The sequence below is a fragment of the Melospiza georgiana genome, chromosome 1 (assembly GCF_028018845.1).
Source record: "Melospiza georgiana isolate bMelGeo1 chromosome 1, bMelGeo1.pri, whole genome shotgun sequence".
NCBI lineage: Eukaryota > Metazoa > Chordata > Aves > Passeriformes > Passerellidae > Melospiza > Melospiza georgiana.
In genome coordinates, this window is record NC_080430.1 from 60633048 (window position 1) to 60887780 (window position 254733).

General features: G+C 38.7%; 4 protein-coding genes across 9 annotated transcripts; 3 read left to right on the top strand and 1 right to left on the bottom strand.

The window, feature by feature from the left end:
- Positions 1-1067: 1067 nt before the first annotated feature.
- On the bottom strand, positions 1068-25203 carry BRD9 (bromodomain containing 9). 3 transcript variants are annotated; one of them, XM_058040524.1, is made up of 18 exons: positions 25072-25203; positions 23926-24146; positions 22194-22326; positions 20472-20532; positions 19407-19551; positions 17484-17594; positions 16588-16763; positions 14514-14603; positions 13529-13661; positions 11249-11324; positions 9841-9936; positions 8950-9082; positions 8054-8165; positions 6425-6463; positions 5994-6065; positions 4620-4722; positions 2673-2840; positions 1068-1961 (listed from the first exon to the last, which is right to left on the bottom strand). In XM_058040524.1, the coding sequence occupies exons 1-18, from the start codon at positions 25142-25144 to the stop codon at positions 1861-1863; spliced, it is 2043 nt and encodes a 680-aa protein (XP_057896507.1). In that variant the 5' UTR covers positions 25145-25203; the 3' UTR covers positions 1068-1860. The 3 variants fall into 3 exon arrangements, with proteins under 3 accessions (XP_057896507.1, XP_057896500.1, XP_057896495.1); XM_058040517.1 differs by lacking the exon at positions 14514-14603 and having other exon boundaries at positions 16588-16703; XM_058040512.1 differs by lacking the exon at positions 14514-14603 and having other exon boundaries at positions 25072-25199.
- A 52-nt stretch (positions 25204-25255) lies between these two features.
- TRIP13 (thyroid hormone receptor interactor 13) lies at positions 25256-38986 on the top strand. 4 transcript variants are annotated; one of them, XM_058040535.1, is made up of 14 exons: positions 25256-25358; positions 25622-25724; positions 27296-27461; positions 27753-27882; positions 29894-29949; positions 32205-32295; positions 33543-33615; positions 34542-34605; positions 34857-34943; positions 35721-35827; positions 36477-36630; positions 36812-36924; positions 38061-38130; positions 38705-38986. In XM_058040535.1, the coding sequence occupies exons 2-14, from the start codon at positions 25633-25635 to the stop codon at positions 38798-38800; spliced, it is 1299 nt and encodes a 432-aa protein (XP_057896518.1). In that variant the 5' UTR covers positions 25256-25358; positions 25622-25632; the 3' UTR covers positions 38801-38986. The 4 variants fall into 4 exon arrangements, with proteins under 4 accessions (XP_057896518.1, XP_057896540.1, XP_057896532.1 ...); XM_058040549.1 differs by lacking the exon at positions 25256-25358 and adding an exon at positions 25391-25471; XM_058040541.1 differs by lacking the exon at positions 25256-25358 and having other exon boundaries at positions 25479-25724.
- A 26450-nt stretch (positions 38987-65436) lies between these two features.
- On the top strand, positions 65437-184555 carry LOC131094437 (collagen alpha-1(XV) chain-like). The gene is made up of 43 exons (XM_058042035.1): positions 65437-65447; positions 65565-65647; positions 103180-103727; positions 107306-107380; positions 107801-107893; positions 110241-110367; positions 111632-111750; positions 114426-114554; positions 115136-115161; positions 117514-117577; positions 122046-122123; positions 123757-123819; positions 125608-125733; positions 129379-129441; positions 131503-131538; positions 132611-132757; positions 137692-137760; positions 140093-140137; positions 142495-142530; positions 145106-145168; positions 146065-146100; positions 146192-146275; positions 151332-151397; positions 153198-153233; positions 155755-155817; positions 157760-157837; positions 157960-157995; positions 161972-162025; positions 162135-162194; positions 164020-164088; positions 164448-164489; positions 166835-166880; positions 167782-167871; positions 170733-170782; positions 172538-172648; positions 173990-174134; positions 177596-177660; positions 178588-178716; positions 178884-178943; positions 180115-180174; positions 181071-181256; positions 182238-182353; positions 182684-184555. Exons 1-43 carry the CDS (start codon positions 65437-65439, stop codon positions 182898-182900), a joined length of 3900 nt encoding a protein of 1299 aa, XP_057898018.1. The 3' UTR covers positions 182901-184555.
- Positions 184556-199885: 15330 nt separating this feature from the next.
- On the top strand, positions 199886-234144 carry TGFBR1 (transforming growth factor beta receptor 1). Its single transcript, XM_058042048.1, has 9 exons — positions 199886-199972; positions 206956-207207; positions 207593-207835; positions 213794-214024; positions 220683-220850; positions 221360-221516; positions 227512-227636; positions 228277-228407; positions 229759-234144. Exons 2-9 carry the CDS (start codon positions 207003-207005, stop codon positions 229882-229884), a joined length of 1386 nt encoding a protein of 461 aa, XP_057898031.1. The 5' UTR covers positions 199886-199972; positions 206956-207002; the 3' UTR covers positions 229885-234144.
- Positions 234145-254733: the final 20589 nt, after the last annotated feature.

Here is a 254733-nt window from a genome sequence, read left to right on the forward strand (position 1 = left end):
ACACTGCTTAAGGCCGAGATAGGCTGAATAAATAAGCAAACCTCCCTCAGGCACAAAGTGCTCTCTGGTACAGTAATGATGCAAACAAAACCCAGCCTTTCATACAACCAGCTCATGGAGCCCATAAAGACTGATCTACAGAATTTCACAGAGTTTGAATGCATTCTGCCTGAATCCAAGGTGAAGGTATCAAATTAGATACTGCACATTATTTCAGTTTTCAGTAGTAAACACTGCAGTTCAAACAAAAACCAGAACAAACCAGCACATTCTTCTAGAGGGGTATTTTTTAACATACTCCTGTTGGAATTTTATTCAAGAGCTAAGGCAGGCAATTCAACAGCAAGTGTTTCAATACAGATTTCCTCACCAACTCTAACGATAATTTAGAGTCCATTACAGGAATCAATTTATATTTACTGTATGAGAAATCAGAGATTTACTAGAGATCAAATGCATGTTAGATTTAAAGATACTTTTCAATTGAAATAGTTTTGGGAAGCTGCAAACCCACACAAGGCTGTATGCCCATGCAAATCCTCGCCAACAACACTGCCACAGGGCGGCAGATCATCCATGTCACTTCCAAGAACCCACAGTCATGATGTGTCAGAATGCAGGAGCGGCAAAGGAGCCCAAGCACAGTGCCACACACATTCCTAACAACTCCCAGACAGAAAAACCTCACACTGTTCTTTCTTCAGCACTCCCCCTTGGAATGAAACAATCTTCCAATTAGAATTTATCAAGACTTTACTACCAGTTATCTGACTTCCTTAATGGTTCCTAAAAACTGAGGAGGTTACCAAAACTGGGTTTTTTTGTTTATAGCTCCATGTGGCATGATGAAATTAATCTTTTGAAGCAGCCCATGAATTCAACCCAAAACTCATTAGTATTCCAGACTAAGTATAAGGAAGCAAACTTCTCCCTGGCAAGGACAACAGATGTGCTGTACATCAAAACTGCTTTTCTATTTTTATTAATATTTACAAAATAATGTAAATTCATAACATTTGTCTGCTTGCAAATAGCAATAGTACAAAACCCCTCAATTTCAGCACTGATGTATTATAAAAGTTTTATTTTGGAATTACTGAAAAGCACACCTTATCCAGTATTTTTTTCACCCTATGAGATATACACATCATATTAAAATTACAAGTATTATCTTTTCTTTGTGCTTCAAGATACAAGGGATCACAAAAACATACATATTTTTCAAATCCAGGGTAGAAGTTTTGTAAATGAGCATTCTACTGGAACTATCAAATACTGTTACTCTGAAAATAAATGCTCTCTGCAGTGATTAAAAAAAGATTTTAAAATATGGGGAAATGTTTCAAACAATTTCTACAGATTATGAGCATTTGGAGATGGAAAACACAATAATGATCCTAATTAATGCAGTTCTTTTTTTTCTTCCTTGGAGATGTTCAGGTCTTAGCCTGAACAGTAGATAACAGAACAATTATCTACAGAACTCGGTGATAATTGTACTGCAAACATTTAATGACTGTTGTCATGATTCTGGGAAAATTATCACTTTTCAGTGTCTATAAAATATAAATTTTTCTAACACATTATTTGCTGCTTTTCAGTCAAGATTCACACATCAGTAAATAACACTCTCCTTTAACAAACAAAATGAAAGCAGTTCTTGGTATATTGCTAACAACATGATGCACTAATTAGTTTGGGGTTGGGGTTTTTATATGTTTGCTTGTTTAATCCTGTATACATGATAATATACAGCAATCCTCATTGAAAAGAGGACAAAAATGCAGTTTCTGTCATGGACAAAAACTTTATAAAAACATAATACAATTAAAATACAAAATAAATATAGTACATGTCAGATTAGTTACTAGTAGCATTTGAGGCTTCTGGAGACTGAAGAAATTCATACGGATCGTGAACCATGTCTTGCTGTTCTCCAACACTCAGATGAGAGGGGCTTCCTGTTGAATGTGGGAAAAAAATCAAAACTTTAAAAGTACAGAAAAAATTAAGAGATATTTAAACATATAAACAGGATGGTTATTTCACGTTTTCCTTTAAGACTTTTAAAGTAAGATATCTAAATAATATTTAAACAGGAGATTATGAAAAAGAAATCACAAGGTTCTTAGTAATTTAGATAATTTTTGGAATAGTAATCATTATGCTATTACTCTGAGTTGATTACTCTGAGTTAATTATACAAAATGCAACTGAGTATCATGCATACAACATCTTCTACCTTCTCAGAAATGGCACTAAATTGTTGAGCAGTATGTTAGCTATTATCCCATCTTATCACTGAGTTTTACAGTTGACAATGAAATGCTGTTGTAGAATCCTATTTGTTACTTGCTGAACACAACTATGCTGAAGTAAAACAATCATTATATACACCTTAGTGTAACTGACTGCATCAAATAAACGCACTTACAGCAATTATTTAATCACATCTAATAAAAAAAATAGGAAATTACAATTAGGGGTCTTAGTTCTGGAGGTTCAAAGTATGTCTTGTTAGTTATCTCTGCCAGGCATATTTAAAAATTAAAACATGATCAGTCAGCACACTGTTTTATCAGAGTAGTTTCCCACAAAGATTACTGTCTGAGTTTAAACCAATTCCAAATAGAGCACAAGTACTGGAACTTCTGTGACACAGCTAACTTTACCAAGATGATGTTGGTCTCTTTCAGAGGTATTGGAAAGGGAGCTCAAATTGGACGATGGCCGGGATCCCACTCTGTCAGCCTGAGCTTCATGAAGGTCCTGAAGCAGTTTTGTTGTTTCATCTAGATGTAGATGGTTATCATCATGATCAAGCTCCTTCTTCACTTTTCCTAAGAGCCACCAACCAAAACCCATAATTAGCACATGTAAATTGACCCATGAATTACCAAGTCACTATAAAAACGTTCTAAACTTAACACAAGCATTGTCTATACCCAAATGACCTCAATCTTGCATTTTTCCTCGCACTTCTAAAAAGCAACAGCTGCAGACCTGTGCAGGATTGGAAGATGAAGGAAAGTGTCACAAGGAAATGGCTGAAACTGAACTGACTACCAGTACCTAAACAACTGTAAGATCTTAATTTGTCTCCCTTAGCTGTAAAATACCAGATATGGACAGACTGGCCTGGGTTGGAAGGGACCTTAAAGGCCATCTCATTCCAACCCCCCTGCCATGGGCAGAGATACCTTTCACCAGCCCAGGTTGCTCAAAGCCCCATCCAACCTGACCTTGAGCACTTCCAGGAACAGGGAACCCACAACTGACACAACTGTGTAAGTGCCTCACCACCCTCACAGTAAATAACACACTTAGTTTGTAGCAAAACAGATTCAGCAAGCAGATAATTTAAATATCTAACTCAAAATACAGTTAAAACAGAACATGAAAACTATGGAGGCAAAGATATCTGCACCACAGAAGATTCTAAGAACAGTATCTTCTCCAGTGACATTGATTTTTAGTAAGTCAAATGAAATTGTGAAATTGGAAAAAACTCATGTATGTGCCAATATATGCTATTCTTTCATATGAAGACCTAAAAAAAAATTCCCTCAACTTTAAACAGGAAGATAAACTCCTTCCTTTCTCTTTCTTAAATGCTAATTTTGCAGGAATTATGATAAGAAGTAATTTCATAAACTCACTCTGGAAGCCAACTAATCTAGCATTATGATTATTTACAGAAAGGCCAAAGAAGAAAATATAAGCAGCTTTCAGTGGTGCATGAAATTTATAATAAGACTGATATGTCTAAACATTATCTATAAAATGGATATTTATTCATTTTTTACTGAACTGCAATAAAATTAGAGTGAGACAGCATAATCAGAACTTACAATTGCTTTTCAAACTGCACCTATGTGAGAAATCTGTAGAAATCTTTTTTCCCTTTAAGCCTTCAATTCGTTTTGTTGTGTTTTATAAAACATAGCTTGGCCTCTTTCACATTCAGAACTAAAAGTACCGTAAAACATAAGCAAGTTATTTGCTTGGATGACATTTTTGAGGACATTTGACTAACTCAGCTGCCTGCAGAAATGGTAACAATACTTGTCTTGGTACTTACAGGATAACTATCAAAGGCATGTATTTGAAACAGTATCCAAATTCTTTCACACAACTGAAGATAAAGTCTATCCAGTGCCAGAAGTTTCTTCCCACTTTTGTTTTGGGATGTTCAGTGTAGCAATATGATTGGGTTTCACATACTTAACTAATTCTCAAATTTTAAACTTACCTAAACTTACTTACCTATTTCTCAAATTTTAAAAGACATTATATGAAGCAACATAATTTCTGAGTGAAAGCTTCACACTGATTCTTAAAATTTATATTACAAGAAATACAAGCAAAGCTATCAAAATAGCGAGGTACAAATACTGTTTTCTTCAGTTGTACAGGAAAAGTTAGCTTGTATAACACATGGATTATCTCAAAGGAAAAACAGAACAAGGTTTCATTTATTAGCCCTGGACTTTTACCACAGTTAAATGTATATTTATAACTACTTCTCAAACCCTTTTTTAAATCTTAGCAAATCCTGTCATTTTCTCTAAATGGTACAACTAAACCATAACTGATGTCTTGTATATTTAGATATTTACCTAACGAACTTAAAATAGAAATATCAAGAGATACATCTGAATACGGCTTCATGGAGAGAAAGTCCAAGTCAGAAGTGTTACTGTCTCCAGCAGATTCTCCAACCTATTAAAATTCAAGAAACAGAAAGATTAGCAAGAGTGACAAGCTGTGATGTTAACTTCATAAAGTTTAATGCACAAATCCATTCTCTCTGAAGTGTTATTTCAACATCTGAAACTGGAGTATCCATAGCCATCGTGGCTAACCTGAAATTCAGAGACAGCTCAAAAAGATTCCTGGACATGAATGGCCAGGGATGTGCACAGTAGTCCAAGTCTTTTATCTCATGACCCAGGACTGCTGAAATTCAATTACACACTCAACTCATCCATGTCTCATGGTAGAACCCTAGCAGGTGGAAGTATTACTAGTATCCCTCATCTTCCCCATATGTGAACATTGGATTTATTGAAACTTTTTGTACAGTGGGCCTCCTTCTTGACAGTATCAGCTGGAACTGGTCGCTCTAGTATTTTTCCTATACATATGGATAATGAAATACAGCCTAAACTTTGCAATTCTCCTTCTTTCCACACCCATTTCAATATTGCTAATGTAATGGACAAAGGAAGAAATCAGAGTTACTAAGCTTCACAACCTATTATAAGGGAAATCTCTGAGGATGCCTGATCCAGCAGGAGAATTGACACACTCAGGTAAACATATTATCAGATATTATCTTTTAGAAATATGAAAATGAAACCTAGCACATACATCAAATAACTTAACCAGTCACCTTCTAGAGAAATTCACACCTTTCCACAAAACATAAGGAATATTTATAAAACTATGATTTTTTTTTTTAGTTACTATAATGTTATCCATATAATTTTTATGTGAATTGCATGGAATGTAGTGCATATCTCCTGTTATCACAAATAATTTGCAAGATAAAACCAGTACCACTTAAAGAAAGATTTTATTAGTAGCTGCAAAAGCATAAGATATGGTTATTTACCCATACTTTTTAATAGACATTTTCCATGGATATGCTAAAACCGATTAATATTAATGGGATTTTTTCCAATTTTACAGCAGGCTGAACCTCAAATATTGATCAGCAGATCAAGTATCTTTTTCAGATTTCTATGTGATCTTTCTGCCTCTGAGACTTAGTTATGCATGCTGAAATAAGCTGAAGAACATTAAAGCCACAAATGAAAACAGACTGAATATCAGATAATTCTTTTCAGTACTGCAACCTTATTCCACATAATGTAATTTTAATATTCAACCTCAGATTGTGCACTGAAATGAAATAATGTCTCAATACTACTTTTTTGTTTCTGTTTTTTCCCCTGTTGTTTCCCTCCCCTACCCCCAAGCCATTTTACCATAATCTGTTTGGAAGAATCCAGACAGGTACTGCGCAACTTGTGTTCTTCTTTTATAAGAACTGGCAGAACCTAAATAACAAAGAAATACTTTAGATTTCATAGCTTATTTTTACTAAGGATGTTCCCTGAGAATGTTTGTGTAATTTACTGTTTTCCACAATGAGGTCGTGGGCCATCATATACAGTCATGCCAACAATTTGTAACTAACCAGGACAGCCTCTCCAGGAATAAGCTAAAGCCTCTCCTTTCTCATATCCTCCACTTATCATTCTTTTCTGTATCACCATACAGAACAGAGGCACATTAAATAAAATAAAGAATTGGAATGTTGCAAGCTCAGAGAGCTGAGTAACTTTCTCTACTTTAAACGCCAAAACGCTTTTCCCTGTTAAAACCCCCAAACAAACAAAGTATTACCATAACTTACTTTAACTTCATCCAGTGGTTTTACTGGAATGTTTCGCCTCTGGAATGAAAGAATACCAATAACTGCTTATATTGAACACATGAGAAAGACATCTTTCTTGTACCATCTCAAGTATATTCAAATCACACACAACAGGAGGCTAGAGATAGCTAACTTTTTCACATATCTGTAACATAATTAGAATGCAACAGTTTCTGTTCTTAAATATTTTAATATTATTCATTTTAACTGATCTTTGAGTCCCCTTATACTATTTCTTCTGCTCATAAACTTTATATTCAAATGCAGTATCTTTGTCATTACTTCAGTAACTTCTGATCACAAATCATTCAAAGCTGTACTTCCAGAGATACTAATTCTTACTCAAATGCAGCAGTACAAAATGCTCAAGCATAGAACACCATGTATATGATCACTGAAACACATGTAATTGTGTAAAATCAGTGTATATCCATATATGTCTCAACTAAACAGCATTTCCAAGTGTAAATAGCCATTGACCATTGGAAGGTCCTCAGAAATTCTCACCTGGAACAACATTCATAAAAAACACGGTAAAAAAAATATTTTATTTTAATGCTAAGTTGACTATGTTGCATACACACATTTCTATATGTAAAAAAGTATTCAGAATATTGGGTTTTAACTTTTCGAACTAATCCTTTCCATTTCTTCCTGTTATATGTCATTTTCCATAGGGAAAAAACACCCAGAAAATTCTAAACAATCATCAGTGGTTTTCATTCCATTGTCTCCTTATTTCCAAACACCACCCACCCTACTCCACTTCTAAGTCGGCAAAAATGTAGCATAATTTCATTTCCACCACATCAAGAAGCCTAAGCACTTTCCATCTTCTCACCCTGCCTCCCTTTCTTTATTCTTCAGGCTTTCAGTGTCAGCATTTTAAATAGCAGACAATTATTTCAAACTACAACTGCCTTTCAAAGTGAAGATAACATGAAATTTATCGTCAGAAAATTTGCAGTTTTTTAGCTTATTTTGACTTGGGAATGCAAACAGTCTCACTAGAACCATACACATTTCTGAGAAAACTCTCTTCTCCAATCTTAGTATGCATCTCTCCAGGAAAGTGCTTTTGGAAATAAGTTAAAAGCTTTCCCTGTAGACACACTACATGAATGTAAAATTTAGCTCTGGAGGGTACAGTGGTAATTATTCTGTTTTTTAACTTTACTTCCATGTTCCAAATAACTAATCCTTCCATGAGAAATATATTTTGCTTTTCAATTAAGAAAAAACCCAAAACTTTAACAAAAGGATTGCAATGTAACTCAGAAGTCTGTATGTAAGTCATGACATCAAGTGACAAGGCTGCCCAAACTCCATCCAGTTGGTTGGACCCTGCTATGCTGCATCTCCCGTCTCCTCCTTTCTACAGTCACATAGTGAACCACATTGGAGAACTGACCTAGCCAGAGGAAAGGATTCCTCCTTCAGTCTCTAATTAATTCAGTTATCTAATTTGGTTTATAGTTGCTTGAACAGCTAGGCTTGCACTGCTTAAATTGGCAGTGGAAAACAAAGCTTCTCACACAGTATTAAAAAGCCAATAGGTTCATTCTTATTATGATGAATTTGTGACACTTCAGTACACCCAGGACACACCTGCTTTAGCTGATAAATAGTTTTGGAATGGTCACCACTAGTGATCTGGTCCAGAAGATCATCAACTATTTTCTTGCTATAACTTCCAGCATCCTTCACAAATTCTTGTAAGCTAGCAGGAATGGAGATAAGCATTAGAGAAAACACTTACTTTCATAAAAACTACTTCAACTTAAAATGTTTTCCCAAATACACTGAGTTACACCTACATTTTCTTTTTCCTTTAACTCTTTTATGCTTCTTCAGGAAAGCAATTAAGGTGGCCAGGACATATAGCTGTTTCTTTTACTTTAATAGCAAAGTAGGTTTACAACTTGTTTTTAACAAGTACCAGCAAATTTTGTCTTGAACTATCATAGATGGTAGGGTAGTGGGTTAAAAAACAAAAGATAAAAAGCTTGAGATTATTTCTTTCCCTCCAAGACCAACAATTTAATGTTAAATGGCATTTTTCTTTTCAAGTAGCATTAAATCTTTTGAAACTCATTGAAAAACATAATTGTTTTAAAGCCACTGAAATGTATTACTTGCCTTTTAAAATTACTTACTGCTTACTAACACTAAATCTGTGGCAACCTATAATATACTGTGGTTGAAGACCCTAATAACAAGATCCATAACAACTTTGCAATAAAATAGAATAGCTTAAAAGGCCAAATGGGAAAACCCCCCAAAACTTTCCCCACCTCCAAAAATCCAAAAGTAAACAACCAACCAAAAAAAAACCCCAAGCCCAGAAGGATGAAAGCCTAGCTTCAAATTTTATAGTGATTTATTTTAACAATACGTTCTAGAAAAAAATTCAGGATTTGGAGGCTGTTAGTTGAGATCTAGTTTAAATTTCTTTGCAAAAAATTGCTATGAGAAGGTTGCCTTCCTAATAAAGAAGACCTTACCTTAAGGCACACTGGATCCCAGTTTCATCACCATATGCGGAGTATAGAAGCTCTATCTCATCTGGTTTCAGATCATGAAATACAGAGTTGTTTTGCAAAGAAGGTGCTGTATTGGCACTGGTAAGAAAGGTTACTATACAGGTAAAAGACATAACAAATTATTAGCACAAGTGTCAAAGATGACTTGGGGGAAAAAAACAAAGATTGTATTTTCTGAAACAGATACAGAAAGTGCCATGTACTTTTTATTCCAACTGAAAGCAAGAGCAGTGTCTCAAGGACACTTCCAGACTCTAGAATCAGCACTATTTTAACCATATAAACAAACATACTTATACTACTGAAAAATCAAGAATTAAGTTATCCACCCCATTCTGAGAAGAAAAAGGTTCACGGCCACATTCCTTCTGAATTTCTACATTTTGTGTGCATCTACATGTTGGTTGCCAGTCAGTTTCTGGACAGCAGATTAGAAACTATTAAAAACTGTCAATAACATCAGGAAAAAAAAAATCCACAGCCTGCAAAATCTTTGTCAAATGTTGCAAAAATGCAAATGACTGGAAGTTGTTTTTCAACCGTAAGTGCAATTACTACAGAAAAATTATTTCCCCCAGAGGAAACGGACTACCATTATTGGAAATCTTCTAGTGTGGCTATAACACTACAGTAAAATATTAATACATAAACTGCTAATTAAATTATGTTTAATAAGCAAAATATTCAATTTAATAAAAGCCACATTCTGCTGTTAATGGAATTATTATATATTATTTTATAACTAATCAAACTTTCATAATATAAACAGGTATATACCAAAATTATTTTATATCAAGTAATTGCTTGAATATTTAATAAACACAAAGTTAAAACATGGTCTTTGGTAATTACCTTTATTTCTTCGTTCATCTTTGAAGCCCAGTGTAGTGAAGCCAGGTAATAATTTGCTTGACAGTGAACTCAGATCCACTGGGTGAGTTTCTTCCTCTAATAATTTGATTTAAAAGAAGGCTTAGAAAAGCATTTTGTGCTTACAATTTATGACAAGTAATTAGAATTTGCTATTTTAGAGCTGTACTTAACATAAAGACTTAATGTTTTTTAAACTGTACATTAAGGGTAGGTACTGTAATTCAGGTTCTCCATTTAAATTTTCAACCTATAAATATGCTTCCATGTCATATTCACAAGATCTATGGCTTAAGTTATTTCTTAATAACTTATTTCACTTTTAAAGTATACAGTAGCATCTGTGATTATTTTAGTAGCCAATTCACAAACCTTCCATATCCAGATATTACTGAAGTGATAAAAGCAGTCTCTTGCAGTCTCTTATGTTGACTAAGTGATTGTTTGTTTATAGAAATTCATTACCATCACACTTTAAATTGTCAGTGGCATAATTTCAGAGGCATTAAATCACTTTTCTTTTTTTTAGAAATAGGTAATAAGCATGAGAGCAGCCAAAATGCTCAGAAAAATTCCAGAAAAATTTACTACCCGATGAAAAAGAATTTAGCAGGCTTGCATCTCTCAATGTGATTAGTCAAAAGCATTTATATATTCATCAGTGAAACAAGAGGAAAGCTGTAAAAAAATTCTAATCTTAAAAGGTGCAGAGAAGGAAGTGCTAAATCAACATGATGATTCAAAAAACTATGGCATTTTATTCATTACAAATTTTCAATACTTCTGCATCTTAAGCTGGAAATTAAAGCAAAGGGAAAGCATAAAACAATATAAATACCATAATAGTAACAGAAAAAGAACAAAAAAGAAAATATCAAGGAACTAAAGAAAAAAAATTGAGCAAAATCTCATAAACTTAAAACTGAAATTTAGCTAATGATTGAAATAAGGTAATAAAGAGGGAAAAGATTATTCTATATTTGCATCTGTGCATTGCACATTTACATAGAATTGCACCATCTTCATTCACTTTTTGTCATTAGGTATTTACACTACAGTGTTCTTACAGTAAAAGCTTGTCTTCCGAGCTCTTTGTAAAGTTGTACGAATGTGTAAGTGCTTATAAGGAGGTATTATTTTATCTTCTCACTATTGGCATCAGTAAAAGAAAGCATCTGAAGTGTGAAAATAGGGAAACAGAAACACCTTTGGGGTGTTTGGGGAAATGGCTTGGGAAATAATGAAAAGAATGAAATTTTTTGAAAAATAAAAACAATTTAAAAACTCATCTATATTAGGATCTGCAGGATCTGTATCTACAGTTAAGACTTCAAAATCTCTTAGAACATTTAAGACTAGAAATGTTTGCTTCAAAGACTGTGGCTTTTACCTTCTGCTTCTGGATCAGATGAATTTACTACACTAAACAATAAAGTTCCATCTCCATTTTTTTTCAGATAACCAATCTGTGGACAGAACCAGAGATACAGGAGGAATCATTCAAAACTGTTCACACTCAGAGAAGGAGCTGCCCATTTACAGAGAGAACTATAAAAAGCATTTATAGCTGTATTGCATTGCACTTTGGTATTCCCTTTTTCATACAGAGAACCTTGGGCCACAACTATTTTACACCACTCAGCCAGTGCTTCAGAACAGATTTAGGAGAAGCTAATACATCATATATACAATGTCCTATTCATCTTTCTAAGTCAGATCTAAAGTCTACACACAAGACAAACCCAATTCCATTGTCATTAGCACGGAGCCAGCCTTTTTGACTGCAAAGTCCAGAACACACATTCTTTTTAGAAGCAGATCTGTAACTCCTATCCACAAAGTCACTGCTTATTTTCAAATATAGACTGAACTGCTTGTTTTCATGTCTCACCCACAACTTTCTCTAATTAGAAGTACTTTTATTAACACACTACCAAATTCTTCAAGAGGAAGAAGTGCTGTGACAGACCTACTGAAGCAGACAAGCACAATGCTGAAGACAGATGTGAAAGACAACAGAGCACAGCAGGGTCTATAAAGTTAGAGCCAGATCTGATGCAACAAGCAAAGCTAATGTCAGAAACTAACTACACATGAATTGAGAAAAAAAACATTGTAACCTCTCAATATAAAGGGAAAATTAAATCTGTTCTCTCGCTACAAAAATATTAGTAAATATTTCTGAGGAAATGAACAATAAATCTCTCCTATTTTGGTTTCTATCCCCCTCCATCTGAAAAAGTTTAAAACTCTCTCCGTACAGGAGGCCAAAGCTAATACTGGCATACAATAAAAACAGAGGTGAGAGATGCTGGAAAGAGAATGAACAACATCTTCAAGTGATGGCAAAAGTTAACAAGAGCTGAATTCCAAGAACATGCCAGGGTTACTGAGATTCAGTGGGACATGCAGTGGGGCTAAGACTTAACAGCCTTAGCAACTAAGAGCTGCACACCTTCAGAAACTTCCTTGAACAGGGCAAAACTGACTGCATCACTCAATGGTATTGCTTTGAAGGGATTTTAAAAGCCACTCTACTTTGGAGGTTTCAAATAGACTTCAATTCTAACAAGTCTTCTCATCATCCAAAGAAACAGAAATACATTTGAAACTAAGCCTCCACCCACTACTCCTTGCAGTTTTATTTCATAATCCAGTTGAGCCTAAACTGACTGCATAATCAGGGCCACTGCCCAAGAAATGGACATTTAAGTTTGAAGACACAACATCACTTCTGCTTCAAAGTAAAGTTTCTTCTGCAATAGTTTTTTAAAGAGGTGGAAAATGCAGATGTGGACACATCCTGATTCATTTCTCGACTGCAGTGACCACTAGAGTGACAGATGAGAAATGGGAGAAAAGGTGGGAATAAGTCTCCATAAAATTCAAGGGAAAGAGAGAAAAGGTATCTCAGCACAGATCTGTAGCGAATGCCTGGAGCATTCACTCCAATCCTAGCACAAGGAAATGACAGAATCCACCACTATCATCACAGAGCTAAAAAACCCAGAGCTAAAAAAATTGATCCTTCCGAGAAAACGGCACCAACAGCACCACCAAGCTTGTCCTTGGAAGAGCACAAAACCCAAATACATGGAATAACATCAGCATCACATTCAGGACTGTAAAACTTGCTATCTAAACCTACCCAATGAAAGATCTTTGTATTTGGTACTCATGCTACAGCTGACAGCTACTGTTTGTAAATACAAAACTACAAGACTTTACAAACTCTCCTCATTAAAAACAGTAATTTAACACTAAAAGTATGTTAATTACTGGAGGGGGAAGGGAGGGGAGAGAAGAGGAATCCTAATAGTTCTTCAACCTATGCCGTAGTTTGCTTTTTCTGAGGTTGCAACAATAAGAGAAGTGTGATGTTATTTTAATCACTGACAGTGCTAAGGGCTGCAATTCAAGATGGAACATTTCACTGCTTCCTGTAAGTGAACTTCCAAAGAGAGAACCTGAGATTGACTTAGGACCCCCTACAGTGGCTTTCAGTGGCAACTAAAGATAGACAACAGCAGTATCAGTACACCACACAGAACACACATCCCAGATGCTCCAGTCCCAGGCAGCCTAACAGTAAAGCCTGTTTCCTAATGTGAAACAAAACATTCAAGAGTCAGGCACAAACTGGAACTGCAAACTGCCATGTGCAGTAGACCTTGCTGTTGGGTAGATATCGATTGATCCTATCCCGAGCTTCATCTGCTGCATGTTCCACTAGTGCCAGGACATGTTCTTCAGCAGTGCTGTCTGTCAGGCTGCATGCATTCCCCTCAGGTTCAAAAATGCAGCTAAAAAAGAGAAGAAGAGGAGCTGCAGCAATTAAAAGCTAAAACAAAACAAAGGGCTGAATTCTGGCTTTGCTTAATAGAGCAATCAGTCCCACTCTTCTCCCAGCGTCAGTCTACCTCAGCACTTAAGTGGAATTATAATCATTATAATCATACAATCATTACAATCATATTATGAAGTTTTGCAGCAGAAGCTGTGAACTACCAAACTAATGACTTCAAAAATGTAATTGTTTCTGTATCCTGATGAAAATGAAGTATAAAATGAAGCACAAAACAGAGATTGGGAGTAAAACTGGCAATTATACAAGGTGAATGCTGTATGTATCCTTAGTCTCCCACATGCACATATACACTATTTTCAAAAATTACAAACAGGAAGATGCAGAAAATAAATTATGTAATGAGAGATAGAAACTGCTGCTTATCAGAGAAAAAACCCAACAGGCTGCATTTATGATGATTACGTCATATAGCTGCCTTCAGAAGTAGGACCAAACTCCCAGTCTAAAAGGGAATCCTTTAATTCCTATGTTTTCAGTATCGGCAGTTAGAGCATTCCTAATCTGTATCAATCACAAAACTGCTTGTAACTGAAATTACAGAATTTATCTTTCAGTAGATCCCTTTTCATTAGAGCTCCAAACCAATAAAGTCGTAGCAAATAAGCATACCCAAGGATGGAACAGGACATAGCTATCACATAAAATCAGGAAAAGGCAGTATCATAAAAAGAAGTGTGAAGATATCATAGAATATGGCAGTCTTCATTATATTTTATATATAAAATAAATGTTGTAAATCAAAGTATTTCAGGGCATTATATGGACATTAGACACTAGGGCCAAACACCTTAGGTACTGGGTAGAGCATCTCCTCACACCAAATCCATTTCTCTCTCCTGGGTTATCTTCTTCCATTTGCTTAGCTAAGAATTTCTCTCTGTATAGAGATTCAGATCCGATACACAAGTAAGTTTTGCTATTAAAGACAATAAAAAGATCACAGGATCACACTATTATGAGACAAATGTCTTATACTATTTTGTTTCATTGAAACTTTAAGAAAGGGTGTACACAGCAGGAAACTCCTCAACAACTCACACTTTCTATCACACACTACAGAATACTTAAAGGACAAGAATTTTGAGAGAATGTTCAGAAGATTGTAACATCCTAAAAAAAATTTTCAAAAACTATTTAAACATTAGGATGTTCAAGTGATCAAGTCACTTTTTCCTCTATATAGAGGTCTAAGCTGCTTTAACACTTTGTAAACATCGACTTCAACTCCTCTGTAACCATAAATATGAAAGCAAAAATATCTGCTATTAGGTTTGATTTTCCCCTCTCAAGGTCTTATTCTTCATCAAAAAACACAGTATAAATCCCACAGATGCAAAAATACAAGTATTTAAAAGTTCACGTTACTTAGAAAAAAACTAATTTCAACTACTAAAGTTACACAGATACTGAGAGGAACAGAAAAGTAGATTTATACTTCATGTGATTGCTGATAAACTGGTACCAGGATGTATGTTAATGTAGGTGGCAGTCTCAATTTCTTGTTCTGTGACAAAGGACAAAGTTACTTTTGTGGTAGAGTTTATGCAAGAATTAGTGCTGGACATCACACAAACCAAATTATTTTGTCTTCTAAAAAAACAGGAACAACCAAAAACCAAAGCACCTACCCCTCAAGACTTTGAAAGGTGCTTTCAGTTGAATTCTATCCACAATCCATTAAACAAAGGAGAAATTATACCTTCTCAATTCTCTATGATACAGGAAGAGATTAGTTTCTGTATGTTATAATCAGAATAGCTTCCACCACAGATAATTACTGTTGAAAATTATTTTTGAAGATCCATGTTGCAGTCTTCTATTTCCAAAAAACCCCTAAATCAGAATACCACTTCTTCCATTAGCAATAAGGAGTACAAAAATGCTGGAAGTGTAAAAAATGAAAAGTGGCTGATGAGAACTGTAAAGCTCACTTTAAAAAAAAATGAAACAAGGTATATTTCACTTTTGTTACTTTGAGGATTTAAAAAGAAACCTGCAGAACATATCTACAGGATCAGATTATTTACAACATGACTAGTGGTGCTGTGTTGCAATATTTTTTCCCATAAAATTCCAACTGATATAATGCTTTACAATTTAAATTCAGTCTATCTTTGGATGCCTATGCAAGAACACCGAATAAGATAAGTTGCTTGTATATCATGGTTTCTGCTAAAATCTCATAAAATAAATTTATGAAATTGGGATTAAAAAAATTAGATTATTAGCATTAGATTTTAGTTATAAAAATATGAATTTGTAACATGGAGGTACCTATTAGCTGGAGGATTACTATTGCACTAGCAATGTATTTTACCACTAAGTTAAGTAAGATTTCACTGGGGATATGTTATCATCTGCTCCAGAAATAATCTCCTGTACTTTCATAACCTGCCAGACAAGGTTAAAGTTAAATAAAATCACTCACTGATCTGGGGCCACTTTGCCCTCCTGGGAAGAACCTCTTACATTTTGATGAGACTACTTTAGGAAAGGGAAAAAAAGGAACAAAATGCAAAAGGTATTTGTAGCTATACCCAAAATAACATTTTAAACCATCATGAGAAGAGACCATTCATTACTTAATACAGATATAAAGAAGAATGAAAACATCTCTATAGATATTAATTTTAACTGTTTGAAAGAATATGCAGTCATCTTTTGAATTGTCTGCTTCAAGTTAGGAATCACTGGGTTATTAAACAGGTTCTATAAATAAACAAATAAAATACAATAAAATTGCCCACTTATCCTATGGACCTCAAGGAAAAATGCTGAGTTTCTTCCCCTCAGTTCTTTCCTGCTGTGTAATGCTACAAAAGCTGCAACAAACCACTAAGCATGCCCATTAAAACCTTTACCTAATAACTTCTTTATTTTGCTTTTTGGATTTCTTGGTAGTCTCTGCTTGTACAGGAACAACTTCAGGAACAGGTTCTTCAACTGCTATGTCCTCATCGCCCAAAAGAGCTGCCTGCTGAGAAAAATCCATGTCCTGCATAAACGACATGCTGCGCTTCAAAGCTAACAGCCGTTCCTAGAATCAGAAAGGACAGAGCGGCAGGGACTTAACCTTTCCCTCATAGCCAAGATGCTATGATAATGGGATGGGATGGGATGGGAATGGCCATGGCCTTATTTTGTTCTTAATCTCGTTTCCAATGGCGATGCAACATGATTTGGTCATGGTAGCATGGCATCAGAATTTCTGCAGCCCAACTATCAAGAGAGAAACAAACAAACAAACAAACAAACTGCATATGCAAAAACAACTATTTTACACAAAACTTACCATCACTGTAACACATGCACACACACACATTTGTGCACACACAGAGCAGCTCACAAAAAATCCTTCATTTGACAAGCCAACAACTGTATCTAAGTAAAAAGTATTAGCTGAAAACTCCCCAACACCTTCAAAAAAGTAACGCCTTTTTGTTTACACAAAGATAAAACTTAAATGAGATCTTGCTTCCAAAAGTTTCAGCCCAAAGTAGGATTTTTCGATAGAGTTGCACATATGTGGATTCTAACTGCTTCCACTGAAATAAGCTCTTACAGACTTAAGATAAGTAAAAGTTACTGGGTTATAACAAAAATGCCATCAAGCCCTTAAATACAGCAGCACTAACTGGCACTGCTATAATTCATCACAGATGGATGAAACATTTACCATTGTTACTTTGTCCCTTTTAAGTATGGTAACATAAAAAACCCCAAAGTTTCTGCTTTTTGTTTTTAATTGGTCTCTTACTTTGCTCATCATCTTAAAGCCTGTGTGCAGTATCTTCTTGGCTAGCTTGTAGTAAACAGTATCTGGTCTGTTGTAAGTCATTGCATTATCACACATCAGTTTAAAATCAGCCTGTAAAATACAAGACAAAAGAACTGTAAACATTTCAGGTCCTTGGTTAAATGACTGGAAGATATCACTCCATCTTGGCAGCTCTTTGAAGAACACAGCAATATTCTAGGAGCAGGCTCATAAACACAAACCAAAAGCAGAACTGCAAAGGTTTGAGCCTCTTCTACCTCTCCAAGATGCTCAGTTTCCTTTGCAACAGGCTTTTGGTTTTAAAAACCACTCTCTTTCGTGATGCCAAACATAACATCTTCTCTTTAACCAAGTGGACCAAATGGACTAAATGGACCAAACACTAGACCGAGCTACCAAGGTGACTTTTTACAGCACTACAAGCCCTCTGCCTTCAATTACCAAAACCTTGAAAAAGACAGAAATTGAGAGGGTGACATGGACGAGCAAACTATGGCCCAAGAAGCAGACAAAGAAGTGCATGTAAGCTACACTGCCAGTGATGGCCTTTCAAGTGCTGCAGAAACAGCCAGTCTTTTGCTTGCCCAACTTTGAAGCAGACCCTTTTATTACTGAAGCAAAACGAATGAGTGTTCTGCAGAAATTGCCCCTCTTTTAAATGCAGGACAGAGTGCTTTCAGACTCTACTCTTAGATTATTTATTGTCTTGTGACTAGCCTCAGCTAGTTATTTCAGACAGGTAACCTTTTGAGCAGACTTTGTTTCAGAGGTTAAAAACCTACAAACTTAATTTCTGTTTTAAGGTTATGGCTCTGTAGTTCTGTGTAATTAGGTACCCTCATGTATCCAGAAAGGGAGTCCAATTCCTTTTTTGCTCTAACATGGGCAGATTTTTAAGAAAACTTTTATCACTCCCCTGACTACCAGCAGAAGCTAAGTCCTTGAAGAAAAAAAAAAAAAGTCAGTCTAAAAAATACTGCCATTTTCTTTTTTTTTTAGGTTTCTATCCCACCAGTTTCAATACTACAACCTTGCCTGTTACTTAACAGTTACAGAGCTTTCTATAAATCTCTATAGCATATTAAACAAAACAGGGTAATAATCTTTGTCAAAGCATCTGTAAGAAATGTAAACCATTCTTTGCTCACCTTGCCGGACCTTTCAAAAAAAAAGATTAACCCTGAGAAACAAGCCAATGCTCTCTTGCTGAGGCTACCATCATATCAACATCAGTCTAGGAAAACGCAATTCCAAAAGCTGCTAATAATTCATGACCTTCACAAATAAGTTAAAGAAAACTCCTCTCCTTCAGGAGGTACCAATTCTATGAAAAAATTTCTTACTGCACTGTCTGTGAAACCATGATGCATCTAATAAATTATTTCAGAAAAAAAAATACGATTAATAACTAAGTTATGCTGCAAATAAACTTGCCAAGTAAGTTTCTGCCAGAAGACAATTTCAAATGAAGTTATATAAAAACCAGAATCATTAAAGATAAAAAATATGTAATTGCTCTTTAGTCATATACAAGATGCTCCAGTATATCCACAGGTTTCTTGCAGACAGGTCCAAATTACATTTAAATCAATCTAACAAGGTCTAGATTAAAAAAAGGAAAAAAAAAAGCTCAGTGGTTTAAGTCTTGGTGATAATCTTACTCCTATCAAAGTTTAGCAAAAAACTAAATTCCACAGAACTTTAGAAGATCTTCTTGGTTTCCATAGTAATTTATAGAAGATTGTAGTAGAATATGACAGATTATTTGTAACACACTGAATATACAAAAGTGCTCAGTTCTGAAAAAAATGAGCATTGATTAATGTAACAAAGGCTTCTGCAGTTAAAAAGAATGTTCAGTTTCTTACTAGCTGTGAAATATCTAAATCTTTATTCATTCACCTTGAATTCAGTGACTGATTTGTATTCATTTGCTGCAATTTTTTCCTTCATTGTACCAAAATCCATAGGGTGTTTTATTATCATGGAATACCCAGGAGCAATGGCATCCGTGACTGGAAAAGCAAAAAACCCATGAGGATCTTTCCTAAAAATAAAAACAATAAATTTAAATTTACAGCAGGCAACAAAACAATCCTTGCTTTTGCATCACATTAATAACACAACAGTACTACTAAAAAACCAAAAACAAGTAAAAACATTCTCATAAAATAGATCCATGCTTGAAAAATTTCCTGATAAAGGAGAGCATTGTAATTTCACATATGTAGACTCATTTTAAAAAGTAATTCTTGAAAATTTTCATTAAAAATGTCTTTCAATTCAATTCAATGATCAAATGGTCAATTCAAGCTAGTTCACGTATTTCTTAATTAATTCTTGTATTTTTTCCATGTCTCTACATTCCAACTTGGTCTTTTGGCTTCTTGTGGAAAAAGCTCAATTCTTCTTGTTCATAAGGTCCTCTAAAAATAAATAAGTTTGATTTTTTTAACTGGTTCCAAATTCAGCTTATTGCTACAAAATAAAAAAGGAATTTTTTTTTAATCATGAGGTGCAGGTTTAAGAGAAAACAATAAAATAAAAAGCCTCTCCCAATTTAGAAGATTATCATGTAACCAGGTCTAAATTTGCTTTGTATCTGACAGTGGACACTGAATAAAATAAAATTTAACTAAAACAGTCCAATCTTTTAAAGTAATGTAGAATTATAACTGGCTTTTAATCTCTAAACCAAGTAATTAATATTTAATAAATTTATAATGGCAATGTATAATTTGCCCAAAACACTTATTTCCCTGCACAATGTTAGAATTGCAAACTTGGTAATAATTGTCCTCAACTTATCTTTAAAAACAACCAGGTCTGACATGGTTGCAAAGGTTAACAGTTAGTCACCAGGCACTACTTTCAAACAGAAAACCAGGATATGAAGTTGCCAGGTAACACATACAAATATGCACCAGAGACAGCCTACACAGTTGAAGATATGAAAACATTTACTACCTTTGAAGCTGGCGAAGGAAGTGTTCCAGTAATTGCTGGATTGGTGTGCTCTCATTTTCAGCTGCATTTTGAGATGAAAACCCAGATAAGTGCAATGAAACCACATATGCAGATATTTTTTTATTTAAAAATATAAGTACCAGAGAGAAAATCTCACTACAAGTACAGCTTGTACTGATCTGAAGCTAAATGTATGAACATGGATTTCAAAGCAGAAGCACATCAGATATCTAAGCACACAGTACCTTTTTCTTCTTCCTTCATTTTCTGAGGTTTTTTTCTTATCATAGTAAAACCTAGTACCCATTAAGTCAGATGTAGTGCTAAATTTAGCAGCTCTAAGAATATGTATTAATAAGATTAAATAATTACATTGTATATTTCTGCAGAAAAAGTGAAACTTCGTTGCTCAAATACTGCAGTTGGGAAATCCATATTCTTACAACATGTTCGCTGTGCAATTTTCATGGTTTCACCATGAACTCCATGCAATTCTATAAGCCTTTCAATCACAGAGTGACAAACAGACACAGATTTACTGGCAAGAGAGAGAACAACTGCAATTTCACTTCCTGTACAGATCACACAAGAAACACTACATGTTAATGACCTGTTACTTTAGAGACTGGCTTTAAGTGACGTTTGAAACATTAATGAAGCATCAAGAATTGAAAATTCAACTCTCCCTGATAGAGGAAAGACATTTCTTAAACAGAATGGGTCAGGTAATTTATATGCTTTCCAATACCATTTTACAACCAGATTAAAAGAGAATAAAATGGGAATAGTTTTTATCTTGTCAGTTTTTAAGGCTCCTGACTACCCAGAAACATAAAACTCTGATCTGAAAATTTCAGTTACCTTGACAGCTGACGACCACAATTCCTCAATTTAATGTGTGGTCACAATTATAAAATTCCTTGGGATTACTTAACTAGTCAAAGGGCAGTATTCCAAAGACATGACTCACAATATTGCTAATGACACAATTTTTTGCTACTAGTTTCCATTTTCAGGCTTATGTGTAACTGAGATCACGATGTAATTGAAAATTCTCTAAAGAAAAGGTTTCCACTGAGCAATGCTGAGTTTTAATTATCAGGCAATGGCTACCGAAGAAAAAGCAAGGCAAAATCTCAAAAGATCAAACATGCAGAAGTTGCCACCCACAACTGACAAATATTCTGGCTGGTGATAAGAATTAGAGAAGATTTGTAAATTAAAAATAGGACTGGTATGTGGTGTCTACAGTCTTTAGAGATACACTATCACAACTTCCTTTCCATGAGAATAGAGATGCTCCACATAGGTAAGAAAGCTAAAAAAGATAAAAACAACACCTAAGAAGTCTCCATGAGAGTTTATTCCCTTGAAATAAATGAAACTTAGTTTCAGGCATTCTGATCACTATGGTGTAAATGCTAAGGAGAAGGAATCAGGGGAGCACTATGTGTAATAACACTTTCATAATGAGGTTTACCCTGCCAAGGAACAGAGGCCAGAAACAGATGTCCTCGGCAACATCAGTGACCTGAAAACAAACTTACTAAAACATGGAAGCACCAAGAGGAATATTGACTTTTCAGAGAGCAGAAAGTTCTGGATGTTGGAACAAGTTCCTATATTTCAGTAAATCTTCACGAAAATTTTATCTTTGACAAAAGCTTTGTTTTGTGTGCTTTTAAAAAGAACCAAAATAATTTAATCTTTCACACTGTTCACCTGGCTGAGTTCTGCATGCTCTAACAGGACGATCTGGAGGAGGTTCAACCTCCACCTTTTTCCCAGGATCAAAGTCATCAGTTTCTCCTTCAGTGTCACACTGTTCCTTCTCCCTTTTCCTCTTTTTCTCTTCCTAGGACAACAGAGAGAAGACATATTTTAGAGGGACGTGCAATCCCACACATCAAAAGGCAAGAAACAGCAATGTTTTTAATTTGGAATACTCATTCAATATCCAAGTCATAACACAGTTTAAACAATACTGCATATATTTTCACTATCACCTTTTCAATTTTCTTCTCCAATTAAAACTGTTCATCTTTTGCTACTTTGTACTTGATAAAGTATTGTTCTATCATTCTTGCATGTTTATTGAAAATAAAAATTCTGAAGCTATTCATATGTAAAACTGCATGATAAAAAGCTACACCAGAGAGCAAAGTTAATTGACTATTGAGTAAAGATCAATCTGTGGCTCCGCTCTCATCAATGTATTTTTGTTGTTTGTCACATTAAACAGAAATGAATAAAATATATGACAACTCAGCCAACAAAAGAACCATAAAAATCAGTGGAGGCAATTAATGATCTCTTCCTGAGTTTCAAAGCAAAGGAACATCTAAGTCATTCCTGAAATTCCACAACCATTATCCACATTTGCACAGAAAAGCACACTTTCATTAACCTTCCTCACACTATGGTTTGATTATTTAAAGATCCATTAGCTTATTCTGAATGTATTAATCATGAAGTTCTGTGAAAAAAATCCAAACAACCCCCATCCCACAAAGTAAAGGCAATTGATACTGCAAAATCTTGTATGAAGGACAGCTGGTTTTGCTACATTTCAAGTCCCAGCCTGAAACATCTGTACTAAGAAAATTGTGCACTGTCTGTGCTGTATTTAAGAGCTTCTGAATGATCCTATGAGATCTGTCACTTCCAAAAGATTTTTTTGTTAGGCTTGTATTACTTGGAACTGATAGATGTTAGCCACAAACACACACAAATTAGCACCAAAAAAACTGCCATACAAGAACATTACGTAAAACTACATGACAGGAAAGAATTAAAAAAGCAGAAAGGTCAGAGAACCATTATTACACAATAGAAATACTCTTAAAATTGAATTGTACAAGTAACTGTGCTGTCAATGCCTCACTATTGATTTTAAACAAACTCCCCAATGCTCAACACAGACAACTAAGTTGACCACCCTACTAACTACTAACAAAGTCACAAAGCCAGCACACAGATTATTCCAAGAGCTAATGATGCAATATACCACAGTACTCAAGAGTTCAGAAGCTGTTTTGAGTAAACATATCAATGTCCAGTAACTTGGCACATCTCCAAAATGTAAACACAGCCTGGAATTGAAAAGCTGAAAATATCCATCCCTAAAACAGTAGCAAAACATGTTTGTGAACAGGCTAAAATACAAAAGATCCAACTGAAAACCAGAAACATTTATTCAAAGCAAGTAAGTAAGGAAAATAAAAAGTTATAAGAAGGAAGCTTTTACTTTGTTCATAGAATCATCACAAAAGGTATCCTGTATATAGCAGAAGTACACCAACTCACACACAAGGGTTTTCTATGTTTCTGAAGTGCTATCTCCAGACAATAAGCTTCTTGTAACAGTGATTCAAACAAAGTTCTGCACCAGATTTTAGACCTGATAAACAAGCATGAATGCTGGTGTGCCTGAATTCTAAAAATCACAGCTTACTTTTCTCTTTCTTCTTTCCTCATCATCTAGATGCTTTTCTTTTTCCTTCTCTGACTTTTTCTTCTTTTTTTTCTTCTTTTCTTTATGTCGTTCTCGCTCATGATCTGATCTATCATCGTAGTAACTAGAGTCATGCCCTGACCCAGAGAGTTCAGTGACTTCACTGCCTCCAACTTTAAGAACCAGCTTTAAGGGTTTTTCCAAAGGCTTGTCCACATAATCTAAATTAAAAAAAAAAAAAATCAATAAATGCACAGGGAGCAATTACAGAATCAGTCACACAGCAATTACAGAATCAGTCTCAATTAGGTCAGAAAAGACCACTGAGATCAAGTCCAATCTATAACCAAACACTACAAGTCAACTAGACCATGGCACTGACTGTCACATTCAGTCTTTTCCTAAGCACCTCTAGGGACAGAAAACTCCAGCACCTCTCTGGCACCCCATTCTAATACATAATCACCCTTTTTGTAAAGAAATTCTTTCCCAATGTCCATCCTGAAGTTGCCCTAGCGCATCTTGAGGCCATGTCCTCTCGTCCTGTGGCTGGTGGCCTGGGAGAACAGACCGACCCCCACCTGGCTACACCCTCTTTTCAGGCAGCTGCAGAGTGACAAGGTCGCCCCGAGCCTCCTTTTCTCCAGGATAAACACCCCCAGCTCCAAAACTTCTTCTAGAACTACTGATTATAAGAATTCCCTGCAAAACAAAAATATACACAATACATTTGGAAAGAAAAACAAAAGCCAAGGCTAATAAGTCCAAGCTAACAAACAGTTGTTCTGCACATCATGAGTTGTAATGTTCCACAAACCTTTAAGACATTAGAAAGCGGCTCTTCGGCCTCCCATAAAACCGTCGCAAAGTCCTTGCAGAGCAAGGTGAAATTAAGCATCACTCAAGCACCGTGGCGACCGGATCCCCTCAGGAGCGGCCGTGGGAAGCACGGAGACGCTCCGGCTCACACTGCACCGCCCGCCCCGCGTTCCTCGGGCCGCCCCCGCCACCGGCAGCTCCGGCACTTGAAGCGAGGGCTCTGCCCAGGCCCCCCAGCCCGCGCAGGGACGCCGGGCCCCGCCGACAGCCGCGCCGGGGGAAGGGACGGGCGCGTCCCGGGTACAAAGAGGCTCCCCCGGCCCTTACCGCTGTAGGCGGTGGCGGAGGTCGAGCGCCATTCTGCCTTCTCGGCTTTGTGCTTCTTGTGTTTCTTCCCCATGGCGGAGCCGCAGCCGGCCCCGCCGGAAGCACTAGGGCGGGCGGCCCCCCCGCTCGCCACGGAGGAAGATCCGGGTGAGTGGCCGGCCCTGCCTCGCCCAGCGCGCCCTTTACAAACAGCGGCTGCTGCAGTCGGTGCCTGGTGCCTCCGGCTCGCCCGCGCTCGCGATCCCTGTCGCCCTGGCGCGTCGCTGCCAAGGCCGTGCCTGCCTGAGGTGATTCCCTGTCCCCAGCGCTGAGGCGGGAGCAGCCGCCCGCCCGTCCGTACGCGCGACCGCCCTCGCGGCGTGTCCCGAGTCTGTCGTCGCCATCTCCTGAGGGAGGGAAGGTGCCGATCCTGATCTTCGTCCCGATCACGTACCTGGTCTTAGCGGGGGGCCGTGTGCACCTGGACAGGGCACCGGGAAAGGGCCGTCCGTGCCGTGGGCGCGTAGCAGTCGCTGGAAGTCGCTTCTCTTTGGTATCGCTTTTTCCCTAGGAGCGAGAAAGATGGAAGACGCTGCTGGAGATTTGAAGCAAGCTCTCCCAAACGTGTGTGACAGCGTTCAGATCCATGTGGAAGTTCACCAGAAGTCGAGCAGGTATCCGATCAAAGCGTTGCTTGCTGCCACTTGTGCCTGTTTCCTCTCGGCCTCGTTCTACGGATCTCCAAGAGCCCGCAGGACCCAGCTCTGCCTTCTCTGTGCTCTCCCGGGAGTTTCCTCACCTGTGTCTTTTCCTAAGATTGAACAAATACAGTTTGCTCAGTTTCACCTTGTGGGTCATGTCATCCAGTCTCATGATGAAGTTGTTGGCCACGTTATGGGTTTGCCCCAGTTTATCCTTGTCTCTTTTGTGTCTGTGCTCTCAACTGCTCACAGTACTCCAGATGTGGTCTTACAAAGCCAGTGGATGAAAACGCTTACTCTCTCTTACATCTGCAGTCTTGGTAGCACAGCCTCAAATAAGGTTGTCCTCATTTGTAGCAGGGGCACACTCGACTTATTGCCAGCTTATCCACCCAGGACCCACGGGCCCTTTTCTGCAAAACAGCATGTCATTCAGTTGGCCCCTGATCTGTTCTGTTATCTGGGCAGTGGGTGGAGAGCTAAGATTTCATGTTTACCTTTTGCTGAACGTCAAAAGTTTCCAGTCAGACCGTATTGCCAACCTGCAGAGGTCCCTCTGAATAGCAGCCTCCCTGCTCCAGAATATTGAAAGTTCTCCTTGCTTTGGTGATATCCATAAACTTGATGCAGTCACTTTCAATCCCATTGTCAAGGATGCAAAAACAGTGCTGGTCCCAATGCTAAGAGCACCACACTGCCTCTCCCCACCCAAGTTACTGACAGGCTGCTTAATCTTTGTACTAATCACAGCCCTCTGAGTTGGACAGTCCAACCCTCCTTGTCTATTTATCCAGTTCTTTTCTTAAGGTTTTGGATGTCTGAAGGATATGGGAGAGCATGTCCGAGACATTAGAAAAATCAAAGAGTAAAATACACACTGTGCTATTTTTGCCAGGCTTAACAGAGGACTGAGAATTTGCATTTGAATGAGTGAAATTGCAAAATTAAGTTAAATCTTCGAATGGTATTCCTGTTCCTGTAGTTTTTGTCTCTTCTGGAATTCTCCCTAAATTGTGTCCCCATCCTGATGTTTCAGCTGTCCTGAAAGTATAATGGAGCTTCCAAGCTAAGCTTACCAAATTCAGTCTGTAGCTTAGCTCCGAGTCTTTCTGGGTTTCCTGCTGGAACACAGATTGCATAACTGCTTTCCATTCTTGAAGTCTTCTAGCTGTCTCATTCAGTATCCCCTGATATGACCTCAAACAGAGCAAATGGTATTATTTGGATTATGTCTTTTAATGCACAAATTAAAACCAACTGTCCAACTTGTTGCTTTTGCAGACAGACTGAATCTGACAGGTTCTTTTCTCCTGTAGAATGCTGGAGGACGATTGAGTGGGTTTGGGATTTTTTTGTGTTAGTTGTTTTTTTTAGGATTGGGGGTTTTGTTGCTTGCTTGGTTGTTTGGTTGGGTTTTTTGGTGTGTGCAAGATAGAAGCTATTTTCCATGAAAGCCTCATGTATGAAATAATGCTTTCCAACACTAATTCAAATTGCCTTATAAATGTCAATGCCATAAAGTAATGATGTTTCTTTCTTATTAGTGTGGCCAAGAAAGAAGATATTAGGATGAGTGTCTTAAAGCTGTTGAACAGACACAACATCGTATTTGGTGATTACAAGTGGACAGAATTTGACGACCCTTTCCTTAACAACAATGTGCAGTCTGTGGCAATTGTGGACACAGACCTGAAACTGAAGGACAGACAGGTATTTCTGGTCAAGAACATGCACCTCTGTTTATGTGCCCCTGAACTAGTTGTAGTGGTACCCTAAGGGCAGAAGCAAGACAAGGTCTGTAGAATGATGTAGTATCTCTTCTTAGGCTGACTAGTATAACTAGGAAAAGGTGTCTATTTTTTTTTTACTGTTTATTAAGGTCTGAAACAGAGGTAGTAGGCTTCAGAGATAAATGCCAGCTGAAGACTGTAACTTTCTTTTGTTCAACTAGCTTTGAATGAGAAATATGACAGGTAACAAATCTTTTTATGTTCATTCTAGCCTATTGACCTGAGCACAAGCAGTCTTTCTCTTCATGTTTTTCATCTGAATGAAGAAGGACCAACCTCGGAAAACCTGGAAGAAGAGAATGATGATATCACTGCAGCTCACCACTGGGTGCTACCAGCAGGTACCTGTGTGGCATTTCTGGGAGCTCTAGAGCAATAAAGAAAATATTGCAAAGGCTAAAAGTGTTTATAGTTACCTATAAAGGTACTATTTGTATTTATTGTTTGTCTATATAAAAAATATGTGTGGACTTTTTTCTTTATGGAACAAATATATTTGGACTTTTTCCTTTTGGTTTTGACTGACGTGCTGCAGATGATTCCAAAACACATCCTTTATTTCTGTAATACTTGTGGATGTGTGAAAATAACTGGTCTTGTTGTCTAAAACATGTAGTCATAATCAGAAGCATGCAAGTTTTTAACACTGGTGATTGCATTCCAAGTTTTTTTTAACTTGAAGATCCACAAGAAGCTTATCACTTTCAATGTTCATTTTCCAGAGCTCACTACTGGCTTCCAGCCCCTATGACAGTACTGCTTTTATACATGAAACAGACAAACAAAGTAAAGAGATTTGGTCTTTATCTTCTGGAGAGGAAAAATCAGGCTTTCCTCTGTGATAGAGCCAGACCTGCCTGTTACTGTCCTGTGCTTGGGGAAGTTTGATTCTCTGCCTGAAAGGAAAAGCAAAAGTGTGAGCTTTAGCTCAGAGAGACAGTAATTTTGAAACATTTCCTATTCTTTCCATGTTCTGAAATGCCTAATTATTCATTACATTAGTTTTCAGGAAGAATTAAAACTGATACATTGACATTATTGTCGTGGCGCACTAAAATCAGGGTGACCCGGCTCAGCGACACCAGAGGTGCACCAGACCCCCCCTTACAAGCTCTACAGAATCCCAGCTACCAATAGAGGTTCAGCACAGGAACAAAAAGACAGCAGCACGGGTCCAGGGGTAGAGCTGGGGTGGCTTTATTTGGTGGTGATTTCCCTTGAGTTCAGGACTCCAAACAGACAAGACCTTGACTCACGGTTAACAGGAATTTTTTTAACATTTGTCAGGAAGAGGCGTTTAGGGTAGCAAACCAACAGGGATATGGTTGGGGAGGGGTCTGAGGTGGGGTAATTCGTACTTAGACCAATGAAAGAACACTAGGGAAGGGAATAACTTGGGTTCTAAACAAAGGGGTTCTAAAGGATACAAAAGTGACAAGGAATTTACTAGAAGAGAGGGTGGGTTTGGGGGAGGATTGACACCTAGGGGGAGGAGGAGTAAGGAAGGTCCTGGGGAAAAGAGTAGGGATAGTAGGGATTGACAGCTGGGAAGGGGAGGCGTTTGAAACTTGGCAGGGAGTGGCTGGGTAACAAACAGAAGGACTGACACTTGACCAAACTGAATAACAATGAGGGAGCAAGTCTAAATTTAGAAACATGAGATGCAAAATGGGAAACCTGTGCCACTCCAAAGGCAAGGTCAGGACAACACAAAGGGATTGTAAAATCACAAATTAGATAGTGACCATGCCAATAAAAACTAAAGAAAACACACTGCAGCAATAATTGCTACAATTTCGTGGTTTATAGTTGTTCAGTCTTTTATGCTTTTCTTTGCTGAAAGTTAGAAGCCAACGGCTACGAATGATTGATACTGAAATGACAGCTTTAGGCTTTTATGCATTGTTCAGCTACATGGTTTTTTTTACATCTTGATGTTAAATAAAAAAGGCAAACTTGAATGATAAAATTTGCCCTAGAACCCTCCTCCTACCACTAGTTTTCATTGCTTCCTTGGTGAAATGTAAGTTCATCCTCTACTGAGAATGGAAGGAACGATATTTTTCATTTCATGTTAATAAATTAATATTAATTTCTTGTCACAGATATTGGAGGAAATAGAAGCTGGGTAACTGCTGAATTTGTGTGTAGAAAGTGGTCTTTGCATTTTGAGAAAAAAAAGTTGAAAAACTTTTTTTTCCCCCACAGATGCTTTACTTGCTTTCATATACGTGTTCTTAATTCTTCATTTTAGTTGAGCATAATTTGAAAACTGTTTTGTGCTGCAATGATGAGTTACAGTTTTCCAGATTGATTTATACTAAACAGGTATATAATATATTGCTTTTGCAGCTGAATTCCATGGTCTTTGGGAAAGTCTTATCTATGACACTGAAGTAAAATCAAATGTAAGTTGGAAATGAATAACAATTAAAATCACTTGAGGAGAAGTAAGAGCTGAAATTAAACCTGTTTGAAGTTTGCTGCATCCTGTGGAGATATGGGTGCAGGCTGGGCAGAAGGGAATGGGAGTGTAACTTTTGACGCTGGCTATTTACAGACTACAAACGAGACGGGGCTGCTGGGAAAGTGCTTCGAGCTGTTTATTTTTCAGCATCAGTCTCATTACATGATTATGATAATGGGAAGATTCCAGCAGCTCACAATCTCGGCAGCGGGCCAAAAAACTTAATGTTACAACTTATTTTATAAGCTTCTTAACCAATCACACAAAGCAAAAGCATATTGACAGTAGTTCTATCCAATCACGATAAGCACACGTACCTTTGGTTAAAACAATGCTTGCTTATTTTGAATACAATACCTATTTGTAAGCCTTAAAACACAGCACACAGAGCTCCATTCTTAAGCTTTAACCTTCCTAATATCTTGCTAGATAAACTTTCTGCAACTTAGATAGCTATTCAGACAAGCATTAATACGCAGGCTATTGTTCAATTTGCCCTTGCTTTTTCTGCAGTTTAAATAATTTTTCTGCTGACCTATCTCATAACTGTTGCTTTAGCTCTACTCACAATTCTGCTGTATCTGAAGCCTGCCTTTTCCAGCTTTCACAAAACCCTCTAATTTTATAGATTCCCATAAACTTTGTTTCTGGCAGCAGCTAAACAGTTAATGGACTTGGCAGTAATGTCAGCAAGCAGGGCTACTGTTCATGCAAATACTTATTCAGTGATTTTACTAAAGCTGAGTGCCCTGCCATTTGAGTGCTGTCAAGACATTGGAAAGAAACTAAACACTTCCGTGGGTTCGTTTTCTAGCTTGAAGATCCTGTGCATTCATCAGAGATTGTGATGATAACTGCCAGAGATTGTAGAACAGTAATACCGTAATCTGAAATTTAGTAATTGTGGTGCAAATAGACCCCACAAATAGTTCAATTCAGCTTCTAACTGAAGTTCTTGGACACAAATAATTAATTCATTAGCTTATTTGTAATACCATAGATACAGTATTCTCACTTAAGTCTTTATAACCAAATAGAGAAAAGTAAAACATTCCAGTGATGGTACTTCTTAATTTATAAGGTAAAAATCACTTAATACATCCACATTTGTGTAATTTATGGAACAGTTTTCAAAGTCATTTGTGAAATGACAAGACTATTTCATTAGACTTGCTGGTGTTCTAAATAACAGCAAGCTGATCACTGTTGAGTGTAAGTGTATATGAGTAGAAAGAAATGGTAGCTTTTAATGACTCAAACTTGAACTACTACTGTAAAATTGTAAATCTTCCTTCTTTAAACCATGGGAATGCCTGAGCATGTTTGGGTTCTATGGGCTCTGAAATAGTTGCTGTGAATTTTCAAAATGGCACAGTGAGAATTTTGACAAATATGTGGATTAAGTTTGGTTGTTTTTGCTGTTGTGTGATTGCTCCATTTCAAGCATGAGATATTGCAGGAGCACCACTGTATTGTCCCATCAACATGCAGGGATCTAAAGCTCATTACACGTAAGAGCAACAGAAGATAATGTGGTATCAGGTGTTATAGGTAAAAGTCATCATAGATTCACACCTGAAGTTCATATTCATTTTATTGAAAGAGTTCTCTACTTCCTAATTCTAGATAATTCTAAATTGAAACTGCAATATTTATAGAAGCAATCATTCCAGGAAATACATGCAACTTCTGTTATTTGGAGGAATTAATCTATGAATTCCTTGTAGAAGCTGATACAAATGCTTCAGTAAAAAGGAAATAAATGTGACAGGAAATGCTTTGTTTGGCGGGCTGACTACAACAAACTGTACAAATGTATAGCTGTACAACATCTAAACAGGACCCAGAATTTGAGTCTTTGATTCTCTGTGCTTAGGCAGCTTGTGTTTTACAGACACACAGTACGTGGGACAATGAAAAATAAAATCAATTTTCCTTCCTTGAAGTGTTTAATTTATCCATTTAAAAGTTCTGGAACTCCATTTGTGCCAAGTACATGCTATTCTTATTCTTGAGGGCAGAACAGAAAAGAATTCCCATCCTTTGCAGAAATATATTTGACTAAAAGAGATGAGCTCTTTTTTTTTGTTGTTGTTATGAGTACACAATAGACATCATTAGAGATTGATTCTATTTGTGGTTATATTTGCTGTTATGACTCTAATTTGTGTCTTTCTATCTGTCCTCTTCATTTAGTTACTCGATTATGTGACGACAACATTATTATTTTCTGACAAAAATGTTGACAGCAACCTGATATCATGGAACAGAGTTGTTTTGCTGCATGGTAAAAATTATCTGTTTTAAGCCAAGTAGATTGATTCACTGGCCAGCTGTTTATACTTTCCTTCTGGAAAGACTTGTACTGCAATCCTATGTAGTAAAACGAGATGATATGAAAGCAGCACCTCAATAGTACAAATTTAGATGAAATGTAATGTTAGAGTCAAATCAATGTTCACATATACATGTTTTGCATGAATTTAAATTCTAAAGCTTACAGTGCAGTGACAACTGTGGATTTCTTAATTTTAAGTGATACTGTTGCATTTTTACAGAATGAACAAAAATAATGCAGATACTGAAGATACTAGGAGGCATATATTAGTTAAACTTCTATTGCAGTACTAAATTTTTTTTAGTTATAGCTTTCTAAAAACTTTGGGAAAACTGGGAAGGCAATCTGTTGTGTTGTTGACACTGTTCTGTTGCCAAAACTTGCTAGTTCAGTTACTTTTAGTTATTTTAGTGAAGCTGAAATCTTCAGTCAGTTCTAACTTACTGTAGAGGTTATACCACAAACGAGATTAGCATCAACTGAATCCATTTTCTTGCAAAATGCATGTTGCACTGATTTTGTCATCAAGACTGGTATTCAAAAATCAAAGGTCATAGTGGAAATATTTGTTTGTTGTATTTAAGTTACAACTGTCAATTTACTTCTACAATTTAGAAGCCTCTTTTTTAGATGTTTTTGTTTGAAAGACTTTATTTCAGACTCATACTCTGGTAACTGTGCTTGTACTTGCCTCTTTGGAGGAAATCTTTGTGACTCTTCCATGGGATATTAAGTCAGATCCAAAAGGTTTGTCTCAGAGTATAGTTCTCAAGATGATCTGGATTCCCCAAGGAAGAAATTTCTGGGAGAGTGGACAGCTGATCAAACTGATGGTGATATGTTTCTGTTTTCTATGTTAGAAGAGTGCATTTCAGGAAGATACAAGTTTGAGCATAGCGCTGATTATAGAGAATGCTGATGAGGTTTAGCCCTGCAGGGGTGATACTCTTTGCTTCTCTGGCTGTTGAATGTTTTAACTTTATGGTGTCTGCATACATATAAAATCCAGCATTAGCTCTAGGATTGTAGTCAAGGAAGCAATTTTCTCAAAATAGTCTGGTGTACACAATCATTATCTGCTGTGATTTTACTCTACAATTAATGCTGTAATGAAATAAAATAGTTAAAAATCTGTTAGATGTCATTAACAATCTAATGCAGACTCTGTGTAACGTATGGATCTGATTTCAAATCAGGCCCTCCTGGAACTGGGAAAACTTCTCTCTGTAAAGCATTGGCTCAGAAGCTGACAATTCGACTGTCATACAGGTGATTTTTTTTTGGAAATTTTTCACTTTAGCTTACTATACTTAGTTGTTCTTTTTCATTAGCCCAAGTATATCTCGTATTTATTTTCAAGTAACTTAGTGCTGTTATGTCTTCTTTTTTGTAGTGCACCAGGCTAGCAATAAAATTGATCTGCTAGACTGATTAGGATATTTTATGCCTTGTAAACTGTGTAAATAATTGTCCCAGGTGTGTAAAAGACATTCCAGTGGCAGTACAGTAATTTTTGCCCACTTTGTATATCAATGAGTATTAAAGGACAGAGGATCAAGGAGTATTTTGGTTTTTGTTATCTTCATGTTTGATAGAGCCTGGTTTTAATAGGTAGTGGGTTTTTAAACTAATTTCTTTTGTGCTTGGATTGTCTGAATGCTGCAATCTGCAGGGGTCAGTTTGGATATCAGATTATAAGAAATAGCCTGAAAGTTCATAGCAACCTAACAAATCTATATTAAAAAAACCCCAAAGATATAAAATAAAAGGTGTAGCATAAATAATGTGTATTGGCATGATCCTACTCTAGTCTAAACTGAACATATGAAAATCATAAGCTCTATAATGTGTGGTTGAGATACTTTGTCACTTCTTGCTATACTGAAGAAAATCTTACACAAAGAGAAGAATGAGGCAATTATCATGGTAAGAGTTACTTACCCTGTTCTAATGAGGAAATTCTAATAGCAATTTAGTATAAGAATTCCAGTTACATTTTCAGCAATGTGGGAAGTTCCAGCAACAAAAATAATATCAGTAAAATATGTATTATATTTTGAAAGGTAAGTAATTTAGAGCACTAATTCACAGAATTCCAGGGTCAGAATGTCAGGAATGACACTTACAGAAGTTATTGATATCTCTGATTTTTATTTAGAATGGAGTTGATACTTCTTTTTCTCTTCATACTTTAGGTATAGGTATGGACAGTTAATTGAGATAAACAGCCATAGCCTTTTCTCTAAATGGTTTTCTGAGGTATGTATTGATGTACCTAATAAAATAAGCTACATATTTTAGAAATTACACTGTAATATTCTGTTTAGCTTGTTTCCTAAATATGTGCACCAGAGATTGTTCAGAATAATTAATATGTTTGAAAATGCTTAAAGAGAAGTTTTATTAGAAAGTTGTTTTAAAACTCAGGCATTTACACCTTTAAGTATGATAAGCCTTGGAAAGTTGTGTGGTAAGGAAATAGTTAACATATGCATATGGTGTCTTTCTAGAGCGGCAAACTTGTAACCAAGATGTTCCAGAAGATCCAAGAGTTAGTTGATGACAGAGATGCTCTTGTATTTGTACTGATTGATGAGGTATGATTCCAATAGCATTGTTGTGCATAAAATATAGCAGAAAGGAAATTGATGGGAAGGAGCTGCAATAGTGCTCATTTGTAAAGAACAATAAAAGCACATTTATGCTATTTTGTAAGCTACATGATTGTGCAGCTGAGTGAACTTTAGTCTTGACTGCTGCAGATTTGGGAGGAACATAGTATCACTTAGCAGGCAAATTCCAGCTGAAAATGAATTGAAGCCTTTCTTGGTGGAATTTCCCTTGCTGCTGTATGTTTACATTATATTGTTTTAAACTTCAAAGTAGCCCAGATTTGTATTATTTACATTTTTTGTAAAGCTCTAAAAAACGTGAATATGGTTCATTTCATTGTTGTTAGATTTTTTTCAAACTTGCATAGAAAAGCAACTTAGTAAGTATGTACCTTATTAGCTTTGTCATATTGGAGTTCCTATGGGGAATCTCACTCTAAATTCAACCTATTCATTATTCTGGTGGTGTCCCATTCCTCCACCTCCAGAATTTAAAATGCAAACCAGCCTCCATTCTGCTATCCAAAAAGGAATTTCCCTCACTACACTTTGCTTCCTTGACATGCCTTTCTTTTTCCCGGGAAATTGCTACCTAACAAAAGATTTTGAAGAAGTTGTAGATAGTAGGCACAGGAATCTGAAGGTGTGTTGCATGGGTTACCTGTTTGCTGCCAAGACTCCAAAAGTGCAATCCTTTTGGTTTTTTTGGTGTTTGGTGATTTTGTTGTTGTTGTTTTGGTTGATTGGTTTGGGTTTTTGTAGGTGGAAAGCCTCACGGCAGCTCGCAGTGCCTTCAAGGCAGGCACAGAGCCTTCGGATGCTATTCGTGTGGTCAATGCTGTACTGACGCAAATAGACCAGATTAAAAGGTATTGTTTGCATATTATTGCAGTAGCAAAAGTTAATTGACAGTTTCAGTATTCCTATTCCTGCTAAATTTCAATTCCTACTTGGAATACTAAACCAGATTAATTAGTGAATAGTTATTCTTTGTTCACGATGCTAATCTTGAAAAGAAATAGGAGTAATCCAGCAGAATATTTTACATGTACCTGGGTGGACAATCAAATCTATGGACAGTATGCTTCCCCTAATGACAGAGGGAGAAAAAGGACAGAGCATCATGATGTTTGCTTGGAGAGCAGACATCAAAATTGAAATGTAAAACATGTTGATTAAAGGTCATTTACAATTCTTTTAATGATCTTTTTGTGTGTGTCAGAAGCTATGCCAGTAGTTTCTAGGAAGTTACCATATATCACTTCTGAAATAGAATTAGAGGAACTGTGGACACTTGAGAAACAGCTGAAGGAAAGAGACTATGCATTGAAATAGTCTGGTGATACCTGGCCAAGAGCTTCAGATCATTTAATGTAATTCCTGATTGACAAGAATGATGTGATGTGAAGTTTATTGCATAAAATTATTTGAAGCATAAGAAGGAAGGTGTCAACTTGCCAGTCATAAAAGGACATAAATCTTTTACATGTGACCTAAAAATCTATTTTTGTCTTGAAGGTATCCCAATGTAGTTATCCTGACTACTTCAAATATTACAGAGAAAATTGACATGGCCTTTGTAGACAGGGCTGACATAAAACAATACATTGGACCTCCATCTACTGCAGCAATATTTAGAATATATCTTTCTTGCCTGGAAGAGCTGATGAAGGTAATACTTGAGAGCAAAACTGTAAAATACCATATTTTAATAAATTCTGCATTTTAATCATACTTCCTAAGTAACAAAAATACGTAAATTTAATTCATTTTCTGTATTTCCACTCTTACTGTAAAATTTAATTTTGAATGCATTTATTTTTCATACAACGGTTTGTAACTTTTGTTTGTAGTGTCAAATAATATATCCTCGACAGCAGCTTCTGACACTGAGAGAGCTTGAGATGATTGGCTTCATAGAAAATAATGTGTCAAGGTTAAGCCTTGTACTGAAAGATATCTCAAGGTAAGATTCTGAAATTCTACTTTTTTCATACATACATACTGAGTTATGGAATAATGTGTAAAAGTAACCAAATTTCCCAACAACTGGAGATCTGAAACAGCTCAATCTTTTTTTGTGTTTGGGAAAGTGCAAAAACCTTCAGGGGACAAAAAGTGGAAGCAATCACAATTTCCTAACATGTCTTGGTCTCAGATCTGGCTTGGTCTAGTACTGCTTGTGGTTTTTGCTCTGCCATTTGAGGTCCTCCTGACAAGTTGCTGGCTGGATTAGCGTTAGTTTTCAGTGGATATTGGGAATTGTAATGCACTTTGGCAGAAATAGCATGTGCCTTAGATCCTGCTAAGAAAGTGTTTTGAAATGTCTTGCCATCTGCTAGATCAGTATTTAGTGTGGAGATATAAGTGGACAAAAACAAGGGGGAGAGGAATAAAGTGTAAATAGATAGTGTTATGGTTTGCTGAGTATGGTGGTAGAGCAAATGGTCTTTCACTGCATCATAACAGTTCTTGAAACAATAATATCAATATCAAGCAATGTTTTTTTTTCCAAAGTGCTGGTCCCTATGGAACGAAATAATATTCATAAAGTCTGCAAAGTGTGTTTTGTTTCTGTTCCTGAAGTATGCAGTCTTAACCAGTGAGGAGTGAAGTAAAAGCAAGTAAGTTTTTTCAGGCACAGAGGTTTGCATTTTATGTACACAGAGCAGTGCTTGGAGAAGATGCTAACATATACGAAGTGGGTGAGGTGAAGAAAACTGTGTAAATGATAGGTAGAAGGAGACAGGCAGTACCCATAAGGTCCAGCACTCAAACTAGGTTTTTTCCCAGTCCTTCCAAAAGTGGTTGTGTCCATACCACACTGTGGTAGACATCCCCCCAAATTAATGAGATTGGCGCAACAATGTGAGAGGCCTGATGCAAGCATTGCCAGGCAGCTGTGCCTGTGCTGCTGCAGTGTAGCCTCCCACAAGCAGAATTTGTCTGTTCACTTCATGCTAAAAGAGCTGCAAGTGAGCTACTGAATTGTCATCTGAAGTTCTTTTGGAACAACTTTATAGAGAAACACAGAAAAAGGAAAGGCATCCTTTTAAGAGTGGATATTTAGCATTTAAGCAGCACTTGTCTGTTTTACCATAGAAAAAGTGAAGGTCTTGGTGGCCGGGTCCTGAGAAAGCTTCCTTTCCTAGCACATGCACTTTATATTCAAGTAAGTTTATTATTTTCAAGTGATTTTATTGTGTTCATTATATTTTGGGTTGAGTCTGAGACAGGCAGGAAGACATCTGAACACACACTGCCTGAAGTGAAAGATTGGTCCAAACCTCCCTTTTAATCTAAACTGCACTTGTTTCTGAAGCTTTGTAGACCAAAACAATTATGTGTTGTCCATAGTTTAGAATGGGATTGAAGAAGACAGGTGGGATTGATCTGCCCAAGAGCATTCTACTTTTAATTAAATAAATGAACATTAATACTGGTGCTCTTATAATTTCTTGCTGAAAAAAAATTCCCAAAACCTCTACCACTTTATAAATAATAATTTGTTAAAAACCTTTTTCTAAGCAAATGTACAGTATTGTGACTGAAAACTTCACCCAGGTTGACTTTGACTTTGCTGTGATAGCCGAATTTAAATAAACTTGCGGTTTGGTTTATAGAATCTTGCAATTTTTGTAACATGAAATTAAAATATTTCTCTTTTAAGTACTGTGATTTGTATGTAAAATACTATGTCTGCCTATTGCCTTGGTGTGTCTAACAAAATGTTCTCTTATTTTTAGTCCCCCAGTGTCACAATGACAACTTTTCTTCAGGCCCTTTCACTTGCAGTAGACAAACAATTTGAAGAAAAAAAGAATCTTGCAGACTGCGTGTGATACGCTGCTGTTTTGTAGTTGACTGTATTGTTATATTTTTTATACAAGTTGCGCTACTTTTATGCATTTGTAAAATGAAATGCATTTTTATGCATTTGTAAAATAAAATGCACCTTAAAAAACCTGGAATGCCTTATCTGGTTTTTCAAAATATTGATTAATAAACAACTAAGGAAGTTCACAGCATATTTTTTGAAACCTTTATGTCAAATGTCAATAAAAGGATTGTAAAAGGTTTTTGTTTTAAGTCAGTTTCCATCTTTTGCCATTACTAAAAGTGGGCAGGCTTCTGTTGCCTGTTTTTAATCACTAACTTTCTATCCAAGCATCTGAAACTGGGAAGAATTCAAAGTACTCAGTGACAGACCAGATCTTTCATATTGACATCTCTTTATCTTGAAATTTAATATAATTTATTATGGGTTTTAATTACATCGGATTCAAAAATTTAAAATCAGGTGATCGTGTAATTGTATTTTGTAAAATTTGGGGGTTTTTTATGTTTTTGAAAGGATGTGAACCCCAGTGGACCATGTTTTCTCCATGAAGTACAGCTACAATATTTTGTCTTTAAATGCAAATACATTTTGGTTTTGTTTTATACAAAAGAGAGACGGGGACTTTTTTAGAGGGTGTGTAGTGATAGGACAAGAGGAGCAATTTTAAAGAGGGTTGGTTTGGATTAGTTATTTGAAAGGAATTTTTTGTGGGTTTGGTGAGGCATTAGCACTGTTGCCCAGAGAAGCTGTGGATGCTTGATCTCTGGAATTGTTTAAGACCAGGGTGGATGGGGCTTTAAAGAAGCTGTACTAATGGGAACAGCCCTGCCCATGGAGTGGTGAAAGCTGGAACAAGATGATCTTTAAGGTCCCAACCCAAACCATTCTATATTTCTGAATGTTAAGGGGCTTCCAGAATAGTTTTTTAAGAGAAAATGGAGGGATTCAAGTTGGTGGTATCCAGTTCAGAGATGCCACCTAGCTGTTGGTGTTGAAATACTTTAGTATTTCATTGCTTCCTTATATGTATCTTTTAAATCAATGTTATATTATACATTCATAAAAAGAAGTATTTTTATCCTGAGTTACAGTTATTAATGAACACCTTGGGTTAAAAAATTGAATGGAACTTGTGAAGTTCTATTTTTTTTTATTTTGGCATCTATTTGTATGCAAAATAGCCCCTCTCTTAAGCCTAAGTGTCTGTTCATTAAACTACTTTTGGAAATAACTTGTTCAATATTATTTGTATCCACCCCACAAAAATAGAAGGGAAGTGGGCAGCAGAAGAGAGATCTGCTTGGATTATTTTACAAATTTCCAGGACTGCTATAAGAAAAGACACATTGGACATGAGGAATCCTCTGAGTAACCTCCTCCCTTCAGTCAGTACTCCATCCCACACTCCAGTGCAGTAACCTCAGCTGTTCTTTTCACAGTCTCAGTGCCCACACATTAATCCTGTTTTCTTTCAGTGCTCATTACGTAGAGGGAACAGTCCTCTTTTCCAGGTATAAATATTTTTTTCAAATATAACCATAAATTAAAACTGCCATCTTTTATTACAAACAATAATGTTCAACTTTGTCATTAGCAAATTTCTGTAAATTCTGTTCAAATCCACTAGATGGCAAAAATGAATCCTTGAGATTTAGCAAGTCATGTGAGAATGGGAATGCTGGCTGAAAGTTTCAAAAGCCCTAATGAGCAAGACTTTGCTGCAGTGAAAATGCCTCTTCAAGATGTAATGTCAGCTGTAATGTAACGTAGCACCATAGAATTGCTCTGCTTGGCCTTACAGAAAAATTCTGGATTTTAAAATGTTTTGCCTAATGAAAGGAAACTTGCAGAATTTGATCCAAAGATGAGAAGCAGTGAGTTCTCTGTGCTGCAGCAGAAGTTATTTTGCAGTGTACTTTTACCCTCTCATCCACTGGCTGGTGGGTTTAGAAAAATGTCTGGGATCTAGATCACTATGAGCATACATGATGAAATATTGAGCCTGTTGAATGCAAAGACTTTCAGCATAAGCACATTAAAGTGTGGGATTTTAGAGAAGTTAAGTAATCCTGAAATAGAAAAGTAAAATATTTTTTCTTTTTCTTGGAAAAAGCAAATATAGACTGAGAAAATAAGCTGAGCGCAGCTTATTTTTATGAGCTGTTTCCATGACTAATGTTTTTCCAAACAGTGAAAATTGTTCATTTCTGATCCAGATCCTATGACATGATTTTTAAAATTGGGGTAGGGGAGGTTGAAGACAGAAGGATTTTATTACTCAATTTATTAACTGGATATTATGCAAAGATTTTTCTACAATTTCTTTTAAAGGTTAAATAACTCTCTGAAACTTTGAACCTGCAGAAATATTAATTTCCAATGATCCTACTTTCATGGGTCTCTATTGGTGCAGCATTGCACCTTTTAATTCTCAGTTCAGAAAAGGATGAGAGCCCAGGGTAGGAGAGGTCAGGCCTCTCTGAGGGCATTGAGAACTATAGGATGATTTTAAAGCAAATTTTTGGAAATCAACAGAGGTTTGGTATTGCACTCAGCAATATGCAGCAAGCTAGACTGGGGAGATGCTGTTTTCCAAGAAATTTTTTTTTCTCAGATTTATTTTGTTACGGCACAGAAATAAGCTGTAGTCATTAGAACCATAGAAATATTTGTACAGTAGTTTGCTCTGGAGTTCCATCTCTGAGGAAGAAGTGAAAAGTTGTCATGGAAATATCTTGAATGATTTTTGCTGCTAGAGAGACAATGATCATCAAATTTATCCATCTGAGGTAATCATTGACCACTAAATAGGGCATTTGCCTTACTCCAATTGATAATCTTTGAGAAATAACAATAGGCAGGTGCTCAGCCACCTAAGCAATCCAGATATGAAGTAAAAAATCACTCTGCTGCCAGGGAAGGCCCTCATCCTAAAGACATGCAGCTGTGCTTCCATTCCTAAGGGGCTGGAGAATGACACCCCTGGATGTCACCGTGGCTTAGGATCATCACAGCAAATGCTGCTTGAGGGACTGTGGGCTGGCATTTTCTCATTCTAACACAGCTCAGCATTATCTTACATATGCAAATTATTGGACCCCTGCAAATATGTGGTCTTGGTCTTAAAGCAGGATTAGGTCTCCACAGCCTAGGGAGGACCAAGAGCAGTGCAAAGCAAACCACCAGCTGAGGACACTCTGTTACAAGGACTGTCTGGTTTTGACCATCTGCTGCCAACAAAACTTCAGAACCCCGTTTTTTCAAACATATTGACATCACATAGAGCTATATTTCCTTGTAAAATATTGCTATATTTCCATGTAAAATTGAACTTACAGATAGATGCAAATAAACAAAATACAGTAGCTCTGACCTTTTTGTGTCTTTCAGACTATTAAAGGATTACTGACTACAATAACTATTAATCCATTTTCCTGCATACTTCAAAGATTAGGATATTCTTATAAAATAGGGCATTTGTGATAAGAAGTGCCAATCAGTGTTGCCACTGCTCATGTTGAGGGAGTTGGAATGGATGAGCTTTGCAGGTCCTTCCAACCCAAACTGTTCTGTGATTCTCCAGTCTGATTGAAAGACTGAATATCATTGGGAGGCTCTGGTCATCACTGTGAGAGCTTTGTGGTAGGGCTTGGTCCAGGAAAAGGATTTATGAGCCAGAGGTTGTTTGAAGCTTCCTTGCACTTGTCCACTGCAGCTCCTCAGTCACAGTAACTAGGAAACGAGAATCCCAGAAAGGAAAGAATATCCATTCAGAACTCATTTATGCTGCACAGCGCTTGGCCTCTCTCAGCAGGGCTTCCAAATGTGGAGGCCTCTTGGAGGTGCTCAGGGGTTACTCAGTTTTGCTGGAAGAGCACCTGAGTAGGTTTTAAATTGCAGCCTCTTGTGCTTGCAGTTTCTAGAGCTGTTCAGTAAGAGATTTTGCTTCATAAACTTTTGAGTTTTTTGCTGGTTTGTTTTTTGGTATTTGCTTGTTTGTTGTAGTTTTGGGGGTTTTTCCCCCAGAGTAAAGACTAACCCCTGGAAGAACAGCCTTTCTTTAGAGGACTGGGAAGTCATCAAATTACTTTGTTAAACATTTTGATTAAACTCATTCTAAGACATACTCACTGCCCAAACACAATTTCTGAGATCTGTCATAAATAGAAGTGCACCAAAAAGGGAATAATTCCCAGCTGATATTTCCCGCTAGAAAAAAGTGTCTAAGGGACCAAGTTTGTCTAAGAAAGTAGGCCCCAGATTTCATGACCGTGAGATTGTCCTGACAGCTCTTCTAGCTGAGTGAAATATTGAACAGACTTTGAAACTAACTCAAATATTGAGCTGTTTAGTAAGATTTGTTATTGCTTAACTTTCTTGCAACTGTTTCCAGTGCTAGTAATTATTTTCATAAATATATTTTATTGGTATAAAGCTGGGGGGTTGACTGAGTTTTTGGAGGGTAGTTTAAAAAAATCTTGACAGAGTTTAGACTCTGTCTAGTCTGTAATAACCTGCAATAGTAAAGATTCTAGTGTGTACTGGTTTATCCTTCAGCAGAAGGATTCAGATAGAATGCGAATTCTATTCAGATAGAGCCTGTGGACTCATCTTCCTCAGACTGCAAAGAGCTGTCTATAGGGTGCTGTTAGAGGCAACCAAATCTGGTGAAATATTATCTATGGGTTAGAGACTTCTGGCAAATAGCTTTAAAGTAATAAAGGGTTGGTGATGGGAACACCCTAAAAACCTTGATGAGTTCTAGTCCTGAAAAGCACCTGTTTGGAGTACTTCAGTAAGGCCTAAGTCCCTCAGAGATGCAGGAGACTATTTCTCTGCTTAACATTTGATGCCCAGGTTAGGGTTTTTAAAGGACATTGGTCCAAAGACTGTGACTGTCGAAAAGAGTTTATTGCAGCAAATTTTTTATAAGCAGCTGTTTCATCTATTTAACACATCCTCTGTAAAGCATCTCATCTGAGCTGCTCTGCATGCTTCTCTTGCATTTCGTACCGGGAATGCTTGAGCTTCTGCTGGAATCTAACTAAATGTGCATGCATGACAGCAGAAGAATTGTCATGCATGCGCAAAGAAGCTATTGGTGTCTTTCCAGCTAGTAACTTACTTGCATTGCTTTTGTTGTTTTCTGTCTCTTCAATCATTCAGTGTATCTCTTCACAATGCCATACAACAGATAAGTTGTATGGTTTTATTTCAGAGTTTAAAGATCTGTGGCACCACCACTTGGGTGCCAAATTAAAAATTAATTTTTGTCAATACCAAAGACTGCAGTATTGAAAACTCATTTACAAATAAAATATGATAAAGGAAACTTTGATAACAATTCCTCTCCTCAAAGGCATAAACATGGCTGAACAGAAATCTTAAAAAAAATTCTTGAGCATTCTAGGAAGGTTCTTGTTGAGTCCAAGAAATTGAGGAAAGCACAATCAGTTCAATGGATAAGAAAAATGATGTGGCAGTACATCAGAAGTTGTACAACATCATTGGAAAGTGCAGAAGAGAATTTCTGCACAAGTGAATAATTCTTCAAAGCAATAAATCCTGAGATCATTTTTGTGAATAATTACCTAGATTGCTGATAAAAACCAGTAATTTTCCCATGAAGGTGATAATTAGGCAAAAAATGCATTTGCACAAGAAGATATGTATATATGAGATTTTCTTATTGTAGTAATCATACCATACAAATTAAGCAAAAGACTCTACAAGGTTTTTCAATGAGAATTCGCAGCTTAACTGTTTTAGTAAAAACTCACCAACTTCAACTTTGGATAATTATAATTATTATCCTTTCATAATAAAAGAATTTGGAAACTTGACAGAAAAAGCAATTTGACAGCAAGGCTGGAGCTTTAGGGGGAATTATAATATTACTTTGGGAATTTTGTGTGGGAGGTTTAACATTTGTTCTGCTTTCCTCTTTTCTCTCAGGAGTATAAAACAAATATTGGGAATGGTGCCATGGGAACTAGAACAGCATTTGCTTTTCTGAAAGCCCTCCTTTTTGCATTAACCTGCTGCCAATTATTACTCTAATTTTCAATTAATTGTAGATTGAATATTAAATACAATGCAGACTAACACTTCTAAAATGTAACAGTAAGTTATGTCAAGTTTTCATATTGCTAAATCACTGAACTTTTGAGGAGTGTAATCTAGCTCTCAGTGGAACAGAACATTCATGTTGACTAATGGCTCCTTTGACAAGGAAACCAAGAGTCAGATTCAGTTATCCTAAAGTTTTTATGCTCCAAATCTGAATTTCATTATCCACATCAGGGCTTAATCCTTTCTTAAGACATTAACTTTAAACAGGTTTCTCATTAAAATGTAAAAAAAAAAAAAAAAAAAAAAAAGAAATAAAATAATTAAAAACAGAGTTGGTGAATTTTTCTCAAAGCATTAACCTTTTGCTAAGGCTTTGATCAAAGAAATGAAAAGACAAGGGCAACAATCTTTGGCTTGGGAGAAAAAAAAACACACAAAAAACCAAAACAAAACCAGAAAAATAAACCAAACAGAAAACCACTACAAACACAGATACCAATTTTCTTTTTTCTTTTTTTTTTTTGGGGGGGGGGGGAGCATGTTAGAAGGTAGACAACTTTTGGCTCTCCTTTTGGGGGAAATCTTGCTGTCCCAAGCTGCCAGGAGTAAACCTCCTGCAGCTGCATGTCCACACATCCAGCCAGTAGCAGGATTGAACCCCCATCCTGGACTGTGGGTGAAGCCTCACATCTGGGGGCTCTGTGCTGTTAAGGTGACCCCAGAGCACTCAGAGTCCTGACTCCTACTTGGTGGCAACAGCCCCTTGCAGCTAAATGGAGAAATCCTCCTAAGATGTCATTCATAGTGTGGTGTCTGCATTCTGAAAAACTTAGATGTCCAATGAACATAGGTTTGCTTGCAAACCTGCCCTACAACTGTTCCAATTGTTCAAATACTTGGACCCTTGTCTAATGTACGATCTTCTCCACATCCTTGGCTAGATTTGAAACCTTCTGGAGGCAATTAGTCAGATACATAAATGGGAGGTGATCCAGGTTTCATCTCTGAATGTTCATCCTGTCAAATAAATACAACTTTTTTTCTTCCCTTTGTTAGCTTTATTCTTCTTCTATGACTTCAGTCACTGTTCTTTAGTTTGCATTCAGTACTTATAACAGCATGGTATGGTATGCATAGATTCTCTGTTACTGTTCCCTTTTTTAAAAATCCACATTTATTAACTGGGAAGCTGGAGTGGTCAGCAAGCATTTACTGAAGTGATTAACTGAGTTGCATTTTATAGTATTTGAAATACTTTTCATTGACTTACTGAAACAAAGCTGTATGTTTACTGTGAATATTTGCACATGGCTTGTTACATGATTGTTTTTCAAGCTTTATTCAACAGAACACTAAGTATTTTTATAAAAAGAAAATCAGATAATGTGACTGATATGTTTGAGCTGGATCATTCCTAGTTTTATAATTGCCTATGCCTGGCCTTGCTACTGACTGTTAAATAGTTTTGAACAATTTATTTAATCTTTATCTAAAGAGTGCTGCAGCAGTATTCATGTGAGTGCCCCTTCTCACATCTGCTGATGCCTGCTACAATCCAGCCTATCACAATCCCAGCCTGATTTCCGTGTTTATCTCATTCCAAACATGCAATGTATACTTCCCAGAAAAGATCCGTTTCTTTATGGTTGTGGATGGGCTTTACAAGGACATTCTCTTGAACCAAATGTCATCTTCTGAAGGACATGTAAAAGGCAGACTTGGTATTGGTCTCCTGCTGAGAGGTTCTCTCTGCTCATGGACCTCAGGACTGCATGTCAGCAGTGTGGTGAATGGCCCTTACCTTCTTCTGCACCTCCAAAAGGCCCTGTGGAATCACAGACCCTTCCAAGAATTCATACTGTAAAAGACTTCTGGATGTCAACTGGTCCAGTCCCTTGCCCAAGGCAGGACCAGTTTAGGTCAAATTGCTTATGGAGCATCTCCAAAGAAAGAAGACTTGAAGCAATCAGCCCCACTTCCTACTGCATTTGCTCACTCCCACATCTACAGAAGAGCAATCCTGAACCAGGTTCTTGCAATTAGTTCTCAAATACACAGATCCTTACAAAGGTGAGACTGCTGAGATTTCACACAGTGGACACACAGGAATGGAATTTGAGCCCTCATCACCTGCAGATGGGCACAAGCCCATGAAGGAGATAAGGAGATGTACTCGGAACTCACCTCCCTGAAGGAAAACCAAGGAGCTTTATTTCACTCTTCCTTGCCACGTTGTGTCTGTACTACCTGAGCTGCCAACTGCTAGGCACACTGTGACTTCTGTGTCCTTTTCTGACTGCATTTCTACATGAAAAGTCCTTGTCTCAAAGCAATCATATATATGTTTTGAATATGCACTCTTGTGCTTTTATAGAACTTCTTTTTCTTAGTCCAGAAAAGAGTTTTTCTCCAGGGTAAGCCTGGACAGAAGCAGAAGGAAGATGTAATTTCTTCCAATGCTCTTTAAAATACCCTCTCTGTCCCTATGCAAAGAAACCCCGTAGTTGACCAGTACTTATTTCAAGATGAAATCCAACTCTTAAAATTTAGTTTGGTTTTTGTTCTTTTCTTGTATTAAATCTTTGTTTGACTGGAGTATGACAGCCGAAAGGTACAGGGATATTGTTAACAATTTAATCAACATATTTATTGATAATAATGAGTTTATTCAACAACATCAATCTCTTTGAAAGGATTTTGTTTCAATTCTTACAAAAAATTGCAAGAAGATTTGTTTTCATATATAAAGAATACAAAGATTGCTACTGAACTAAGAAAAAATATTCGCTTTTTTCCTATTAAGGTTTGTTCTGGAAATTCAGAAAGTCTAGATCCTGAAAGTATATCAAGGCACTGTGAAGTGACAGAATAAGTGGATGTTATAGGATCCTACAGCTATAGGATATTTCTTCTGTAGATGCCCAGGAAGAGCTAGTCTATAAGAATCACCTTTGTTTTATCTCAAGCACCAGTGATATTACCACTGTATCTCTTGACTGAATGACTCTTACTCACGGATTTTTCTGATCACAAACACCTGTAAGAACAAGAATACATGGAGGTGAAAGCCTATTTGTGATTTTTAAATATGATCAACTTTTTAAATTCTTAGTTACAAAATAAAATATATGACTATTTAATAAATTATGCATTGAGTTATACATAGGTATAGTGACTGTGTGTATTTTATACATGGCTAACACATTGTATTGAGCAAACAAAACTGCTCTACTCTGTGCACTGCTGACATATTTGGTACAGCTGCACATGTGGTGTTTATTCAGACGAGCCAGTAAATTCCTATATCCTTAATATTCATATAAAGAAAATGTGAGGAATTAGCTGTAGTGAAAGAAACCTTCTGTTTACCTGCAGGAAAGCAACTCTCACACACTGCTTTGCTCCTGTGCCTCAAAGTGATCTTGGGGAGAACAGATTGTAATAGGAGTGCGTGCATCCACTGTGACCTGTTTGATTTTTCAGAGATCCTTCCTTTTTCTGTCATAGACTGCACACTGCCACAGAGACCGGGGAAGGTGGGACCAGTCACACTTTTCAAAAATATTTTTCCATCTATTTACAGATTTACTGGACATGAAGAAATGATCCATAGTTCTTTACTCATTTTACTGTGCTTATTCAATTTGTAAATATGCAGTGCAAGATGAAGTACTAGCTTGAAAGAATCTGCTTAAATTGGAATAACTTTTCTGTTGTTTTCTTCATTTTGTCTCATATGTGGGCAGAGTTTTGGGCATGATAAGCTTCTTGTGGTGTTCAAAACTGGTCAAAATAAAGAAAGTAAATGGTCTTTCCATCCTTCCGCTGCTGCCCCTGGCTGTACATCCATGCAAATTCTTCTTCCTGACCCTGGTTCTCAGCTTTCATGCTGTAAGCCAAATGTTCTTACTTGCACAGCAGAAATGAACAGAATAAATCTTTGCCAGTTTAGTAAGCTCACAGAAGGGTGATATGCATGAGAATGGATGAAAGACCATGTGAAATCAGTAGAGATGTGTACTGATGGAAACTTCATTTCTAGGCTTTGGGTTTCACCTAGGCTTTTACTTCAGAGCAATTGAAACCAAACAGTGCTGACTGTCATAGTCTTGCCTATCTGCTGCCCCTGGCTGTGAATTACTGTCCTTACCTTCCACCTGACTGGTCTTGCTCTTAGTCTTCAGTTGCTTAAGTCTTTGAGAAGCTACACATGTTGAAATTTTCCTGTTCACCTATTCCTAAATCTTAATGGGGCAACTAATACATGCAGCAGTAGTGGAAAGGAAATTTTGTGTGCCAGCTTGTCTTTTCCCAGGATATAGCCCTGAATGTGCTCATTAAACTCTATGAAAAGTTTTGCTATTACTTTCCTCAATCAAAAATAAAAGGTTCACTAAAAGCACACAACCACTTTTTTTTCAGTGGAAAGCAAATTAATCCCCTGCAAGTAATTCCTCTGCCAGCACAGAGCTTATTTAAAAGGCTTCATAAAGTTAATTTAACTTCTCTCCTTATTTTAATGAAATAAAAGTTTACCAGGGTTCTGAATACCTCCTTATGAGGCATGAACCAGATACATCTGTGCACTATTTCATACACATCTGTGCACTATTTCTGTGTAACAAGTCAAAAAATGGGGTGTCACTGGAGCCATGGTCTCCTCCACAGCCGCAAGAAAGAAGTCACTAGGGTTACCCATACCTCTCACTGATGCGAGTCAGGCGTGGCCCTAGTCCTGACCCTAGTATTATCCTTTTGCTTTCACAGTGCTCTCACACTGAGAGTGCTCTCACATCATCTTTCACATTGCCCAGTAAAAGGCAACTGTATGTGAGGATCTTACTTTATCTAGAAAATTTTTGCTTACTAGTTTTAGTCAACATAAAATGGTGTTGGTTATTTGAATCAAAACTTTCAGTGTGAGATGGGAGTCACAGCCAAAGGGTATCAGACTGCGGAATATGCAATGCAAAGTTTATTTTTGGTACAGTTAGAACTGCCACAAAATGCTGCATTGTAAATATATTTTGGGGAATTCTCTTCTGCTGACAGGAAATTAGACTGAATAGTACTCCTACTTTGGTTAATACTTCAGGCATCAGATAAAAGTGTTATAAAAAACCCTAAACTGATCCAGAGTTATTATTTTGGAACTCCCCCAGGTAAGAAAGAATATAGATTTTCATACCAGCAATTAATTACTGGGACATTTTCTATGTTATTATTAACATGACTATTGTTTACAAACTGTAAACAATTTGTTTACAGGTTCAGTTTTTGGAATGTGCCATGGGATTTTGTGTAGAGCAGATTTTCTACGTTTTTGTGTCACCCTTTTCAGATCAGAAATGGTAAATTTTCAAGATTAAACAAGAATGGGTTTCTAGTTGTTGCAGCACAACAGTTTCATGAGAGGTAAGTAATTGTTCAGAAATCTGAATTCTTCTTAAAAACAGCAACAACTACAAAACAAAACTAAAAAACAACCTGACACTGCCCCCCCAAAAAACCCAAACCAAACTAAAAAGAAAAGAAAAAACCCACAAACCAAACCAACCAACTGAACAAAACCACACACAAAACCACACCCACACACAAACGAACAAACAAACAAAAAATAAAATAAAAGGAAGTACTGAAGTACTGACATTGATTTCTATACAATGGAGAGCATCATCCATCCCTCTCAGGATGTCCTGTTAGTGTTGTGGGCCAAAGCATGTAGGAACACATAAATATTGGAATGACAAATGAGTCTTACTCTTGACAAGCATTCTCATTAATTCCACACAATAAGTTTGTTAAAATTATTTTTCCTAAAATGCTAAACATCTTTATGCAGGCACTCCTAGACCTGTTTAAGTCTGGTTTATATTCAACAATGTAATGAACTTGCAAGTGAGACAGCCGCAACCACACTTTAAAAATATTTTAGTTTGAGTGACTGCAGGCACTGCTTATGCTACATTCAAACTATGTGTCAGTGCAGGAATCCTGGAGCACACATTGTCTACAAAGGAAGCTGCATTTCTGGCACAGCCATGTAATGCCACCACCAGCCTCCATCTCATACTTTTAGCCTTTGACTCCTGTCAACCATTCCTTATGAAATGTGCTTTTAAGCTGGAGTGGAGGAAGTTACTGCCCAACACCTGTGTGGGACTAATTATTGGGATTGGTAAAGGGAAGAACGAAAGGTGGAGGTAGGAGGGGCACTCACAACAGTTTGGCGAGGAACAGTCATGGGAAAATAGCTGGGTAAGGCAGAAAAAAGGGACCAGTCGTGTGTAAACAGATGTCTGGTCTGTCTGTTTTCCTGGCCATGTCTTTCTCCTGGTTAATGCAGTCAATCTGTGTGGATGAGAGTGTCTGGAGGTTTAGGTGGCAGGAAATGGACTTGAGACTGTTAAGTCTGAGCTGGATGCTGGAGAGACCAGAGGGTGTGTGAGTTGGCTCCCAGCAGAAGGTGGGGCTGGGGATTGGTTGTTGGCAGGGCAACAGAACTGGACCAGCTGTCGGAGAGAATTGTTTGCATGTGTGTGTCCCTAAGTGAGAGACAGCTGAAAGACCAGAGGATGAAGGGGACAGCTGCTGGACAGTCTGCATGTTAGGGTGGGCTTCCAGCCTAATCAGTCACAGGAAGGAACAGGATGGTGCTCTCTGGGAGTGCTTTGTGCTCTGTCCGTGTTGGTCTGTGTGGCTGGCCAGGTGTACTCCAATATTGTGTATGTTCTGGGGAATACTTGCTCAGCCTCACCACAAGCAGGACCTGGGGAAATGGCTCTTCTGCCTCTCTTGGGCCTGATCTGGTAACCCCTGACAGACATTTATTATATTAAACTCCCAGAATGGTCACAATGTGAAGTGATTTTTTCTCAGTCCCTTTTAAAGGAGGAGATAGGAGATAAGAGCCTGGGATTCAGGACTCCAGCTAGTATTTTCAAGAAAAAAAACCAAAAGGTAATATAAAGATTGCTTAATGTAAAATGTTTTCCTTTTAGAGTTTCATAAAATCGGGGCTTGATTAAACTATTTTTAGCATAAGGAGAATTAGTGATTCCTAACTGTTTTTCTCCAACTGAATTTCCCCAAAGCAGGTATTTCCCTAAAATAGCCTAACATACACATTTTATAAATTTTTTGACACATTTTCAGCTACTGATAATGGAGATAGAATTATGATAAAAAGCACAGTTTTTTTGGAGTCAAGGTAGTAACAGGAATAGGAGCACAAATAGCTACATCTGTACTGCAGCCCAGAGACTGAAACCCCCTGATCTTTGATAGAGCTCCTGGAACAGTGAGAGTGAAGGTCCCTAATGAGGCTCTTAGTATAATTAATACTATTGGTTCACTCAAAGCTTTGATGATCTGTAACATTTCTGCATCAAAGCAAAGGGAAAGTTTTCAACTAAGAGAACAACCTGAATGCTAAAGAACTTGGCAGTACTGCCTACTCTTCCACACTCATATTATCAGAAGCAGCATACACATGTTGTGAGCAAAAATCATTTATCTGGGAACCTAATGCTTTAGACTACTGAAAAAAATTCTGAGAAAGCACATTTATATACATTTGTTACTAATTGTAAACCTTGCCCACGTCACTTGGTTTATTTCTACTGCTTCATCTCTCTAATTTTCTTATGTAATTATTTGATTTATTTTGACTCATTTTGACCTAATAAATAACTCATTACCACTATCATCTCCACTGTCAGAAATGATAAAACAAAAGCAGAGGTCATTGTACTTGGTACTTAAGTCACTTCAATATTGCATTTACTTTTACATAATGTTACTATTTTCTTATAGTTCTTTCATGTGTTTAGCTTGATTTGTCACCGTTTTGGGTTTTCACTGTCACATGAAAGGAATGAGCAATTTAAGGGCAGACTAACAAAGGGACAATAAATCGCTGAGAAAATGTTACTGGGGAGAGGAAGTTCATCTAACACAGTTGCCAAGAATGAGGCAAATGAACATCTGCATTGGATTATACTGCTTCAGGAAAGCTAAAATGAGTCTGTGCTAAAAGAACCTTCTGTTAATCTTACTTGTTTTTTCCATTTCTCCTTTGTTTATGCTTTCTTGGAGCCAGGGAAACACAAGCTTCTTCATCAGTGCAAACAAGTGCTTGTAAAATAACTTTTTAATATATGGCAACATCATGACTGGTTACAAAAATGAAACAGTGCAAAACTTCGGGTGTTTTTTGATAAGTCACCTCTGTAAACACAAACTTTGCTTGAAAGGTCCCTTGGCTCTGCAGGAGCAGCTGTCCTAGCCAGGAATCAACTGACTCAGTGCCCTCTCTCCTGCTGTTTGTAGCACTTCTAAAGGTAAGAAAGAAAATTCCTCAGCAACAGAGCAGAAGCTCTGTGACCAAAACAAAGCCTTGATCAGTGTAAGGACTTCATAAACCTGCATAGACTCTCTGTCACTTTCATACTGGTCACACCATACCAAATGCGCTCAGTTTGAAATTTAAAAATTAGTTTTTCCTGCTCTTTGAATGTTCACCTGTATGCCAAAAAATCCAACCAAGATTTTTTCTTTACTGGTTTATTACCAGCTATCAAAATGGTCTCAAAATAAATTCTATACTACTTTTGGAAGTTCCCACTTCTAGTCTGGGCATCTCCCACACTGCTATTGTTGCCTTTGCAGGTGTAGCAAGTTGATACATACTGCTCCATTTTTTTGGGCAATACTCAAGAAAACAAAGAAGCTGGGCATGGAGAACAGAAGTATGAAAGTCTGAAAAACTAGCAGTTTGTGGTTGTTAAGTAAGTCTTCTGCTTTTTTGTCTTGTTTTGTTGTCTCCCAAGAAGCAGAATTATAAATAACTGCCATGCTTCATTTTTGGAAAATCCAAAATCTAAGAGCCACTCCTCCCTGTTTCACTTACAGCTATTATTCAGAAAATTATCTTCAGCTCTTTTTTTTTCAAAATAAATTTTCCTTGTTTTGTTTGATTGATTGTTACATATACCACTTAAAAATAAATTGTTGTTTATTTTTTAAAACTTTGAGATTACATTCAGTCTTGGAAGAGAAAAATATCTTCTCTCTTTCTGTATTGCTGCACAGTGCAATATCTCATGCACGATCCTGACTGACATAAAAGTAATGTGAGCAAAAAAATACTTTTACCTCTTTGACTTCCTCTTTGCAAAGCATACAATCAGGGGACTTTTCCTTTTCTTTTGTTGGTGTTTTTGGGTAACCAGCACACCAAAGAAGTGGGTTTTTCATAGTCATTGAGGAAGATTGTGGGGCTTTGTGGCTGCTCCAGCTGGGCAAGGCAGTTAGAAGAAAACCCTGAAACCCAAGTAGAAGCTCTATTACATATCCTTCAGGGATGGTAAAAACAGATGAACAGGTTAGCTCATCCTTATAGGGGTATGTTGGATGGGAATAATGTTTGATGTCTTGAGGAGTGACTGACACTGCTAATACATTAACATCCAATTTCTACCAGAGTAGGAGGTATCACAGTGTGGCAGAAGGACCACATTGCCAAGTGTATCTCAGGTGTATCTTGGGCCTTCTTTCAGGTGTTCTGCTCATTTAGTCCTATCACATAAACACAAGCAGAAACTTGAAGCATGTTAATTTAAAACTGATAAAAAGGAAACACTGAAAGGGAATGACACCATTTGGGAGCTGACTAGACTTCTAGAAGGGCTTGAGAGATGTGCTATGTGTGTGCTGTGGAGAAGTGCATGTCGGTGCACTTGGCATTCAGAGTACTGGCTCATGTCCTTAAATTATTTGTATTTGTTCAGCTTTGTTTAATTAAATACAACTATTTCCTACCCAGATTGTCCTCCCTAGGTTCTGTTATTCAGAAAGCTAAAATAATTCTACAAGGTCTGATATAAAAAGTTGTTGAAAGGAATGAAGTGGGATAGAAACTGGGCTTACAGCTTGTAAGAATATGGAGAGACAGGCAGGGACTGGGACCTGAAAGAAAAATATGCTTATAATTAGGTGTTACAGTGATGGAGTGGGAAAGGTGGGTGAGTCTCAGGGCTGTGGGAAATTAATACATGCTTGTCTGCACTGTTCACCTGTTTTCTGGAGCAATGAAGTGCAAACACAGGCGATTCAGAATAGACTTACTGTTCACATAGTTGGTGTTCAGGTATTACAAGACTCTCTGTTAGCTAGGGGTAAAATACAGGGTGAGTTAGCACATCCTGATTTGTGTGTTAAGCAAGGAAGAAAATAATGATAAAGTATTTTGTAGATAAAAGCCATCATAAGTAGAACCAAAAAGCCAGAGAATATTGGCACAGCATTAATTAATTTACTATTGCTAAGCAAATTTTTAGAGTTTATTATTTAGGAAGCGAACAATGTATCTGGCAAAAAGAATTTGTATTATCAAAATGCAAGCTAAGCTTTTACAGTTGTTCGTTTTTAACCCATGAACAAAGTGAAGCTCATGGCATCTCAGCCGCTAAGGGAGAAAAAAGAATATGAACTTCTAAGCTGATTCACTAACAACAACCACAGCAATTAGCAGAAGTAGGAGTCTTGATGCACAGGCAAAACAAATTAGATCTCCTTGGCTAATGTCAGCCAAAATTAATGGAGTAGAGCTTGTCAAAGATAGAGCATTCCTATCCTCATAGCTCTTCTCATGGCTTTTGGGGGAATGAGAGCCTCCATCCCACTAGGCTAGTGCTCCTACTGCTATGAATCCAGAAGAACTGCACTCGGTGTCTCTTCTGAACATAGGCATGCCCATCAGGGCACCAACACTGCTCAGAGATCTGCTGCAGCACAGCAGACCAGGCAGAAGGTGTGCTGGGAAGTGGCATGTGCAGGATGTGAGTTCATATCAGTTAGAGGATATATGATGCAAATCTCCAGGAAATCAGGAAACATGCTCTGCATCTGTGTGAAGACAGTAAGGTAAATAAATGTATTCTTATTTATTCAAATATGTATTACAGACTACATCATTTACTTGGCTAAAGCACGGAACTGCTTTGTCACTGGTAATTTCTTCTTCTTAATCTGTGATTAAACCTTTAGACAATGAAATTTCATTTCAAGAGGTAGTGGGTGAAAATAACTTTTTTATTTTAAGTTTGGTGGTGATAGCTTTGAGTCTGTTTTGACAAAGACCTTTAGGAGTCTTTATCCTATGAAGTCTCTTCATTACATGAAGTACTGCACATGAATGCAGCCAGGTTTCTCTGCTCCCTGGTCCCTTCCCACAACCCTTCCCAATCCTGTTGTTATCAGTGCATTACTGACACACCTCCAGTCAAAAACCTTGTCTGTGTGAATATTTCTGTCAGTGTTGAACAATCCTTGCTGCTGTGTCAGAAGTCATCTGTTTGTTTAACTGCTGGAAGAGGGTCTCTTTTTACTTTTGAGTAGTTTTGTGTAAAGCATCATTGGGTGTGTTTGTGTGTCAAACAAATCTTCCTAAAACAGAAACAATGAAAAAAGTCAGACTTACAACATGGTGTTACTCAAAACTTGTTTTGACGACATCATATTTTAAAGATATAGCAATAACTGCATTTTAAATTTTGGCTAAAGAGTCAAGTACATGTCTGGGTAATGTGTTTATTTCTGTCTCAAAATGTGGGTGGTAGTTATCCTGTAAAAGTCACACACGGCATAAACACACTTTGTGTCATGCTGGCATTGTGTGTTTCCTTTTTGCAGTATTTAAATGCCCAGCTTTTCTCTCCCCTGCTCCCTTAATGAGCAATCTCACTACCTGTGGGCAAATTTCAGTTTTATCCTCTACTGCCTTCTCTTGAACAGGCATTCCAGAGGTCTCACACAGAAAGTGATCAGGAGAAGACAAATCACAACTGGTAACGGCAGGATTGGCAATATGGAAGGCAGAATTTACTGTATTTTGAGAAGAGAGGGAGAACAGTTCACAAAATTGAGTGAAAATAATCTGCCACTTGGAATGCATTTTCCAAAAATACATGGATGAAGCAGAAACAGACATGCTTGGATAAAAGAATGAATTTATCTGTAAAATTTGATGCCAGACTAAAGTGGTCATATAATGTCCTTAAAGTTCTTTGACAGATTAATATCTCAAATAACACTATTCTTGCAGAAAAACAATTCCATTCTCTAAATTGAAAAGTGAAATCTAAGAAAAAAAATGTAATTTTTATTTAAATTGTGCTTTGCTTTGAACATTTTTAATGGCCCTTTAGTCTTAAGAATGGATAGTAAGGATTTTCTAAACATTTAAAAAAATCATTTACCAACAGAAGCATTTAAAGATTATTTGAAAATGTTTTGATATTCTCTACTTTTGAGTATAATCAGTTCTCCTAATCCTTATGAATGTCTTCCAATTTTAAGATAGTTGGGTACCTTAATTTTCTCTTAGTAATATAATGGCAGCTGAGCTATTGGATAAAGGAGATTTGAAGAGAGAAGACTAATATCTTTCAAAGATCTTTGACACGGCCATGCTGTGTTGGCAAATAAAGCTACCTCCCTGAAACATGGAGCTTTGACACTTTGAAAGTGAAATTTTGGGTTCATCAGGAATATTTTTTGTAGACACAAATATGAATAGATCATCCTGCCAGCAAATATAGCCATCATACTGAGAGCACCATACACAGTGGCCTTGACTGGCTTTTTTCCACTGACAGCTGGTGAGAGCTGCACTGGTTAAACTTAATGAAATGGGAAACTTCTGTTCTGACACTTCTATTATTTGAAAATTTTATCTCAATATGTGTTGGGATTTTTTCTGAATAGAACTTAGTTTTAATTTATAGCTTAGTTACACTTAATGTCTTATTTTTATCTTTTATGTCCTGGATTTTGCTTACAATTTCTAAAAATTCCTAAATTCAAAGCAAATGTATATTAGGTTAGAAGAAGAAGAAACAATCAGCACAAATATAGTACTCCGTCCAGTAAACGTCTCCAGATGCTGAGAACTTGCTCTAAGACCTTGTCCCCATGGCCAACACCAGAGTGAAACCACCAAGGCTAGCACCCAGAGGGACAGTGAAAGGATGAGCATAACATCAGAAAAGGGGGGTTAGAAGCTAAGAAAATTGTGTGTGTTCAATTTTTAATGGTGTTGCTGCAATTAGTGCATCTTTTCCTGTATATTAGAACTCTAGCTACTTTATTTTTCTTTCTTTTTCTGCAATAATTAGATGAAGACCAATGGTGATCCTTCAATTTGACTGCTAAAGATCCCATTATATTAACAATCCCAAAAGCACAGATGGTTGAGGGGGGAAGGGATCTGGGAAGGAATCAGCTCCTTCAGTCCCTTCACCCTCCTTGTAGCTCTTCATTAGACTTTCTCCATTATGGTCACATCACTTTTGCACTGGGGAGCCCAGAACTGGACATGGCATTCCTTGTGTGACCTCACCAGAGCTGGGCGGAGGGGCCACTTCCGTCAACCGGCTGGCAGCAGCAATGGCCTGTAGGCCATCCCACAATGTCTCCATGATTGCAACAAGACTGTAGCCTTGCAGATGCACAGAGACCTCTAATTCATCATGTTTATTCTCTGTGTTATGTACGTGCACTTCAGAGAGCATCCTAGAACCCAAAGGCCTGGGTTTTTCCAGTGATGTTGCTTTGGTCACAAGCAAATTCTGGAGGTGTCCCTATTTAAGTCTTGTTTTCTGCTTTTGTGACAACACCACCCCATGCCTTTTGCTAATCTGCCCTACCCACCTGTGTCGCAGACATTTCTCCACAGAAGTCCTTTCTTTCAGATTTCTGCATCTTCGGGAGGCCAGAGGCCCCAGAAGGGAAGGTAAACAATTGTTATCAGCTGCTGTGGAATGCAACAGGAACACCTTGATTGGCTCATTTCCTATGTTTATAATTAAGGGCCAATCACCAGTGCAAGCTAGGGGACTGAGTCCTTGAACACAACTTTGCTGTAGATTTCTTTCTATCTATTCTTAGCTTAGCTAGCAGCTCTGCAAAGCTCTCTCTATATTCTATTTAGTATAGTCATAATGTATTATATATAATATCTTAATAAATCAAGCCTTCTGATCAAGATACAAGATTCACCGTCTCTCTCTCACCAGCTGCGACCCACTCAGGCGCGGTAGTACACCTGGGTCTCACAGGACTGCTGGTAGATGTCCCTCCATTGTCATTCCTAGTTCGAATCCTTGAGAGTGCACTCGATCCCACTGTCCGTGTCACTGATCCAGATGTTGCACAGCTCCAGTCCCAGCACTGACCCCTGAGGGATGCTACTTGTCACTGGTCTCCACCTGGGCATTGAACCACTGACCATCTATTTGGGTGTGACCATCCAGCCAATTCCCCATCTGCTGATTCATCAAGTCCATGTCTCTCCAGTTTAGAGATACGGACATCATGCAGAACAGGGTCAGATGCTTTGCCCAAGTACAAGTAGATAATATCAGAGTTGCTCTTGACTTATCCTGTCCATATTATTGTGATGATTTGCAAAGCAGAATTTTGAGAAAATAATCTAATGTGATTAAAGATTTGACATTTGCATCACCTTGTGGTTGGCCTAAAAATGTAGGATTTTACTTTTCTGAAAACCCTATTTCATATAAGCCAGTGGGAAAAGAGGTTTGTCCCAGTATAGAAGAACAGGATTTGTACAGGTTTATCTCAAAACAGTCTCAAAAGTCATCACTAAGGTCACTCATAGGGTCAAGCTCTATAAGTATTTTTACAAGGCAAAATATTTGAGTCAAGTTAGCTTGCACAGAAGGGGAGAGGGATTCTGGTGAAGGTTTTGCTTTCTGCCCCCTATGACAGGCCATGTGAGCATGTGTGTGGAGGAGAAAATGTTGCTTCAGCTCAGCTGCACATGGACACAGACAGCAAAAGTGCTGCATATAATTCTTCCTGGGTTTATTCATATAAAAGGAATGTGTGACATTTAGACTGAATGGAGTCTTTCAGTGCAATGCATGTACTTAATATGGTTAAGACTCATTTTTTAAAAATATGCTTTAAAACTATGTACCCTTCTGTTCATGATAAATTAATTTAGTATACTAATAGGATCAGTGTTGCCATGTACATGAGTTTAAATTACAAGCAGAACATCTATTTATGCTTGGTTTTAGAGTTGTGCCACATACTCTGTTGAATAATTTCAATTGCTTAAACAGTTTATAAACACTGACTTAGTGTCTCATGTTAATACTAGAAACTTCACCAGAAACAGTTCTGCCATTTCTGGAAATTACAATTTTTTATGAGTCTGTCAAATAATTGGTTAATAGTTCAATGGTTTTTCATTTTAGAACACAAACTCAAAAATGGATAGGAGCATACTGACACTTGCAAGTGCCACCAGAAGTACTGAAATATCATTTTTCACAGCATAAACTGCTTGAAACAGAGTATTACACAAGTCTGTAGGTTTCATGGATGCTTACTTATAACAGAAGTATCAGAGTTTTCCTTCTTCTTGTCATGCTGCCTGGCAAAAAACTGAGTCAGTTTGTTGAGGAGAAATATATATGCCTAAACATTTCTTTTTGGTGTATTTGCTACCTAGTGTCAGGTAACATACCAACTCTTCCCTTTCCTTCTGCTGCCCAACTGGTTTACAGTCATCTTAGCTTTGTCCTTACCTCTCCTCAACTTGTTATCCCAGGCTTTTCACTCCATCTTACTCTCCTTTTTTTTCTGCATTATACACCCACTTTCCCACTCACCTGTGTGCCCAGCAGATCTTGTCTCTTCCTTTTCAAAACTCATCTCCCAATGTAAGTATTGATGGGAGATTCCTTCCTTTCTAGGATTTCCATTGCAAGCTTTAGGTCCCTGATTCTTCTTTGCCCTCTTTGCCAATCAGGCCCAGCTATGCGAAAGATTTAACATTTTTTTCCAATGCTTTTTATAGTACTGTGAGGGAAGGATAGAGTAGACAGAAAATCAAATTAATTGAAATTAAATACTAAAGAGCCAGTAAATGCCATAATTCTTGGGCTATGTGGCCTTAATTTGTACCCATCTGTAGGGTTTACTACAACCCTGTCTCCAGGTACATAAATATACATTCTTATTCTTTCATAAGTATGTACTAAAATATGCATTTATAGATTTATTTTTCCTAAGGTGCTTTGTTTAAAGGAGAAAAATGCAGAAAAACAGATACTGAATCATCTGTTAAGCTTCTGAAAGTGTACTGCCAAACCACTGTGAAATTAGCTGTTTAGCAGCTGATCATGTTCAAAGCCAAAATGTCATTCAGAGTTTCTGGATAAATTGATATACCCTGCAGTAATCCTAAATGAGTACTCAGAATGGCTGGCTTTTCAGGAAGCCAAGGCACAAGAAATGAGTCTGTGAGTGAACAACTTGTTAAAAGAGAGACAAAATTTCAGGAATATAGAGACAGCCCATGTAGCAGAGATTTGTCACCACTGAAATTGTTCATATACTGTACTGCCTGCCTTAACATAGAACCACATAGTGGTTTGGGTTGGAAGGGACCTTAAAGACCATCTCATTCCAAACCCCCGCCATGGGCAGGGACAACTCTTAGAGCTTCATCCAACCTGGCCTTGAACCCTTCCAGAGATGGGGCATCCACAGCTTCTCTGGGCAACCTGTTGCAGTGCCTCACTGCCCTGACAGTAAAGACTTTCTTTCTAATATCTAAATGTTCTCTCTGTCAGTGGGAAGTCATTCCTCCTTGTCGTGTCATTAAATGTACTTGTAGCCTCTCTCCATCTTTCTTGTGGGATTAAGTGAGGGCAGGCAGTTACATGAGTGCTGTGCAGTGAACTTTACTGATGAGAGTTTTTTAAAAAAAGGATGGGATAGATTGTAAAGAATTCCAAAAGGATCTTCTAAGAGGGAATAACTGTAGAATTAAATGATAAATTACATTAATTTATACCATTTGTTATAAATTTATTCAGAAGGAGGAAAATCCCAATTGCACATAAAAATACCTTTAAAGTGCAAATTATTGAGCTTATGAGAGTTCCATGAAGATGTCATCTTGGCTGCAGTCAAGAAAGTACATCAGTTGTCTTCCTCACCAGATAAAGGAGAGAGTACATTGCTATGTCACTCAAGAAATCTGGGGATCACCTGCATTGTGTGCAGTTATGATTCTCTTGACTTCACCAGAGATCAAAATTATGTCCTAGAACTCAGAAACTGTGAGAAAGACTAAAAAGATAATCAGAGGTGTGGAATGGTTGCAGTACAAGAAACAACGAAGTAAGTTCACCCTTGGTGCAGAAAGAAAACAAATAGGAAGGGTATATAAAAGAGGCTTCTTAAGTTGCAAAGGGCATGGAGAAAAAAGGGTGGTCACTGATTTGGTGAGCCCTATTCAGTACAAGAACTCAGAGACATCAAGGAACATCGGCAGGACCTAAGCTGAAAACAAAGGAAGCAGAGACTTTATGAAATACACAACTGAGCCGCGCACCTCCTTTCCAGAGGCTATGGTAAATGCCAACTATTTGTCCATGCTCAGGAGAAGTCTAAGCAAAAGATAAATCTTTTAGTCTTTTTTAGTATGGTTCTTAACTCACTCAGGCCTTGGTCCAGACTGCTTCTTGACACTAACTTTGCACAAGAACACGCCTATGAGTCTTATATCCTACAATTATAGAGGATAGAAAAGTGCAGCTAAGAAATTTGTGTTGCGGTCAGCAGGAAAGAAAGAAACACCCTCTGCTAAGAAATATAACAACAGCCAGCCAGCCTAACTCTGAACGGCTAAGAACTGCAATAGCAGAATTGTGGCCTGCCATTTGGAATCTTAAGGAGTGTAATCAGTTGACAGAGCTAGGGGAAATAAACAAAACTTCTGCCTGGAAAACGGAGATTTTTAGCAAGAAGGAAAACACCAGTTTAGCTGAAGACAGCTGGACACAGTACTGAAGGAAAGCACAGATGTCCTAATTCAAAGGAGTCCTGCTGTGTTTGAAAAAGATGAGACAAACAGCAAGGTTAAAACTGAGTGGATGTGTACAAATGCCATTGCCCTTGTGGGGAGAAAGATATATATGGGTAGATGGATATAGCAGAAATAGAAAGCCTGTACTTCAGTAATTCTTGGGCCTTCAAATAAGCACTAGATATGCAGGAAATCCCAGTGACTTACAGCAGTGGGGGTAATAAACTGTTTGTACTTAGGGATTCCTCCACAGCCATCCATTCAAAACTAATGGACTGCAGAGGTCAAGAACATACTCTGTCTTGTTTTCCTTTATCCAGTATTGGATAATGATGTTGAGCATTGGCCAGATATCCATGTTAAAATGTCTAGCAGAAACTAAAGGCACTATCAGCAGCATTTCAGGTAGATGGTTTGCATGAATAGCCTATTACTTCCTTCATTTCTATGGGTTTTCTAAAATTGGAGGAAAAATCCATCCAATAAGTCTTTGCTGTGTATACTGTAAAAATTGATTACAAGTTTTATAAATCTGGAGACTGCTTCTATATTTGTCTCTTAAATATGTTAGTCTACTGTAAGATACCAAGACAGACATATGTTTGCCATATATACTGGATTAAAAACTCTATAGCAACAGGAAGGATTACACAGGTAAGCTCCATTTTTTGTGGATAGAGAGACAGAAAGTTCCTTTTTTCCTATCAAAGGAAGTTACTGAGTTAAAAAATAGTTCAACAGGACTAAAAATAGCTCTTGGTAGCTACTGCTAAATATTAAACTGGAAAAAAAATGAAAAAAATGGAAAAGTAAGCCAGGCTTACATACATACATACTTACTTGCATATATAAAGAGATTTTCCATGAATGCTTAAAACCTCAGTATTTTCTCTTAGGATAACATATATATAGTGTGAAAGATAAAGGCATAAATTATGATTTGACCAAATGTTACAAACACTGTTCCTGTAAGCAGTCTGGCTGGTGGTAACAAGGGAAAAATTTCATGGAGAAAGAAAGCAAAATGATGACAGCCTCAAGAAGAAAAGGTGAATGATGAAACGTTTTTTCAGCCCTGATACAGTACTATGGGCCTGAAAACAGGGTTTTTTTTGGTCCTCCGAAGAAGATAAAACTGTGTGTGTTTATATTAAGACACTTGATTAAAGATAGTTTGATCTCTTCATTCCTTGTTATTATGGAGAAGGTAGATAGCAAATAATACTGGTCTGCAGCTTAGTTTAAATTATACCTGGAGAGACCCGACCTGTTGTGGTTTCTAACCAAAAAGAAGAGTCTGGAGTAGAATAAATATTCTAGATTTTTAATCTCTAACCTCTGTATTTCCTATTTAACAAAATGTAAATAAACAAACTAGCAATCAAAAAACTCCAACAACAGCATTAACAAAAGCCACTACAATAACCCAGTAACAAACCTCCCCCAAAACTGCCAACTAAATACCACCACCTCCTAACTCAAACATTTTATTCAGAGTAAAATGAAATTTTTCTTAATTTTGTTTATCGATTGGGATTGTTCTTTCATTACTGCAAAAACTTTGCTCCTCTCTGTCTTCCACTTCCCATCCTAGGTAAATCCATTTTTAGTTTTGATTCTCCTAAGGTAATCTTCAGCACTTTTCAGCCTAGATCTACCAAAAGCCCAACTGGTCTCTTTCCATATACAGAACTTTCCAAGCTCTTTCCTGCCCCAGTCAAAAAGTGACAATTGCAGCCTTTGTTAAACATCTGATGACTTAAAAATTGTCAGATTATTTTCAAGCATATCCTTGCAGAATTTCTTCCTTGGGCAAGTGCTAACTTTGTAGAACTACAAGTGGAAAAAAATGCTTTTCATTGAATTAGGAGGGAGGACTGAAGTAACACTTTTAATGGAAACTATTAGAAATGCTCAGCTACAGGATCTCTACAAGAGACACGTATGTGCAGCTGCTGAGGTAGGGACACAATCTCAAACTACATGCAGGGTGTAAATCTCTGTAAATATGAGGATTAAACTTACAGAGCTTGTCAGAGTGTACTTCAAAATGTCTCTGTAGGTGACAAAATCTGTAAGACAGTGCAGGTGTGAATCCCAGGTGCTGCTTGCCATTTAACTGCTGCTCTGTCCTGCTCATACCTTCAAACTTTCTTCTGATAAATTTGGCTAAAATGGCAGGAGAAATGTCCATTCCATGTAGGAATTTGTATCACTGCCTGTGTAACGCTGGATGGAAGGATGTTGGAGGTCGTATTTTATTCAGTAAGTGGAGGTTGTGAGCAGGCGGGAAGGGAAGCTGGAGATGCTGTGCTGCTGCCTGTCAGGGTACACAGCAGTTAAAGACAGGGCCGGGTAATGACAGGGCTGGGATGATGTACAGCAGTAAGGGGTGTCCATCCATAAATACAGTAGGAAGTTTTCCGCAGTGGTCTGACAGGAAAGTCTACACGGAGTCAGATTTCAGAGCTGGAGCAGTGAATTGCAGTGAGTCACACAGAGAGCCTGAGTGCTGCCTTTGTTCCACTTGTGTCTGAACGTTGAAGGCGAAACAGCAGGCTCCAGTTTTTATTAACTTCTTATTTTCATAAGCATAAAACTCATGTGCACTGCACTTTTTTCTCACTTAAGTTCTTTCCACTGACTTTCAGAAAATGCTCTCATGGTAAGAACTCTTGCTTCTAAATTTTACTTTTTCTTTTTTTCCCCCCATGTGTTTCTGTGTTACACTCTTTGGTCTCATTCTTCCCCCACCCCCCTTTTTTTGGCACACCTGCTCCAGGCATGCCTGGTGGACCTGGGACTTGTCGCTACTGCTCTTTGGCTTGTCAATCCATGCCGGTGCAGCAGCTCAGATCATAGAAGGTAAGGCTTCTCCAAATCATGTTTATTATTTGAGAGTAAGTGTGGATTTTAAGATTTGCCTTCCTAATATGGAAAGAGACTCTACCATTTCAGATCTTCATTTTATCTGCTGCTTACTGCTTTATCATTTCATATAGGAAAGCTGCTGTGAGTTAGGAGCTTAAATTCCCATTCATTCTGGATGAGGGTAAATAAATACATTGGTTCTCCAGCTCTAAGGCAGCCTATCATGACAGCTTTCACAACATATCTTCAGAGTGTAATCATTAACAGAAAGTACTGTAAGGAATTCAGAATACTGCATGTTTTTACAATTAGGATAGACAGATGTGTCACTGTGGGCACATCAGGAATGTGCCAGGCCTGGTGTGAGTGCAGACGTAGATGTGATGCTCCTTCCAGTGCATAGAAATTTCTCCTGGTAAAAGTCTGAACAAACTGAGATTTTCTAATCTCTTGAGTTAAATGTTTCATTTTACCAGTCCAGTCTTCATGGACTTTCAGTGAAAAGTCTTTTTGTAATTTCAGATCATACGTTCTTGTAACACAGCCAAATTCCTCAGCACCTCTGGAAGGCACAGCCTTACATTTAACTAGTGAGAGAGAACACTGGTTTAAAAGTTTACATGTAATTTTGAGAAAAAACTTTCACATATTACTTTGCCATTAGGAATGGTGATATTTACACCAAAAAGCTTTTTGAACTCTCTTGCAAAACTAGTTGGCATTTGTTATGTAAATGACCTCTAGATAACTGTGTGATAGGAGCACTAGAAAGTATTGATGGGAAGTAGATACCACACATGAAGACTTTAATGTTACTCAATGGTTTTTCCCTTTCAATTGAAACTGTCATAGATCACTGACACTTTGGCATCTAAAAGCCAAAGCCCCAGGTAATTATTTCAGTAGGAGGAAAAAGTCACAGATTAGTTATCACTAAAAAATGCTATAGGTACAGATGAGAAATATGTAATGATGTACATGTAATTAATCAAGGAAAGAAACAGAAACCAGCTCTTAGAATTAAGAACTGTATATTTAAATGGTGACTGATATATTGTTTATCCACTGAAGGCAGATCTGTTGCATCAGGTAAAAATGTTTTTCTTGAGCTAATGAATTACAGTGCATGAAAGAGGTCTGGACAGGAGAGAACAAAATTTTGGCACACATAAGTAAATAATCAGAGGATCATTAGAGCAGCAAGTAAAGAGACAAAACCTGCAAATATTTATTTGACGCACAACTTCTTTTTGGTGGATCTATGCTTTCCATTGCCTGAAGATCTGTTGGTTTTTTTTTTTTTTTTAATCTTCTGCCTGTGAAAATCAGATCAGATGTCAGAAGTAGGAAAGATAATCACTATTGTTTCTGGACAGTTTCTTCCAGTGCAGAATTTTACTGCTGCTGGAAGGACTCCTAACCTTACCATGAATGAAGATCAAGTGAGGCTATGGAAGTGTCCTAAGATCACTGGAGACTTAGAAACTGCTCTGGGAATATGTTTCATCATGATTGTCTTGGCCTTATATTCCCTACTCATTTGTCTGTTAATACAGAAGTTTCTGTTCCCAAATGTTTACTAAATATTTTCATATCTGATTTTTAAGTGCTTGATATAATGGAGGTCTCATGCTTTTCATTACACAGCACCTTTTCCTAATGCTTGATTTAAATTATTTCATTGTCTGAAATCAGGTGTTGAATGCTAGAGAAAGGAATAATATTCCTTTCCTTCTGGTGCTTCAAATACATGACTAATAGAAACCCTACCTGTAACTGAAGAGAAGAATTTCATACTTTAAATCTTTCAGTCTAGCTTCTGGAGAAATAACCTCATTTTCCTTTATCACAGTTCCTTTCAGCAGTAAAGTGCACAGAAATAAACTGTGTATTTAAGATGAAAATGCTTGGAGACACAGAGTGATGAATTGGCTCTGTGGTATTCAGCCTTTTGCTGCTAAAAGTATGCTTTATCCAGTGTCCTTTTGATCACTGTCTCCTTCTAGGTTACTGCTTTCCAGGATTCTCCAGCCCTGTGAATAATGCTGTACTGCTTTTCTGAGCCTCACTCTACTCCATCTACCCATAGCACAGATGGGTATCTCTAAATTCATTTGAATGAAAGAGAAACTGTGAATGAGTAAGTGCAGTTTAGAGCAACAGCACAGGTGCCTTCTGTTGTACCATTGTGCTGGCTACATGCAAAAAGGAAAAAATACCTTCAGATGTTCTTCAGTTGGTTAAATAATGGCAAGACAATTATTCAGGGATTGAACTATTCACTAAGGGATGGGGAAGGGGTAACTTACTTTTTACAAACCTGAAAACAATGCAGTGACCCTCAGATTTTAGAAATATTTGCCATCTTTGCCTTCACCATCTTTGTCCTCTTGTCTTCCCCAGGGGAGCACTGCATTGTGGACTAGGGTTGAGGGTGCTGAATAAAGCAAAAGCCTCAGCAGATGTCCAGCAGAGGGCTTGAGCTCTTTTATGACTTTGTGAGTGATACTAGAAAGACTAGAAAATTTTAATTTTTAAAAAATATTTCCTATCAGGAACAATGTTTTGACCAAGTCTTGTTTCTCTTGAGGAAATTGTGTATTATGATTGTTTCCTACATAGAAAAAGATGTGGCGGGGAGAATGATGGGAAGTTGTCATTCAAATGATAGTCTCTGAAATTGTTTGAGAACTTCTGGGCTCTATTTTAACTTTTTAGTAAATTTATGAGATGTTGGGTCTTTTAGTAGAAGTGTTGCTTTCATTTCCAAGTCCTGGAATTTCTGACTACTGCTTTCATGGTAAAATAAAATAGCAAATAAAAAAAAAAAAAAGAAAGTATCTAAAAACTTATATTTGAAGAAATGAACTACTAGTTGTAAACCAAATATTTAAAATTTTGAAATATTTAGTTCAAAACTTTAAAATTCAGTTGCACGGTCTGCAAATCGATGGGATTTGATTATTATTTCAACAGAACTTCAAAGAAATATTGTCACCTTGCTTCAGGGTGAAACTGAAGAGGAGTTCTGACATCACAGCAGTTTCTCTGAATTAGAATGATGAATTTTACTATCTCTGCTGAAAGTTTTCAGTCCATTTCATTGCAGCTAGCATTGCACATGTGCAAATAGGTAAAGAATAAAATGCTTTCTTCCTCTTCACCCATATGTTGCGTTATTTGAACCATGGCGACCTTTTGCAGTTTTTCTCTTGTGTTCACAAAAATTTTGCAAATACAGTGCCCTATTCTTCTTGGGTCTGTGCAGGAGGACTGGAGATATGTTCCTATCTTAATTAATTACTTCATCACTTCTCTTTTGTTCAATTGACAATTAAGCATGTATCTATCTGTTCATAAAAGTGTGGTCTGTCTTATTCATCTGGCACTGCCTTGCAGTGCATCTGCTTGGCCCTTAATGATGCCTGATAATGTATCTTGATTTACACTAATTACCCTGGTTGCTTTTAACATGTTTTGCTTCTTCAACAACAAAATAAGTTAGTGAACTGAAGGTACTCAGAGCAAAGCCTTAAACTTGCTAGCACCCAAACTGTGGACAGACATAAAGTCAGAAAATCTCAATGCTAGCCTTGCTGAAGTTTGAGTGATAGACTTGCTCTAGCTTCTTGCGGAAGTGACATTTATTTGTCTAGGCTATCTAGATATTTATCAGTGTTTTTCAGTTCTTTACAGTCAAATCAGTGCCTGCATTTAAAAAAAAATGTTTTTAAAATGTTTAAATGTGTGTGGCTCTGCAGTTTATGTTATGTTAATGAGCTCTAAAAGAAGCTTTACAAATTTCTCATTGACATCTGTGTTTTATTATTAGCCAAGCTGAACAGCTCTTTCTTGGCCTAAGTAACATGCTTAGCTATAGTTTACATAAAGTAAATATTTGTCTCTTTCATTGGCCCTCTGTACACAGAAAGGCTGTCATTAGGCTGTTGACATAAACTTTGCACTCCTGACCTGCTGAGTTTAATGGAGGAATTGTGAATTATTGACTTTCATTGGCTGATGATCAGCTGGTGTGATTCTTACAAGCAGAGTACCGGAACTTCTCTTCACAGCAAACTGACATTATGAGTGTAAACAAACTTCTCTATGCATCCAAAATCTTGTTTCTACCAAGTAATTACTGTACGTGCTCTGAGTGTCAAATGTGGGCAATCACATGTGTCATGGGGATGGCTCAGTCCATTCTTTCCAAAGACAGGACACAATTACCTTGATAATAAAGCCCAGTCCTCCTTAAAGAGAACTCAGATGGCACTGCAATCCTCTTGTACCAGAATGAGCATTTGGACATCATCAAACTGCAATTAAGTCTAAATTGAATGAGCCACTGTGAGGCACGTCTTCAAGCTGTTACCAGCTGTTGTGCATGTTTTCAATGTGGAACTGAGCCTGATTTCATAGTTGATAAAAAGTCTTTCCATGCAAAACACAGTAATTTACAATAGAAAATCACTTTGTTTCAGATGGGGCCATCTCTTTCAGTAGCTGAAGAGACTAATAACACCAGTAGAACAAACCTGATTTAGAAAATTTGTTCCATTCTGTCACTTTTCTAAATGGATTCTTTTTCTATGCAACGCTCTCTACATGTTATTTCTCTTGGACTATAAACTACATGCTTCCTAAGCAACTCTACCAGGCAACAGAAGACATTTTTTAGCTTTTTTTTTGAGGCCTCAGAAGAGGAAACCAGCTGGGGTAGATATAGTGTTACAATGACAGTCTTCATTTCCTCTCTGAAGGCGTCCTTGGGCACACTAGAAGTCTGGAGTAAGCAGTTGTTTCCATGATCTTGAATTGAACTCAAAATCACATTTGTGTTTGCATTTGCCACTTGCATTTAGATTTGAAGGATCATTTCAATAAATGAGCATCAGGAGGAAAGATTTGACTGTATTATTTATGTTTGGTATATTCAAAGGGTTCCAAAGAACATATTTCTTACTCCAAAGAACATGTTAATTATGAGATCAAATGCTTGTTTTGGAGGATGTCTGCCCCTTTGGTTGTGATTTCTTCCCCTTGCCTTTGCTGTGTTAGCTATGGATCAGGTTTTTCTTGTAGTGGTGTCTCACATTTAACCAAATTCATGCAGTACCTTTGCCAATTTATGCAAGAGTGCCTTATCTAGAAAGACAGTAAATTTTACAGTTCAGTGAATTCTGATTGCTTTATTTCGGCTGTCATTAATGGTAACTATTTAAGAGAGTATGTCTATTTATCATCATTAATTTTAAGTCCTCAAACAATCTTTTGCCATTTGGCCAACCCACACGATTACAGCAGGTTCATAAAACAACAAAATCAAACAGCAGTTTAGACTGTGGTTAATTCTCTTCATGAAACCTTCCCATCTCTAGCAGCTCCTGCTCCCAAACCTAAAAATTCATAAATGTTGCAGAGGGTCAAATACAGATAGAATTCTCCCAAAGAATGAGTAAAATTAGCAAACCTCAGTTTTAATGTATTTGCATATGAGCAGCATGAAATGACAGATGTATTATTCAGGATACTGGTCAGAAAACCTTGGAAAAAGCAACTGAAGAATGTATCCTGAAAAAGAATTGGAGTGTTTTAAATAATTTGTAGCTGCCTTACAGCCCAGTATGAGGAGAACTGGAGTCTGTACCAATTTTTCCTGAAGGGTTCTGAGAAGAACCAAGATTTTCTGCAGCCACTCAAATGTGTTTCATTCCAAACATTCAATTGCTGGAAGCCTAAATCTGGTAATAGTGATTCAGCAATGAGATTTGAATATGAACTGCTCCATCACTCATGTCTTCTTTAGTACAGAAGACAAAATATTAACAAGTAAGTGCTTTAGCCAGTTCATTCTATATTTGAGAACCTCTTGGATCTTATAACATTGGGTCTACCTCCTCTGCTGCTTCTGAATCCACTTCTTGCTGTGAAGAGTTACTGCAGTAACTTAGAACTGCTCAGGTAGCATTAACTTCCAGTCCTATTTGTGACATATCTTCCTCTGAACTGTGAAATGAGAGTTCCAGACATAGTCATGATGCCTGGCTCTGCTTCTTTGGAAAGCTGAATATAGCTTTTGGCTTTCTCTGTACTTTTTTGGTGGTTGGTGACCAAGATGGCATTATAACATCTATCATTACTGATTGCATTTTATAATCACTGCCATTCTTACAAGTGACAAACATAACCTAACTCAAGGAGAACAGAACCCAACTAGAAATAATTTTAAATTCTGTGCTGCCTGCTAAAGAGTAAGTTGACAACTCTTGAGAGAAAAGAATAGTGCTCCAAGACATGCTTCAAAATTTCCTATAAGCAGGGGATATTTTGAATAGCCTGTAACTGGAGTTTGCTGAAAAACAGTTTCAGAACATAAACCTGTGTGACATCCAAGCTCTGATTCATCTCTGGTGATATTTAATGTAAGTACACTCAAACAGCAAAATGAAACATATGAAGTTGCAAACATCAGGATCAGGTAGAATGGGAAAATTATAGAGACACTGTCTGAGAGCATGGGAATGATCTCAGGAAAGTCAAAACCCAGTTGGGATTAAATTTAGCAAGGGAAGAGAAAAGCAACAAGAAAGGCTTTTACAGGTATACCAGCAGAAAAAAAAAAGTTTACAGCACTTCATGAGACACATCCATGAGGGCTTGTCAAACTGGCTGATACCACTGAGATAGAACTTTGAAATACAATCTTTGAAAGATTGTGTTGATCAGAAGATCCTGTGAATGGAAAGAAATCCAGTGTCACTCCTGTTTTCAAGAGCAAAGAGCAGGACCTGGGGATCTGCAGGCTGAGCAGCTGACCTCGGTTCCTGGGAAGGTGTGGGAGCACATAATTGTGGAGGACATTTTAGTAAGAACAAGGTGATTAGGAATAGTCAGCACAAAAGTGGGAAGGGGAAAGTCTTGCCCAAAAATCTCATAGCCTTAAGTAATTAAATGACCAGCTCAGTGTGTGAGGAAAAGACAGCTGATATTCGTGGTCTTGAGTAAGACTTTCAGCACTGTCTCCTGTAACTTCCATGGAAATAAACTCTTGAAATAAGGACGAGATGAGCGAGCAGTTGACAACAGCCTGACCTACATGTGCTTGAAGGGGTGTAACCAGTGGTATGAAGTGCAGTTACTGGGTGCCAGTGTCCTCTCCATCAGTGTACTACTCTGTGGTGCATTCTGAGCCCAACACTCCTTAACTGAACCCTGAGCATCTCAGGTAGAAGCCGGTCCTGAAATCAAGAGCGATCCCTTCAAAAATGTTACAACTTGAGTACCCTGGCTCTTGGAGCCCAGGCTGGCTCTTGGAACTCCGGCTCAATGCCTGGAGTGGGGAACTGCCTTGGTGTGGGGATTTACCAGAGGCAGAACCTTTAGAAACACTTGCTCTAAGATGCCAGACACAAGCCAAAGGACCAGGCAGAGGAGAAAGGAGAAGGCTCTCCATCTTGAGGTTCCACAAGAAAGGACTCATTCCATGTAAAGCGATCAGAAACAAAGAGCCTTGGGCACGCCTGTGCAAGGGGCTGAGTTCAGATGCAAGTCAGGAGGTGGATACAAACAGCTAACCAATAGGGAATCCTCAGGGGCAGAATGAGGGGATTATATTGAGTGTCTGGGGCCAGTTGGGGTAGGAGGGTGGAGAGGATGGGTCACATGGGCCAATGGGGCTTTCAGGAGTAGGGGAATTCCAAAGGGATGTTGCAGACAGGGATTGGCCCGACGTTTAAGTGGCAGGGAAGGTTAGGGAACAAAAGGGGCTGGGTTGCTTTGACAGGCAGGGAAAGAGATGGAACAAGGGGCGCAGAATGGCATAAGGGACAGCTTTGAGGGAGGGTAAAACCAGGGGTAAACCAACACAGGGAGAACATGGGGGTACAGCAGAATGAACCACTTAACAAGGAATCAATAAAATAAATTCGAACCACAATGCTTGAGCTGTGAGCCATCCCATGGGAAAAAACAGGCAACTAGAAAGAGTGGATCTGTTTGGGGCTGGAAAAGAACTGTATAGCTTTTCTAAATTTATTATTTTCTCCTCTTTGACCTTACCAAAGAAATGGAACCAGATGGCAGTATGTATCAAGATCAGATCTTGTATCTATGTATCTTTTTTCCCCCACCATTATGCATATACACTGTATCATTGTATGTTTGATGTCTTAATTTGATACTAACAGCTGTCAAGCACATGCTGCAGGTACAACATTTCTAGAAATATATGAATTTAGAGTTGTTGCTGCTTATCCCTGTGTTTCTTTCTGTCCCACAGAAGATGTCTGTCTCAGCACTGTTATGTTGCATGAGAAAGTAAATCTTCAGGTGTAAAAAAGTTGTGAATAATGAAAACAAATGTGCTGGTAGCTTGAGTAATTATTAGGCATTAGTGTGTACATAGTGGTCTACAAAGCAAACTATGGGGAAAATTATGCAAAAGCTAAGGCTTTTCTAGGAATCCTCTCATTTTTGGAATTCTTAACACCAAAATATCCATTGATCAGGAATCCTTCTTGCCAGTGCTTTGGCTACCTCACAGATGGAGGTGTGAGGGAGCAGTGTCTCCCCACAGTAAGGATTTTTACTTCTGCCATTCTGCTTTGGTTAGCTATGGACCAACTTAATACACTGCGTCACTTGTGTGAATGTGATGCTTTTTTATTCTCAGAGGGCCAAAGTTTTAGCTTTTCTTAGTCTTCAACTTTCCAAAGGCTGTTCCAGTTCCATCTGTTTCAACACTCTGCCAAACCAGCACAGCTCTTGACTTGGTAAGGCGGAACCACTCATCTGTAATGAATGCTCCACAGTAGTGCTGCCACTTTGTGGCGCTTGTGGGTGTGAGTATACATTACTTGAACCCTCTCATGCTTTCCACAGCAAAAAACAAGAAAACATTTCATCCTGTTCAGGCTGGCCATAAATGTGGTTTAACCCACATGGTTTGATTTTTTTTTTAGTTTCTGTCTTTAGTTTCTTTCACATGCAATTACAGGAAAGGTATAAAACACATACTAGTTTTGAAAGTTGTCTCAGCTGAACAGATCTGGCTCTTGATCAAAATAACCTATTAGTTATTGTAATGAAAGAGTATTAATGTAAAAATACTTACCTAAAAGAGTTTTACTTTTCAGTGTTCTATAATATAATATTAGTGTATATAGCTCTGTTTGTTTTTACTAAACAATACTTGACTGAACTCAAAGTACTGCTTAAGGTGTCCTTATATTATAATCAAGGCTTTGATTCTACATCTATTTTTGTTTGGTTTTTTTTGTATGTTGGGTTTTCAGGAGGTTTGGGGGTGTATGCTTTTGTTTTCTGATGCACTTAAAGTGAAACTTAAATCTATCACAAGATGCAGATCTGAGAAATTAGTACCACATGGCAATATCCTGGTCCAGAGATATGATGAGTTGGGGAGTGGGGGTGGTGTTTAGTGCAAGTGTAAACATTCATAAAATTTCAAGAGTGCTTTCTCAGTGGAAAAATAAACAAACCACTGGTGACCTGAGTATTGTAGCTCCTTTTTCATACTTCTCTTGCAGAATTCCAAAAGACAGGATGGAATTGTGCCAACTCTGTTACTGCTTTGCACACATGAGCTTTGATTTGCTCAAAAAAGAAGTTTTCATTAAAAAAGGAAGTGAGGTTAAAACTGCTGCTCCAACTAGGAGTTAACACAGACTCCCAAGTATTTATAGTATGAGTGTTAAATGAATACTTGCTCACAAGCCCTCTGACACACTGAAGCTACTCATATTTTAAGTGTCCTATTTCAAGACATATTGTTTCCAGACACATTGCAGAATTTCTATTAAGAGCAGTCAAAAGAAGCTGCTGTCTCATTTAGCTCCTATACAGTCCACCAAACAATAGTAAATACATGAGCTGGTACAAGTGCCTGAAACAACTACGGGGAAAGCAAGACTATCTACATGAATACCTTGTCTTGTCCTCTGTTCTGTGTGTAATTACAGTACCATAGACATACACTGAAGTATTTTGGAAATATTAACTATCCCTGTTATCTGTGTGTGATATGTTTATCTGATATGAGCAAAAGGTTTTCCTGTGTCTGAATACTTAGCTCTGCTGTGTTTTCTTCATGGATGAATTTCTAAGCCTACATCAGTGTAACACAAGCAATGCAGACTGAAATCATGAAGGAAAATTCATGTGGAACAGTCTGTTAGAATGACACCATCATCAAAATGGTTGAGAGGTGGTGTTAATTTCCTCACTGAGGAGGAAACACTGTGTGCCTCCAACTTCTTTCAGCCTTTCCATTTTTGATTCACAGTATATAGAAGGAGCAAACTTTGCATTTTGAAATCAGAAGAGGCAGGGAGACACTCAGCACTTGTCTCCTCATCCTCTTGCATCTGCACAAGGATCAGAGAGGAACTTGGTCGTAACACCTTTATCTGTCCTGAAGTGGAAGTGGATCAGTTTAACAGGCTTCAGATGGTTCTCTACCTCTGTAATGGACATGAAACAAAGAGTTCTCAATGGCCAGTTTACTTAAAATACATCTCATAAGGTGTAGGGAAAGCCTAAAGATTGAGGGTCATATTCACATTATCTGTGGGTGTCCCAAACTGAGCCTGTCTTGCTGCAGTTTAGAAACTTCAGGCATTAGTCATCTGAAGATGAAGCTTTTTTGTTAAGCATCTAGAATAGCTTGCAGTGTACAGAACTTATCTCTGACAGGCTCTCTCTCTCACTTCATTGGTATATCAGCATTTTGTCAGCTGCTCCTATTCAATATTCTAGTATTGTTGACTTGTAGATCCTAGGTGTCTTTCTTAACAACTTCAGCTACCTTGTACCTCAAAAAGTTTCCACTCTTGGGCAAGGTGATGACATGGTCCTCATCATCTCTGTTTGAACGGTGGTAGAAACAACAGAGGCAGACTCTTTTTAGAGAGTAAAACAGAGCAAAAGAATAAGTAGCAGCCAAAAGATGCAACAAAGGAAATTTTGATTGAGCAAGTAGGGGAAAAAAAATCTTCACCATCACAGCAGTTAAGTCCTTGAAGAAGTTGGTGAGAGGGTTTGTGGAATCTCCATTCTTACAATCGTTCTAAACTTGACTAGATAGAGCTCTTGACAACATTATTCTTCAGGATAGCCCTGCATTAAGCAGCACATTGGATTAGATGACTTTTGCAAGGCTCTTGCAAACTAGTTTTACCTGTGATTTTTAAAAAGGGAACTTAAAATTGGGTTTTGCATAATTAATTTGTTTCTGAGCCTCATTCTCAGTGATGTGATCACAGAAAACGGCAGTCAAAGATGAAGAAAGCTAATATAGTTAATTCTGAAAGACCTGGATTGTTCTTGGCTGTCTTAATCCCTTGCTGTTTGTGAGCCTTGTTAGAATAATCAGAGTCCTGATACGCTGTTATACCCTACAACCATATGGAATCAAATTACCCTTTTCCACTTTATATGCTTGTCTAAAGATAGGTCAAAGGATATACCCTTTTCTTTATCCATTTTTTGCTTTTTCCTTTTTCCCCTTTCCCCTTTCCCCTTTCCTTTTTCCCTTTCTCCATTTTTATTTCTCCATTTGCCTCTTTCTCCTCCCTTTTAATTTCCACTTCTGTTTCTTGTTTTATTTTGTTTTGAAATTCTGTAGAATGCCTTTGGGAAAATAATCTTGGAGTAGAACACAGGAATATGTTACTGTAACCTTATGATTTCTCATCTTTCCTCATGGTTCTGCAGATCATGAAGCTCTTTAAACAATGCTCTTTTCCTCCCTTTCCAAGAGAGCAGACATGAAAAATTTTTGAAATTTATGTGCCTTCTTGCTCTCTGACCTTTCAGGGACTCATGGTCAGGCAGGCTAAACTGACCACAAACTCTGTGGTCCATCCTTCTCTGCAGCTGTTTGCACTCAATATCAGAAGGATCCCGTCACAGTGACTTGAGTCACAAACTTCAGCTGTTTGGACAGAGGCAGACTGTACCTCTGCATTAACTCAAGCAAACCTGTTACTGTCATGACTGTGATGGCATTTGCTCCTGAGTTATGGTCCTTCTACTAATGCACTAGATAAACTCTCAGTATAAAAAGTCTCCCATTTCAAGAAATACTTCTCAAACCAAAACAGACCTGAGCATGGGCACGTATCTCAGGACAGAAAATGAAAAGCTGTTGTATTAACTATATGACTAGCAAGACCAATATAGTACATAGGACCAATTGAATTTTTTTGATGTCCTATTTACATATATTTTGAGTTTTGCAAATGGAGGAGAATTTCCCCTCTGTCTAACTCAAGGACCTAATTTGTTACTTGGAATTAGTAATTTTAAACTATCCTATTCTATCTGATAGGCTTGCCTCAAATTTAAAAAAAATGTCAGACCCAGAAGACTGTACTAAATGGGCCAGAGTCCTAAAATATCAGTGACTATGTGAGCTAAGCTGAGACTTATTGTTCTTATTCTGTGTTATTCCTGCTATATGCATGTCACAGAAAGTAGCATTCTATTTTTGGGTAATCACTGAACATTATGAAGGGTTTCTACCTGCAATATAAATGGAAATTTTAAACTTAAAACCGACAATGAGTCCTTGCTTAAACTGGTGCTTTATTTAGCTCTTAAAAGCTAATCTCAGCCCTGTAGGGTCAAGGCTTAAATAAACAAAAAAGAGTATGCTGTAAGATCAAGAAAGCAAAAACATATTTCTTCCCTTAGAGGCCAAAATTCATAAAATGCAGTAAAATCTCGCTCAGTTGTACTGTCATTGTCTCTACTGCTTTCTCCTCATTTTAACTCAGAAACAAATACACCTGTTCTTCTTTAACTGGAAATCATTCTGCTGGAAGAGACTTGGGTCTGGATTAGTTGTGATATAAATCACTAATAAATTCTTATGTATATTTCTCATTATATAAAGTTTTACAGCCATGTCACCTTACAAAGAATTAGTTGGCTGAATTTTATCCTCGAAGACTACTAATTACTGCAATTAAAAAACTCTTTGTGTTTTCTTATTAATCTGATTACACATTGCATGTTTCTCTAGATACAAGAAAGTTTTGACGCTCTGTTACATGAATATATTTTTCATTCATAGTTTTTCTTCATTTTGAAGCTGTATCATGAATATATGTATGCTCTGAATATATACTTGGCAAGATGTTACTGTAGTTTTCATTTTCTTGATAGCAGGTGTAGACTGTCAGAGAACACCAAAGGCGGGCCGCTCTGCAGTGGTCAGGGAGCTGGAAGCCAAACCTCTGAAAAAATGACCTCACCAGCAAGGACACGGTTCCACAGAAAGAAAGCTAAATTATCAGAGTAGTTTGTTGGTGGCACCCAAGTTCAGCCAAGAGTCTGTATCATTGCACAAGTCCACAGTGATGAGGAGGCCAGAAAGTCAAGCCAGGAATACAAGTTTTTGGGTAAAGCCCTGGGTCTGAGTCAGCAGGACTCATGGCTGGCTGGACATGGAGTAGCCAGCTGCAACATAACACAGGCATGGGCCAAAGGCAAGATCCTCAGTTTGAAGGCAACTGCCAAAAGAAGGAGTGAGGGAAAGCCCTGCTGTGGCTTCTTCAAACTGTTTTTACAGGAAATGTTAAATGCATGAAACCTACACTGTCACAGAGCAATGAAGTTTCTGTACCTGCTCTGGAGGTGAAACTTTGTTACTGACTTGTCTTCAGATTTTAACATTATAGTGGAGAGCGCTGTCTTGGTTTCCTGTCTGGACACAGAATAAAAAAGGTCCTCCTAGCTTTTACTACAGCTGAAGTGATTACTTACTGGATGATGTCTAAAATTGTCTCAGAGAGAACAGTACTTTCACTGCAGGATCTTTTGATCCAGACTTTCATTTCAGGATGTTGCCTTATTATTAATCTGTGCCTATCGTGTGCCTTTGTAGCAGAGAAGCAATGGTGCCAGCAGCAATTCTTGTCAGATGGAAATGGCAGAAGGGTCAAATATAAGCCCTAACAGATGGTCCCATAAGATATTCCTGAAGCATTTTGAACTTTGTACTGCTTGAACTTTGTCTCACCTAGTTATGGAGGAAGGTTTGAAGGGTTTGTGGTGCAGGGCAAAGCCTCACAGTAGCACAGGCAGTTTATGATTTGGAGATGGAAAAGCTTAGAGAAGTCACTATACAAAATGCACTCTTTTACACAGTCAGAAGTTATTCTGTCATTGGTGATGATGATGATGATGATATGAAATCTTTCTGGGTCCTGGGATTCCCTGTTCCATCATCCTTTTACAGGACTATTTATGCTTGCACACTGAGAAAAAAATATGCCTATTTGCCAAAGCAGAGAACTAGATCTTTTCTGAATTTGCAAAGCTATTTCAATGATTAAAATTAATAATTAATATGGTAACTAATATGATAACTTCCAACAAGAAAACCTACAGAGACCTGTGTGCAGCTCATAATGACTTTGGGGTACCATAGCTTACCCTTAGATGCATGATATTTTGTCCAGAGAAAACTATGTTGCCTTCCTATTAACAATAATTTGGTTTTAGTTTTGCTGCCTTGCATCTGTTATTTTAATGTGGTCAATAGTAGAAATTTGAAATGCAATGGCATATGTTCCTTGAGAACCTCCTTTCTAGGCAGACAAGAAAAATAAAGGTGGTTTGAAATTCTCTTTACTCTGTCTGACAAAAACCCAGTGGCCTTGTGGCAACTGCAAAACCTGATGTATTTCAGAGATCAGTTTTGTCTGTGTTCATGCTGTCTTTTTTTCATGCCAAGGGTACTGACCAAATCCATTGTAACTGTCATTTATTAAACTGTACATTAGGAAAAGCATATGGGAATAGCCACATTGTTCAGAGAGAAATTGCTGTTTGTAACTGCTTCCAGCTTGCTCTTTCTCTATATTAAAGCATTTCATGCTACAGCCAACTGTTCAAACATATAGTTCTGTGTATGTAGAACACTGACACTTTGAAGTCTGGATCATTTCAAGACATACTGTCCTCTGCTTTCTGAACTCAGTATTACCACTGGCTTCTTTTTCCCCTGATTGATTTGAATTTCCACCAAGTGAAGGCAGTTTTGCAGTAGTTGAATTAGCACTTCTCCAGAAAAGTTGATTGCAATGTGTTGTATGGAGAAAGTAGTTTTATTTTCTTAAGAATTTCTGTAATGCCTCTGACCCCTGGCCATAAACCAGCACATTTGTGAGGGGGGGTGTTCCATGTACCCAGAGCGAAGGTACACAAGTCTGACACAGAGGGCAGCCGTTGATCTACAGAGATTAATGAAGGAAAACTGCCTTTGGATATCTGTCAACTTCTAGAAATTTTTCGTTGCAGCAGATGGTCTTGGGTTACTACTAAAGGAAATGAACATTAATTTGGATAAACTAGATGCTAAAATTCATGCAACAGTATGAATTTTTAAGGTCTTTTTTTTTTAAAAACAAGGACTTTATTTAAAACATGGAAAGAATACAGCTCTTGTTCCTCCAGGAACAAGCTGACCAGTAAAAAGATGTAAGGATTCTGCAAGATTTAAAGGATTAATTTTCCCAGTGGACAGTATATTCCATAATTACTCATTTTCTTGTGCTCTGCCTTGGACACCGGCCACCACTGAGGACTGAAGCAAACAGATGTCTTGTGAGGTAGCAAGAGGGTGCCTTCTTTGTTGCTCACAGAGTATGGCTCACATTGTGCAGAAAAACAGCTCGCACCTGCTGAGGCTGTGCTAAGGATTTTATTTACGTCTTTTACTTCCACTGTAGTCCAAATTTGGTCCAACTGCTGCTGGATATATTCGACATTTGAAACTGTGCCAAAGCCAAGGGAAACCTGCTATGATTAAACATAATAAGGGGTTTTAACTTGTAGCTTTGCCTTCCTTAAAAAGGTTTATGCTTTCCCCACTTATGGGTGTCACTACAGAAAGGTTGCAGAAGTGAGAAGAAGCTGCAGGATCTTCTTTCTATAGATTTAGCTCTAGATAAAGTCTACATTTGCTTTTCTTAGGCATTTCTGATACTCTTAAAAATGACAATAGCAATAATAATTTGTGTTTCTTTTTAATGTAAAGTGAAGCATTGACCTTTTCTCAACAATTTTCCCACACTTATTCTGTAAGATATGAAATTTTACTAACCCTTGGAAATGTGTTCCATCATCTCCCAGTTCATTTGTGGTTCCAGAGAGTCCAACTCCTACCTCTGTGACAGCCACAAAATGGAAATTTCTGTATTATGGAACTGTCCTGAAGCCTTGAACTTGAGATATCCACGTGAATTGAAAAAATCAGTTACAATTTTGTGCCTGATTTTACATAGCAGGCCAGACCCATCTAATGAAGCATGACTGTGTTTTGGCAGAAGTTCATTGGCACTTGCATGTTTTCTATAATTTTTAATCAGTAGGCTTTTTAAAAAACTTGCTTCATTATGAAAATCCTCCTCAGAACAATTAGGAAAAAGAAATTAGAGCTATGGACCTGAATAATAGGAGTAGTCTATGTGGTATTTACTGTGGGAGATGAAAATTCAGGCCAGCTGAATGCTGAAATGAATACAAAAGCAATGGAAAACTGGAGCCAGAGGGGTTGAAATCTTTGCTGTTTTCTGCAAGCTTGGATCCTAAACCAGCACACCAGTGTGATAAAGCCAAAGTAGCATCATGGAGACCCAGCACTGCCTTGAAAACAGAAACTGCCAGAGAAAAGAGTAAGGGCAGATGGGATTTACTAAATGCTGCCAATTTTCTTTCCAGCTTTGCCAGTTAGTGACTGTGATATGATCAAATTGTTGCAATCTATGAGTAACGAGTGGTTCAGTCATTCTGTGTTTGAGCTGAAAAAGTTCAGTAGACACTGGAATGGTGTTGACAAAATTTGTGTTAAGACTCTTTGGAAGATGGCTTCATTGCAAAACAATTAGTGCTGTCCAACATAATTATGAGTGTTTTATACAAATTGCTATTAATTCCATGGGTGAATATGGATTCCCTGCTATATCAAACACATACAAATTTTTGAACAGAGACTTTTTTTTAATGGCTGGGAACCTTATGAATACTGTTAAGATCAAAAGGATTTTCATAAAAGATATAAATCAGAGAAAACATTTTCAACTATCTATGTGGAGAGATTGTGAATTTGTTGCTAAATTCTGTTTTCAGAAATTCTGATAAAAGTTTGAACCTTGAGGAAGAAAGGAGAAAAAATTGTCTTAAATGAAAAATTTTATAAATATTAGAGAGGAATTTTATTTGGCCAGTCTTGAATTTTTCTATTTCTATAATCTGCCATGTAAAATGACCTCATGAAATTTGCCAAGTAAGTGATTCTTTGTGTTTTATTAATAATAAGCCTAATGATAACCAAAAGTCTGTAAGATGTCATTGTCTGTCTCCCTTAGCTGACTTATATGGGAATTGTGAAATAACTGGAAAAATTAAGAGCTGATTTGTCTTTCTACATTATGTTGTACAAACAATTTTAATTGCATACAAATGAGATAAATCTGTAATGTACTGCAAATTACATATCTTTTTTTCTTTAATAATGTAATGGCCATAGAGCTCAATTCAGAAAGCCTGGACAGGATGTTTGGATGTTGGTATTGCTGTCTTTGTTAAAAGAAGTTATAAATAAAGCAGATAATCAAAGGCAAAACATTCCTATGGTGACTAAAAAGTAGACAAAAAATACATGGACCAAAGGCATACCACTGTCAGTGTTTCAACCATTTCAGCACAGTCTACAATCAATCAGAATACTCAAAAGTAAAAAAATTGAGTATGAGAAAGACACAGAACTTCTTGAATGTGTCCTGAAGAGGGCCATGAAGGTGACCAGAGGGATGGAGCATTTCTCCTATGAGGACTGATGGACAATTGGGGCTGTTCAGCCTGGGGAATAGGGAAGCTTTTATGGCATCTTCCACTACCTTGAGGAGGCTTAAAAGAGAGCTGAAGCTTGACTTTTTACGAATGCACTTCATTTTGGGACATGGTGAATGCCTTTAAGCTAAAAGAGGGTAGGTTTAGATTATATATCAGCAAGAAATTCTGCTCTCTGGGGGTGGTAAAGCACTGGCACAGGTTGCCCAGAGAAGCCTTGGATGCCCATCCCTGGAAGTGTTCAAGGCCAGGTTGGATGGGGCTTTGAGCAGCCTGGTCTAGCGGAAGGTGCCCTTGTCCACAGCAGGAGGTTTGGAACTAGATGATCTTTAAGGTTCCTTCCAGACAAAACCATTCCATGATTCTATGATATTCTGCCTCTGAACTGTATAAAAATAAATTAAAAAAAAAAATCCTATCACAGTCAGACACTGAGGCATCTCAGAGCCCCTGTCTCTCCCTGGCTAAATGCCAAGTTCCACAGTAAATCCTAGTAGCTCAGGGATGGGTGCTGACATGCAGTTTGGTTTATCTCAAGAAAGTAAATTCTTGCCAAGTAGTTTTGCTATACATTTGCTAGTCTCACTGCTGGCTTTTCAAAAATGACAACATATGCAAAAGTAGTGAGAGTATTGTAACATCAAGACTTGTTTGGAAAAATACTTTGCAATGTTTTCAGTAAGATTCTGAAGGATTTCTGGGAGTTACTAGTTTAAGGGCATGTATTTATTTCTGTAAGGTTTGCCTCATTTGTATAATTTTCTTCCTCCACATTCTCCATGTGCTTTCTTTAATGCTGTTTCAAGGATTAAAACATTTTTAATCTTCTTAAAAAGTATTTGCTTGGTCATCTGCTCATCTTTATTTTATCTGTTACAGGTGACAGAGGGGTATCTATTCTGAGGCTTTTGAGATCATACTTCTTCAAGTCTATCTCTCGTATACCAGCAAAAATCTCATATCATGTAGTAAATCTAATATTGACAAGTTGCTTGATAAACTGTTAACAAGAAAACAGAAAAATTTTACTCCACAGTCCTTCTAAAACAATAATATTTGTGAAAGGAAAGCTAACATAAATGCTATTAAAGTCTGTCATGATTTGCTTCTGCAAAATGTTCTGGACTATATCACTTAGAGTGCTGTTAGTATATACAGCCATATCGAGCATGTTAATTATAAAAAAACCCTCCCTGCTGCATGGAAAATATTTTCCATTATATGATCCATTCCACAGTGTGCAGGATGAGTGATGAAATAAAAGTCTGATTTCCTACTGGTTGCAGTCAGATTAAAGAATTACACGAGGATTAATCAGTTCTGTAAAAAGCAGAGTAACAACCAGATTCACTATTAGCCAGTATCACAGAGCTGGACAACCTGTCTGTGTCTAAGACAGGTAACTATTTCAGTAACTCTTCACACAAAGGTGCTTTTTCTTTCCATTTGAAATAAAGAATCCTTTAGCCTTTAGCTTTACTTTTGAGGGAGTTCCTGCTGCCTATCAGTAGGATGTCTGTTATCTTTTCACAGTAATGCTATTGGATAGGATTATTTTGCTGCAGCTATGAGAAGCTTCATGAGATGTGAACGTAACATAAATTTAACCAGAAAATACAAAACTGTGTTGTCAGGAACAGTGAGGATATCACCAGACAATAGGAGGAGAAGATTTTCATCTTTTTAAAAGCACAAAGATGCTCAGCCTTTTAAATGCTCCATGAGTTTTGATCGTCCAAGACTTGTTTTGGAAATTTCACATTACTTTTCTAATAATGAGATGATCATGAATAAGAAGACAGGCACAGCCACTGCTCAGGAGAGTATTTGAGTATGTCTCAATTTTCAGAAACCTAAGTACTCACATCTGTGGGGTGATGTCCCAAAAGATACGTCCCTAAGTACCATTCTGAACCAGTGTATAAAACACCATCCTGCAGCCTACTGATGCCTTGAGATGAGGCTTGAAAATATCGAGTTTCTTCTGAAACTGATAGAAGTCGAACTTGGCAAGCTGCTCCTCTATATGTTCCAGGATTGTGTTCATATTAATTATTAGGAGGGACAATACCTGGCAAGCAGAGACATAGGAATGTTTAGGTGTTAGTAGCCTTGGCATTTACCATGCCTGGATTTTCACAGCACTCCAGGAGACTGCAACATCTTCCAGGTTTCCTTTACTGCAATCCCTATTCACCTCATTTCCTAGCATTTGTTGCTTGCAGTTCCTTCTCATCTCCACATGCATTTCTATAACAGTTTTGTAAAGGTTTCTTCAAAAGAAATTCTGTCTACAACTCTTCTGCTCCACCAAGATTTTTCTAAAGTTTTGTTACTTCTTTAGCAAATTGGTAGAGCAGGCTCAAGTCTGTGCATTAAAGTTTGTGAAATATGGTCTCAGCATTCTCATAGTGGAGAAAATCCCAGCAATATTCACAGTAACCTATCAGTGAGAAATGGCAGCTACAAAAGATTCTTTTCTACCTGTAAAGCAAAATAATGGAAATGTAAGTTGGAAGGAAAGGAACTCTGAAGATCATCTATTGCAACTTTCCATTAAAATTATGATTATTATTACTAGATCAAATCAGCTTTGGCTTAGCTGGTTAGCCTTGAACTTCCTAGATGTGATGGGCCTACTTGGAGACCAGTATTTTAACCCTTCTAATGGGTTAATATGCATGGCACTCCCTATAGCCTGGCAATTGAAAGGAAAACATTATGTTTCTTGGGTAGGTGATCCTGCAAAGCAGCACTGGCAATGTCATCCTCTGCTGTGTACACTGTTGCTCCATTCCACCTTGACGTAACACTGGATTCCAGTCTGTGTTAGAAGGGTTTGTACTCTAAGGCCAAGGAAGAAGTATCTGGTTTTATTATCTTAAGAAGTTCCAGTGTCAGCATTTAAGAAATGGGAATGAAAAATGAACTTACATTTTAGATACATAAATGGTGTAATTATTTCAAGAGAAGTTACTTTTATTCTGTAATCAAATATTTTCTACATTATCTACTTATTTCACTGGCATTAGAAAACAATTTGTTGTGAAATGTGTGCATGGAGAGTATATTAAATAAGCACAAAATTCTGACTGCTTCTAAATATGATTTGCAAAATCTGTGCTTAAAAATCTGAGCTATTAAATGTGATTGTAAAATAAATAGTTTTGCTCCTCACAGCCTTTATCACCCTTAGCATGCTAGGGACAAATGAAGTGTCTCTTCACAAAAAAATATTTAAAACATGGCAGTGGCTCCTTTTTTTAACAGATCTGCACCTAAAAACACATCTTTCACAAACTGTGAAGCCAGACTGCTGTAAATCTAACAGTTACTCCATTGATCAATGTAAGGAATGGAAGAAATTCCTCTGGAATGTAGGAAACTCTAGAAAGAGAAATGTAGCTACTGGAGCACTTTGTAGAAAGAAAACAGTAAAGCAGTGTGTGCTTTGAAAAAAAATCTCATTTTCTTGCAATCATAATTTGAATCTGATGTTGATTGAGGTATTTAACATTTAGATGATATGTTTACCAGATGATACTTTGATGGGCTTCATTTTTTGAGCTAAAACACATTTTGTCATAAGTGAATCTGATTCACAAGTTAAAGAATAAATTTCCATCCATTTTTACCATCAAACTGAAAACTGAGAAATTAATTTTAAACTGTTTGTCAGGAGCATGGCTACCATAAATATGTATGATGAAATTATAAAGACATGAATAAAAAAGTGAAGCAGGATTATGTTTTGGTGTCCAGTTAACTTGCTTCCTCTTTCAGCTTGGGATCCTCTTGGAAACTAAATAGAAAAATGTGACAAATATTCAGTAGTCATTTCAATTTACCTTTCCCTAGCTCTAAATTGTTAAAAGTTGAAACTAAATGTGTTCTGTAAAGCATTATTTCTTTTCTGTAGTGGAGAATGTTTAGTTCACTGAAGAGAATTAACTCTGGGAAGCATAATAATGGAGTAATAGATGCACTATAAAAATCTCCTGTGGATTTGGTTATATTTCAGAGTTTCCAAAAAAAAAGAAATTGAAAGAAAAGGCTGAAAATCTGTTAGCCAAGTAGAATAATTTCAGTAGTGAAGACCCAATCCTCTGAACGAGCTGAAGGAGTTATAATTTCACCTGCAAGTAGGTTGCAGAATTGGGCAACCCAGGAATATCCAAATTCAAACATTAATTTGAAACACATTTGAACATTAAGCTCATTAACCAAGCTCAAGACTCAATCCCATCATATTGGCTCTATGGTACCAGCAAGGAGACAAACAATTACTGGCAAACTGTAAAGGAATTTTACAGACTCTACAAAGCTAAACTGGAAATTTCTGCCTTAACATTAGGCGATGAGGATATTTTTATACAATAGCAGAAACCTTGGAATCTAAATTTACTGTATTGTTAAACCATGCCAGAATTATAATCCAAAGACATTTGGCATGGCTTCATGTATTATTTTACAACGAGATAATTTATATCAATGCATCCATTAAAATAATTATTTCTGAATAATAAGAATTGTGTTGCACTGGTTTCATCAATTAACAAAGGCTAATTAAAAAAGTTGTAAAGCAAACACAAAATGGGTGCATGAAAATAATCACAGTCCACAAAGTATTTCCAATCCCTCTTGAGGGATTTTCTTTGGCCTCAACAAAGTCTCCTTTTTATTCAAAAATGGCACAGTCAGGTAATTTTATTGGTGATTACAGTAAGCAAATGCTTCAGTCCTGTTAGCTCTTAATGACCCAACGGTAAAGTAAATTTTCAAAGGAAGCATGGTTTTTTCCAGTTGTCTGTGGAGGGTATGTGCTTTGTTTTTCACTTTTCAGCATATTATCTCTCTGCCTTGTGTCCACTATTTGTGGTTGGGTTGGGTTTTTTTCAGGAGAGAAAACCACAACCATTTCTACTTGAAGAACTCCGCATCTTCGTGTTTGTTGCATTTGGGTACAGGAAGCATGCCATGGAATTAGGCTTTTTTTTTATTCTCTTCCACTACTGGACTAAGTACAAATACAAGGACCATTTCAGACTTGTCTCTGTGAAAAATGAATGAGCAATAAATACCTGATTTTTAGTATGGAATATCTATAGCTGCCACTTAGGCAAAACTGGATCAAGCAGCATAACGCCCTGCTGTTAGCAAACACTTCACCACTGCTTCAAAACTAGACTGAGCGGCTCTTGTTAAAAAAAAAAAAAAATCAGCTACCACATACTGTTTTAATGTTTAAGGGAATTCCAGAGCAGTTGCATAATTTGAATTAATTTGACACACTTCCATGTTTTGTTTCATGTAGCCTCAGAAAGAAATTTTTTATCATTATATAGTGACAACTAGATAAGTTAATTTTTTATAAAAGTGTATTTTTATGTAGAAACCTGTCTATACACACATGTACCTCAGCAGCTTTGATCAACAGGAGAGTTCAGGCTTGTAGGCTTTTGGTGCATCACCTGCTATCATGGTTAACTGCCTGGGCAGTCTGGCTGCTGGCACAGCAAGATCTATTCAGTCTTTGGTTTTTAGACAATTTCTCCTTAGTGGCACATTATGTTAAATAACATAATAATTATGTTAATGAAGTGGTGCTTCCAAGTGGGAAGTCAATCAGTGGGTCTTTTCACTATGAAAAACATTGAAAGTAAAGGACAAAAAAAATTGGGGAAAATAAATGTAGTCCATTTATAGGTTGAAGGGGACCTCTGGAAGTCATGTGGTCTAGTCTCCCTGCTCACCTGTTGCCCAGCATCATGTCCAGAACATTTTTTAATATCTTCAAGGAAGGAGATTCCACAAACTCCCTGCATGACCTATGTCAGTGCTTAGTCATCCTCAGGGTGAGAAGGGGCTCCCTCATGTCAGAGGGTTTTCTGCGTTTCAGTTTGTGCCCATCACCTCTTTTCCAATCCATGAGCACCCCTGAAAAGAGTTTGGCTCCATCCTCTTTCCATCCTTGCTTCATGTTTTTATATAAATTAGTAAGATTATAATAATAAGTCAGATCTGTGTGTCAGTTCATTGGCACTTTTTTAAGAAAGTTGCCTCTAATAGCTACAAATATAAGAGACTTCAAAGGATCCAAACTCTCTTTCCTCCAGCCACATTTCCTCTGGAAAACATATGTGTGAGTGCGTGTAAAAATATGAATATATATAAAGAAACTCTGTCAGGTTCTTTACAGATCATTCCTCCTTTGATTACAAGGAGTTCTTTGCTACATCCTGAAGTCTTTGACACTGTGATCATACCAGTGGATGAGGGTACCACTTTCTCCAAAGGTGTTTATGAAGAAAAGGAAAAGTCATAAAAGGAAGGACAATGGTGAAAACATCCATTCTTTTATATCTACATGTTGTCTATTATGTTGTCATTCAGATACAGCACAACTTCATAAGTAGATTGTTTGTTACTAGCAGATCTGCCACTAACTGTGTTTCTAAGTAGATATTACTTTTTGTAATTAATAGCAGTTACTATTAACCAGCAAAAATTGCCAAGTAAGATGCATGTAATAAAGATACTGGCAGTATTTCTGGTATTTCTTTTGAACACTGTTTTTCCTGCTGATCAGAATGTGTATCTTTCTGTTTGTTCCCTTTCAGTCTGGCACAGAACCTCTGCTGCGACACAGTTCTAGATATCTACTAAGGGGTTTTTAAAATCTGTCTCTATTTTCTGGCCTACCAGAATTCACTGGGTTACTTCAGATCACTGCAGATGTTCAGATTCCAGATATGAGAGTGTAGGCAAATACATTAATATCTGTGTGACTTTGGCTATGTGGTCATGTAACAGAACCACAAAATTTCAGCTGCAGAAAGAGACATCCTGTCAGATCCAAGATAAACCTCTTGCCCCATTGAGTCTGAAGTCCTGTATTTGCATTCTATAAGCCAAAATAATTTTGTGATTCTTTTCCTTACTTCAGAATAACAGAAAAGCCCCGACACATGATCTCACAGGCTGTATCACTCAGTTCCAAAGCAAGCAATGCAGCTGCAAGACAGACCACTGGGAACTGACCTGGCTCACAAGGAAGCTAATCCATATGGAAAATTTCTTGAGGATGGATCTTTCAATCTCTGCATTGCAAATTTCAATGTTCTGTTTATACCCCCTGCATTCAGCTGCTGTGATCATGCCAAATTGTAATTTATGTTTCTATGGAACATACTTAGCATTTTAACAAGAAGGTGATGATTAAATAAGAAAGTGATAACTGATGCCTACAAGTTTGGATTTGCCATCAGCCATGTGTTTCCATATTTGTAGTCTCAATTTGGGTATTGAGTGGCTGCTGTATTATGTAAAAATTATAATTGCTGTACTAAAAGCAGCAGAATGACCATGATTCATCCCATGTGAAAATTACTTACACTTCTTTTTTTGACTGTATGTAAAGAGCTCCTGAGAATCAAAAAAGCTATTTAACAGCAATGTATTTTCCTCAATTTTCATAACTGTTTCAGGTGTAACCTACTACAGCATGATTCTGCTGGTCTTTGAATACTTTTTATTCCTGCTGAATTTTGTGCACAGAGTAGCATGTACAGAGAGGGTCAAAGCTCACAGAATGTAAACTGAAGCCCTAATGTTCAGCCTCCAGGCAATGAACCAGAACATACTGAGGTTTTTGTCGGCAGCATTTGTGACCTGTGGACAGGTTATCTCTATGATTCCAGGGCAGTCGTGTTAATTGCCACATACCTAGAATAGTGTACGTTGGTATTACTATTCAATGACTAGACTAGTTTGCAAAAAAACAAAAAAATTAAACCATATAAGATTAATATTCTTTTCAAAGACTGAAAAAGGGGAGGATAGTTACATCCTGTTCACCTTAAATTTTCTTGATAGGTCTGCAAATGTAAGTAGGGAATGGGAAACAGGAAGGGAAGGTTTGGAGGGTTACTGTGACTTTTTTGTTGACAAGAATGTTGACAGACTCAGAAGAGGCTGAAGACTTTGGTGCCTGTTGGCTCGTACAAGCTCATTGCTGCTCACAGGTCTGACGGTATGTGCTGCATGTGCCAGAGAACAAGAATAAGCTGTGGTACGCTCTCAGGGAAAAGGGTGACAGCACTGCCTCTAAGATTTGTCATAAAGCTTGCAGTTGGAAAAATGCCTCCTGAAACAGCAGCTCAGCACATTGGGATGGCATGTCTTTGTCCAATGGTCTTGCCAAGAAGCTGCTAAATAAAGATGAGTTGGTATTTGACTATATAGGGAATTCTAGAGGAGGAAGGTGATTCCAGGTGATGGTGGAAGAAAAAGGAGGTGAGAGCAGACAGCTGAAAGGTCTGGAGAACTTACTGCTCAGAACATGGAAAACACAGCCTTTAGGCTGCATGAAGCTGTAATTTCCAGTACCTGGAGACTTCTGTTGGAGTCTGACCCATCAAAAGGCATGCTTTAATTCAGACCTAATTAAAATTTTACACAATATAGTTGTCCTATTACTAATACACAGCTGTGCTTATCATGAGTGAAATTGGTGAAACCAGTCTTAAAATACAAAGGAAGGCTCAGACAGTGAAAGTATAGAGCAAAGCATATAATCAAAGGCAAAAAATGCCAACAGCATTGTGCTTTGTTGTTTATGGTGTTTCTTTTTTTGACTTTCTGAATCTTCGGTTCAAACGAGCATTAAGAAAAAACACAGTAAATTCTGAGAACATCACTCTTTCTTATTCTTATCACAACACTAATGGCCTTGAGAAAGTAACCTTTGAAATTTAAGCCAAAAGAATAACATTTTGTGTCAACCAACTTTTTAAAAGCAGAAGGCCAATATGCCAACACATTTTAAATGGATTTATAAATATTGGATGCAGATGTAAATCAGTTATATTTTCCAAGTTAGGAACAGCATGCAGTTGAGACTTCTCTGGGAAAGACTTTCAACTGTATATCCAGTATCAAGAACTAAGAATTACTGGTGTATGCTACTTTAATCTCTTTCTATATTTTCAGCTCTTTTCTCAAATAACATTTGAGTGAACTAAAAATATAGTATTTACCAAGACTAAGACTTCATCTATTCTCTAAATACTCTGGAGGAAATGAAATTATTTTTGGCCAGGCATATGTAAAACATAATATATTCTCTGTGTGATTTAAAAAAAATATTCATTTTCCCCCTTTGTTTATACAGCTTTAAATCCTGAATAAAATATAACAGATGTTTCAGTTATTCTAGACAGAAGTTATTGATTAATTCACATTGTATATAAGCAGTGGAGAACTGCTCATGAAGTCAATAAGCTGTGCACAGAATTAGTTCAGTAATTAGTAACATCAGAATTAGTTCAGTAATTCTGCATGATAGTAGACCTGTTAAAATTAATGTTACCAAGCTGGAAAATGCATTATCTTCTACTTCCCTTTGAGTCAGTGTTCTTATGGTTAATTGTGATCTGGCAATCTGGTCTCTGATTTAGTCATCAGGCAGTGATCAATGATGTCACAGCTAGATAACTCAAGATTTGATGCACATATGTGTACATAAAAGGTCTTAGTAGCATGCTTGATCCTGATTTAAACAGTGAACTGCATTGCTAAAAGGTCTGATCAATAGGGCTGTTCCAATGTTGCCGCACGGTTCCTGCCATATTTCCGTGGAAATACACAAGAGAAATGCAGCTTTGAATCAGGGTGAAGTTTGTTTCATCTCTCTCAAGTTTCTCAAGCTGCTGGTTGATACAGCATTTTGGGTCTTGTAATGATAGGTAGACAAGGATGGAGTGAAAAGGGGAAATACATGCCTGAAAATCCAGCTACACCATAAGGAAAGACTCCTGGTCATCATCTACATAGAATAACATATTTCATAGCATGGTCACTTTCTTCATGATGTCTTTTTGGAAAAAAGTCAGCAGTTTATGGGTGTTCCATGGTAGTATGTCAGTGAAAATATAAAAAAATTATAAATCTTGTTTGTAGAACTGATTGACACTTTTTGAAGTATTTGAAAATACAGCAGTGAGTAGGTCTATATCTGAGGATTTTATCTGAACTTCCAGAGTTTCTGGTTGTGAAAAAGTCCCAAAACTGGATAATGTAATGTATGAGACTGTGCACATTTGAAGCTGTGTAAAAGTAAAGTTACTGCACTGCATTCTTCATGTGTATGAAGGGGGTAAAATACCTATATCCAGCATCTCATTTTTTACTTCAATTGTGTTCTAAAGGAAACTTATATGTTCTTGTTAATAAAGACAGCAATTCCTCTAAAAGATACTTGACAAAATATTTGTTTATGAAGTCAGGTAGGTGAAACCAGATTTACTTGGTTTACTGTTGCATGGGACCATGTGTGAGGTCCCTAGTGGGAAATCTGTGGTTTGTACGGAGTAAAGCAGTTACTCCACTGAGCTGAAAGAAAGAACCCATTATATTTGTGTTTAAGAGGATATCTGTCGGCAGATATTACAGTGATGCTTTGAGTTTAACTTGGTTTCACTAGGAAATAATGCACATAATATTGCAGCACGTGTCTGTGCAAAGATTTCTGAGTCTGCTTTGAGCTTGAACTTCTATGCACCAAATTTGACAAAGACATGAATGCCTGATGGCCATTAAATCCTTACAAACCTCAGATCAGGAACAGAGTAAAGTTGGGAAACATACTTGTGCCTCCACTTAGAGAGGGATTGTTTGAAAAAGCAACATATTTGCATAAGAGGCCTTAAATGCTGGAAAAGCTTTCGTGAGTGCTTACCCTTTCCTAGCAACAGAATCCAATCATAACACAAAATTCCAGGAATTTATATCAAGTAATAATTGTAAAAGCAGAAAGTCTTTCACTTAGGACTTTAGCCAGGATTTCAGCCTAGAGCTTTTTGACTAGAGATGACATTTTTATGCTATCTTGTTTAAAATCAATCAACTTTTTTTAAAAATTCAGTGTATTCACTGGGGAAAAGCAAAAAACTAGGAGCATAATAAAAGCATGTGTGATTTATACTAAGCTATAAAAGTACTGTAACACAGCTCCTGGGAAATGAAATTCTTGGGAAACAGGAAGATGGAAAAAGAAGGACTATGTTGGCTAGATTTTATTTCTGCGTTCTTACTGGTACATTCATGCTATAAAAGCATTTAGTTTTCAGAAATGTTAGTGTTCAACACAAGACACTTCTAGTATTTACTGTTCCCATATCATCTACCTCACAATCTTGTTTAACTTCTCTGAATCCTGGCTTTTTATAAATCAAATCTATTAGCTACTAAATCCAATAGTGTAAAGAATACATGAGAATACATTTAGAAGGATAAAAATAAATTCTAAATTTCAGGTGCATAAATTTAAGAACATTTATGAAAGGGATGCTCCTAGAAGAAAATAGAAGTCCTCCTAAGGAATTGAAAATGAAACATTAGTAACAGAATATCAACTTCTGTTGCTTAGCTTAAAAGAATGGATAGCTTAGTCATCTGAGAGAGACACACTGTCCACCAGGTCTCAAAGTGCTGTGGAAGAGTCAAGGATGCATAAAAAATCCTCTATCTTACCGGGTTTATAGCCCTTAATTTTTAAAAATAAAAACCAACAATAGCAAAACCCCAAAACAACAAAGTCTAAAACGTAACCTCAATTATTGCAGCAATATTTATCTTTTTCTGTTCTCACCTAGTCTGAACTGGAATGAAGTGATTTTCTACTCTCAGTTTAGATGTGTGAGCAAGGTCTTATAATGCTGAGCCTAAAGCTCTGATGCTGTGTTATAAATGTATCAGCCCCTATCACACAGAGACCGTAGAAGCTACAAAAATATCTATCAGCACTTTGTTTCTTTCATGTTCCATTCAAAAACTACTAAAGGCACCCTTTCCAGCCATATTGGAGATAATGCTTGTCCTTGGGCGCTCTTGGGTAGGGTCTGCTTGCAAGATCAAGCTGCACACAGCATACAAAGTCGGCCTGAAGGCTCCCTGAACATAAAGACTTTTACTGCTGTGATAAAACAGATGACAGTGGTGTGGGCAGGGAGCATGGCATCTGTCTCCTTACACAGGCACTGACTATGTACATGATTGCCAGGAGCAGGATTCCCTGATGAGAGAGAGCTTTCTGGTTCGTTCGCTGCCAGAGGAGAAGCAGGAGGACATGATACTCATGGGAAACACAGGGAGAAGGCAGTGTTCAGGTCATTCAGGTGTGAGGAGCAAAGGAGAATTTCTGGCTGAAGGTTTCTAATTTTCATTGAGCAAATTGTAACTCACAAATCCCACCTGTCCATATCCTTCTTATGCCCCTGTTCTATGACAGACCCTTGCAGTGGAGACAGGGTCTGGCAGAGACAGCAGGGGCAACTGCAGGAGCTGCTGATTAAGTGTTCTCTATCCTTGCTTCCCATTCAACCTCTTTATATGGGATGAGAATTTATATTCAGGTCAGTGTGCCAGACTATGCCAGTGTCTGTTTTTCCACATTTGGGCAGAGACTCTCTGCTGGCATGTACAACTGTTAAATCTAAGAGCATCAGCTCTCTCAGCCAGAATTTTTTTTTTTTTTTTTTTTTTTTTTTTGCAATGAGAGTGTTGATCATTTTCTCCCTTAAAATTCAAGACAAAAAAGAGAGAGGGAAAGAGAAAACAAGAACAGCAATATATCCCCCCCAACCCCCCTAAGAAAATACACAGAAAACAATGTACTTTGTCTGATTTTCAAGGTCATTGTGAAAGAAGAAGGGTAGGGTGATAATTCACATCTGCTTTGTTAGACACGTAATGGAAATTAAAACATCCTAGCTTAGATGCTGTAAAAGAGCTTGCACAGCAGACACTGGTGATTCATAAGCAATGTTCTCCTCAGCCAAAGTTCCCATCTGATTTATGAAGTGCTGTGTTGCTTCCTAGTGGTGAAATGCAAAAGCTTCTGCTCTCCTGCAGTCATTAAGGGCTACTTGTCTCTCCAGCTGGCAATCAGACTGCTCACTCACAGCTACACACGTGCATCACCACAGACTTTATTTCATAAAGTCAGTGTCCAACCTGGTCACAGGTGCCTGCTATTGAACAGCTGCAATATTTGATGCAGACTCTGTAATTCTTACGCAGGTTAGTTTTGTTGAGTTATCTTTAGGAGTCTGGATGTCATAACAAGTCTGGAAATCTTTTTCCATGAAGGGCTTCTAGCTATTTGCCTTTGCTTTTTCCAGTAATGCATATGGAAAATATGGAATATATGGAATATGTGCAACTGTAAAGAATAATGTCTTGAAATTGATGGGCCTGGCACATCCCCAAGGGATTAGCATGAAAAAAGGATCCCTTTCACAGGTAATTAAATGGCTCTAAAGGCCTCATAAGTAGACTGTGAACCTTGCATGGTAGGAGTAGAGCAAATCCACACACATCAGGGGGCTGCAAACTCAGAAAGAGGAAAAGGACTCTGAGTTTCCAGATAGTGCTTTCAGTCTCTTGACCTGGTTAACAGCTCAGTTAGCTTTGCCTCACTACTGGAGTTGAATGGCTAAATATTTCCCACTTTTTCCTGTTGTCCATTTGTAAGGAAAGAAGGACAATGAATATTTAGTGTATATGCTGTATTTTTTATTATCTACTGCTGTGGCTCAAGGAAACAAGTGTGTTTAAAAAATAGATTTTTGTCATTAGAAGAGAACAGTTCATTGAGTACACATTAAAAAGCCTTGGGTTTATGTACAAAAGAAAGGTTCCCAAAAATATGTAGTAGGTCTCCTAGTAGAACAACTGACAAAACAATAAGAAAATAGTGCAGTATTAGATCAGGGGGAAAAAAAAGAAAACCAGAAAAACTGATTGTATGGAAGACACCATGTTGGTGGCGGTGGTGGTGGTTAGTTTGAAAGCATTGAAATGAAATATAGTTTCTCAAACAAGATAAAACGGGGACTGGGGGGAGCCCCCAAACAGTATTTTTTGCAAAATAGATGTTTATTTAATTGTCTATATTTAAGCTCTTTAGCCCAGTAGAGGGCAGAATGACAATGACGTTAAAGCAGGAGCAGGAGGAAAATGCTCGAAAGCGGTTCTCTCAAGGGAGTGCCCGCCCTGCCCTGGCGTGCCAGTGAATATCCCAACCCCTGCTGGCTGCAGCCCGACTTCCAGGTGTGCATCACCACCAGAAAGCGCTTCTGAGGTCCCCTGAAGCATCTGGAAGGAAACGCTGCAGCCTTTAATACCAACATATTCTATCCATGTTTTCCAGCAGTGTATTAATGGCAGCTAAAAATGTGTTCAAGCACAGTTAACGCTGTTTTTTCTGGTAGCAGCAATGATGCTGGCCTCTTCCATTTCATGCAGCACATCTGGGACTGTGTTACAATATTCCACTTCTTTTTATCTCTGCAATACTTGATTAAATTTTATTCATTTGGTAGATGTGGAAATCCTTCTCTGTTTTATGGTATTGCTACGAATATTTCTTGCTAGTTCAAAATAAAAGTACTTTGGCAGCAGGGAAGAAGGAATTCTCTTACTGCACATAGTAACTGCATTCTGTATAAAATAATGTTCTGTTAAAGTTACAGCATCTCTTTGAATGCAGAGTAGGGAGAGCAGAGGCACTGCACCACTGAGACAGAGATGGTTTCTTTATGCTGCTGGAAAGGGAGCTTACAGCCTGGAGTTGTGATTATTTGGATGGGAAGAGGACAGGGAAGCAAGGTCACCTTGGCTCAAGTTTACAGACAAAAGAAGTGCCTGATCTTGGCTGCTCTGAGCCTGGTTTGGTTATGAAAGCCTCAGTAGAATACTGCTTTTATCTCATGTCATTAAAAGAACATGGAGAGGAGCTCCCAGCAAGGCTCATGTAGCAGTGGACAGCAGTGGAATGAGCTGTTCTTACACAGGATGAGAGTCCACGACCATGGAGTGAATGGAGTTTTACAGGCATGGGCCAGGGGCAGCTCAAATAAAAATGTCTGAAGAGGAACAGGGGGAAACACAAGGTGAAGTTAAGCTAGAAACAAAGGGAAAATAATAATTTTTTTTCATTCGAAAGCCAGCACCCATCCCACTCCCATCTGTGTGGAGCCTCCCAAGCCCTCCCTTGAGCGAGTTAAAACCAGCTGTCATAGTCTTAGCACAGGGTGGTTAACTTCTTACATTTAGCAAATAGCAGTATGCTAGAGCATGTTATTCTGACCCTTATGTACCCATCATGGTTCATTAACCTGGTGCAGAATTGGGCTAAATGTGCCAGCTGATATACCTGAATAATTTTTAACAGGCATTTCTAGCTAAAAACATAACAGAAAACCTAAATGGGACAATCCTTAAAATATCAGCTGAATTAATATTATTGCTAAAGTGTAAGTGGTTGGGGCCAAATACGACAAACATCTGTAATTTCAGTCTTTGTATTCATGTAGTTGAGATAGTTCAGCTCGAGCATCTTCTCACAGTGAGGAAGACAACAGCAGTGTATTTGTCTTGCAGCAGTGTGATTTGGGTTGATCTGACCATACCACTGCCAATCATGTTCTTTTGTTCAAAGGACTTGTCAATACTCCTTTTTTTCAGACTTGGAACATGGGAATTGCATATTTTAAAATTAGGCTGAGATGGGTAATTCTGTCTGTGTCAGAGGTGAGGGCCTTGCCTTTGAACTCTGCTTCCATTTTCTAGTGGTGAAACCATGGATAAAAGTGGACTGACAGTGTCCTTATCTGTAACCCTGTAGCCTTTGACTCTGTTGCAGTAGTTTCCCAAAGTCTGTGCGGCAGTGTGCTTTATACCACCTTTGAAGTTAAGTTGTGTTGAAGTGTGCTGTACCAGCTAGAAACAGGGACTGTGTATTCAAAGTTTTATATGAGCTCTTGAAGACAAGATATACAAATACCCTACTCCCCGTGAATATCCTCATGTTTTAAATTACTATTTGTAAGAAAATTCTTGATTCTAGTAGCTGGATTCCTAGAGTAGCTTTTAGTGTAGCATCCTGATAGCATCTTCTCTGGAGAAGAGAAAGATTTCAGGAAAATTTATAGCAAGTTCCGGTACCAAAAGGGGCCTACAAGAGAGCTGGAGAGGGACTTTTCCCAAGGGCATGTAGTGGTCAGACACATGAACTGAAGGATAGGTTTAGGTTAGATGTTAGGAAGATATTCCCTGATTAGAAGGGTGGTGAGGCAGTGGCACAGGTTGCCCAGAGAAGCCTTGGGTGCCTCATCCCTGGAAGTGTTCAAGGTCAGGTTGGATGGGGCTCTGAACATCCTGGTCCAGGTGCCCGTGCCCATGGCAGAGGGGCTGGAAATACTTGACTTTGAAGGTCCTTTCCAACCCAAAGAATTCTATGATTCCATTATGCAGCTTGATCATCCAAGGGTTTTGCATCAGGTCTAGCACTGGGGCTACCCTGATCCATGATGGAAAATATGAGGAGGAGGCAACCAGGATGACATAACACATGTGCACAGTCCAGAAGCAGCACTGTGGGTGCCAGAAACTGCATCTGAAAGGAGGCTCCTAACCAAAAAGTCACAGTGTTACAATTAAATTATATGAGTGTGGACCTTTCTCTGCCTCCATTCCCTTTTATAATATATAAATATTGTGTTTGTGCCCCAACATCTAAAACAAATGTAATAGGGTCCAAGCAAGTGGGGTTTTTTTCTTTCCTCTACTTAATCCCTTGTAAGCAGTGAAAAAGCATTTTAGATCCCACAGATTTGAAATTCCACCCTGCCAAAGTAATTACATGCAAAAATTGGAATAAAAGAAAACAAACCCCAACAACCTAACCCCTACTATTGTAGTCTGCAGTCTTGAAACACTCCATATACTGACTTACCAGATGACTTTTACTACACATTGGTGCTTCTCAAACGGTCCCTGAAGCTACTCAGTGGGAATGGCTAGCTATCAGCAAATTCCATAACAATTCCAACTATGACATACACTAACAAATAGTAACAAATTAAAAGTACAGCTCATAGCTCTAAATTATAAAACTACCAGCCCAATTTATGGGGTAATGCTTATTGAGCTAAAATATAGCTAATGTTAAAGCTGCTTCTGTACTATAACTTCCAGTCCCCCAGGTCTAGGAAGCATGGATATAAATTAGATGAATTCTGGACGCTCCCCAATATCCAATGACTTAGTAGTGTTTGAAACAAAACTATTCTGATGCAACATAGTCCTCTGCTGGCCTACAGGTAATTAAAATAGCATGGCATTTACCTATTTATGTAAGGGAATAAGTGAGTAGTTTTATTCTAACATTAATAAATGGAGCATTAGGGACACATTATTTTGTCATATATAATTGAAAACCTGTGGCTGTAGGTCTGAATTCTGCTTTTAACTGTGTCTCTAGGTCCTCATAAATCCATTAAGAGCTGGGTATGAGCCGTAAGTATGGAACTTGGCTGGACACTTTTGTTCCGTTTTGATTTTCTGCAGCGGACAGGTACAAGCTTCTACCCCAACCTCAACTGAAGTGCAGACTCTTCCTGGGCCTTCTGACTTATTTTACTCAAATGAAAATCCTGACTCTTTGCTGTCTTTGCTGCCACCTTTTGCAGACACGTTTTGTTTGTCTTAGAGGCTAAAAGAGCTTGTGTTTGGGGCTCTGTCTGTTACTGTTGGGTGAGTGACTGGGAAACTGCAACGAGACTGCAGCTCTGCACATTGTGTGGGGAGAAAGAATGGTTCCTTTCCAATCACTAGAACTTCCCTTGCGAATGGGAAATGTGAAAACTACAGTTGCATTTATTGATTTCTCTCCTAGGATGCATCCTGCTGTCCAAGCCTGATTGCTGAACATCTTAGCTATTGCCCATCTCCTTTCTTAGTCACTTTACCATGACTCTTTGGATGTAGCTTTGGAATCAGTGTACAGCTCCTATATTATCCCTCAAGATCACTATTTTCCTTACCTTCTTACCCTTGTGTAACGGCTTACGTATTTTGTTTGTAGTGCAGGTTTCTTTATGTGCTTGTATGTGTGAATAGGAAACATGACCCAATATTAGACTGACAATCAAAATATTGTTAGCTGTGTTTGGCCAGCAAATAAGTATATCCACTTAAGCTGTTGGGAAGGGGGGGGGAAAAAATCTATCTGGCAAAGCATTTAAAAGTGCCAAAGGGATTTGGTTTCTGGATGAGGAGCTAGTTTTTCTAAACAAAACATCTATAATTTCAAAAATATTTCAGGGCAATTGTTTCTGTATGAAGCACATCAGCCTTTTTATTTCAGTTAATGAGCTCCCTTTGGAAGTGTTCAAAAGGTGTGTGGATGTGGCAGTTGTGGACTTGGTTTAGTGGTGAACATGGTGGGGCTGGGTTAACATTTGGATTCAATGATCTGGGAGGTCTTTTCCAACGTTTTCATTCTATGATTATAAAGTACAGAGAATAAGATAGATTAGGATTTATTTCAACTGTGCTGTAGCATTTTTGGCACAGGAAGAACACTTGACAATTTCTTTGCAAAGCCAGTAGTACAATGGAAGACACTGCCATGCATATTCCAGGCTGGTACTGCATATGAGCAATGAATAACAGAAATACATTGCAGCTGAATAAACTATGTAGCTTTTCATTAGAACCAGCTTGCCAGTTTACAGAGCAGAGTAACATTCTTTTGTTTTGCCTGATTTTAATCAGGTATTTTAAGCAGTTTTTCAGTTCATTTTGCTTGTGGTGTTCAGATGGACTGTCACACCTTTTCCATTAATGATCCATTTGGATTCATTCAGCCTATACAGCTGTTATAGTCACAGGTAACTGAGTAAATTTAAAAATTGAAAGAGGATTTCTGTACAGATTGAGATCTGAATTGGTCATTATGATTAAAAATCTTTTCTTTTCTTGCTTGCTTTTACGTCTTAGAAGAAGAAAATTGGTTGTTGTGTTTCTGATATGTTGCTAGAGTGTGCCTCCCCAAATTTCTAGTTAAAATTGGGCACAAATATTTAGCTATTGTCATTGCTTCTTCATTACCTGGTGGGAGTTGTCTCTCTGGGCATGTTTGGCAGAGATACATAATTCTGCCTTTTTGCCAAAGTGTAAATACTCTCCTTACAAAACTGAGTTTTCGTTGCTGAATAGTATTTGTTATATATGCAGTGCAATTTAGGAGGTAAATGTGGAAATAGGGCATAAATAAAATCTAACCTCTGTTGTAGACATAGGTAACTGCAAGGGATAAAGCAAATCCACTGCAAATTTTATCCTGTTTTGTGAAACTGTGTCATGCTGTTTGTAGAGAAATATTGCTGTTTTTTTGAGAAAAAAAGGATCTCAATATATTTAAGAAATCAAGTGTTGCTCGTTTCCTACTGCATTCACTATGCAAGCACATTCAGCATTTTTTGCAGTTTATGGACAGCTGAAGTAAATATATGTTGCCGGAAATACTTGTTGCCATTCAATTTCACCAAATGTTTACATGTGCCTTCCTTTAGCATATGAGTAATCTCTATTAGTCAAAGGACAAATAATGACGTGTGTACATACACTAGATGTATGTAAGTTTAAGCACTACCTAGACTGTGGCCTGAAGTACCAGAAGTATGTTCCTGGTAGAACAGCACTGCATTTCAGTTTTTCAGGCCTTTCTTAAATCATGTGAATCAAATGGGCTGTGCACCTCAAGGACAAATAACACTTTTTTTTCTCGTGTACAGAACGAGGCTCGAAAGGACACCTTGACCTCACAGAGTTAATAGGAGTCCCTCTTCCTCCTTCTGTCTACTTTGTGACGGGCTATGGAGGGTTCCCAGCTTACAGCTTTGGTCCTGATTCCAACATCGGCCGACTGACCAGTGCTATCATACCATCGCCTTTCTACAGCGACTTTGCTATCGCGGCTACCGTGAAACCAAACAGTGATCGTGGAGGAGTGCTCTTTGCAATAACAGATGCCTTCCAGAAGACAATCTACCTAGGACTGAGGATTTCCCCAGTTGATGACAGCACCCAGAGAATAATCATATACTATACAGAGCCTGGATCCCATATCTCCCGAGAGGCTGCTTCCTTTAAAGTGCCAGTGATGACCAACAGGTGGAATAAATTTACAGTGACTGTTGAGGGAAATTATATTGCTTTGTTCATGGACTGTGAAGAGTATCAGAGGCTTCAGTTTCAAAGGCCTGCTCGAACCTTGGTATTTGAATCTGGCTCTGGCATATTTGTTGGTAATGCAGGAGCCACAGGACTGGAAAAGTTCACAGTAAGTGCTGTCTCATGAATCCACATGCCTCAGTGTTTAATGCATGTACTCCCTACCCAAGAAGTCCTGCTTGATGTGGTTATATCCCAAGTGAGGGTCAAATCATACAGCTTGTATTTTCCATAGCTAGCTAGGGTTTGGACAGTGAAGTTATATAACCTCTGATTTAATATACAAATGTTCTGAGAGCCTCAGAATTTTATTAATAGTCCAGATATTAAGCCAAATCTTCAGTTTGAATATAGGCTATATTATGTGACATACTTACTTTCAAAGTAAATGTGTCACATAATTTTTATAGCCTATCTAAGAAGGGCAGATTTCAGAGAATTAATTTTGTTAATTTTTGGGAATACTTTACTATTAAGCCAATTATTTAAATTGTTATTAGTTAGGTATTTATATTCAACATCAGAAGGAGAATGATGTCATCAAAGGGAAAGATAGTTGGAAGATAAGGGTGTACTTTTAAAATTTATTTGTTGTTTGAAGCATATCGGGCGCTTTAGGAAATAGAATGCGCCAAAACCTTTACTACAAGGCTCCCAAGCCTTCTTAGATTGAGTGCAAGCATCCTTTCTGTTGCATCCTGACTGCAATTTTCAGCCACTGAGAGCAGACACTATGTCTGAGATCAATTCTGTCAAATGGAAAGGAAAATGTGACACTTTGTCTGTCCTATTTTTGTATTTCCTATACTTCAGAACTTGTACTGTGTTTTGTGAAATTAATATCTCCTCTAAATTTGTCAAGCAGCAGCACAAAACAGAGTGGATCCTTTTCTTTAGGGAATAAAGGTGTTCTTTCCAAAATTGGCAGGTTGTGAACTCCACCTGGTAAGCAGCAAGTTTAATGTACTTTTATCATTTGTCTGACTAGTCTAAGCATCTAGAATCACAGAACTATATGGATTATCAGAAAATAAAGGGTGGAAAGTGATATGTAGGAAAACTGCATGTTGGTGCTACCTTTCTCAGGCAAATAGGAGGACTGGAGTATTGTGAATGCCTGACCACTAAGTAGGATTCAGAAACATTCAAGAAAAGGAATCCACTTTGGTATCTGTCTTGGTTTGAAAAAGACAGGTGTCTGCTAAGGAAGGCAGGAGCTTCCCCTGAAATGAAAAATGTAAAGTCCCTCCAGTTGTTATAATTTTGAAATTAAGGGGCTCTCAGGCAAAGATATGGGAGCAGGAATAACAGCTCCTTATTAGGGAAGAAAATAAAAAATAAAATAAACAAGCTGGTAATACAAAACAACATAAACAGAGTCAGAATACGACCTGACATCCTGTGGGTCAGGGTGTTGGTAGCAGCCCTATTGAAATGGTGGCTGCAGTCCTCCTGGAGTGACAAATGTGGTTCTGTTGGAGCAGGGATCCTGTAGAAGGGTGTAGTCTTCCTCTGAAGATTCAGTGGTGATATAAATGGGCCTGGTCTTCCTCTAGGAACCCCGTGGAGAAGAAAGCTGCTCCTCTGGGAATGCAGGGGAGCTGACTCTGGTGTTTCAAATCTCAGATTATATCCTGGTAGGAGTGCCTGGCTCGTCCCCCTGGGTGGAGCATCTCACAATAGGATGAAGTCATTTTATCAGTCATGCAATGAGATTCAGTGGCCCATTAACAGAACGTATCTCCCCAGAGGCAGGATTGTTTTGTGGAAGAGATAAAGAAAAACTGCCCAATTAACAGAAAATAACCGCCCCACCTCTAACAGATGGCAATAGAATACACACCCCCCACCCACATCTTGCAACCCAGGACGTTATCCCACCTGGAAAACACATGTGGTGATCCCTTGCTGAGATGATCACCAATAAATCTGTAAATATGATGACAGAAATGCATGGTCGATAACACTGTAATGCATTTCCATGGAAACAGGCTGTTCTGTATGCTATATTGAGTACATAAATTTCAGCCAATACTCTGAGTGCTTCATTAGCACTAATTATGACTTGTAGTCTAGGTTCCCGTGCCTTTATTTCTTCTTGCATCATATGTCACAATTGCTTTTGAGTAGAAAAACTGAATGCTTGAACCTCACTCAAACTCTGTTTCTATGCCAAGAACTGTTTACATTAATTGCCCGAAACAGAAACAAATCATAGCAGATTGTGCAAATGAATAGATGTCAGATGTTGGTTTCCTCTGGCTAATGGGAATTCATGTGTCTAAGGCTGTGCTTGTCAGACACAAAAGGACATAACTATCATCAGTTTTATTGAAACCAAAGGAAAATCTAGCCCTGATGCTTGTAAAGAAAAGTAGAAATCAGACAACAGCCAAGTATAGCTGAATCAGTGATGATGCCAGATGCTGCAAACCAGTTTTCACAGGGAAGGCGGCAGCAGCTATAAGACCCAGAGAGGGAGTAAATATCACATACCTACTACCCCTCTCATGCAGACTGGTCCATGATTTTCCTAGTTGGAGGAATCGGCTAGCAGTAACACTTGGGAAACATTAGAGCTTTCCATTTTACTTTATCATCCAGGGCCACAGATTAGAGCAAGAGGAGAAAAATGTGTTCTCCAAATGTGATTCACTTGTACTGTGAAAAAAAAGAGATCACTTCCAAGAGACTGCTTAATTGGTTGTGCCTCCTTTCATGTATGATTTTTCAGTGAATTGTTCAGTCAGTCTGACATCGTTCAATATCTGAGTTGCCCATTAAGTTTTGAGAGAAATGGGATGTTGAGATTACAGAGAAGGATGCTGCAGAAGTCCAGCAAACTCAGGAGGCACCAAGCACATGAGTTTCATAATCTTCAAAGGCAGATAAATTAGAGGATTTTTAAAGATAGAATCAAAAATTTTATTCTTTTCTAAAATATTCTAGGTTGTGTGTTATATAGAAACACGTTCTCAACTTGAATATCTGTCTTTGTGCCCTGTTGTGCATCATGTGAAATCTTGTAGTAAGGAAACATCCCCCACATTTCTTAAAGCACTGTGAGTCTTTGCGGAAACAATAGTTAAATTATTTAAATGAAATTGTTACTGCTCCTTCAGCATGTCAGACTGAGAAGTGCAGTTGGTGACTCTGAAAAAAGAAACATTTATTATCAGAAAATCCATCTCCTTTATTTCCATTCTGGAAAGGTTTTACTTGGTTTCTTCCTAACTCACTTCGTCACTTATTGGTATTCCTTTCCCATCCTTTGTCTCAATTTTTAGGGGTTTCACATGCCACTTCTGGAGCTCCAGTGCACTTCTTACCTAAAAAAGCAGAGTTTTTTACAGCATGTGTGACATAATCCAGGACTAGATTCTTCAGCTGGGGCACTAACAATGCAGTGTGGTGATCACAGTGTCACTGGGACGTGACAGTCATTATATTCTGGCAGCTTCTGTTTGCTCAATATTTTGCAAAAAAAAAAATTTGTGAACATATTTATATCTTAAATTTGGATTACTGTAATGAAATTTTATACTTTAGACCATTTTCCAAGTAAATCAGAGCACAATTTGGGGAATTTTGTTGCTTTATTGAATTCCCACCCCTCCACCCTCACTCCCCTTCACAAATGCTACTTAAAATATTACTTCCTTGAAATGTTTTTGGTGTTCCATGTAGGGCTCAATTCAACATCTGACAATCAAATCTGATCCAAGGACTACTGAAGATCATTGTGAAGATGATGACCCTTATGTAAGTATTCTTATAAGCACTACCTCAGCACCTCAGAGATTTCAAAGTAAATTTCTATTTGACATCTTTCATAACACTAAATATGGAAATTTTTTTCCCTAGGAAACATTGTATTGTACTTAAAACGATATGTGGGGTGGATTTTGTCTCCTGTACAACCCCCAAACCTATTTTTTCAAATATATAATTTTGTTTTGTCAAAAAGAGCTTTCAGGAAATGAACTGTGGCTTTTATTTTTCTGAAGGGTCATTTTCATGGAATGCTATAAGTACTGAAATAAGTTAACATCATGATGACACTGAGGCTTCACCAGCCAAAAAAAGGAGCATTTTTCTGCATTTAAATAGCCAATTCCTTGGAGATCATGCTTTTTCCCCTGACTTTTATGAATTTTTCCCCAATAATTTGCTTTTGCACAGGCTTCAGGGGACAGCAGTGGCAATGGCAGCATTCAAGAACATGACAGTTCTGAGGCACAAGAAGCTCTGGCACCTTCTCATCTTCCCATAAGGGTAAATTTATTTGACTTATCTACTTTAAAACTCTGGTTTAATATTACTCTTTTAAAGGGTGGGGTCTGGATTTGATGAATGGCTTTCATAATTGGCAATTTCCAAGGCTCCTACAGAACAATGTGCACCCATCCATGAGAATGATGGCACAGTGCCAGATAAAAGATCTGGTATATTTGATAATAATCAGCAACCAGATCTTGGGAAGAGTGTAATACAAGATTGGGAAAATACATATGACACTTCCTGGGAACACTCTCACTCTGCACCAATTTTTATCTCAGGAAATGCTTGTGCCAAGACTATATGTGGTTAGTAGAACTCAGCTGAGCTATTCATCTTTGAATTTCTTGCTCTGTTGTTTGGGACTTTTTTAACACATGAGAATTTTACTACCCTCTGATTCCTGATGCATAATTCCTTAGCTAATTTAATGACATGATTTGTGAAGGATGTGCACCTTTTTCTTGCCCTTCTGAACATGCTGACTGCCACTCTCATTTGGTAGTTAATTGACTGGATAACAGAGTAAACAGCCGTTTTTTACCATTTTTAGAGATTTCCAACACATTGTGTCCGCCCCACTTTTTGTACCTTAAACATTAAGGTACGAAGGCTTAAGGCCTTTTTTTTATTAAGGCTTAAATATTCTAGTCCGTTCCTCACAATGAAGCTTTCCATGCTTCTTGTGTCAAACATTCTTTTTTTTTTTTTGTTAATATAAGTTCTCATTGGTTCCTTTAGAGAAAATCAGTTGTTTTCTGAGAAATGTCTTCACAGAAACTATGCTCACATTTGTCTGATATTGTACACGCTTCAGCTATTTCACTATTGAATCTTACAGAACCCATGGGCAAACACTTTTTGGTCGTGATGTCCTGTCATTCGCTTACTGTGTTTCCAACCATTTTCAAACAAAGACTTCCATTTTAGTCATATTCACTGCTGAATTTCCTAAGAATATCTTCCAGGGTCATGAATGGAAGAAAACTTTATTTTCTATTATAGACTTCAAATTCTCTGATCACTCTTTTTCTAACTTTATTAAGTATTGACCCAGCCTCCTGCTCCTGATGTGTTTAAATAAAATTTTATTACTCTTTTGCCTTTTACATATAGCTCACCAAACTCATTTTGGCCTGCCTTGCGCTTTGCACAGAGTCACAGACTAGTTGAGTTTAAAAGGGACTTTTGAAAATTGCCCTGTCCAATTCCTTTTTCAAAGCAGAGCCAAATACAGCAGCTTGCTCAGTAAGCAGGTTGTTCAGTGCCAGTTGGTTTTTGAATTTCTTCAAGAATGGAGACTCCACATCCTCCCTGTTTCAATGGATGTTTTTTTCTGACACATAGCCTCAATTTCTTGTATTTCAATGTGTGTCCATTGTCTCTTTTCCCTTCACTGGCTACAGAAAAGGATCTGGTTCTGTCTTCTTTACTCCCTCTTGTGAAGATCTTCTACATATTGATAAGATAGTTCTGAGCCTTCTTGAGGCAGTCCTTCCTCTCTCATCTTTCTCCAAGTGATCAAAAGACAGGCAGCTGGCCCCAGATGGTACTGCTATGTGGGTAATTCCTCACTGGATACAGGATTTGCAGTTTACTTTTCCTGAATTTTTGCAGCCAGGTAGGGTTTTTCCAAATAGCAGCAAAATCACCCCAGCACTTGATGACTCCTCTGCATTTTACATCACACCACAAAATTTAATCCAGGAAATCTTACTGTGCCTTGACTTTTTCTCATTTGGATAAAACTATATCTCATTCAGAAAATATGTCTAGCTTCTTTATCCAGAAAAATATAAATTCTTTTAGCTATTGTTTTTAGCTTCTGTTTAAGAATCTTCATAATTACCACACTATTCAAAGTTACACACAGCAGTAGTAGAATTTTTGGCTTTTATTCCTCCTTATGAAAGATGTGATTCAATCCCAGCTGGCCACTAAGCACCATACAGCCATTTCCTCATTGCTCCACCAATGGGAGGAGAAAGAATTGGAAGAGAAGTCAGAAAACTCATGGGTTGAAATAAAGACACTTTAGTAGGCAAAGCAATACCAAGCCAAGCTGGAATGAATCAAGCCAAAGGTCCTACCTCAAAATACAGTCTCAGACAAATGTATATTGCTTGTGATTTCCTCCCTCTCTGTGGATTCTCGAGTGTATATCCCTTGCTTTGGAGGAATGGAGTCCAAAGGTACTGCACTATTTTTTGTCAGAATTATGGTTTGCTTCACAGATATGGTAGTTATGATTACTGTGCTTTAAGGAAGGTAATCTAGTGATTCTCCCTTTAAAACATGTGATAAGCCTTTACTCTAAACCATTCTTTGGGATTTTTTTTTTTAGCCTGAAGATTCGTTGGCAGAGCCAGTGGAAGCCCCCCCGACCATACTGGCTTATTTGGAAGAGAATGATTTCTCTGGAAATCACAGATCAGAAGAAACCTCAGAAGCAGCTAAATTTAAAGAACAAGGCACTGCTTCAAGTTTTGGGGCTTTTTTTTTTTTTGGGGGGGGGGGGGGTAGGGTCATTTACATTCTCTGGTTTTGAGTCTGTCACTTCCCCGTGTATGGAAAGCCACTGTCATATTTTGAGTGCTGCCAGGAAAGAAAAATCCTATGGTTTTGGACATCCTGTGTGCTAGAAAAGAACTGGCTCATCAAACATTTGGTCTTTCAAAGTGCAGTCTGATAAATTGCAATTTATTAAAAGCAGCAAAGGTAAGTGGTAGCAACTACAATCACTGTTCAAAACATCTCTAACTTCTCCCTCCATATAGGGGTTTATCCCAGACTCATTGTTAAACATGCAGAGAATGGATTTACCCTTCTATAGTGTAGAAGTTTCAGTTACAGAATTGTAGTTAATATTTTAACATCTTAAAAAAACATTAGTTGGATAAAACTAAGAAACTGACCTGAGGAGCTGCTGGGACAATCTATTAAAAAAAAAAAAAAAGAAATGCAAGTGTTAGGCAAAGGGAATGAAAGGAGAAAAATATCTTCATTCTGCTCAGGCTGGTAAGAAGCATGGCACCCCTTGAGTCCTACCTCTGCAAACTGTCCTGCTGGCTCTAAAACCACATGGCACCTTTAAAAGGGATCTAAGATGGACATTTATTTGACGACTTGGTACAATAAAGCACAGCCTTTCAGTAAAACTGAATCCTCCCAAGGAATAAACAACTATTTACTACTTCTATTTCCTCCAAAGGATGTGAATGTGCCTAATGCACCAGTGGGGTGTTTTGGGTGCAAGAGTAGGCAGCAAAGCAATGACAGCAAGGCATAATGCAGCAAGGAATCCTGTTCTCCACAGCTAGGACAACTTCAGGACACTCCTAGAAAACAAAAAAAAAAAAAGCTTAATATATTAATAAGGCCAAAGACAGTGTTGCTATTTTAACTCCACACATAGTTCAGATAGTACCTGTTGTAATTAACTCTCTTTTTTTTGTGTTACATGGATGAAAAATAGGCAACCATTAGAGTAGAGCTTGAGGAAAACATGATGATGCAATACAGTTCTGGACATTAAAATAGACATATTTTGTAATTTTACTCTCACCTTTTTCTTTTTTTTCTTTTAAAATTTTCAGAGTTGTAAAATGGCTAATATTAATCTTTTGAATGTATTTTAGTAATAATTTGAATAATTTCTTTTTTCATAAAACTAGTAGCATCTGTCTGAGCAGGTTTTGTTTTGCTCTGTCATTAATAAGTGATTGTTTTATTTAAATTTAGCTGTCATGGAAACTGGACAAGACAACAATGAGTCTACCACTGTCACACAGAAAATGTTAAGAGAAGAAGATGGCTCTGGTGCTGGTATTTTGCCAGGAGTAAGCAGAGAGGAGGTCTGTATAACAGGTGGATCACATGCCTTATCTTTTAGTCCCAAGAACATAAAAATCTGGGCTTTGAAACATATAGCATTTGTAAGGCAGTGTGTAACCTGAATTCTGTGTGGTTCTACAAATTAGAATTACATAGGTCATCCATTTGCAATCCTGTGAGCTACTGGAATACTTGCCCTATTTGTTGGTATGTTTCAAAATAATCATCTGGCAGTGCATTTTTTATTGATTAACATTCCTACTTCAGCAGCCAACACAGATTATTCTAAGCAAAAAATAAGTAATGACCTTTCCTTCCTCTTGCCTTGAGACTCCCACACCAAAAGTTCATTCTTTTTATTATTTGAAACTACAGTCATGACAGCTTCTTTTTGCCAGTAAACACACCGTGTCATGAATTACAGAAATTTAGAATAAAATTTCCACATCGTGTGTGTTTAGTTCAAGTGTTTAAGGCTGCTCCTTGCAGGGTCTTCTTGTGTTCCTGTGTTTACTGCGGTAAAATATAGCAAGAGGTGAGACCTTAAGTTAAGGATCATCCATTAGAGCTGACATAAAGAAGTTCTGGTATTTGTTGGAGAGCTTCCAAATATAATTCCTCTAACATTTTCATGCCTGCATTCTCATATTTTTAAAGCAGCAATTCTAGTGTTAGTTTATATAAATAAATAAACCAAATATCAGATGAGCTATTACCATCTTTTTTTTTTCATTTTGGGCCATTTTTCTTAAATAAAAAATCAGTCTTGATTTAGTAATTGTGCCACATTAAGCTTAAATCTGTTGTGACAAGTAGTTTTGCTACTTACTGATCTTTATAAGATTTCCTTAACTTTATTTCAATTTCTACATATTTTTCGTTACACAGATACCCAAGAGGATTATATATTATAATAATGACAAATCATTTAGAAAATAATAACTTTAAAGAGTTGTTACTGCCACTTCTCTCTCAGCTTTTGCTTTGTTTCATGCTATTAACCTCTGCTCAATGCTCCAATCTCTCCCTTTGCAAGGCCTCCTGTCCTTCAGGAGCGCCACCAGCACCTCCCAGTTTGGAATCATCAGCAAACTTGCTCATGGTGCATTCAATTTCTGCATCCAGATCACTGAGAGATATATTGAACAGAACCAGCCCTAGAATGGAGCCCCAAGGAACACCACTGGTGACCCATCACCAGCCCTGTTCACTGCAATTCTTAAGCTCTGTCCTTCAGCCAGATCTTCACCCAGTGCACCATGAGCTCACTCATCCCACAGCTCGAAAATCTGCCCCAAAGGATGCTGTGATGGACAGCATCAAAAACTTTACAAAAACCTAGGGAAATTACATCCACCTCTGTCTCTTCATCCTTCATGTGGGTGACTTCACCACAGAAAGAAAGCAAACTAGTTAAACAGGATTTTGCTTTGTGAACCCAGGCTGAGTGTTCTTGACAAGTGCAGTGTTCTTTAAATGCTTTTCAGTGGTACTCAGTATAATCTTCTCCTTGATCTAGCCTGAGTTTAGGCAGACAGAGCTGTAGTTCTGCATCTTCCCTTACACCCTTTTTGTAGACTGGAATAACAGTGATCATGTTCCAGTCAACAGGAACCTGCCCAGATTCTCAAGATCTTCAGAAGATGATTGAGAGGGGTCCTGCCATACCATCTGCTACCTCCTTCAGTACTCTAATACTGAATCAAGAATCCTGTTGTCTCATTCAGGCTATGATCCCTACCCACAGTTTAACCAAATAGATTCTCTTCTCATTTTTTTTTCCAGATGGAAAATAATTCTGTAATTAGTCCAGATTAAAAAAAAATCCCGGTGTTTGGGACCTTTCCTTTTAGCAAAACCCAGAAAGGTCTTTTAAAAAATGATCTTACAGTTCCTTCGCTGAAAGCTGTCATCCTGTTAACTTTAAAATGCTTTGAGATTTATTATATTTCATCCCTCCTAGTTTCATTAGCTGCCAATGGAACTCAAAATATTTCATTAGTGCTTTAAAATGTGAGTAAATTCTAGTGTTTCTTTCAAAACAAAATACTGACTTAACGTGTTTTGTTCTGTATACTTGTTTTTCATTTAAATATGTATTAATGTCCAAACTTCATTCCCGGAAGGTTTTGTTTTGTTCCTGGAATATCTGAATTATTCCTTTTGTTGTTATTACTTTCTCTTGACCAAATACTAATGTTTAGCAATATTTTAGTCTTTCTGTTGTTCATTTGCACTCTTTGTTTCATCTTCTGCCACTTTTTAACCAACATGTAACTCTCCTTTGATAGAGTAGTGGATCTTGGGGAAGTTGGCTAAAACGCTCCAAAACATGTGTATCTTAACTCTTGCAACGTTTTCCCTGGCAGACTGAGTATGTGAAAACTGTATTTTTTCAAATCTACACTATTGACTTAGACTATGCAGATTTATATGGATATGAAATTAGATCATGGTCATTTGCATCTAGGTAACCAGCTCGGAGAGCAATTTATTTTTAGGTGCATGAATGATCTTCAACATGGATTGCCTTTGCTGAATGGAATATACAGTTTGCATGATGCCTGTCAGGTTCTCGCTGCATAGAACAAACCAAGGCTTGGAGGAGAAAGGGAAGGGGGAGGGGGGTGGCTAGAGAGAAAAATGGGGAAAGTAATACAACACATTTTTCATATTTCACATTTTAATTACTCAGGGCCAGAAAGGTCAGGAAGTAGAGGACGGATCCACAGAGTCTCTAGGAGGGTCAGGAATAGAAGATGTGGAAAATAAAGATCAAGGACCTCCTCGATCTCCAGGGAAACCTGGGCAGCTTGGTCAGCCTGTGAGTATTTTTTCTCTGTTGAAGAGAACATGTATTTTAGAAAGGGTAATAGTGATCCATCACACATGCATGGAGCGCTGGAACTGCACAGCCTTGCACACTGTCACCAGTTACACTTCTGTGAGATGGGTATTAGCCCAGCAGCTCAGGAGGATCCTGCCTGCACTGCACACTTGCCAGGGGCAGGGGCCTGGTGGCAGCCACCAGAAAGCAAAGGCCAACAGCTGCTGTGCTGACACAGAAATGTTCTCAGAGCAGCAATTCCACCAACTCTTTGGGCAGTACTGCAGCACCCTCCCAGCTGTCATGTCTGAGTGCGGACAAAGGTGCAGAACTCACAGGCCTCTTTCAGTGGCTTCTCTATATCCAGGATGTTTCACAATTCAGATCCTTGTGAACCATCAGCACAAGATGCATGGGATTAAAGAGAGGTGCAAAACATTGCACTGTGCTTGATACAGTTCTGGTTTGTCATTTTGTCACTTCATGGCACATTGCAATTTAATTATTTGCTTTTACCTTTTGTTACTTCTATATTACAGTGTTTTATTTATCTTTCTAACAAAGATTTTCTATTTTAGGGCATTCCTGGTAAAAATGGGTCACCCATAAGTATTTTTTATACATATTTTGGTTAACTGAATTAATAAAAACACAACATTTTTTATGAGGCTCTGCTACATTGAGGCTTAAGCAGCAAAGTGTTTTCTTCATCTCCCCTCTTTAGAAGACAGTTCTGGTGCCATAATTGACACCCTCAGGTTGTTAAGAGAGCAAAATTCAGGTTTCTAAGAGAAATTTATGATTTCCCAGTTGCAAAGAAAGTAAGAGGCATGGCATTGCATAAGCAGCTGTACCAGGAATTCAGCTCTGGTGAAGTTGGCTTTTTTTTGCAGAGGAGAATTTCAAAAAGGGGACACAGTCAGACCCTTTCTAGAGGGGTGCTTCATTGACCCTCCATAGACACATGCTGCCATGTTGCCTGCTCCTAACTTCAGCTGCAATTAACTTTGTAGTTAATTGAGAGTACTTTTGAGTTAATTGAAATGTACCTCACCCCTTTAATCTTGCGCAGTAATTCAACTGCATCATCTATTCATCATTCCTGCTTTCCTTTCTCTGAGTTCCTCTACTTTACCCTTCTCTGTCACATTTGCTGTCGTCTTCCTGGGGTGTTCCTTTCCAGCTTCTCCAGACAACTCCCAGCCCTGGGTCAGTCCACCAGTTGCTGATAGCCTGCACATGCATCCTCTGTGTGAGGTATTGCCCAGCAAAACACACAAAAACAAACCTGTAGCTGTCACATTCCGTGCGTGTCTCAGCTGCTGTTCTGTATATGTCCACCACAGATGTTCTGCTGCCTGGCTTCTTTGTTTCCTTTCTCATTTGTTTGTCACTGCCACTTTGTGTATCCTTCCCTCTCCAGCACCTTACCACCCAGAGGCTGTCACCATTCCATGCCGGCTCCTCTTTTTCTATTCTAACGTGTGCCAGTGCCAGGAGCTTCCTGACCCTTCCTGCCCCTGCAATTGAACCTCAAATGAAACTGGTGTGCTTTAAGATATTAAAAAAATAATTCAGTGGTCATTCATGGGGTGCATTATTGTGCTCCTTCCTGAATGCTGCCTTCAAACACTGGTATGTTTAAAGAAATATAGCCAGGTTTGCAAACATTTAGCCAAAACTCAAGTTTTGTGCCGCTAGGGTGTTTTTGAACAAAAAGTTTATATTTTATGTATTAACAGAAGTCTGATTACTTTCATGCAGCATATCTTCAAAGAAAATTCGAATAAACCAATATGTCTTAGAGAAAATTCTTCAAATGTAATTCAAATGCTTCAAAACCAATTGTCTTCTCCTTGTGAACACAATCCCAATTTCTATTATAGACATTTTGTGACAGTGTCTTACATTTTTGTAGTTGCACTTTTGTCCATGTGCATCTGGTTTTCAGTCTTACATATACCCATGCAACTTTACTTTTGGTTTGATGGGGCTTCACTCATCAATGAAATTAGTGTGTTCTACAGTTATGTTAGCAATGTGTTTGCTGCTTTTCTATGAACCTGCTACCAGTTTCTCTACAGGAAAAATCATCATAGGAAAAAAAACATCCTTCAGTCTTAAGAGATAAATTTTTCTCCCTAATGACTTTATATAACCCATCTTTAAAATTAGGGCAGTCCTAAAACTTGTCCAGTAGAGTCCATAACCCTAGCTGTTATGATTCCCAAAATGCCAAAATAGTGGGAAAATTATTTATTTCCCTTCTGAATATTGTCTTGAGTGTCCTAACTGAATTCATAACCAGCCCCATTTTATAAGAGCACTGACTTTAAAGCTGGTGGAGTTCTTCCTAGCCAATGAATGAGCCTCTATACATATTGTATGGAGGTGATATGAAGATGTAAAGAGTAATTTGGAATTAATTTGACTGGTGAAGTTTAGAATGGAAAATGGGGTGAAATGCTATCTAGCATACCACACTGCCAGTCAGAGGCATCTTCAGGAAGGATACTAGTTTTAAAAGTTGAATAAATTCAAGTTGGTTAAGGAAGAAAAAAGTTTTAGTAGATGGAGGGAGCAGGCTTAAGTTAATGGTATGATTTTGTGCACTCAGAGAAGCAGCTGGTAGTAGTGTGTAACCAATACTACAGTTTTAAAAATCCTTGCCATCAGAGCTGTGGCAGTCCTGTTGGCACACTCTGTCAAATCCAAATGCAGCCTGCAGGTGTTTCCATCAGCATCCCCCAAATAGGCTTCTCTTCTCCGTGGGAAGAGTAGGCACATATTTGGGTACTGCCAGGGGCATTCTATGCCAAATCTCTTACTTCCTTCCACTGTACAAACCAAGAGTTAGAAAGAACCTAGCACCATTAAATCCAGCCGCTGCTAAGTGTACAGCCTGTTCAACCTACACGAAAGAAAATGTCTAATTAAAAAAATATATTTCCTTTTAGGGCAAAAATGGACCTCAGGGGTTGCCAGGACAGAAAGGAAAAGCAGGCCAAAAAGGTGAAAAGGTATGTGTCCTGTTAATCCCCAACAATCAATCAGATACAATTTATTCTTAGATATGTATTAATTTGGTACAGTCTGAGAGAGGCATAAAATATGGAATCACAGAAAGAATTTAAACATCCTACTGTTTATTCATGAATGGCTGGATGGCACCACACCAGAATAAGTATTTTTCAAGGATGTGAATAAACTTCAGCAGTAGAAAAAGTTGGGCTTTCACAGAAGAGCTAAGGAAGATGTATTGAACACTTAATAAAGAAAAGTCAATTGTTGTATATAACCGCTCTGAGCAACTTACTCTACTGGGTAAGTGATTTAACAGAGGCAGTATAATTATATTACCCTTAGGAAATGAACGTAATTGAAATAAGACTCAAACCATCTGAAGTAACAGCTTGTATCTCTTCTGAGATGAAGTGAGATGTACTGGATTCATCTATTATTAAAGTACGCGTTGTACACAAAATTGACATACAGATAGTAAGTCCGAGTGTCAAATTATTAATTCCTTTCATCTGTTTAACAAATCAACACAGGCTTCATAAATTCACGAACATGACCCTTATAAATCTCATCTATTCAGATTAGTTTGAAATGATCCAGAATCATTTAAAAGGTAAAATTACTCTCCAGTACAGGAATCAGGTAATGAGATTGCATGGCAACTCCCCATCTCTATGTATAGATGTAATAGAAATTTGTTGAGCAGAGTGTTCTCATAAACTGTAGAGAAGTGAAAGCATGTGGGGCAGTCAGGGAGCATCTCAGGTACATCATGATGGAGACACTCTTGCTCTCCTCTGGGACCTGTCTCAGGTACGTGTTCACAAAACCAGGCAGTGTGGGAGACAAACAGGAGGACAAGTCCATGCACAGTCATAGGGCTACCACCTCTCAGAGGTTCCAGAGATATGGTGGGATCACTCACAACAGGAGTGCTACAGTGTATGGAGACAGGCCTTCCGGGAAAGACAGGCTGGTGTTATGTTTGCCCAATTATCCCATCAAAAAAAACCAAACAATATTTAAGTAGCAGCAATTTTAATTGAATAGTTTAGAAAATTATTATCCCTTATATATTATTATATATTATTATCCCTTATATAAATAAGGGATAATTTGGTTCCAATAATAGCACATAAGCAAAAGATACTGAGGGGTACGGAGGGCAGAGTTCTGGAACCCTTGCCACCTCACGTACAAGCTTGCCAAGTGGAAGTCACCCCTTATATGCCATGTGTCAATGCCATCTCTTCCTATTTTCGGTTCATCATATCTCTATCTCCGCCCTCATTACCACCCTTATCACGCATGCGCCACCACTCAGTTTGGGGGTCGCACAAGTCTTTGGGGGTCGTTTTGGATGAAGACCTCTCCTCTTCCTCTTTGTCCTTTAATTCACCTTTGGGTTACACATGCGCATCAAGCCAGTACAATGTAAGCCAAGACTAACGTATCACTAGATCTACATATCAAGGCAATAAATCCCTTATAATTAGCATTTTCTGGGACTCAACCAGGTTCTTGGTCATTTTTAGCAACTGTATCTTCAGCTTCTTTCCTGTGGTCCTTGAGAACATCTGCTGGGAAGGGGGGTGGAGCCCCTCCTCTCCCTCTCTTCTTTGGCATAACAACTTTTAACTATTTTATTATTCTCAAATATTAATTACTGTATCAATATTGATTACTGTTTCAATTTTTATCAGCAAAAATCATACTCATTTATCACACTGGGAAGGCAGATTATCATTAAAATACTCTGTCAGTTGCCAGCAGGCATCACAGGCACATAAATGTCATTTGACAATTAGTTTTTTAGGTTTCTTGCAAATCTGCTTTGGTCCTTCTTGTGACCAGAGTTATTTCTAGGGTACTTGGTACTGACATAATTCATCTGTAGGAAACCAAAAGATCAGTCAGGATTCTTTTAATGAAAACAGAGCAAACTGAAAAGATGCCAAGATTATTTTGCAGCTGCTGTAGTGGCAGCTTCTGTTAGGTGACCATTCCAATCTTCAACAGAAAGTGCTACACCTACATTGGCCCAGGAATTGATTTGCTGATGGTTCAGACTTGCAGGCATGGTCCCTGACAATGTTTTGGCCTGTATCAAAAAACCCTCACTCAGACAATGCTCAGGCCATCAGTGGTTAACTACTCCCATCACGCTGCAAGATGAGACTGAGCATAGGCTCTGTACTCCTCCAGTGCCATCCCAGGAAGCTTTTAACTTTCAGATACTCATGTTGATAGAATTCAGTGTACTTCTAAAGTTATTTCATGCAAAATGCACAAAAAAACGTGCTCAAAATACTAGCTTTGAACATGCAGGGCTAAAAGGAGTCCCAGAGTCAAGTACCTAAGGATTGTGGGCCTAGCCAGTCTGTTCCAGCTGACCTCACAACCAAAGGCCATCCAGCCTTAGTTTATTGATCAGAATAGCTATCAGAAGGAGAAAATTCTAGCAGCAGGAGAAGCTGCTTAGCTGTAGACAGAAAAAGTTATATTGGAAAGGAAAATACTCCAGTAGTCTATTCCTCATTACTTTAATGTCTATTTTAGTAAAGACCTCTTAAGCTTAGTTTTTCATTTAAAAATTGGACGAATGTTTTCAAGAGACACTTCAAAGAGACACTGTGAAGTTAGCAAAAGAGTGCTAAAAATCCTAATGATACATTCAAGAGCACTGAGGAAAGTTGACTGCTTCATATGCAGAGCTTTGTCTTGGAAATACTTTAAACAGACAATTCCTGCAGTAAAAACAGGACAAACAAGATGCTGTTCTGATCCTCTTTTATACATGTGAATTATTTTTAAGTTATCAGTTGTTCAGCAAATCGTTTCAATATGCTAATCAGTATGATTTCCTAGGCCTGGCTGTGTTGGTAGGGTGACCAAAGCTTAAAGAATACACAAAAATTCAGAACTGTTATGCTGTCTAAAGACAGTCAGCACCTTTTCCAGTATAACAATTTCTAAATTTCAGGAACAGTAGTAGGATCCACCTTCCTTTTCCTGATTCTTCTAACTGAAAACGGAAAGCCGAGAATGAATGGAGCACTATGTATCAGTGGAGAATGGGGAGCTGCTGTCACTTTTCCACCATGGTCCATGTTCTGTGTAGAAATACAGCCATGAGATGCTCCTTGGGAACGGATACAGTCAGGCTTCCTAAAAATGACCATGACCCAAATGTGATATCTGAGGTTTTTTCTTTCCTGCAGTGCGCACAAAGTGGGAGAAATTGCATGAAAACAAACACTGCCAGGAACTTATGTAATAGTCATTGGAAAAGAGGAGGATGTTTTAAAATGAATGAAAAGCATCTGTAACTGAACATGCTGGCAGACAGTGAAAATAGCCCCAAATTAATTAAACACACTCTCTCTGGATATGACTGAAGTATCACTATAGGAACCATTTGACAAAGCTGCAGGGAACAAAGAACTGAATGAATACATTCATCCAATGAACTCTCAAGCATAAAGAGCAAGTGACCAAGAGACAGTTAAAAGTCAGTGTTTCCTGCTATGTAACCAAATATGTGAATTTATAGAACACAATTTAAATGCTCATAAGCCCAGATAGCAAATTGGCAGGTTAGAGGGTAAAGCACAGATCAGTGGAGGCAAAACCTCAGCTCTTGGCTTGAGTAAAAAATATTGGACCTGAGCAGAAAAATTATTAAAAGTCACAAACATCTTAATCTGAAGCAATTGAAACTAACTTCAGCAAAATGTCAGAGATGATGTAAGAAAGACAAATTATAGGAAACTGTAGTAGTTATGAGAGAAAATGGCACATATTTGAACAGCATCTTTCATTGTGTTGACAGTAGATAAAGGTCAACACACAGAAGAAAAATCATGTTGTGGTAGTATTGAAAAAACCATTAGAGAGATTAGCAATAAAATCAAGACATTTACAGATTGAATACCATGGTGTCACCACAGTGACTACTTTTTTTTCTGGTTCGGTTTGGGTTTTTTTTTTTTTTTTTTGGTTTTTTGGGGTTTTTGTTTGGTTGGTTTTGGGTTTTTTGTTTGTTTGTTTTGGTGGTTTTTTTTTGTTTTGTTTTGTTTTTTGTTTTGGGGGGTTTTTTTGTTGTTGTTGGGGTTTTTTGGGTTTTTTTGGTTTTTTGGTGTGGGGTGAGGGTTCATATGTAATATGCCCTAAAAATTCAAGACTCACAGTTAAACCTCATTCTGGCAAGACATATGTTCTGCCTAATGCTGTTAATGCTGCTTGTACATTTTCAAATTCATTGCAGAAGTTAGAAAAGGAAGAATTCTTTCTTCCACTGCCAATGTGAAGATCATGTTCCTTGGGAGCTTGTCTTAGAAATGAACAAAGTCCAACCCGGCTCATAAGCAGACACTCTTGTGACTGGAAATCCATTGAGATTGTAGCTAGTCCTTATAGTCTTTATATGGTTAAATCCTTGCTGACTTATCTTAATTCTAATTTCAGGGTGATCCTGGTGAGGGATTGCCAGGACCCCCTGGACTACCAGGACCCACAGGACCATCTGCTCCTTCCAGAGGATTAGTGAGTATTTGGGGCTCTCTGTCAATGAGCTCAGCTTGCCACAGAGAAATCCAGAACTAAATAGGAGGTTTTCTCTGGGAAAATAGCCTGACTGCCACAGAGATAATCATGTTTTCTAAAACATTCATGCAGAAATGCAAATAAATGTCTGACTGAAGTGTAAGCTACAAAACACCCAGTATTAACTTTTTAAAACATCGGTGGATGTGTGTGCTCTCATGTGCAAAAGCAACAATATATGGGAGAACACAAAAATTTCCACAAAAAGGTATTCTAAACTTAAATTATTAATGTCTTTCTGCTACTGAACAGAGAAGTGGTTTGACAGTCAGTTATGTTTGCTGTCATTAAATACTAGAAGACACACCAACATGATTGCAGTGTTTGTATTTTGAGTGCTCAGTACTCAGGCAATGTTAAAGAATGAGTTTCAGATCCATCTCACTGCAGTACTTGGACTTTTCTCTCTATATCCATGAGGATACATGTGCATGCAGCTAAAGAAGGAATCTGGCCTGAATTTTGGGTTCATGTTGTGAGAGCTGATTTTATGCTTAGACATAGTTCACCACAGACACCAGTGGAAATCCTGGACTTTTACACAAAACCATCTGTCACACTGGATATCATGAGTGTTTAACAAGAGAGTTTGAAACATATTCCACTGGCCAAAACAGATTATATGCTCCCCTGATTTTGGGTCTGCTAAATTAAGCCAATATATTTCTGCAGCATAAAAACAGATTAACAGTGTTCTGCTGCACTACTGAGCCTGCCCTGATGCTGACTTCAGGAGACCAGCAGGGCAGCTCCAAATCCCTAGGAGAAGGTGCTCCAGGCCAAAAGTTTTACCCAGTCAAAGGTCACTTCTACAAATGTAGCAGGGAACACCAAGTCCTACACTGCCTTTACTTCCTGGTTATCTGTGACAGCAAGTTTCAAGGCCTTTTATTCTGTGGTGAGATGGAAGAAGTCTCAGTGCAGCCAAGGAATGCATCCTTAATTCCCAAGCATTTGAAACATTCACTTTGGTACTATGATAATTTATTCAGGTAGTACTTCTCGCTGTGCTTTTCTTTGTAGTCTGCAAAATGTACAAAGCTATGAAACTCACCAAGGACTAAACACTAAGGTGTTTTTTCAACAGAAGGTTTTAGAAATGGCTTCAGTATATTTTCTCCTTATAAAAGTAATCTTTTTAATTCCAGTTGTAGTAATCTCAGAATTGGGCTTTTTAAAGGAGGGATGCATTGTAGGAAACAGGGGTCATTTGTAAGATCTGCATTTTAGGATATTCTTAATGTTGACAGGTACCTCTCTGAAGTTAAAATTTGTCTGAGATATTATTTCAGTTCACTTAAACAGTTTCATGGCATGTGTGTCCTGCAGGACAGTTATCACTGTGCTCATAGAGCACCTGCAGGCAAGTACAGTGCTCAGTGACTACAAAAGAAGATGGTATGAAACACTAGAAACATAAGTGAAATGTTCTTGTTGTATTATAATTTATTTTACCAGTGACAGACTGCTGTAAGGATATTGATGATGGCTGTATTTTCAGTTAATGTCAAGTGATATTTCCATTTGTCATCCTTAGAAGCAGTAATTTAAAATGGAATTCTCCTAATTTCAGAATAGACTGGAACCTGAAGAATCAGGTTCTGGAGATACTGACAGAGAGACTGAGATTTTAAGGGTAAGCAAATATTGATATTTTTCATTATAAAAAGCTTTATTTTACTCATGCAGGTTGTAGAATTTTTCATAATGCAAGTTTAATACATGCTTAATTTACAGCATCTAGAAAGGATTTGCAGGGTTTCAAGGTCAGAAAAGGCCTAAATGCTTGTGAGTGGGGAAGAAATATGAGACAGGAGGCGGCCACCAAAGAAATACTGGCAGGAGGACTTTTCAAAATGAGAAAATGCTTTTAATCTGACTATGAGAAAGAGGAGAGAGATGGGAATCATAGCTTCATGGAGTCATAGAAAGGCATAAATGATATCTTGTTCCAGCCCTCCTGCCATGGGCAGGGAAACCTTGCACCAGACCAGGTTGCTCAGGGCCCCATCCAACCTGGCCTTGAACATTTGAAGGGATGGGACATCCACCCCTTCTCTGGGCAACCTGAGACAGTGCTTCACCACCCTCAGAGTAAAGAATTTCCTCCTAATGTCTAATCTAAACCTACCCTCTGTCAGATTGAAGCCATTGTCCTCTATCTTGTTACCATAGACCCATGTAAACAGCCCCTCTCCTGCTCTCTACCAAGCCCCTTTTAGTCAGTGGAAGGCATTACATGGCCCTAGTCTTTGCTTTTTTCAATATGGAGTATCTGTTCTAAAAAAATATAAGTGTATCTGTATGAAATGCTTTATGGTGCAGCTTTCTGGTGAACTGAACAGCAGTAACACTGCAGCTTTCTGAGTTCATTATGGTTCCTATGAACTCCAGAATGCTCTAGCACACTGGAGGCCTCTGCTTTGTAGCACAACTAGTGATAGTTTTCATTCTCTCAGATTGGTTTCTGCCTCAGGACCCCCCTTCTGTTTCTTTGTTTTTACTCAAAAGTGATCAATACCTTATTCCCAATGCCCATCAGGAGTTAGTTGCCACACGCTGGAAGTTAGCAATCTTTCCTAATTTAGGAGCTTCTTCAGATGCCCTTTGTAGGTGACAAGACAGGTGAGTGCACTGCAGAAGGCTCTGTTCAGTGCACTGAAAATCCAAGATGAGCCTCTTCCAGATAGAATCCTGTACATGCCCCAAGTCAGAATTAAAGACTCCCTGACTTACAGAGCCATGGCCCAAAACTTCAAACTCTCTGTCTCTGTCTGCTAATGCAACCAGTAACACAGATGAACTTGGACATGGGAAGAAATATTTGCAAATGTACTGCTCCTCCTAAAATAACATTTCACTCATTTCATTCCATTTGTTTGATTTAAATACCTCTGCTCATGTCCATGCAGGATAGATCTTTAGAGCAGAGGCCAGTTTTACAGCACTAAGCAGGTCTGGACCATGAGTAGGGATTCGCAGTTCTCCAGCAATAACATTGACAAACCCTATGAAATGGTAGAGGAGAAAAAACCAACCACTTCCCTCTGTACAATGATGGTTTCTTTATGGTTAGGTCTCTTATAATTCTTATAATTAGATCGATCCTTGGGATATGTCTGAGATCTCTACTGGGTTACAGAGAGTTGACACCTTTTTTTTTTTTTTTTTTAAATGCTTCTATTTCAATGCTATGAGGTGGCAGAGTTCAGAGAGCACAGGTGAGGGAGGTCAGTGTGACCCTATGTAAGGGCATATCTGTGAAATCAAAATTGGTTCTCAGTAAGCAGAATGTGGGTGGAAACCCCAGCTGAGTTTTATGGTTTTATGAGCCTGAAAAGTCTATGTGAGCTTTTTCCTGTTCCATGTGTATAGAAATGAACCAGGCTAGGATAATTTCTAACACTCCTGCTGATTTATCCAGGGTCTTCCGGGGCCACTAGGCCCTCCAGGACTGCCTGGTCTTCCAGGAAACCCAGCACCTGATTCAAGTGTAGGACCTCCTGGGTCATCAGGAGAAGATGGAGCTTCTGGGGAGCCAGGCCCTGAAGTGAGTACCCTTTTGTGCAAAAAGCTTGAATCTTATGCAAATTATACAAAAAAAAAAAAAAAAAAAGTCTTGTTAATCAAAGCACAGCACTAATGTACATTTGACAGACAGATACTGGTGAATCTGGACCAGAATAAATAAAAATTAAGAATGCTTTTGCTTTCAGGAAAATAAAGTTTGCTAAATCACTTACATAATCTTTAGGGAATTTGTAAAATAAACTGAATTTTCCTCTTTCCTCTTCTATCCTTTTCTTCAGCTAGGTAGAAACACTTATTCCTCTGGACATGTGAAATATAATTTTACTGTAAAAAACGCTGCTAAAGTTTCACTTGCAAATAAATTCTCAGCAAAGTGTTTTTTTCAGTGAAGAAAATATTTTTTTTTAGCATTGAACAGCTTTAAACATCCTCTCTGGAATGATGAGATTAGCTCAGCTGTTTGGAGCATGGTGTTAATAAAGCCAAGGTTGTGGGTCTGATCTCTATGCTGTCCATTCATCTAAGAGCTGCACACGATGATCCTTCCCAATTCAGAACAATCTCTGTTTTGATAAATTTACTAAAATAGTTGCCTTATTACCTATCAACCATCTGCCAGCAGCAGTTGTTCTCAGGACAGGATCTGTCCTGTCCATCACACAGCCCTCAAAGTGAGTGACCATTTCTGTACCTGACAAGGTGTCATTAGCATATATCAAGGAAGTGTACAGGTGACAGGTGTTAAAAAGATCTCACTATTTCTCAGCTCTCTTGGAGGGTTTTTTTTTTTGAGGATAACCAAGTTGGGAGATGATACAAAATCTAAAAAGTGTTTGGTCATCCAGGTGGAAAGCAACATCTTTTGTGCAGAAAGAAATTAGGCACCTGAAAGTCTTTAATATGGAATTCAAGAGTCAAGTGCATGGGAAGCCAAGGAAATCCATTACTCTCTGCATCTACTGATTGTTATATGGATGACAGTATAAAATAAAAAAGTCTGAAATGCTGACCAGATTTCATCTAATTGCTAAACTCCCAACAGCACTTTTTTATTTTCTGAATCCGAGACAGATCAATCTGTATTGAGGATTACAAATGTAATTTTAAGAAAATGCATTGGCAAGTCTTTCAAAGAAGACAGCTACCCTAATGTTTCATCTACTGCATTTGATAAAGTGCAGTGTTAGATTAAAAGATTCTCTATAACAGCTTCTTTGCAATTCAAACTGTACCTTCAACTTTCATGACTGTGGCTGTTTCCATATCTTTAGAATATGAAGTAATTCAAATGGTCTAGGAAACAGTACTAAAATTTGCCATAAAAGAAAAATGTAAAAAGGAATGAAAAGAAAATGGAGAAATAAGTATTGATTCATTTTTTATTTTTAAAAATGAGTGTATTCCCTCTTGCGCAATTTGGGATTTCACAGGCAATAGCATGAAGTACTTGTAGACAGTCAATTTTCTGGTGCAACAGAAATCATTGTTTCAGGATAGTTCCTGGGAAATGTATCTGTTAAAAAAGCAGAAGCTAACTGTAAATAAGACAACTAAAGAACATTTTCAGAAGAATCAATCCAGGAGACAACTACACAGGCTGCTGAAGGAAAACTCCAGATATTAAGAACACAGACCCATGTATTACCACAATTTCAGATGACCCAAGAAACTGTCATTCTGCTATTCAAACATTTGCACACTCAGGATAAATGAGATGAGCTCAATTCCCAACAGAAATGTTTTGGTTGGGAATCCTCATTAAGTACCACATTAACACATTTGTGTTATTAAGGATTTTCAGCTGTGAAGTCTAATTCCAGAAAACCAGCCAATCACTTGAAGTTGGGGACAAGCTTAAGTCCTTGCTAAATCAAGAACTTTGTGATGTAGTACCTCTTCTCTCTATAAACATGCCTTAGAAATGTTTCAGTAAAGGCTGCATTTTATAATGGGAAATACCCCTGCACAAACTCCTTCACAATGCATTTCATACTGATATGGTATTGATCTGATTAAATACACATTTTCTAAATGCTACATGAAGTTAAATTGACTCATAGCATTGTATAGGGATAGTTTCTATCATAATTTTTTTTGAGATAGCTCACAAATACGTTAATATACCCTGAGGAGAATAACAAATGTCCCAGCAATGCCTGCAAGCTACATAAGAGAGACTGTTCCAAAGCTCTTGAGGAAATTAGTAATTTTAGCACAATGAAGCCTAAAATTGCCAAGCAGTAGAGTGGAAGTAATCAGTAAACTTTAGAATAGTTATTGTTCTTAGCTCAACCTCTTTTCTTACTCTCTTCTGTCTATGTAATCATGACAAAATACAATATGAAAATGTTTGAAACATACTGAAAATATTTCTGATTATTCTCAATATTAAAAAAATCCATTACTTACTCTATGACTTACAGCGCATCCAAAGAGCAAAAGCAGGGTGGGGGGGACAGAAAGAGCCAGAAAAATGAGACTTTGTGATAATTCTGAGAGCATCAGAGGGAAACAATGTTTTCTATCTGCTTTGCTAGCCATTTATATCCTTCCCCAAAAAAGATGATTAAATAAATATTATTAAAGATCCCCAGAGGCCAGAATACGCTCCTATAAATGTAGTCAAAGGCTTTCAGAGCCCAATTTTAAAAATTTAGGCTGTGAAACATGCCTGTTACCTTTCATGCATGTCTCGTTACTGTGGGCTGGACTTCAATATCTGTACAGATTTATTGGTTGACCCTACAAACCAGTGTTTCCCAGCCTGCTTGCTCACTCAAATGCATGCAGGATAAAAGTCATGGATACAACACCAGAAACTGGGTGGAAAAATTAATATACACTTTTCAAGGCAAAACTAAAGTGAGGTGTCATGAACAACATGAGCACCATCTACCAAAGCAAAGTGGCAGCACCTTTTCTTCTGCAGAAGGACTCTTTAGGAGTACTGCTCCTAAAAGTGTAGGAATGCACCTCCAGGCTCAGCTACCCAAGAACACCTGGCAAAGTGAGTCTGAACAAGCCAAGTGCTTATTCAGACTGCCCCATGTGGGAAACTGAGGCCCAGCCTCAATGTTCCCAAGGGAGGATATCACTGGAGTTTTATGGATCAAGACCTCTGTCAGCCCTCAGGCTTTTCTGTTTGTAGTGACAGCACAGAAGTCTCCTGTTTGACACCATTCCCTCCATATCACAACTGCTTTTAGTGATTCTACCACACAGAAACCCTGGCCTTGATTTTGTCAATACCAAGGTTTCCTCAGCTGGGTCTCATCTGGCACTGACATTGCCAAAAGTGTAGATAACTGAGGTGCTTGGGGATTTCAACCCCATCGTGTCTTTTACAGTGTTGTCAAAACCTGCTTGGATAGCACCATAATCTCTCATGCTAAGGTTATATTTACAATATGCTGGGGTTTATTTTTGCTTACAATTTATGATTGTTGTATATAGTTTTCTATTAAAATGTATTAAAATATTGGTTTGATACAAAGCCAAACTCTCAGAAAAAAGAAATAAAAGTGTTAAAGCTTAAAGTGGTGGGAGGTGCTACACATTAGTCTTTCATTATGCTGTATCATCAGTTGGTCCCTAATACTTAAACACATGTTCTAGAAATCAAGCTCTCAAGTAGCACCTCCTTTAGATTTACTGTCATCTATAGGGCCCTCAAGGTCCTCCTGGCCGTGATGGAGTGGCTGGCCCACCAGGATGGAAGGGAGAAAAGGTGAGTTAGATGTCTGTCTTGCTCCTACGTCAGTGCAAAATCTTGGTCAATTCTAGGCTGTAAAAATCATAAGCAGTTGTCTCTGCAACCCAATAGCATCTGGCTTCAGTATTTTTTAATGGAATCCAGATACTAATACCTTATTAGAACACATCTCAAAAGGCATATTCAGAAATCCAGAATTTCCTATTTTCTATTGTCTCATTTTCTGAAGCATGCAATATTGATATGCAGTATGAACTACTCTGTTGTGATTTGCCACTCAAAAACCAGTAGTGACTGAGCTCAGACAGGTGAATCTGGACGGGGAAAGGGAGAGCTCCAGTTAGCCCAGCCTGGCACAGAGTGACAGCACATTGTATGACAGAGGAGAAGAGTCTGAAGGAGCACAGACCATTTAAATTGGCAAACAAGAGACAAAGTCATGGCCTACACAGGCTGGGCACCAGATGCCCAGAAGTGAAAAGCTGATGGGTCAAGATAAGGACAGAAAGATCATTCAGCAATTACTGTCACATGCAAAACAGGCTTGACTTGAGGAAATTAATATAATCCATTGGTTATCAAAACATCATTTGAGCACCATTTTTTATACCCCACTTCAAGAAGGATGTGAAGAAAACAAAGACTACAAGCCAATTTCATCCTCTAGTGAGCTTCAACAGCACACCTTATGCACAAGAAATTGAAAGTAAATTCCCAAGTGTACATTTTAAGCTCACACACTGTAACAGAAATGAAAAGGCAAGTCTTAAATGGCCAGAATATTGATTTTTTTTTATCTCTGGAGGCAGGAGGTTCTGAGTTGTGATATCAAAAGCCTGAGGCTGGTAAAAGTGCAGCACCCATGGGAACCAGCAGCAACCCAGAAAGTGCAGTATGTGTATTGCAAAGCAGGCACCTGAAACCCGTGTCCATTGTAATCAGTGGTGTGTGTTTTACATGAGGGAAAGAAAGAAAGAAGTCTAGCTGAAGTAAACAGAACATGAATCACATACTATAAGAGGAGATTGATGGGGAAAGAGAAGCAATTTAAGAGAAATTAAATTTCTTTTTAAATCATAATCTTCTAAAAAAAGGGCTGCAATATTTTGCCTCACCAAGTCTGCTGCATTCTGTACATTTGATAAAAGTTCCATTAGAATTGAAGCACTATGTTTCTGCATCTGTTCAATACAAATAGGAGTATTTTTCAATTTTTACTACTTTTTTTCTGAAAGCCTTGATTTATTTTATATTGTAGTATCTGTTTTGTTCTTTATTTGAAATTAATCCAGAGAAGATAACAAGAAAGAAACAAACAACAGGATGTACTGAAAGTAAATACAGTTTGTTCATTGAGTGACATTCAACATGGAGTTTAGCCATTGCTTTTAGACAAAAAAGTACTGCTGGTGCTTACTCATTTTTTTTTCAGACTTTACTCAAGAAATATTTCTGCTGAGTGAGTAAGGACAGGAGCTTGTCAACATAAAAAATTATTCTCTAGATACAGAGCAATTTTGAAAATAATTATTAGCATGCATTGTCTTTCTGTCTATTCCATGTAATAGAAATGGAAAAAAACCAGTAGGCAAGTAAGGTGTATAAAAGCAAATGATGAAATCTTGATTGCAACAGAGGACTTTTAAAATATTCCTAATCATCACATCCTGTGTTTAGAAGGGCGACCTGTACAACTTGAGCAGGACCAGTTTCCATTTCTGTTATAGCCCGTAAGAATTTTGGCATTTGTGTTCAGAAGCAGGTGGATGTGACCTGCAATGTTTAATTCTCTGTGCTCCAAACCCTTAAAATCTGCAGCAATAATTGAAATACAAGATCGAGTCCAGTCAGCATACCAGACCAGTTATCAATGTGTTATTGTAACACCTGAATTACAGATTGTTTCCTTTTTAACTGAGAGGTCTGAGGTTTCAGATAAAGGGCTCCGTGTAAAGGACATCAAATTAAACAACACAGAAATCTGTGGGCATTTTTATTAAGGAAAAAATACCATAAATATGCTTTTGTTGCATAATGGTCTTATTCTAAGTATGCACAATTTATTTTCTTTTACAGGGTGATCAAGGTCTACCTGGTTCTGCTGGTCCAAAGGTAACAAAAAAGTGTCTTTATAGAATGACAGTATCACTGTGATACAGCACATTACTGAAAAGGGCTGAGAAATCTTGGAGACTTACTGTGTAACCTAAGTTTCTCAGTTGGCCAGCACACTTCCCTATGAAGTGTCCTGTAGTCAGGTAACCTTGGCTGGACACGGCTCTATCAGCCCCTTCCAAATGGGACTGGGGAGAGAGAATAAGACAGAAAGCAACTTGTAGGTTGAGATAAAGTGGTGTTTACTAAAACAAAAAGAAAGTGAAAATTTCCATGTGTATAAGCAAAGAGAAAAAAAGTTTAATCTCTACTTCCCATCAGTGAATAATATTCAGCCACTTCCTGGGAAGCAGTTGCTCTGGAAGGCAAATACTATAAAACAACAAATGCTGTCCATTCCTTCTCTCCCCCATAGCTTTTATATCTAAGTTGACATCATATGGTACAGAGTAACCCTTTGGTTAATTTGGGTCAGCTATTTTTTGCTTAGTTGTGTCCCCTTCCAGGATACTGCCCACTCCCAGCCCACTTGATGGGAGGAGGGGATGAGAGAATTGTTAAGGAGACAGTGCTGATGGCGTGCCAGTGCTGCTCAGCAACAGACAAAACACTGGTATATAATCAACACTTTTCCAGCTACCAATGCAAAGCACAGCATTGTGAGGGCTGCTGGGGGGAAAACAAACTCCAGCTCAACCAGAACCAATACACATTATCAGCAGGTTGAGAGAGGGAATACTCCCTCTCTACTCTGCCCTCATGAGAACCCACCTGGAGAGCTGTGCCCACCTCTGGGACCCCCAGCAGAAGAAAGGCATGCACCTGTTAGAACAAGTCCAGGGGAGAACCATGACCATGATCGATGGATGACCTCTTCCTGGGGATGTTCAAGGCCAGATTGGATGCGGTTTTGAGCTACCTGGCCTAGTGGAAGGTGTCCCTGCCCATGGCAGAAGGATTGAAACTTGATGAGCTTTCCAACCCAAACCATTCTGTGATCCTGTGAAACTACTTATTTGCCTTTGCTTAGACATATTCAGTATATCAATAATCTGAATTTTTATTTTAGGGTGATACTGGAGTCACTGGATCAATAGGCCCCAAAGGAGAAGCTGGCCCTATTGGGTCTCCTGGAAAACCTGGACCACCTGGACCGCCTGGGCCTCCTGGACCCCCTGGACCTCCTGGACCACCAAGTTACAGCTTGGGATTTGAGGTATTTTGCTATTCTGAAGCTTGTTGTAAGTATGGATATATTTCCTCCAGAAGAAAGACAGTGTACCTGTATATTTCACAGGTATTTAAGTCTGAATTGATGATAAAGTCATTTGTTCTAGATTGAAATTTGCCAAGGAGCGTAAATACAGAGACACATGTTGCTTATTTCTGACCTCATGGTCTGTTCTACTTAGGACAAAAATATTCTATTTAAAATATAAAATTGCAGATGTTACTTTTTCTACTTCTGAGAATAATACCTTCATCACTTAAAAATATGAGATCAGGCCAGCTCAAGATGAGCTTTACATATCATTTGAGAACTGCTCATTTGGATAATGTTGTTGGAGCAGAAAGTGCCTTGCAGTAAAGAAAGGCAAGGGAAGAACACTCAGGTACAAGAATTAGAGCTGCTGCATTAACATTTTTGTGAAGAGAGACCAAGAAACTGTCATTATCAATATTCATATTTGTGTCTTCACTTTTTTCTTCCTTATTTTCCATGCATATTTCAATTCTAATTTACCTGTGTGGCTCAGCAAAGTCTTTCTAGAATTTTTTATGTCACGTGATATAATTGAATTGGCACAGTAACTCAGGGTAGCCTCATCAGAGAAGCATGTTTGACCAAAATTACTGGCCCTCTGTAGAGTGGCAGCAGTGAAGTGGTGGTGTTCAAAAGATACCAGTTTTCCTACACATTTCTCTTAGTATCTACTCCAACTCTTCTGTATTTTTCTTTTCTTTACTCTACAGACACTTTGAGGCGCCACAGATGTGACCACTAGTGCTTGTTTAGAGACCTAATTTGCTTTCTAATATCTGACTAAAGAATATTGTACTATATACACTACTGGTTAATAATCTCACTGATGTCAGTGAATTTCAATGGAGAAAAATCTCTCCATCAGTTCCTAAGTTCTTAATTGCCAGCACTGAAATTGTTAGCAAAAAGCAGCTTGAAGTCTAAGCAAACAGTCCTTTGCCTTGTCTTAGGCACACTATACTGGTACACAGTCTCCCCTGAATAAATATCTAGGTGTCTCAGAATGAGTTAAGGACCACTGGCTAGTCAGATCTTCAACCCCAGCCTGGTCTGAGTTTTAGCCCAGAATGATAGCTTCTCTGACTTACAGTCATCTTCTGTGGCCTCTGAGGACCCATTCTCCACTTTTCACTATATGCACTATTTGACTAAAAGACAATGTGCCCTTATTATGTTACCAAAGAGTTCTGCAATTATGTGCTAAGGATCAAGCTCTGCCACTTTTAATACCTAAGTCTCAGAGAAGAAAACTTAGCAGATGAGCAGGAAAGGGTGAAAACTGGGAGTCCCCACTTTTATGGAGGCAAATGTAGAAGAATTTGAGCCCTAACTGTAGTAACAGTACCTTGACTGGCTTCATCTTGAATTATATGTAGTACAAACAAAACTGGTATGATTGTCATTTCCCTGAGAGGAATACTACTTTAAACAGGCTTGCTAGCTGTAGCTGATCTTTTGGATGCCTACCCCTGCCATCTGTTGAGGCAGCACCATGGTCTGCCAGTTTGTTAGGGTGACACTACCTTTTGGTTGGCAGTCTGTTTATTGCAATAAGGCTGTGGCTGCAAAATACTCCTGTTAGCACTTGTTAGCATCTGTGATCAGCTATGTGCAAAAACCAAATGGCACGGTGTTTGCTGGCACTTATGCTTGCCAAAAGAACAGTTTGAGCTGTAGAAGGTACCTGGTAAACCCATTAAATACACGCAGATGTCAAAAGAGACGATGTGTTATATAAAGCAGGCATCAAGCACCCTCTTAAAGGGAAAAACAGACTGGCACAATGCAGTCAAGGGAAAGGGCCCAGAAACACAGTGTGGTTTACCCTTCACAGTGAGAGTTTGCTTAAACAGGCCAAAGAGAATAAGAGTAGATTTTCGGTTGGTGTTTGATACACTGATAGCTGACGGAGGAGCAGAATGAAAGTCTGAATGACATTAAATCAATCTCAAGTGAAGTTGCACAAAAGGTCTCTCACCTTGGTCCTCCAAAAGGAAGGACCTGATTCCAGTTGTGCATTCCTTCTGCTTCTCTTGCTCTTGTAGAGTTGGCATAAAAGGTCAGAAGAACAAGATCTCTCTTTTTCAATGGAGTCACGTCAGATTATGTTTTCCATACCTTTGGTGTTAAACTGTCGTTCAGTAGTAGCTGAAGGTGATCTCCCCCTTACACCATCTCTGAGTGCACCACAGCTGGGCTAACCTGGGCCATTTCAAGTCACTAACTGGCAGAAATCTAAGTGGGCCAGGAGTGGATCCTCTAAACATAGTAAGCTGATACAAGGGCTTACGTCACTAGGAGACGGAGGTTCTCCTTCGCTCCTCTTACTTCCCCATCTGCAGACATTCCTGGCACATTCCTACCCTTCGCATGCACTCACACTCATTATTCCATCAATTCTCCCACAAGCCAATTTAATATACTAAAATTTCAGAGAAAACTCGCGCGGGTTTTGGGGTCCGGCCAGCGGCCGGGAGCCCCAGCTCTGGGCGGCTGCGGGCAGGCCGCTCCTCGGCGTGCGCCACCGCGGCGGGATCCAGCTGCCGTCCTGCGCACGCGCAGCCCCGGCTGGGCAAGACGACACGGCCGACCAGAGAGGTCTCGAAGGGCTCCGGTGAAATTCCAACAGGCTTTATTTTCAGGAAGTCCGAGTGTTACGGATATGAACGAGGCCAGACTTTCTCCAGAGAAAGAGGTTCTCGTTTATTAAAATAGCTACAAGGAACGGAGTGCCCAGGATAAGCCCAGGCACCCACACAGCGAGCCAAAAACGAAAACAGTGCGCTCACCCCAAGTGCACTGGGTTCTCCCACACAACAAGTACCCCAAAAGAAGAAGAATCCTAACCCAAACGAACTCCCCACATTTATAGTCCCCCTGGAGTCCAGGATTGGTGCACTTTGGATCCTCATGATGATTGGTCCATTTCCAGGCTTCTCATTGGTCTTTACCGCCGTTCATTCTGGACCAATCGTTTCTGCAGGGCTTCGAATGATTGGTCAGATGTTTCATCCAATCTCTCTTCGACCTTGCCTTGCCCCATCAGACCCCTGTTTCATCAAACCCTGGACCCTTCTAGCACATTCTTATAAGCCCCCCCCTTTAACATAATACAAATAATATAACATAATTAATACAGTGTAATTGAACTATATCCTATTTTAACTTAACTTTTACCGATAACACGAGGGTGCCGACAGGAGAGAAAAACGGGATGGAGCTCGGTTGAATGGCACCGGAGCCAGGGTGCCAAGCCCCGAGCCCGGGCGGGGACTGGGTTTAAAAAGGGGAACGGAGTAGGCGGGCTCAGGGGTGCCGTTTGACCACTAAGAAGGGGTTACAGGGATGGTCTTTTTGTGGGGTGACTGTGATACGCCAATAGGGGAACGGGGAGAGGGTGGTCTCTAGGGAGAGCTCCAATGGAAAAGTGGGAAATGGAATTTTCTGGAACAAAAGTTATGTTTTTACATCTGATTGATGACTTTGTCCCAGGGAGTCCCAACTTCATAATCTTTGGCCCCTTCCCCACACAGTCGCACCCGAAAGTAGCATATTTTCTGCTCTTTTAATCATCTAAACGAAAGCGGGGTTCAACACACGATGCTGATGTTGCATGTGAAGGCTGTATGGCTGTGAGTAGGGAAATAAAACAAAGATTAAGATTTTCTCTTTCAGAAAAAGGAAACAATTAAGCCAGCACAGCTGCAACTAAAATTGCAGTTAAAACCAAGTAAACAGTTCCCTGCTGGCATGGCTCATGCAGATGTTTTGAAGAACAATCTGACAAGTTTGGACTAGGCACAAACCAGGGGATAGGAACATGAGAGGTTCTGGGCCTGAAGCAAGTAATTGTGGCAGCTGCAATTTTATTTCTTTACTGCTTTGGAACTGGTAGCTCCTGCTTCTGCCATAATCCGTATCCATGTATCTGTAATGTCATAGAACAATGAAAGCTGGAGGGAGGCCTCTGCTTTCTGTGTCGTTCCCTTGAAAACTGCTAAAAATATCCATGGGAAATAATAGGTAGTTTCCTCTCAAGGACTGCCACTACACAGAGACTTATTTCTGAAGTTATCAGAGGGCAATGGAAACAGACAGTGGGCTGGAGCAAATTACCTGTAATGAAAGCCTCAGGGAACTGAGCTTGCTCAGTCAGGAGAACACTTAACCTTAATCTCTGGAAGGTTCCAAGGCCCGAGTTTCCAATGTCCTAAAGAACTTGATTGGAATTCAGTGTTGACATTGCTTTTGACGGGAAGTTGGCCCAGGCAGCCTCTGAGAGACCCTTCAACATAATTAATTCTACAATTTGATGGTGGAATTTTTTTCTGTTTCATTTCAGAAAGCAGTATTTTAGGCAGGAGTTCAATATTTGACTGTGAGAATTGGGAAGAACCTCTATTGATAAAAAGTGATTGCTGCCTTTAAACTGCAAGTTCTCCCCGACATAAATCAGTTTTGGTAACCCTTACTAGTCATTAGTGCTTCAGTAGCTGGGTGGCAGGTAAATGCTACACAGAAAAATACTGCTTAAAAGTGTGCTTAAACACAGTACAAACTGTCTCACTTCTGCTTGATGCTCTTCTGCCTGAAGTGCTGGATCAATGGTGTCAAGTTGGCAAGACAGTAAAGACCAGAGTTTCTGTAAGGATGACCAGCATGTTTTTATCACATTTGAGCAAAGCCTATCTCCAGAATATTATCCATTTTTCTCTGAAAAAAAAAATTAATGAGAAAAGATTAAAATATTTGTGTTCAGTATGTTTCCAATTTTTTACAGAACTTCAGAAAACAGAGCAGTTGGAAAAAAACCAAAACAACACAACCAGAAAAAAACCCCATAAGATAAATTCTTAAATTCTGTAGCATTTTGTCTCTTCCATTAGGATATGGAAGGATCAGGTAGCATCGACCTCTTAAGTGAATCAAGAATTCCCAGACCAAGGGAACCAAAGGTGAGTGGATGTTTTAAGGGAGGGGAATATAAATTGTTGCTGAGTTGTTTGGTTTGTTTTGGGCTTTTTTCCAAACAAAAGTTTCCTCCATTCTGCTCTTTGGAGTCAGCTATAGATTGAGAGTCACCACATTCAAATGGATTCACTTGCCCTAAAATGTCATTAAAATAACTGTGTCCTCCAAAGAGTCTGAATTTCTCTGACACCTCATTAGCTAATGTTTTTTTTTTATTCTGCTTTGGTATATTTTTGATATATCAAAGGGTGAAATAAGGGGTTTTATGTTATCTAGCTCTCTGTTTCTCCCTTCACCCTAATAGATTCCTTTCTCTTATATGAAAGTGACTCACACATATGAAGATTAAACTGAAATGTTATTGTTTGGCAAACAAATGTGCGTAATACAACATGCCACTTTTAAACTAAAAAATTTTTCCCAGTAGTGTGGAAGCAATGTTACAGAAAAAAGGAATGCTTTTTTCTCTTTCATTGTGTCTCAGGAGACTTTTTGCTAGTGTGGACCACTTCAATCATCAAGTAGGGAATATGGGAATATAATCTATCAGTATCAACCAGATAATTTGGATTTATTGTCATTCTTAACAATAGCAGGAGTTCCAGTGGTTTAGTCTGGCAACAAGAGGAGACAAAGGCACGATCCAGTAGCTACTTAATGAGTCTGAGGGGCAGCTGCAAGTATGATGGAGCTGAACTGTTCCTTGTAGTGCCAGATGGTTCAGCAAGGGACAGTGGTCACAATTTGCAGGTTGGGATGTTCAGGCTAAGCCTTAGGAGACGACTGTTCACTAGAAGGTTGGAGCAGTTGCCCAGAGAGGTTGCAGAAGGTCTGGTCTTGGAGTTATTGAGGCTTTGCTGGACAGAAACATGGCTGACCTGATCTGAAGCTGGTGACAGTTCTGCATCCAGGGGGTGATTGAATTAGATGGCCTCCACAGGCCTGTACAATCCTATGCCTGTGATTCCGTGAATCATCAGACGCCGACTGAACACTGAAGTCAGGAGTGACTTTGAGCAGCTCTTTACTGTGTTGGTTTAAATTACTAGTAATTGTGAGTCACTGAAACTGTAGCTGATAGCTTAGAGAACTTTGCCCCCTCTTATGTCTTTTCCTAGATACTAAAAATAGTACAAAAATACAGTTAGAAAAATAAGTATTGAATCTGTTCGCTGAAACAAGAAGGTATCCACAAGCAGGGCCAAAATTCCACATTCTGACCTGCCTTAGTCACAGCCTTACTTTCACATTGGTTTTATAACAGGCATTGTTTCCAAGTCACTCAGCTATAAATATTCAAAAAATGTCTTGTTGCAGTTGAACAAAATTTTCATATTGCTGGTTAATTACTGTGCAAAGTTTGAGTCAGTACAGAAGAGAGATGAGAAAAAGGAGATAAGAAAAATAAGAATTTTGCTGAAATTATGAAAATGCTTTTACATACTTAGTGGTACTGCACTATCAGCCATTTACACCTTATCACAACTCCAGAGTACCCAGTGGTGCTTAAGTGAAAACTGAGAATCTGCTTCAAAGGGGGTAGCAACTCAAAACAGCTGAGAGATAAATTACATTTATTGGCACTGTCTTCATATCTGTTGAGATTTCTATTAATCTTTTATCAGAAAATAGTAATTGGGTTTTAAAGGAGAAATATTATTTTTTTCTGACAGCTCAGTTCTTGTTTCCAGGGTTTCTATTTTTTTCTTCCACAGATCAGTGTAAAGTTTCATTGGTGTTTTCTCATTTTTTAGTAATTCCATTTATATCTGCCTTCATGTTCCAGATAAAGACAATTCAATCACTTTGTCAAATTCCTTTCTCTTCCATTCAAATTTCTACAATGTCCAATAATGAACTGTTGTCCATTTTACCATCAAAGAGCCATAATTGTTCTTTGCAACCCATGTCACCATATAGAGACAAGAGGAACTTGAATTTCCAAATTATTTTTGAAACAAACCTTTTAGGAAACTGCTTTTAAACTTAGCAAGACTGTGCTGCCTCTAAACTGGTAGCATATCTTAATTTTAGTCAAGAATGCAAATTCAAAAAACTGTAAGCAGTTGAAAGCAATACATCACAACAAATGCTAAATTTGGACAAATTTATTTCTAATATTTTCTAAAAACATGTATTGTATGCAGTGACAGCACTGAAGTTGTATTTGTAAGAAAAGGTGCATTTTATTGCTCTCCATTAACACTACCGGTCTCCAGCATTGTTTTTGTAACAGTCGCGGTAGCGAGTTACATTTTTTTTCTGAAAAAAATTTATTTTTAAGTGCCATGTGGATTTACAAGTAAATTTTTATAGGGTTCTGCAGGAAGACCTGGACAGCGTGGACCATTAGGACCAAAGGTAAAAATATTTGAAAGATAACCTATATTGCTTTAGCATATTTTTTTCATATTTTTTTTATTTCTACATTCCCAGAATTTGCCTGAACATAATAGCTTTCCTTTAAGATTCATATATGGATTAAGCTGGGACAAATTTTGTTCCCATTTGCACTGGATATCTATGCAGACTGTGTAGTATTAAAATTATTTCACATCCAACAAGAGCAGTGAGTAGATACTAACTGGGCTATTACATTCCATCACGTCTTTGTTAAATTTTTTTTGGACATCTGGCATTTTCTCTTTTTGCTCATTTATATATCACTCTGGTCTCAGAGAGGTTACATGTATGCTGTTGAAAAAGATATTTGCATGACGAGGCCTTCTGATCCCAGAAAGTGATAGGAAAACATTCTGGAAGGCGCTGGGGGGAAGAAGGGAGGAGCAATGACTATTTTGCCTTGGTTTTATTTGAGCTTAGCAGTGCCTGAATTTTTGCACTTTGATGCTGCTACTGGTTGTGTAAACGATGAGGCAAAAAATAGAGAGATGAAAAATCACAGAAGAAGAGGGCAGATTTGCAGAATGGGTCTTTAGACAGGAAAAGGCTTTTCCTATTCCTATGTAAAGCTCGACTACCACTCAGGGTAACAGTACACCATGACAACACCTTAAATGTGAAGTTAAAGAAATTTAAGGTCTTCATTGCCCTGGGAAATAACAGTAACATTGAAAGAGCAGGAAGTGGAAGATGAGAAGTGGCAGTGCCTATCCTCTCACTGTGAAATTTTCACCTGAACTTACACCCAGCACTAATCACTGACTGCCCATTGCCAGCAGTAGCTGCAAACACCTAATTCATAGCACAACAGCCACCAAAGATCTGGCCAGCCGCCTCTGTCTAAACTCTGTAAACCTCAGCTTCTAGGGCTGAAAAAAGTCCCTCCATAGTGTACTACTCCTGCTGCTGCTGGAGCACATTTCTTATGAGTGAAAAAAACACAATTTGCACAGCACATCTTGGTGAATGATACTTGCAGGACTGGCAAGAATAGATGTGCTCTCACATGATGCTGCTCTGTGCACATGTGTAGGTGCCAAGTCTCCATGCTGACTGAATTTTTTTTTTTTTTAAGAAGTTATTCTCTGCCCTTAGCTAGAAATTTTGTATCTAAGAAATTCTGCTTCACAAAGATTTCAGAAATTGAGGTAGCAAGATTCCTAGGAAATGGGCTGGAGTGATAGAGATAGTCATAAACCTTGGCCAAGAGACCTCACCATCACCTTGGTTTAATCCTGAGTCATTCTTCCCCAAGATACAGGAGAAACTGAAAGGAACATGCCTAACATCTTACAAAACCAGGTATACTATGGCAAAATTATTATAAAGTGGTTATAATACACTATCATTCTCATGGGGATGAATTTTACACCCGCTTTTCATGATTATAAATGACTTCACTAGGCAACAGTGGCAAAATACAACAACCACCCACTTCCCAAAACCAAGAGCTAATGCATCACGAGGAATTGAAGGATAGTTCTGTTTCATGTATCTTTCATCCTTCAAACACCCCAGACAAGTACAGATGTCAGAGAAGACTAGCTATGATCAAATTTTTTCTCTTTACTAGCAAGTAAGCATGGATCAATCCAAATTCTGCTTTCACTTTTATTATTATAAAAAGTGGTTTTCATTTAAAAAGAGTCTAGAGTCTTCATACACTCTTGAATATATGAACTCCCAAAAAGCAGTAAGCATAAATATAACATTTGAGGCAATGGCTGATTATCCCAGTTTATATTCTCTGTCTCCAAAGAAATAAACTGCAGTGGATGTTCTCTGTCTGTTAAAAAATTGAGGAACTGTGTCTACTCAGGGCTAAAATCCTGCAGAATCAGTCCCAAAGGTGGAACAGTGCAATGTTCATTATTTCACTCGTGGTTTGACACGGTGCCTGGTGAGGTGGAGAGAGCAGCAGTGTGAGAGGACTGTGTTAGCTGGTTTGGAGGAAGACGGTGAGTCCTTTGTTGAGGTGCAAGGTCATGGCTGCAGTGGTAGAACTGGGGAATGTTACCATGAGCTGATTTCAGACGTCAAAATGAGGCTTCAGGAAGATGGCTCGGTTGATGCTCAGCAAAAATAATGAGTCATGACCACAAACTTCAGATGTGGGTGGCAACTGAGTGATTAAAATCTCAGAATAAAATCACAAATGTATACAGAGCAACACTTTACCAAAAATATGCCATACTTTTTCTGATTGTTTTACTCCATTGGGTTCCTTTGTTTTTAAGGAAAGTAGCATACATGTTTAAAATCCTTGCAATTACTGCTCACTTTAATACTTGAGCCCTCCTGCGTCTCTGTTTCAGGGAGAAAGAGGCAATATAGGTCCCCCAGGTTCAAAGGTGGGGAGATCTAAAACCTCAGTTGTTTCTTTTCATCTCTTCATGCACTTAGAGAATGCACTTAATGAACATTTCTTGCTCTGTCAGCATATTAAAGCCCAGGGTGGCTTCACAAACCCCTTTCTCTGGTGAGTTGTGAGTATCAGGAGCCTGTATAACCTAGTGCTTACGACTTCTGTCTAAAATGTGGTTAAAATTGTGTCTAAAATTGCATCTCAAAGGTGCTTGTCTTTAAAGGCATCTTGCGAAGCCCTGCGCATTTTCACCAGAAGGAAGATAAAAATCAGCAAAGCTTAGAAAATTCACTTCCATGTGCCTCTGTTCCTTCGTATGGTGGTGTGTAGCTCTCACCCCACCCCAGAGCACCCCACAGGTCTGTGCTACAGTCGGAGGCTCATGTCTGTCTTAATCCCTGCCTGTTCTGCTTTGAACTCCTCTTGGAGCCCTTCCCAAAACTCCTGTTTGGGGCTGTGCTGCTCCTTGCTGGTCCCTGTCTGACCTGACTGCCTTTTGCAGCCATAAGCCAGCAGAGAGCGCTGATGTGACTCATGGAAAAATTTTAAAAATAAAATAAAATAAAATAAAATAAAATAAAATAAAATAAAATAAAATAAAATAAAATAAAATAAAATAAAATAAAATAAAATAGCCTTCTCCTGCATTTGGGACAGCCTTGAAATCAAAATTTACTCTAGGAAACAAGATAAATGCAGTTATGCTTGATAAGTGTTTACAAGAGTATTATCACAGTCTTCTAGCAGCATCTGCTTGTTTATTTTTTAAAAATACCAACAATGTAGCAGGACTCTTCTTGCCATAAATTCCATCTGCTGTGCATATTATGAGTGTTGTCATTTCACATAGATATTTGTCAGCATGATAATTAAAGCTGATGCATTGACACACAGGACAGTAGTTTAAGTCTTATTAACCAGTTTGAGACTATAGAATATTTTATTTATTATTCCTACATGTCCTTTCTTCTGAGGTCCTTGTTCTACTAATTATTATTGTTTTATGTGAGAGTGCATTTGAAATATGTGTATATTTTAAGTGGAGTGACTACAGGATTATTTTGAAAATAGGCAATTTATCCCTTTAACCCTCAAACTAAAAAAGATATTTGTTCTCTTGTACCTGAGCAATAAGCTACATTCTTAAAATATGATGGGAATTAGAAATAAGGATGTCTCTGGATACATCAGTTGCATTAAAACATCTTACCTATCCTGAATCTTTTCTTCCCATTTAAATTTCATTAGGAAAATGAATGGGAGAAAATTTTCAGCATTTGTAATGGTAGGAAGCTATCCTGCAAGTATCAACGTGCCTGAAATTACAACATTCTGTTGCAGAATAGCTGTTGTTCCAAGGTTATTTCCTCTGCCCGTTTACGTTTGCTGCAGATAGATACTTATAATTTTCCATAAGCACTTGAGAAATTTATGTCCCAAGTACCATTGTTACTGCTCATGCAGATACCACAATCCCAGTAGCTGCTTTGATGCCTAAATTCCATTACCAGTCAGACACCCTTTATCCTATAAAATTGTTTATAAAATGAAAAACAGAGTACTTCTGAAATCATACTTTATTCCTGACCCACGTGCTTCACTGATCACTGGCAAAAACAGAAATAGCAGAAATGTCCTTTCTTAATGAAGCAGGAACATTAAATCTCTTATGGTGGTACTATCTACTGTTAAAATCCAAAAAACATTTTCTTCAAACAGAGCAAAAAGTTGGAAACAAAACAGTATTTTCCAAAAACAAAATGAAACAAAAAAATTCTCCGGCATATTAAAAAAAAACCCTCAAAGCAAAAAAAAACCTAAAAAAACCCCTCAAAACCACATACAAAACAAACACCCAAAAACTCCACCAGAAAAACAAGCTAACAAGAATAATTGTTCCTTTGGATGAATCATTAGGCTGCTCTGTGTCATTTCCTTTGCTCTTTCATATGATGCAGAGAAGAACAGATGCAAAAAGTGTAGCTCACTGTTTATCTTTAAGAATTTAGAACCTCACTGTTTATCTTTAAGAATTTAGAACCTTCTTTTATCCATTTTTCTCAGGGCAAACTGCACTATCCTTAGTGCTTCTGTTTTTCCCATAGAGCAGAGTAGCTGTCAGACTCCAGCAGTCATATACAGGCCTGTATCCAAATACAGCAGGGGGTGGGTTTGCCCCACATACTGTCTCCTGTCTACATCCAATGCCAATGTCTACATCCCTTCTCTTCCTCCAGATTGACAGTCACTTAACTGAAGGGTGGAAATAACTCATCAAATGTATTTTGAGGGAAAGCAACAAAATTCATCCTTTTGCTAAGCAGGGGTGGAAGCAGTGAAAAACTATTGAAGCTGCAGGGGAAAAAAAGCCATAAGCCTGCTCTGGAGAGGGGGAAAGAGCAGAAGGAGTGGAGAGAGCAGATGACTAATGAGATAATGAGTCTCCCCCAAACCTGCCCACCAGCCCGTTCAGAGCCATATTGTGACCCTCCCCAGTGGCAGCCTCCTGCTTGTGTAAAACTGAATGTTTAGTGAGAATAACTGTGTGTTCTTTGTGGCAGGGGATGCCAGGCACAGATGGAAAACCAGGCCTTCCTGGCATTGCTGGGCATCCCGGAGTAGTGGTAAGTATCACCCTCTCTGATCACTGACGCACACTGGCTCCCAAACCTACCTCTTATAGGTCAGCAGGATCAGCGCTTGCTAGCAGAGTGTGAAGAGCTGGGGCTGTGTTTTTCCTATGTAACCTGGAGCAGTTACCTCAGACAAAAAACACAGAAGCAGACTGTACCTTGCCCATGCCTCCCTCATCAGTCAGAAGAGATACAGGCACCTCCAGAGGCTAGTTCTGATTTCTCAATGCTCCTTCTGCTTTTAATTACTCAGCTCTGCCTTTAATTAGAGGAAAGCCAGCAAGCTCATAGGTGATTTTAATGTATTTCTCATGCTTAAGACCCTCAAGGATTACAGTGTGCTTTGCCTGGGAAGTCCCACAGCTCATCCTCTGGCACTTTCCTCTCACTTGTGCCAGACAAGCATCTGCATTTCCAGCACAGGGAGTTCTACAGAGGGGCTGATCAAGCTTAGATATAAACTGGCAGAGAGATGACAGTTTAGCTTCCCTGTCTTCTCCTGTCTGGTCTCCTGGGAAATCCTGGGCACAGCTGATGTGGTTGATGCTGGAAAAGGACAGCACAGCCAGAGATGGCTGATTTCAGTGCAGTGAAAGAAACGTTCACTGGATTAATTCCCAGCTAATGAAATGTTTTGTGTCCATTGTAACTCTAGTTGTCTGTGAACTCTGTCAAAGTTCTGGGAAATACTTTTAACCATCAAACCTTCAGAAGATCTGAGTTGAAACTAGTTGGCCCCATGTGTGTTTTGAGACGGCTGGGAATTGATCGTTCTGTACATGAAACTCACTGCTGTGCTTTTTGTGAAGCAAGGGAGAACACATTTCATAATTTCCCCTTTTAAATCACTTATGCTCTTTTTTTTTTTTTTTTTTTGTCACCTGAAGGGTCCAAAAGGAGAGAAGGGTGACCCAGGACCTCGGGTGAGATTGTGTGGATTTCACTCTTCGAGAAACCTATGTGAAATGTAGTGCTTAGTGTATGGGTTTTCCACATGTAATGCTTTTGAAATAGGGTGAACCAGGACAGGATGGGAACAGTATTGTGGGACCGCCTGGACCACCAGGACCACCAGGACCAGTCATAGCAATACCTGAGGTAAGTGTGCATGTCGAGCATTGATGTCTGTAACTCCCCTTACAGAGAAGAGGGCACAAGTGGTTAACACACTGGCAATTCTGCTGCTCACATTCAGGTCATAAGTCTATTCCTCAAAACAAAAGAATCTCAATATGTCTCTGTATCAAATTATTTCGTTTTGAAAATGTTAGATTGGAAGAAAGTGGGTAAAGAGCTTAACTGCAAGAGTTGTGAGATCATATTGAGCATCTCGCACAAACTCTTTAGGCGATTTCTATAGAAGTTGTGAACATGAAATAGAAACTAGCAGAGAAATACAAAACTGGGAATATTTAACACAGCATAGCACCTGAGGCACAACAGTATGTAGGGCAGAGTAATTTCCTGATAGTTGTCCGCTATACAAACCAGAGCACTGACTCTGGAAGAAACAAAGGGTAAAAAAATAGAATCCCATAAAAAATCTCCAGTGTGCAGGTATATTTTCAGTTAGTTTTGCTGTGTGTACATCAGCCTTTGCAAAAACAGTACTATATGCAGTAATGAAGGCTGGAGGTTAGGATGAATCCCACTCGGAGCTAACAGCAAAATTCTTAATAGTTGGCCTGGTGTAATAACATTAAGATCTGGAGGAACTGTGAGTGACTGCAGGAAACTTCACCTCTGAGAGGTGGAGGTGCCTAAAACAGCCAGACGTGTCCACAGGAATACATATAAGGGCAGTAAGAAGTGTTTTGTAATTGCAAGAGAAAATACCCAGCTGAGAAATCTGTGTTGAGGGCTTGGCGCCATCATTATCATAAAGCTGAGCTACACATAACCTTTTTTGAGTGAAACAACTGGGCTTCCAGTTAGGCTTCTGCTACCAATAGCAAATATAGCATTAATTTTCATCCAATAGGCCACGTCACCCGTCTCACCCGTCCTACCTGAAGTGTTTTTTCTTTACTGACTTTACTGGGAATCCATGCAGAATACTAGGATCTTGGATCCTGAATCTTGGATGAGCAGAATTATAAACTTAGAATTATAAAAATGTTGGTTGTGGTCGAAGTCCTGCTTGTAGTGGGACTGTCAGCAGCTCTACACTTTATCTCAATTCTGTTGGAGTTCCTGGGGAACTGCTCAATAGCTGTGATAGAAATGCTGATGTAAAATTCATGTTCTTTCTCACAGCCCTGCCACGATGCCACTGTGGGACCTTAATTCTTATCAGTGACTAAACAGCTCTGTTTGCAGAAAAAATGAACCTCAATGTGTTGCTCCATAGTTCATTAACACTTGAAAAAACCACTAGGACAGCCTCAGAGGGGGAACAGTACATATAAAGAACATAAAAAGATTATTGAAGCTGACATAAACTAATGACGCTTGCTGGAGGCTGCATGGCTCCCTATGTACACTAATCCCAGTCCATGCACCTCTCAAACATGTAGCTATGTCTGAAGAAACCTAAAGTGCATCCTCTGAATCCTCCTGATCCCCTGTATGAAGTACTTTTACTATGTATTACAGAAATGTATAGAGCCTGGTAGAATCTGTATAGCTTTAGGTGTATTACAAGTCCATATAGAGTCCCATTTCCTTCTCTAAGTACTTTCGGGTTTTAGAAGTAAGCTCTTTTAAGAAATTGAGAGCATTTATGGCTTTATATACATTTGTAATATAGGTGTTCTGGGGAGGTACATCAACAGCTGTCAAATCCTCTGTATGGTTAATCAGAAGATTTCTCTGAGAACTTGGTGTACTGTATTTTGATACAGTTAATGAAACGTGTGGGGAAGTATACGTCACTATGTATGACATTGAATTCTTCCTATCTCACAAATGTTTGTGTAAGAACAGGACATTTGTTTGCAGTAAGTTTGCTGAGATAGACATTAAATTATCCAAGTGTGTTTTGTTGACTCAGTCTCTCATCTTTCATAGTAAGCTTTCAATATGGAAAAGAGCTATTGTAAGCAGACCTATCAATTGCAGTTGGCATTGCGGAACTAAAATAAATAACACTGCCAGCTGTTGTAATATAGATATTGGCTTGATGTAGATAGAGCAGCAGAGATCAGTGATCTGAGTAAACCACAGGGCACTTAGATTACTCTCCAGGTCAGGGTCATTCATTTAACCATTGTGTAGCCAAGAACCATACTTCTTGGGCTACAGAAGTCCAATGGACTTATCCATCAAAGTTGGAAGGAAGTTTTCTTAAGGGCTATGTGGCTACAACTAAACCAACTTTATGTAGCTTGACAAAAAAGTAAGCAAATCAAGAGTTAGTTCAGTTTCAGCACTGTTGAAATATTTAGAGCTGACCTGGACAGCTGTGGCTCAGGGCCAGGCCTCACCAGTAAGCATCTGGCTGATAGCGCATTGATGGAGCTGCACTGAAAAGTCGACCTTGGTTTCCTTCTCATTTCACCTGGCCCCCTATGTGAATGGAGGGGATATGGTTCCTTCAAGAACCACTTCTCATACCATGAAAATAAGTGTTAGAGGAAAACTGAGGTCTGCAGTGGAACCCATCCATTTCCAGGCTTCTGCAGTTGCCACCAGCAATGTGGGTCTCAGAGGCTTCCTGTCCTTACTGCCTCTTCTGTTGCCTCCTGTGATTGATCAGGAAGTCTGCTCTGACTCATCATGTTTTAAAAAAAAGTGTTCCTCTGTTTGCTGCTGCTTGATATTCCAAAACACTAAAATCAATATCTCTCATCCTATATTGACTCTTTCACTCTTTCAGAGCATAGTTGCTGATACTCAGTGCATTTTCATGAGTGGAATCGTGATAACCAGAAAACCATAATATTTGTTGCTATGATTTTATCACACAAATTTATTTTGGTATAGTACAGAAGTAATTTTGAATAGAGAAATGTTATTGGATTTAAATTTCAAACCTTTATTTTTATTGGATTTCAATTTCAAACCTTTTATTTTTAAACCTTTATTTTTGGCTGGCACTATTTACCCACAGTTTAGGTAGAAGAAACAAAAGTCACAAAGAAAGGTTAATGCTGAAGGTGTAAAGCAGATGTCAAAAGATTTTGTTCAGCCTGTCTTTCTATAATTCTGGTAAGGCCAGAATTTATATAATTCTGACAAGGAATTTCTATATTATAGAATTTCTATAATTCTGACAAGGCCTTTTGGATGCAAAGCTGAAGCTTTACTTAGAAATGAACCCAGACAATCATCCTAAAATATAACAATGAAGAAAATATGGAAAGCAATGTTGTCCTTATTATTATAGTTAGCACTTTCTGAACTTATTCAATGTGTTGAAGAGTTATATTACTGGATTGTTGTTATTAAAGCTGAATAATTATATACCTGGAGGAGGTTGTGAAGAGTGCAATCTTTTCCTCTAATCATCACTCTTCTACCTTTTGTTTTCAAATGTTCTTCAGCATTATGTACAGTTTTCTGACTTCCAATCACAATTTCCATTTGCAGATCAACTGTATGTGTAAAATATACAATGTGCCTGGTCCCAAACTCAGCAAAGCCTATGGGATTTTTTACACTGATTTCAATATAGTTTGGATTGAGCCCAAAAACAATGAATAATGAGTGATTCCACAATGAAAAGACCATGTAAACCCAGGGCTCCTGGACTTCTGCCACCAGATAAAGCAGAACAATTGCAGCAGCAGGACTCTTTTATTACTGTCATTAAAGTAGCAGCCCGTGTCCTGTTCCTTTTCTGGGCCATGTAAAACTGGAAATAGAGTGGGACCACGGGCATCATACTATTCCTGAAGAGTGCAGCAGAGTTCATGCAGTCTCGGAGAGGGAGTGCTGCCTGTAGGATCTAAACTCTATTTTTACTCGATGATTTTTGTAGAACATGAGGGCAGGGAGTAGAAAGAAGCACCCAGTAGAAGCAGCAAGCTTTAGCTGTATGAATTATTCAACATGACCTCAAAGTACAGAAAGCTGCCCATACGCTTCCATGCTCAGATGACGATAGGATAGGATAGGATAGGATAGGATAGGATAGGATAGGATAGGATAGGATAGGATAGGATAGGATAGGATAGGATAGGATAGGATAGGATAGGACAGGACAGGATAGGATGGGATGTGTGATCTAGATTCGAAAAATAGTATTCAGAGACTCATAAGTGTATTGGAAGTGATCTCTGGAGGGCATATGGTCAAACCTTCTATTCAAAGCAATGGAGTTTCAAACTCAATTCCTGGATAATGTATTCATAACAAATGTTGGAAAATATTGTGGTCTGGTCATGTTGATCTACGCATGGTTGCAGGCTGTAAAAGAGGCATTCAAATCTCACCAAACCTCATTGACAACGTGTTTATTCATGGACTAAGTAAATCCCTGCCACCTGAAGGCATGCCCTGTACTGGCATTGAGGCGTCCTGGACCAGAGCTCCGAAGTCCCTGTCCACCTTCATTATTAGGATTCTGTAATTGAATTGTACAGAAATGCCTGGGCTAATGGGGAGCTCACCAATTCCAGGATAGGAAGCAGTGCAATTGCACTGTGCTGTTCAGGCATCCTGAGACTCGGTGCTGGGTGGTGCAGGAGCTGGTCCCCATCGCAGTTTGGGGTTCCAGGCTAGTTTCAGACACAGCAGTGTGATCAGTGCTGTCTTAGGAATCACAGCATGGTGCTGCATGGTGAGATGCAGACATGTCCAGAATATAATTAAAACTTCAACTCTGCAGCAGAGGATGAGTATGCTCAGACTGATTCCCCATCTTAGAATGCTAGTGACACACTGGAGCATAAAACCTCCATTTCATCCTTATCTTACTGAGGAGAAATGTCTTCAGGCTGCAAAATTTGGTGTCATAGCTTTCAAATTAAAAACGTGACTCAATTAAATTTCTAAAAGCATTCTGAGATCTTTACAGAATAAATGTAAAAGGAATTCTAGGTTTTTTTATTCCAGATGTATAAAGAAAATTAGAAGTAGAGAGCCTTTTCTGTCACCTTATTTATCTTTGGGGGTTTTTCACAGTTATAAAGAGATAATTTACCTTTCTAAAAATGTGTGTGAGCCTTAGATAAACCATTTGAAATAACCTGTTTCTTAACCCCTTTTTCAGTTACTTCTCAATGAGATTGATGGAATTTCTAATTTTACTGAAATTAAAGGACTGCTTGGGCCTCCAGTGAGTATATGCTGTTTTATTAAATCTTCAGATTTGCTCTATCTTCCACATCTTCTTTTGAGTATCAGCTTGAGATGAATTTCCTGTACTTTAGGATTGTGTTTCTGCTAACTTTAGCACTAAACTCTATGGAAGTACTTTCAGGCAAAACTCAGTTCTGTATGAACAAACTACTTTTACACATTTGTATGAAATAAATTGGCTTATCTCTGATTCTGAACTATATGCTCAGAATTATAGAAATGTAGAACTGTTGCAAAAATAGAGTCCAAGATTTACATTTCTTCCAACTTTTTTTCCTTCTTGTTTTTCAAGTTACAAAGTATTGGTATAAAAAGTATTTTGCTCAGTTCTGCTTGAGACTTCAACTAGAAATGCTAGGCTCCTGTCTATTAGTTTAGTCTCACACAAGTTATAGCTGTGAATGAAAAACTAGGTATTTCATAAGAAAACAAAAGATGTGAAATTGAGGTTCTCTTCTAGCTGCAAAATAGTTCAGTCAAATACTTGAAAGGCTGAATGCTTCTTGGTAATGATTTGAAGTTCCTAGGACTAGATCCAAAGAGAAATCTACCTTTTCCGGTCATGGAGTCTATTCAAACTTTCCCAAAAGTGTTGCAGTTTGCAAAAAAAGTTAACCACTACAAATTAAGCACCTTACTTTACAGCTAGTTTAATTTGTGAATTCTAGTTTGTGTATTTAATTTTGTCTGTTTTCTTGTTGGTCAGCACAGTGATCTCCTCCATATTAAATCCCTGATGAAACAAAGAAAGCCAGAATGTTCATGGCCAATAGCAGAATTTCACTCTACATAAAGTTTGCAAAAACTTTGTATCTTATTATTACAGCTGCCCCAAAACAAATATTTACTGAATGTGTCATTGAACTGGGAAGAAGGGCATTAGCTCCAGCAGCAGCTTGTAACCTTTTTCTGCTAGCCTAGCATGGATCTTTCCCACTTATTAAACCATAGGACAACTTCATGTTATTGTGGCTGCATCCAGCCATCCTTATGAGTAAAACAGTTTTTATGGAGGGGTATTTTCATGTATTTCCCAAAGACCTGGTTCTCCTAATCCCTGAACATAATAGGATGCCAGGACAGTATGGGTCCCCTTGTGTGAGCTCTGCCACAGTACTTGCTACAGGTAATTCAAACCTTTGTTTTGTGATAGATGTTAGAGTCACATTCCCACAAAAAAAGAAGCAGGTTCTGTAGCTTGAAGAGCAGTTGCACTGAGAAAGATTTGAGCCTCAGTCTCAAAGCTCTAACCCTTGTCAGGTGCAGTCTCATAGTGGATGGGGAAATAAACATTCTGCTGATCTGAACCAGAATTTAAGTGTCTCTCTGAAGTTGCCAGAGCAGGGTAATCTTAAATGTGCCCAATACAAATCCCCATCTGTGATTCTATTCACAGCCTATTACACACTCTGTTTTCTATCCAAAGACATCCATGACCAAAATGGGAAAGGTGAGTGGCTGCTGTGGTCTCTGTGCCAGCATCTGGAAAGGATTCAGAGAAGGCTGAATAATGGCTGTATGCCTTTCAAATGTAGAAAATGTCTTCCTTTTTCAGTCTTTTCTGGATCTCTGCCTCACCAGTTTTTGAGAGTAAATGCTAAATTAGAAGCATAGGGTGTTGTGGAGGTTCACACCTTCACTGTCAATGGAATGAAGTTCTTAATTCAGTAGCAGATGAGTTGATATTCACAAATCACACAATACATGCAAAATGCATATTCTGTTTTGCAAGTCTGTAATATGTGTTTGTAAGGATGTGAGTTTTTTAATTTTGCAGGGGCCAGATGGCAAGCCAGGTCTACCAGGATTTTCTGTAAGTATTAATTGCCTAGGATTTAAATGTATTTCCTAGGATTTTTAAGTATTTTTCAATACAGTTTAATATTTTTTAAATGTATCTTGTACACAATTTGCATGAAGTCTAATAAATTATCATAGAAGGTGCTTCAGGTCTTAGGAAGTTACCAACTGAGCTAGAAATTTATTCTGTCGGAAATGAAGTATATTCTGCTAGGCTCATCTCAGTGTCAGTTCTGTAGTTTAAATATGGGTGTAATTAATGGAAAATTACTACCTAAGGAAAGGCCTATGCTGTATAAGAGAAACAGATGGAACAAATGGAATTGTAAACGTTGTCTGCGTGTATATGTATGTAACTGTGCTATTCCTCAGGCTTTTTTGTCACCACTACAGAATACAGGAAAGCCCTATAAGATGTTGCCTTTTTATTTTATCCTTTAGGAAATATTTATGATTTTTCATAATAACATACCAGGGCTGTCATATAATCATTTCACAACCATAATATCAAAAGGTGCCTTTTGCTGTGCTACCTACCTATTGTGCTCAGACTGCCATGCAAACATGTTTAAGCATCTTCATCGATGACTTAGACATGGGACTTGGAGGGATACCAACTTTGCAGACAGTACAAAATTGGGGAGTGCTGTTAACTCCCTCCAAGGCAGAAAGAGCCTGCAGAGATAGCTACATAAATCAGAGGGGTGAAGGATCACCAGCTGTATGGTGTTCAACAAGGGAAAGGGACACATTCTGCACGTGGGATGGTCACCCTGGTTGTGCATGTAGACCAGGGAATGAGATGCTGGAGAGCAATGCCAGGGAAAAAGACCTGGAGGTCCTGGTTGGTCTCAGGGTGAATCTGAGTCAGCAGTGCCCTGGCAGCCAGGAGGGCCAACTGTGTCCTGGGGGGGCATCAGGCACAGCATCACCAGCCAGGCAAGGGAGGGGATTGTCCTGCTCTGCTCTGCATTTGGGCTACCTTACCTCAAGTGCTGAGGAGTTTTGAGTGCCACAATATAAGAAAGACATTAAACTGTTAGAGACTGTCCAAAGGAGGCCTGTGAAGATGGAAAGGGCCTTGAAGGGAAGCTGTGTGAGGAGCAGCTGAGGTCATTTGGTCTGTTCAGCCTGGAGAAGAGGAGATGGAGGGGAGACCTCATTGCAGTCAACAACTTCCTTGTGAGGGGAAGAGGAGAGGCAGACACTGCTCCCTTCTCTGTGGTCACCAGTGACAGGACCTGAGGGAATGGCCTGAAGTTGTGTATGGGGAGGTTTAGGTTGGATATTAGCAAAAGGTTCTTCACCACAGATTTGTTGGGCACTGGAACAGGCTCCACAGGGAAATGGTCACAGCACCAAGCCTGACAGAGTTCAATGAGGGTTTAGACAATGCTCTCAGGCACATGGAGTGACTCTTGGGTCACTGGGCAGAGCCAAGAGCTGGACTTTGATGATCCTTGTAGGTCTCTTCCAACCCGGAATACTCTGTGATTCTGTGATTATTTAGCTTATGACTTCAGAAGGTATTGTTCTAATTATTGTGTTCATATTCTGTGTGATGGGATGGAATTACTTTCCCTTGTTATGATAGTTTGACAGTTCAGAGCATGCATATGGTCTCGGGATCCTTTGTCTATTGCCTGAGAACAATTAAGCAGAAAAATGGGAAAGCTGACAAAAGGTGTTAACAAAATGCTGGCAAATTGCCCAGAATTGCACAGAAGGTTGCTTACTGAGTCCTGAATGTCATGGACTGCAAAGAAAGGGGGGGAAAAAACTCCTCAGACATACATTTCATTTTAAAAAAGCTGATAATATTCAGAAGATGATATAATGAATTCTTGGTCTCTGTCCCTTATAGAATTTCTACAGACATGAAAATACCAGTCTTTGTCTCACCTCATGTCTTTTATTTATCTCTTGACAAATGCTGAAATTATGTAGACTTGAGTTTAGATCTTAGTGGGCAAAAAGAATGCTTCTGAGTGCTCTTGGAAGATTATAAAGTACAATTTGATCTGATGGGAATGCTTTCCCCACAAAGCCGATAAAGAAGTAATCTTGTTTTCAAATAGATAAACTCTATGTCATATACTCTTTTTTTTTCTTTTTTTTTCTTTTTTTTTAACATACTGTTAAAAATACACCTTCAGAAATTCTGTTGAAAATCAATCTGGCTGAATGATCATGGAGAGAGGATTGAGTACAGAACAAATAGAGAATTTTAAGTTGAATTTCCACTCTTAATAATGTTTGCATATTTCCCTTTCTGAATGTATGTGTCATCTACATTGTGATAAACATCAGGTATTTTTCATTTTGGTCTTTCTAAAAGATTTTCCTTATGTGATCTCTGGTTTAGGGAATAACTTTATTCAGAGAGCAATTGAGTCTTGTAAGAATTCTTAGATTGCAACCAGAGTGATTTAATTTCAAGTTTGCCAGTAATTTAAAATTACATTTAGTAAAATAAACTAGTTCCATATTGTTCACAAATATCACTGTGGATTTATGTACTTGTTTTTGCCTAGGGCCCTCGGGGTCCGAAGGGTGATACTGGTTTGCCTGGATCACAAGGACCTAAAGGACAACAGGTATGAAAAAATGCATAGGGGAATGTATAGACTGAGAAATGTGTTAGATGACAAGTACTTAGTGACATTAGAAGTTTAATGATTCTAATTTTTGTGGGAATTGGGATTTTAATTAAAATGTGAAAAATGTACTAGGGGGAATGTGAAAATGCTAAATGACATCCCCTGATAAAATCCTACCAAGAGCTAATCTTCCTGCACCAGTGTTGAAATTCATCAGTGCAGTATGCACTTATCAGGTTTACTCTCTTTAAACATTAAACATGAAGTGACCTCTTCTTGCCAGCTGATTGTTGTACTAACACCCTGGGATCCTATCCAAAAGCCCAAATAATAAAAAAGATCGATCTTTTTCTCCTCCTATGCCGGAGAGGGCTTTGCCTACAGAATGAAGACTGCAATTTTCAATTCCCAAAGTTTAAGACTTTAAGACTTGAGGCGCTCTCTTCTTAGGATTCTTTCTCCTGTTTCTTCACAAAAAGTGTGTATTTTATAGCTCTGCAGAGAGGGTACTAAAGACTGACTCTGTTCTTCTGCAAATACTGCAGCTGTTCCAGTTTTTTCCCCTTCTTATCAACCTTCAGGAAGCAGGGGAGAGGAACATCTAATATATTGGGGATACCAAGAAAGAAAAAAAAAAAAACACTTTCTGCTTAGCTGAGCTCACTTTTTCACAAGTAATAGGAAGACTTGGAAATGGTTAATTATAGTTCAAATGAGGTAGCAGATGAACAGCATTGTCATTGCTCAGAAGGAAAGTTCTCAGGCCATGTATACCAGTCCCTGATCAAGCTCAACCTTAGAACTCGTTGGGTGATTTTTGGTTTAGATTGTGGAGGTTTTTACTTTTGTTTTTTTGCTTGGTGCTCTTTGTTTGCTTCTGGTGTCCACACTGGCAAGAACTCAAAGCTTTGAAAGCATTTAATTTTGGATGCACCAAAAACATAGTGATGTATCTGATGGTGTTTCTGAGCTGTGAACACCAGGCTACGCTCAAGAGTGATGGAGTTTGGGAATTCCAGTGAAGATGTACAGACACCTTTACTTAACGGATCATGAAATTCAACCTCAGGTCCATAAATCCTCACAGTAGATAAAGTCGGTGAAGCCAACCAAGTCTTAGGGAGACTCCAAAGTATCCAAAGTATCTTCAGGGAGACTTCAAAGACTCAGAACAGTTTAAGAACCTGTGAGAAGAACTGAGTTACAGCACCTAGAGCTCAATGAAAGGTCTATAACCTGGACTGGCATTTTAATCAGCAGTGCAATTGCTAGCTTCAAGCTAGATTTCTTCCATGACATCTTGGGAAAGATGTTGTTGCAAGCTGCCTGAGGTAGGAAGTGGAAAGTTACAGCTGAATGATCCAGCCTGGGAACCATGTGCTTAGCGCTGAGAAGTGATTATTTGTGGTGGTGGAACAGGACTTCAGAGGGTCACAGTTTGAGTGCTGGGACTTGACCTTCAGTAAAGTTAATGAGGTTGCATCATGCAAGGTACGTAGAGAGAATGATTCATGCTTTCCTGATAGTAAAATCTGAACATTTACTGGTCTATCAAGACGGGACATTTCCAGCAGGGTTTACTGACCATTAAGCTGATGGTACACAAGAAGACACCAATAACCTGTCTACCTTTGCAGAGACCTTTTCTGAACACAGCATGTTTCACATACTTACTCTATGGAGAGCAAATTAAGTCTTTTTAGAAAAATAAGAACTTATTCTTCTCAGGGAGATATTTTTAGTGTACTTTATTATGTTTTTAGAAAGATCATCTCTTTTCTTCCCCAGAATCAAGATTCACCCTACTCATACTGATATCACTTTATGTTTGATATCACAGCATGACTAATCTGTCATACTTTAAACAAAAGTAATGCTGCCTTGACTTCCGATTCACTGGGAACTGCTTTGTAAACAGTAATTACTCTGATAATTGCAGGGTGAAAAGGGAGAACCAGGAGCTATCTTTTCTGCTGATGGATCTTTAACTAAATTATTAGGAAGAAAAGGGGAGAAGGTGAGCTAATACTGTGTTGTGCTCCTCCACAATTATTTGGTGGCCATGTTACCAGCCACCTCTGCTAGACATTGCAGGAATTCTCCTTGTCATTGCTCTCTCTCTGTGTTGGTCCTCAATAGGGCGAAGCTGGAGTGATGGGACCAGTGGGACCAATGGTAAGATGATTTCAAAGATGAATAGTTTTTTATTTTTTAGTTTTGCTTTGGCCTTACAAATATTAGTAAATGTAAAGGTAGCATGGTTATCTTTTCTTTCCTTCTGAGTCGGGAGTATTTGTGCTTCAGGGCCATTAGTGTCCTTCAGAAAAGAATGTGCTTGTTACATATGTGGTGCTGTAACTACTGATTTGATGCAGAGCTTAAATTCTGGTAGAACAAATATATCTGTTACTGTCTAAGATAACTGTGAAATATCATCAGAGCTAGAGACTTAAATGATTTTTGGCTCTGAGTGAACTGGGTTTGTTTAGCTCTGAAGATAAAAGACTAAGAGGAGCTCTAATTGCTCCCTGCTGTGGCCTGAAAGTGAATCATTAAAAAAAAAGTCAGGTCCTTCTCAGATGTGCACAGGAAAATGACAAGTAACAATGTTGTGACATGTGTAGATATAAAGGCACAAATTCATGTTAAAAGTGATTAAACACAGAAATAAGTGCCCAGAGAGATGATGGATTCTGGAACAAAGTGTTGAGTGGCATGACCTAACCTACAAGCCTAACATACAAGTTTGTCTTGTAAGCAAGGGGTTGTGCAAGAGGATCCCTCTCTTTCCACCTAAATTATTTTCTGTTTATATGATTTACATTAAAACAACTAATTGCATTGGCTCAATTTCTGTCAATGCCAATAAATTGCAACTGTGTTGGATTCTGAGAAAGCTGTACACCAGGCAGCAGAGCAGGACCATGTACCAAAATCAGGATTTAGAGGCCTTCTTTCAGGTATTTGGTCTGATACTTTTGACTGGACATGGAAGGTCATAAGAAAGCACAATGAATTAGTTATAAAATAAGAACAGTTGCCCAGACTCAGCAGTGTTAGGACGCCATTTTCTTCTAGTCTAGTATTCAAAAAATCAAGGATGTCAAGGATGTTTCTTTGCTTCTGCTTTTCACGTAGCCTGGTCACTGTTGTGCCTTAGTGAATGTTAGTGGGGTGTTGACATTTCTGCACATCGAGGTACATAGGAGATTTTTACATCAGTTTCTGTAGCCTTCCAAAGGGGATAACTGGGTCTGCTGAGTAACTTCTTTTTTAATTACTGTGTATCAGAATGCCCTGAGGAGGCTATCCTAACTTACCAGAAAGGATGCTCCTTTCCTTCTCTTTGTATGACTGCAAGATGATCTACCCTTTTGACTTGACACAGAATAACTTTGAATGAAAGTGGACTTCAGAGATGATCTTGAGCACATCACTGCCTGGAGCAGGTCTCTTAAAATCAGGAACTTGTCAAGTGAAGTTTTCAACAACTCTTAGGATAGAAATTCCACAACCTTTCTGGGCAGCACATTCCAAACATTTGACAAACTCTGAAGTAAAAAAAAATGTCCTTATATTTATTTGGAATTCCTCATGTTCTGGCTTGTGTTCACAGCTACTTGCTGTGCAGCCTGCATCCAGCGGACATGTCCTTTTCCTCTCAGCCCCAAACTTTGTGTTTTACATCTCCTTTTATACTGCCTTCATACACTTCTGCAAGCAGACAAGGAAGTTCTTGCCAGCACTGGTGGGAATGGTTACACTTCGGGAAAGTTTGGCACAGGGAGCTTGTCTCAAAGCTTTGCTCAGCCAGTTCTCTTCTGAGCGCAGTACTCAGATTTGATCATCACTGCTAATGGGGTGGTACAATTTGGTGTTGTCCCATAGAAAAAAATCCATCTGTAGTTAGTGTGAGCCTGTGCAGCAAAAGTATACAGACTTCAAGTGCTGTGTCAGAGACGCTGCCAGATGACTTCTTGAAGGTTTTAGTGCAATGGTTCTGTTCCAGTTTGCTCCAAAGGAGTCTCTGGCCCAGGAACAACTTTGAGGCAGTGAGGGACTCTGATTGTTCCTCTCTGCTTTTAGACCCATACACAGATTTCCAGAATTTAAAATCAAATCCCAAGTCATTGCTCTGCTCCTCTTTGAGACTTTAGGTGGACAGAAGGTAGGATCACAGGAGTTTGGAGCACAAGGAGCTACAGAGAAGTAGTAGTTTCGCAGATGAGAACTAGGGATAGTCAAGAGGTCAGTACAATTGTTAGCAAAAGCAGAAGCAACAGACTGAATCCAAGCTCCTGCCACCAGGGAAATGAGGATCTTTTACATGCTGTTCCCTGTGGGTGAAGGAAACAGCTGCATATCACTGAAGGAGAGCACTTAGTGAGAACCTCAGTGTCCAGATCTACTGTGCTGGTGTAAAAGAAACATTTGTGGTAAGCAAAACTCCTGTGGCTTCCACGCTTCCTTCTTTCACTTCTAGCTGTGACTGCTGGCTTCTCTCAGGGAGTTGCAAACACCTGACAGACTGGGCTAGCACTTAAAGAGAATAATAAAAGTGGCCCTAGCTGAGTCAACTCTCGCATTGGTAATGTTTGAAATCCCAGTTAAAGCATGGGATCAGACACTGCTCTCTATTTAAACTGAAAAATTCTGTTTCTAGTTGTTCTCACTGCTGATTAAAGTTCAGATTTACATAATCTTTAAAGGCTCAGGTACAAGAGAGTGAAATAGGAAAATGCTTTTGGATTGCCTTTTTTTAACATTTTTGATTGTTTTTTTTCCCCCCAAACTTCATTACTGGATGTGGTATCATGGAAATGTGAATTTTGAAATTTTGGGGCACAATATTGAAATTTGAAATTCACCAGCAATCTCTTACCTGATTGAGACACAGGCATTAACTTTGTTCACAAGGGTAGAAATTACCTTCAAACAGGAAATAAAATAGAAGATTAATAAAAGTCTTACCAGCTGCAAGTAGTTTCAGCTGACATTAGTGAGCTTTAAATTCCGATTACAATGGTGACATTATAAATTAATATGTTCATATGGTAACTGCTTATGAATTTCAGGTCTAATCCAGTTTTCAGTTTCAGCAGGAGAAAAGTTACAACAATTAATCCATGTATTTCATCTAGATAATAAAAGAAATTATCTTCTTCATCAGATAAATTTTTCATTAATGTACATATCACTTTTCACTGAAAAGATATCATGTGAAGGGTTAAACACACCCACTGTCACATGTAAGTGGTATCTGTGTGAGATCTACAGACAGATTATTTAACAAGTAATGCAAGAAGGAGTATCTCAGCATTTCAGTGGACTAAAAAAAGGAAATGAAACCAGAAAGGCTGACACAAATGTAAAGAGTTTGTCTAGACCCTTGTGGTTTTGGTGAGTTTCAGGAAGCTGACATCAGTTGAAAGTTTGTAGATCCTCAGATTTGCTGCTTTTGTTGATCACTTGCAGGCTGCCTGGAAGCTGCATGCTTGCAAATGCCCCATCATAGGCCATCCATAGTCCTGGACCACCTTTCCCAGGCAGCCTGCTTGTCCCCTCTTTTTGCAGTGGCTTGTATTACTTTTTGGAGCCTGGTGAATCTGTCAAACCTGTATAAAGAAGGAACAATTCTGTTTCAGCTATCAGGCCCATGAATTCACAAACCCAGGCTGGTGTGAGGCAAGTAGAAGCCTGGTACTGCATGAATTCTTAGCCAATCCACAGATATTTCCTCACAGAACATGTTTAAAAAATAATTAGAAATAAGAAAAGGAGGGGGGGAGAAGATGAACCAAGAAAGAAGATGAACAAAGCATATATCTCTAACTTTGTTTTCTTTTCCTGAGTGATGCATTTAATTTTTCTTCAATAGATGGTGAGCCAGTTTTGAATTGCATGCCCTACAAGGGTCTGGGAATTCAGACTTCATTTCAGATAGGTGGTCTTTTCCAAACTAGAGCTGTTACATGCAGTCCTCAGCTTCTGAGATCACTCAGTAGAGCAAGCAGGGAGGATATTCTATGCAGTCACAGGCAATCACAGACTGATTTTTAATGTAGATATAAAATTATGCTTCTTATTCTTAATAATCAAATATAGATCAACAAAATGGGCCACAATTACTTTTTTTTTTTTTTTTGTTCAGGGACCAATAGGACCTACTGGACCCAAAGGAGAGCTTGGCTTCCCAGGACGCCCAGTATGTATTATGCTCTCAAGTGGGATAAAGTGGGAAATCTTGCTTCTGACAAGATATATGACATTTATTATTATTATTTATAATAATAAATTATTTCTACTTATTTCAGGGCCGTCCAGGACTGAATGGACTGAGAGGTGTGAAAGGTGATCGAGGTGAAGCATTTAATGTAAGTTTTTTGTATTTCAATTAGTTGCAAAATAAAATCTGTTAAAATCTGAAGTCTGATTTATACTGATCACTTTCAAATGATAATGGGACTGAAAACCTGAGATGTTCTAGAAATAATTGTGTTTCTGCTACTTTTCCTCTCTAGCAGCAGTCATTAAAAAGTCAGCTTCTGGCTCTGTCTGGGCAGTTCTTGCAGATACACATAGTTGTGTCAGCTCCCAGGTGTAACAGTTATGTGTGACACTCACTGCTGCCACTGCACCTTCAAATAGCAAAAGATTTGAAATTCCAGACTTTTTAATATGTGTCAAGAAGTTCCTGATCCAGGCCACCAGTGTGACCTCGCATGATGTGAAGATACTCCCACAGGCTCTGGCCTTTCTAGCCCAGATACAAATGGCACTTGAGCATATCACAGGGAAGTGGTATCTACCTTACTAACAAGGAGACACTCACTAATACTTCCTACCTGCTATGGTTGCCATGTGCAAGTGTCCAAAACAATGACCTCTGCACAGGTGACAGCATATTCATGCTCACCTCAGCCTGTAATTGTGGAATGACAAGTGATGAAGCAAGCTCCTGTTGCTGCAAGTCTGTTCTCATGAAAAGATTTCAGACAAGTTGTCTCATGACAAACATTGAAACTGGACAGCACAAGAGCTATCACTGCTAAGCATAGACAATAAGCTTCACAACAGCAGAGTCATTTGTGTGGTTGTTCTGATGTCATGCAACAGTTTGTGCTAGGAAAATTGGTACCCATGCCACAACAGCAGCTAATGCTATTTCATCTGCATCAGAGATAATGCTGAATAAAAGTTGCAAGGGTATGTTACTGAGCTAGCATAAAGTCAGTATCACTGTACTTCATTAGAGAAATTTTTATAAATGGATTCTGTTATAAGAAGCCTCTGGTTCTAATTTGCTCAAAAGAAAAAAAAAATATGACACACAAACTACAAGGCACAAGTGTCTTGTCCATCTAGATAATAAATATAAGTGAGATGATACTGCTTTATGTGAGTAGCAGGGAGACTGAGAATTGGTATCTTTGCAGAATTAGTAAGTATTTAGGTATCTCCACAGTAAAAAAAGACCAGGTACTGAATGTGGCTTACACCCCTGGAAGAAGGTATAAATAGAAATATAGTTCCTAGAAAGTGAAAACAAATTAGATAAATTCTAATTGGAAGAAAATGACAGGAAAAATTACTACCCACTGAGAGAAAATATAAGAGTAGATTTTCCTTTCCTCCATAACCTCAAAAATATTAATGTTCATTTTCTGGATTGTCTGTCTTAACCATACAAAAGCTATTGTAGCAAGTACAACTAGATGAAGTACATCAGGCTGACAGGTTAAAGCAAACAAGAAAACAAAGGAGGCTACATGTTCTAGTCATCCTTCCTGGAGTGCTCAGGGAAGATGAAATCTAATGGATCTCTAATTATTGATGAGATGACATATGTCACCATACAGAAACTTGCATTGATGTGGACTGGAAGGTGAACACAACCTTGTGCCAACTTTTCAAATTACACAGCTCAGAGCTGACATCTATATTTTGTAAAAGGCAATCATACCCTCTAGCAGTGCTCCTCAGAGTTGCTAATTAGCATGCACCTATCTGACTGGCACTTGAAAATTTATGAATTTTAGCAGTCTTGAGAGATCTAGATCAGTGTAGAAAACCTAATTTTCCTTGGATGAGAGATAAACTCTTTAATTTGTTTCAATAAGCAGTACTTTAGGTGCTCCAGTTTGCAGTTGGGGTTTATTTTTTGTCTGATATCTTCCTTCTCCCACTTTCTCTTACCAGGGCCTTCCTGGCTTGCCTGGGCCCCCAGGGCCCCCCGGACCCCCAGGACGAATACTTTATATCAAAGGAGTAAGTGCCACTGGGCAACAGGGGCTGGTTTGCAGCAGAAATGTGCTGCTCTAGAAGCACTCTGCAAAAGGAAACATCAAAACTGGTTTCAGTCTACACAGGTCACTGTGGGTGACCTTGCTTGTGTGCAGAGAAAAAAGATCTCTTAACCAAAGCCACTGTCATGGAAGAGTTTTGCCCCCATGGCCCACAGAGAGGGATATGATGACAGACCTGGCAGCCAGCTGGGCTTTCTTCTAGGGAGGTGGGGATTTTGTTTCCAGGCTTAGCCTCATCATAACAGTTAGGTTTATGGGGTGTGGTACATGCTGTATCATACCTAAAGCTCACCAAAGTAATTTCCCTCCTGTTTTCAATAGACAGTTTTCCCAGTCCCTCCCAGGCCTCATTGCAAAATGCCAGTAAGTGACGCATGCAGAATCTACTCTTAGCAGGATGCATGGCCATGACAGAACATAACCAAAGCAGCTGTACACCTAAGCATCATAACCTTGCAGCTTTTCTCCCTCTGCCTTCTGCTTTGCACCAGAGATGTGTTTTACTTGTTCTTCAGGATAATGGATTTTCAAGAGTTTAGCCATTTATGAAAACTTAGCCATGTATAAAATATATAGCAGAACTAGAAACACTAGGCTCTTTTGCTTAAAGTACTTTGATTACTTGTTTTTTTCTAATACTTTTAATGCCTTTCAAAGTTTGTGTTTCCATAGTTTAGGAGTTGCTTTGGGGACCTGAATGTGTATACATACAGGTACACATATTTTTTAGATACATATATATATAAATACAGTCCCCATGTTGTTATGTCTCTAGCTGTTTTTAATTTCTCTGTCCAAAATAAGATTTGTTATGTGTTTCATTGTGGCATGAAAGATGCATCAGAAAAGAAAGATCATGTTCTTTATTTGACCCTCAAATGCACTCTGTCCACATAGAATTGCAGCAAGTGAAGATCTGCCCCACCTTTTCAAAGAGTATGAAAAAGCCTTCATCACCTTCAAAGAACCTGCAGTTTCACACATAGTATAAAAAGAAAGGAGATGGATTTCATATTTTCATAATGTCCTAGTGCCATTTTTCTTTAATGAATTACAGAAATTGCATCCTAGAATGACTGGTGAACATAGTTCAGTCCTGAAAGTTTTTCCCTAGGGCAATATCCTACTGTTAAACTGTGGGGTATGTATTTGGAAAGGATTCTATCTTTGGGAGCCACAATCCACCCCTGAACAGTGTGGGGTTATACTTTTCTGCTAAGCAGCTGTAAAAGCTCCAAGCAATACTGTGCCCTCTCCTCCAATTTGCATTCCAGTTCTTTTTTGCTTGTTTTAGAGAAACAGATCCTGACTTCCTCTATGCTAAATGTATTGCTACTCATCAGCACCCTAACCCCACTTCTGAAAAAAGTTGTATCCCAACTTGTGATCTTTTTAGGAATTAATGATAAATAGCCATTACTCTATGGGAATTTGCCATTTCTGCAGTTTTGGCCTACCACCTCTACACATCATTTTTTTACCTCTATGAATTTCTCCCTTTAATCTTCTCACTCCCATTGTATAGCAATGTAGTACATTGATAACAGATGCCCTTAATCACATACATATTTGTCAGCCTCACTTCTGATACCTGACTGGATGAGGCCCTGAACAACTTGATGTAGCTGATCCTCCTTTGGGCTAGACAACCTCCAGAGATGCCTTCCAGCCTCCATTCTCCTCTGATTCTCTGTGGAATGATTCAAACAAAACAAGCCTATTTTCTCTGAATTTCAGATAATAATAGCCACTTTTCCAGAAGGTTAAAATCAGTGAAAAATAGCACTAACTTTAATGTGCACGAGTAATAGAAACACGTACTTGTAAACATCTCTTCATGCACCTGAGTGTGCTGGATAGATCTGTCCTACATTTGTGAGTAATCTCCTAACTCTATCCAAGTTTATAGATAAGAAGTCTTCTGTTCATGCCTGTATTAATGAGTGCTGATAAATAACTACTGAACCCCAGCAGTTTTTCTTCATGGAGACTGAACTTCTGAAGTTAATGGAGCCACCCATGTGAGTAAGACTTCTATGGGCTGATACTACAGGATTAGCCAGATGCAGCAACTTCCATTTTTTCATACGGTTGCTTAGTTTCCTATAAATAGTACTAGAAAGTAGCAAGATTTCCAAGCACTGTGCAACATTTCAGTTCCTGCATTGTCCCTAGTTTGAAGACAGGCACAGAAATAGGTGACGTGCCCACTGTTACAGGTAGCTGGTGACAGAAGAGGATAGAGTAAAATAGCTTCAGTCTCCCCTCTGTGGTATCAATGCATCTGGAGCACAGGTTAACATCAAACATAACATAGCCCTGGTCTGATGAAGATAATTATAAACACAAGCTGTCATCTCACAGACAAAAATCAAGTCCTGCTTCCAAACACAATATTGTAAATTCAGATACGTTCTTGGAGAATGAATTTTCTGATGCTTCTCTGGCATGACCAAGAGTAGAATTTGCTGATGCCTCCAAAATGCATGATGTTACCCTTTTGCTGAAAGCATGTTGCATGTCAAAAAGAGCATAATCCTCATAAAAACTTGATCAGCTAATACTCAGACCGTGTCAAACTGGATAATCCTAGAGTGTTATAATATTTCCTAGCATGCAAACTTGCCAGGCTTTTCAGTCACACTAAGTAATGCATGTCCACTGATTAATATGTATGGATGATTTTTAATGGATTTCTTTATCTGAAGGTGAACTCTCCCTATCCTGGGAATGTAGAAGTTCTTAATGATCATGGTGGGTAATTCTTTCCTTGTACCTTAGTTTAAATAAGTTTTTGGTTTGTTTGTTTTTTGGTTTTGTTTTGGTTAGGGGTGCTTTTTTGTTTGTTTTTTTTGTTTGTTTTTGTGGGGAGGAGGTGTTGGTTTTGGTTTTTTGGGGGGTGAGGGTTTTTTGGGTTTTTTTGGTGGGTTGTTTTTTTGGTTGGGTTTTTCATACTTAAGAGCTCTTTGCTTTTTCTTGATTATTGTATAACTGGGGAAGGGAAGGGAAGGGAAGGGAAGGGAAGGGAAGGGAAGGGAAGGGAAGGGAAGGGAAGGGAAGGGAAGGGAAGGGAAGGGAAGGGAAGGGAAGGGAAGGGAAGGGAAGGGAAGGGAAGGGAAGGGAAGGGAAGGGAAGGGAAGGGAAGGGAAGGGAAGGGAAGGGAAGGGAAGGGAAGGGAAGGGAAGGGAAGGGAAGGGAAGGGAAGGGAAGGGAAGGGAAGGGAAGGGAAGGGAAGGGAAGGGAAGGGAAGGGAAGGGAAGGGAAGGGAAGGGAAGGGAAGGGAAGGGAAGGGAAGGGAAGGGAAGGGAAGGGAAGGGAAGGGAAATTCAAGAACTGTTTCTGCATCTGCTCCAGTGAAATTCACAAATGGAAAAATAGAACCAGGTCTGTTCAGAGGGTTTTAGGCTGAGTGGATAGGGAAAGGGGAGTAAAAGATTTTTGTGTGAGAGAGATTGTCTTGCACGTGTTTGGGTTGCTAAGAGAGGACAGTCAGGCAGCCATTCAATGGTCATGAGCGAGAGAGACATCGAGGGATAGGAACCATGTACCCCACATGTATGGAAAAGTCTGCTCCTGCTTTCAGTGGTTTGGTTGTCACTGCTACAGCCTCTGCTGTTTCCAAGTTCTTATGAATTTGTGATGCTATTTATGGCAGGCGCTAAAGCAAACAGAGATTCCTGGGGACTGCACAGTTCAGCACACTTAAAAGGAGAGAAGGGAGACAGAGGTGCTCCAGGACCACCAGGTATACTAAATCTAATATGTCATTGACATCCTGTGGAGGAATATGTGTCTAACTCGAAAAGCAATTGAGCAAGATACTTGAATACTTATCTCTGCTGCCTTACCTGCCTAGAGATTTATACCCGTGTTCACTGATGAACCGACACATAGAGCAGCAAAGCTCAGAATGTTATCCAAAATGTCTTCTGAAAAGTCAGACTGCACATTTGTGAGCATTAGGAATGTGTTAAATATAAGAATAGATATCGAAATGTAAGTGGCCGGTCACAGATTTTCTGACATTTTAGAACATAATGGGCACTTCCTGAGATATCATTTTGTTGTCAGTCTTTCTGAGCCAATTGTGCTAACATCCAGTGCTTCACATTTCAGGGTGGTACACCTGTGCATTCTGAGTTCAAGGCAGTCAGTGGTTGCTGAGAGTCCCACTTCTAACAGGAGGTGGAAATAGATTATTTCCATTTCAACCAATTTTTCAATATTTTCGGATTTATTTGTGAAAATTATGAAGAGTCTGTGAGTACTGAAAATTCTAATTCACTAACAGTAGGAGCATCATAGGAATTATTCCTCACCCAACGATTTGCTTTCTGTATCAGAAAGTGGATACGCATTGCTAATTCTTACAAATTCAAAAAGAGTTACAGAAACAAGCATCTGTTTGAAAAGATTGTAATTACAAGCACTTCATTTTCTGTACATTTTTTAAAATCTCATATACTGAGATAAGGCTTTGAAATAGAAAATGCAATATATTGAATAAGTGTTGCTATACCACATTAATAGTAATTTTCCTTTAATGCATTGATAATAACTATATTCTCCCCTTATAATAACTGTATTAACCCCTCACTAGGTCTACATGGATATTTCTGTCTTTGCTCCAAAGACATAATTCTGCTGACTGAAGACGACATTTTGGTTATTTTGAAGACAACACCTGTTTGTTGTGATAAAATCAATTTTCCTGTGTTGTCCTCATTAATTTTTATTCTGATCCAATATCTTAAAATAAGCAGTTAGTGATTTCCAGTCATCAATAAACTTGTCAAAAAGAAGCAAAAAACTTTCCTAAACAGAAAATAAGAAAATTTTCTCTTCAGTGCTGGCTTATCCACCATGAACATATCTGTTCCTTTCCAGGTTCTGTACTGAATGCAAATTATTGTCTTAGAAGTATTTTCTTGCCTATATCTGATGATTTCAGGTGCTTCATAAAGAGAAGATTATGAGAGGATTGTTCTTAAGATTTTGCTGTAAAACTGCAGCTAGTAAAGGATGGTGAAAATATCACAACAATTCTGGTTAAACTGGAAACTCAATTTACTTTTCTCCTAAAATAACAGAGATTCATATACTTGATCCAATAGATCAACCGGTTCCAACATTTTCTTCAACATTAAGTTGAAGCATGCTAACTAAGACCAATTCTGTTGCTGCTTTAAAAAATATTCCTATTTGGTTTTTGCTTAATGATGTAGTTGCTAAAATATTCTTTCATACGAAGCAGTTCTCTAGTTCTCACAGGTGTCCACATAACCACTGACAGGGAAAATGTACAAGCCAGTAGTTGCATAATTAAAGTACAGGAAAATTTTCAAAACCTTTTTCTGAAGGGAAGGTGGCTGAAATTCTTTTCACTACATTTGTTGAGTTCCAGGAACGAGAAAAGCTTTTTGAACTGTGGTATTTGTCCATGCAGTGGATTTATTTTTGCTTCCCACAAAATGTCACCTCTCCAGGTGAGGGTCTATTAATAAACAGGGTTTATTAATTGATAACATGCAAAAATATGAAGCCGGCACAAAAAGTATGAGAGCAAACTCAACATGGGCTTCATTCAGACCTAGACTACTTGCTGGTCATCCTAGAAAGACCTCAGATAGTGCTCGATGTAGACATTAACACTAAGCAACATCTGAGAAGGACACCTGCCATTCCATTCCACCAGTCCCTTCCCTTCCCTCACAAGGATCAAGCAGATCACTGCTGCAAACTGTTATTGGTAAGGTTGGAATAAAATCCAAACAGGTGCCATAATGAGAATGCTTTTCCACCCCACAATGTCTGCTCAATTTAATTTTACCTGAGGTGGCACACTGGGCAATGAGCCCTAGGGCTTGCAGAGGGTTGGACCCAAAGATCTCAAAAATTAATCAAAACACATTTGAAGGAAACACACTGGACTGTTATGGGAAGCTGAAAAATAGGGGGTTTTTTTTCCAAATGTATATCAAGTAGATAATATTTAAAGGCTTTTTGAACCTTTTGTGCTGGCTTGACAGCTTTGGCTGACCGATTTTGGCAGACAACACTTGTTCTATTGGTTTTCATTGCAAAAAAATGTCAAGGAAGAGTTATTGTACAACTGTTGCAGCGCAGTAGCAACACTGTCTTTCTCTTGTCAGCTCTGGTACTGTCTTTGCAGGAAAGATCACACATCTACTGATGGATCACCCCACTACTAGCAAAACACAGGAAATGCTTCTCTTTTTCCTTGGCTTTCATCAAAGGGGTTAATGTGGATACTTCTCTTTCACTCCTCTTCCCAGCTGCTATGTTTTCAGAAAATTGGGATTTTTTTGTACTTGAGCCTTCTTTGCTTCTAATTTTTCTGAAATCTCAATGAGATTCAGATGTTTTTAAGGTGGAAGAGGGACTGACAAGGCACAGACAAGATAGGCTATGTAAGTCTTGCTTTGTTAGGCAACAAAACTAAAAATATGTTTGATATAAAGGTTAATGCCATTATTGGAAGTAGTTTTCCTTTGAACTCCTAAACCAGTAATACCAAAAGCAGTGCTTTTAAAAGGAGAATTACAGATAGTTATTGTACTTTATTGTATTTTCTTCCTTTTTCAGGTCCACCTCTGCCTCCATCATATTTCAGCCACTTTATTAATAGCATAAAGGTAATTATATCCCATTTGTGTTTAAGTTCTGTTAAGCTTTTTTTAAAGTGTACTTTACTATAAATTAGGCACAAACCAATGCAACGTGGTGAAATATACAAATATAAGGGCATCAGCAACTGCAAATTATATTCATTTCTTAAACTCTAGCTACATAGGCAAGTGTATTATGACTATAGAGATAGCAGTTGTCAGAGGTCTATAAAGATTACTTTTGAAAGAAACTTTATTACTGAGGCTTTTTACCTTCCCAGTGGTATTAAAGTGATTCATAATTCACTGTTACCTAACATATCTGCCTTAAATGAATGCTTTTGTTTCCATGTCAGCTCAGGTAAAAGACATCCATTACCTAAAGGGCTTCTAGAACACTGGGTAAGGGGAAAGGAGGTAGAAATCACTTGCATGTCATGTTATTTATCTTTTAAGTATGCTGAATAAAATTAAATTATGGAAACTACTTTTCCTGGAAGCTCTTACAGCAAAGTATACCCATAGCCTAATTTGTTTAGTCTCTCTCTGTTCTATTATTCTCTTGACTGCTTCAAGTGACAAAAATTAATAAAAATATTATATTCTTCTAAATATTTTTAGGTGAATAGGACTCTATCAGTAGAAGAACTTATAATATGTAAATCAAATTATCATTTAATGACGCTATCAAAAGTGTTGTGCTGGCAGTCTCTTGGAAGGACTCTTAATGCTGCCTGGTTTTAGGACTTTATTTCTGCTTGGCTGAGTACACCCAAGTTATTCCTATGGTATAAAGTGTCCCATGTATGTGGCAAAGCTGATAGGGTTTCTTTGACCTTACAGTGTAATGTCTGTAGCTTTACAGATTTAACTGCCAAGAACTCATTTTTCATCTAGTCCTTCTATTCCCCAAAATGGCCTGGAATAAAGAAACATTTTGAGTCGTGTTTATTGGGAATCTACAATGACTAAAAGTCAGAGGAGGAGCTGCACATAGCCATGTCCTCTGGCTGTCTGCAGATACCTGCCATTTTTGCTTTGCCCTTTGCCTCTTCTATCCACAGGTTTATTTCTCAGAAACCTGGAAAAAGTCAACCAAAAAAAGAATTTGAGGGGAAAAAAAAAGCAGACAAATGGAAAAAAATAATGTGAGGAGGATGTATAAATGATGTGGCTCATCTTGTGCAGATATGTAATAATGCAGTAATTAAATGCTGCTTCTTACCTATTGCTTTGTTTCCCAAACTAACTGATAATCAGCCATGCAGAACAGAAGACATACTCTTTCAAGTGTCTGCAATTTTGTGTGGTGTCTCTTCTGTTATCCTGGTGCACACTCCCACCCTGCTCTGCTCACTTTGTCAAATACTTTCAAATAGCTGTCCATTCCATGTCAATTTTGCTTTGGTTTTTCCTTGATGATGGAGGAAAGTGCAAAGCCAGGCTTTTATGCTTCCTCCAACTCTCTCTTCGCCTCCAGCTACAGCACTGAGCAAGGTTTTGCTGGGCAGAATAGCAGGAAACAGCAACAGAGGCATTTTCTCTGCCTCCACCAAACCCCATCTCCCCTAGCCCTTGCCCTGTGTGGGCCTTGCAGCCTCAATAGAGAAACCATTCCTTTTCATCCCATATCACAGAAGAAGAAAGAAAGTGATGTTAAAAACATTTCAAGCAAGTGCTTTCCTTTACCAAACTCAGAGATTTCAGGTAAATTTAAAAGGTCAGTGCATGGTGTTCTGGTCTCACTTCAGCTCAAAATTTTAAAATACATTTTTTTCAAAGGGTGAAAAAGGAGACAATGGAGTCACTGGTGTAAAAGGAGAAAAAGGAGAACCAAATGGAGGGTTTTTCCTGACAGGACCTCCTGGACCCCCGGGAAGACCAGGATTAATTGTAAGTCATGCAAGTTGTAGAATGGGAGTATTTGTGACTACCCATTTAGAATTGATTTAGAAGGCACTAAAAAGAGACAACCATCAGGATTGCTAGGAACTATATAAAAACTTACTAGGTGCTAGGTGAATAGGAGAAAATGTCATTAAGTGTAAACACAGACACTTCACTGTTGTGCGCAGAATTACTTTGCTATGAAATGTTGACATAATGTCGTGCTCAGCTGTCTCATATAGCTACACCAGTATGTAGATCGTGCTATTAACAGCATTACAAATCAAAGCAGCGTGTATAATTTGTGATACTACTACTTATGCCCCCATAATACCAAAATAAGCCATATAAAATTAGTCAGAGGCTGACTTGAAAATTACTGGCTATCTAAATAATTAATCCTAATTTCCTAGTAATCCAAAAACATGACTGAAAAGACCAGTGTGTAGCCATCTGGACCATTTCTATAAAATTCAACCAGTGCCTACTGTCTACCTTTTAATTTTATCTTCTGGCAATTGCCACCACAGCTGCTTTGGAATAAAATGCACCAGTTCTTCGGAACCTGGGACTGGCAACAACTACATGCATTGGATTCCTCTATTTCCATGTCTGTGTCAAGAACCATGAATGAAACAGCTGAGGATTAAGTGCTGAGTTAGCCAGACCACCCTTAAAAATCCCCCTAGTTCTATTCCACATTGCTGAGAACCATATCCCTGTTTAGAAACTGTTCTACTGGCACAGCTGAGCTCTCCTTGTCCAGGGTCCAATGTGTTCCATGTCTGCAGGATGGTGTGAGCACAGGGAACAGAAGTCCTCCTCAGTCAGGCTGAGGACACACTGCTAAACTGAAAATGAAGGAAGCTGAAGCCTTTTTATTCTGCAAGTCTGGCAGCTGGAGAGGTTAAGGGCTAACATTTGATCACAAGATGGAGAAGACAGCACTCGTCATGAGGTGTACACCTTGCATAGACACATTTACATTAAAGTTTTCCACAAACTCTCTAAGCCCATCAAAGCAAGCAGTCTCAGCAAGAACAGAGTAGAGAGCCAGGATTTTGAGAGCACTGTTGAGAGTTTTGCAGGTATCAGCTGCACAGGGGTAGGTATGAGATTATTCAGAAAGCTTTCAGAATTTTAAATCCTTGACTTAATTTCAGTATATGTTTAAAATTTTCATTTTCCATTATGAAAATGAAAATGCCTCCTTGGAGAAAATTACATACAGACTCATGTCTAAATGGTGGTGTAGTGGCAAGCACCTGGTAAATGTGGCCACCAGAGATGATGGCCCTGCAACAGTGAAACCAGTACATTCAAGTAAATACTTTTCATCACTGACAGGGACCAAAAGGGGACTCAGTTGTTGGACCCAGAGGACCTCCAGGGTTACCTGGCCTACCTGGCTTACCAGGTTATGGAAAAATTGGACCTCCTGGCCCACCTGGACCACCTGGACCACCAGGCCCCCCTGCAATATATGGCTCAGGTGAGCTTTTCAGTGTATGTGCAAGTGTACAGCCACATGCCCACAACCCACACATGACCAATTCTTTCACACCTGGCAGGTTGTCCCACCTGCCCACCCTCTCTGCATACCTGAGCGGGTTGTTTCCCACTCTCCTCCTGCCCTCCACCAGCTTCTCCTGGGGGGAAGCTGGAACTGAGGGCACAAAAGGGACAATTTCTCTGCACACAGTTTTCACTGACTAGTGCCATGGAGGTGCTATTGTGTGAAGTATCTTGCTCTGGATGTGGCTGGGAGGAAATCTGCATAGTAGAGATAGGTTACCTTGACAGCTGTGCAAAATCCATCAAATTGACCAGCTGGCTAAATCTGGGACAAAACGCTCCTCTTGTGGGGAATGGAATTAATCCAACTGGAGGCCAACACAAGGGGGTTTTCCCAGGGCTCAATATTGAGTCCAGATCTATCTAATATCAATTATCTGAGCTAGGGGATCAAATGCACACTCTAGTGAGTTTGCCCCCAAACTGGGTGGGAAGGTTGATCTGCTGAAATGTTCTACAGATGTGTCTGGACAGACTGAAGCAATGGGCCAAGGTCAGCTCTATGAGGGTCAGCAAGGCCAGGTGCCAGGTCCTGCATTTGCATTTGCGTCACAACAACCCTGTGCGGAGTAGCTGGAAAGCTGCCCTGCAGAAAAGGACCTGGGGGTGCTGGTTGGCAGCTGTTGAACCTGAGCCAGCAGTGCCCAGGTGGCCCAGGTTGCCTGTATCAGCAATGGTGTGGCCAGCAGGACCAGGGCAGTGATTGTCCCACTGTACTCAGCACTGGCCAGGCCACACCTTGAATCTTGTGCTCAGTGTTGAGCCCCTCACTACAAGAATGCACCACATTGAGGGGCTGGAGAGTGTCCAGATAAGGGCAACAAAGCTGGGGAAGGGTCTGGAGCACAAGTCCTATGAGGAGCAGCTAAGGGAGCTGGGGGTGTTAAGCCTGGAGCAAAGGAGACTCAGGGGTGACCTTATTACTCTCTACAACTGCCTGGAAGAGGGTGTAGCCAGGAGGGGCAGTCTCTTCTCCCAGGTTACAAGCAACAGGACAAGAGGAAATGGCCCCAAGTTGTACCAGAGGAGATTTAAATTGGATATTAGGAAAATTTTTTCACCTAAAGGATTGCCACTGGAACAGGCTGCCCAGGGAAGTGGTTGAGTCACCATCTCTGGAAGCACAACCATGACACTTAGGGACATGTTTTAGTAGCAGCCTTTGCAGTTCTGGGTGTTTCAGGTGGAGGTGATGATCTTAAGGGTCTTTTCCAGCCCAAGTGCTTCTCTGATTTTCTGGGGAAAAGGCATGACCCACAGCAGAGTTTAGGTCTAGAATCAGACTGCTGGAGAACTGCTTCTAAAAACTAGTTGCTATGCAAATACGGAATAGAATTGGAACTTCAGGTTGCTTACTCTGCCTTTAATGGTTGTCAACTTACTGGAAAAGGAGCAAAATGTGCCACAATTAGTCACATCAAGAGAGGAATTTTGCAAACAAGGTGACATCATAGGGAGTATGTGGCTAGAAATCAGGTGTCACATTACAAGATATTTGTGCTTTATAACTCCTTTTGGGTCACAGGTTTTTTAGTGACAAGCCTCATACTGTTAATGTCCACACTTGGTTTCTGGTGGATGGGCTCTTGGGGTCCTCTGACATTACTTGATAGATATGCCTGAGAAAATGACTGATTCCTTCCTCTAGGATCTGTGACCAGCATGGGAATCCAGCCAGGTGAAACCTCAGCAGAGCATTCCTTAACCTCAGCTGAAGATGGTGTACTAGTGGCAAGGGAGACTTTACCTGAATAGAGATGCTGTAATAGAGATCTGTTCTTCCTGAAGTTTTGACAGGTCTAACAAATACAGTTCTCCATTCCTGAGAACAAACAATTAGCCTGTTTTCCCACAAGGCCCGTGCTTCCAGTATGCTAGTCTGGGGAGAAGACATACTTCTCTTCCGTTTGTTCTCTCCAGGTATTTCTTAAACCTGGTCGGCCTCATTTATACAGCAGGGGAGACTTCCGATCTCTCATCCAGTCAATACTATTAATTTAGTGTCTATCAGAAGTATTCACCCTCTGAATAATATTTGAGAAAGAAAAAATCCTTAATATGTTCAACATTGGAATATGGGCTTCATGTGAATCAGCCCCTGACCATCACGATACAGACAGACCTACAGCGTCCATGAAGCCCATAAAGGTCTTCAGGCCTTTTCCTGTGTAATTTGGAGTAAGTACTACTGGACATTAGCTAACAGACCCAGTCAGACAAAACAAATTATTATTAGTATTCCATCCCTATACTTTCATTTATGCTCTCTGCCATTAGTCTTCATCATCCTCCTACACATTTTCCACTTTGCTTTAAAAGGGTTCTTTAGGCAGCGCACATTTTATTAAATGTTCGGAACAGATGTTTATTTATTCCCTATCTTCGAGGTTCCGTTACCTCTTTTAAAGCTATTACTATCTGTAATTATGGAGTTCACATACTGTAGTATGAAGTTCAAATATTGTAATACAGGGAAAGAGGAATAGCTTATCTGTAGGTAAATAGCTATAAACACTTCTGAGAGCTGGCCTCCTTCCCCTGCCAATGGCATGAGGGACCTGCTCTGGAGTATCCTTGCGAATGCCTCAGTGTATAAATTCTTCTTGCAAAAGGTGATTTTGAGGTTCCTCTGGGATTCACAAAACCAAACAAGCTTGTGTAGAAGAAACAAATATTCACAAAACCAACAATCTTGTGTAGAAGCTCCTTAAAAACAACTTCAAAGTTCCGTTATCATGACATGCATTTGCACAAAATGCATGCTTTTAGTCTTCCATATCTTTCAATCTTTCTTGACTTAAAAGAAAGAAGTTTTTACTCCAGAAAACAGTTCAAGATGAAGGAATTCACTTTTGGAATAGGGACAGATACTAGGTACTAGGTGGTATGGACTGCAGCCTTAGTAGTCCAAATTCATACCCCTGAAGAATTTCATTTTTGCTTTGTAACACAAGCTGAGCTTACACACATGAATATTTCATCTAAGGAAAAGTAAATTTTTGTTTGCCTTTAGAGCAAAAGATGTTATGAGTCCCTCGAAATCTACATGGGCAGGAGCAAAAAGGTCTTCCTCTTCCATATGCATTAGCTGACAGAACAGCATTCTGGTCAATTTAAGTGGGTTTTGTTCTTCATTTGCAGTTTCTACAACAGACTGCAATCTCTTGGCCCTAACCTCCCAAAAAATAGAGAAAAGACTGTTCCATCATTGCTTCTAAAAAATCCTTAGAATGTATTTTCTGTAGTTGACTTGAGCTATTAAGGACACGACTACAGCTGTTTAAAACTTCTGCTGCTCCTGGACACCATCACTAAGTCCTTTCTTTCTCTCAAAAAAGATGACCTTCAGCATGTATTGTATGCTTATTTTTTTTTTAGCAGTTGCAATGCCTGGGCCACCAGGTCCTCCTGGAGAGCCAGGGTCACCTGCCACCAGGAATCTGGTAAGAGAGCAAAATAAGGAAGTTTGCTATAGAAAATTTTCTTCAAAACTTTTGGTGGTCAGTGGTAGCACTGAAAGAGGAGTGAAAACTCCATCCTGTGTTTTTATTTAGTAGAATATTTTATAAATCACATAATTTTAAGATGCAAACTGCAGGATTCCCTAGCAATTCTAAAAATTGTTGTGCCAGAGACTACATGTAAATTTGTTTCCTTTTCTTATATTAATAAATTAATCAAAATTGGGTCTAAGATATCCATGAAGAAAAAAAAATAGCTAAGGCAGAATTCTCAGTAGGTTCTAAACTAAGAACTCATAGTTTCTGTAAAAAAAAGGCAATAAATAAACAAACAAACAAAAAAAACCCACCAAAAAAGCCTGAGAAAACCAACCCCAAAAGCCCTATTCATTGTAATTCTCAGGGGAGAAACAAATGTTCATAGACTGATGCCCCAAGATAGAAGATTGTAGTTGCAGGCTGGGAGCTACTGTCTTAGATAGAAGGTCTGAGCTTACTTAAGGTTAATAAAAAAATACTAATCTGTAGTAGGGTTTGCATTATTTATAAAGCATTCATATACCTTCTGTCAATGAGGAAATGAGGAAAAAAAAGTTTTAAACTACTGTAGTTCTCTTCTGAACTCTGCCATTTTGACCCAGGATTGAAAATGGTAGGAGCACAACAATCTTCACTCTGCACAAAATTAGCACAAAATTGCTGTCATTCTACTACAATCCACAGAATGAGGATGCTGGTATGCCAAAGTAGTAAGATATTCATATTACTTTATGGATTAAATTCCATAAAACTGACTTTATGAGCCTTTCCTGCAGAAGAAGCCTTGACATTTATGTATCCAAATGAGACTATTTAACTTGCAAAACGTTTTTTGTGTCTGATGAATTGTTTCACTTTCCTATTTGACAGGTTACAACATTCCAAAACATTGAGGGCATGTTGAAAAAAGTTCATTATGTAGCAGAAGGTACACTAATCTATCTGAGGGAAACCAGTGAGGTTTTTATCCGTGTTCAGAAAGGATGGAGAAAATTGCAGGTACTATTGCACTGCGCTCTAATATTTTCCAACTCCCTTCCTCACAATGAAGGTGAGGGACATATTTTTACAGAGGGAGAGAAGTGTGGGTACAAAGACTCCATTTTTTTAATTCAGAAGCTCCTGATGATACATTTTGGTTCTAATCTCCTTTTGGGTCCTTTCAGCTTGGTGAGGTAATTCCTATCCCTGCTGACAGCCCTCCTCCTCCAGCCATATCAAGCCATGTAAGTACAAAATACTGGACTGTGGAAAACTGAGTCTAGATGTGTGATACACTTGGCAGAAGTAGTATGCAGATCTCTGCACAATGTGATTTTCCACCAAGATTTGTCAGTTCAAAATAAGCATCCTGCCACTACATAAGCTTGCAAATTGATTTGCTTGGACAGTAATCTGTTTCCAGTATCTTTTGAGATTCCAGACACTAAAGACACAAAGCAACATTTACAAAAAGCAGAATAAAGTAAGCAGCAGTAAAAAAAAAACCAACCAAACAAACAAAAAACCCCAAAACAAAACAAAAGAGACCAAAAAACAAACAGAAGAAAAACCAAACAAAAACCCACAAATCTACAGAATACTGTTCCATAAGAATCAGTCATATCAATCCCTCTTCCCTTCAAGGAAGGTCAGAAAAGGGTTTCTGAAAAGCAGATTTTCTTTGAAAGATTATAGTCCTGTATTCAGTGTACCATAATCATCACCTGAATGTAGCTTACCCCACAGAGGGTGCTCTTTAAAGGGTGCAGAGGGTGCTCTCTGAAGCCTCAATTGTTAGTTTGGGCCTGACCCCATTCTGCAAGTTATTGTACCACCCTGCGTGTGAACATGCTGTCTGTCCCAAAAAATTGTGGGAGGATGAAAACCAAGAAATGGCAAAGGGAATAGAGAAGGTTTCTTGATGACAAGTTAATTGATCTGCTGAGAAAATGAAAGGGCAAGAGAGTGCTAGAAAGGAGCAGTAAGAAGGAACATGGACAGAAACAAATAAAAAAGGTTAGAGTAGGTCAGGGAGAATTCACCTAGCACACTGGAAAAATGTCTAGACCTCAAGTTATTAGAAATTTTCTGCAGCCTCCAGTTGACACCTCCTGAGTTTCCCATCTGCTCCAGTTGGTGGCTTGTTACTCATACTTGCCATAACTAGAAAAGAAAACTTTGCTGCTCCTGAAACAATTAACAGGGTTGAGAAGTGTTTCTACCCATTACATTTTCTGTTTTCACATCCTCCTTACCCTTTCAGTTTTGATTTTCTTCGTCTGCTCTTCTGCTCCTACCAAGAGCAGGCTGCTTTCATGCAGGACTCCAGGTGTGATTAAATTTTTATTTAAAAAATTACTGAGTGTGTACAATTCTGATATTTAACATATTTTTTTGCTTGTGCTTGAATAACAGGGATTTCAGTCTATTCCAGCACTGAGACCAATATCATATATGAACAATGGAAAACCAGCAGTAAGTATGAGATCTGTACTGCACCTGCAGAGCCATGCTTTATAATGTGACAGTTTGCATCTTTAGGGACAGTTGTGATATTTGCTCTTCAAGCTCAGAGATTTACTTCAGAAATTTACAAATACACTTCTTTAATTTATTCAGACATCTCAAACACAATTTGAAATTGTTCCCTCCAGATCTGTTTTCATCATCCCAGCCCCTTTTCCATCTCAAAGGAAAAAAAACTCCTGACTGAGTTGGGAATACCTCTTCACTTAATGATTGTACCTGCAATACAGAATAACTTCTAAACTAACAATAGTGCTACAAATAATTAAACTATTTGTTACAATATTTTCAATCTTCGTGGTGCTGCTTGGCTTAGATGGACACTTTAGAACTTAAGGCTCTATTTAAAAGACTTTATTTAGACAAAGAAAGCAAGGTAACTGACATATCTAAAAATGAAACCAGAAAGGAAAAAAAAAGGAAGAATGTGGATTAGTTCTTGCATCTGTGCTGCTTGACTTAAGCATGCTATTTCTTCTATTTTTAAATGGTACCTAGTCACTTCTTACTACTTTTTTCCACGTTTGCTGGATTTGTGATTTTGTTAATATGAAAACTCCAGGGTTTCCAATTGAAAATATTAGCTGCTTGTAAAAGATTTTTATTTTTAGGAGTACATAATATTCATAGTTTCCTGAACATTGAAAGATGAATTGATATTTCCGCTAAGGGTCTCATGGCTCTGAGAAATGTAATGTTATGGCAACAAATAACTTTCATACTTGTTATGAAGGGTACGTGTTCTGTGCTGGCAGGAGAAAAAGGCACTATTTTGTTTCCAAGATGTATATTCCTTGTGCAATAAACTTCTTAAAAATGGTTCCCTTTCTTCTTTTTTCTTCCAGTTGCATCTGGTGGCTTTGAACTTCCCATTGTCCGGTGACATGCGAGCAGATTTTCAGTGCTTTCGGCAGGCCCAGCTTGCTGGTTTGACATCCACCTACAGAGCCTTCCTCTCATCCCACCTGCAAGATCTGGCCACAGTTGTCAGAAAAACAGACCGACACCATTTGCCAGTAGTCAACCTTCAGGTAAAAATGGGTACTTAGTGCTTGTTTTTTAGGATAGGCCATAGGTTCCCCAAAAATCTTGGAAAATAGCAAAAGCACTAAGTTTCAGCCCAAACTGCATTTTGTAAAGAAGCAGTTTTGCTTCATATTTCACAGCCAGACTCAAGAAACAAAGAAGCAGTGATGAAGTTATTATGTTCTACCTTTTAGTGTGACCATAGGATAAAATGCCTATTTTTCTCATTTCAAAGAAAAATGCAAATTCTGTGCTTAGGCATGATGTTGGATATACCCCAGTGGAACTGAGAGGAGAGTCTAGAGCATGAGTCATTTTGTGGTCTCACATAAACAGACACACTCCAAAACTGAGGAAAACCAACCATGTCTTTGTAGCATTGGCTGGCTCCCAGGACAGGCGGCCAAAGAAACCTACAGGAATAACACATGATGCTTGGAACACGTTGAATGGATGCTGCTCTGAAGTGCCTGCAAACACAGAGCCTTGAGAGAAATTTGTGAAGACAATATTGTTTCAGCCTTGACTGGGAAAACTCAAAAGCAGTTTGAGAGGAAGCCAAATGCAAAGGTTTTACCCTGAATGTTTGCAACACTTTTCACAAAACTGTGACCTTAACAGAAGTTCCACTAGAATTTATGTCTATATTTTCTCTACAGCTACAGTAGTTATAAGCAATTTTTCAAACAATGCCTTAGGAGGAAAAGGACAGGGGATGATCAAGCTGAATTTTTGGAGTGGCAGCAGAACAGAGAGACAACTTTGAGACAAAGGCATGGACCAGACAGCTATTTGCATAGAGTTGACAGACAAGACAAGTTTGTTCAGGAACATTATGCAGAAACTTGTGTGAAAGATGAAATCACGAGGGTCCTTAAATGCAGATAAAATTTTCAATTTCCAGCTAAGTCTATGAAGGTAGACGTGGGATTTGGTGTAGATTAGGGATTTATTTGTTTGTAAAAGTGGCTTTGAAATTTTTACAGGGACAAACCCTTTTCAGTAACTGGGAATCTATATTTGATGGAAATGGTGGACAATTCAACATTCATGTTCCGATATACTCCTTTGATGGCAGGAATGTCATGACTGATTCATCTTGGTGAGTTGACATTACCTTTTATATGTTACATGTATCGGGTTTTTTCTGCTTTTACCAGATAGTAAAAGAAATAGTAGCAGTATCTTTAGCTACTAGCTGTGTGATAAAAATTTCTCTCTTTTTTATGCCATTTTCTTTCTCTTTTCTGATAGCCTAGAAATGGGATATCAGATTGTGCTCTCCTTTCTTTCTCTCCTTTCTGTCTTCATCTTTACCTAAATGCTCCTTGTTTCAAGCACAAGGAATGCAGATCATCACACATACAGGTGTGCAGTTGAATAAATCAAAAGAGACTTTTGCAGTAAATAACTTCTTAACATTACCTTTCAGGCCTCAAAAAATAATATGGCATGGTTCAACTGCAAATGGGATCCGACTGGTTAGCAACTACTGTGAAGCCTGGCACACAGCTGATGTGGGAGCTATGGGACAAGCATCTCCTCTGAACACAGGGAAACTTCTTGACCAGAAAGTATATAGCTGTAATAATCAGTTTATTGTTCTCTGTATTGAAAACAGTTTTGTCTCTGACCCCCAAGGAAAATAATTCACCTGCTGCATATAGGAATATTCCATTTGATGACAGAAAAAGCTGACACTGAAATTTCATTTGTAATGATGTAAATATTTTAATTTTTGTGATTACACATTTCAGGAAAAAAATAGACAAAGAAAACATACCTCAACACAAACCACATTCCAGCTAGGTGGAACATCCAGTGCACACAACTGGCTTAAAGTCCTTAGTTCCCCTTGAACCCCATGCGGTTTGAAGCTTGCCAGCAGTTAACTCATGTTCTGCCTGAGCTGGAGGTCACCTAAGGGCATGAGCCAAGTGTGGTCTGTGAGGAAGATCCAGTAGCCTGCCTCATAAGCAGAGTGGCTCAGCAAGGCTGCTGCTGCTGCTTCACAGCTGAGAAGCTGCATGCTCCATGCTCTCCTTTCACTCACGTAGATTTTGGACACACAAGGCACCGTTCATATGTACTCATGTATCCCGTGAATACTGAGAGGCTCTTTTGCCTTACAGAGCTCACATTTGCAAAGCGAAGCTTTAAGAGCAAAGGTACTCTTCTCTGAGTTTTGGTGGAAGCCGAGTACTTGACTTCTGTAAGCTTGTATGCCTGGTGCTTACACAGAAATATAGCAGCTCCCACATCTTATTTCAGCTTTTCTCTTTGCAGATTCTAGGCATAAGACTTTATTCAGGAGGAGTAAATTTCACATTGACAAAATCTGGTCTTTATTTTGGTGCTATTGTTACCAGGAAACCTGAAAGCAATGTTAATAGAAAACATCCTGTTTAACTGGTAGAACTGAACAAAGCAAATGCAGCCAAATGAACCATCTGACCTTTATTTATTTCATTGCATGTTAGAGGAAGTAATTTCCTTTTGTGTCAGACTGACGAATGAAATACATCCTCGTGGTTTCTTTAAAATAGGTTTTACACATTGTTATCCCACTAAGTTATATGTAAAGTGATTTTCCTTTTTGTGAATTTACCCTTCTGGCATTCACATAATTAAAGAATTGTTAATATAAAATAATTGAAACAATTATAGGCATGATCGGAAAATTGTAATATTCTTCACTAACAGTATCACCATAATATCTGAAGTCTTTTGCTGGTATATTTGTCTACTGCATACTTTTAACAACATATATACTTATGTTTTATCAGGCAGTGACTATGGAGGTCAAACTCCACATTATCTTTTTTTTAAGATTTTAACGAGAATCCGTGTTGGAAATACATGTTCATTTGCTGACAAATAGAGTACTAAATAACTAGACAGCTTTTGTCAACAGACAAAAGCAAATTACATTTACAATACTAAAATTATATAATTATACAACTAAATATTTTGAAATGCAGCTTTATTTTTCTGAATTATTATAAAAAGTTTTTTCCCATGATCAGCTGAAAGATATCTTCTTTTTTTTTCTGGAAAAGCAAAAAAGGTAAATTACTCCATTATTACAACATGGTAATAAGGCAAAAGCCATTTGTATTACATTTAAAATGTATGCATAACAATTCACTGCACTCATTTATAGTCAGCCTTCCTAAAATACTGAGCCATTCTTGTGCCAAATTCCTCCAGTTCACAGAGCTGGAAGAGTTATTTATGTACAGCAGGGTTTTGCTCTGAGTCACAGAAGAATCAAGGGAGAAAAATAAAGTGTTTTTACCTGCTTCAAGCAGGAGCCATCTACTTTTAATCTTTTACAGGCAGTGGGGTCTCTGCTTGCAGCCACTCATTCACATTAGTGTCCGCTCTTCCTCTCCTGAGCTCAAGCAGCCCTCGGGAAGCTGGCTGTCCCTTTGCCTGGAATTGCAGTAACAAGAGGTAGGGGGGCATAGGATCACACAGAAGAGCTCTGTGAAGGGGGTGAGAGAAGACTAAGAAAAACATGCAGGTTTTAGGAGATACTGAGCTAGAGTTAAAGTTGGGTCCAGCAAAATGCATCCAGAGATCTTTGTGCCGCTTCTTCCACAGAACTGACCCATCTCTGTATCCTGAACAGAACTTTACAAGGAACTGAAATGGTTAAGCACAATCAATAAGTTGCTAAAAACCTCTCCATGTTTGCTTCCCACCTCTAAGATTAATCTGCCGGCTACTGCAATTTATTGCACACCATTTAACTGAATACAGAGCATGAACTGTGCACCACCTGGGCTGCTGTGGTGCTGAGTTCACAGGCTTGCTTACACGCCAAGGGAGACACCTTTACCAGAGAATGGCATGAGAGGCCTGTTAGAAATATGATGTTTCCCTTGGGGAAAACACCACCACACACTTTTTTTCAAAACCAGTGATGTTCTTTAGATTCCCTAGTATAAGTGAAAATAAAAAATAATATTCATCAAGGATGTAACAGAGGAAAAAAATAGCCCAGTACTTAAGAATAAATTAGCTTTCTCAGTCAAAGGAGAGTACTTTTATCAGCACAGTTTGAATACGAAGGTCAGCTGCACTTGAGGAAGAACATCTGCTATTTCAGGTAAGAAACTGTGTATAAGGCAAAGTAATCACCAAGAGGGCACTAGAGCAAGATTGAAAACAGTAACTGCACAAGAAATCAATGTGGCAGTCTGAATTGTACTGAATTGTAAATACCCCAATATCCTGATCTGGCCCACTGGTTTTGGTAGCAATAGGTAATCAGCAGGTCTTTCACCCGTCTCAGTTCAAGGATCTTTTCTCTGGGCAATCACAAACCATGTCATGTTTCCATCTATCAGTAGCATGCTGCTCTGCCCAGAAGAACTTGCAATTTCTCCTCCCATTGCTGTTATAATCAAGGCAAACCTGTGAGTTTCTGCAGTGCAGCATATACATCTCAAGGGACTGGCAATTAACAAAACTCATTTTGGTGTAACCACAGGCTGCCAGCCTTGCTTCCAAGCTGTGCAGTGAAAGAAGAATGACTTGCAGTATGTCCTGCCTGGAAAATTCCACAGTTCCTCTTCTTTGGAATTGAGATTTAGGTATTCCTTCTGCATTAATACTTGCAAGTCTTGTTTTCACTCCAGTACTCTCCTGGAGAAAAGAACCTGTCTTCTAGATTTTTAAAATATTAGATGCTAGACTGCAATTTCATTTTGGTGTTCAAGTACTGGGATTAATGCCTTGTATGCATCTTGAAAACACGTCTGATTGGGATTTGGCTTTTATTTGCTGATCTGATACATAGTTTAAGCCTGCACTCTAATAGTTCCTCCCTGCTGTCTCTCCTTTATGCATAATCAGTAGCTGCCCAGAGGCAGAAATACTTCTAGATGGACATCTACTTCACTCCTTTGATACTTTAACCTGAACCTGGCCTCTCTTTTTTAACCAGTCAGAGGGCTGCTGTTTGCTGCATCTTAAAAAGCCTATTCTGCACCTTGGTGCAATTTCCACTGTTACTAGTTAATCTAAAATTTTTCCTGTCATGTTCTCTTCCAGTGTATCCATATTAAAACAAACCACAAAACACCATAACTCCACCCTGTTCTACTCCTAATGTTCCTAATTAATGGCTCTATGTACACACAGCCTAACCTGGAGGTGTACCCAGAGTGGCTGTCCCAGCTCCAGCAGCAGTAGACTTTGTGTGGGGGAGAGGGAACACAAAGTCAGAACATCTCTTCATCCTGTGTGGGCAAAAGAGAGTAATGGAATTACTGACAGCACAGGCTGTGGGAATTTCTACATTGTGCCACTTTGCCTGGGGTAGAGTTCATTTTCATCACAGTAGCTGGTATGGGGCTTTGTTTTGGCTGTATGCTGACAACAGTGCTGTTAACACAGAGTTGTTTTCATTCGTGCTGATCAGGGCTTACACAGAGCCAAGGCCTTTTCTCCCTCTCACCAGTGAGGCAGCTGGGGGTGCAAAAGAAGTTGAGAGTGGATGCAGCTGGGACAGCTATCCCATAGGGCTATCCCATATCAGATGGCATCACGCTCAGCTGATAAAATGGGGGGAAAAGCAGGAAGGGGGAATAATTCCAGTGAGGGCATTTGCAATCCGAAGTCATCACTCTTCATCACTCCACCATTCCATTACAGCCTTGCTTTCCTGGGTATGGCTTAACAATGCCAAAAAATGGGAGAAGCAGTGAATTAATTCCTTGTTTTGCTTTGCTTGCATGAGTGGTTTTGTTTATCTATCAAACCCAACCCATGAGTTTCATCTTTACTCTTCCAGCTCTCTCCCCTGTGCCACCCTGAGGGAAGTAAGCAAGTAGGTGTGTGGGGCTGAGGTGCCAGTCAGGGTTAAGCCACAACATACATATGAAATCAATTCAGCATCACACCCTGGTGTTGATCAGAGGTGACCTTCCCTCAGCCTGTCTCAGGGATACTAGTAATGCTTCAGCAGAAAAGGGGGTGACAGCCCTGTTGGACCTTACAAGAAGTACCTAAGATCACATTCAAATTTAAGCCAGGATGATGATGACATTGCCTCTGCAAGAAAGATGAGTTTTATATCAAGCACTTTGAATGTGTTCACCGTTGGAAAAACATTATCTCCCCACTGAGTTAGATGGGTTGGTTTTAACATCCAAAAAATGATTTGCCAGTAATTAGCTTTGTTCTACAGTTATATATTTTCACATTGCAGGCCTCAAGGTTTCAACTGAGGCTAGTCTCATCTCCAAGGCTAATACTGTACTAGAAAATTATCACAGTCAAGGCAGAGCTATTAGCAGAAATATCACATCTGACTGACAGCTGAACTGTCCCCTGGCACAGTTCTGGTCAGTGTCACTTGTAATCCTTCCAGCCACTTCTTCAGGGGATGCTTTGTAGGGAGAGCATGTGCCAAGAGCTACTCTTGTAGATAGTTTGAAAGAACCACCCTATTTTGGAATAGAAAGATATAATTGTACTCACAGGTGCTTAAGCATTGTGCTTGGTCTTAGGGCAGCTGGAGTCCTCATGCCACCAAAAGCCTGTAGAGGGACTGCAGGACACACGTCTGATTGCCCACAGAACACACATCAATGAGTCTTTATGTCTTCTTGCCAAATTTAATAATATATATTCCTTCTGCAAACATTCTCCACTCGTGTAAACTCCATGTCCAGACTGTGCTCATTCAGGGCACCCCCTAAAGCCATCATTATCCTACACAAACATTCTCAAGCTGTATATAGATAGATTGTGCCATTCCATTATCCTCACCTCTTTCAACACTGATGAGCGCATTGGTTAGAGCATGGATTGACTGTTCACAGAGCTGGGATGTTTCAAACACCTGACAATTAAAGGCTACTGATAGACTCAGCCTGTACAACTGATAACTACTGCCATGATGCCTTCAATAGCAAACAGGGCAACACAAGACATTTGTTTAAGTGCTTTATCCCAGCTGGTGGATCAGCCATCATGTTTGTGTGCACAGCCTGCCTGTCTGCACTACTGAACAGCTTCCCATTCTAGGGTCAGCAGTGTCCTCTCAGTGCCTTTCCAGAGTCTGGAGGTGTGCTTAGGTCACCTGAGACACAAAACATAACTTCCTAGAATCATCCCAACACCCTTTCAGCCAGCCTATGAGAAGCTTCCCTGCAGTTTGAAATGTGAGGCTGCATCCCTTGATCCTACACCATATTAGGATAGGGTGAGTGGTGGGTTTGAACTCCTGTGTTGACTAAGTTCTTATTGTTATGTTGACCAAAACCAAGCCTGAAGTCATATTACTTATTACTCCTTTTTTCAGCTGAGTGAATTGGGAATTGTTCATCAGCTTCATCAAAGAAATTTCTAATTTGTTGATCCTATTATTTTGAAGTTTCCTTCCAAGAAGGTTTAACCCAGTGGACTCTGAACCTTCACAAGTCCTTGGGTTTGGGAAGCCCCTAGGGTACATCTGTGAACAGGTTGTTTCAGAAATATTCACTACTGTATTTCATTGCCATTAGTTCTGCCTACAGAGTAAGAAACTGACTTGCTCTCAGCAGCTTTTCCCACACCATTACTTGGCAAAGTTTCTCTATCATTATAGCAAAGCTTTTCTTAAACCACAAATTTATCTTGGACGTTTTCTGTTCTTGATCTCAAACATCCAGGATTTGGAGGTAGTCTATATCAGGAAAACACATCAATTTTGACATAATACACTCATAGGCCAAGGTCTTTTAAACATATCCTGAGACTGTTTGCTTCTTGCTGAGATATCTGGAGCTAAAACCAATATAAGAAGCTAATTGCCTCAAGAGTCTGGAAGAGCACACTACAATTTGCTATGGCAGAGATGATCTGAGTAATTAAGACATTTACCACTGACACAGCTTAAACTTTAGGGGGGCAGATTTAAGAGGGTTTTCATCATGCAGAATTCCCATCTTAATCTCCATTTTCATCCAAATAAAGCTTACAGAAATTCAAAAGAGCAGACATAAGACTGCTATTGTGCAAAGGCTTAAAATCCAGCCAAAACTGATGCTATGCATTAATACACCTGAATCAGAAATGGACATACAGACATCTATTCAAAAGTTTTAAAAAATACTTATTAAAAGCCAGAATTAATCGAGATTCATAGTTAAATGTTTATTCATTATCTCTCTCCTCACTTTACTGTAGCTTGATATGTCTTAGACTAGTAGAATAATTTAGATTGGAAACAGTCTCAGCAGGTCATCTAATCCAACCACCTGCTCCAAGTACAGCTAAGCTAACTTCAAAGCTCATTCTTCTCAAATTGCAAGCAAACAAACTGAAGGTGCAGCAGGGTGCTCAGATGTCTACACCTCCATCTTGGGAAGGCCACAAGTCAGTATTATGTGCCATGATTCTTTTCTGTTAGGTCAGGAAAGTGTCCAGCTGATGGATAGACGTAACAGCCACCAAAGTCAGAATAAATTTGTGGCTGGACCCCTCAGAATTTATCTCTTGATGGAAGATTTCTTTTCGGACGAAGGAAAGGTTGAGGGAGAGAAGCAAGATGAGTTAGCAGCATCTAACTCAGCCGCCTCCTAATGTGCCTGCTTTTTTCTTTTTAAAGAAAGTCAACTCTCCCAGCCTAGCTATTGATGATATATTAGAAGGCACTGCAAGCCTTGGGCACACCTTTGCAAAGTCCTGTTCTCAATTGAGTGCTATATAATGACCGGTAATAAGCTACTCATTCCATCAAAGCTACTGAATCAGGTTATCTTTCTTACAAAAACCCAGTTGCTCATCACTGGGAGAAAAGCTCAAGGAAACTGATGAATAATCTAGAGGAGGGATCAAAATAGTCACAGCTGTGTCCTGTTGTACTGGTACACCCAGTAAGACATAAGGTGGGAAGGGAGCAGGGTAAGACAAGTCAAAAGGACTGGGGAGGAGGAATAATAATATTCTGAAGTTGTGGTGAACTCTATGAATGAGAAGCTAGAAGAAGATATGGAATTATCAGCTCTGTATAGGCTCTATTAAAGCAAATATGAAGGCAGTAAACAACACTGGCTACAATCATAGCTATAAAGGGGAGACTAAACTAAGAGGAGGTGGTTGTGAAGGGCAGCCCAATTGAATCTGATAGATGTCATACACAGTGATGAAAAGGATTTATGTATCCATGTCCAAGATTCATGGTCCTCTAATTTCTCCTTGGCCGCAAGTAAGGCATCCATGGGCAACTGTGCTGTCATTGACACTTCAGGCTATTAAAGAGGAAGAATCTTTCCGTAGTTCATGAATAGGAATCCAGAAGTGTCGAAGTAGCTCCAGCAGAAAAGACCCTGAGTAGCACTCCAAATATCCTTAGTCATCCAAATAAGGTCTGTGAGCACAAATTACTTGGGCATTAAACCTGTATTTTCCACTAGAATAATGTGTCAAAAATGTAACAGCTCCCAGGAATACTTCTGCAGGAATACCCTGATTCTATATAGAATCTGTGAACTATGTGGAGGGATTGAAGTTTAGGCAGCCTTGCTTCAAAATGTTCTGTTAATTTTTAAGTATCTCTCTCTCCATTGTGCAGAGAACTTAAGCACTCAACCGTAAAAAAGCTGCAGTGCCAAGATTTTAGCTGCTTAATCTAAATTAAGTTACTTCTAAACTACTGAAACGTATTTTAATCAAAGGCTGGTCAAGATAAGAAGTAGAGCAGTGACTTTTGTTTTTTCAAAATTAGAGCCTGCTTCAAAGTTAGTCCTAGTTCATAAGCAAGAGAAGAATAGGATAACAACCAACCTGCTCCACTACTTCTGGGAAAATATGTCAGCGTTCTTCATTATTATCAGTAAAGTGCAGTGACAGCTATGACTGTCCCTTTCAAGCCAACTTGGAACCATACAGAGAAGTTAACTACAGGATGAAGTTAGAATAGTACTGAACAGGACAGGAACCAGATGAGACCCAATTATTCCTTTACAGCTTTTGATAGCAATGTTCAAATACACACTGCATTTCAGGCTCAAGTGGTCTATGGCAGTGTCTTTTTCATAGGATTTTTTCCTCATTTTGCTCACAGGAAAGCAATATCCAGAGAATTAGGATTACTCATCAAGGCATGACTAAGACATGGTGTGGCCCAAGAGAAAGGATGATCTCATGTTTGTGGCAACAGAACAGTGCCCAAAGGAATGCAATTCCGTCCCTGATTCACTTATGGAGAAAAAGCTCCACATAAATATGTCCATTTTAGAGTAGATGACAGATAGTGTGGAGTAGATCAACATGCAGTAGCAGGCTAAAGTAGACTAAAGACAATTCAACCAGACACAAACATCTTTGTGTTCCACATTCTGCATTCTTCCTTATGCCCACCCTCAAAATCATCAAACCCCACATAGAGCACAGTATATCAAAAACAACCTGCACACTAAAATATACTTGTTCCTTTCTGATTTTGGTCTTTGATTTGGTTCCTGTGGCTAAGACATGGGCAAGCATCAGCAGAAGGGAGGGCAGAATCCCACAGCCTCTCAGGTTCGGAGAACAGTTGTCCTACAAATGCTAGGATACATCTCTTCTTAGCCAGGCTGTAAGAACAAACTAGTGTGTTTGTGGGCCAAGCCATTTCTGAGAGTTGATTCAAGTGGAAACTAAAACTGTATTTTAAAAAGAGTCCCAGCCAGTCTCTAAAATGTAATATTTATGCAGTCCTTTGACCTTCAGCAAAGTTCTGAGAAAATATGTATCCTGGAAAAAGACATAGTGTTCAGCCTCTCAAGAAAATCTGGACTTCTCATGGCTTCAACTACAGCTACAGAAGGAGTAACCTCCTCTATAAAACTAAACTACAACAGAATGATACACAGATATACTCTAGTCTTTTGCTCTACTGAATTTTGAACATTATTTGGGCTCTGCATTTTCTGTCTTTAATACAATCATTAATATTGGCAAAATAGTCCCATGACTATTTCAGTTGAACTGAAATTATCTCCTTGCCAAAGAGGGCTTTTCCTTTCCCATCTTTTATTCTTCTTTAGATCAAATAAATATATATACTAACTACCATCATTTCCAGTATTCTTTTGGCAGAATAATCCAGTGCCATGATGGACATCCTCATGATCTTAATTTAAAATGTTCTTTTTTTCCCTTTAATATTATCCTGTCTTTAAATGAGGAATGCATTTCTCTTGTTTTCTGGCAGTGGTTGCTTTTAAATATCACTGACAACAGGCAGTTGTGTTGTGTGGGTGTGATGAAAGTATTTTTGCCACTACTATTGCAGAAGTTCTAGGATATTAGTTTATTTAGGATCTAATTTAACATGCTTAAACTCCCAAGAGAGACAGTTTCTTCAGCAATCTAGTATCAAGACTACTAAGTCTTCTTGGGTAAAAGTCAACCTTTAGAATTACACTCAAGGGATATGGCTGATGGAAAATTATCACTGTACTAGAGAAACAGAATTCTGAGAAAAAGAATGAAGTGATTGTTATCTGCAACCAGAAAAAAAGTCATTCAGCAGAATTCCCATGCTAATTCAGTCCTGAAAACAGCATGAATTTTTATTTTTATATCGGTCCAGTGTCAAAATCTTCCCTCTTAATAATGTCACTTGGAAATGTAAAAATAACCAAGGACTTGCACAATCTCAAAACTGCATATTCTTGGAAGTTAGTTAGAAACTTAATAGCTGGTAAAGAATGAAGTTCTACAAATTATTTCAACCATCTTTCTCATCATTGCATAATTTGTCATTTTATTCAAATAAATCTTTAGCCTATTTTTGTTTTCTTCAGTTTTTATTTCTGAGTACGTACAAACTCCATTACCTGATTTAAAGGAAAAAGCAGCTTTTTAGAACACATTACAAAAAAATTGCATACAATTTTCTTGGGACTGCTCAAGATGCAGCACCTTTAGAGTGAACTCTAGCTATTGATTGCAAATAAACAAGTGAAAACTTAGAGAAAATACTGCTTAGAGAGGCTACATCAAGTGGATTTTGAAGCAACCTTGTATAACCTTAACTGTGATAGAAAGTTTCATGCTATCACCTCAGGCAGCCTACAGCCACATGCACTGAAGAATGAGAGTGGATGGGGAATATGTATCAAGTCTAGAAAAGCTGCAGCAAAGCAAACAGTTCCTATAGCACCTGATAGAAGAAACTCTCTTTTCTCTGATTTTCAGTTTGCAGGGTTAATAAATCAGTTTTATATTATTTTATTATATTTTAATTATATTTTAAATATTATTTTATTAAATATTATTTTATTAATTTTAATTAGTTAATTATTAAATGTTATCTTCTCATCTCTTTCTTTTTTATTTTATTTTTATTCTGAGTTTATACTGTACTGAACAAAATGTTTGAACAACAAAGTGAAGGATTTTTTTAAAAACTTCATTTTTTGAAATCTTTTTCAGGATAATTGATATTTAATCCAAGTTGTGATCTAAATCCCCAAAACTAATTTTGGGGTCTTAGCAGCTTGTCACCACAATTCTCACTTCCCACTCTAGGAAATTTCTTGTCTGCTATGAGCCTTTGTTCCATGGAAGAAGAAATCAAACTTGTCAACACCACAGTATGCCTGCCTGCTAATGGGTACACAGAGAATTGCAGTAAGAAAACATCATGATCTGTGCATTGCCAGAAAGACATTAACTTTTGGTATGTTCCAAAGGGTGCTCCTTCCCCACTCTAGGCAAAATTGAGTCCAGTCTCTGGAGGAAAATGGCTTTCCTTGATAAGCAGAATGATATACGTTATTACTTGCACCATCAAATTGGAATGGGTAGTGTCCAAGCAGGCAACAGCTTTACCTCCCCAGGAAAGGAAATATCCTTTCTTAATTAGAGGCAAGCTACTTTAACACATGTATCTTTGCTGCAGTTGTAGGTGAGATGCCCCTGCCATTTCAGAGTTACCAGAGTTACAGAGTTATTTCAGCAATGTAAGGCCTTCAAACAGATAATAACAGTCTCAAGTAATTTCCAGACGTGGTTGAAGTCAGCCTTTTTGCTTTTGGCAACCACTCCCTAAGCTACCAGTCTCCCTAGTCGCTGCTGTGTTTAGCAGCATGTCTTGGACTATACACTTCTTCCCTACTTCCAGCATAAATCAGACCTCTCTGTAAGGACACTTACAGTCGACACCATTCTCTTTGAATAGATCATACCTGATTTCAAGTGAAGCTGCACTAGGACACATGTAATAAACCAGCTCAGCAGCTGATGGACTCTACAAGCTGGAATGAAACACTAAGTTTAAGGAGTTTAATTGTTATCACTGCTTAAAGAACTTAGGACACTATGCCATGTACACCAATCCATTACCTGTGAAATAAGGGCAGGGATCAAGAAGCTGCGTCCCTATGTGGTGCATTGCAAGGCTGCCCAGCTCATAGCTCTGGGATAAAAAGTTTTCCACAGTGAATTAAAAGCAAAAAGGCCTTCATACATCTTAAGCTGTAAGTGGCCTTCAGTTAAAGGAGATGATTAACTGGGTGTTCAATAACTAGGACCTCACAGCATTTAGTTCTGGAAAAATTGATGAGTCAAATCAGGCAATGTTTATAAAGGCTATAAAATGAGTAATTCTGAATGTTTTATAAAGCAGTGACTTCAAAAAGGTGATTCCTTTTGCTTGTCTCTGATTTAGATCACAGGCCTTTGTGAATGTGTCTGGTTTGTGTACATACAGAAACTGCACACTAATAAGCAATTTGATATTTTCTGTCTCAGTTTGACTAAAACTGTTTGGAAAAATCAAGGGCTAGGTGGGGAGGGCAATGTTGGGGTTTTCTCAATAACTTATTCTATTTTGGTAAATGTTACACATTCAGTACTTTTCCTCTTGCTGAGTTCCTTGGTGAAAGTAATTTGTAAGTATCATGATGCGCTGATGGACTCATGTCCAGTTGTTCCAAACAAGCATAACATTTAGCTACTTAGCTTGGATAGAAAACTGTAAAAATTGAGTTTAGTGCTAAAGCAATAGAAATAAAGGTGGTTTTATTTTTATTGCTTTAGCACTAACTGTGCATACACTGTTTGTGAGACAAAGATTCTTTATTACCATGATACAGTACCTCTTACACCAAAAGACAAATAAAACTTTTAGTCATCACCATTAATACTATTTCCTATCACACTTCCATATACTTTTAATTTAAAATCTAAGGAAAAAAATAATTTGTGTCCACTTTTGGAACTAAATCAGCTTATAATACAAGAATATTAATATCTTTGAACTGTCTCAAAGACTAACCTATAGAACAAATTGGTTTATATAATTGTCTCTCTATCCACTTGTCCCTTTCTAAAATGTCTTTTATTTCAATGCCCTACATAGTTTCTTACTTTGTGGAGCACAGAGTTCCAGTAGTACAGAGTTCCATTTGAAACTTTCATGCAGTTGCAATTCTTTAGTTTTACATCTTCCAGAAGAGAAAAGAAAAGCAGAAGTAGTGTTCATACACTGACAATAATTCTTGCAGGAAATAAAAGTAGCATTAGGTAAAGATTAATTATTTCATTCTCTCTCCCTGTGGGTGCTGCATATGTGTATGACCGTCACATTCTAGTACAGAAGAAAGAAATTAATCAGTGTTTAAATTGCAGATATTCCCTGTGTAATAACCTGATTTACTCAATCTAAAAAGGAAGGATTTTTCAAATCTGTCCTACCAATTTGATGATTTAAACAAATCTCATAAATCCAGATTGTTTGTCTTTTCTGTGTCATCTTGCTTTGTGCTCTACCTTGCATTAAAAAAAAAATTATTGCTTTTGTTGCATATTTCTATAATTGGAATATAATTATGTCACAAATCCATTAGTTTATTAGAAAAGTGAAGCTAGGAAAAATGGGGGGTTTGCCTGTTCTTTAAATTTATGTCCACTGATGACATTATTTCCATCCTCAGTGAGCAGTCCATAAGAAGTGCTTTTAAGGGTTCCTTTACAGGAAATACTGAAAAATTATATTTAATTCATCCAGTTAAAATGTCATAAACATACAATGGTCATGCATTGTTTTCTATTGAACTTGGCAAATTTGTACTGTGAAATTGTTTTTTCATGCTATTTTGGCAGGAAAAGGCCAAGCAATTATTACAATTTTGAAGAATCTGTGATCACAGAACAGTTATTTTCTTCTTAAACAAAATATCTCTTTACAGAAAGGCATATCTTGGAAACTGTTTTACTGACTGTGTCATTGTCTGACTTAGCCTCACTTGACTAACTAGCGTGTTTAGAGGATGAAAATAATCAGATGCAAGCATCAAGATCTCACTTTCTTTGGATTGGCATTCAATTTGTTTGCAGAAATAATGATTTAAATCTTTTCAGGCCCTAATTTTTATTTTGTAATTTTTATTTAACTGCTCCATTTTGTATAGCAAAACCAAAGGCAGATTTTGTTGTTACCAAACAGGACATGTAACATGAATTACTTTGCGCCTCAACCAATGAATCCAACCTCTCCTATAGCCCTCCTAAAGATGCCAGGTACTGCCCAGATGAGCAAACCCCCTGCTGCACCAAATGCAGTTATGAAGGAAGGGGGACAACTAAATGTTGAAAAGGGGAACTGACAGCAGAAGATCAGTGGAAGAAAGACAATAGAAAAACACCAGGATGAATCTTCCAGTCATAAGGGGGAGCTAACAGGGGAAGGTGCCAACAAGAACAAGACCCAGATGTCTACCAGAGCCCATTAAATATCAAGAGTCTGTATCATAATCAGAAGTTCTTACACCTCACTTTAACCAAGACCAGAAGCTGCAGTCCTAATAATATGGACACATGGAAGCATAGCAAGAAAAGGGGAGTGTCGCAGACATTTTTTCATAGAAATCCTTTCTTTCAGATTTGTCCATCTTCTGGGAAGCAAGGGCCCCAGAAGAAGAATGTAAACAATTGTTATCAGCTGCTGTGAAATGCAATAGGATGCACCTGTGATTGGTTCGTGTTCATGTGTACCATTAAGGGCCAATCACAGGGCAAGCTCTCTGGAACACAGGGACAGAGAACTCTCTTGTTTTTAGATTCTTTCTATTCTTAGCTTAGCTTAGCAAGCCTCTGCAACTTCTCTCTTTATTCTTTTTAGTACATTATTTATTTAGTACATTATATATCATATATCAATAAATCCAGCCTTCTGATCAAGAAACAAGATTCTCCACTTCTCTCACCCCGGTGACCTCCTCAGGTCGCTGTAATAGGGGAGGTTCTGGACATGCAGAACCCATTTTGGTAGCTTTGCTTCTGGCCCACATTTACTTTGGCTTTTAAATCTAACTTACATAATATCAGAGAGAGGAACCCAGGGATCAGGACAGGCAATGACTTAATTTTAGATATTTCTTCCCTAGTTGTCTTTACCTCATGAGTGATATGAAAGAAGAGCAAGGCCTGGCAAAAAATATTTCCTTAGTAGTGGCACCATTGGAGGTGACCTGAATCCATCTTAGCTGGTGAGTTGCTACCTGCAAGTTATTGATTTATTGATTTATTTTAATTTTTCTGTGTCTGTCAGCCAAATGTCACTCAGAATGTTAATTCAAAATGTTCCCTGTAGGACTGAACTTGGAGCCCTGAAAAAAAATCCTTCACCATGTTCTGCTTACTGCTTCCTGCCTTCCTTCAGAGATATAGTCTGTGATCCACCCTTAAACCCAGATTTGCAATGGGGAAATGGATAGTGGAATTTTTTTTCCCCTGAACATGTAACTTCCTTAATTTATAGTTTCAATGCTCTATATGAATTTAAAAGTGGTCTTGGGATTTGAGCAATTTAACTGAGTGCTTCAGTGTTTCTTTCTGATGCTAATATATTTATTTGAGGATTAGCCCTCTAAGTATTTCTACATATGGATAACTAAGAACATGTTTGCCAGGTATTGTTGGCTTCAGTAATTCATTACAGCATGAATCTATATCAAATCCAGACATTTCGTTCATCTGTCATGAAGTGCATGTCATTAAAATGTTATTTTGTGAGAGAAAATATAACTAGGATGTGTTTATGTATTACACTGGTCGTTGTTCAGAGAGAAAGGGGAAGAGAATGAATTAATAAATATTTGCCTCACTTTGGACTATGATATTATCAAGATTCTTATCCAGGTGAAGTGTACTGTAGGAGAAACAAGGCTTCTTGTAAAAGGAGTGTTGGCTGAACAACTGCTAGTAAAAGCGAGGCAGGAGATCAGAGTGCCATGGCAGTGAATATGGTTCTAGAGAGCAGGGAGAGTGCTGTCCTGAACACTGAGCTGGGAATGCATCATCGGGCAGAGATAGTGCACAGGGCTTGCAACTGCAAGTAATGTGGAAAAACATCTCTGATCTTCGTGACTTGGCCTATGACGGGAGGGTCACACTGCATGCAAAACAAGCCACAAGGGAGTATAAAAGCATATGCTGAGACACTCTACACTGATTCAGGATCTGGATACCACAGTCAGATATTGGAGCAGGCGTGGCGGGTGGATTCCCAGAGCAAGAGGTAACTGCTGGGAGAGTGGTTACCTGATCCCAAGAGGGAAGAGGAAAGCCTCTCCTCCTGCTCTGCCACCCATGCAAAGCTAATAAAGCTGTGGATAGAAGTGCCAACATCAGTCACGGTCATTTTCTTCACGAGGTACATCCTAGTTGCCTCATGTTTCAAGATTCAAGGTGTAACTCTGTATTTGGGTATTTGGACTGCGCGAGTTTGCTTCCAATTCCCAGGGAACTCCTGAAGTTACGTGCAGACTGTGCCGTAAACTGGCAGCTACACCTGTCGCCCGGCACCGCTCTCCCGTCGCACGGGGACAAAGCCTGTGGGCTCAGCGCTGCGGCTCCGGCTGCTGCGGGAGGGCAAACCCTCCGCTCCGGGATGGCGGAGCGGCCGCAGGACTGGCCGCAGGAGCGCCGGGCTGTCCCGTGCCGCCGGGAGCGCGGGGAAGGAGGGAGCGGACGCTGCCCCCTGTGCCGCGGCCCCGCAGCGACCGGCCCGGGGCTCCGCACGCTCCGCCTGCCCACCCGTAGTGTCTCCCGGGAGGAGAAATTCCTCCGCTACCGCTCCTCTCTCCGCTCCGGAGACAACTCGAGGGCTGCCCACAGGCACTCTCCCTCCACCTGCCCTCCAGCGGGGCCGATGCTCCCGGGGCTCTGCAAGGCAGTGCTGCCAGCGGGTCCCGCCCCGCTGCTGGCAGCACCTAAGCCGCTCGCCCGAGCGCTCTCGGAACGCCCAGAGACAGGGCAGTTCCAAGCCCGCCATCCGAGTCCCTTCGGCATCCGCGCCGAGGGGACGGAGCGGCCGCTCTGCCACCGGCACCTCACCACGGCCCCGGCCCCGGCCCCGGCCCCGGCCCGCCGGAAGGGGGCGCCACCGCCCCGCCCCGCGGCCGCGCGGGTCGCGCCCCACTCCCGCCGCCTGTTGTTGTCGGGGCTGCCCACGGCCGCCGGGGGGCGGGGCCGGGGCACGGCGACCAATCAGGCGGCGCCGCCGCCGCCGCGTCGGCGGCATTCGCGGCTGGAGCGGACCGGGAGGGCTCACGCAGCGCGAACGCCGCGCCGGTCCCTGGGCGGGCGGAGCGGGCGCGCGTCGCGAGGCGGATCCCGGCTCCGGGGAGCCGCGGCCGGGACATGGCGGCGGCCGCTTGGCGGCCGCGGCGGTGTGCCTGGGCCCTGCTGTGCCTGGCTGTGGCCGTGCTGCTCTGCCCCGCGGCGGGCGGTGAGTGCGCGGGGGGGCGAGGGAAAGGAGGGAGGCAGCGGGTGCGGCGGTGGCGCCCGGGGTGGGGTGTTGGGGGTGCGTGAGGAGAGCGGCGGGGGGCGGCGGGTCCCCGCCGGTTCCTTTCAACAACATGGCGGAGGGGCCGGCTGGGGCGGAGTCACCTCCCCCCCCACCCCCGGTGTCCGAGCCCGGCGGGGACCGGTCGGCCCTTTGTTGGCTGAGGGCGGCGGCGGCGGCTCCGCGGGAGGGGCGGCGGGGATGGCTCCCTCGGCCCCCGCCGAGCAGCGCTTCGGGCGGTGTCAGCCCTCGATAACTTTCTATCCCAAGTCTGCCCGGGTGGGTGCGTGTGGCCTTGGCCCGCGAAGGCAACTTGGATACCTGGAGCTGGTGGACGTCCGCCGTCTGTCTGTCCGCCAGTCCCTGAGAGCCCCCCGGCTCCCGGGCGAGGTGTAGCGGCAGGAGCGGCAGCCCCGGGCCGCCGCAGGGCGCTCGCAGCCGTGCCCGGGAGGAGCGGCCGGCGCAGAGACGTGTTGAGTGTCCCACGTCGCGGAGGAGGTGACAAGGGGCTGCCCCCGCTGTGCTGCACGCCGCAGCGCCGTGTGCCGCTGGCGCGGTGGTGGGGGGGACAGGTGAACTTTTGGTCCAGCACGCCTTTGCCTGTGTGCTCGGCGAGGATCGAGCCGTGTGAAATTAAATCTTTGGGTGAATATTGACAGCGAAACGGTTGTGTTCCTCCCGTTTCTTGTACCTGTGGTTTTTTGCGTGAGAGATTTGATGTCAGAGCTATTCTGTTGCAGAGCTAATGCATGAAACATTGGAGTGCTTAACAGTATTCATAAATACAAGATTTGGGTAGTTTTCTTTTTTCGTTTTGGCTTTTTTAAATGTGCAGGTTATTCTGCGGTTAGCAGTTTGGGACATATGGCGTAATAGATTGTATATTGCTTTGGGTTTTAAAGAGGAAGTGGAGAAGCACCACAACTTTTTCAGTTACAGCTTTGAGACATCCCCCAGTCTGGATCTATACCATGCTGTACATAATTCAATCTAAAATGGTACTCATGCTGAAAAAAAAGTTACTTAAAGCATCACTTGCTGTACTGAGATGTAGTGTTAATCACCCATATTCTTACTGAAGACAGTGCAAGTTCTCTGATGTGGAAACAGTGAAATAAACTTAAGTTACCCATGGGTTGCTCTTGTATTCTTGAAAAGGTGCGGCAGGCTTTAATAATTTAAAGCTTTCTTACATAACACATTCAGTTTAGATGTTGAAGGAAATTTTAGCTCAATTTGAGCTTTGAGCTTCTTCCCTTTTACTGCCTCCCATCAATCAACAGTTTTCCCTTAATCTGAGGCATGAAATTAAGGTCTAAAAGCTTTGTGTGAAAACAAGGCAACAGACTTCCATACAAAACTTTATGGGTGGAAGTGATGGCATACTACCTTTTGTTTAAAAAAAAGAGAAATCCTCTATGTTCGATGGAATTGGGAGAAATCCAGGATTCCTGATCCATAACTCATCCAGAGGCCCTGGTATGGGTAAGGCAGTTAATTTGCCTGAACATTGTGGTCTGAGTTGATAAAGTAATTCAGGGTATGATTTGGCTACTGGTACTTCTTTTTGTGGGTTCACAGAAGTTGGGCATTTTCTGATTGCCTCTGCTGAGGCTGTTCTGCAATGTGCTGATGTTACTGTGTGGATGAGTCGACTTGCGAAACAAGTTGGTTTATACAGAGGTCAGGCATGTAATGAATCCCAGCAGCTAGCTGAACAGTAGAGCAGCCTTAATTTTTAAGAGAGTCTGAAACTAAGCTTTCTGGTTTTCACTGTGTAGGCTATAGTCTTTAGTCTTTTGAACTTCTGGGAAGTCACCACTTGGAAACTTTTGTATTCAGACGATTGCTTCTAACTGCAAACAAAGATAGCAATCTGATTGATACGGTGGAATAAATTTAAAAGTACAAGTAAAGATCTTTCTGTTTTCATAATGCTTGTGAAATTATTATCTGAGCTTTTAATTTTAGCTTTCTCCAGTTAGTTTGGTTGTTTTAAGTGCATTCTTCTACCGAAGAAGAAACAAATTGTTACTGTGTCATGCTCTAAGAGGGATGAACATATCTCTGGGTAGTATTTTGGAGAGAGGACAAGAAAACTAAAAGTGCCATTTGGCACCTACATTTTTACAGGGAATAAAATGCCACTTTTTTGAAGTTGGGATTTTACACAAGGTTCTATCATTACTTGCGAGTTGTGGGTACTTAATAGTAGTTTGTCTGTTTTGAGTGCATCACTTTGTTTGGCAAGACATGCTGTTTGCAGGAAGGAAGTTTTGTTTAACAAACATGGATGAAATCTATGTGAAAGTTTTCCTGAAAACTTGATACCCAGTGCTGTTACTTTACAACAGTGAAACTTAATTAGTGCCTCTGTGAGAAAAATGTGTTAGTGAAGGTCATGAACTATTGTGGTTTTGAAAACTGTACCTATGCCTCAGATATTTTAAGAACCGAACCTTTTTGTATCTTGAGCTAAAAGAGTTCATAGATGAGTCAGGTGTATTGTTTGATGGGATTGTCTGAATTATGGACTCAGAAGCTGACTGTTGCACTGTTATGTATTATGCTTTTTTTCCTTTGGAAAGTTTTATTGGACAGGGAAAGACCAACCAGTGAGCACTACAGCCCTCTTGCTCATATCCCTAAAAATCTAGTTTTGTCTCTTGCACATCATAGCCTTGCTCCTTTATCCCTTGAGCTTCTGCATCTTGTGGAACCAAGAATTGTGATTGCTCCTCTGATGAAGTTCTACTTTCTGGTGAAGTTTTTGCTTCAAAATTTGTATTTTGCATGTAGGACCATTTATAATATCCCAAGAGAAGTGTCTTTTCAGCAAAATGTTGCTTTTGGGTGTTGCAACTATTTGTCTTTTTTTAAATTTGTAAAGCAAAGATATATATCATTAAAGTATTAACTGTGAAATTAATTTTTTGCAATAAGATGTGAGTTTGAGGGTTTTTTAGATCACCTCACAAGTTTTAACTTCTGTACTGCTCCATGTTAGCATCCTTTGGAAGATGATGTCTCAACTTACAATTTCCAACTAAGAATTCTTTGGCTGAAGGTGCTGTTCTGTGCTAAACTGTCTGGTTGAAGTAGTGATGCAGGATGTAAACAAGTGTTGCATAGGGATTCAGTGTGTTTTATGTAACTAAAAAAGGTTTTTCTGCAATTTTCTGTCTTCAGAAAGGCGGCAGATACAAAAAAAGACTATTTCAGTAGGTAACAGTCTGGTTTTGATACAGATTTGTAAAAGTTAAGTGGATAGAGTGTACTTAATTCTCTGTTCACATTTTGTGTATAGTATTAATACCTGAGCTCCTGGGAGTCAGCTGATTTTAGGTCTTGTCAAGCTGCATAATTTCAGTGTTTCATTTATGCAGCCAGCTTGCTTTACCCTCACTGGGGGCTTTCCACACTATAACATTCATGTAAGAGAGACTTGGTAAAGGAAAGGCAAAACTGTCAAACTCAGAGTCTGAGCAACTACACAGGTAATGGTATTCAACACAAGATATTAATCTTGTGGTATGAGAGATGAGAAATATGCTGTTGATCACTGGTATGACATGATACTGTCATAATGCACACACTCCCACTTTCAGAACCGTGTTGTCTCACTGTTTCTTTTAGGATAGTCAGTCTCAAAAAGCAGACATTACTATGTAGAGTGGTAATGGTGCAGTGACCAAAATGCAATGTACAAAGAACTGCATTGCTGTTGACCCAATTTCTGCTCTTGGCTATGTTCCTGATTGTCTGTATGACTTCCAGTGCATTTGTTTAGTTTTTGTTTGTACTGTCATTTCCCCAACCTTGTATCATTTAAACAAACATGAACTTTCACTAGTTGGTAGTGGAGTTTCATGCTAGTAGTTCCATCCAAGAACTGTTATAATAATTAAAAAAAATAGTTCTCTGCCGAGGACAGGCTTGATTAAAAACTTTTTTATGCTCCTTCAGTAGTTGTGAAAGTGCTCTTTGTGGTAGTAGATTTAAATGGTGTTTACCAAATGCATTGAAATGTGTTTTACCTGAGAGATTACTGGCTCTGGAAGATCAGCTTTCATCAGAGTTCTCAGTTTCTCATCCCTTTCTGTTATCATTCCATACTAGAAATGTATGTATTCATTAAAGTGAGTATGGAGATATGACTGGTTTCTATCTGAGTTTTTAAAGTTACTGTAAGTTTCTTTGAGAATAAGAGACTACTTGGATGAAAAGCAAAACATCCAAGAGGACAACAATATGGGATTCTTTTTTCTTTTCTATCAGTTATAAGTGAAAACACTTGTTTATAGGAATTAAATTATTTAACTACAGTTGGTCTTTGACTCCTCATGCTGATGTTTAATAACATCTATTATGTGTTCATGTAGTTGTAGTTTGTTCTTTACACACAGATAACTGGAGAATGAGACATGGGCAAGGATATTTCAACTCCTTATTTTTGCCTCCTGGTACGGATTGTTGCTGAAGATGCTGAATTAGTCTACCTTGTACTTAAACGTGGAAGATGTACTGTTACTTGCTCGAGTTGGAAGGCATGAAGAACTGTTAAGTGGCCAGAGTAGGAAGGGGCCTGAAGCATTTTTAACGAGTTGGTTTATTGGGTTTTTTTAAGAGTGTGTCCACTAGAGAGCAGCAAAAACCTGTGTTCCTAGAAGCTTTGCTGTTCAGCTGATTAGGCATTGTTTTCCCCTCTTATGGGAGGGGGAGAGTAGCTTCAGAAGGGAGTAGTGATTTATTTATGCCGAGGAAATAATTCCGATGTGTGTGACAGTGGATTGTGTCTTGTCAGGAGACAAGAAGATAGTGACATCAAACCAGAACAAAAGTGTAAATTTTATCAATTTGCACTAAGTGGGTATTCTATAGCAAGAGAGAGGTGGGAACAAAGTGAATGAGGAAGATAGGGCACAAAATACTTTCTTTAGTCATGGCTGGAACAGTGTGTCTCTACAGCTTCACAAGATGAGGAAGATGAGTAAGTGTAACAAGGGCAACCCAAATGTAATTTTTCATTTCAAGTAACTTGGCCTCTGCACAGTGACTCAATGTAAAAATGTCTGACCGAATATCTGTCTCTTGCTGTAGGCATTCAGATGCATGTGCTGTTGTGATGAGCGACAATTATTGTTTAAGTAGAAAAAAGTCATGGATTAAGCAAGTGAGATAAAGGTGTGCTCACTTTAAGAGTTGAAAGAAATAGTGTGTGTAAATATTTTAGGAAATTTTTAATGGTTTGGATAGATTGAAAAACATTTGTTCAGGCAAAAATTACCAAAGGGCCAGCAACATGAAAATGTTAAATTTTCTTGTTGTTAAACTGAATAATAAGACTTTCCTTACTTCCCTAATGAGGCAGGGAAAGATGTGCAAAAAGTGGTGCTGTTAAGCTTTACCTTCCTGAATGCCAGTTTTCATTTCATCTACCTTCTAATTATTTTTTTCAACACTCTTCATAGTAAAAAAAATTAAAAAATTCTAATCCCATTTGTAGGGTATTCTTCCTCCCTTTTTCTCACTGGTCTGTGTGTTGGTGAATCTCTCTGAAACAGGGTTATCTTTCTATAGTGGGTCCTAAGAATTTGATCAAATCTCTTCAGTAATAGTAGAAGATGATTGGCAGTGATATGGTTTGATTCAAAATCTTGGGGGAAGGGGATGTTTTAAGAGAATGCAATCTCGAAGTTTGAATCCTGAGAAACATGCATATGTATTTGAGATCAGACTGCCATTTATTTAAATCCATGATAACCAGTGACAGAGAGGCAAAATCTAAGGCAATCCATGTGATTATATTAAACTCTTGAATTTAGATGAAATGCTAGATTTCAGATTTGGGGGACCTTTTGATTGACACCTGTTAATCCTCATTCTTTTGGTGTGAGTTTTTGTATGTAGCCTTGAAAGAGTCTATTTTTATGGCTCAGGACATTTTTGCGGTTTTGATGATAAATGTTGAAGATTTTAAATTTGTCTACGTTCTCTATTTTAATGTTTCTGTGTGCATGTACACAAGTTCTAGGCCAGCTTTTGCTCTTCAGGGTCGAACAGGTGGACTCAAGATGTATTGATACTTTCATTGGTGCTCCTGCACTATTTTCTGCATGGATTTGGTGTAAATGCAGGAAGGAGTGCAGAAAGAGCTTAGAAGTAGTAGTCTTCCTTCTCCAAGAACTTCTGCAATGTGAGGAATGAAACCTGATCATCATAGGGTGATTAGCCTGTCATTGCTGCTTCCTTCCCCATGCCCTCTCCTTTACTACTGCAATTGATAGCTTTAGTAAATCACCACCTTCAGGAATGTAAGAGAGTGTTTTCCTGTGGCTTCATAAATAACAAATCTAAACCACACTCTGCTTCTGTGAAAGGATCATGCAGGGTTTGGTTTTTAATGAGGATTAAGCTGGTATTTGCCCTTTTGGCACAAAATGGAAACCATCAAGTAATGCATAACATACTAATCCTGGGTAACTAGCAGCATCCCATTTGTCGCTTACTTGAGCTGTACCTGTGGTTACTGTCGAAAAAAAATGGCATTATTTGTATTTGGTTTGAAAATAGCAGACTTTCATGCAGTGTTGTTTTGAAAGTCTAGAATTTTTGTAGGAGGAACTGTAGTGGTGCTTCTTTACCTGGAGGAACAGCTCGGATTTTAGCCTTTGTCTTTTAATACATTAATATGTAAAGAGAGAGGACTTCAGATATAAAATTTACTTTCTTTCACTCATCTCCCAATTTTATTGTCCCACAAAAAGGTCGTGTAGCGTTCTTGTTTTTTTAGTGTTGCTGTTCTGCGTTTATGTAACCAAAGGAGCCTCCTAGCACTCTGAATTTGTATTTCTTTAGTCATTTAAATTGCTTCTCAGCTCAGAACATGTACCAATACTAACATTAATGCTTTTTTCTCAATACAGAATTGGCGTGTTACTGCCAGCTATGTACAAAAGACAACTTTACGTGTATGACAGATGGAGTATGTTTTGCCTCAGTAACACGAACTGCAGACAAAATAATGCGCAACAGTATGTGTATAGCAGAAATTGATCTGATTCCCCGAGACAGGCCTTTTGTTTGCTCGCCCTCCACCAGAGATGGAGTCCATACCGTGTCTCATTGCTGTAACACACCTCTCTGCAATAAAGTAGAACTTCCAATTCCAACACCAGGTAAGGGATTTGGGATTTTTGCTCTTTTGTTTGTTTGATTTTTTTTTTTTTTCATTTTTTCAAACAACATTCTGTAAGAGTGGAAGTGTAGATAAATTTGAAGGCCTAAAGTACACCTTAGATTCTGTAAAGACAATTTCATGATATTTGAACAAGAGTTATCTTCTGGATATGGATGTTAGGGACAGTTTTGAAGACTTAAATAAAGTGTAAATAAGCACATTGCTTTTGTCCTTTTTAGTACTTTGATTCTGAAAAAAGTTACTATGCAAAAGCTTTAACAAATGCATTAAAATAATTTGAGTATTGCTGTGGGATACTATAAGTTTAGTAGAAAAAATGGAAATTAATTGGTTTTATCATTTTCTTTTATTTTCTCTTTCAGGCCCTACTCCAGATAAACCAGCTTCTAACCTAGGACCTGTGGAACTGGCTGCTGTCATTGCTGGACCAGTCTGTTTTGTCTGCATTTCGCTGATGTTGATTCTATACCTTTGTCATAATCGTGCTGTAATTCATCATCGTGTGCCAAGTGAAGAAGACCCTTCATTGGATCGTCCCTTTATATCAGAAGGAACCACTCTAAAGGATTTAATTTATGATATGACAACTTCAGGTTCTGGGTCAGGTAATGGGACGCTTCTAGTAGTAATTACTTTGTGCTTAAGAGCCTTGTAAGACATCTAGTTTTTTTAGTATTGTCAAATATACTTAAACTTCTAATTAACTGGTGAAAATACTAGAAAAGTAATTTCCTGTACATTCAGTCAACATTAGTGAAGATTCAATGTATGGAAATAAGTGAAGAAAAAGAAACACTGAATTGTTACTGCCCTTCCTTATTCTCAAAGTAGGCTGATTTATATAAATTATATAATTCAGGAAATATCACAGTCATCTATCGTAAATGTTTTGTGTTCTGTAAGGCTGTCACTTACCTTTTTTATTCTGTACAGCCTATCTACACAACCATTTTCTGTGGTTTTTAGATAATTTTGTGAAGGGTATTTTTTAGCTTTCAATTGAAAACAAAAAATTGTAGCTATTGGTGTATGAAGAATATTGTGAGTTAATATTTTAGCCAGTTCTTCCCTTACAGAAGATATTTTTCAGTTGCAAATAGCATTTCTGGGTATAGAATGGATGCAGTATGCTGATCATGTCTGATGAATGTCTGTCCCTTTATTTTGCGGTTTTTTTGTTTTAATTCTGACTTGAAGAGGTGTGGCTCTGGGAAGATGAAGCATTACTCTGTTCACTGCATAGAGTTTCAGCTATTGTAACTGACCATTAATTGCTTATAGGATTATGGTGGTCTCTGAAATAAAAATGTAGTTTAATAGGTGTTGTTAGGGGATTATATGCCAGGTAAATCATTGCATAAATTAATGGATCTTTGGCCCATGTTAGGGAGAGAGACATCAGTTTGTGTACTGCAACCTTTTACCAACCTTCTACTATATAAAATTTAAGTAACTTAATACTGAAAATATTTCCTACTACTTTCAAACCTGTGTGTTGAAACAACGATGCCCTTTCAGAACACTTTCTACAAAGACTGATTCTCAATTGCTGCATCCTTTTTTTTTTTTTCCTCGGAACTGGAAAAAAATTAAACAAAACCCAAGTATCGAGGTTGTTTTTCTTTTCCAAGGACAGTAACTGGTAAAACTGTTTAGAGTCCGTTGCTTTGTCAAATAAAATTATTGTAACTTCCTGAACATGTTTAAAATCTAGATCAAAAGTTCATTTTAGTCATATCTTTTCTAAAGAAGGTGAGTTTGCACTAGATGTGTAGGTTATTTTTTCAGCTGAGAAAGGTTTTGTGTGTTCAATAAGATTTGATCCTGGTAAGGGTAAGTTTGTTTTCTGGTTAGAACTGGAGTTTTAGTAATTTGTGTTCATATCAATTTTCTCATTTACTTGCAGAAGTAGCTAAGTCAGATAATGAAAGTGGTTAATAGAACTTCCAATGTATTGGGCTAGAGCTTGATAAATGCAAATGCTGGACTTAGGTCTCCAGTTTTGTTTGTTCTAGGAAGGATAGACAGTAGTCAGAGATAGAGATAATATATAGGAGTCAGAGATTTACATATCACGGAATCCAGGAAAATGTGATATATATAATTGTTACACTATTAGAAGTGTGACACTCTTACTTAATGTCTGCAGATCTAGACTTTTCCTAAGGAAGGCTAAAAACAATTTCTAATTAAAATTCAAACTTAGTTGTTAATTGGTCTTTTCATTCATTATCAGGAATAATCCTCTGTTTTTTCTTCTGGCCTTCTTACCTGTGGTGATTCTGAACCTCTCTTTTTGTTTGAGAACTCTGGAAGTACTCCTTCAGAATAAGCTCTTGAAAAGCAGAGACTCCAAGTTAGAAGAAACTTATGATTATTCCTCTGGAGCACATGACTAGAAACTACTGACCCTTCCCTTGCCTATGTGCAAATTACTTTTTAAGTAAAAGGAGCATGCTAGGGAATTGCTAAGCTTTCACAGCTGAATTCAGGGCACTCAGGCTGGTGTAGACTCCCAGAGCATCTGACCTACTATGGTATTTGAGCATTGGCTACTGGTGAGTGCATCCAAGGAGCAAAACCAGCAAATGTGGTTGAATTTGACTTATCCCTAAGGGAGCCTCTTCACTAATTTGCTTTTATGCTTGAAAGGCTGTAAAACAAGGCTGAATGTTTCCTTAAAAGGAATCTTTTAACTTCAGCTGCAGTGAGTTCCATGTTGTTGAGCTGTTTGTAAGACCAGAATTAGCCTTATTTAGTGTTCTCTACTTGGCTTTGATTATGACCGTGAAATAGGAGATGCTTCAGGTACTTACTTTCTGTACTGTTTGTTGACATTGTGTGTATTTGCAATGACTTGTGTCACTTTGTCTCAGAATTAGTCAATCAATGACTATACAAATTCATGGTGCCCTAGTACTTGAATTGATAACTTTTGTGTCCCCTGAAGTATGCCTACAGCATTTGAATCTGTATTTAAATGTGTATTTTAATCCAGACTTCGGGTATAGCACATTTAAAGTTGAGAAGACTGTACCTTTATGGAATAAACTGGAGGTAGAAAAAAGGGTCTCCAAAGGGAGAAGAGTTAGAGCTGCTGGTTAAAACAGTGCTTAGCCCTGTCAGAAACGGAACTGTCTGAAAGGGATGGTGTTGGGACAAGAGGTTGCCAAAACACAATGGAAGTGTACAAAACAGGCAAAATAATCCAGACCCAAGAGGCACAGCTAAGAACGTGTTTTGTTTGGTGACGCAAAAGCCACATTCTACTCTTAAATTCATGGTGAGAGACCAGAAAAGCTCATAGTAAAATAAAAAGAAGTCTACCAATTTTGTTAATTCAGTATACTCTGATGAGAAGTGTATAAAAGAGAGAAATAATCAGAGCTCTAAAAATGAGCTTCCTGTTCAAACCAAAAGGGAGGAGGATTCATTTGTTGCAATGATGAATAGTAAGCTGCTATTAATTATTTGGTCTTGACTTAACATTAGTGTTGCCATGCTGTTCTATGACGAACAAGACCTGAAATAAGGAGATACTCCATGAAAGGCATTAATAAAACATCTAAAATAGACCATTCTGGCAAAGCTACAGCATCTAAGAGAAGGATTTCAAAGCCTCTTGGAGCTGAGAATGATTCTCAGATCATGATGCAGATCTCTAAATATCAACTACATATTGTAATGACAGATGGGGATGCCCATCTGTTACTGTCTTAATTCCCAAATGACGAAGTCACTTAGTTACAAGGGGTAGGAAGAATTGCCTACAACAAGGAGAAGCTTTGGATAGTATTGGTAGGCGACTTCCAGCAGGAACTTAAGCTATTTAGAAATCTAAAGGGTCACAGAAATCAATGCAAAGTTGAGTCAGCTGAAGTGACTATAAAGCTCCTTAAAAACTATTTTGCAATTCATAAACTTGAAGGGAATAAGATTTTCACAGTTCATGGGATGTTGGTTTTTTTATTACTCATCAGAGGAAGTCTTACGCGTGGAGACTTACGAACAAGAACAAAATTCTAGCTGCTACTTTTGTTGGCTTCCTGCAGTGCTCTAGAACTTACTTCCTGAATTATCCAATTCAGTTACAAACTCCTTATGCATTAGAAAGTCACTAAATTAATCAGAGTACACTTAATATATGAAAAAGAAAACTAACTTTCTTTTTTTGTTAGATTTCCAGAAGGATTGAGGATACTGTATGATATAAGAAAATTATGATGAAGGTTTCAGGAATAAGTCAGGTGACCATGGTGTCAAGGATGACCTAAATTCAAGGTGTCAGACACTGAGCTGTTGTTTAATTTAATGTGGGCTCAAATTTTCTTGTTCTCCTGATTGGCAAACTGGCTATCATCATTCTTCATGCACAGTTAAAAGGAGGTGTATCCGAGAGCATGGAGTACAGTTGTGCCCAATGTGCATGTGAAAGGCTGAGGCTGTAGCTGTCTCCTGTGAGATACTTTTCAGGCAGTCTGGTTCACAGCACAGCAGTTGCTTAAGTTCCTGGTGATACAGACTTGTGTGTCTTCTGTAGCAAAATGAGAGAATTGCTCAGTTCCAACAGAAAGTCTATAATGAATTGCTATGAATGCAAGATAAATATGGATTCCAATCTTCTAGAAGAAGCAGTAGTAAGGGAAAGATTAGTTTCAGACATACAGAAGCAAGTTGGATCTTGTAAATATTGTAAAAATAAATATAGGAGTAAGTGGATAGATCACAGTAAGGTTTTTATCCTAGAGTGACACGTTGATTTGCTGAATGGGAGTTTGTAATGTGAAATTGAAATGCATTCTGTCTAGAAGGTTTAGAGGTTAGTATATGTTTAGCTGATATCCTTGGACATATATGTTAAATAAGGAGAGATGTCTATAAAAGGTGCAGCAAGTCGAGAGGAGTGCATCTGAAAGTGGGAACATACAGACAGTTTTCTGATACAACTCTATGGCCTATCACCCATTTCAGGTGCACAGAATCAGCTTGTACTTGACATATGCTTATAAATTTTGCAGTAGTGCATAAATTCTAAGGAAGAAGCTTTCTCTGGCCAAACAAGTAAAATTTCACATTATCACGGTTCAGTTTGGTCCTGTGTTGTTTTCGTCTGGCCTCTTCTGCATTTCAAAAGTCTCTCCATAAGGAATGAAGGTTAGGCTTCTCAGAAGAGCCTCTATAGTTTGGGCATGCAGCACAATTCACCTGAGGACTATTACAGCAAAAATTTTAACTTGCTCAATGGACATTATTACAACACCTGACAATGATTAAATTGTTGGCATAGTGTACATTTTTTTTCCTTCCTGTCTTCGTGTTGGTATGTTGTCAGCATAGACCATGCAGAGAATTCCTGTAGGTCTAGAATTTTTGAGGAGCTGTTCTGAACACTCAGTGTTTTAATTTGCTCTTCTCAGACTGAGACACAAGTATGGCAATGCTTCTAACCAGATCAGATGTTCTTCTAGTGCCGCTGTTAGCAAAGACTGTCCGAAGGTGGACAAGAATTAATTATCTGAGCTATTAGTTGGGATTTGTTTTCTATAACATAAGGAAATGCAGGTGTTCTGTCCGATATTGGAACAGTGATTATGAAATAACAGATTACTTTGTAAAGTGTTTGGTTAAAGTGAAATAATCCTATACCAAAAGAGCTTATCGTAAGCAGATAACCTGGCTGATGTTTTCATCCTGCAGTGTGGTATCAGTGTGGAATCCAGTGACAAGCCCTGCAGTTACAACAGGAAAGATTTAAAATAAACAAAAACCTAGCCTGGTTGAGGGATGCCAGTGCTGCTTGTTGTATAAAATTACTGAAGAGGTAATCTGTGTTGAAAGCATGTAAATGTTCCAAAGCTATAAGACATTGATGAATGTAAACATTTTTCTCAATTATAATTACAGTGAGATGCACAAGAATGGCCTGTAAAGCGGAAAGCTTGCGTTACAAGGATGTTTTCCTATTTTACAGTGACTCGGGATTACTAAAATGGTATTGGCACACCAAAATCCAAATGGGTGTGGATTTTCAGCAGTCGGTGTTGCTGATAAGTGTGATTTAACTAACTTAGAAATGGACTATCTAGTGATAAGCCAAGTAAATTAACCAGTAGCAAAAGTGCCAGGAGAGTTGTGGGCAGATCCTTTTTCCAAAAATAAAAAAAAAACTCACTTTCATCACTAACAAGCAACCCAAAAGAAAACCCTAAACCTGGTCCTGACTGCCTCATCATTGCTTCTTTTTTGCATTTAAATAAAACTTTATGGCTCAGCAAGTGACAGCATTCCTAACTGAAAGGAAGTTTGTGTTGTGCTTTTGACTACCATAGTAGTTTGTAGCATAATCTCCATGAGTACTTACTTGTTAGCTGGCCTTTTAAGGGTGAAGGCAGAAACTTAACTATGTGCTTGCTAGCAGTCCTCAACAAGCAGTTAGAATGAACATACTCTCTAAGATTTTAAGATAAATGCCCTAATAGAAATAAGATCTCATATTCAGTGTGTGGGATAAATACTAATTCTGTAGAGTCATATTTAAAGCAAATGTAAAATCTTCTTTTTAGGTTTACCTTTACTTGTGCAAAGAACAATTGCAAGAACTATAGTACTTCAAGAAAGCATTGGTAAGGGTCGCTTTGGAGAAGTCTGGCGGGGGAAGTGGAGAGGAGAAGAAGTTGCTGTGAAGATCTTCTCTTCAAGAGAGGAACGGTCGTGGTTTCGAGAAGCAGAAATTTATCAGACAGTTATGCTACGCCATGAAAACATTCTTGGATTTATAGCTGCAGACAACAAAGGTTGGTGACGCTATGAATTTGTTTTGCTGATTCTGCATCTGGTCAGAATAGGCAGTGCATGAAGGAAAAAAATGTGAGAATCCATATAACAGTAGCAAAAAATAGTTTTGTTACTGCAGGAGTTCAGGGTTTGGCACATTTTTCATAGGTTTAATGAAGGAAAAAGTACATTGTCTCTTTTTTTGGAAGAATGTGCTTTGTTTAAATTTGTTTAAAATGCTTTAGTATCAAAAAGGGGATGCCTTATCATGTGAGCCCACACATCTGCTGAATACTTGTACCTGTCATTACCTCATAGCCTAATAATATAGATGTGTGGGACTGAAAGAGATCATGTCTCATCCTGTTGTCCTCATATAAAGTAGGAGGTAGAAGATTTATTCTTAAGGCTGAGTTATGAGATGTTATTCTTTTAGAAATCCAATTAGAAAATCAATTATAAAAATGGAATTATTTGTTTCTAGTAGTAAAAAAATTATACCTGCTTCCTGAAGCTCTCCTGATGAGCCTTTAATCATCCAGTTAGAGGAACCATTTTTTCAACTTTGATTTGCTGTGATTTTTGGACAGATTAAAGTTTCTTGGATTTTCCTGCAATTCCAGTAAAGAGCCAAGAGTCTGACAAAACCAAGTTTTGGGTTTCTTTCATTAAGGGGAGCTAAGATATTAAGATGCTGTTTCATTCTGTTATTTTCATCTGAAATTGCATGTTTCACCACAAATGGCATTTGACTTCTTTGTGGAGAAAGCATTAACAGAAAATTCTGTCACATTAGAGAGGAGTCAATAATTCACACACATCCTGGATTTTTAAAAGGCTTTCAGTTTTGTGGGAAATTCCTAAGTGGTTTCAGTGAGGGTCAAGTATATGTGAAAGTTCTTTTTAATTGCCATTAGATGAATTTCAAGTTTCTATATAAATCTATAGAATAGGAAGAGAATCCAAGAGATTGTGCAGAGTACTTCTCCAGGAAAGGGTTGTGTAAGTTAACTTGCTCCTGACAGATGTTTGTGCAACTTCTTATCCTTCAAGAGCTTGCAGATCAACACAATACCAGGCAACTTTTTCCTGCAGTTTACTGTGCTTGCCAATAGAAACTGTGTTATTTTCATGCCTAGAATTGTATTTGGTAATACCATCACCTGCAAGAGCTGGAGCTTGCTCTGATTGGCCTAGGGGAGTGAGTATCTGGAGCCTGGGTTTAAAATTAGATCAGCTGCATTAAAGCTATAAATGAAGAGCTATCTCTGCAGAAGCTTTAGCTTCTATTTCTCATTTAAAAGCATAAAGGATATACTGCAATATCTTAGATGTAACTTTTCACAAAATCCTCTGTAAGTATACCAGTGTCTCATTTTGCCTAAAACCTACAGATAGTTTGTCCCAAAAAAAACATTTGACTGCTGTAAAGAGGAGGTATGAGAAAGGTTTCCTAAATGGGTGGGTTTTTTAGATAATTTCTTGCTTGCTGGTTTGTGTTGCAGATGCTATAGCATTTGACTTGGTCATCTTTGGTTTTCTTGTAATATAATATAATGTGATATGAAATTTTTTTCTGTTAATATGCTTTATGTACAAAGAAGAAATCCTTAACTGATAGGTCATGGCACTATTTGAGGTTTTGGGTCTTCAGAGTAAGGCTCTTGTTCTTTAAAGAGAACTAGTTGGTGTCTGGTTTTTAAAAGTAGATAAAAATGTGTTTTGAAAATGCCACTAGTCTTGTCTGTTTTCTAACAGTATTGCTGTCTGAGCAGAAATCTGTGTTGTTGTTTTTTACCCATCAGTGCAGAATTAATTCATAGTATAACCTTCTATATTCTCTCAGTGAGGAAATATGCGCACATAATTTACTCCCTGGACTAAGAATTCAGTCCTGAATATTGAGGGAGGTTAAAACTTCAATTCTTGTTTGGGATACTTCAGGCCGCCTGTATCCCATTAAATGAGAGAACATAGAGGGACCATTATGGGAGTAGTTCTCCCAGTTTAGCAGGTGCACCATCATGGTACTCCAAAAGGAGAAGGTGTCTGGCAGCATGGCTGTAGAGAACAATGGCTTAAGAACACCAAGTGCTCTAGTGGCTTAAGGAACAGTCCTCCATTGTAGATGCTGGTGCTAACTGAAGAATGTTCATGTGATGCCAGGTGCAAGATTATGTATTCGTTCACAGCAGCAATGTCTGCAGAGGGTTGGCATCCGTTTCTCTGTAGGGCTGACTTTTGAATGTATTCAGAAGTTACTGCAGTCTGGCTGGAATGCACAAAGTCATTAGACTGCAAGAATCTGTGTGTCTGAGGTACTGCAAAGATACAGTAGAGTATACTGCTGAGATACAGGAGTACTAGTAATTTTAAAATTAGCAAAGGACTAGTAAAAGAGCTGTAGAACCAAGGCATGCTTCAGTTCTTGCTGCTGCTGAAGGCATGAATAAGGTCTTTCCTCTTACCTCAACTGCAGTTTTTCACAACTGCTGAGGAACATCTGGCTGTCTAGTGTAAAATTGGTGGAAGGGGTTCCTTTGGGTAGGAGGGTGTGTTTGGATTAGAGCTTGTGACTGAACTGCTGTTTTCGCTCCTTTTTCTACTACACTCTTTAGATTGTCCATATGCCTTAATGGCATATTCTTCTTTTCTGCTTCCCCAGACCTGTGTCATGTTCAGAAGGCTACAGCAGCTGGTCCAATCTGTCTGCTTCCCATCCTGTAATCCACTAGGAAATGGGTGCTGCAGTTAAGGCAGCTTGAGGGCTGAGAAGTAATGAATGATTTTAATTGCAGTTGTGGTCTGCCTGACAACTTCTGTGTTCTGGGTAGCTCTTTGTATAGCAAGTGTGTGCTAACTTCCAAATTCTGCTGCGTCAGGGAAGTTACTTTCAGGGCCATGTGTTGTCTTGTTTTGTGCCATCTAAACACACAGTTTTTGTGCATGGTTTTTTGTATTGTTCTTTCTAACCCAGTTACTTCAAGGTAAAGTGTGTCAGGGACTATTTAACTGTACTATTCTAGTAACAAAAGAGTAGTGTCAGCAACCACAGTTCACAGTACTAAAGGTTTCTCTGCATTAGCTGGCTGTAATCTTAACTGGCTTTAGCCTGAGGAGAGGGAATCTGCACAGCTCAAGTGCTTTTCATCATTGAGTCAGATGACTGTGTCAACATGATAGAGTCAAGCTGTTATGCTAACAAGACGCCAGTCATGCTCTAGTCACTGACAAAAGTGCTATCTCCCTGAATATCTCCTTTCTAAGAGATTTCTAGTGGGAGATCCTATCTGAATCTGATTTTTTTCAGAGCTTTTTCCTGGTTTTTTTCCTAATATTACATTATCAGTGTGTCAAAAAGGCTAAATATCTGCTTTGAAACACTTTGCTACATAACACCACAGAAAACATTTTTGTTTCGCTAGTGTTGATGTGGAAAAACCAAACATTTTTCACTTAGGTGATTTCCAATCAATTGAATTTAATTGAAACTTGATATTGTAGGGCACAAATATTAATTCAAACAATTATATATTTGATATAGCAATTGTATAAATTCCTTTCTTCATGAGTCAGCTCTACTAAGACAGATTTTGCTTGAACATTAGTAATGTTTTCCCCAAACTGTAATCAGTCTCCTGACAACAAATCTGAAAGCTTCTTTTCTCAGAATTTCAATGTTTATTTGGAGTTTAAAATTAAAATCTTTTAGTTCTGAGTGTCCTTGGTGGTATAAAATACTTTCAGGTGTCCTGAAATAGCTGAAATAACCATAATTGATCTCTTAAATATGTTTCCAATAACACATGTAATTTTTTTCATTGTGAATATTCTGAAATTATTTGAGATTCTTGATCATTGTGAGTTCATAAAATAAATTAGATTGCCTAATCATGGAAAGCTGGGCTACTGTATGTAATTACTATTGAGTGTAATTACTTTTTCCTACCGGATAATGCAAATCCTGTGATTGAAAGCTTTATGGCAGATGCTGTTTACTGTGCAGCTAAAAATGCTCAGCTATTTTACAGGTCAGGTTAATTATTACTTGGTAATAATCAACTACTGTCAACAGAATAAGAAGACTTAAGTTTATTGTAACATGTTCTGCTTAGAGTGCTAAACGAATATATGGCTTGTCAATTATAGCAAGTCAAACATTCCCTTCTGATAGCTGGACACTGGACCTGTTGCTGCATTTCAGCTTGCCTGTAATTATTTATATAATTGATTTTGATGTAACACTGTCCCTTGTTAAAATCTGGTTGAAGGGTCACAAATATGGCACATAATAGGAAAGAATCATGGTTCTTCTCAGACTGGATGGTAAGCCCAGTTTATATTCCTTCTTTGGAAGGAAGTTAGAGCTTGAATATTAAAACTTGCAGGTAATACACAAGATAAAGCTGAATAGAAGAGTCTGTAACCAGCAGCATATTCCCCTTTTAGGAGGAAATGTAGTGTTGAGAGGGGAGGAACTTTATGCAAAGGCACCATAGTCTTGAATCAAAGCTGTGATAATTCTTCAGAAACTGACATCTTTCATAGAGGTTTTTAAAGACTATAGGTTTGGTAGACTAAGTAAAATTGGTTTTATTTCTTTCCGTACAGCTAGGTGGCTAGTACAGACAAATGCTGAGGTATCCCAACCCTAAGAAACAGGAGAAGAAATAAAATACAGGACTAAGTAATGAATATGTATGATGTTAATGCCCAGGAGAGGATTATTTCAGGCAGTGTAGGATCATAACTGATGAAGCAGTAGAATAAAACTGAGTGAAGAAAATATTCTCACGTGATAAGGTTAGTTTACTTGGAACTTCTGCAGCTCTTTGTATATTTAAGAGCATCTTTTCTGTGCCTGTGAACTCATACCTGTTTCTAGTGATTCTGTAAGACTGTTTAGTGAAACCAATACTCTTGGATTGATTCCTCAGAGACCATAATTCTCTTAGGAAAAAGTCACATTTAGTACTGTGCTGAGTTCCATGAGTTTGTGCTTGGATATTGCCAAGTAGCAAGGCATGCAGCAGTTCTAACTGAAAAATAACTTAAGATTATTTTTTTTTAAATCTTTAATATCTGTGTTCCTTTGTAAAAAACAGCACTTAGGCATCCCAAAAGACTGTTCCTGCAGCAGTAGTGCATTTTACCAGTCTTCTACATGTAGCAAGCCAGAGTTGTCTTTCCATTAGGGGAATTGTTTGAATGTATTTTTCCTACCCTGAAGTATTTGGAGTCTTTTTAATTTTGGTAGATTTTTTTATTTTTAGATTTTTTAATGTCATCACTGACTTCCCTAAAAGCATCCAAATAAAAGGGATGTTTGCAAGTTTTCCCACCCCCACCAAAGAGTTAAGTTAAAGATAAGCACAAGTGTTTCTATAAAGGTGGTTTCTGTCAATCTTTAGAGCAGGCATTTTGTACTTCTGGCTTTTCTAGACAAGAGTGTTCTTTGGAAAGTAAATTTTTTTCAGTATGTTTGCAATAGGAAATAAGTTCTGAACTTCTTTCCTTTTTTCATGTTCTTCATATTCTTGAGCAATCTCTAGGGACTATCACATAATAAGACATCTTTTTGATTTGTGCTGAGTGTTCTCTCTTGTTCTGAGACAATAAGGGCTATATTATTCAGACTAGGAGTCCAACAGATGTCTTTTATGGGATAACTACTCTTCTAAGGAGATAAAAAATTCTTCTGTAAAACTAGCTGGCTATAAAAACATTTTTCATGTCTGCCACAGTAGAGGTGCTTTTAAAACTCAACAAAATTGGGAAACCTATTCAGTGGCAGGATTGTTCTTTCCTAGGTATATTTCTACTTCTTAGGTAAAAAATACTTTTGCTCCCATCTTGATTTGAATTCCTTTGACAGTCTTCTTTCTGTGGCTTAAACTTAAAGGTATTTTGTGTTACTGCTTTAATAATGTGAACAATTAAGTTCTTATATGTCATTTGTATGCCTTGGGATAGTTACAGATGTATTGTGGTACATCTTGTTTGTCATAGTTCAATCAAAAATCAAAGCAAACTGATTTCCTCACTGTTTTTTGCTTTCTTTACCTTTGTGCCTCCTGGAAACCTCAATTTTGGCCAGCAATTTAGAGGTCATCGGAGGCGGGATTTAACTTTGTGTCTGATTGCTGCTTGTAAGCTTCTGCTCTAGGAGGAAAAATAGTTCATTGTGGGAATTGTCTCCCAGGCTGATAGATTATGGGAAGAGTGAAGGAATCAGGGAGCAAAGTTTGAAACACTTTTTTTTTTTTTTGTGATTAGCCTGGACAATATTGTGCTAGACTGATAGTGATGGGATTAGTTTTGGATCATGCATTCAGCACTATTCCCTGTGCCCCACTCTAGTTGGAAACCTAGGGAAAGGCAAGGCCTGGCTAATACCCTGAACGGTTCACCCTGAATATACTCTGTTTTCTATGATTTGTGGTTTAATTTAAATACAAGAATATTCACTAAGCTTTTCAGAAACTCTCCCATGGCGTTACCAACCGTTGCAGAGGCATTAAAATGTTACAGGAATAGAAGAGCCTGAGACTAATAGTAAGAGTCTAATTTATAGAGGTTACTTGCAGACCATAATTTGTACCTCATAAGTGTTGTATATTGTTTATTTGTCATATATGTGTATGTATGTGTAGTATTCATGCCAGTTTTATTTTGCAGACAATGGTACATGGACTCAGCTGTGGTTAGTGTCAGACTATCACGAGCATGGATCACTCTTTGATTACCTGAACAGGTATACAGTAACAGTGGAAGGAATGATAAAATTAGCTTTGTCCACTGCCAGCGGTCTTGCTCATCTACACATGGAAATTGTTGGCACACAAGGTAATCTTACAATTATTCTGCTTATCATGTGGATATTACTGGTTGGTTTTTTGGTTTTTTTTAAATGACACATAAGTACCTCGTTCTACTCTGTGATGATTTCGAAATTCACAGAACTTCTTAATTTGAAAGGCTTTTTGCCTTCTTTTCTCTGGTATTGTGATGTAACAATCCTTCGTACAAAATACCTGTTAAAAGGCACCAAGAAATGGTGCATGTAGCATCTTCTTAACTTTGAGTTGAGATAATGTTTGAGTAGGATGCGTGTGCAATAAATACTTGCAGGAAGAGGGAACGGAGCAAGTGGGGTGTACAGTACACATGAAAGGCACTTTCCTGAACAGCCGCACAATCTACAGTAAATTATTTCAGGAGGTATCCTGGTGCACATAAAGTGTCAGAACTGGAAGGAATTCTGTTCCTTCAAACAGAAGCTTGCACCAGGCTCAGAATAAAAGGAGGTTGGTTTGGAGGTTTTTTTACATATTCTCTTTTTGTTTCCTTTACAGGCAAACCAGCAATTGCCCACAGAGATTTAAAATCAAAAAACATATTGGTGAAAAAGAATGGAACATGCTGCATTGCAGATCTAGGATTAGCGGTTAGGCACGATTCAGCTACAGACACAATTGACATCGCCCCAAACCACAGAGTGGGAACAAAAAGGTAAAATCATTTATGTGATGTATCTGGCAACGTTTATGATAAAATGCTTTGGTTTTTCTTGTCTCATATAAATTTGTGTTGATAGAAATATAAACAGCAGGAAAATGTAATGGCAGATAGAGTTCTTAGGCACCTCCTTGTCAGCTGATATTTCAGTTAGATGGTAGGCGCTTAAAAGGCACCTTCAATGTTGACTTGTGTAAAATGCTGAAAACTTGCTAAGTGTTGTAGGGCACAAATATTAATTCAAACAATTAAGAGATTTCATGACTGATTATTTTAGAGACTTCAGTGCTCTCTTTCTCCTTCTTAGCATGTATTGCATGGAAATCAGGAGTGTAAAACAGGATATTGGTAGTGACAGTAAAAAGCTGTGGTTGTCAGTGTGAAGCCTTGTGTGGAAGAACATACAAGGTGCAGAGTCTTGGACACGGGGCTGTCTTGGAATCACATTTTTTAAAGAAATGCAAGAAGTTAAAACAGTCATCTTTGTCATTTAATGCATAAATAGAATCTTAAATGGATGAGTCAATATAGTCTGTCTTAAAAGCTTTTTCTGAATTTGGAAATAGAGATTTTTCTTGCCCTAGAAGAATTCAGAGCTGTTTAACTGAGTCAGCACAAGTGCAATAAAACTTGCTGTGAGTAATTTATCATTGGTGAACCTTCAGGCAGTAATAACTGGAAGCTATAAATAAATTTCCCTTAGTAATCCATGTAGCTATACAGCACACAGACGTAGTAGCACTAACTGTGAACCACAGCAAGCATTTTGGACGTGGGCAGCTTTTCATTCTTCTAATGCCTAGAGGTTCAGTGCTGTGTCAAACTGGAGTTTGACACAGCACCGAATGTGTGACAGCTAAGCCAGCCCATATGGCTTAGCAGTGTTTGAAAAAATTGTGTTGATGTTGTCCAATCTCCAGTTTATATATCACAACCACTTTTTTTTCTATATCCCTTTAGTAAGTGATACTGCGAGGTGGGAGGTTGATTGAGGTTTTTACAGTGAACTGGGATGCCCCTTGAGCTATGTCTTTGTGGAAGGGAAAAAACCCTTAAACATTATTTTAAGGCTCAGTTAACTAAAGCTTTTAGAATATGTACTGAAAATTTATTTTACTGATGTGTACACTGTGAAGTTACTTTGTTCTAAAGCTCTGCTGTACTAATCCTTTGCCAGTTTTAAAAATACCACACAAATGGTCAGGCAAGATTTATTTTCTGAACTACTTCTAAATTATAAGGAAATGAGTATTATTCTTTCTCAAAGTGTCCAGTAGCAGGCTTTTTTCAGAATTCATCATTACAAATTTAGCTGCATGCAGGGCACATGCCACGTGTGATTTTTGAGTTTTCTACTACATCTACATGCAAAGGAAAATAACGTACAAATCAGTTACTTTCTTTAGTCTTGGCACTGGAGAAAGCATCCTTTCAGCTGTGTTTGCAGTTCCCACTTACCGGATCTTTTCTTGCATAAGCATTATTAAATTGCTTGTTCATCTGTCTTACGCTTCTTCACAAGGGAAAGCTGTAGGAACTCTTGCTTGCTGCAGTGGGCAGGAGGAGGACTAATCTGTTTCCCCTTTTAAAGACATTAGTCATTTCTGCCTCTCTGAAAATTACTCGTTCTTGTAAAAGACTTAGACCATTCTTCTTCCTCTTGTGCATTCTTAGGTAAGTAACTGCACCTCTGATTAATTTTTCATAATGCAGTTCAAGTCTTACCTGTTCAGTGACAGTTGTAACTCTTACTGGTTGCCACTGCTGGTACCTCTTCTGCACATGGAAGCTTTGTGTACAAGTTCAGGGAGATTTGGTGAAGTCCGTTTTTCTAATGATTGTTGTAAAAATGTATGTCTAGGGAGCAAGCAGACTTACTCTTGTGTGAGTGATCAGGGTGTTGAGTCAAACTGATGATCCCTCTTTCTGACTGAATTCTCTGACTTTATTTCTTTTCTGTTCAGAGGCTTAGCTTTACCAGAGGGGTGAACTGTGTGCTTTCACAGCTCAGCCTGCAACATAAAGCAGGGAATGTGAGCTTTAAACTGAGAAGGAAATAGAATCTCTCTCTCACTCTCTGAGGCAAGTAAAAAACCCTTATTCTCCTCCTATTTTTTTAGAAGTGTGGCCCAGCTGTTACGTTTGATAGTTCAGATACATTGTGTTTTAAAAGAAGTTTGGCAGCAAATTCTTACCATGTGTGCTTCTTAGAAGTTTACCTAAACAAAATATGGGCAGAATTCTATCTTGTAGAGTATAGGCTTGATGAAAGGAGATGCCACACAACATTTTGTCTAGTTGATGACACAAAGCTCCCTATATGTTATACAAGAAATTCAGACAGCTAGTACTGGGCTTTTAGATTGAAAGAGATGGGAGAAAGAGGTCAGCAGGCACCCTAAGTTTGTCAAGACCATGCTCAACACACTTCATACCCTTCTTTGTAGACCTATCCTTTTGTTCTTGGATGATATTGAGCTGCAGACCTTGCTCAGAAGGTCAGAATTACTCTATGAAACAGAGTTGCTCTCTCCAGAACCTGAAATACCACTTCTGCCAGGCAATGCATTTCCAACACATAATCTGACAAGGAAATGCCTACTTCTCTCCCTTTTGTGTAACAGCCATGAAATGGCTGAGCTGCTGACCTCACTACACAACCTCCTTGCCTTTCGCATCTCTTGTTCCAGCAGTAATCTCTCAGCAGTCATTCACCATTCTGTGTCATGGAAGCCAAAGCCAATGTAAATTCATTGATGGAGGACCACGGTAAGAGGTCAGTTTGCCAATGGAGCTCACGTAGAGGGGGGATTTTTGGCCACATTCAGGCTTCTTGTGGTCTTTCCTGTTAAAAACCTTGTTCTTTGGAAGGTTCATGGAAGTTAAGAGAATCTCCTTTACTGTGTTTTTAGTGTTTCCGGCTGATATCTTGCACCATGGTTGGGGTTTCTAGTTACTGTTTTTTCAGGTCCATCACTCTTTTCATTGTCATGGCGTCTTAAGATAGATCAAGTATTCTTTCTGCTAGGCTCCAAGATAATCACTTACTGTCAAGCACATGAAGTACCATAAGAGTATCCCGTAATGCAGAATCCTTGGAGAGCATTAAGGTGTTCACCACAATCTTCCATTTCTTGATTAAAACATCTTTGATATGGGTGGACCAGAACAATTTGAACCTCACCCATATCAAAGATTACAACAATACTTAATACTCCACTTCCATTCAATAAATACTGTCAAAGTAAACCTTACACTCAACTCAGACAGTTGTCCTCTGCTTGTGCTGTGTTTATTACTTGTGAAGAATTTGTATGCCTTAGGAGAACTCTCATCTCAGCAAACTTTGTTGAAGTTCTGGGTAATTCAGAACAAATGCAACTATTTGTTGCAATTTTTTACGTATCTTGATAGTCCTTGCTTCTTTATATCTATGTAAGTTCTGTAAGAATATCTGTAGTACCGAGGGAGTTCTGAAATTCCTTTTAAGCAGTGTGTCTTGCATTCTGCCTACCATCCCTGATACTGGAAAAGAAAATCCTACAATGCTGTTGATTAAATGAAACTATGTCTAGGTGTCTGTGGCTGTTCCAGAGGCAGAGCTATTGCCTGGCACTGTATTCCACTCCAGTATTCTGCACTTGTTGCTTTTTTACCTCTCAACACTGCTCTTCAAAGCCCAGATGCGACTGTTGGCCTGCTTCATTGGTATGCCAGCCTGAGACTACTGGGGCGGTGATGTGGAGAAACACACTGAACTCAGCTAAACATCACATATTGAATTTAGCTTCCAGAACCCAATCAGAATGAGAGAGCAGTGCTACCACTCATGTTGACTTGATGCAGCAAATAAAATTCACTCTTTCCAGCAGCCAGCAGGGATGCTGCTGTCAGTAGCTTTTGCAGTAAGGTCTGCACTGATGTTTTGCTTGGTGTTCCCATGTCAGACTTACTCACTAAACAAGGTAACAATCACTTGGATGCCATCATGGGTTTTCAGGCCTTGTTTCTTAAGAGAAACTTGGTTACAAGGAGCTGTTTCTCCTTGCAGAAAATGTGGGTAAACCAAATTGATGTGCACAGTTGTTGATTTGTAACCCACATAATTTACTAATTTTTTTAAAAGCATGGTTTATGGTGGGATTTGCAAACTGTATGATGAAAAATTGGGTACTGCAATGACAGTGGGCTTATGTCAAAAAAATTTTAACAGTGCTGGTTTCTTAACCAGCACTTGTTGTCTACTCCTGCTTTAGGCTTGTTAGGGGATATTTTAAGTGGCTGCTATAGTTTTTCAGATTACAGGAAGTGGGGCTTCCTCTAGCCTGACCCTTGGAGCCCAGCTGGTGTGTTCCAAAGGGCCATGGCTCTGTTCATCTGAGGCCCATGGATATGGCTGCTGCTTTTTTCCTTGGGATCCAACCAGTCATACACTGACACATATCGTACTGATAGGGCTGATTATACAGATTGCTGTGCACCATGTGCTGTCTTCAACACCCACATGAAACACTGTCAGAACTTGTATAAAACATAACTATAGACAGCCAAGTCTCCTGCCTTCTATTCAGCTGATCAGGATTGAACTTCATTAGTGAAAGTACATACTCCCTTCTGCAGCCTCACAAGTCCATGCATGTTTATGAGCTGCTCAACCATCTATCCAAGGCTTGCTGTGTCTAATGCTCTGAACTCCATGAATCTCATACTCACCAGCTGGGTTAATGCACAGCAGCAAACAGCTGATGTATTTGTATGCATGCCTACCTGTATGGATTCCCTCAAATATCCGCATGGGCTCTTGTCCTGGCAAATATCCCTGCCTGGGCTGCCTGGATGCTGGCTAGACCAGCTTGAAGGTTGCTGGTTAATTACAGTCCTGCACACCAGCTGTGCAGGGTTGGAGAAATGCAAATCTTCTTGCTCAGCCCAGCAGCTGGTGCCCAGGCACACAGACCTTGCAGCCTGTGACTCCCACTCCAGGTGCTGGTGCTGAGAGACCCTACTCTGTTTTTCTCATCCCCTTTCTCTGCTCTAGCTAGTGCCTGTAAGCTGTGACAATGAAGCCTGTGATCCATGGTTTTATTTCAGTAGCTGAAGCAGACCCACTTATTTGTTCCAGTTGCTGGTACCAGGGTTTCCTTCACCTTCTATCAGACTACAGTTGCTGGCCCAGAATTCATTCACAGAATGACCACTAGCTCCAGATAGGTGCTCTTACCACCTGCAGACATGCTCCTAGGACCTGTAGTTCCCCTTCCAGCTACTGATGTTGGACCTTTCCTTCTCTGTAGTTTCAGCTTCATCCCTTGTGCTGCTGCAGTTGCTAGACCTGAACAGACAGAACCATGCCTGCCTCCAGCTGCTGACAGTTCTTGGAGAACATGTGCACATGGGCTTGAGAGTGAGATTGCACAGAATAGTTAGGATTTAATTAAATAGGATATACTGATGAGCATGTGCAGACTGGCACCCTTTTATGCCACAGGCCCTTTTGCTACCCTTTCCTATCTGTTGTCACACTTCTGTTCCCTGTGTCCTGAAGGTTCCTTGATAAGCATAGTGTAGTTGCACAGGCCTTCCTTCAATATCCTCAATCATTGTGGTGTTCTTCTTTCCCACGTATTAGCAGTCACAAGGTCCAGACTGCACCTCTATAAAGTTAGGCCTGGAGTTTCTCAATAGCCTGTCAATGAACAGCTGGAGACTTCTGGTCTTTGTCACTGTCTCGGTTGTGTCGTCTCTGTCAGGTTTATAGCTCTAGTTTATTGATTCACATTTTACTTATTCCCCCTATTTATCTGCTTGTTTCTCTTAGTTTACTTATCCCTTTACATTGAATTGTCTCTGATTGGATAATCTTAATGAAGCAGAATTTTCTTTTATATCCTTTTCCACAAAAATACATTATTTTGTATTTGAGCTGATCAGTAGTGCTGAATTTTTTATATTCTTAAGTGTTTATGAAATAATTTCTTTTTCCACACAGGTACATGGCTCCTGAAGTCCTAGATGATTCCATAAATATGAAACATTTTGAGTCATTCAAACGAGCAGACATCTATGCAATGGGATTAGTGTTTTGGGAAATAGCTCGGCGGTGTTCAGTTGGTGGTATGTGGCAATCTTTATAAAATGGGACATATTAGGGAATTATGAGGAACTTAAACTTATTCCGGTTCTGAAAACAGTTTGCTCAAAAAACAGTGCAAAGTAATAGCCAGTTGATCTCAGACTTTCTAGTTGTTAATCCTATAAATGATAACTGGTCTATTCAACCTCTTTCTAAATGGACAGACCATACTTGTTGAAGAAAATAGGAAATATTCTTCTTTTTTTTCCAAATATTTACATAGAGGGGAGAAAAGGGTAAAATTTAATACTCTTGTGAGCAAGAGGCAAACACCACAAGATCTAGCTATAATGTGTTCAGATAAATCTATATCTTATTTAAAATGAAGCATGCTGTTACCAATCATGTGCTCTGAAGAAGCATGTTTTTAGTATAGCATGTGAAAGATTTGATGTAGCTTCTGTCTCTTCCAATTTTATAAATTTTAGATCCTTTAAGGGTAATGTAAACACTTCTAAGGTGTAGTTAAAGATTTTTGTTTATTTATTTGTCAGTTGTTGTGATGTAACTTTTAAAAATGAAAACCAAGAACTGGTAGGGTAGTGATAAGGAACACAGTAAAAAGTGAAGAATACATAATCCAGTGTTAGCTAAAATAAAGCTATTTTCAACCTGTTACAGGAATCCACGAAGATTACCAGTTGCCATACTATGACCTCGTTCCTTCAGATCCTTCTGTTGAAGAAATGAGGAAAGTTGTGTGTGAACAGAAGTTAAGGCCCAATATTCCAAACAGATGGCAGAGCTGTGAGGTATTAACTAACCTTGCTAAAGCTGCTTTAATGGACACTAGAGCTTTTAGTGATTTTAGTGGCTTAAAAATCACGCTTATTGTTGAAGGGAGAAGAGCTGCTTTTAGGAGAACTTAATTAATTTCATTCTAATCATTATGGTTTTATTAAAAGCATTGTTCCTTGGTTATACATAAGTATTTAAATATAATTTCATAAAAATTAATAGCTAACTCTGCCTGGAGGATTCTAGGATCCCTTCCTGTGAAGCATAGGTGATGCTAATAGAAATTGCAGCTAGTCTGAATTCCATTATGCAGGAAGCATCATTGTAAATAAATTGTACTGTGTCTGGCTGGGATTGAGTCAGTGTCCTTCATAGCAGGCTGCATAATGCTGTGTTTTGGATTTGTGGCCAAAAGAGTCTGATAACACACTGATGGTTTAGCCGTTGCTGAGCAGTGCTTACACAGCTTCAAGGCATTTTCCGTTTCTCAGGTAGGTTGGGGATGAACAAGAGCATGAGAGGATGAGAGGGAGCAGAGCCAGGACAGCTGACCCAAACTGCTCAGAGGGAATATTCCATAGCATTGCTCTGTCACAACCAGTGACTCACAGATTGGGGCAACAGCTTCAGTGCACTGCAGGAGCAGTGAGGTACTGATAAGGATGAGGTGCTTTGGATAGAGGAGGGAACCTGGGTTGTGGCATGTGTGGAATGAATGCATGGCTAAGAGTTGGGCAAGAGTGCACAGGAAGGAGAGAAAGGTGGTGAACGCACCAATAAACTGTAAGACAGGTAGTTATCAGGATTAAAATGACTAAGGTAATACAGCTTTCATGGTACTTTGGAGCTGTTACTTTATTTAATCTGCCATTTTTGTTATTTGCCTTGTTACAAAGAACATGTAGAAGGACTCAGATTTCAAAGACTGGCTCTCTGAAGGATAAAAATACTTGAAAAATTTTTAGAAGCCTTGCAGAGCTTCAATCTGAGGAAGACAGCTCATGAACTTAATTGCTATGCATTGAAGTAACTCCTTAACTGCAAGTACAATTTAAAAGGGTGTATTTTTGTCTGATGTGAAAATTCAGAAAACAGTTACAGACAAGCTAATAGTTTTTCATTAAAATATTATTTTCATGGGCCAAAATCTACTGAAAAATATCAGATTTTCTCTACAGTGTTTAAAGAGTTTTACTTTTCTGTAAATAAAGTAAGTTTTTGGGGTTTTTTTTTTAACTGTACACTCTCCTATGCACCTGTAGTACTAGTAATGGATTTCAGAAATGCCTGAAGAGTCTAAGAGCAGCAGTTACATGGGCTACACTGGAACAGCAGTGCATCCAATGACTTGTGTTTCCTTTGCAGGCATTACGAGTGATGGCAAAAATTATGCGGGAATGCTGGTATGCCAACGGAGCTGCCCGGCTGACAGCTTTGCGCATTAAGAAAACATTATCACAACTTAGTCAACAGGAGGGGATCAAGATGTAATCCTGGATTTGCTACCGAAGAACACTGTAAAAATCCCTATCTGCACCAGAGTGGCGTGCTAAGAAGGTTAATTGTTCTACCTCACTGGGGGAACAGAAGGATATTGCTGCCTTTTAGTACTTCATAGGAACGTCACTTAGGATTTTTGTGGATGTGCTAAACAATTGTGTTGGGTCTTTCTGTGCACTATGAACCTCTTTCCCAGGTTATTTACAAAACATCATGTACTCTAGTTTCATTAATCTATAATTTTTTCATTTGGGAAATTGATAGCTGGTCTTGGCTAGTTAACTGTGCTAAAAGTAGGAGGTCACTTCTAAAATGAAACTGGTTCGCTATTTTGTTCTACAGTGCATTGATGGCTCTTAAAGCAACTTTATTCCTGCCTGGTACATTGACTACTCTGAACCACTGTCTCGATTCCTTGATTCAGATTGTGAATGTACCTTTGGAGTAATATTGGAGTATATACTGTTGGAGCTAGCTATTAAGGTGGTGCATCTTTTGGACTCTTACCTTGACTTACAAATTGACCTCATTCAGTTGTGGGAACATAACTTATGCAACTATACTTTCTGCGTGATTACTGGGTTTTTTCCACTTTTTCAGAACATTACATTGCCTTCAAAATAGATTGTATTACACCAGTAAGTGCCACTTTTGAATCTTTTAATGCAAAATAGTAGGGATGTACAAAGCCTATGGTACTTTTGGTTTCAAAAATACAAGTTAAAAGTTGTTCCTTTGCCTAGCTAAGTGCTAAATCTCACTCATTAAAACAGTGAGTACATAATTGATAAAATATCTGCAATTTTACCAAAATCTGACTCTTGAAACCACTGTAGGAGTTTTAAATAGTGTAAGCTAGTAAATTCACTGTCATATTTTGTAATTGTCAAGTTATGAGTCATAATTATGTAGATTTTTTTTTTAATCAAGTGGTACTTCTAAAATGCTTGAAGTACCTATCTACTTCAGAAAAGTAGCAAGAAAAGTAAAATGTTAAGGGAGATTTTGCTTCATTAAATAAGTATGAAAAGCATATTTTCTGTGCAGTTCTGCTGAGTCTTAAGGCTCAAAGAACAATATTTGCAATTACACAATGATTAAGTGCACCTGTCATTAGAGAAGTTATTTGGGCTTTTGTACTAGACAGTTCAAAGCTGCTTATAAGTTTTATGTGCATGTATGTTGTGTGTGCCTCATACACAAAGTGGTGAGCTAGAGAAGGTGGTGAGCTGTAGGTCTTTGGATACAAATATCAGGGGATTCCAGCAATCCTCTTCATTGTTAGAAGAACAAAGCTTATGGTGACTTGTGTTGTCATAAGAACACAGAAGAATATGCATGGCTTTAGTCAAGATTTCCCTGAGTTTTTAAGAGTATCGTAGTATTTTCACAAACTTGTTCAGCAATTAAATTGTGTCCTGCCCCAACGTACAACAAAAACCTGCTGTTACCAGGATATTTTTTTAATTGCAATTTTAGCAAGAGTCTGGTTGGCCTTTGGTTTCATTCATGTCCAAAACATAGTATTTCAGTATGCAAATGTGCCTGGTAATTAATATGCTGCCTAACCTGCCACTCTTCAGAACACATCAGTGCCCATCTCATTACGCAGCACACGTGGCAACCTTTAACTCAGCTTCCCGCTCATCCCTTGGCATAGAGCCCACTGAGAATTTGTTACCAAGAGGGTGGCAGTGGCAGGTTGGTTGCTGGCAGCAGCACAGTCGAGCTCTGTGCCCTGGTGATGTGTGGCAGCTCAAGCAGGAAGAGGAATGAGGCCCAGGAAGGAGATGCTACATAGGTGACACAAGCCTTACCCAAGAAAAGCCTTAACCGTTAATTTTTGTTTATTTCTGTCTTCTTACTGCTTGCTTGGAGGTGAGTTTAAACTATGTCAGAATTACAGACCTTCAGAGGTCAAACTGCAAATAATGAAACGCTTTTGTCAACAACAAAATGGATGAGTTTATTCTTACTGGAAGACAGTAACCAGGAGAAAAGGGAAAAATAAGAGAGGTTCTTAGAAACCAATTAGGCTTAAACATACATGCAGCTGTCACACTTATGTTTGGCATTATCTGACAAGTGAGGCTTATGTGCTTCAGGCCTCTGTCAATCAAAACCGGATTAAAAATTACTTCATGTAGGTATTTTAAATAAAATATGCCTTTGTGTGCATGGATAGTTGTGCACCACAGAGTTTTTCAATTAAATGTCAAAAAAAAAAATGAATATAACATAACTCCCAAGCCTCTCTTCTTGGCAGCCTCTCTAGCAAGTTCAATGTATCTGTACAGATACTTTAAAAAAGCAGCTTATCCTGAAAATAGATCAGGGTCTCCATCTAATTTCAAAGGCTTCCTAGTTAGCAATTCAACTTTTTTTGTTTTGTAACTTTGTTACATTTCAAGTTTTCATAGGTGTCCTGGGGTCCTTACCACAGATACGAATGGTACAGGTCCTACTTCAGAAATATCAGGCTCCTGGTGTGCCTCAGATCTCTATAGTAATTTTGGTAGTAACAGGAGTGTTCACGCTATCATTAATCAAATAATTTTCATGGCTCTTTTTAGCACCCACAAAACCTTATCAGCAAAACATTTAATTTCCTAAAATATACAGAACAGTTCTGTTGCATTTTAAAGAGGATATACAGCAACTGGACAGCTTCGTGGCATGCAGATGGTTCTGTCAACAATATAACTGTGTGTTATACTGTATCAACCACCTGCAAATCTTCGCTCTCCTGAATTGCTCTTACTTTGTTCAAGATTTAGCTTTGTAATAGAAGCTTGCAAAAACAAAGCACAGAAGGATGCTTGACACTGTGTAATGACCTAAGGAACAGTGTTTTAGAGCAACCTTATAATTCCTATTAGGCTGCAGAACAAGAAAATTGTGAATAGAGCTATATGTATCCTCAGTTCTGACACCACAACTTCAAGGTTTGTTCTTCTTTTCCGTTATATGAACTGAACACCTTTTACAAAGGCTGTGTCTGTATATATTATGTAACTTTAAATGTTACCTGTGTAAGATCATATCTTGTATATATGGACACAGGTACACATAAGTATTTTTTAAACTAAGATTGTAATATCACCAGATCTGCTCTTGGAAATCCAGGGGGACCAAAATATTTTAGCATTCAAAATATTAATTTTGTATCATTTCAAGTATATACCAAAACAGTTTCTGATTAATATTGATGCAAATGTTTATTGTAAATATTACATGCATTACACATTCACTTAAGTTTTGTGGATTTAATCAACTTTATGTTTTAGTAGCATTGAAGCCTCAGTTTGGTTTACAGACTTGTGACCAGATGGATATGGACATGGAGAACAAGGAGCATTGGAAATAGTCTGATGCTGAAAAGCCTGAAATGTCATTTTTGAAATGCTGGAATTCTTCAGGGACCCTCCAACCTTAAAAGCTGGACTTCTGGGATGTTTCTCAAGCAGACTCTCAAAGTATGACACACTGTCACCCTCCTATGGTTCTGCTTGTAATCCTAAGAAAGACTTTGTACATAAGTAAAGACATTGGTATCGACTGTATGGGGAAATGAAGGTGTCAAATGAAGTAAGAGGCTATTTTATTTTTTCAGTAATGGCTCTGAGTGTGATTGCCATGAAATTCAACTTTTAGTTAGTTCCTTGTTTATATTGTGCCATTGAAATGATTGCAAGATGTTAATCATTTTGTTTAAAAAAACAAGCAAACAAAAAAAAATCCCTTCACTATATCTGTTGCTTTAAACTCAAATTACCTCTTAAAAGACCAAGGTACATTTACCTCATGTGTATATAATGTTTAATATTTTTCAGAATGTTCTCCAGGTTTGCAGTTATATGTTTCTAGAAATATGGGTATTGCTAAATTTACAACTTCAGTGGTACTAAGTGTATTATCTGGTGTCCCAAAACACTTTATTTTCTGTATTTTATTGTATTAGCAAGTTTGCTGCTTTGTCACTGTAGCACCTGCCCTTACATAGCTGTGTGGATATTGCCTTGTAAATTTTACTTTTTGGATGATTTGAGGATCCTGTACAGATGAGTGTCACTTTTTTATACCTTACCAAATTGTGCATTTCCCTTACATTTCTGAAAATATGTATTGTATTTGTAGAGTATACATTTCAATGGATTGTAAATAGGACAGTAGAAGAGTGGATGCTTACGTTAAGTGCTAACACTACAGTAGAGAGATTAAAGCAGTGAAAATAAATAACTTTTCTCAAAATGCATGAATTGTCTTTCAGAACAAGAAGTTGCAAGTAGATACAGGTTTGTGTGTGATGTTCTTACCTGCTAATATGTGTTTATTGTGAGTTCCTTTCCTCAGAAGGAATTTCTTCTAGTACAAAAATGCTGAAAGGATTTGCTACTGCTGAGGCAATCCACCTCATCTGTGCAGTATGTACATAGTGCTAAAGTGCCTGTTCGTCCTTGCCTCCTGCAGTAATGTTGGTGCAGGAGCGTTGCTTGTGTCTCTCATTTCTTGGACAAAATTAGTAATGACAAATTGTTCTCTCTCTATGTTTGCATAAAAATAACATTAAGTCTATTTTAGTCTGTTTAGGCAGCTCAGCACCTCCGTGCATCCCATAACTGAAAGTAAAATCTGCTTGTGTTGGAGTGGAGTGTTTCTGTGCAAAACTCAGTTTCAGGCTGGTGTTACATTTCTGAAGGAAAGTGGCTATTTAGACACAACAAAAATAGAACATCTTGCCCTCATCTGAATTTAGGTTCATCCTTCAGTTTTGGCTCAGACAGAATTACCAAAAATTACTACTTTCAGCAGACTTTCTCCACAATGGGAAGCTATAAGGTGTCCAGATAAAGCCTATAGCTACACCAAAATACTGTGTTCCTTTCAAATGCTTTTACAAGAGCAATGATTTTTTTGGTGAGAACACATCCCTCTCCCATGAGTGGCTAAAGGAAAGCCTTTGCTACCCCTGCAAGCAACCAAAACTCAGTAAAATCCTGAATCCCTCTACTGCATTTGGTAGTAGAGGAAATGGGTGGCCTGGAACTAACATAACAATGTTGCTGTCTACCAAACTTAGGTTTCATGACACAGTTTTCTCTATTTCAAGCTTTGAGGGCCTGAGCCTAACAACTGAAAATTCATAAACCACAAGCAATTACCACAAGTAACTTAAATGTGAGGATGTTTTAGGATCATTTAAGAGGAGACACTGAATTCAGGAGATCTGCGTGCTGGTTTGGATTGCAAGTCAGCGTCGGGAATGGCAGACTTTCAGCTGGCTGTTTTGCACAGTATAATTAATTTTTAAAGTGTGAGACTTTTGAAAGAAATTGTTTTTAATACCCACTGCATCCAAAACCTACTTTCTATAGGTGCAGCATAACTAAGAGTATATAAACAAACCATTTCTCTGCAGTACCAAGTACGTTCTAGTAATTTCCTTCTGTCAGTTTTTGTGACATTGGTAACTGATGCACAGTCATGTACCCAGTAATTGTAGAATAGCATAAGGGTGGTCCTGGCAGAAAATATATTCCTTTCAAATAGGAAATCAGAAATTCCAAATCTCTCGCTCGGTGCTCTTACTAGCTTTTTTTATCTATGCAGCTAAGCCCTAATGTTTTTACTTGAACAAACAGTGTTTATTTTTTTGCTGAAGAAGGGTAACTGAAATCTCACACTGCAAACCCCCTTACCAACATGATGGGCTGCTGGGGTTTTGAGTCTTGTAGTTCTGTCTTGGAGTGACTGGAGTTGTTCCATGTCTTCTAGGTTTGAAAAAAAATGAAATGTTTTCATAGCATTTCCTTTGTCAACTTGCCTGGACTGCAAATAAAATCCAGTAGTGCTCAAGAAACCTACCCCTTAAGTCTTCCTCAGAGTTTCTTGAAAATAAGATTTAAATCCCCAGTCTCTGAGCTGAATTGGTACCTGAAATCATTACCTCTCTTGAGAGGAAGAAAAAGACAAGCCAGAGCAAACCATACTGATATGTTCCTATGCATGATTGCAGTGTTTTATTGGTATTAAAAGATTTCTCAGTAGAGATGAAGAGTTGGCATCCTCACAATGTGTTTCTAATTGGCTCAATTAGGAAAATGAGAAGAGCTCTCCCACCTGCCAGTAGCAGAAAATCTGTGTAAACAGTTGAAGAATCAGGCATATGATACTCAATTTTATAGAATATCAGATATATTTGTGTAGGTTTTTAAATGAGGAGTGAAGAAGATAGGAATATGCCTTTAAATCCAAGCAGGATGCAGAACTTGTGGGATGCACAGTGAAGGAAAAAAGGACCGGGAAAAAGGGAGAGGTTTAGGTGACCTGGAGAGGAGTGAGCATGGGAAAATAGAGGAATACAGAGACAAAAAGAGTGGGTCATATATAAATAGCAGACCAATCAGTGTGCCAGTCTGTCAGTGCCCAGCACAGCCTCTTCCTTTATTTTTAAATCCCTTCCTGCCTAAGGAACTCAGTTCTGGGGCTGCAGGGCTGTCTGAGCACAGCAGCTGGAGCCAGAGCACAGCAGGGAGGTCCTGTGGTCTGTGGAGAAGCAAGGGGAAAGAGAAGAGTGAGCAAACTCGAGTGTCAGCAGCAGGAGTGTGACCATAGGTCATGGATGCCTGTGTGTCCACAGTGCCAGCAGTGTGGCTCCAGGCACCAGCGGCTGGAGGGGGACTGAGCCCCAGGCCTGGAGCCAGTGAGACTGGGATTGGGGCAGCTGCTTGCAGGGTGTGCGTCTGCCTCTGAAGATGTGGGGGTCCTTAATGTTGGCTGTTCTGATCTGTCCTTATGTTTTGGTGGCTTTGCATTACCTGCTAATGTGGACAAGCAGTTACTTGTTTTCCATGAGGATTTGTGCCCCAGTGCACTGGGCCAGTCCTGAGATTGCTTGCCTGGCTCTTATAGCTTGGGCAACAGAAGTTTGTACATCCAGAAGTGGGCGTCACTGTTTTGATTCTTGGCATTAGTCGTCAACCCACAGGGGCTAGAAAACATCTGCTTTATTACAGTATTAAATTAAGTATCTGAAAACCTAGAAAGCAAAGGCAATAAACAACTGTCTTAAGAAAAGGTGTAGAACAAGAGTTAGTGATAAATTCCAAGCTGACTCTGTGTTGTAATAATAATTTATCTATTGCTAATTTGCATTAATGAAATTTTCCCATTTCCTTCTATACTTTGGGTGTGGGAAACGTGTGTGTAGTCCCACTGTTCAGATTCTTAATTAGTACAGGAATGGGGTAAAGAATGGCAAGAATTCTGTGATACTACAGTTGCTGTCTAATTCTTACATGTTTCCAAAGAGTGGAATCAAGCTGTGTTTCTTTTGGTTTTTGCCCTCCTGTGGCTTGGACTCTCTGACCTACATCTTCCATGAAGATATTTTTGTTGTTAATACCAGAAGGGCCAGTGAGACTCAGCTCTGGACAATTCTTCATGGCAGCGAGCTACCTTTTTCTTACCTTTGTTCAGGAAAATGTTTTGCCTATGCTTTTTTTTGCAAAGATAACTCTTTTCCATGCTAGATGATAGAAGGCTTTAAATTATGTACTGTGAGACCTGAGCTCTTGAAGAGATCCTCATTTCCATCTATCCAAGTCTGAAAGGTCCATGTACTGTTAGTCTCTTCACTGCAGTAATATTGTCAAATTGCTAATTGCCATCTCTTGCAAAGGCTCCTTGTGCAGAGGCTCTCATGATTGCAGGCATGCAGCCTCCTAAGCCTCATATATTTGCTGGTAGAGCATGCTGATAAGCATGGCCCTTTCTCAAAACCCTTGGAAGATTTTTGAACTTCTCCCTTGCTGGGGACACTTAAAACCCACCTGGACACATTCCTGTGTAACCTGCTCTAAGTGACCCTGCCTTGGCGGGGGCCTTGGGCTAGGAGATCTTCAGAGGTCTCTTTCAACCCTAACAATTCTGTGATTCTGTGAACTTCAACAAGAAGAAGAGAATATTGCAAAGAAAAACATATTACAATTTTTTTAACTTCTTCAGGCTGTGTTATCAGTATATGCAGTATGCTCACAGCCTCTCTCCTAAAGTTCATCACTTCTGGTTCTTCAAATAAGCGTGTGCTTGAGAAGGAGGGGTGGATGCTTTGCTGCCTTTACTGTCGCTGCAGTCGCAGGAGGCTTGAAGTACAATACTGAGGAAACTCATATGGTAAAATTTACCTGAGAGCTTGCATACAGATAATCTCAGTGTAAATGTACAAACAGGTAAGCCATTTTAAAGAACATTTCCAGGAAAGTAACTTGTCTCCGTTGATCATTCTAGCTCAAAAGCAATGGTTAGGTTCTTAGTGATGTCTTCCTTCGAAATGATGTGTTGCTGCAGCCATTTTTGCAGTTTCATGTAGCCAGATGTGTTTTGTTGTCTCCTCTTCCAATGATGTTGCATTCAGCAGCTGAAAATACTTTTAAATTGTTTTTAAAAGAAATAATTTATGCTAAGGCAGTATATTTAAGAACAGATGTTTTCTTTAGACCATTTGAAACCTGGATGAAGTTAAAGAAACTTATTTGTGGTTCAATTGATGATAAATGTTTAGATATCACTGTGCTGACTTGCTTACTTCACTCCTCTGTTTTAGCTAACACAAAATTCTTCCTGCTGTCATGTGTTCTGAGTCACTGGCACTCAGTTCTCCATCTATCCCCACAGTTCCATTTCCTACTCCATGTCAGAAAGCTACTTGAAAAGCTGGAGGCAGTTGTTTTGGTTTAGTTGATTTGAAAAGGGTCTTTTTCTCTGAAATTTCTCAAGGTTTTCTTGCTTTTTGTACAGCCTGGCTCTTTGCTGGAGACTTTACTGAGAAATTTTACCCAGCAGTTGGATCTCCCCTTCCCTGAAGTCCTACCATGATTGTGGATGAAGGGAGAAGAATTCTCACAGACCTCTCTTGACATGAGCTCCCTAACTTGCGCACCCCTGCACACAGAATACTTCACATGAGGTTGTTTTGCTTTTGCTTTGTCCCCTTACTCCTCCAGGTTTACAGGGTGAAACATCTCTGTTGTGTGCTTGAAGTTTGCAGAATAAAATATCTCTATTGGTATGGACTGTGACTCCAGTATCCTTAATGTTTAAAGCCTCTGCAGGAATTTTACACATTAAGCAGTTCTAAAGTGTACAGTAAAATACAGCAAAGTGTAATGCTCTATTTCTTCTGTATAATTTTGTTTAAAATAAGTTGTGATTGCAAGATTCATGGGGTGACTTACAGAAGTAGACCTCTGTATTGTTTATGATGCCATCCTGGAAAATATCTGAACTCAAACTAGATAAAATTCCTAGATAAAATTTCATTTCCAATGAAATTGCTTTGGTGGAAAAGGAAGGAGAGAGAAGACTAGAGACCATTCAGTGTTATCTGGGGTGAAAGGATCATTACCATGTTATCCCTATTTTAACAGCAAAAAGATAGACAGCTGCTCTGGTTGGAATTCTTAAAATCTGTGCTTTAAAGAATTCTTTGTTTACAACAGCCCTTAGGGAAACCAAAAAAACAGAGGTAAAAATAGAATCAAATCAAAAGACCAGTGATGTCATTTTGAAGCTCGTCAACTTCAATATAAACCAACGTTTCCTTCAGTGTCCATGTGTTAGACGTGATTACTAAGGCAGCTACACCCTGAGATAAATATAAAACTTATGAGAAACTCAAATATTTATAGATCTGGGTTGGTTTGAATTTCTCATTTACATGTTCATACAGTTCTGGGTTATGACAATTCTTACACATAGTGACTGAGCTCCTGAAGATTCATATTTGATCAGGAAGCAAAGAGATTTAGAAGAAATTTGAAAATATTTTTTCTGCACTCCTGAAGGTTTTAGTTGCAGCCACATGCCTTATCTAAGTGATACTGGAAAAATTAGCTGGTCTGCTCAAGGCAAAGACATACTTCTGAATAAGCGGTGGTGTTGAAGGAGCTTCCAAGAATAGCTCTGTGTGACTGATTCCTGAGGCAAAACTGCTCTGGCAGGGGTCTGGTCACTGGGGGGCCGTGTGTTTTCATGTGGTTGTTTTTCCTTAAAGTCTTGAGCACAATTGGAGCTGATGTATATAGGCCAAAGTTCAGGAAGGTGTCATCTCTCCTGTGAGTTGTTTACTGTGTCTAAGCTGGAGTGCAGGAACTTTATAAATTATTACAGTTATTTCACTTATGAGTGACTGATGAGGTTGTGAATCAATCCCTCAAATACAGACCTGTGTGCTTTTTCTGGCTCCCTGTCAGCCTCTTTCAAACTATCTCCCTAGATGAATCCTGACATTTGGAAAGCAGGAACTACAAGTCCTTGCAAAGCATGTGACTGTGGGCCTGAAAAAGATGGTCAGGCTGAAGGGACATTGCTTATCTCAGTTTTCTCAAAGTTCTCTCAGACTTTGCAGGATTGAGAGAAGAAAACAAAGCTGATTCTTAAGCGAAGATTTTCATGTCAGGCTGTTCTCAAAGAAATGCTTTGGAAAATTTCCTAAAAAGCAAGGAAGGTTTGTCTGAAGTCAGAGATGATCACAGAGAAGATAAGAGATGAGATAGTTTTCCATCACTTGGTGTTGCTTAGGCACAATTTATTGTGGATTGATGGTTTTTTACCTGGTCCGGTACCTCCACTCAAGTAGACAAATATCCATGTATTCACAGGTGAGACAGTGAAACACACACTGAGAAAAAGCCTCATCTCTCTTCCTTAAGGAAGGCTTGGGAGTCATTTGACAAGCTAAAAATAATTATATAGAGAAAATCATAATAGCAAGGAACATAAGACAGGTATTTTTAAAGGTCTAATAAAGAAAAGGCCATGCAAACACATAGACACGGTCTGATGAAATAAAAATTCAAAAGACATGGATATGGCAAATCAAGGATGAAAATTCAAGGCTAACAAAGTGAGAAAGAAAGAATCAAAGCTGTATCACTACAGTTCTCATGCCATCTGTGCATACGAGGAGGTGCTAGACAGAATTTTGCTGACACATCCTATTTTGAAAGCAATGTTGAACATAACACAAGTAGTGCATTGTCTGTACTGTAATTTTTGATCTTCCATACAGAAAATCAACCCAGAATCAGTTTGTTTTTATATGGACTTTGAACTACAGCAACAAAACCACGTGCAAACATGGCTTGTTGTAATCTGGACAGTTGGAACACGGAGATACAGAGCAAGTTCAACGCTCCAGTACAGAAGAGTGACACGATAGGCACTGAAGGAGAACACACTCCATATCTAGGAGGAATGCCACAACTCTTTCTATATACCAGACATCTATAGTGAAAGGACATAGAAGAAGCTGGAAGAGACCGATGTAGTAGATTACGTTTCTGCTGTGAATGTGGGGGAAAAGTTACTCCAGATTATTGCATTCTGTGAAAGGCGTCTTGCTGATGGCTTATGGGAGCCAGAAAAAGCAGTGAGCTTTGGCATCCTGGACTGTGACAGGGCTTCTTCCTTTGCTTTCACGGCACACCACAGATAACTTTATCTTGTAGCAAGTAATGCTGGGCAGCTTTAACCTTTCTGTCTGCAGACACAGTCCATGTTTTAGCCTCCCACTGCATGCTCTGATTAGCCCTGCGGTTACTCAGGAAAGGACCACATTAATTCATGTGGGACAAATGCACAGGGAAAGCGTAGCCCAGTAGTGTATCAGGGAATGTGAGCACCCTCGCTGCAAGTAGGACAATGCCAGCATTGCTAATGATTCGACTCCCCGCTGCAACATTTATGCGTTCCTGGCTGGAAAAAGTGGGTTTCCATTCAGGTACATTTTTGTGCATGCATGGTCTTATCATGGCTGCAATGCAGCAAAGCTACACTTGGATCTCTTGCGAAGGGGAAGCTTGTTCTGCCAGGAGGTCTCTCACTACTGGTGTTGTTCCTGGGTTTACGGCGCAGTCCTCTCCTGTCCTGTTCCAGGAGTCCAGCAGACAAATGACGTCCAGGACTGCATTCTCCATAAGTCAGGTTGTTGCATTTTGTTATGGCCACCACCATAATGGGAAGAACAGTGAAAAGCCCTATTTTTAGGTACAGGTGTTTTAATTTCTATTATTCTTGTTTATGTAATTAATATACAAACTAATAGGTATGAAGGTACTTTCCATATGTTTGTTGTGTAATTACAAACCTGTCTGGATGCAGCAATTGTTTTGGCATGGCTGCCATATGATTTGTTGTCTTCATGCTCTCAAGGTTTTTCAGTATTTCAATTCTGGTTTTATTACAATTGACTGCGCTATTTAGATCTAAATGGGATATTTCCGTGCCAAAAAAATTCCCTTATCTACAAAGACACAGTACCATTCTGTGAAGGTAATAACAAGCATTCATTTCTTGTAAAATATTTTTATTAGTCTTAGTCTAGTTCTTTGTCGCACTTTACAAGTTTGAAGTTTGGCATCTCCCACACTTGGTTTTGTATGTGTCTTATTTACTGATAAATTAAAAAGCTTATAGAGAAGAAGAACAGATCAAGAAATCAGGTCATGGCTGAACTTTTTTTTTTTTTTTTTTTTTTTGTAATGCCTTTATTCTCCTGGCTGCAATACCTGACATTTTCTGTCAATGTACATAGTAAAAGCACAAATTTAATTTTCTTCTTTGACTGTCATGTTCAGGCAACATTTATTTGTTGATTCTGTCCTCACATTTTTCTATTTCCTTAGTTTCAGTCATGAGCTTGATGGTCACATAGATAGATTCTTCCAGGTGCCTGGAAGAAACAAGACAGGCTGCTATGTAATGATGTCTGTCTCCACTTTATGTGGCTGCTTCATGGTAAGCTGCAACCAGAGGCAATTAATTTCTCTGCAATAAATCCTCAAGCTTCTAAAACTTCAATACCTCTATGGAGCTGGAGGAAATTTAACTTAGGTGAAGTAAAGCAGGTATGGAAGTGGACCATATGCTTTCTTTTATTTCTGTGTGTGATACAATACAATCCAATACTGATGCTTTTCTTATTTGTCATAAGCCCTACTGTAGCACTGCTAATTCTGTCATTTTTGGCTGTCAAAGCCTGTCACAAAATGGATCAAACTCAAATGCATCAATTATATGTATACATTAATGCTGAACATCTAAAATAAGGTATTTCTTTTCTAAATATTGCATTTAATACTCACTGCAAAATTTCATTGATTTTTGGAAAATAAAATTTTCTGAATACTGAGAGGGGAGGAGAGGGCAATTTTAAGAGCTACCAGTCAAGAATTTTTAAAGGCTGCTCTTTATTTCAGTGATTTCTTTGTTTTAATTGGAGGAAAAAAATCTCCCCTCGCATTTAGGAACTGTAGGATTGTTCTTGCACCTCAGGAAATGTCTCAGCACTGCTATTTTTACTGCAAAATTCTAGTAGATTTAGGTAGGTTGAGAGTTAATCATGTCTTACAGCAAAACATAAAAGCATCAAATCAAAACACTTTGTCAAAACTTACATTATACTTCTGAAGCATTCACACCTGAATTTATAAATTTTACAGATCTTGTTACGTGAGATCATTCTGCCTTTAAATGCTTTGATTCTTTTAATCTGCTGAAAGGAAGGTTGGATTTGATAGTTCCTCAGCTGGTTTTAGTGATCTGCCTACATATGGTACCAAAACAGCCATGCCAGTACACATCTGTATTTGTAGTTGGAGTCAGCATGGCTTGGGTTGGAAGGAACCCTAAGGATCACCTTGTTCCTTATGGGAGATGGCTTCTAATACTGAATTGCAATAGTACATCATCTGTGGTATAGATGCAGGCAATACGAAAGACAGGAGACCTTACAGCACCTTCCATTACCTGAAGGGAGCCTGCAGGAGAGTTCCTCCCTGGAGAGTTCCTCCCTGCTGTGGGCACAGACACCTTGCACTGGACCAGGCTGCTCAGAGCCCCACCCAGCCTGGCCTTGAACACTTCCAGGAATGGAGCATCCTGAGCAACAAGGTTCTCTGGACAGCCTGTGCCAGTGCCTCGCCACCCTCACAGGAAGTATTTTCTTCCCAATACCTGAACTAAACCTGTTCTCATTCACCTTAAAGCCATTTCCCCCTTGTCCTGTCACTAAAAAGTCCCTCTCCAGGGAGGAACTCTCCTGCAGGCTCCCTTCAGGTAATGGAAGGTGCTGTAAGGTCTCCTGTCTTTCGTATTGCCTGCATCTATACCACAGATGATGTACAATTGCAATTCAGTATTAGAAGCCATCTCAGTTTCTCAAGTCATCTTCAATTTTCAAGTATTTAGCAATGTATTGTCAACAGACTAGAAGGGATTACTGAACATAATTGTGTGATTGATTTATTGTACTTAATTCATGGAAGTAGAAGGTGGCCCTAGTCTGAGTGATACTGTGCTTTCCACAGAATGAAAGAGTCTTTCTGTTGGACTTTCAGGTTCTTTGCTTGCTTTTCTCAATAACAAACACCACATTTCATTTTTTCATTCTTATGAGTCAGTTTAGGGAACCACTCAACTCTATGAGCTTCCTGTTCAGACCTATGAAAATAACATTTCCTGCAACTTTAATAAATTATTCTGTTGCAATTGAATTAAATCTTTTGGATAAGATCAGCACTGTTGGAAGAGAGAGAATGAGAAAAAACAGTTGCCAGCTCTACTTTCTATACTGAAGATCAAAGACACCAGATAGCAATAAATCTTTTAACCGAGAGTGGAACTATACCTCTTATGAGTCTTATTCTTCTCCAAAATTAAACATTTTTGCTTTAGGCATCAGAGATGCCTAAAGAGATGTTGTTTCTTAAGACCTGAACAGCAGTAAATTTGTTTATAAAACCCATTGCAATTCTGCAGCCAGATGATCTACTCTACAGAACACTCACTTTAAAATCCTGACAACATCTCCTGCCTTTAATCTTGTTAAAAATGCTAAAAAAATGTAGACAATAATAACCAAAGCCCTTAATACATATCTACTTAAAAATGTGCTGGGCCTGAAAAGAAATATATGTCATCATTAAACACTTTTTTTTCCTTTTATTTTTCTTTTTTAAGAAGAGGCCACAATGCAGAAGCTGAAAAGCTCAGTAGCAAGTGAACAATGTTGCTGTGAGATTCTTTTCTACAAGAGATCCAAAAACTCATAATTTAAAGAAGTTGATATTTTTAGTGCCAGGCTACTTCAACATGAGTGTATCCTGGTATCATTAATTCCAAGTTAAAAAGGCTGACTTTTCAGACATTTATCTCTTAATGAGAAAATCTTAGTCATGTCCTTTTAAGGTTCTCTCTAGGGGGGAAAGGGAGTTCAGTTGTACTTCATTTTTGTTCAGGTTTATAATTCACTTGATATTTCTGATAGAGAAAATAACTTTTGAAGTATCTGAATTATATGGCTTTGAAACATTTTTTTACATGCCTTTAACTTTTCAGATAGCTATCTCTGGTTTTGCTTGCTGTTGCTTAAGGAGAGGTTAGAAAAGAACATGTGATATGATACAGAGTCTTTTAATTTTCTTTTTTCAAATTAAAATAACAAATATTCAGGTTACCTTATATGTTATGGAACTGGAGAAGAGTACCCATTACAAATCTGTCTAATATTATTTACATTGTTTATTCACTTACTTAAATCCTAATTAAGCAAAACTTTACTTAATAAGTTGTTGTGCTGGTTTGGCTGGGATAGAGTTCATTTTCTTCACAGTGGCTGGTGTGTGGCTGTTTTAGATTTGTGCAGAGCACAGGGTTGATAATTAGGAATGTTTTTGTTATTGCTGAGCAGGACTTGCACAGAGCCAAGGCCTTTTCTGCTTTCCATACTGCCATGCTGGCAATGAATGTGAGGGTGCCTGGGAGGAGACACAGCCAGGAAAGGTGAAGTGACCCCAGCTGACCAGAGGGATATTCCAGACCCCAGGACATCACGGTCAGTAAATATAGAGGAGGGAGTAATGAGGAAGGGGGCACATTTGGAGTGATGGGTGTTTGCATTCCCAGCTTGTGACATGTGATGGGGCCCTGCTGTCCTGGGGATGGCTGAACACCTGCCTGCCCATGGGAAGCAGTGAATCAATTCCTTGTTTTGCTTTGTTTGAGCACATGGCTTTTGGTTTTCCTATTAAACTGTCATCCTTTCAACCATGAGTTTTCCAGCTTTTGCCCTTCCAAGTCTCTCCCCAGTTCTGCTGGAAGGGCAGAGAGAAAGCCTGGCTGCTGGCTGGGGCTAAACCAAGAGAGCTGTTGAAACAGAAAAGTGCTCTTTACAATAACACCAAGAAAGAATTGATTTCATAGAATACAACTCTTACTGATCAATGAGTTCATAGTCATTGGCACAAAAAGTACCATTTGACAAGGAACAAGGAATGCACTTTGATTTTTTTTTCTTAAAACAATACAAGAATTAGTTAGTAGCTCTACCGATAGGTTTATCAATCCACCCCTGCTATATCAAATTATTTTCAAATGCAAGCATAGTAACACAAGTTAATGAGAAAAATTTCCTTTTTTTTAGGTTTCATTGCAGACATGACATCAAGAAATTTCAGTAGAAATTCAGCTTACTACTACGAAACTGAGTCACTGTTTAACTACATGCAGTTGGTAATTTATAACTGGTCAAGTTTTTTATTTTTGTTGTAAGTGGTCTTGTCTATCCACATATTAAATTATTTGGACCAGACGGTAAACTGGCAACAGCACATAGGCACAAAAAATAAAAATATCTTCCTTAATTGTGCCACTGCATTGCTGACCTCAGTAAGGAATGTTCATTGTTTGAAAAATAATCCTTTTGATGACAAATTCTGAATTAAAAATAACCTCTCAAAGTTAATAAATCTGCTGTGAGGAATGTGTAGCATTTATTGGACATCTCACGTTGTGTACAAAACACTCAATGGTATTTCATTACAGGAATAACAGACCAATCTCATCAGGAGTCCTACTACCTCAACTCTAATACCTCACAATTGATAAGACGTGGCTAATGATTCATTCCCTTGTACATGGAAAAGGCTAAACAGGATAAAAAGACTGTGATGAAGTCCTCAATGTCTGTTCTGTTGCATTGTACTTCCCAAAAGAATGTAAGTTTTTTAATTACATGTGCTGATGGCTGAGGTGATTATAAAAACCATGATGCAGAAACAAAGCAGAAACCCAGCAAGGATAACTTCTCAGTAAATAATAAATATTACTAGAAAAGACTCTTAATCTAAACTGCCTTTAATCATGATGCTTTTTCAAAACCTTCCTGATTTTCACGTCTTGACATTTAAGATTACATAATAAAATCATTGAACAATCATTTTAAGAATAATTTAAATTTTTACAAAAGTATTTAAATTTATTTTATTTAATTTAAGCAATTTAATAGTTGTTTAAAATAATTAATGCAAGTTGTAAATGGAATATTATTTAATTTTGCCATGTCCTACATTAAAACACATAAACCACTGCATAAGTGTGGAAAGCTAAATAGATTATGTTTTTTGAGACTGAGATAATTTTATTCAACTATGTATTTTCTGCACTGTGCTTTCTCAGACCTGTGTTATATGTTCTTCTGAAGAAAACAGTTCTATAACTATGCTCAAAGATTTTTGCCAAGATTTACTGCTGTCAGTCATACATTCAAGCAGCTGCAGTAGCAACAGAGAAAGGAAGGGATATATAACTAATTTTCTTGAAATTAATTATACGCTGTTATTTGTCACCTTTTTCATAGTATCTCTAATTCCTCTGCGTCTGATTGCTAGAACAGACTGTTTTCATTAGCTCTTCTTGAAAAAAACCCTTGTGGAGCAGAAAGGTGATGTCAGGAGGTTGCTGCAGTGGTTGTGGATACAGCACCGCAGCATAGGGGCAGCGTGCCCAAGGCAAGAGCAAACAGAATTTCTCCTGCAAATACATGGTAAAAACCATCCTCAATTTCTGTGTCCTTGGAAGCATTTGAGGCCATAACACCTATGATATGTAATCCCAGTTTGTTTCTACTACATCTTAAAATACGAGAAGCTGTCACGCAGAAAATTGGATAGGCAGTAAGGAGTTTGAACTTTGTGCTAGAAAGGGATGGTTTTGCTAGGAGGTTTTGAATGTGGGAGATGGGTCTTGACATTTAGAAAATGCCTTCAAATGTAGACCATTTCCTAGAGGTGAAACAGTTTTGTTTGTGCTGTCTTTTGAGGTGATCAGGTCTTATTCAGAGATTGAAAATGAAACTTTTGGGTTTTAATGCCCAGCAAGGCTGAAAAATCTCAGCAGCTTGATTTGTTAGGTTTCTCTTCCAGCAGACACTTACAAGTGGTCACTGGCAAAGGATCAGCCAGAAGAAGGGTGCTTCCAGCTGCTCCAGATTTGTCCATGAGTACTTCAGACTCCAAAAAAAGCCCCTTACAGCAGCTTCTGCCCTGTTTGTGAAGGCCCCATACAAAGCCTGTAGGACTGTGTGGAGATTCAGGGGGGAAAAAAAAGCCTGAAAAAAGTTCTGGAAATCATCAAAGCTTTCACACTCCTCCAAAGGGAGAGAACCCTTACCCATGTGCTTGGAAAACATTTTCATAGACTATTTCTGAAAGATTTGCCAGATTGTTTCTGGTGGATATTCTTCAACTTCCCTAGGCAATACATTCCAAAACTTCGCTAGCCTTATCTTTAGAAAAGTCTTTTTTGTCCAACTCAAATTTTCTTTGCCTCTGCTCTGGTGAAGGAAAATAACATATGTATGCCACTACCCATCTGCAAAAAATACTTGTTGACTCTTTCTTGCTGTCATGGTGCTACTCAAAAATAATGTCAGATGACTGATTCAGGGTGTTTTATTTTTCCCCAAACAATCAAAATAAAATTATTGGTATAAAAATTCCTATTTCTTTCCTTTGCTCCTCTTCAAAAGAATCACTGCCCACTATCCCAATCTTTCAGTACATTCCCAATCCTTCACAAGCTACCAAAATAACAATAAGTCCCAACATTGTTTCAGCTGGGCTTTTTAATTCCTGTGATGAGCAACCCACCCTGAACTAATCTGAAGACTGCACTCTACTTGTCTCACTTTTACTCACTGAGTAATACAGTCAGATAGCTATCAACTTCTAGAAGTTTGGAATTAATTACTTTCAACAGTTTGGAATTAATTACTTCCAGTAATTTGGGAGTTGGAGCTACATAATTCTTATGGTCCTTTTCAGCCCAAGCCAATCTGTGATAATGTCAAGGTTTAATTAACACAGATGAATAATCTGCCACTTCCTGTGAGAGCATTTCTGCTTTGCTGTAGCACTTCAGCCTTTCTATGTCTTTGATTTGGTATTAAACACATAATACTGATCAGCTGAATGTGATAATGCTAACTTCAAGTATATATGAATTAAACTTTCATTTTGAAGTACATTTACCTTAATTTTAGGCCTTGCATTTACCCATTCCTGGAAAAAGAACTGATCAGATGTTGGAAACAATCCTAGACTTGGCAGAAAATGGTACATGGCAAAACTTCTGGACAACTCAATTTTGGCTGATGACTTTAATGCACATGAGTGCATTGGCATGTGAGCATTTGCTGTTATTCTATGAGCAGTAACAAGAACATTTAGTAATGGTGAGTCAAAAAGAAAAGGAAAATTAGAGTTTTTCTAAATCTGTAAGTAGAACTAGGGATGCCTTGCCACTTGTCAGTGCTCTAGTGACTAAGTAGCAATACTAGAATTGCAGTACTAATACAAAAATCGTGTGTCACAATAATAAACAGGATCAAAATAGCAAACATTAACTTAACCAGCCAGAAAACCCACGTGCCTGAGTCCTCTGCTCCCTTACCTGCACTGCACCTGGAAGCATGCCCTTGGTGCCTTCTGGAAAGAATGAGTTTGCTTTGTTTGCTGCTTTTGCATCTTTTTAGGACCAAGATGGAGTCTTTAGGGCTTTTGTAGAAATAGTACCTTCAAAGACTCACACTGTTCTTTAACACACAGTGTTCTGCTCATAGGTAAGATATTCAGAAGCTGCACATGCTTCACAGGGATACATGACTGATAATATGCTCCTTAGAGAAAAATTCAGGGAATGCAGGAGGAAAGTTAAGGAATGCAGAATCCCTGCAAGTGTACTAGCTCGAGACATGTGGTCTGCTTTCAGCTGTTGGGTTTTTCTGTTCACTGAGGATCTTAACTTGTTTTACTTCCATTGTTGCATATGTCCTTCAAGTTATACTCTGAGCAGCTTTTAATAGGTATGATAATTTTTTCCCCATTTTGGTCTCCCAGCATAACTATAAAGTCCCCCATGTCCTTTACAAAGAACAAGATGTCAACCTGGTTACCAAAAGGCTGGTGAAGCAGAGACAACTACCTGATTTTGTGTCCTGGTTTTCTTGGGCCTGCAGGTAACACACTGAGAGATCAAAGAGTGGATTGTATTATTTGGTCCAATGTTGGCTGCTGTGAGGAACAGTTCATCCCCACAAATACAAGAAGCACAGAGGCAGGATGGGGAATCCCTGTAGCCCAGTAACAGGAATGAAGCACTGGGAAAGCCATTGGCCTTGCTGTCCAGCTGTGAGTCCCTGTGGATGACCCTGCTGCTGGAGAGGTTCTCTGCATCTGGCCTCTGGCTGGACTTGCCACAGCACATTTAGAGGAGGAACCAAAGGTGGGGAAAGGGAGGAAAGGAAGGAACAAGCATAGGAAAAGAGAGGGAAAAGGGGATAAAAGGGGCTGCTTGTGTGAGAACAGGTGGCTGCCATTACACTTAAGATCATTATACTTTGGTCATTACATTAAGGCTGCACTCTCTGCTGCACTCCCACATTCTGTTCTGTTCCATCATGAAACTCCATTTCTAGCTACTATAAATACACCTTCATTTAACAACAGCTCTTTCTTTAGGAATTGCAGAAGAATTTTAAGTACCACTTAGGATTGTGTTTCACTATTTTTCCCATATCTTCAAATCTAGGAGGTACAGAACAGCAAAAAACACACCAGAGAGCTTTCAGACCCTGTAAGTGGTTTTAAAGATAAAACTTTGGTTCTGTTTTTGAAAATGCTCTGACACTTCTAAATGTACAAGATGTAAGTACCACTTGATAAAGAACACTTTCCTCCTCCCCAGGTTTCATTTCATTAATGTATCTTCCATATGTGCTGCCTACTGAATTAAAGCATAACAAATAGTGCATGTAAGGTATACAGGTATGCATAAAGGACATTACTTATTTAATTGGTGACATCAATAAATTACTACTTGATTTTCCTTTTTGGCACAAGTAAGAGCACTTTTAAACTAAGCTACTCTTTAATTTTATTCTTTTAAGATTTTTTTTTGAGAGGCTGCTGATTCTCAGGCTTTCCATGAGAAGAATGTGGCCACACAGAAGGATGAGAGCTCACAGCTTTTGGGATGTTGATAGCCACATCTGCCTCAGCTGCACTGGAGGAGCTGAGCTTTAGAGAATGGCAATCCACCAGCACAGCCAAGAATGTAGGAAGAAGTGTCTGGTGAAGGAACTCAGGCAGCTGAAGCATGAAGTGTATCCAGTGTTTCCAAGCAGTCAGTTTCAATTTTATGTTTCCTTATACAGTTCTTGCTCTCACTGCCTTGTCCCTATGCTCGATCCCTCTCTCCACTCTTCTCAGAGACACGTTGCTTCTCCTTTCCTAGCAAAGACATCAGAGTTCTCTAAATAACTTCCTTCACTCTTAATATGTAAATTACCCATCTCTATATATATTTTTATTACAAACAGCTACATAAGATGGGATAAATAGGGCACCTTTCAAAATTTTTATTACAGCATTTTGAGAAGTATTCAAGATTAATGCATACTACCAAAGTTCTACCCTAATTTACTCCTGTCACTCAAGTGTAGGTACAAATGAGAATAGGCACTGATCTGTAATTCATGTAATTATAATGTCATCTTGACAGAACTTGATAGCTAATTTATGGAATAGCAAGAATAAAACAATTTCATTGTAGCTAAACTGATTAGTTTTAGCAAGTTTAACTAAGACTGATTTAAATAGTATGACACAAACTGGTTGCAAAAAATGGAATTTTCCCCTTCCTTTTTTATTTAACCTGCCAGTCTACATTGATTTTTTTTTTCCTGTTTGAAAGTAGAAGCAACTGCACTATTGTCAATTAGCAGCATAAATGATTTCATACCGCCCACACCCCTTTCTGCAAAGCTTACAGACTGTTCACACTGAAATAAATGTATAGCAGCAAATGAATTATATACAGTCCTTCAAAGGTTACTAATTGAGAGAGAATTATAGCTGTTAAAACATGGAATAAAATGAATAAGGCTCTTTGGATTCTTTAAAATATTTCACTGTAGGTGCAGGTTATGATGTAATTTTGAACTCAATTCCATAGTACAGAAAAACATAAAAATAACCTTTGGAAAACATTCCAGAAGCAATTTGGTCCTTAAACACCATATGGAGAAGTAACTAATCCTATACACAACTAGATGATTCAGTGGGATAATCCACAGAAGAATTTCCAGATGGCATTCTCAGTGCTCTTCAACACATCCTTTTCTATCTCCAGCCCATGCTTATGAAATGCTGGCAGATGCACTGCTGCTACAGAAGCCTGAGTTGAAAAGCAAAATGAATATCCATTTTATCTGTATCCAAAGACACAGATGACACATGGAAGTGTCATCACCAGCTAAATGCTGTTATTTGTCCCCTTGGATGGTGAGCCAAGGCCAGCAAGATGACAGAATTTCAACTGGCATAAGAACAACCCATCTCTGCTATGGTACAGGTGTGCCAGGCTTGAGTTTAGATTCAAATTTAGATAATTAGGATGGCTGAAGGATTTGACTGGACTGAACATGATTCCATTTGAAACACTCTTTTCCCACATTTCGAAACTCCAGGATCTGCCAGTGTAATCTCCCTCATTTCCAACTTCTCAAACTGAAAATCAGCTTCTTTTTTTTTTTTTTTTATCCCTCAATGTTATTCTAGAAATAATTTTGAAATTACCTGTCCAATTAGAGGGTCTTTTACATGAAGGTACTCCAGACACTTTCTAGCAACCCTGGCCCTCATGCAGTGGTCTGGAAGGCAGCAAATTAATACAGATCCATTAATACATATTTCCATTACAAAGAGTACACAGCACAGAGACTGCAGAGCATACAAAGCAGAGAGAGAGATAAAAGCATCTGACCAAATAGCAGACAGGTATCTTAGTGATTTCTTTGGGCATTATTTTTAGCATCACCTTTAGCATGGAAGGACATAGTAATTACACCTCACTGAGGAAGTTCTTCTCTGTCAAAGAGAATGAATGGTCTTGATGCCCCCACCAGTGCACAACCTAGTTTTAAATTATCCATTTCATAAGTTCTGTTACCAAGAAGTGTATTTTACTTCACTCAGCATTCTCATTTGAAGAGAAGCAGGTAGGGATCTAACCCGGTAACTGATTTCAGGTTAAAATTTAGACTGACAGGTAACTTTCGTTTCAGGTGGTTTGCTCTGCTGAGAAAAGTTATGCAACATGAAGCATAGCCAGGTTTCTTATGAACATCAAAACTGTCTCTGAGCAAACATGAGATCCATTTCAAATTCCTTTCTGAAACAATAGAATATTTTCTCAACTTGCGCTCACTGATGATGACACAATCTTATTTACTTCTTTATTACCTTCACAGAAATTTGAATTAATTATATCTTCTTCAATTATTTAATCACTTTCAGTTGACTATCCCTCCAGACTTGATGTATGCAACATTAATTATTAGCCTATGGCAAGATTTTATGAACTCTAATATGCACCACATGTTCAACTTGCTCAAAATTAATTGCAGACATTGTATTTGGCATTAATGTACATCTTTAACTGGTTTTAATTTCACATCTGTGTTGCTTTATATACAGCATTCCTTATCTGCATAAATTCACACTGCTTCTGATGTGTGTAATAGCAGTCATCAAGCCCACCTTTTATATTAGCATTTTCCCTATTAATATAAATCTAGTTTTCTGGGTTAAAAATCAACATTTTAAAAAAAAAGTAATTTGAAAATAATCTTCTTATTCATATTAGTTATTTGGAAAGTCAGGTGGAAAATGCTGGCTGAGATCTAACAGAGAAAATATAAAATTGCTAAGCTTCGCCTGATCAAGAAGGTTTGCCTGTTTAAGAAAAAAATCTCTTCGAAAGAGGCTTTGTTGTGGAAATGCGTGCTTAGGCCGAAGAAACAGCCAGCAGCCTGACTTACTAGCTCGCAGCTTGTTCGGGACAGCCCAGGAGTGCTCCCACGTTCCTCTCGGCTTGCCCGGAGACACAGCCGAGGCCTCTGCAAAGCCCTGCCTTGACCGCAGCCTGGCGGCGAAAGCCAACCAGCCCCAGCACAGGAAAACGGTTCGACTCTCGCTAGGAAGCTGGCACTGCCTTATCATGCAGGTATCTAGCTGTTGATACACAGATTAGGCAAATTAATGCTAATTAGGGTAAGTTCGCCAGTGCTGTAAGCACCTTTCCAATTGCAAGGTGTAGACACGCTGAGAACTGCCGCAAAGCAACGCGGCACATCTCAAACGAGACACGAGGTGTGTCCAAACACAGCACACTCCCTTCGCTCCGCCAAGGGCTCTGCCCAAACACACGGACATTCGCCGCACGACAATTTGGATTTAAGAAAAATGTGGCATCATTTTACTTTCTGAGGGGATCCTGATCATGTCGGAGCTTTTTCAGTAGCATGTGGTTTTGAACCAGTAACTCAGACAGTGACTATCAGAATCTTCACCTGTTGCTGAGGAAGACTTCAATATAAACTATGGAGCAACATTCAGTAATTTTTAGATAAGAAGGCAGGACCAAATGCTACTCAGCACA

Coding starts and splice junctions, on each gene's coding strand:
- TRIP13 (XM_058040535.1), top strand. CDS start 25,633: ATGGAAGACGCTGCTGGAGATTTGAAGCAAGCTCTCCCAAACGTGTGT. Junction 32,296..33,542: donor CAGAGTTGTTTTGCTGCATG/GTAAAAATTATC, acceptor ATTTCAAATCAG/GCCCTCCTGGAACTGGGAAA. Junction 35,828..36,476: donor CAAATAGACCAGATTAAAAG/GTATTGTTTGCA, acceptor TTTGTCTTGAAG/GTATCCCAATGTAGTTATCC.
- BRD9 (XM_058040524.1), bottom strand. CDS start 25,144: ATGGGGAAGAAACACAAGAAGCACAAAGCCGAGAAGGCAGAATGGCGC. Junction 13,662..14,513: donor TGCTCTACCCAGTACCTAAG/GTGTTTGGCCCT, acceptor TCTCTTTTTTAG/CTGCATTTTTGAACCTGAGG. Junction 11,325..13,528: donor GATATCTACCCAACAGCAAG/GTCTACTGCACA, acceptor TTCTGTCCACAG/ATTGGTTATCTGAAAAAAAA.
- TGFBR1 (XM_058042048.1), top strand. CDS start 207,003: ATGACAGATGGAGTATGTTTTGCCTCAGTAACACGAACTGCAGACAAA. Junction 207,836..213,793: donor AACTTCAGGTTCTGGGTCAG/GTAATGGGACGC, acceptor TCTTCTTTTTAG/GTTTACCTTTACTTGTGCAA. Junction 228,408..229,758: donor ACAGATGGCAGAGCTGTGAG/GTATTAACTAAC, acceptor TTTCCTTTGCAG/GCATTACGAGTGATGGCAAA.
- LOC131094437 (XM_058042035.1), top strand. Junction 146,101..146,191: donor AGGGTGACCCAGGACCTCGG/GTGAGATTGTGT, acceptor CTTTTGAAATAG/GGTGAACCAGGACAGGATGG. Junction 157,838..157,959: donor TAGGAAGAAAAGGGGAGAAG/GTGAGCTAATAC, acceptor GGTCCTCAATAG/GGCGAAGCTGGAGTGATGGG.